Here is a 288,358-nt window from a genome sequence, read left to right as displayed (position 1 = left end):
CTGGTTATCAGTGGCAAAGTGTGCAAAGTGCTAAGGCAAGGAAAAACTAGGTCAGTAAAAAGTTTGGGGGAAGACCACCCTAAGGCTGATAGGTCTAGCAGGAGTTTTTTTTGTATGTATCCTGTGATTTTCTTCCTGATAAAAAGTGGTCCTGTTCTATGTATTGCTTTGGGGTGTTACAAAATCAGCTTTAAAGTGGATCTTCTGGCAACCAGGAACTGTTGTAGGGCCTTTCAAGCAGGGGAGATATTGTCTTGTGGCTTTATATATAGGTGAAGTCTGGCAGCAGAGTTTTGAATCCGGTGTACACTTTTCTTTTGCAAAAATATTTTTATTCTGCATTTTAGATATTGACAATAAGACATAGTCATATTATCTGTTATTTGTATCACAAGAGTTGGTTATTCACATACAAGGATGACTACATCATACCTTCCTCACACTCCCACTTCTTATGGTAGGTAGCGGTATTTTCCCAGTGTCATTTTTCCATGTTTCTGGGGTATGGCAGTGTGGTCTATCATCAGTGCAGCCGCCTACTCTTATTTAATCAACCTACCTTGTGGGAGTGTCTGCATATGTACTGTCTGTTTGATATTTTAAGGAAACTAAGTCTAACTGTAAAAAACGTGACCATTAGGGAACATGTAGGGGGGTAGTCACTACTTTAGTTTAAATGGTTGGTCATGTGGTTTAGGTTACAGGGAGTGCGAGGGGCCTGGGGTTACTTGTGTGTTTTCCTGTTGGGCATGTACTTAACTCACCATTCAATATCTATTCCCTTTAGCGTAATGGGGAGGTGGGTGGGGCTACAAACAAACACATAACTGATCTCTCCTTTTCACCCATTGGCTCATCTGTCTCTCGTTAGTCTAGGGGCTATTGCTCTTCGAATCTATAATTGCACTAGCAGTAGTTCATGTATACTACGTGTTATTTAGGTCCCTTCAGCTTCTCCGTTTCGCGGTTCATCCCTATCTATTGGCAAATCCTCATCTTCCTGGGCCGGCGTTGGGTGTTCCCAATTGAACAACACTTTCCTCCATTGCTCAACCATGGGGTGGAGTCTCGGGGTTCTAGACTCTTCCCGGGACAGGACTCTGCCCACTGCACCAGCCCAGTAAGTGACATATTGTTTCCAAAGTCCTACCAATTGCCCAGCAGGAGACTTCCAGGACATGGCTATCCTTCTTTTGACTAGAGCTTCTGGGAACTTGCCTGTTGCCGTCGGGGAGCCCGGGTGGAGGACTGCTGACCCTCCTGACTCGCTGGGGTTGCCGCCTGCCTGCCTCCCGCTGCCCGCTCCCACTACCATCTGGGGAAGCGCTGGCCGCCGCGTGGAGTGCAGGTCAGGGAACTACAAGCCCCAGCAGCCCAGAGAACCACGTGACCAAATCGTAGCGCCAGGAGGCGCAATAAACTTCCGATAGCCCTGCTGAGTGGGGGGAGCTTCTGGGAACTTGCCTGTTGCCGTCGGGGAGCCCGGGTGGAGGACTGCTGACCCTCCTGACTCGCTGGGGTTGCCGCCTGCCTGCCTCACGCTGCCCGCTCCCACTACCATCTGGGGAAGCGCTGGCCGCCGCGTGGAGTGCAGGTCAGGGAACTACAAGCCCCAGCAGCCCAGAGAACCACGTGACCAAATCGTAGCGCCAGGAGGCGCAATAAACTTCCGATAGCCCTGCTGAGCGGGGGGAGCTTCTGGGAACTTGCCTGTTGCCGTCGGGGAGCCCGGGTGGAGGACTGCTGACCCTCCTGACTCGCTGGGGTTGCCGCCTGCCTGCCTCCCGCTGCCCGCTCCCACTACCATCTGGGGAAGCGCTGGCCGCCGCGTGGAGTGCAGGTCAGGGAACTACAAGCCCCAGCAGCCCAGAGAACCACGTGACCAAATCGTAGCGCCAGGAGGCGCAATAAACTTCCGACAGCCCTCCCTCGCGGGACGCGAGCGGGACGCCAGGCAAAGGGCGGGCCCTCTGTGGCCCTCAGAGGACTGAGGAGGACGGTACGGGGCCACCCCCTTTGGCTTTTGGTTACGAGGAGGTAAAGAAAGACTTTTGCTTCCTTTTTGTTCTCCGCTTCTTGACTCTGTCTTCTCCAAGGACATATTCCCTTCCGAAGCGTATTTTGTGCTGATTATCATTCTGTTACACCCAAAAATATAACATGACTCGCAAGGGGGATAATATAACCAGCTCAAATCTGTCCATTGTCAGAGAAGTCGATAAAGGTATATCTACCCAGCCCACACAAATTGTGGTCGCAGAGCACGCTCTTGCATGGTTAGACGACTTAAACACCCTGTGTAAAACCAAACATGCTTTAGTGGAATCGCCGCTCTTTGCTGATAGCCCTTGTGCGTCACATGATATTGTTAACCCCCTGCAACCTTTCCCATCAACCAAAACACCCAACATTGAAAATACTCAACGGATAGTTTCCCCCCAATCATCATCTGTTAAGAGAAAACGTTGTGGGATTAGTCACATTGGGAATCAATCTAAATTCCAAAAATTGTGCTCAAGTCCCACAGTTTCACGCAGCAATTCTTCCACGACTCCTGAGGCTGCCGAAATATTATCCATTTCAGCTTCTCCTCCACAGTGGGATTTATTATCCCTTATCGAACAACTGGTCAGCTCTATTATATCACCATTAATAGAAAAAATAAACATACTAGGGGACAGGCTGACTGGAGAAGAGGAAACCATCAAATCGAACTTTCTAGCCAATAAATGCAAAAAATGTTTTAAAACACCTAACAGTTCCGACCCACCTACTATTCCCAATGACCCCAAACCAGTTATGCAATATAAAAGTCAAAAGAGAATCCAATCAAAAGCCCCTAACGCGTCAGCCCTAATAGCCAATAAAACTTTTTCACAACCTCTTTTGCCACAGATTACTGCTCCTAGAGCACAGTATAAAAAAGCTACCCCTATCCAACTCCCTCCGGAGGCAGCTCCTTTTGTATCTGTCCTCGCGGGAGTACCATTACTTACACCTGGGAAAACCGAGAGACAACATGATTTACTGAATAAGGTTAAATTTTGGTTGGCAAAAAATAGACCCTTGCCACCTAACCTTGAGGGTACAATAGTGAGTGTCAGAAGGGTGTGTTGGCTGGGTTCCCTCCCAAAAAACATTGATGGTGACCTAGTACTGGTTAGATTTAGGCAGAGAAACATCGTCCCATACCTGCGTACCTGTGCACCCCAAGTGGGTAATGGCCCAATCTCCGTCTGGGATCTGCATGATTTTTACCCTAGAATGCCATGCATCCCCACATCTAGCCTAAAGGTAGGCTGCAACATGATAATGGGCAGAGGACTCCATGTACCGAGCGGCCGTAGTTTTTCCTCCTATACCAGACAGGAATCACCGTTTTACAATCCCAAGTATTGGAACCCCTATTAATTACTGTTTGATCTAAGCTCAACCTGTGAAAAGAACGCTATAATTATGCTACTTATCCCCATGGGTTGGGGAAAAGCTTTTTAACTTCAAATATTATGTGTCACTGTATGTATGTCTTTATCTGTAACCGATTTTACTTGTACGCTTTTATGATTTTAAACCAAAATCGAATAAAGCTATACTGACTGACTGACTGACTAGTGCCAAGGCTAAATCGATAAACCTAATTCTCACTCTTCGTTTAGGTGATCTGAGAAAAAGTCCCAACAAGCATATCTTAATCATAGGGGCAAGTGAGCGCCCCACTGATGCTTGTAGCGTTGATAGGGCCTCGTCCCAGAAAGGGCGCAGTCTGGCACACGCCAAGGTCATGAGTATAAAATCTGCTTTAATTGTGATTGCATCTGGGACATTTACGCGGTTCCCCTCCATATGTAACCTGAGTCGGTGGGGAGGTCATATTCGTCATGCGCACGTAGTTAAAGTGGATATATTTCAACCGGGTGTTAAGGGAGATTCCTTTGTATGAGTACAGGATTCTGCACCATTCCGGGCCAGTCAGTTCCCTACTTAGGATCGTCTCCCAGTGCATCTGTAAGTCATATAGGGGATTAAGGGATGCCCCGAACAGTGCTACATAAAGCCACTTCACTTGGTGGCTAGCCATGCCTAGTGTAAGTAAGTAGTGTAGCACCTCATGGGTCTCGGGTTCCTCCCATCCCCACAGAGTTCCGAAAGTACGGACTAGGGCTTCATATCGAAGGAATTGCCCTGATGGAAGGCCGTATCCTTCAACAAAGTCTTCGAATGTCAATAAGCACTTCCCCTGATAGCAAACTCCTACCGTCTCCACTCTGCCTCCACCCAGGTCATTAGTTGATCAGAAGTACATACCGTCCATGGATTGCCATGTGGTAGGCCAACCAGGGAAAGCACCAGTGAATACCGAGGAAGTCCCCCTGTTCTAATCATGCAGCCTTTCCTGCACTGTAGGGCTGCTGATTGCAGTACCGACCTATAGGGTACAGGCACGGTTGGGTCCAGTATTTTAGCCAGTAGTAGGGTGGGTCATGTTCCAGCTTCCATCATAACAATTACTTCCGGGTTCACCTCCTCCAGCCATTGCGCCAGCCATTATATCTAAGCAGCTAGAAAATAGAGGAATTTGTTGTGCACTTTTCGTAGGTGATAGAGGTGATCCAGGGTAGAGGCCATTGGTGTAATCATGTTTAAACACTTCAAGAGCGATAGTAGCTTGGACCTTGTGTGGAAATCTTAGATGGGGAAGATCTGTCGCAGAGTTTTCATAGTAATGAAGCTTGGTCCTGCTAACTTATGTACTTGGGCATTCCTTGATATCTTAGAATCTATGGTAATTCAGAGGATTCTTACTTCCTTGGATATGTTAAGAAGTGGTCCCAGATCATCAGGCAGAGAGTGAGTCATAATTTTTCCAGTTGCCACAGGTGTGTATTCCAGTTTTGGATGCTTTCAATTTGAGATTGCTCCATGTCATCCACTGATCAATGGCTCTGAGGCATCTGAAGATTTTTGAGTTTTCAATGTCTTTGGGGATTTCCAGTTTAAGAAGTATTTGTGTGTCATCAGTGTAGTTACAGCAGGTGAGCTGAAATTCATTGATCATTTGCTGGAATTGACTTAATGTAGATGTTGAAATGCATTGAGGGACCCTTGCTTTTATGATGTAGGGTTTGGATGAGAAAGGAGGAAGTATGAGGACATTTATTCTGTTTTGAAGGTAGGATGGGATCCAGTCGAGAGCAGTCACCTCTATGCCGGCTTCGGGGAGTCTTTGAATTAGAGTGTCATGATCAACTGTGTCAAAGGCAATTGAAAGGTCCAAAAGAAGTAGTGCAGTGACCGCGTTGTGGTCTACTGTGTTTTTAAAGTCATCCCACATGGCGATTTGGGCAGATTCTGTGCCTCTTCCTGCACATAATTCTGTTTGCAAGTCAGAAAGTATGGAATTATCTTAAATAAACTGAGACATCTAGGTGAATACTGCTCTGTACATTAGTTTGCTGAGGAATGTCCGTTTGCAATAGGTCTTTAGTTTCGATGTTGAGGGTCCAGGTTTGTTTTCTTTAATAATGGGTGCATGTATGTCTTTTTAAAGTCTTTTGGAAAAATCTTATTGTCAAGGAATGATTGATGATTGCTCTGACTGGGGTGGCAGCAGAGGTTGTTGAAGGAATGTTCTTGAAGATTTTTTTCTTTTTTCAGGGTGGTGGAGATAACAACATTTTTTAATTTGCTATATAGGCTGACTAAATTATACTTGGACACACAAATGTGATACCAGTTGCAGCTTACAGTGTCAGTAAACAAATATACAGAAGGCCAACATAGTTGCCTTAGGCATGGTTAGTACATGCTTATATATATCCAACACTATACAACAATCCTTGCAGTGCATCTACTGTATAATAAAGTGGCATATTCTCTAAGCCTATATATCAGTATTGCATCTTACAAGTAACATCTGGTTACGTGTACTTTATGCATTTATTCATAGTGGACAGGTAAGTTTGCAAGGGCTCCCAAACGTTTCTCAGCCTTGCGGCACTGGGGAGGGTAGCAAAATAAGCTTCAGACAATTCTTTGCATAGGGTCATGTCTTTAAGCCAGTCCTGAAAACGAGGGGCTGTTCAAACCCCACCCCCACACTCACACCACGGCGACACTGCTTTTGCCCAATAATATTGCGGTGGAAGTTAATTTACAAAAGAACTTAGGGATGTTTTTAACATACCAAGGGAAACTATATTGGGGGCAAGTCGAATTTCATGTTCCGTTATGACTTCAAAAGCCTTTATTTCTTGTCCACAAAATGCCGATATTCCTGGGCAGCTCCATGCCAGATGAAGAAGTCCGTCCCCCAAGCACCACATTGCTTACACCTTGAGACGGGGCTCTCCTGGCTGATCAGGTGCTCCCTAAGAACGCATGAATTCTGGGGTCTTGCCGGGGGCAGCCCAGTGACCGATGATGACACTTAGTTGGGGCTGAACGGCCGCCTGTGCTGCCCTGCCAGTTGATCACTTCCCTCTCTTCCTTATACAAATGGAGACGGGCCCTAGAGGGAGGGGGCCCTGCGCACACTTGGAGGTACAAACTGGTGTGCTCTGGCTGTTTGCCTTCATCTCTGGGCTCTGTCATAATTTCTGAGGACTCTTTTAACTCCTGCTCCACCTCTTGCTGCTCTGGTTGCCACCGGAACATAGCAGACTGGCCTATTACCTTGGTGATTGGGGGGTGCTTCCTCTAAGAGGTGCTGAGGAAAATTATTCTGTAGTGGAAAAAGAGGCTCTGGCTGTTTATTGGGCAGTTCATAAGTTAAAGAAATTTGTCTGGGGCAAAAGATTTTCTGTTATCTCTGATCACAAACCTCTCAAAGAAGTTTTCGGAAAAAAGGGTATTGATTGCATCTCACACAGGATAAGGAAATGGGTTGTCGCTTTACAAGATTTTGAATTTGGTGTGTCTTATTTGCCTGGGTCTAACAACATACTAGCCGACTGTCTGTCCAGGCTTACGGGCGAGGCTATTTCTGAACAACATGATGACTTCTCCTTGTGTAATGAAGACTTGTCAGAGGATTTGAAAGTTTGTGTGGTCACCGAGGGTGTCATTACGGAGGATGACTGGATAAGTGAATTAAGATCTGATTCTGATCTTCAGCAAGTCATTGCATATGTTCGTGATGGTTGGTGTCTGAAGAAAGATTGCAATGATTATGTGAAGAGTTTTAGGACCGTGAAAGATCAGTTGTCTTTGGTAGATGGTGTCTTAATGAGATGTAGTAGACTTGTTCCTCCAAATAAATTAAGACATAAAATTATAGACTATGCACACTCTAGTCACATGGGCATTGCAAAAACCAAAACAAGAGTCAGGGAAATCTATTGGTGGCCTGCCATGGACACTGAGATTGAAAGAACTGTGAGAGATTGTCCGCAATGCTCTATGAGTGATAAGATACTCAAGTGTAGAACACAACCTATGGTTATCAGGAAACAGTCCACTGGTTCTTGGGCTGATGTCTCGTTGGATATCTTGGGCCCTGTCAAAGTTGGCAGTCAAGACAAGTATGTTATCGTATGTGTAGACATGTTTTCTAGGTGGCCGTTTATTAAAATTGTGAACAAGGTAGATTCCTCTTCTGTGGTTACCTTTTTGGATGAATTGTTTTCTAGTGAGGGTCTACCTAACTCAGTACTCACCAATAATGGTGTGCAATTCATTTCTGGCCTATTTGAGAGTTTTCTAAAAGAGAGAGGCATTCTACACAAGCGTGCCTCTGTTTATCATCCAGAAAGCAACGGTGTTGTAGAGAGATTCATCAAAGTCCTGAAAGAAACTATGCAGTTAGCTTTGGTTTCCAGCTACAATTGGGAGGAGGCTATCAAAAAGAAAGTGTGTGAATATAGGTTTACCCCACATTCCTCTACAGGTGTGTCACCCTTCGTTTTGTTCAAAGGAAGGTCTCCTTGCACTCCCCTCAAACCTTCTTGGGTTACCACGAAGCTTGGGGTTAATGAAACTCTTAGCAGTGACTGGAAGGAGAAGGAGATGGGAAAGGTGGTGAAAAGGAAGACTGAGTATGACATGAGGAAAGCTGTTAAAAAAACTGTTGTGCGTGTGGGAGATGTTGTGAGGATTAAATTGCCAGAAAGAAAGTTTGGCATTTCAAAATTCAGCCAACCGATTAAGGTTATAAAACTTCTAGGTAATGCTGTTAAGACACAAGATCATAAGGTGTGGAATCTCAGCAGAATAGCTGTGTGTCGCACCAAGAATATTGAAGATAATGTTTCTTGTCGTTCTCCCGTACCCTCAACTTCTGGTCCTGTAAGAAGATCTACAAGGGAAAGATTTGTTCCTTCTCGCTTCATGGACTGAGTTCTTTTTTACTGTGCTTAATTTTCTTGTGGTGTATCTCACCTCATTCTCTTGTGTTTACATTATTGATAAGAGGGAGATCTTGTGGTATCCTTTACCTCACTTACATGTCCTGCCCTTTGCCTTCTGTGTAACACTTCTGTTCTATCCTGGAATGTACCTCATTCAAGATGTTCCACCTTCTCTGAGTCAGTTGCCTGCTGATCTCTGGAGGATGAGGTCCCTAGTCTGTGTACTACATTAATCTTCTTCTAATCCTTCTCTGCCTGCCTGGACTTCACTTATTGGACAACACTACATTTTTCTTGTGGTATCCTTTACCTCACTTACATGTCCTGCCCTTTGCCTTCTGTGTAACACTTCTGTTCTATCCTGGAATGTACCTCATTCAAGATGTTCCACCTTCTCTGAGTCAGTTGCCTGCTGATCTCTGGAGGATGAGGTCCCTAGTCTATGTACTACATTAAACTTCTTCTAATCCTTCTCTGCCTGCCTGGACTTCACTTATTGGACAACACTACATTTTGGCGACGATTGGACCAGACCTACACTCAGGGACCTCAACTCATCTACACCTCGAACATATTTTTCTGTGGAACTTCAACTTGATTATCTATAACAAGACGATATCAAGTTATTCAAGAATCCTTAAAAAAAAAAAAAAAAACCTGCCTCACCTCACCAGCAAGAGAGCAACCAAAGGTACTGTTCCTTCTCTTATTGTGGGAAATTAAACCAGCGTTTAACTTCGCTACCCTCCTGAATTCATGGATCAATTTTTTTGGAGGGAAGGCTGTGGCTACTGCTCGTGATTCTGCATGGGAACTTTATATTTTAATCTCTCATCACATTGCTGCGAGTGAAACTTGGTAAATATATTTTATTTAAACTGAAACGAGCTGCTCACCGTCGCTGCTCAAACGGCATCTCTGCTCAAACGGCATTGTTTGAACTGCATCCTAGCAACGCGCGAGCTCTCCCCGTCTTCCTCAGTTTCACCGCAGTCAGCGCTGAGAGGAAACGCTCATCACGCAGACACGCCACGCCTTGACGTCATAACATCCTCCGCCATCTTTGCCGGTCCTGCCTTCGCTGATCGGCACAGCATCAGTTTTCAAACGGCACAGTTTACCTTCGCCGCATCGTTACAAGAAACTCCTGTCACTCAACGAGCAGTAAGGAAGCGGTAAGCCACGCTCGTTGCCTGTCCGTGACCAACATCTGTTTCTAGCGCTTTGCTATTTGGTTTTTCTTGTTCATCTGCACCATTCTACTCACTGAACTAAGACTGTTGCGAGACTGATACCTGCATTGAACCACAAATCTTAAAGGTTCCTTTACATTCCAGTGGAAACCCGGCAGTCTTGCTTTCGCTGACCGGCACAGCATTCTGTCTCCATGCGTTTTTGGTTTATTGTACCTTATTTACAAGCTACATTCTGTTAAAGCTTTTATTACTCTGACTCCACTTTCAAACAGCAGCACCAAGCTCGTGAGGCCTCTCAGGTCACTTTTAGGGCATTTTTCTCCCATTATTTAAACATGCAAAATGTCACCGCCCCTCCTTTTTTCCTTTCTGAGCCAGGAGATCCTCCCATTCCTTGGCTCAAGTGGAAGAAGGTCTTTGCTCACTATGCCAGAGTGTGTGGTACTTCCCTCAGTGCGGAGAGGAAGTCCTCATTGTTTATGCATTGTTTGGGCTCGGAGGGCCAGGACGTTTTCGAAAATGTACCTGATCTGCCTGATGCTGAAGCTAACACACTCAATGAATATGAAATTTGCATAAGAAAGATGGACCTTCACTATCTTCCAAAATTGAGCATGGTTTTAGAGCGTTTTCACTTTGGTAAAAGAATGCAAAAACAAAATGAGACCATAGAACAATATGTTACTTCTCTTCGTAAACTTGCTTCTACGTGTTCCTTTGCTGGTACGTTAGATGAGAGACTTAGAGACCAGCTTATGCTTGGTTCGTCTCTCGAGAAAGCTAAGGATAGTCTTTGGCAAAAAGACAACCCAAGTTTACATGAAGTTATCACTGCTCTTAAATTACATGAGCATTCTAATACTTGCTCTGAGGTGATCCGTAAAAACACCTCAGAAGAGAAAAAAGGGTCTACTGAGGTAAAAGAAATAAAGACCTCAGTTCCTACATCCCAAAAGTCTAACACGTCAGAAACAGGAAACTCCAATGATAACAAAAATCCTAGTTCAGAGGTCAAGTTAACTAATTTCAAATGTTTTCGTTGTGGAAATGTGGGCCACTTAGCCAATGCCAAAGATTGTCCTGGGTGGAAAGCTACGTGTTCTATTTGTAAGAAGAGAGGGCACTTCACAAAATGTTGTAGGTCCAGTAAAGCTCAGAAGAAGGTGCGTGTGGTAGATATTTATGAACCAGAACAAGCAGATTCAACTGTATGCCAAGTGAATGCAGTTGGTATTGATGGCCCCATGGAAGATGTTTTCATAGAGGGATGTTCTGTTAACATATTATTTGATTCAGGCGCCAAGATCACGCTTATTCCCAGGTTGTTTTTTGAGAAATACTTGCGTAACAAAGTAAAGTTACTCAAACCAGACCTAATTCCTAGAGGGTATGGTGGAAAAATAATAAACCTGTTAGGGTACTTTCTTGGTTCCATTGACTTCAAAGGGAGAGTCACAGCCGCTAAAATTTATGTTTCCATGGAAGGAGACTCCCTCATCAGTTGGGAACATCAGAGAGACCTTGGGGTCTATCTTGATCCCAATCAGTCTCCCTCTGTGTGTTTGAGAGAAATACCTGTTAATGTGACCGTTGTCTCAGATCATACTGGTTGGGCAAAAAGATATCCTGGAGTCTTTTCTAAAGAACTGGGGTGTCTTAAAAAGTACCTTCATTTGATAAAATTAAAAGAAAACTCTGTTCCTATTGTGGCAAAAGTAAGAAATGTCCCACTTTTGGTTCGTGACAAAATGAAAGCTGAACTCGACAAACTGAAAAACAATGGTGTGATAGAAGAGGTTGAAAGTACAGAATGGGTTTCTCCTGTAGTGATGGTCCGTAAGGCCAATGGCGAGGCAAGATTATGCATTGATATGAGAGAGTTGAACAAAGCTGTGATTGTCGACCATTATCCCCTCCCGAACATAACTGAAATGCTTTCTTCTTTAGGTGGGGCCACACATTTTTCTACATTAGATCTTTCCTCTGCTTACCACCAGGTAAAACTACACCCATCTTGTCAGGATTTCACAACCTTCATCACTCCCTTTGGGACTTTTAAATTTCTTAGGATGCCGTTTGGTCTTATATCTGCGGCCTCGGTATTTCAAAGAGTGATGGAGGGTATTTTAGATGGTTTATGTGGTGTCAAGGTTTATCAAGATGACATCTTAGTTCACGGCGTTGGCCCTAAGGAACATGATGACAGGGTGTGTGCGGTGTTGCGTAGGTTGCAAGACGCGGGTCTCACGCTTAGATTAGACAAATGTAAATTGGGGGTTGAGACAATTGAATATCTTGGACATCTTGTTTCGGGCTCTGGTATCAAACCTAAGCCTTCGTTGGTGGAAGCTATATCAAATCTTAAATATCCCAGTAATAAGGATGAGTTGGTTAAGTTTCTTGGGATGTCAGAGTTTTATAATAGGTTTGTTCCAGGTTTTGCCCAGAAAACCGAAAAGTTGAGAAATTTGCTAAAAAAAGGACAAGAATTTGTTTGGGACAAAGGTTGTTGTAAAGAGTACAATATTATCAAGAGTTGTCTCAATAATGCACAAAATCTTGCCAGCTTTGACCCCACCAAAGATTCCTATATCATGACTGATGCCAGTTGCAAAGGCATTGGAGCTGTTCTGTTGCAAGAAGGTGAAGAAGTTGACAACACCATACTCTTCATTTCAAGACCTTCCCAGAAAAGAGTCACATCAATGGCCACAGCATAAATTTTGGCATCTCCAGATACTCTGGAGGCGGTGACTGCATCTAAGATTTGTGCTATTCTGTCTGGGCCAGGAGCAGCAGGCAGCACAGCCAAGTCATGGGCACCTCCGAAGCCAGATCCAAAAGCCAAGGGCAATGCCACATCATTATCCAGGTGCAGCAAAGAGGCCACCAGCGGTTTAGTCGGACGTGGTTTCCTCATGGTGCCGACGCCCCACCAAGACCCAGCACATCAGCCCCGGAACACTGAGGTGAGCAGGCCATCACCTGATGCACAGTCTACTGGCTCATTATCGCAACTCCCACAATTTCTTGATTCCCACAATTTCTTGATTCTAGAATTTAATAGTCACGTGCAATATCAATTAAGGGTCAACATCTGCAGAGTGCTCATTATGTGATGGGAATCTGGAGCCGTTTTGTCTTCTTGCACCATCAGAGCGACCCCACCTACTGATGGTTTTGCTAGTTTCCCTTCAATGAAAACTTTGGTCTTTTTGGACACTCCTTAACAAAATGCCCTGAAGATCCACAATACATACATAACTTCTTCTGCCTTCGCTGTTCTTTCTCTTCCTTAGTCAATGGACCTCTCACAGCTCCAATTTGCATGAGCTCCACCTCAGTAAGAGCAGTCAAGGCTTTTCCAACCTCTAGTTTAGCTCGATCAAATCGTGGGGTAGAAAAGCAGAAATCTTTTCACTCCTTTCCGCTCAGACCATCGAAAATCAATTTCTAAGACCAAATCCACCAGAGCAGATAATTCCAAAGGTCGTTTGGGAATCTGTGCTAGAGTATATTTTATTTCATCACAAAGCCCACGATAGAAAAGAGCAGCTCTCTTCTCTTCTGGCCAATCGGTCTCCACAATTAACTTAATAAATTGAGTCAAATAAGTCACCAAATCATTGTTTCCTTGATGTAGTTATAATAACTCATTGTCTGTGGCCCGGGAATTTTTTCTTCTGTCAAAGATCCTTAAAATGTGGTTTTAAATAGTTCAAGGTCATAGAGGAATGGGTTGTCCCTAGACACTAAGGGCATTGCCCAGTTGGCGGCATCACCACTCAAGTAGGATAAGAAAAAGGCCACTCTGGATTGAGCATCAGTAAACAAGGTAGGGCAACACATGAAATGAAGGGAGCACTGAGTCTAAAAAAGTTGGGCCTTTTGTGGCTCCCCAGAAAACCTTTCAGGAGGAGCCAATGGTTTCAGTGGGGACACATAATGAACAACCTGCGCAACAGTTCTTTGGTTAGACTCTGGTGTAGAACAATGAGAAGTGGGCAGGGGAAGCAGGAGGGGGTTTCAGCAATTAACCCATTTACCCTTTGAGTGAGCAAAATTGTCTCTTGACGGGAGGCTACTAGGTCTTGCTTTAAATTCTTATTTTCTTCTCTTACTTTCCCTAATTCTCTTTGAATAACCTCCAACATTTCCCCCAGAGATTTTAAACTAAAACCCTCAGCCATTCTGCCTAGGCGGAATAAAATTTGTGGGCACTTCAATCTGTCAGAAAGTACCTGAATCTCCGCGGAAGCTGAATGGATGTTATTTCCCAATGCCCACCTGCCAGTGCGAATAACCAAGAGTTTCTGGCGAGACTCACCAACCAGGGGGGAAAGGGGAATGGACAGAGAAGAGAAAACTCCAAATATTGCCAGCCCTCCAACTCTGGAAGCCTTACTAGGTTTCTTCTGCTATTCTTCGCCCGTGTTGATCCCAGGAAAGGAACCTAAGGCACAAATGAGGAGACACGTAATAAACCACTCTACTCTAACATCCTGCCATAACAATTTAACCTTACTTATAGAATTCCTACCAAGGTGTTCTGGAGTATTAGCATCTCTTCAGTGTGGCTCTAAGTTAGAGTTTTGCTAGTCTAACCCAACCACATGTAAATAGCATTATATTATTTGAGTATTATGATGAAGGTCAAGTCTTTTCCTTATCACATGAACTAAGGTATCCAAGAGTCTGTCATGGCCAACTTAAGTCTCCAACAGATCAAGTCTTTCAAAATAAATGAGGCACACAAAAAGGGCAAAAAGGAGGAAAACGAGGGAGGAAAGCATAGGATAAGCGCCAGAAAAGGGAGGCAAGGAAATTCAGTTCAATAAGAATTCCAGGGGGTAATCTTTATAAGCTTACTGACTTCCAGATGCAGATGATTTCGGGTAATTTCGGCTGAAGTGCTTGAAGCGAGGATACCCCCGACTGAGGCAAGAATGACTGGAAGCTTCTTTTAACTTGCACAAAGAACGAGTGATAGACACTGCTTGTAAACTCCAGAGGAAGCACGGAAAGAGAACGCTACCCTCCGGAGAGGTCACTCGCACTCTGAGACTACGCAAACCTGAAGACGCTTTACAGGTAGAAGCTGTTCTAGTCACAGTGACTGCGCAGACTGGAACCACTCCTCAAGAGACACTGCTCTTGAACTGACGAAACAATTGTCTGCCGTCACTAGGTTCACCAAAACGAAAGCTGACAAGGAATAACAAACTCTGGTCAGTGAGTTCAAAATTGAAGTGTGCAGAGGCGCGCGCACGTCTCTAGAATCACAAACTCTCGGGAGAGAGTACAAACGGTACTGGCTGCAAAGATTCACAAAACAAAGCGGCCATCTAACAATGTCCTAAATTACCTAACTCTGCAGGCTCTTCCAATGGTTGATCATTGGATGCTTGACTATAACTTTTCCTTTACTTGGATTCTTCCTCAACTTGTTCAGAGCAAGAGACACCACACTTATTTGATTCCTGACACCAGCACAGCTTTCACCCTCCGGCGCCCCACCCAGATCGGTGGTGGTGAAACTCCTTCCATTCCAGGATCAGGATGTTATCCTCTAAGCAGCAAGAACAGCTGGTCATTACACGGTTGGCAACAGCAGAGTGCTAATCTTCCCAGAATACACTGTGGTTGTGCAGAAACACTGTGCATCTTTCCTTGCAAAATCTGACTCCACTGTGCTCTCCTCTCCCAGCCAAACTTAAGATTGTTTTGGACAATAAATCATTTTTCTTCACCAATCCTAAGAATGCCTGGAGCTGGGTGTAGGCACAGAGATCCTCCTCTCATGCTGGGGCATCGCAGAAATGGTCACAGTGGTCCCAAGCCCCTCTCATATCATGCCACAAGAGGAGGCACGGAGGAGTGGCTCCCAGCGCTCAGTCTGACAACTCTCAGAAAGCTGTGGGTAAGGAGTTGCCACTGCAGGCAGGCATGGCTATCCGCAGAGGGACAGACACTTTTGCTTTAGACTCGAGTAGCGGTAGAGTCACTCACAAACTCCTTAGTAGCGCCAAGGAAGAGGCGGTAGTACTGCAAAAATCATGCCACAATCTGCTGATGAGATAATTTAACTGAAGAGGGGGACAAGGGCCCATGGTGTTTAGCTGGAGAAAGGTGCATCCCACTTTTAACTGTACATCTGGATGCAATTGGTTACATTTGGGCTCCTCTGGGACCCCACAAATGTAGCGTGCTATAACAGAATTGCTGAAAGGTAATAGACCACCTCTTTTTTGTTCTTCTTGCTTGATTCACGATAGACATGCTAGATGTTCATATGGTTCCCATGGAGGTCTATCTCTTCTGAGTAATGACTATTGATCCCTGGGCACCGTGATCCCTTCTTATGAGATGCGCCCTTGTGCCACACCCCTGACAATATTTCTCTCTTTTATATCTTGTTCTTTTTCCTTTCCTCTATTTTCATTCTACCCCACCTTACATCCTTCTTTATATTCCCCTCCCTCTCTTTCTCCACTGTTACTGTATTGCTCTTGCTTTTGTTTGTTGCTTCAATTGGGTAGGGTGTTTTTTTTTCTCCCAACTCTAGGTGGGGAGTCATTGGTGGGACTGTATTATTATTGCTGGGTTGTTCTGCTTTTATGAGCTTTTTTATATGTACATAAGCGACTGTTACCATTGCATTGAGAGACATTGTCTTTCTAATTCACCTTGGCATTGGATTGTTTGCAAGTTGATCAGTAATTCATGTGGGTGCGCTAACGTACTGCAGAGGATGAGGCATCCTTTTTTTTTTTTAAATTATTTTTTATTAGTTTTCCAAACAAACAAAACAGTAGCCATCTTTTCATTACAGTCATTTACAATATTCTAACATCATTCCTGTATGCATGGTAGTTGTGGTAATCATTTTCATTTCACACATTTCAGGATAACATTGTCCGATGTCAATTTAGTAAGGGATGAAACGAAATATCACATACATAAGCGTTGCTCAGTGTTCTTATTCAGGGAATTGAAGCACAGTAAATGGAGCAGTGTCTATCAGTTTTCCCACAGCAGGGTACAGTATCACTACTAAGGGGTGAACATCTCAAAGACTACACCACTATGTATAATATTATGTTGTGCTCCACCTTTCACCTCTTCCCAGCGAGGGAAGCCCCTTACCAGGTGTATGCGTCTCAGTGTCTTTAATGTATGGCAGTCCCCATGCCATCTGTTTCTTCTATCTGTGAGTGTTGTAGGAGATAGCATGTCAATGGGGCCCAAATGTCCCTAGGCCGGGAAGCGCTAGGTAGCAGCTCAGCGTATGTTGTAAGGTGTTCCTGGCATTGCACTAGATCAGTAATTGAGTCTTTGAATTTGGGTGCCCGCCCTCTCCCCCATCTGCAGGCTATCCGCCTCTTAGCCATGAGCAGAGCCAGTGCCACATACTTACGGTGCACTGCCTGCACTGGCTGGACATAGCCAAGCACGGCCATCAAAGGTGTGGGTTCCAAGCGCGTGTTTGTCATTAATGTCAGTGCTTCAAACACTTGTGTCCAATATGCTCCTACTCCTGGACAGGCCCAGGCTAGATGGAGAAAATCCGCTCCTGGTGCATTGCACCTGTCACATCTGAGTACCGCAAGCGATATCTATGTAGTCTAGCAGGTGTATAATATAGCCTATGTAAAAATGTATGATGTATGATACGAAGTCTACTGCTGGACGATACTTTCTCCGTTTGTAGGCAACAATATTCCCTCTGATCGTCTGTCAGGTCAGCACCCAAGTCCTCTCCCTATCTTGCACGGGCAGGGGCAGCCGGCAACTCTCTCCGTGTGTGAACTGCCCTATATAACAGGGATACTAGACGCCTAGCCACTGTACTCTTGAGTAACAATTGTAGTAGGGTTAGCACCTGTGACTCCTCAGGGAAGTTCGGGGTAAGAGATTTGATACCCTGCCTAAACCGGATATACAAAAAAAGTCAAGAGGGGAGTGTACCAGTCCATGAAATGTATGATCAAACGAGCGAAACTGTCCTTCGCAATATAGGTCCCCCCATGTGTGAATGTGGGTGCGCTTCCTGAAATCGTGGAACAGCTTTTCCTGGAGAAGGAGCATACTCAGGTGATATGTAAGTGGCAGCAATGGAGAATATAGTAGGGGTGATTGTAGTACTTGCCCTATGCGATGCCACACCATCACTGTTCCTGTAACAGTGGTCGACATTTGTTCCCTAGGTTTGGGCGGTTCATGAATCACTCCATCCAAGGGAAGCGGGTGTGCGAGCCAGTGTTCCGCCGCAACCTGTGGCATATACCTTGGCTGTTTGACCCAGAACCACACATAATGTGCCTGCGCACTGGTATAGTATAATTCGAAGTTTGGAATTCCGAACCCTCCCTGGGCATAAGATCTGGTGAGGATATCCCATTGTAACCTCGGCTGCTTCCCTCCCCAGATTAGGTGCGTCATTTCCAATCTGAGTGCCCTGATAAAAAAATGTTCCAGGGTAATAATGAATATTTAAAAACAGATAAAGTAGTTGGGGTAGGATCACCATTTTAATCAAAGAGGCTCGGCCTGCCATAGATAAGGGCAGTGCAATCCAGCGGGTCACAGAGTCTGCTATTCGGGTCATTGCAGTGCCATAATTCAAACGCATAAATTCCTCTCTGTCCCTGATCAGCTGTATTCCCAAATATCGCACGTCATCCTCGCACCACTCCAGGGGGTAATCCAGCGGGAACCGACTGTAGTCACCGTCAGCGGAAAGATACTAGATTTTCCCCAATTTATGTGGATTCCAGACAGTTGCCCAAATATAATAAATTCAGGTAGGTTCGGGTTCAGATTATCTTGCGGATTACGGATGTAAAGCGTGATATCATCCTCATAGAGGCACACAAGCACTTGTCGCATGTTGCACTGCAAGGCTTTGTCATTGTGGCGTTGCCTTAATCTTGCAGCCAGAGGTTTGACTGCTATTGTAAAAAGCAGAGGGCATCCTTGGAGAGTACTCCGAGTGATAGGAAACGCCTGAGACGTTCCTCCATTAATGGATACTTTGGCCACCGCATCTGATACAATAACCGAATCCATGTAAGGAAGAGAGGAGGGAACCCCATTCTCAGCAGCACTGCAAATATGTAATCCCATTCAATGGAATCAAAAGCCTTGGTGGCATCTAAAAAAACAGCAGCCATGGGCAGTCAGGCAATACATTATTAAGAATCATACAAAAAAGGCCTCAGGTTGTGGGACATAGCTCTCCCAGGAACAAAGCCCGACTGGTCTGGGAGGATCAAGTTTTCCATCAGCAGGCTCAGCTGGGTAGCGATCAACTTGGCTAAAATCTTGGCGACGCAATTTAGGAGGGAGAGGGGTCTGTAGGAGTCGCAGTGCTGGGGCAGTTTCCCTGGCTTCAATAATGAAATAATCAGGGCCTCTCTCATAGATACAGGAAGGAGACAAACCTGTAGAGATTCCTCCTACACCTCTCTTAAAATGGGGGCCATGAAGTCAATATATGTTTTGTAAAATTCTATCGGTATTCCATCTGTCCCCATGGCCTTCCCTGATTGCAGACTCATAATGGCTTACCTGACCTCGTCCAGCTCAAATGGGGCACTTACAAAAGTTCGCTGTACATCACTGAGCTATCCCAGGGCCACATCCCCCAGATAACCCTCTAAGTCCAAGTCGCCCATTGATAGGCATTGATAGTGCTGTGTAAAAGCATTTAGGATATTTGCTGTGTCCCAATACATTGCCCCCTCTAGATCCTCTGTCCCTTGTATAAAATTTGCATACCTAGGATTCCTGACCATATGCGCCAACATTTTGCCCGGCCGCTCCCCCTCACCGTAGCTTCGGGCCACCCAGTGTTTACCCCGGAATCTCGTTTCTCTCCGAGCTGCATCCATGTATTCTGTAAGTGTCTCTCTAAACTTAACTTGGGCAGCTTTGGCTGCCTCCAACTTTCATATCTGATTGGTGATGTCCTTAAGCACACCTGACCCCTTTGCAATACAGAAACCGTCGGAGAGTTACTTTGAATGCCTCCCAAATGGTTTCTACACTAATCACTGATCCCTTATTGCGTGCAAAAAAATCTTGTTTTTCATCCTGCAGTTCTTCCTGGAACACAGTATCAAGCAAGCTAGGGGCGTGCAGCCGCCAAGCACTACGTGGCACATTAAAGTCAGACGAGAACAGTGTGAGCTTGACCGAGGCATGGTCCGAGTACGTCCTAGCCAGATGTTGCACTTGGTCTATGGCCGGCCCCAACCCACGGGACAGTAGCCAATAGTCCAGTCTTGCCCATGACGCAACTTGCACCGTGTTTACCTTCCCACGCGAGTGGATGGGTGTGCCGCCAGGCGTCTAACGATTGAAACTCAGTGATTGCACCATCTAAAGTCTCGAGCGCTCTGGTGTGATGGTGAGGGGCTGGGTGCGACCTATCCAGACTCGGGTTGACCGTGACATTAAAATCACCACCCCAAATAATATGATCAGAGCCAATTCAAATATTGTGGCCCAAAGTGTAGTGTAAAAATGCAGATCATCAATATTGGGTCCATAGCAGCAGGCCAGTGTGACAGATACAGACCCCAGCCTCCCCCACGCCAGGCAGTAGAGGCCCTCCACATCCCATGACACCCTGGCCAAGTGGAATGGCACCTGTTATTTAATGAGTATTGCTACCCCCCTCGCATCGGTGGAGTAAAAGGAGAAGACTCTATGTCCCGCCCATCTACTTGCAAAAGTATTAATACTTTGAGGGGCAAAGTGTGTTTCCTGCAACATAGCAATGTGTGTCCCTTGTCTCTCTATGTAAGCCAGGATGTGTAATTTTTTCCTCGCATCACCCAATCCTCTGACATTCCACATAAGGATATTGAATTTCCCTGCTTCAAAATCAGCCATACTCCTGAACGTCAGTCATCTATATGCATATCATCCCACAAATGTAGGCTACCTCGTCCCCCCCAGAGTCTGTTATCAACAAACCGCTACCGGGGCACTCAACTACCTGATTGAGTAGCAATCTCATTACATCAAAAGAACTAACTCGCTTCTGAAAATCTGGCATACAAAGAACTAAACATACCCCTAGTATCCCCAGCCCCCCCACTGAAGCAACCTCAACTTGCCAGAAATATAAAAATGTAAATGTCGGAATTTGTAAAGCGCACAGCTACCTCCACCGGAGGTGTCCCGGCGCTGTCCGTATACCGCTTAGGAACCCTTCCTGGCTTTCCTGGGAAATGTCCACTCCTGGGCACCCCCCAGGTGCAGCCAGGCATCCCAGCGCTTTTGGGGCCGTTGTGGAGACAAAGCAAGCTATTGCCCAGAGTTGCAGCGTGGGACCCATGATCAGAACAGGCACTGAGGCGAGAATATCCAGTCAGGGGAATTAATGAGCCGGAGACCCACTGAGGCAGGAATCGAACCCTGGTCCCTGGCCAGAGCTCTGCATCAAGGTCTGCCTGCTCTAACCATTGAGCCACACTTCTCCACTTCTCCAAAAGCGTGCCCACCCACCCCTCCCCCAACAAATGAAACAGTATTGTCCCTACAGTCAACATGCAGCGGACAATCCTGGGGTCTTTCCCTATGGGGGCTCAGCCGTGCAGGGTATAAATGTGCATAGTCAATTTGTGCCTTCCGTAATTTGGCCTTGACGTCTAGAAATTTCCGCCGCTCTTCTTGGACTAGGGGTGTGAAATCCGGGTAGATGGAAAATGAATTCCTGTCGTACACCAGAGTCTGCTTGCTTCTCGCAGCTCACAGGGCCACATCCCGGTCTCTCTTGCTATTATGGGCCTCGGAGTGGAGCCAGGCTGGGGACGTGGCCCTAGCGATCTATGTGCACGCTCGACAATAAATTGGTTTGAGAATGATTCAGGACCTCGCAGTATATCCTGTACGTCAGTAGATTGCCCTGCAGTCTCTCCCTGGGCACGGTTTCTCCCAACCTGGTCTTGGTCATCTGGCGTGTTCCGGGTGCCTTTTTTCCTGCTGCTTCGAAGTTCAGCTTCGGCTGCCTGGTGTCAGGTTTGCCCATTTTGTCCCCCGGTCCGCCGCAACTAGAGACGTGCGTCTGTCTAGCACTCACTGCACTCCACAGCTCAGGGCAGTCGTGCACCTGCTTCCGACAGTGCTCTATCTGTGTTACCAACAGGCAGGGCGAGGCAGCACCGCACAATCTGCAAGATTCCTCAGAGTAAGGCTATTGCGAGCACCTCCACTTCCAGTGCACAGTACAAAAAACCAGCAGGCAGGCCAATTCACTCCTGCCAAGTTGCTCCAACTTTAGACCCCCAGTGCACAGCCCACACTCCTCAACAGTGCCGGCGTGCCCCTTCCGCAGCGTGCACTGTCAGCTGGCCCAAGCTGCTCTTATCCTTCCGAATGGGGGGGGTCAAACAGTCTAGCAGGGGGGTGTCAGCTCCGTGCAGGGGGGCACCACACACAATACCTCCCCTGCAAGAAAGTCACTCCACAGTCTCCTGAGGGGGAAGAGCTCTCCCGTGTCCTCTGCCTCACTATAGTGCCTCCTCCTTTACAAAATGGCGTCCAGAATCTTTTTCTACCAGCCGGAGCTATTTGGTGTGTAGACAGCTGTCTCCAGGTGCACAGCAGGGCAGAAGGTAGTCCCGGGGCCCATGTATGCCTCTCCTGCCTTGCACTTCCAATTTAATAGGGATTCTTTCTACCGGCCGCTGCGGCCCGTGGGGTGCATCAGCTGCAGTGCCGCACCACAGAATGTCGCACCACTCTCTAAGGCCGCGGGTGGGGTATTCAAGCAGACCGCTTGCGACCCCGCCGCTGCTCCTGTGCGGGCGGGAGTGGGGGGAGAGACATGGCAGATGGCGCACCCCCCACAAAGTCTCTCCACAGCGCCAAGGACCGGCACTACACTCTGCCGGCAGCGGGCCCAGGTACTCCCTACGCTGGAGGCACTGCGCCACTCACCGCCCGCTTCTGCCGGCAGCTCCAGCAGCCGCGCTCCGTCCGGGCGCTGAAACGATCAGGAGGGCCCGCTGCAGCCTCCACCAGGTGCTCACAATGCACTTAAGGGGCGGAAGCAGGGCCGGTACGTCCCCCGCAGCCTCAGATGTTCCCCACACGGCCTAGGCACCACAAGGTCAGTCGCGGCCATGAGCAGTCACTGCAGCTGATCCAGGCTCCTGTGGAGCACCGCCTCACCTCCCGGTCCCGAGTGCTGCAGCGTAAAACAGGCGAACACAATGCCCAATGCTCCTGATTTTTCGTGGAGAGCAGCAGGCAGGCTAGTTCTCTCAATTGGCAACCTCAACAGCCGCAGATGGCACCATATGGCAGGATATTTGTAGGATCAAAATACCGGGCGGCAGGAGCCTCACATCATTGTGGCCATCTTGCAAGTGGGCCACCTAGTGCCCCCCAGGATGAGACATCCTTGCTTAACACCCCTCCATGGCTTTCTCCGGACTACCATGTAACGGCATGTCTAGTTTGCATACATTTACTTTTTGACATGAAATGGTGGGGAAATGGGGCATATTGCTAAAAGGCACCATATACATTCATACCTCACGAGGCGCAATGTCTATATTGCCATATTGCAGGAAAACCCATCTCACTTAGGTGGAAGGTCAATGACTGCAAGCGCATTGGATAGGTCAACGGTATTATACCACATTTTCTGCATTATCTGGAGGGATGCTTATCTAGATTAGGCTGCAGGTCCCCTTTCAATTTAACAGCTGCGGGAAAGCCATGTGACTAAAGAGCCAGGGAGGCTATTTAGTCAAATGGCTCTCCCAAAGCGCAGCGGATGCGCGCAGCGGGCACGCCAATGGCAAGCCCGTCTGTGCCCCTCCGCGCCTAGCCAATGCCAGGAGCCAGGACCCAGGACCCGTGCATCTTTTAGGTCAGCTGCTGCTCCCTGGCAAAGATATATTTACTCGGGTGAGGACCTCCTTGACATCAGATATTTGCACACAGCACATTGCGCGAATAGTTCCTGCAATGGGCTGATGGCCGTTGATAATATGGAAGGTCCTTATTCCTGTAGATATTGCCGATTTCAAAGTGTAAAATCAGGTACGCTGCCTATCCCTGACCCGGTGGATAGTAATGAGTGAACATAGCCAATGACCTTGAATAAACAACACCTACTGTCAAACCTCTTCTCTCTCATCTACCGCCGAGTGTCCCAACTTCACTTTTTTTTAAATAAACTTTAATGACTGCTCTTTGTATCACTATATATATATATATATATATATATATATATATATATATATATATATATATATATATATATATATATATATATATATATATATATATATATTACCTACTGGCGGTCGCCAGTAGGTATATATAGTTAGGATTTTTTCTCTATGGGTTTTTTGAAAATTCTATGTCTAATAACTTTGGCGTTTGTGGACGGAATTGGCTGAAATTTTCAGGAAAATGGCACATTTTGTTTCTGAGCAGCCCCTGAAAATTTTGGGGGGGTTCGTCAAGGGGGGGCCGAGAAAAAAGGGGGGTCCCAAAACGCGTTTTTCCCATGTTAATTTCCATAGGGCGGTTGGCCTCACTTTTAGCCCGAACGGCTGAATGGATTTGCACGAAACTTGGCAAAATTGTAGGGACTGGTAGCCCGATGTGCCTTTTGTAGGTCTCAATATATGTGCTGCAGTGGATTTTGAGAAATTAACGTTTAAAAAAAGATATATATCTGTAACAGCGGACTGGGCAGCGGCCCAGGACGCGGACTTTTCGCGCAACGGAGCTTTGTGAAGCGAAGCTGATTGGTTCTCCGGCGTCTGTCAACATTCCAAATAGTCCGTAGCGGCCGCCATCTTGTCTCTCGGTAGGATCGAGAGACAAGAGGAGGCGAAAGCGAAGGGGCAAATGACCATAAGGGGGAATAGTAGATCCTCGCTGACCCCCTAGGTTTGATGTGGAGGTTTTAAAAGGGCCCCGCGGGGCAAAAAAAAAAAAAAATAATAATAATCGAACGGCTGAATGGATTTGCACGAAACTTGGTAAAATATTAGGGACTGGTAGCCCGATGTGCCTTTGCTAGGTCTCAATATATGTGCTCCAGTGGATTTTGAGAAATTAACGTTCAAAAAAAGATATATATCTGTAACAGCGCTCCGCTTCGCGTACTTTTCGCGTTACGGAGCTTTGCGAAGCTGATTGGTTCTCTGGCGTCTGTCAACATTCCAAACAGTCCGTAGCGGCCGCCATCTTGTCTCTCGGTAGGATTGAGAGACAAGAGGAGGCCAAAGCGAAGGGGGAAATGACCATAAGGGGGCATAGAAGATCCTTCCTGACCTCTTAGGTTTGATGTACCATTTTGCCAAGTTTGGTGTAATTCCGTTCAGCCATTCAGGCTGTAGACGTATGTAAATGTCCTATGGAAAATTGCATGGGGAAAACACATTTGAAAGTGTTGAAATTTAGAACCAATTAAAATGTTACTTTGGTTTTGTATTTGTGTGTGATGAAAGTTAATTGGTTATGTATATATGTCAAATGAGAGGAAACCACAGCCATTTTGTGATACTACTGTCTGAGGTACATTTGTGAGGAATTTTTGGTGGTGAATTTCTGGTGTTTGATTTACACAGTACTAACATCTTTCCTACTTTTGAAAAGGTGAGTTGTTAATTTGTAAGGGGAACTATGTTGTACACTTGAAGATAATTTGAAAAATGTTTTCTGTTATTTATTTGCAGTCCTTCTGTTATACTAAATACTTGATAAAGTTAGTTTTATATTATGTATTACTAAAAACGATAAATGAAAGTGATTATTTTTTTCTGCAATTTACAGCAAGCAATTTCAAAATAAAATGGCTCACAATGAAGAGACCGTGGCAATTTCTTTTGAATTGTCCACTACATTGATTGAAATTGAGAGCACCAATAATGAAACATTGTCACAAGGAGGACATGACTTGTATGATTCCATTAGATTGATTGAAATGGACAGCACCAAGAATGAAATATTGTCACAAGGAGATGACTTGAATGATTCCACTACGTTGATTGAAATTGAGAGCAGCAATAATGAAATATTGTCACAAGGAGGAGATGACTTGTATGATTCCATTAGATTGATTGAAATGGACAGCACCAATAATGAAATATTGTCACAAGGAGGAGATGACTTGAATGATTCCACTACATTGATTGAAATTGAGAGCACCAATAATGAAATATTGTCACGAGGAGATGACTTGAATGATTCCACTACATTGATTGAAATTGACAGCACCAATAATGAAATATTGTCAGAAGGAGGAGATGACTTGAATGATTTTTTTGATCAATCTCTTGATGGCGAATTTATCGAGTGTTTGGAGACGATAGAGTTACAAGAATCATTATTGCAGACTTTTCATGAGGACATTGCTGATGAGGACATGTTACTAGTTCTTTCAAATTTAGAAAATTCTGAAGAATAAATTTATATTTAGAAATCAAAAATTGTTTGAGACATTATTCATTTTTATTTTTAATTTATGAGGTTGTAGCGAAGTGATTGTAGTATAAAATGAGACTTATAGTATAGAGTGCAACATTTTTATGTTACATGGTAAGTTTACTCATATTTACTTCCCTTCTGCCACTATATTATCTCCAATGTGTATTTGACATCTCTTCTTCATCTCCGGCCTCCTTTCTCTCACTGTGTGTCTCCGATGCATCTTATCGGTGCTATTTTGTGTAATTACAGAAGAGAGTAAAATAAAATAGTTCGGAACGTGAAAAGGGGGCAAAGTAGAGTACTCCTCACCCCCTAGGCCTTTTTAGGCGGTCCCAAAAGGATCAGTTTCTGCTTTCCTGAGAGATTATGGTATGAGTTCCATATACCACAATAACTTGCATTACAACATGCAAGATATCTATCTCCTATTACCAACTTTTGGAGATATTCGCGCTAAGCGCGAATATCTCCAAAAAGTAACACCTACCCTGAGCAGTTCTTAGCCATGTTATCCAATGGGAGGTGGATAACATGGCTAAGAGCATTAGCTCGGTAATGTATGAATATCGCTGAGTTTTTAGCGATATTCATGCATTGCGGCCGTTTATTATCGCATTTGTGATAAACCTTGATAATAGCAAGGTTTATCTTTGATAATTTCTGACGATGCTTAGCGGTAAAAAATTCGTTGGTAAGCATCGTTAGCGATAAATATCGCTTAACTTTGGTAATATGCCCCAACGTCTGTTAACGTTCGATTCGAAGGAAATGAGGAAGTGTTGAAAAACATTGTGTGCGCCATCTTGCCTTTTTTGAAATGCCACACTTTTGTCGTGCACGGCAGCCATTTTAGATGTCTTGACCAGACCCACTCTCTGCACGCTGTCGATTCGTAGCATGGCTCCTCACCCTCGCAAGCATCTTCCCCAGGCACTGGTCACCCCCGCTCTCTGTCTTATGCATGGGCAATAAACCTCCCCCCATCTGCGCTGCTCTTCCCTGAGAATCACACTCTGTGCCCGCCCGACACCTCCCTTTCGCCCTATTCACTACCGCACCCTCTGACACTCCTCTTCCTCTGTGTCCGATTGTCCAGGCTATCAGCTAGCCCTGCAGATGTAGTTTATGGCCTCAGCTGTAAAGAATCACCCCTCTTCAAAGGAGTTATAGTAGATCAAGGCCCACACCCGATGAGATCCGTCACACCACACGTGTTCCTACTATCTGAAAACTATCCTGTATTGTGATTGGGGAGGGGATCGAGCCTGAAGCGGAAGATTCCAGGAATGACTCTTTGTACATCAAAGTTTTTACAATTATGTCTCACATTAAAAATATATAGCACTCCAACAAAGTAGTAGGAATATAAAACTTTAATAACATATAAATATATACAACAAAACAAAAACAGTAAAAACATTTAAACAACGAAGAGACCGTGGCAATTTCTTTTGAATTATCCAATAGATTTATTGAAATTGACAGCACCAATAATGAAATATTCTTGTCAGTAGCGGTCTGTTGTGCGAATAGTTCCAAGGCAGCAGAACGCGCTGAAATCTAGATGGCACTAAAGTGATGTCTAGCAAGTTGCCGCCCAGCACATAACGGCGTGGGGCGCCGCGGGGGTGAGTGAGTCCAGTAGGCACCACAGCTATTCTTACCGGCATTGCAGAATTACTGCTGGGGACAATGCCTGTGCTGTAGCAGGGTCACAGCAGAAACAAAAAGGATTCTGTTGAAGATGTTGTTGGTTTTCAATTTGAAAACAGTTCTGGTGTCAACTGCTATGCTAATGTAGTGGTTAATGTTTTGTTTTCTCTAGAAAATGTAAAAGAGGGGGAGGCAGTCCAAAGTTCCGTTAAAAGGGCAAAGGAAAGGATCGGTGGTTTGAACTATCAGTCAAAAAGGGGAGGGGGTGCAACAATTTTTCCTACCGGGTCACACTGTGCTTTTACCGGAAGTGAGGTCTGCAGGATTCTAGTAATTCAAAGTGAGGCTGGCGCCGACGTCCCGCGAATACAGTTTCGTCACTCCACGGGTGATCATGGCAGTCATTCCCCATCGGGGGTCGGAGACTCCCGCGGCTCCTCTAGAATCTTCAAGGTCGTGGAGGACTACGGTGGTGGAGTCAACCAGTGACCGGGCCATTTCTTTATGCTGGGCCCGCTCTTGCCAGGTCGACCGCCATTTTGAGAGTTCGGTAGCTACTGGCGATCGCGGGGTCAAATGAGCGGACGGGCTCCACCCTGCCGGGCGAGACGTTGCAGCATGGCCACAGTGGAAGAACTCTTTTCCGGGCGCCTGGAGCGCTGAGGGTGCAGCTGGGAAGCCTCCACTGGGGAGGCGGGAGAGGCCTGTTCGCACCGTCTCTTCCTCCCAGTGCACCCCACGGCGTCTCGCTTGATATTTGTTATCGCCGGACCAGGCGATGAGGACGAGGGGGGGGGGGGGTCGGAGGCATGTGCAAGACATCCCCCCCCCAGGGTTGTTGCAGCAATTATACAAGAAAGAAGAAGTGTCCCGTCCGTCTTCGGGCCGGGCTTCCGGTAGATGTCGGCCGGACGCCCCTGGCTCTGGCCCCATGAACGGGTTTCTTGGTTTATCGGCTGCAGCCGGATCCCGTCGGCCTCGGCCCCCCGACCGTTGGTGGCCGGACCGGAAGAGCATGTGGCGGGACTACCTGCAACTCTCAAGGGCCACCGCGGCCGGACTGGGAGAGAGAGGGGAGGGTCGAGGGGACATTCCCCCCCCCCTGCAACTGTTCAGCGTTGTAAAGGCAATCCCCTGGCCGGGTCCCGCTGGTCTCGGCCTCTCCTCCGGCTACACCCTACGTTAGGATCTCCTGGCCGAGGCGTGGCAGCAGGACCTGCCTTATATGGGCTGCTCCCGGCTGGGCGTAGCCGGAACCCTGCTCCACCTTGGAAGTTTCCAGAGTGGGGGCGGATGTTCTACTGACTTGCATTTTCCCTAGTCTATCGATTTTTTTGGCGTGGCAGGCGGTGGGACAGCGAGGGGTGATTTGGTTTCTCTTACTGTTTTTCTGGTCTCTCACCAATGGCATATTTTAACGTTTTCTTGTTTCTAGGACATTAACAGGTTTTATCATTACGTTATGTTATCGTTTCTTTGTTCGTTGTTTAATAAAAGTTCATGTTCATCAGTGGCCTACTGATTTTCGTTTTCCTATTCTTTTCTTTCCAGGTTGTTTCATGCTAAAGTTTCTGTTAACAGGATACAGTGATCACTTCGTTATTATTGCATATGTCCTTTTCACTAGGGGTGCTCTCTGGTCGGGCCAGATGACGTATGTCTAGTAAATGGTCCGGGTGAAACAGGTGCATCAATCAGTGGGGAGTAGATAGGCATGACAGATTACAACGGGGGAGAAAGGTCCGCATTACGTACCCTTTCACTACTTGCAAAGATTTTCCTACGTTTATTTGCAAACAGGGAATACCTCCAAAAAGAACTAATTCCCAAACAGTCAATGTTCGGACAATCAATCAATCAATGAGGAATGAAATAGGTACGACGTGTTAAAGGCTTGCGTTACCTACCCTTCACTATCTGCAAAGGGAGAGAGAATATTCCTATTCTTCCTCGTTTGCAGGCAGAGAAGATCCTTAAGAGAACCAACTTTGAACAATTCAATGCTCGATTCAAACAATCAACAAGGGGTACTGTGAACACAAATGAACGCCGCTTATGTACATACGCATTGCTATTTTCAACAGGTTGTTCCTAATGTTTCTATTTTAGCGAGGTCAAAAAGAGATCCCATTAGTGGCCTACTGATTTTGCTCGATTCCTTTTGTTTTTTTACACGGTTTTTCGCTATCTGCAAAGACTAAACAGAGTATTGCGACTCTGTGCTTGTTTGTAAATAGAGAATGAACCAAAGAGAACAATCAATCAAATGGAGAGAGAAGCAGGCACGACGGATTACAAAGGGGGCAAAGGGCTGCGTTAACTACCCTTCACTATCTGCAAAGAGAGAGTACTCCTAATAGAAATGAGGGGTGGGGGCAGCATTCAAAGCAGATCAGTGTGCATAAACACGAAAATGTTTTTACTTACCACGTACTTGACATTCGACAGCTTATGATATTTGCTATTAAAAAACCATTGAAATTCACTGAAAAAACCATAGGTTATAGACCATATATAGTTAGGAATTAGCATTTACAAAACCTTGAAAATTCACTGAAAAAACCATAGGTTATAGACCATATATAGTTAGGAATTAGCATTTACAAAACCTTGAAAATTCACTGAAAAAACCATAGGTTAGAGACCATATATAGTTAGCTGGACATTTTATTGACATAAAACCAATGAAATTCCATATATAGTTAGTTGCACTAACTATATATCGCGCACCCGCAATCCACTGCTGATGATGTCACATATTACATCATTCATGACATGGTCAGTGACATCACTGATGACATCACTGATGACATCTCAAATGACATCACTGATGACATCTCATTTGACATCAATGACCACATCACTGATGATATCATTCATGTGACAATACAATGCATCTCCTCACATTTTAATATAACCTCTGTTTCACCCAGTGTTAAATACAGAGTATAATTTTTGAAACCATTGACACACCAATAGTAGTTACTACATACGTACTCACTGATTCCTACGTCTACACACACCTTCACTCATTCACCCATACAATCATTCATACATACAATCACTCATCTTTACAACACTATCATATGCACTCATACACCTATACAGACACTCACACTCTGCCACTCATCCATGGAGTTACTCACACACCTAGTCAGTCCTGTAAAGAATCAATCACACTTCCATTTTCTTGTCTATACAGTTAAACATAGAGCACCTTACATTTTCAAAAATATACTAACACATACTTACCTTCTTATACAATCATTGATACAAGTACACATTGATCTGCACAGAGTCACACACCTCCCAGCCAGCCACACACACACTCAGTCTCCCATACAAATACTTGGACAATCAATCAGTAACCCATATAGTTAATCATATAGCTACTGATCAACACATGCAGCAGTTTACAGAACAACAGACATAATGATGCACAAATTAAGACAGTTTAGTCACTAACCCATGCACTCAGTGAGACACATTTAATCACTCACTCATACATTCAGTCATGCACCTACTAAATCCTTCGTCCAGACACTTATACATCTACTCATTCTTCAATATGTAAAACATATTTAAACTTTACAGAAACACACAGTCACTGGATGATGTCATCAGTGATGTCATTTGAGATGTCATCAGTGATGTCATCAGTGATGTCACTGACCATGTCATGAATGATGTAATATGTGACATCATCAGCAGTGGATTGCGGGTGCGCGATATATAGTTAGTGCAACTAACTATATATGGAATTTCATTGGTTTTATGTCAATAAAATGTCCAGCTAACTATATATGGTCTCTAACCTATGGTTTTTTCAGTGAATTTTCAAGGTTTTGTAAATGCTAATTCCTAACTATATATGGTCTATAACCTATGGTTTTTTCAGTGAATATATATATACATATATATATATATATATATATATATATATATATATATATATATATATATATATATATATGTATATTACCTACTGGCGGTCGCCAGTAGGTATATATAGTTAGGATTTTTTCTCTATGGGTTTTTTGAAAATTCTATGTCTAATAACTTTGGCGTTTGTGGACGGAATTGGCTGAAATTTTCAGGAAAATGGCACATTTTGTTTCTGAGCAGCCCTTGAAAATTTGGGGGGGGTTCGTCCAGTGGGGGCCGAGAAAAAAGGGGGGTCCCAAAACGTGTTTTTAACATTGAGTTTTCCATAGGGCGGTTGGCCTCACTTTTAGCCCGAACGGCTGAATGGATTTGCACGAAACTTGGCAAAATTGTAGGGACTGGTAGCCCGATGTGCCTTTTGTAGGTCTCAATATATGTGCTCCAGTGGATTTTGAGAAATTAACGTTTAAAAAAAGATATATATCTGTAACAGCGGACCGGGCAGCGGCCCAGGACGCGTACTTTTCGCGCAACGGAGCTTTGTGAAGCGAAGCTGATTGGTTCTCTGGCGTCTGTCAACATTCCAAACAGTCCGTAGCGGCCGCCATCTTGTCTCTCGGTAGGATCGAGAGACAAGAGGAGGCCAAAGCGAAGGGGCAAATGACCATAAGGGGGAATAGTAGATCCTCGCTGACCCCCTAGGTTTGATGTGGAGGTTTTAAAAGGGCCCCGCGGGGCAAAAAAAAAAAAAAATAATAATAATCGAACGGCTGAATGGATTTGCACGAAACTTGGCAAAATTGTAGGGACTGGTAGCCCGATGTGCCTTTGCTAGGTCTCAATATATGTGCTCCAGTGGATTTTGAGAAATTAACGTTCAAAAAAAGATATATATCTGTAACAGCGCTCCGCTTCGCGTAACGGAGGTTTGCGAAGCGGATTGGTCATTCTGTCACTGGGCTATAGTTGGGCTACATCTGGCTGATATTTGGGCTACATTTGTTTTTTTGTGTGTCTGGCGGCCATCTTTGGGCTACATTGGGCTACATTGGGCTTCATTGGGCTACATTGGGCTACATTTGGGCTCCAACATATATATAGGCCAATGTAGCCCAATATATATTTTTCAAAGTTAATTTTCGTAAAAACCACTGGAGCATATATCTTGAGACATAGCAAAGGCACATCGGGCTACCAGTCCCTACAATTTTGCCAAGTTTCGTGCAAATCCATTCAGCCGTTCGAGCTAAAAGTGAGTCCAACCGCCCTATGGAAATGAAGGAAATGAATGGGTAATTTGTAATTAGCAAATAGCTCATCGCAAACTAGGAATGGTAAAGAATCGCTATTTATTCCTTAAAGTTCGCTATTTAGGAAATGCAAAAAACTTTGATGATACATATGGCGGTTCATCTCTAACAAGATAAGAAGCATAGGGATACATTTATGATGACTGGCGCATCACCAGGGATGTGTTAGTCATTCTGTGCCGCTGTTCCGTCACCTATGGTGTGCTGCATTTACAATGCGGCGCATCATGGGGCAAAAACAGCACAGAAGCGTGATGTATCTGTGCCGTAAAGGTGGCGCATTGCTGGAGTTGTATCGCAAGTGTGATGAAGCTCCAGCAAGGGTCGGGGGTGCCCCTGTCGCAGGGTTTCTGTTCTCACACAGAACTGTGGACAGAGGATTGGAACCTCGGCGAATTAGGGTGTCCCAAAACTCACGTTAGTAATCAAAAACTCCTTAGCAAGCTAGGTACAGTGTCACATTGGATATAACAAACTCTCAATGTTTAGACAATCCAGAATATGAACTTATAGTACCTCAGGATACGTGGAACTCATGAACAGTCGGTCGTTATATATTTCTTAGAAACCAGAACATGGAGTTAAGAAGAACACATGTGTATTTGAAATGTTTATTTACTAATGCCGTCTTCTGAGGCGTAGTATCTTAGATTATACAAGTACACATATTATCAGTAGCAAAATTACCAGCATAGTCAGTAGTACATAAAAAGCGAATGGTGACAGTATGTTAACATGCTGTAAATGAATAAGAGTTAGCAACACTTATAAGCAGCCGCGGGCCGTGGAGGGAGTTACGGTGAGGCAGGGAGGCGGGGAGGGGGAGAAGCAGGGTGGAGAATACAAGTACACATATTATCAGTAGCAAAATTACCAGCATAGTTACTAGTACATAAAAAGCGAATGGTGACAGTATGTTAACATGCTGTAAATGAATAAGAGTTAGCAACACTTATAAGCAGCCGCGGGCCGTGGAGGGAGTTACGGTGGGGCAGGGAGGCGGGGAGGGCGAGGGGCAAGGTAGAGAGGGCTCCACCCTGCTTCTCCACCTCCCCGCCTCCCTGCCTCACCGTAACTCCCTCCACGGCCCGCGGCTGCTTATATCTCACCCTCCCTAATACACATATTATATTATTTGCTAAGAAGGTCTCTTTGTGTTGGTTTAGGGCGTGCCCATACTTTAGTGTCTTAGATTTGAAGGAATCACATCAGCATACACCAGCTCTCTCTTCATGTGAACCGCATCAACTGTTGTGTATGTGTGTTCGGCAAAGCAATATAAAACCCGCCTCATGCCCAGAATTGGCAGAAGTTGCACTTATGTTATGAGTATGAAGTCGTGGAGATCAGACCTCATAACAATTCTGTATCGTGTTGTTCTTGAAACTTTAGCACTCGCTGTACAGATATAGTTTAACAAGCAAAGCAGATAGTAGAGCAATAACATATTATTCTCATGTAAACCACGATGAACTACTAGGTGGAAAGCTAAAGCAACAACTAAGTGTCGTGTGCAGAAGTTGCAAAAAAGGAAAAATGGCGTTTAAACCGGTAATGAGCCCATGCTAACTTAACACGGTGTAAAGATATCCAGGACCTAGATGACACCTCCCCATGATCCGGAAACGAACTGAATAAGATAATAGAAGTGCCATCTCATGAGAGTAGATTGCAAGTTTATATGTGGACGGTCCGCAAGGTAAAGCATTAAAAACTAGGAAAATTTAATGCTAAAGAAAAATAAAACAGCCAAGTACTTTATCGAGTCTTAAGCCAATAGGCAAGGTAAATAATAAAAACTTGACAAATAAGTCAATGAATTGTCAATGAAATGCTAGTACTCAGCATATCAAACATGAAAAAGGTCTATGACATAACTGTGTATGCAAAATAAGCTGCAACAGCCTCCAATAGGAAGTCACCGTCTTCATCCGAAAACAGTTCAGCCATCCAATTTAAAAGCGGAAAAGAACATACGTGCTCTCCCAGCACCGGATCCTCTATCACCATCAGAGGACAGCTCGGTGGGTTTTCAAGAAAGCTCTGTTCCAAGAAAGACTGTGCTGCCGCCAGTAAATTCCAGGGACCAAGTAGTCCATGCATCAATGCCACAGCCATAATCCTTTCGCCAGGACAAACCAACTCGTGAGTAATGATAGGAGTCATCAGCTGATTAAAGTCGACGTCAGGAGAAACCGGTCCGCAGAGACACAAATCAATGGCCCAATCGAAATCACAGGTCAGGCAGTGAAATACAGGCTGGACACAGGTGAAGTAGGAGAATCGAAAAGATAATCCATATGCCGTGCTTAATATCGCCAACGGCATTGTGCCATAATATTCTAGCATGCGATTGCGGAACAGTGTCAGCATCTGCAGGGTGGGAGGTTGCATAGGAGGGACATCCATATTTAAAAATGTAAAAAAGCACAAGAGCGTCCGCTGGTAATGCAAGTAAAAATGCCAATCCACGAAGCAGAGTGGAGAAAATATAATGAAAGGAAGCAGGGATGACTCCAAAGATTTTCTCAAATGAAGTCACGAGACCACTGGTAACAACTTTAAAAAAGTGCGCCAGGGCCTTTGTGGAGGATGCGTTAAAGATAGTCGGAACGATCTTGCTGAAATTGAAAGGCAAATCTTAATTGAAAAGGGTCTGCACCTCTGTACGGGTGTTCGCTATGTGAAGCACGAAAGTTTCACGGGCCGAACTCAAGGCCACCTCTCTCTGAGACAAAAGAGCTCTTATTCTTGCCATGCCGTTGAAATCCGTCCCAAGGTTGGTATTTGTGGCCAGATTGAAAACTCCCTATGTTCATGTGTGGGAGGAAATAGAACATTTCTGCAGCAAATAACCCGTTCACTTACTGTTACGATAAAAGGAATACTTTTAATTAACTCAGAACAATCTTCATTATTGAGCATCAAATAACTACCATTTTCCAACAACTTGAACGTGGGGATGATAGCAGGAACTGGCGTGCCTTGCAACACGCAAGCCATATTTGGTCGGTGTTTGTTGCATGAACCGTGTAACTGTATGTGCCTACACATTAGTGAATGATCTGGCGTCTCAGTGCATTCCTCTCCATTCAGATAAACTTCTTGATCATCTTTGAAACATCTGTATGTGTATGGAAGCGACCAGACCTCATGAAGAAAAGCACTACCTAAAGGTTCATAACGACCTATTGGTATATATTTCATACAATTTGAAAACTTATATAAAGCAAAAGGCAGCGTTATTAAACCGTGGATAAGGCACGTTGCCAAAAAACCCGCAATCCTCTGCTGATGATGTCACTGAGCATGTCATGAATGATGTAATATGTGACATCATCAGCAGTGGATTACGGGTAATAGTATCTCTAGTTTACTCCCCTATAGCTGTCTTTCTTTTAACATAAGTGTCTGTTTCCTTCCCTTATACTTACTGTTTTTGGTTCGCTTCCGGTTCGCGTACCGGCGAGCGAACTGGGAAGCGAACTAAGAGAAATAGAGGTTGGCACAGTTCCAAATATTGTACCAATTTTTTAATACCGGGGAGGTAGTTCTGAAAAGAACTTTTTTTTTTATTGTTTTTGTTGTTTTATATTTTTTTTATTATTTTTCGGAACATTTTTTTACTTTTTTTGAATTTTTCTGAACAGTTTTATATTTTTTGGGGTTTTTCTTGGAGGGGGCAATGAAAACGATTCATTGTAAAGGGCTCAACAGGAGCAACAAAACAAAAAAAGAAGTATTTATTATTTTGGGCGTTTCGTACAAACTTGCATATGATAGTCAATAGCTCTGTTGATCAGAGTGATGCTTCTTTCTCCGTAGGAAATGAATCCATCGCAAAATACGCAGATGTGTTTTACTTCACCAAATTTCATTTGTATATTTGGCACCATCTCCCTGCCCTCTGGTCCCGTTACTTCCGGTACAACAGATCTTCTGGCCATAATAGGGAGATTATCTAGGTCGTTCCGAAACTGTGCAGCACTGTAGTTGTTAGGATGCCACCTAGTCATATGGCGATGCATTGTGTAGTTTCCGAAACTGTATTTTTTCTCGGTTCCTCTGGACAGTCTATCTTGACATATAAGGCAAGTTACGTATCTTGCATTTACTTTTTTCTGACCTTTGGGAATTTAAAAAAATTGCCAAATGAAGTTTTCTTTCCGGTGAGACGTCTTGGGCTGCTCAGGCAAAAACTGCCTCTCTTCGTGCTCGTCGTCCTGTTCCTCTTCTTCCTCTTCTTGTTGAATTATAACTTGAGCAGGTGGTCCACTCTTCCTTGGATGTGGTGGAGGTGGTGGGGAAGCACCAGCTGAAGCTACTAAAGAAGCCATTGCTCAGTGATCACAAAGGGTCTTTCTCTCACAATGATGAAAGTCAGAGTGAGGAAAGAAGGAGGGATTTTCATCATTTGGGAAAAACAAGAGTTCTCAACCAATCAAAAGTGTTCATTTTAGATTATATGACCTAGTCTTACATCATTAGGAAACCAAAAGTGAAATGAACCAATGAAAAGTGTTATTACCAAGTCACATGACTTGCTGTGTTTACGTTAAGCGCTTTGCAGGGCCTCACGGTTTGCTTCCAGAAACCTGCGCTTTGCGACTCGCTTCGCGTACCAGTTCGCTAACGTAGCACGTCATATGACGTATCACGCGACAACGTGGAACGTCATGCGGACGGGAGGCGTCACGATGTTGTTTTCTAACGCGGCACTTGCGGTAAAGAAACGTTTACCGGCTCGCGGTCTATTTCGCGGCATCAAGGTCAGCTAACGGGAAGCTTCCCGATTCGCGAAGCGGGAACGTAGAAAAAAAAATATTAAAAAAAAAATTATTCATAAACATATAAAATATATTTTTGGATTTAAAGAAGAATACATTTTACAGCTACAGATATTAGCTGTTAAAAAACCAATGAAATTCACAGAAAAAACCATAGGTTATAGACCATATATAGTTAGGAATTAGCATTTACAAAACCTTGAAAATTCACTGAAAAAACCATAGGTTATAGACCATATATAGTTAGGAATTAGCATTTAGAAAACCTTATTTTACTCACACAAAACCATTGAAATTCCATATATAGTTAGTTGCACTAACTATATATCGCGCACCCGCAATCCACTGCTGATGATGTCACATATTACATCATTCATGACATGGTCAGTGACATCACTGATGACATCACTGATGACATCTCAAATGACATCACTGATGATATCTCATTTGACATCAATGGTCACATCAATGATGATATCATTAATGTGACAATACAATGCATCTCCTCACACTTTAATATAACCTCTGTTACACCCAGTGTTAAATACAGAGTATAATTTTTGAAACCATTGACACACCAATACTAGTTACTACATACGCACTCACTGATTCCTACGTCTACACACACATTCACTCATTCACCCATACAATCATTCATACATATAATCACTCATCTTTACAACACTATCATATGCACTCATACACCTATACAGACACTCACACTCTGCCACTCATCCATGGAGTTACTCACACACCTAGTCAGTCCTGTAAAGAATCAATCACAGTTCCATTTTCTAATCTACACAGTTAAACATAGAGTACCTTACATTTTCAAACATATACTAACACATACTTACTCTCTTATAGAATCACTGATACAAGTACACATTGATCTGCACAGAGTCACACACCTCCCAGCCAGCCATACACACACTCAGTCTCCCATACAAATACTTGTGCAACCAATCAATAACCCATATAGCTACTTATATAGCTACTGATCAACACATGCAGCAGCTTGCACAACAACAGACATGCTGATGCACACTTTCAGACAGTTTAGTCACTAACCCGTGCATTTAGTAAGACGCATTTAATCACTCACTCATACAGTCAATCACGCACCTACTAAAACCTTCATTCAGACACTTATACATCCACTCATTCTTCAATATGTAAAACATATTTAAACTTTACAGAAACACATAATCACTGGATGTTGTCATCAGTGATGTCATTTGAGATGTCATCAGTGATGTCATCAGTGATGTCACTGACCATGTCATGAATGATGTAATATGTGACATCATCAGCAGTGGATTGCAGGTGCGCGATATATAGTTAGTGCAACTAACTATATATGGAATTTCAATGGTTTTGTGTGAGTAAAATAAGGTTTTCTAAATGCTAATTCCTAACTATATATGGTCTATAACCTATGGTTTTTTCAGTGAATTTTCAAGGTTTTGTAAATGCTAATTCCTAACTATATATGGTCTATAACCTATGGTTTTTTCTGTGAATATATATATATATATATATATATATCTTCTAAGACCCTGCTTAATCCCCTCCAATAAGGTTTATGTACCCTTCACCCAACAGAAGCTGCAATCTCACATGTATCCAACTATATCACCACAGCACAACTGCCTTCATCCAATCTCATACTCCTCAGCCTATCTACAACTTTGTCACTGTTGGTTATCCCATGCCACCATCCTCTTTCAGCTTATTAGGCATCATAAGTCTAAGGTATAAACAAAGGGATAAACAGCTTTCTTCATACCTTTCCAATGGCATCCTTCAAGGTTCTACACTTGACCCTTTGAACAGAGGTATCACAATACTGGAGAAACTCAAAAACTAAGGTCCTCTACTCTCCTTCTTCCTTTGCACCCCGCTCTCTTACAAACTCAATCAACATCATTCCTGAAAATTCCTTCCTCTGTCAGAAATCTTGGGGTCTTCTTCAGCCTTCTATGAAATTGAATCCTTTGTCTCAGCTACTACATCGAGATATCAAATGCTGAACTTAAGGGAGTTTCAAACATCCTCTTCGATGCTGCAAAACCCTTTGCAATAGGCCCTACCGTATCGGACAAAGGCAACACCCTTGCAACATGGTGCCCCATCACTGCAGAGGAAACTATAGCAATCATGCAGACCATCCAGTCCGGGGTCCCATCTAACCCTTGCCCCCACCACACATTCGACAAAGGTTCAGCCCCCATCAGCAAAGTCCTCATACCTATCTCAAGCACCTCCATCAAACCATCAAACCAGACATTTTTCCATAAGCCCAGAAGTACGCAGCCTTCACCGCCCTCCTGAAGAAACTCTCAGCAGACCCAGCCAAACTCACGAACTATTGACTGATCTTCCTCCCACCATTCCATGCGGTCCTAGAAAAAGGCATCAAAAGACATCTCACCAACCACCAGCTCCTCATTGACAGACAATCCGGTTTTAGACTAAACCACCAAATAGAGACAGCCCTCATCGCTGCTAAAGACGACATCTAGATGATCCTCGACAGAGGAACCGCAGCCCTCATTTTACTTGACTACTCTGCTGCCTTCAGCGCAGTCCCTTGTCTCATCCTGATGAGACAACTTCATGAGGCCGGCATTCAAGGACCCATCTTCCAATGGATCTGCACCTTTCTTACTAGAAGGGCACAGACAGTCAACATGCCACCATACTCCTCAGAAGACCTGAAACTAATTTGTGGAGTCCCACAGCATTCTTACCCCAGCACTACCCTCTTATCTACATGATGCCATTAGCAGATGTCATCCACACATACAACATTGGCACACCTACACTGAAAACACACGACTGATATTCTTCCTCTCGGACAAAACAGCCAGCACCAGGAACATCTTCAACACATGCATGACCGAAGTAGTCATCTGGATAAATTTCAACTGCCTCAAACTTAGGGCCTTATTTAGATCTCGGTGGATGGAATACTCCATCACAAACGTGATGAATATCCACAGTGGAGCCTGTGCCTCGGTCTGGTCTGGAGTTCTGAGAGGCCATGCACCTCAAATTTGGGTGGCCCAACTCCTCTGGAGCACCTTTGGGCCCCATGGAGTTGGGGACGAGCCCTTACTGGATTTCTGCCATCAGGTCTGCCCTATTCAGGACACTTAGCAATTCTGCCTGTGAGACCATGACCTTCTTCTGAGCCAGCTCTAGCGCTGTTGTTCCGGCTGCCGCCACCTCACAGCGGCAGTGGCCCCACCATCTTTCCTGATTCTGATACAGAGCCGGATGGGCATCGTCTGACCCCAATTCCAGTGCCGACCAGTACCATGCCCTCAAAGTCGGAACCAGTGCCTTTTTCCTTTGACAAGCCTGGAGAGGGAGAAGATTGGGAGGTGTCTGAGAACCCTCATGGATACCATCACCCCCTTGTGGAACCAGATGACAGCTGGTATGAGGAATTGGTGAATGCCAGTGGCTAGGTCACCTCACCATTCACTAACTTGGCCTCTCCTTACAGTGGCTAAGAACCTGGGAGCCTCTTTGCTATGGTGATTCAGAGGGTGGCTTAAGTCCTAGACCTTCCGCTGCCCTCGATAGCAGTCAAGAGGAACGCCTTGAAGGAAGTTGCTTCAATCAGGAGTTGCCTTCTCTGAACCCTTACTCCTTTTCAATGAAGTCCTTACAGATGTCCTCCTTGGGGCCTGGTCCAAGCTCTGCACATGACATTTGCCAGTCGCCACTGTCCCACTCCTGGGGACCTCAGATTCCTCACCCAGGATCACACCTCCAAGAGCTTGGTGGTCTAAACCTCCTACTCCCATGTTAACCCTGGTGCATTCCCTAACTTTCCACCAGATAGGGACCTGGATACCTTCGGTAAGAGGATGTTCTCTCTCATCAGCCTAGCACTGCAGTCAGTGAACACCACATGCCTTTTGGGACAGTAAACAGGTACAGTGTGGGACTCGGTTGTGCAAGGGGTGGTCTTGGAGGAGACCCGGGCCAAACTCACTCAGGCAATTGCTGACAAGTGAGATGCAGCACAGTTCAGCATCAGATGTAGACTGGACACAACCGAGTCTCTTGGCAGAGTGATTGCGTCATCTGTGGCACTTAGATGCGACATCTGGTTGAGAACCACTGTCTTTTTAAGGGACGTCCACGCTTTTCTTATGGACATACCCTTTGATGGCTCCCGCCTTTTTGGCAAAATGGCAGACTCATTGCTGTGGCGTACAAAGACAGCAGAGCTACGGCCAGGTCTTTGGGTCCATTCATAGCCCCACCAGCCCCAGTGTGCTTTTTGTCCCTTCTGTGGCTATCAACTGCTTTCTATCCTGCCCAGCCACCAAGGCCAAAAGGCTTCACAGCCTTTTAGTGGCCGCAGATGCAGTTCCCAGAGACTACGTGGGGCAATCAGACAGAGGTCCGGACAGTCCAACACCCTTCTAGCATCCCCAGCCTCAAAGTCCCTTTAATTTGTCCTTATACCAGCATGGGCACCCAGTGGAAGGCATGACCTGCCATCATCTGTCCCACTTGAAGTCCATAACATGGGACAAGTAGGTTTTACAAATCATACGGAGGGGCTACTCCATCCCATTCCTGGAATCTCCAATGTCACCCACTTACAATTGGCTGACAGAGTACTACTTCTCCTTGCTTTGTCAGGAAGTGTCAGCCCTTTCGTCAAAAGAGGCCATGGAAAGGGAGGGTGCCAGCATCAGAAGTAGGTCATGGTTGCTAATCTTGATACTATCTGGTGCCCAAAAAGGACAAAGGCTTCTGTCCTATTTTTGGCCTGCGCCTTCTCAACTTCGTCTTGAAGAAGAATTTCAAAATGCTCACCCTAGCTCGGGTCCTGTCTGCCCTGGACCATGGATGGTAGCATTGGGCTTACTGGACGCATATTTCCACATCCCCGTCCTGACAGCCCACAGATGTTACCTATGGTCACCGTCGGCCCGGAGCCCTTGCAGTTTGCTGTGCTCCCCTTTGGCCTTACCAGTGGCTCTTGGGTGTTCCCCAAGGTGATGGCGAGGGTTGCAGTACACCTGCGGAGGTCACAGTTCCAGTTTTGCTCTGCTTAGATGATTGACTGTTGAAGGCGGGCTCGCCCCAGGAAGGTGCCTCCCACCTTCAGACTACTGCAGACCTCCTGCAGTCATTGGAATTCACTATTAACGTGCCAAAGTCACACCTGAACCCCTCTCAGATGCTCCCTTTCATCAGGCTTGTTCTGGAAGAAGTGCAGTTTTGGGACTATTCTCCTAAACAGTGAGTCCAGGATGTACTGGCTATAATTCCGATGTTTAAGCCTCTATCATGGATATCGGGAGAGTGATTCTGTGGCTGTTGGACCTCATTAACTCCTGCTAGTGGCACATGCCCATTGGGGAAACATCACTTACAACGAAACTTTTACAACGCACTACCATTACAACGTGGTCATTACAATGCAAACCATTACAACGCATTGCGCTGGGGGGCGCTCTAGGATAGGGAATAGGTTAATTTACTATCCAATAACCTTCCCTAGTGTCCATGGGGACTGGAGTTGGAATAGTAAATTAAACTATTCACTATCCAACACCCAAAAACGCTATGCGTTGTAATGGTATGCGATGTAAAAACCGCGTTGTAAAGGCATGCGATGTAAAAGCATGCGTTGTAACGTCATACATCCGCCCATTGGCATGTGGGTGTCAGAACAGATGTCGCAAACTCTCAGCTTGTAGTTCACAGCATAGCCTTGCAGAGACAATATAGACCCAACTCTTTTTTCTGCTCCAGCTTCGGAGGCACAATATACAGAAAGAAGGATGTCTCAGGGTTAAAGAAGAGGATCTTGACTTTTGGGGAGGTGCCTCTTGTAAACTATCAATCTGTCGACCTGAGATATGAGAGCGGAAGGTACAGGGAGTGTGTATTAGCTATACTTCCACACATCAAAGCTAAACTCTTGTTTGTGGTCATGCCAGCACTACTCCCATGTGTTCACTGAAATACCTACAAGTCAGCTTGTTCTGTTTTCAGCACCACGGTGAGGGAAGTGGTTCAAGGAAGTTGATTACTTTGCACTCGTATTTTTGCACTTGCAGTACCTAAGCCTCTATAAGTCTAGAAGGTACACCGTGTCATTATCATATTTATAAATCACTAAAAACAAGTTGTACAACATTAGTTATAAACATCTGAATGTCATACCTGAATTCTTGGGTGTTCTCAAAAATGTTACAGTACATTAATTGTTTTGGTAACTTTGTCTTTGAAAGAATGTCTTTCTAAGATGCATAGTGGCACTTCAAAGTTCAAATAAAATCAACAAAATGGGTGAAAAGTCATATGGTACCTTTACTGGTTTTGTCCTATGCAATTCTGCAGGTATGAGGCAAATATAACATTTTGTCTTTGGTCTTTTGGAGTTCTGACAATGATTCCTCTTTTCGTTGCAGGTACCTGAAGTCGGCTACAATGAGTAGTCATAGTCAAGTTTATTTGTTTGATTAATTAAAATCTTACAAAAATACATTTTAAAAAAAAATATATCATCGGCAGTAAAAAGCTTAAAACACCATGCACATAATTATTCTAGTATTATATAATTTAAAAAGGAGAAACCTAAATAATGTTTTCCCTAATGTTTTTGCCAATCACAGATAACATTTTTTACAAATGCAGAATTCATTAATACATCATTCGGGTTTAGACATGCCATTAACGCTTGTCTGCATGTTCTTACTCCTCAAGCATTAAATCATCTCTTAAGGATAACTTTCCTTTCCACCTCTATTGCAGGGCACAGACATAGCAGATGTAAAATTTCTTCTTGACCACATTTACACAACCTACATATCGTATTGTCCTCAATAGTCTTCCATAGTGGCCGATGACACAAACCAGGCCAAACACCAAAACGTACTCTTATAAAAGTTCGTTTGCTTTGCTGTGACCAAGGAGTTTCCAGATAATATTGGATTTTCTTTTTTTTGTATCCATTTATAATTGGCCATGCGTGCCTTCTTTTTACCAATAATTTTTTGTCTTTTATCAATGAGAGATGGATAGTCAATTTATTAATTGTTCTTTTAAAACTTTACTGGGTAATTGTGTTTTTCCAAATTGGTATTATTCCAAATTCTTCTTTTGCTTCATTTAAGTATGCCCAAGCTCGTAGTTTCCGGTTGTCTTTTACTTCTTGCCATAATGTTCGAGATAATTGATTGTCAAGGTCATTTTTTATACGATACCAGACTTTCAGAATTTGACATTTCCGGCCATAATGCTGATTGTTTATCCCAAACTCCAACCTCACCTGTGCTTGCGAGGCATTACCCGGTAGGTGGAATAATATCTTGTAGGTTTTCGCCACTGTGTTGTTAATTATCTGTGCATCTTTACCATTTAAGACTTCGGAGCCATATGTCAAAGTTGGTAATAATTTAGCAGATATGATCTTTAATAAGGGACCATATGATAGTGTAGTTAACTTCTTTTGTATGGTTCTAAATGCAGTCACCAAACTGTTTGCTTTCCTAGTGATATCTTTCCTCTGTGGGAGAAAACTTCCACTATCATTAAATAACACGCCGAGATACCGATAATTATCAACCTGCTCTAGCTGAGTTTGGATAAAATGAGTAGGGCATTTGGGTCTGGATGCTGGTGGAATCTGACTGCGACACTGATTCCCGAGAAGGTGAGTTTCCTCTAAGCTGAGGAGCATCTTCTGTTCCTTAGACCCACAAGGCAAAGCAGAACCTTCTTTCCCAGACGTGGTTTAAATAACTTGCCATGCCCAAGATGGCCACCAAGAGTTGCCCAGATCTCATGAGATCTCGGCAAAACTCTGCAGAAACCACGTATGCATGTACATTAAAGCTCTAGCAGAAGCAACAGAGTGAAAACAGGTTAGGGAACAGTGATCACGACATGTGGGGAAATGGGGGTGCTGAACTACTTGCACGAGTGCTCAGGGCTGAGAGTGCCTATGGCTGAGATCTCTGGATTATTACTTCTGTGGTATGGGCAGATACTTGCAGTGGGGTGTCTCCGCATGAGATGCTAGGGCACCTGGTGAGAAACCCTGGCAAACCCTGAAAATGTGGGCTGGCAGTGGGACTTGAAGTTCCAGGGGGCACAGCATCAGGGAAATCTCCCCAACCTGGTCCAGTTGTCAAAGGGAACTGCAAAATGTATGCAGTGCTGGCTGACTAACCATGATTGAGTCCGTGGTAGACCCCTCTCCCTTCCTCAACCAGAGTTGACAGATACATCACTTCTGTGTTAGGGCAGTCACATGGGATAGGTGGAGATCAGAGGTCTCTGGTGAAGTTTGGGCTCATTGTAGTTGTTAATATTTGTGAATTTGGTTCTGTGTGTGTAAGGTACCATGATTTGGAAAAATACATCAGTGAATGTTGGCCTCATAGAAAAGCCCTATAAGCCAATGCTAACGAAAATTGCTCCTTGGAATGGGTGTGTTTATTATGAGAAAGAAGGAAGTACTATTCTAACCTTTCGTTTCTTGACAGTTTCCCTAAACATCAGACCTGCTTGGACTAAAATTAATTAATTTCAAGGAGGCTGAAGCATCTTGCAAATAGATATGGTCTTACAAATACTTTCAATGTCGACAAGTAAGCAAGCCCCGTTGGTTGTTTAAATGGGCTTCAGGGGCCCTTGTGGGGTGTGTGTCCTGATAGGTGCCTGATAAAAAAGAAAATCAGGGTCCTTGTTGGAGGCCCACCAAATAGGTGTCTCGCAAAGCTAAAGGGAACCTTGGGGTCTAATTAGGCTGCTGGTGACACTGATTGTCGTAGGGACCCACATAAGGACGCGGAGAATTGGAGAGAGGAATATTGCCAGGCCAAAAGAAATGAGATTGTGCAATGCCATGCCCCACATCAGGGCTGACATGGGGGAGGAGCAAGGGGAATCAGAATGCTTATAGGTGCTTGCAGGGAAGAGTTATTTTGCCCTGTGGGTCCTAATAAACTTGTTACTTTGCATAAGTACCCAGGTAGTGCAAATTCAACACATACTTTATTTACTTTATTTCAATCTATGTTACAGTTCCCATAAGTAGACAACTGAGACATGTGTATACTGTGTGATGTATAGATTGCTCAGCATGTGTACAGCGGTATTGTGGTTCCCTTCTGTCACAAGCACAAGCGCAATTCACCCCAAATGGAGAACCATCATTGTGTTATTTCCCCACCAAAGCAGACTGGGTGGTGGTTAAGGCAGAGCATTATGGAAAATGCTGTGAAGATGGTGGAAAATTATGGAAGCTGAAAGTGTGAGCACGCTGCAGCACTATGGAAACTCGCTAGTTTCATTGGCATAGCAGGCATTATGGAAAGTGGTAATGTCCATTTTATTGAAACAGCTATTTTAGTGAAATCTTGGTGCATTATGGACACTATTTACAGAAAAAACATATGCAACATTACTAAAAATATGCACATTACCATATCTAAAGCCTCCATATGCACATTATTTGACCACCTCATAACCTGTATTGCATTGATGGGATGTATTTACTGTGGTATAGGCGGTACTTGCTCTAATCACCAATAATAGCATCAGAACTCCCTAATATGTTGACGATACAAAATTCTACATGAAAGTCGGCACACACAGCTATTCAGTGCCTAAAGCACTGTCTGCACCACATCCAGAATAGGCTGTCCATGATTTCTCTGAATCTCAACTCCACCAGACATAATTACTGTTATTTGAACAACAAGCGAAAATCTATTCACACCTGGATCAATGAAATGTGCCTTGACAAGTTTGAAACCCAACTTTGACCCAATGTCAAGCTATTTGGATTCTCCCTGGACACAACCCCCTCAATTAAGGCATTTCCAAGAAAACATTGGTCATTTTAAGAGCATCTTACATGTCGCAGAACATCTCATGCATTTCCTGAAGAAATATGATGACATCACTTCCGACTTGATGGAGCTCCATTGACTCCCCTTGTTGACTAGCACCATCTTCAAAACCACCTATCCTACCATCAACAAAGCTATCCTGACCAGCACCCTAGCCTGTAAGACTGACAAGCTCTCCTTCTCCGGTGGCGCCAGAACAGCATTAGACTGGTGGCAAAGAAATTGAAAAAGAGAGAAAACATTGCACAAGTATTCTGCCTCTATGCACCCAGCATCTGGAAACACCATCCCTGTGTCCATCAGCATCCCCTCAGCGCTGCTCCAAATTAAGAAACAGGTTACACACCTCTTCAGAGAACAGTACATTGGGACGCAGCGACAGTCCACTTCTGCTCCCAGAGCCAAGCTATCATTTCAATCATTTGTTGATTGTATCTTTACTTTTGACTCTTCATTCTAACCAAGGGGCAGATTATCAAGAACGGTGCTAAAATTATCGCTGGTTTAGTGGCAGAAAACTGCAGCTAAAGCGGCGATAATGGGCTTGATAATATGCCCTGTAGAATTCCAATAGAAGCCCATGTTCACACCAGAACATGGACTTCTATTGGAATTCTCCAGGGCATATTATCAAGCCCATTATCGCCGCTTTAGTGGCAGTTTTTTGCAGCTAAACCAGCGATAATGTTTAACGCAGTTCTTGATAATATGCCCCTAACTTTTCTACACATAAAATGTTCCTATACCTAGTCCACTTAAACATACTGTAGCTTATTGTATTGTTTAAAAAAAAAATCCAATAGAAATAGCTTCTCTCTGTTAGTCTATGCGAACTAAATGAAAATGCCCCGATCATACTGAAAATGAGCGGATATGACCCGACAACCTGTGAAACTGTATATAGTCACATTCCAATATAAATTTTAATCATGGTTCCAAAGAGGGTGAACATGAAACAGCAAATCTCTTTATCCTGTATATTTCTTTATTTTTATTATCATCAATGTCTGCACTAACGTAAAGAAGAGAAGAACATGAGCTATGGACCTAATGCAAAATACCTCATACCAAAGCTGCTCTCACTGCACAGCTGTTTATGCCTAATCATTCATATTGCAACAGTTCACAGTAAATATGACAGAGGGAGATATAGTAATTTATTAGGGCAAATCCCTTCAACCAGATATCAGAATTTATGTTCTGGAACCCACTGTTAAGGACACTTCATTTTCTGTTACATTATTGGTAAATTCGAATAACCAGTAGGGGACTGAAGATAAATAGCTACAGATTCACCTAACTTTCGTAACATGCTGAACGCCTATCAAAAGATGTTAAAACAGTGAAATGTCCGTCGTTTAATTGAATGAAAGCATCGCATTATGCAAAGAAATATGTGGCACTTTTCCATGTGCACTAAACTGATTTTCTGCTACAAACTAGACTCCTAAATTTCAAATACACATCCTTAGAATGGTAATTTCACACAATGTTTGTTTCGTTATCGTTGACATGGTCCTAGACTCTTGTCTGGTAGCTGACGACAGAAGACTTATATCTTGACAAAGGAGAGTCCAGCGTAAAATCTATGGTCTGTAATGGTGGTTGTTTTCTCAACTTCTCCTCGATGCGCTTCCTGTCCTCTCCATGGCAAAGTCTCTCTCTGCTCTCTAAAAACAGACTCTCTTCTTGAGGACCTTTGAATAACTTAGCAAGGTCAGCATTCTGCGAAGAAAAAACAATATTGATAGCAGCGAGGAAAGAGAAAAACTTTAAACAATCATGCAGGTTTGTAATGCCATTATACTTGGGTGGAAGAATTCACATCACATAATCCACATATTCAAAAACAGCTGTACCTAGTTTTGGATATGCTTTTTGAAGAAGGGAGAGCTTTGAAGTCCTTCATTGACAACATTAATACCAACCTGAAAGCAGATGAGTGCAATGCTCGGAGGAAAAGGGTACTAATTCAAAACCGGCATGTCAGAAGTTTTGGGGGGCTTAAGTCAAAAATTTCAAGCAGGGCCTCACAAAGCACAACACGGGCACATGTTTCTAAGTTTTAAAAAACATATCCTCTAGGGAAAGAGAAAATACACCAGTTCCATGACCTGGCACCAAATATTGGTTTAGACTTTTTACCTGCCTCATAATGAATAAGCAGGACTGGGGGCTTCAAAAACTACAATACATTTTTAGCATGGGCATATGGTCCTGCAAGAGCAGGGGGCATGGGTAACGTTCACTCTGCCCCACCTTCTGACGCCCTGATAATGAGCAATGAATTCGTCTTTTCTTTCTTGAAAGGTGTCTTGTGTGATGGTTCTAAACAGCCGGTAAGCTCCAAGACCTGTTGGGTTGTCACTAGAGGTTGAAAGGATAAGTTACTTACCTGCAATCCTAGTTCTCTTCTAGGGATATCCTCATCAAAGTCATAAGCACTGAATATTCCCGCCCATGTGCGGGACCCCGGAAACAATATAAAAATATATATGTAAAAACACATATATCTCACTCCACATATATCTACGTACATATATTATTTTTCTCACACCAATGCAGCCCCAAAACTGAGGCTAACCAATGTAAACACATGTACTTCAATTGGTAAGGATACAAAAAACACATTAGGTCAAAATACCGTAAACTTTGTGTTTTAATGAGTAAAACCACTCATAAATCCTGAAAATTGCTAATAAATAGACATTGTTAGCCCTCAGGCTGCATTGTAAAACAATAGCATAGAAAATGAAACCATTTTCAACAAAAACTGGCACCGTGCCTTTAGGGCAGCCATGACCCCAGGCTTCCCATCATGCCTCAGGGTTGACAGTTAGGTCAGTTGTTCTTTGCATAACCCTGAAGACAGGGTTCAACCATAGGATTGTAATAGTACCAAATCTCATTTACCTGGGGAGGCGGGTGGGTTGCTTATGACTTTGATGAGGATACCCCTGGAAGAGAACTAGGATTACAGGTAAGTAACTTATCCTTCTCTTCCAGGGGATCCTCATCAATAGTCATACGCACTGAATAGAATAGCAAGCCCATCAACCACCTGCAGGTAAATGAGAAGTACATGACCCAACCATATCATAACAGCCAATAACTCAGCTGCTAAACAGATTCCTCAGGGAGGCCTGACCCACCTGGGTATCTGCTTTCGTGTCAGAATCTAGACAGTAATGTCTGGTAAATGTATGGACAGACCTCCAGGTCGCCGCTTTACAAATCTCAGACATGGGCACATTATGCAGGAAAGCCGCCGTTGCAGCTCTACCTCTAGTGGAATGCGCCTTAGGGTTAACCCCCAGAGGTTTTTGTGCCAATTGGTAAGCAAGTTTGATACACGAAACAATCCATCTGGAAATGGAACTTTTCGACGCTGCATGGCCAGTTCTGATCGATCCATAGTTAATAAATAACTGATCAGAATGTCAAATAGACTTGTACCTGTCTAGATAGAATTTTAAAACCCTTTTCAGGTCCAAAGAGTGTAAAGCCCTCTCAGCTGGAGTAGAGGGATTGGGAAAGAAAGTGGGCAGAGAAATCGATTGATTAACATGAAAATCTGATACCACTTTCGGCAGGAACGAAGGGTGCGTTCTCAGCACCACTCTATTCAAATGAAACACTGTATATGGTTCCTTGGTACAGAGAGCTTGAATCTCGCTCAACCTACGGGCTGACGTAATCACTACCAAAAAAGCCGCTTTACAGGAAATATGCTGTAAAGTAGCTTTATGAATGGGCTAAAAAGGAGGGCCTATCAACTTTGATAGTACTAGGTTCAGCTCCCATGGAGGAGAAGGAGGACGTACTGGAGGGTACACCTTTTTCAGACCCTGCAGGAAATCTTTTACCACTGGCAACTGGAAAAAAGAGGTTTGTGAAGGTGATTGCCTATAAGCTGTTATAGCAGCTAAAGGCACCTTAATGGAACTAAAACTTCAACCCTGCTTTAGCCAAGTACAAGTAGGGAAGAACCGCTTCTTCCTGACCCTTCACCGGATTATGACCATTCTGCATGCACCACATATAGAACCGCTTCCACTTGCATGCGTAAGAGTGTTTTGTGGAAGGACGTCTTGCTTCTCTCAGAATGAACATGCAGTCTTGTGGCAGTCCTAGATGGCCGTACTGAATGACCTCAGGAGCCATGCTGCCAAGCTCAGTGACGGAAGGTTGGGATGGTGAATCCTCCCGTCATCTTCGATAACAGGTCCGGTCTGCATGGAAGCCTCTTGTGAGGAGACACAGACAGGTGAAGCAGGTCCGTGTACCACCATTGTCTCGGCCAGTCGGGGGCAATCAGGATCATTGTTGTGCACGATTGGTTCAGCTTGCTCACCACCTTCGGGATCAGCGGAAGGGGTGGAAAGGCGTACACAAATTCCCCTGACCAGTCGATCAAAAGAGCAGTCCCTCTCGTTCCTGGTCGGTAGAACCTTGAGGCGAAGCTTGGGCATTTGCCGTTTACGTCGTCCGCGAAAAGGTCTATGGAAGGACGATCCCAAGACTGGAAAATACCTTCTAGCACTTCGTAGTTGAGAACCCAGTCCTCTCTGTCTTTGAAGTGTCGACTTAGAGCGTCCGCCCTCACATTCTGCTCTCCTGGGAGGTGGACTGCTTGAACAGACAATTTGCGAGCCAGAAACCAATGCCAGATGCGCTGAGCTTCCAGTGATAGAGTCCTTGAGCGAGTTCCTCCCTGCTTGTTCAAGTAGTACATCGTGGTGGTGTTGTCTGTTTGTACTAGAACCGCTGCCTCCTGAAGCGAGGGAAGGAACGCTTTGAGGGCCAGGTGGACTGCTCTCAATTCCAGCAAGTTGATGTGGTAGGTGCTTTCTTTGAAAGACCACAGACCGTGCACTTGGAGAGGCCCCATGTGCGCTCCCCAGCCTTGTAAAGACGCGTCTGTGATTATCATTTGTGCAGGAGGAGGTTGATGGAAGAGAACTCCCACCTGCATGTTCTGCTTCTTTGTCCACCACGGGATGGAAGCTCGAGCTACCTCTGACAAAGTGATCTGATCGTTCCAGCGAGCTGATTGCTGGTCCTATTTGTCCTCCAGATCCTGCTGAAGAGGACGCATCCGAAGTCTGGCGTTCGGTACTAAGAAGATGCATGAGGCCATCGAACCTAAGAGGGAGGCTATTTTTCGCACTTTCTGAGTCCTGCTGCGAAGAACTTGCTGGCACTTGAGCGTTATAGAAAACTGTCTCTCCTCCGAAGGAAACACTTTTCCTACTTCGGAGTCTAGCAGAGCTTCTAGGAAGTGAATCTTCTGAGTGGGTTGGGAGACAGACTTGCTGTAGTTGACAAGTAGGCCTAGCCGCTGACAGAGCTCTATGCAGGTCTGGCATTGGTTCCTTACGTTGTCTGGGGAAGGACCTTTCAACAGCCAATCGTCTAGGTATGGGTATACGAAGACCCCCTGCAGCGTAGAGCTGCCGCCACCACTGCGACACACTTCATGAACACCCTGGGGGCCGGCTTTAACCCAAACGGTAGGACTTTGAACTGGTAGTGGGAGGTCCCCACCCGGAACCGAAGGAATCTCCTGTGATCGAGCCGTATCGGGACATGAAAGTATGCATCTTGAAGGTTCAGCGAACACATCCAATCCCCCTTCCTGAGATGTGGATATATTTGATGAAGCGCCAACATGCAAAACTTTTCTTTTCTGACATGTAGATTGAGTGTTCTCAGGTCCAGAATGGGCCTGTATTCCGCCTTCTGGCCCTTTTTTCTGACCAGAAAATACCTCCAATAGACTCCTTTCCCCCTTTGAGCCACCGGCACCCTCTCGATGGCTGATTTTTCGAGGAGTGTCGCTACTTCTTTCTTTAGCAGTTGTAGCTGGTGGCTTGACGTTGGCATCGGAGGAACGGATGGAGGTAGACTATGAAAACGAAGACAGTACCCATTCTGCAGCATAGACAACACCCATTGATCTTTTGTAATGGCCTGCCACTCTGTCCTGTGATGTGCAATGCTTCCCCCCACTGGAGTGGACAACGGCGCTGGAGGAAGTGAAGACTCATTGTTTCTGCTGAGGCTTATTGAAGTTGTTGCCTTGGCGCTTATTCCCACTTCCTTTGGAATTGCGCTTGCCTTTATATTGCGATTTTTGTTGGCCTTGCTGGTTCTGGCCCTTCTGCCAGTGAGGGGTTTGAACCCTATGCTTCCAAGAGCCCTTGTTGTCAGAACGGAACTTCTTCCGGAATTCCTTTTTCTTTTCAAGCCCCACGGCTTTAAGGGTGTCTAACTCCGTCTTCATCCGTTGCATCTCTTCATCAGCACTCGCCCCAAAGAGAGATGTGCCCGAAAAAGGAAGGTTTAGGATTCTGGCTTGAGCCTCAGGTTTTAATGCTGTTAGGCGCAACCATGAGGATCTCCTCGCTGTGATTCCATGCGCATATCCATGCGCAGCCAGAGTAGCTCCATCTACCGCCGCCCCTATAATCTGATTGGAGACTTGACTGCCCTCCATCAGAATCTCCTCAAAGTGCTTTCTATCTTCCTGAGGAAGATTTTGCAGAAAACCTCTGAAGCGAGTCCCACAGAGATCTATCGTATCTGCCCAGCAGAGCTTCCGCATTGGCGACCTTGAGGAAAGAGGCTGAGGTGTTACACACTCTTCTCCCCCATGAGTCTTGTAACTTTCTGTCCTTATCCGGCGGCACCGCATTGGATTTTTTAGCCGCCGCAATGATTACTGAATCTGGGTCGGACTTGAGGAACAGGGGATCCTCTTCAGGAGAGCGATATTTCTTAAAAATCCTCGCTGGAACTGACTTCACCGTAGCCGGAGTCAGGAAGACCTCATTCACTGGATCCATGATACCTGGGACCAACGGCAGCAAAGGTTTGGGTGCCGATCTGTGCTGCAGGGTTTCAAAGATGATAGTCGTCTTGACCTGCGGAGCTGTCATAGGAACTCCCAGCTTCAGGGCTCCCCTGCCCAAGATGTCTTGGAACGAGAAAATATCCTCAGTTGGAGATATTCTCGATTGTGGGCTGTCTGTCAGAGTCGGAGAGTAATCCCTGTAAGAGCGTGACCTCGAAGAACTTGAAGATCTATGAGTCCGCCTTCCGCTCCTGGACCTAGATCTTCTCCTACTTGAGCGCACTCTAGAACGAGACCGCTCCCTGTGGCTAGATCTTCTCTTACTTGAGCGCACTCTAGAGCGAGACCGCTCTTTGTGGCGGGAGGCTTGTTCTCGATAAGCCCTCAAACGGTCCGCTGTCTCCTTGTCCTTGGCCCAGTGGTGAAGAGGTCTGTACCACCTTGGGGAAAGACTAACAGAAGGAGACTTCAAGGTGCGATCTCTCACTGGCGAACGTGTCGGAGGAGGTTGATCCGCTTGTTCCTGCTGCAACCTTGTAGGAGACTTGGACCTCTCCCTGTCCGAGGAGCTGACTCCCCCATCCGAAGATCTGTCACTGCGAAATGCCTAGGAGGATGAGGACAGGCTCACCAGAGACCGTCTAGAGGAAGACCTCGACCGACCTCTCTCATCCGAGACCCTTCTCCTTTTGCTGGGAGGATCCTGTAACGGGGACTGTTCCACCTCCGCAGCCGATGCTGATCTTGGTGTACCCTGCTGAGACATCAGGGCCTGAGGCTGGTCCAATGATTGACTCTCCTTCAAGGGTGATCTTCCCTGTGTTCTTGTAGGGGAGACATTCCCTGAATTCGAGTCACCCCGTTCCCTGGATCTCTGCTTACCGGTCGACGGTGGCTGCTTCGACGCCGAACTCAGAGTAGATGAACGCCCTCTCGACGTCGACCGTGATCTCCTCAACGCCGATCTCCTGTGTGACGGCGGAGGATGCTCCGACATCGAGTGCCGCTGCTCCGACGTCGAATGTTCCCTCAACCTCGAGTGCCGATGACTGTCTCTCGACGGAGAACGTCTCGACGTTGAAGGTTGTCTGCCAGATGACGACTGAGGCTTCTTCGACGTCGAACGCCGATGATCTGGCGACGACGGAGGATGCCTCGATGTCGAATGCTGCTGGGCTGATTGCGACGGAGGCTGCCTCGACCTCGAACACCATTGACTGGGCGTCGACGTAGGCTGCTTCGACGTCCAACGACGATGTCTGATCGTCGGCAGAGGCTCCCTCGACGTCGAACGACCACGACTAGTTGTCGACGGAGGTTGTCTCGACGCCGAACGCCGGTGGCCAGGTGTCGACGGAGAATGCCTCGACGTCACAGCATGCCGATGCTGCTTCGATCCCGGTTGGTTCGCCGTCGAGCTCCTCTGCTTCAACGGCAACCTACCCCTCAACACTGCCTGTAGCGGAGGTACCTTGCCTTTCGACGCTGAAGACGTCTTCTTCTTCGCCGTCGACTGCTTCTTCGATGCCGATCCCGACGCCGAAGGTGAACAAGTCGGGATTCCTCTCGACGTCGACCGCGTCCTGCGACTTTTCTGCTTCTTGGGAGATCTTCCTCTCTAAGAAAGTCCATAAACACGAATTCTCTCTCTGTCTTTGAGAGTTCTGGTCGATAAAACCTGGCAGTGTTCACAGGATTTTGAAGAATGAGAGTCTGGTAGGCACAGGATACACACTGGATGAGTGTCAGTCTTGGCCATTTTCCTTCCACATGAAGGGCATTTTTCAAAGAGGGAAGGCATTTTGACAAAAAAATTACATTTTTTAAGCCTAAAAAAGGTAGCAGTAACATCCTAAGTCCAAAAGACGTCGAGTGAAATCAAAAAATGTAGATAAACTAGTATATTTTTTGACAGAAAGTCAAAAAGAAAAGGAGCTGTTTCACCAGGGTCCTGACTTAAGGAGCCGGAAAGAACAACTGACCTAACTGTCAACCCTGAGGCATGATGGGAAGCCTGGGGTCATGGCTGCCTTAAAGGCACGGTGCCAGTTTTTGTTGAAAATGGTTTCATTTTCTATGCTATTGTTTTACAATGCAGCCTGAGGGCTAACAATGTCTATTTATTAGCCATTTTCAGGATTTATGAGTGGTTTTACTCATTAAAACACAAAGTTTACGGTATTTTGACCTAATGTGTTTTTGTATCCTTACTAATTGCAGTACATGTACATGTGTTTACATTGGTTAGCCTCAGTTTTGGGGCTGCATTGGTGTGAGAAAAATAATATATGTACGTACATATATGTGGAGCGAGATATATGTGTTTTTACATATATATTTTTATATTGTTTCCAGGGTCCCGCACATGGGCGGGAATATTCAGTGCTTATGACTATTGATGAGGATCCCCTGGAAGAGAACCTCATATTATCATTAGTAATACATATAGTTAGACCTCCTTGCCTCTCTAAAGCCTGACAATTGCACCTTTCTGAAAATGTTTGTGCCTCTCTTGCATGTATCCCATTTCCAGATTGATCGTCTACAGAAACAAATTCTTTGTGATCATATTGAAGGCATTTTCTTGGAAAGAAACACATTTAGGGGTGGGGAAAGTAGTCACGCCTACATTCCCTTCACTGTTGTCTAAAATATGTTTTCCAGTGACCTTTCTTCTTACTGAATAACAAGGCCTCCCATTTACCTGTAGACCACACAGCGTGTTATGTAACTCTTGCTTTTCGGGATAAGATGCATCTAACTCCCGTTTCGACTAGTTGGAAAAGTCCAGTTTACAGATGAGTGAGGTCGTATTCTTAGTAAGATAATTTCAGACATCTTCTAAAACTGCTTTATTTTCTTCTACTCTGTAGGAGTCAAGGTTTACTTCACCTTTGACCTTTCTCGTTTACATTCCAAATAATTTCTTTGTCTATTAAAGTTCGCTTGGTTTCTTGGGGGACATTCACTATTTTGGCATGGCACAAAGCGTGCAATAATGTTGAACACACTTTCAGGCCATAGTCCTCTCACTGTATTGTTCATCGTATGTTTATGCAATTAGTTTGATTTCTCCCTGTTCTTTCTGTCCTGAACGGAACTTCATTGTTACTTATTCTGTTTCTTGTACAGTTCTGCATTTTCCAAAACCTTCCTTAGCACATTTAATTTAAACCTTGATCATACTCTGTCTCTGGGTACTTGGCCAAATGTTGTGAAAGTTATACTTTTTCACCGAGCTCCTTTTTCACCTCTTGTCTTTAATTTTGATCAGGCATCCATCGGCTGTTGGATTTGAATATAATAGTTATGTGATGTCAGTGTATATAATTTGTAAATCAAATCTTGAAACCTGTGTGAGAAATATTTTATGTCAAATTCTCATTCATTAATTACATTCTCTCTTTCATTTTCTCACTGTCTTTTATGCCAATAAATTGTTTCATTTGATGTATGCAGTCCATTAATGCAGACGCAAGTTTGAATTAACTGTTCATTGATCATACCACAGTGTTTTTGAAGGGGGTCTGTCCTTTCTACATGTGACTGTTATATCTTTTCTAATGTAAATCAGCAGTCAAATAGGTTTTGAAGGCAAAAGCATCCAAAAGTGTGGTACGCTTAAGAGCAAAGTGAAAAGCCTCACAAATGTTTTCTGAGAATGTGGGAACTGAATGGAGAACTGAAGTCTTATACCAGGCTTCTCTAACAAGTAGCTCGTGAGCTATTGGTAAATAGCTCTCCTGTGTGCAGATCAGTGTACAAAATCAGAAGCTTTTGCTTGGTTGAAATCATATGCATATACCAAAATTGAGAGTGCATATTCGAGACGAAAATATCTTTGCTTTCGAAACACATAAGCTGATATTCTGAAGGTTATAGATTACCCATGTAGAGGCATTCCATATTGGCAAAGCCTTTTTTATATTACGTCTGCCAACCAGGCCTAATACACCGAGGTGATACCTGGTACTAATATTGCATAGGGTGGCCATTAATGTAATCTTGTCTGATGTAATCACTATCATTATCACTCTCATAATATTAGTAGATCTCGATGAGTTCCAACAAACATAAGTAGCTCTTATTACAGAAAGGTTAGGAGACCCTTGTCTTATGCCTTGCAACAATAGTCAGAGTGCCCTAACAAACACACATTGTGCTACAAAACTTCAGTAACACGTGGAATGATAGTAAGTTCCAGGCAGAGGTCTGAAAGGACAAATTTGAATTTATCACTCCATTGGATGTGGTAGAATTTTAAAAGAGTAGTTACTAATTTGCCAGCTGTCACCGGAATTTGAAGGCATACCTTTTTATTACGTTTATCCGTCAACACTGTGCCACTAGGAAACTAGACAAGCGTGGGTAGAAAAACGACATGGAACTTACAAATATAATGTAGTATATATGGGGCTTGAGGTGATACAGGGCTAATTGAGTGCAGGATTTATCTTTAATTGTTCCCTGTCACAGTCGAACACATGAGACAACTTTTATACCAGTCCACTTAATATTGCAGTAGTATACCATACGCATGTGCAAACATAAACAACAAAATAGGATCGAGAACATTAAAAATTCAGAGTAAACATTTAAGAAAGTAATACAAATGAAATGTTTCCATTTATATGGAACACAACTGTTTGAAGACTTAACTGTTTAGGTTCCAGCATCCTATTGTTAAGTAAAATATAAAGATGAATCTTGATTATAACACACAAGATAAACATTGTTTTCTCATCAGGAGTGAGTAGCCCAGTAAGTCTTCGATCTGTAGATGGGGTGTATACCCACAGAGGATCCCAATTAAGGTAGATCTCTGTTCACCATTGTTCACTTCTACTGTCTTGGAAACGGTGGTCTATTTGCAGTGCCAGGTTGAGTAGACCAAAAATGGAATTTGGAGCCTGAATGACCTTCGCTAGCACATCTAGTAAGTAAGTCTGTCCATATACCACAGTGGAGAATGGCACCACAGGATTTTTCCGTCCTGTGACCTTTTCGGTCATTTGTATTAATTATGCGATATGGGTCTCAAGCATGACTTTTATTTTCTCTGTGAAACCCATAGAATCCTGCAGTGTTGGTGAGGTATGGCACACATAGGGGTTTGCTCACACTAATGGAAACATTTACTATGAAAATACAATTTTTGGCTAGTCATTCTGGAAAAAAACTGTACTGTTAAATGGAAGCACAAGTTTCAATATAGGGACTGTTTTTTAAAATAAGGAAAGTTTCAAGGGGGTTGCCACAGCAGCATTTGAGTAAGTGTCTCAATAATTCATTGTCAAGGATGGAATGCAGGAAGTTGAACACACACTTCTGAGACAACATAATCTGGAAAAAGGTTTAATGAATGTGAAATTGCTGATCCTGGATTGACTATCTAAAACAGATTATCTAGATCTAAAACGGCTGCATTCTCTTGCTACCTGACCTCTCTCTCTTGCTACCTTGTTACCTGACCTGTAGGTCAGCTTTGACCTCAGCCTGTGCTTGCCCCAGGGATGGAGCCTAGTGTTCATTAACAGAAGTGCACAACGGCCTTCTCACACTGCCCCATTTAATACCAGGAGGCAAGGATTAGACCCAGATCAGTATGAACACAGAAACTAGGATGCCTTCAACTATATTAAAATAGATCTTTTGAGCTTTAAACAGTTGTATGTAACAAAGACAAATAAGCAAGGTTTGATCCATGAGAGAATAACACTGTTAATATTTATTTATTTTATACTCTTGTAAAGCGCCAGAATAGACCCCCGAAGGGGTCTCTCCGCGCTATTGCTGCAAAGAGGGAGTACTGAAGATATTATGCTGCAGTGATGATATGAAGGCAGGACAGACATTAATTAGTAGGATATAGGTGGGTTTTTAAAGTTTTCCGGAAAATCAGGTGACTGTTGAGTGATCTTAGTTCGAGGGGCAAAGAGTTCCAGAGTACTGGTCCGGCATGGGCGAGCGCACGGCCACCCTGTCTGGTCTTCTTTACCCTGGGTGTCTGCAACAATAGTTGGTTACTGGAGCGTAGAGAACGCTCAGGGATGTAAGGCTGAAAGATTGCAGCCAGATATTTTGGGCCTTCCCCTATCATACACTTGTGAATAGTACATAAGGTTTTGAACTGGACTCGTCTCCTCACTGGAAGCCAGTGGAGTCTGGTCAGCAGGGGGCAGGAAGGGGTCCTCGGTGGAGCATTGAGGACAATCCTCGCTGCTGTGTTTTGAATCACATGTAATTTGTTTAGTTGTTCCTCGTTGGCTCCCAGGAGCAAACCATTACAGTAATCCACCCTGCTGATGACAAGAGCCTGCACAAGCGTTTTCCTATGATGGTCTGGTAAGTAGGGGAAGACTCGTCTGAGCATCCCGATAGCCCGAAAGCAGGTGCCGGCAACTTGATGTACATGATCTTTAAATGTGAGTTGCTGATCAAATAGCACACCCAGGTTCCTGACCGTACTCTTGGGGATAGGGACAGGGCCTAACTCCAGGGGCCACCAGTCCGAAGACCAGTGTATTACAGCTTGCCCAAACAGCATGACCTCGGTTTTCCCAACATTACACTGCAGATAGTTTGATGACATCCATTCTGCAATGGCTCTCATGCCATCTGCAAAAGATCTTTTTATTGCAGGTGTAAGTTTCTTGAAGGGAAAAAGGAGTTGTGTGTCGTCAGCGTACGACACTGGGGTGAAACCGAAGGATCTTGCTAAGTTGGCTAGGGGGGCCACATACACGTTGAACAGTGTGGGGCTCAAACAGGACCCTTGTGGCACTCCCCTATTGAGCTCCCTGTGAGTGGATTTGTGGGAGCCCAGCCTCACTTCTTGGGATCGACCAGATAGAAAGCTCTCCATCCATGCCAGAGCCCCTCCCTCCACGCCCACCTCCCTTAGACGGCTGAGAAGCACCACGTGAGACACCGTATCAAAAGCGGCGGAAAGATCCAACAACACAAGAATCGTAGAGGTGCCATCATCCAGTGCCATTCTGATGTTATTGGTCACTGTTTGAAGAGCAGATTCTGTGCTGTGGTTTGGCCTGAACCCAGATTGTGAGTAGTCCAGGCCTTCCGTCGCTTCAAGATGTTGAGAGAGATAGGTGTTCACATGCTTTTCCGCAACCTTACCCAAATAGGGTAAAAGGGAGATAGGACGTAGGTTGGATAGGTCCGTCCAGGGGGAAGCTGCCTTCTTTCTTATCGGGTTCACCACCGCCTTTTTCCACTCTGCTGGGACCTGACCTCTCATAAGGGAGGTGTTAATCACCTCCAGTATGGGGGGGCCCAGGAGAGAGATCAGTGGGCCAACCATTTTGGCGGGAATGAGGTCATTAGGTGAACCTGATTTTATGTGACTACAGAGGGAGAGAAGCTCTGTATTCTCAATAGGGGGAAAGGATGTCAAAAGGGGTTTATTACATATTAAAGGAGTCTGAGAAGGAACTTGAGTAGTTGTGTCTGTGTTTTTTTTAACTGCTACTATTCTTTCGTAGATGGTATTTATTTTGTCCTCAAAGAATAGTGAGACTTCATCGCATAAGGCCTGCGAGAAGTCCTCTGAGCTCTCACAAGCAGTTGGCTTTATAAAATTTAGCAGGATTCTAAAGAGTTCCTTAGAACATGGGAATACGGAATATGGAAAACATGGGGTTATTAATATAGGAAACAATATATTCATTTATGAAAACCAAATAACATCCATAGTAATGAAATCACCCGTTGTGAACTCCACATCAACACCGACTCACAAATACATAGTCAGGCAAGCTCTGAGACCCATCCCCGGGGTCACCGATTGATAGTTCTCAGGTGTGAGAGTGCATAGCTAGCAGACAAACACTTGGGCAGGAAATTCTTGATCGATCCCACAGCAAGATGGAGCGAAAACACAATGGTCAAATGAGATTGCCCTCAATAAAGCATACATTTGCCGAGGTGTACATGTGCTTCGAAAAACACCATAAAGTCAGATGCTACATGAGTTAGGAACACCTTGCCAATCAGGACCTAGCACATGTTGTGATCACATGCTCCCCACTCCATACACCACTATACTATACCTTCGAAACACATCGATGCCTGTTTACCATAAACTCACCGCTCTCAACTCACCCCAAATGCTGATGAATTTTGAAACATTGGGGTGTTTGTGTACAGCTTTTTGGTAGTGGTTGTGGTATCTAATGCCAAAAATTTAATGTCTTTATTATCTCTTGTGTTGTGTTTTTAAGGAATGTTTTGTGAAATTGTTGTTTTTAGTGCTTGATGCTTTTTTACTCAGAAGAAATGTTTTTGACTTTGTATTACAATTTTAATAAAGTCAGCAGATCAGTGCATCAATTGTAGGTTTCTGTGCCAACACATAGACCACTGGTGTTTACAGTGATACTCTTGATTGAATGTGTAATGGTTGTTGGGTGAATGGAAACACTGTCTGTGAAGGAATACTGTGAAACTAGAATTTAGTACTCCCAGAGGACGCTTAATCTAGAATTTCTGTTTGAATCCTAGTCCTTTGGGTCTGAAAGGGACCCTCTTTTTTTTAAGAAGCCAAATTATTTGTATGCCGGAAGGGCCACCAAATCTTATGACTTCAGGTATCAGTGGGCCAAGGTTAGTCTCTGTATCTGTAGCATAGAGGGTACTGTCATCAGCATATGAAGATATGACTAGGCCGTGGGTTGTGAAACCTATCCCTCTATTAGTACGGTGTTCGCGAATATGCGCCTCCAGGAGTTCCATCGCGATTGCAAATAGGATTGGAGAAAGTGGGCACACTTGTCGCGTGCCCCTGGTGACCAGGAAAGGGTCAGATATTTGCCCATTGAGGAGCACTCGGGCAGTGGGCTGGGAATAGATAATCCGGACCTGCACAATGAAATTGGAGCCCAGTCCCAATGTACGCAGCATCGGGAAGAGGTACTCCCCATCCAGCGAGTCATAGGCTTTTGTGGCGTCAAGCAAGGCGGCCTAAGGTGGCCATCTCAGAGGTTTGTGGATGTAAATACTGTGTAACTGCAAATAACGTTCTGAGTTTGTGAGCTGTGGATCATCCTGGGACAAAACCAGATTGGTTGGGTGTAATAATTACTGGGAGCAGTAGTTGGAGCTTATTTGTGAGTACCTTTGCACATATCTTATTGTCTGTGTTGATGAGGGACATAGGGTGATAGGAGTCACATTGGTTGAGTCAAGTGTGAATGTTATCGTCCCCCACATAGATGGGGGGAGTGTGCCTACCTCCAAGGAGTCCTGGTAGACGTCCAGGAGCTTGGGAGCCAAGATTTGGGAGTATTCCTTATCCAAAGCAGCGGTCAGTCCGTCTAGGCCAGGGGCTTTGTCTGGAGGGAGGCTGGCAATTGCCTGGTTTATTTCTTCAATTGTGACTGGAGCATTTAAGAAGTCCCAATGTGCATGGATGGCATCTAAATAGGCCTGCAGATCTGCTGGTTCCGCTATTGGAGTGGCAGAGTATAGGTGCACAGACACCGCCCTTTTGGCGGCCGTAGAAAAAGCGAGGGAAATCATGGACACAGGAGGATCAGTGGCAGTGGTCCTCCTGGACCTTAGCGCGGCATTCGACACTGTCAGCCACCAGGTCCTAGCCCAGCGCCTAAAGAACACTGGCGTACAAGACAGTGCGCTGAGATGGCTCACATCCTTTCTCTCCCGACGCTCCTTCCAAGTTTGGGAAGGAGAAAGCCGCTCTCCCTCAATCCCCCTCCGGTGTGGAGTGCCCCAGGGCTCCTCACTGAGCCCCACGCTTTTCAACGTGTATATGGCCCCACTGGAGGAGCTGGTCGCCCCATTTGGAGTCACGATCGTCAGCTACGCTGACGACACTCAGCTGGTGGTGACCCTCTCTCACCCCAAGCTAAAGCCCTCCAACCTGCGAGACTGCCTCTCCACCGTCCATCAATGGATGGGCGACTCTGACCTAAAGCTTAACGGGTCAAAAACAGAGATCCTGCTCCTCGGTCACAAAACTTCGAGTCTTCCCCCTAACATCTGGCCCGCCTGTATGGGTGACCCCCCCTCCCCTAAGACAGAGGTTAAGAGTTTGGGAGTGTGGCTAGAGACAGATCTCACTTTCAGGACACAGGCTAGGAAAACAGCCGGCATCTGCTATGGGCTCCTTAGATCATGCAGAAAGGTGCTCCCCCTTCTACCATTCCAGTCCCGCCTTCTGCTAATTCAAGGCTTAGTGCTAGCAAGGTTGGATTATAGCAACGCTATTTACCTCGGGGCGCCGGAAGCCACCTTGCAAATACTACAAAAAACCCAAAATGCCGCAGCCCGCCTGCTCACAAACACCCCAGCAAGAACATCGGCCAAACCTGCCCTGAGAAAACTTCACTGGCTCCCCGTGAGGGAAAGAGTCGCCTTCAAGGCCCTCTGCCTGGCACACAAGGCCCTGCACAATGCGGGTCCCCCCATTCTGAGCACTTGGATCACTCCATACAGACCGCCGAGAGCGCTCCGGTCTGAACAGGGAAACCTTATCGTTGTCCCTAGGGTGAAGAAAACGCGCATTGGCGGCCGCAGATTTTCGGTAAACACGGCCAGAAAATGGAACGCTCTCCCCTCAAACCTCAGAGCTGAACCAAACCTCCTACGATTTAGGAAGTCCCTCAAAACCCTCCTTTTTCCTTGATTTTTCTTCGAAGCTTCCCTGTGCCCCCCCTTTAGGAGTCTGAGGTTTCAGCGCTGGGATACTCGAGGGTGACTACGCGCTCTATAAAAACCTAAAATAAAATAAATAAATAAAAGGTGCTCAAAGAAGTTGGCCATAATTTGCAAAAGATCCAGGGTGGAGGAATGGTTCTGGCCTTCTTCATCCAAGAGGTCAGAGATATAAGTTGAAGCGTGAGGCTTCTGGAGGATCCTGGCCAGATTTTTCCCAGGGCGATCTCCCTCGCCGTATGGGGCTTTCACTCTAGTTAAACACCAGAGCTCCTCTTCGCTTGGTGTCTAAACCAGCAGCAAATTATTGGAAGAAAGTGAAAATTCACTAGTGTTCTGGGAAACACTTTTCTTCAAATCGCTAAGGCGATTTTCCCTTAGAACATAATCATCATCAGACTGAGGGGAAAATGGTTGAGCGAAGATGAAACATTACACTGCTTTCTCAAATAAACAAATGCTTTTGCAGTTGCCAAACCAATAATTCTGCTTTTCATTATAATCTAATTATGAAATGCTGACTATTTTGGTTTATGGAGTGATGTGGTTTGTAGCATCAGTGGAGGCTGGTGACATTTGAAAGTGGTGGGGTGTGAAAGTTTATGATGAGCGACCGGCGGTGAACGAGCACAGCAATGGAGTCTGACCGTTATAAGGTGGGTTCGGGAGGGTTCTCCTCACGACTCTTTTGAAAGAATAGTGGGCAAATAGTGCATTTTCAAGTTAATTTGAGAAAGGAAGAAGGTTAATAACGCAACTGTGAAAGTGTAGTTATGACATCAATAAAGATATATCATATGAAGAGTTATAGAGATAGGGAGTGGTCTTTAGGAAGAAAATGAAGTAGAGTGTCTAACAGGGACATACGTTATTTGGGTGCTGCAGAGAATAACTGTGATTAATGTAGGGGTGTAGGAGACACTTTACTGAAACCACTGAGAGGGAATCGGTTACAGGGATGACCGAGTCCCTCCCTATATATGGATGGAGAGGGGAGAGCACCTGATGAGAGCTTGATGCAGGAATATCTGAGAGAATAGAGGAGAGACTGCTGTCAGATGGGGGGCAGATTACTGGTCCTGGCATGGGTTACAGGGTCCTTGAGTAGGGATAGAGGAAGAGTGTCCAAGAGACAGACTTGAAAGAAAGTACCTGAGTAGTGTGATACAGAGATAACACCTGAGAAGTATAGAAAAGAAGGCATGTCTGCGGAGGAGAGCAATAGAGACTGTACAGGGTTCCAGTACACAGTGGTATATGGTTTGAACCTAAAAATGACAAGTGGAAGATCCGCAAACATTGTGAAAATTATATAGTTTCTGTAACAATGAAACTTAAACCCAATTCCTTTACTCAGTTTGTGATGAAGTATCACACAAGTCATGAAAATTGTCACTCTTAGTTCATGAAAAGATACACTTAAGCTTACTGCAGACATGTTAATGTCATACAAAAGAAACCCTGCAATCTTGGCAGTCCTGCAGAAGAGGGGTTGCAGAGGGGTACTTATTCCCAAAGCCCCTTGATTTCTGAAGGTCCCCCACTCCTGCTAAAACATTTTGGGGCAGATGTAGCAAGTATTTTTGCGTTTTTCCGATGCAGAAAACCCAATTTTGTGATTCGGTTACCTGTTACCGAATCGCAAAATCGGTTTGCGATTTAGTATTAGGAAGGGGCATGTTTAGGGCATCCCTTTCCAATATCGAATCACATCGATATGTATGAATTGTTTTGTGACCGTAATTGCGGTCGCAAAACCTTCACATTTTACCACCTACTTCAAGTAGGTGGTAACCCATTCACTAATGGGAAGGGGTTCCTAAGGGATCATTTCCCCTTTGTGAATGTTTGTAAAACTATTTTTAAGAGCAGGCAGTGGTGCAACGGACCACCGCCTGCCCTTAAAATGAAAAGAAAATCTTTTTTTTTTGTTTTGTAAAGCATCTTGTTTTCCTTTAAGGAAAACGGGCTGCTTTACAAAAAAAAAAATTGCTTTATTGAAAAGCAATCACAGACATGGTGGTCTGCTGATCTCAGCAGGCCACCATTCCCGTGATTTTTGCGATTCCTAGGGGGTCGCAAATTGCGACCTACCTCATTAATATTCATGAGGTAGGTAGGTCATTTTCTACCCCTTAGGAATCGCAAAAGGTGTACTATACACCTTCATACATTGCATTTTGCTATTTCTTAATTGCGAATTCTTGTGATTTGCAATTAGGGAATAGCAAAATGCAGGCTACATATATCTGGCCCTATGTATAGATTTTCAGAAAATCTGCCCTACTTGTTAATGACGAGACAGCCAACATGGTTAATACCAGTAGATGGTGCCAAGTCCTAGTCCTATGGAGAGCCCTCTTTAGTTTATTGTTTCGGCCTATAACCCCTTGCGTGCTTCCGTCGGCCAACGGCTGACGGAGCCCCACCCACCCTTTAGAACGCCCGCACCGCGGCGGAAAAACCGCCACGGTTAAGGCGTTAAACAACTTCTGACTTGCGTGAGACTGGGTCAATGCAGTAAAATAATGTGTGTTAGATAAATGACGTTATGCGCATCCTGGAATGCTCATTAAAATATACATATACGGTCTTCCATCAAGGCTGTGTTTGTCTTTTACTTTCTGTAACAGCCTGTGTCAGCAATAGCATTAAATGTTCCCCTCATCAAAAGTCCTTCAGGTTTCTCTTGTGTAATGCAATAAATATAATGACAATTCATATTTGTAAAGCGCAGCCATATCACCCCTTAAGGTTTCAACGTGCTAGGGGCCGTTGGGGAGATTAAGTGAGCTACTGCCCAGAGTCACATGATGCTGAGCTGAACTGCCACTGGCACGGGGGATCGAATCGTGAACCCCAGGCTCCAGTCAGCCGCTCTGACCAAAGCACCACACCTCACCCACTGCAAGAGGGTTGAAATTAAAATGGCTCTGCCATGAAATGGACAACGGCGTGATTTAGAAGCAAATGGTCTGGAGACATGATGGGCACCCTAACCAGGGAATTGTATTCTCAGAAAAGTAAATGGGTTAAACTATTCAAGTCAACTTTCAACACAAACCTTCCAAGATTTCTCTTCTTTGCAACACCCTCCCGTTTTTAATGAGCATTATAATTTTTAAGAAAACAAGGAGTCAAAGGCGAATAATATATTCCGTGACTGGATGCCAAGTTCCAAAGTAGAGTAAAGCAGCTGGCAACAAGGAGCGCTATTTCAAGTGACTACTTAATTTGCTCTGGACGGATGTTGTTCTACAGTCCCCTCCACCAGATAATAAACAATCACCTCCCATCCACGTGTGTTGAGACGTTGAGGGGGGCAAACGTGTCCGGTCACACTGCTAAGGTCTAAAGCGCTGTGCCGCACATACTCTCTTTAAATAGCGGGCTCGGTGCGCTCTGGTCTAACTCACCCACTGGAGTCACTCACCTCTCCTAACTTGGCTGCCACTACCAGAGACCAGCCTTGCTGAGCATTCATGTTGTGATATAAACATGAGGTGTGGAGAGATCTGAAATAAGGCCGGAGCAGGATGGACTGCCATAACCTAACCAGGCTCCAGAGGACCCGTTCTAGTAATAGCCTTCTGCAGCATGGGAACGGTATGAATATTTTTACCGGGAATGATTTTGGGTTCTACTGCGATCCTAATCTAAAGCACACATGTCAGCAAAAAAAAAAAACGCTCAGAGATTCATTGATGCATCTCACAGGTGCGGTGGGCAGCCCCTACTGCCAAACTGATGTATATTCGTGGCATCTACGTGGACCTAAAAAGACTGTCTCCTGCCCCAAACCAATGTAGCCTGGTGCCCACTTTATATGGCCAATCCCACTGCTGCAACTAACTATGAGGGAGTAGCAATCCTTATGCGACACAGGTCATGTCCAAAGTTACCCAATAAAATATCGATAGTGCTGTCCAAGGTTGAATGTTGTAGCATTCCCCTGCCCTGTGCTATCATATATAAAATTATAAGGGTGGGCGAAACGTGTGTTGCACAGCTCCAAAGGCTGCATTCAGCACCTGGCAGCCACTGTCAAAGTCCATCCCTAGTAGGCAGTCAATCAGCCCTAATTTTGGATGACATTTATATGTTTGAATAGTGGTAAATCCATATTCAGGGCCTTCAAATCAATATGCTGAGGGCCTTACATTTTACCCATATTTTCAATAAGTGCATCACGCCACATTACCTTAGAGTTCAAACATAAAGCACTGATTTGCCTGAATGCAGACAGATGTTGAGACTCTTGGATTGACTGGTTTAATTCTGTAAATGATAAAAGCAATTTTGAAATAGTGACCTTTCTTGGTAACACAGGTGCCAGCTTTTATTCATTTTAAACTGGCATTATCTCTTGTCTGTTTCACCCCCGCTCTCCCAAGTAAAATGGATTTAGAAATGATTAGAGAAAGTCATGTGAATACCAGGTAGCATATAATCCTGTGCTAATGGGCTGAAGTTGACAACAGCTCCTCTGTGTTACATGTCATCTGTACTAAAGCCATCTGACCGTATGTTTTCAAAAGCATGCTACCACCAACACCACCATCAATACCGCCACCATCAATACCACCACCACCACCTCCACCAATACCATCACCACCACCACCTCCAATACCACCACCGCCAATACCACCACCAATACCACCAACTCCACCACCACCACCAATACCACCACCAATATCACCACCAATACCACCCCCAATACAACTACCACCAATACCTCCACAACCACCACTGCCAATGCCACTACCAATAACACCACCAATACCACCACCAACACAACCACCACCAATACCACTACCTATACCACCACCGCTAATACCACCACCAATACCACCATCAATATCACCACTACCAATACCAATACCTTCACCACCACCAATACATCACCAATCCAATACCACCACCACCACCTATACCAATACCACCACCACAACCACCAATACCACTGCTACCACCAATAACACCACCACCACCAATACCACCACCACCAGTAATACTGATAGAGCAAGATTTCGCATCGCGACTTGCTCGAGTCAAGAACCTCGAAAATCTATTATAATCTCGTAACTTAAATTGTTCGTTTTACTAATTTTATGTATTTTGAATGTGCGTGGGTATCATAGAGATGCTTGCCTATGTGTTCTACTAATACGATTATTTCTTTTTCCTAAAATGGCCGCTGCTTGACTTTCCTCTTCTGCGCATGCGTCAGTCACACTCACGTGACTTTGCGTAGAGATAGTTTTGGAGGGAAAGGGTGCGCATGCGTAATCGCCATAAAAGGGCAGCTTAATGTGATAATGAATTGAAGCTCGTGCTATTGCCTAATCGTGTCGTTATGTGTAGCACTTACCCGTAATTGCATAGTATATTTTTACAATGATGAAACTAAAATATGAAATCATGACATGTAATACATTCATTTATTTCTATGTACTAATTTGTTTTCGCTTACTTTTCATGTATCCTCGGCACTGAGGGGTGATGGGGCTGGGGAGTCCATCTTGGAGGGCACTACTGCGCAGAATCAGTCGTGGTGCGGTGGCATTGAAACCAAGCCAAAGAAGGTTGCTGCCAGAGCCTGCATGGGAAGATGCACCTTCACCCAGCGAGAAAGCCTAATTTGTACCCTATTTGAATACATTGTATTTCTTTCCATTGTATTCCCTGCGACTTCTCGTGGGAACCCCAATCCTGCTAGGCGGCACCTTAGGATGCAAAATAGGCCTTAGAATAGTCTGTTCTGATTGGTGTGTTAACCAAATCCTACCTTAGGACCAATCCAAATTGGGGATTCTGACACTTTGCAACATTTGGGGGGTGGTACCCTGTCCCAAAACAGTATATCTAGCCTAGGTTTACCTAGGGAAATTGTCCGACTTGTCTGAATAGCTGACCTGTCACTGACCCAACGCACTCAATAGGTGACTGAATATACAGAACGCTGCGGAGCATTCTGTCTGAATTTGACCATAGACTAAGGTTTTACTAAACCTTAAGTGCTAGCGGAGCACTTTTGCTGGGAGTTCGCTAACCCAATCGGGGTTCTGACTGATAGCTGCAGAGAGGGTGGAGCGCAGGCGTTGCTTCCGAACTGCGGGTGCTGGTCGTATCCTGGTGGTCCTGTCCTGATCCTAATCTGGGTTTCCTGTCCTGTCCTGGGGTGTCCATTCTGCACCTGCTGTCCCATTGATGACTGCTATTCCTTGGGGTATTTCCTGTTCTTAACTGACCCGTGGCCAGGGTTGGTTTACACACCAGTCTAGGTAAATATCTTGCTGAAATCTCTGAAACTGCCCTTCCTATTTTTCTGTCTTTGCTTCAATAAAGACATACCCTTTGCATATGTTAATTTTCCATGCTTTTCTCTGCAAATCATTGCATCTCATTAAAGTCATTTACAGTTTGCATTTCATAGCATGTTCCTATGTTACCCTACCTTTTTGGAAATCATTTTTCCATTATCTGTTTACAATTTGCTTATGTGGTCTATAATTTTCTCGTATAAAACTGACTAAAGTAAATTCCCTTAAGGCATAGCGTGGTTTGACTCTCCTGTAGATATATAGAATCTCTGAATTTACCATAGTATAAAACTTTTCCAATAGGGACTCTCTAGTACGTGCATAAGATTGTTCCTTAATAAATGTCCATTCTTAAACTTTCTTCTGAATCTGCATAGCATATTCCCGTTGCAGCTCTTATCAGAAATTCAATGGTTATTTTGACATTATTTCTCTATAGCTATGTACTTTTCGTTTTCTTGATTATTGATTGTCTTCTTCTTGTAAATCTACTTATTTCTGAGAATGAACTTTAGATAAATCTTTTAAAACTTCTAGTTTGTCCGTGGTCATTTCATGAAATAAAGTACAATAAGTTGGGTTTTGTATTTTGCTGCCTTTCCTTTTACAGCTAGCTCCCTGACCCATCGTGGTCATAGGTACCCATAACGGTGGATGGTAAGTTGGGTACATTGGAAATAAATCGAAAGGGAACTCACAATTATTGGTAGTAGATTGCGTGGTCATCTGATGAATGTATATGATAAAGTAAAGTATATGGGCCCGAAGCCAGAAGTGGCGAAATTATTGGTCAGGTGACCCGCGATCTCTAGCAGTAATTTTCTGGTAGCATCGAGGATGGTTAGGGAATAGTTAAAGGATAGGTAGGACTAGTTAGTCTAGCTAAGTCGGATGCTGCTATAAGAGTAGGCGCTTCAAGGGAATTGATCACTCACTTGAAAATTGTTTACTTTGAAAAATTATGAAATGTTTTAAAATTGTTATTCTTGTTATTATACTGTTATATGTATTAATCCATTCGTACGTAAAACGTCTTTTATGTTGTTAGGAATCCCCGGGGAAATGAATAGCGAGTGGTGAATAGAATCCACTTGCTTTGAGGTCACTGGCTTTTAAGGAAAGTTGGTGCAGGTTAGGCAGAACTGGAAGCACTAACTAGGGTTTTTTCTGAATGTATGATTGAATAAATGTTAGTAACGAGGTTCATTGGCAAAATTCCTATTGTGGCATAACCTAGTGAGGGTCACACCGGAAGAGTAGCAGGTTCATCGGAACTCGGGTGAAGGCAAAGGGGTTCGCTAGGGAAACTTTAGGCTCGGATATATCCCGGAAAGGTGGATGAGTCTAGGGAAGTAGCAGGTGCCCCAATGCTAGTGTGAAGGGTAGGCAGAAGAGATCTACTCGTAGTGAGTGAAAAGTAAATGGAAGTAGTTTACTTGCAGCAAAACTAATTCTTTCCTGTCTAGACACTTGAGCACAGTGGCGAATGTGTATTTGTTGTTAAATAACCAAGCACTAAGCACTTTAGAAAGAAAGAAAGTTTCCGTTACCTTGTGAAGGAGGGAGTCAGTCGCGAAGCTGCTCTGACGTCACTCGATGCCGCGCTGGGATTGGTAGGCGTAGCGAGCTGGTAGCAGAGCTGAAATTGTAAAGGAGGGGTGAGCACCGAAGCGTGAGAACTGTCTCGCAAAAGGGCCGCGCACCCATTGGTCGAGAATATTTGAACTCGTGCATTTCATTGGTCGCACGAAAATAATACACGTACTCGGATTGGAAGTGATTTTTGTAAACAAAGTCACTCGTAAAAATCGTATGTGGCATTCGTATAGACCGCATACCAGACCTGATCCACGGCATATGGTATTTGAGAACGATCAGTGGAAAGGCGTTAAAAACGACATTATGTACGGAAATAAGAGAAAGGTGTCTCTTGTAAACAAAGTAAAGATTTTTTTCAAAAAGGACAAACCGATTAAAACTAGAGAAGGTGTTGTAATTCCACCACCAAATACTCCCGCATCTTTCATGATGTTCGATAAAGGGTATAACACATGTGTATGGTTGGAAAATTGGGCAGAATACACGAAAGATGACGGAGTATTGGCTTTTCCGTTAGATGGAACATTTAACAGCAGAATTCTATTCAATCTGAGAACCCGAATGAATGATTTACATCCCAGACCTAAATTAACGCAGTATGAAGCACTAGAGGAATGGGAAATCGAGGCTTTCGAAAGGGATAAGCCACGGATGGATAAAGGGCTAACAAAATTTTATCCAAAATTGAAGCAGGAAGCACGAGCCAAAAAGATGAAACAGTGGAGACAGAATATGATAGTGGAAGGATTGTTTCCCATGATGCCAGCAGATGATCCTTCTGGGGGAAAGAAACGGTTGGAAAAATCTAAACATTGGGTACCCATCTGAGAGTCGGATGATGAATTATTAGATGACATATGTATGAGAAGTCCGCCTCCTTATAATGAAGGACACCGACCTTCAAGTGCGGGAGATATTTCCCGGAGACCTCCACCACAAGAAGAGATCAGGTCCGCAAGTGTAGGAGGGGGGTACCAAATTCCTCCCTATACTGAGAATTTAGGACCAGTGGATACCAGAAACATTTACCCCAGAATGTCAGCTAGTGGGGAGACAGGATATTCCCGTGAAGGAGATTTTTCTTCTCGACCTCCCTACGGAGGTGAGATGAGACCCTCAAGTTCAGGAATGCCGTTATTACAGCCACAGTATGAGGAAGAACGAAGATCCCTAGGTACAGGAAGTTTGTTCCCAAGACCAAATTATGGTGAAGGACCTAGTGAGACTCATCCCACTGCCCCAAGTTATGCTCCCACACTGACCCCGCAGGTGTTACATGACAAATCAGTAGAGAGATTACTGGAAGAAAAGGAGCGAGAAATTCTAGCAAAACAAAGGGCTGAAATAATTCAGAAAATCTCCCAGTTAAATACCAGTCCTGAAGCATTGACAATCCCAGTAACAATCGGACCCGTGGTTCCATTGTACGGGGATCGGCATGAAAGTCCAAAACCTCCTGTCATTACTCCCGTCATAGCACAGCCCAGACCAGAACCCTTAATTGTAGATGAACAGACGAGTGAGTGTGAATCTGAAGTGTCACTAATGGATCTGCCCATTAGAAATACAGGGAAAAGAATGCAGAAAAGACATAATCCTTTCAATGCGAGGGAGATTCAAATGGAATCGACTTCAGGTACTAGAAGTGTCACTTTGGTTACACCTGAGGAAATTGAAAGATGGAGTCAAGAATTAGAGAAACAAACTTCACAAACGAAACCTTTAGACCTCTACAAACTGAGAGTAGAAATAGAAGAATTAATGGCAGGAAACGTAGGATTAGACAGATTAAATACCTACTCTGAAGAAGAGCTGTTTATGTGCAAAAGTCTTACCCGCAATGTCCGAGTACTTCATGAAAAATTGACAGATACTGCTGCTAGTATGGGAATAGACATTTCAAAATCGAAACCCTTGCAGAAACCATACCGAGCAGAATTTTCAGACAGAGATTTGGAAAACCTGAATGTGTCAGGGAAAAAGGCGCAGGTCAAGGAACTATTGACAGTGTTGCAGAAATGGGGAGATGTAGAAAGATGGAAAGCCAGGTGGGCCCGAAAGAAAGATGAGGCCAGGTCAAAGCAGGTAAACCCAGAATTCGTTTTGAAAGAAGCAGACAAACCAGAACAGTTATGCCCTATGCGCTAAGTGCCAGGTGGAAAGTATGTACACGTTCCATGGTCCCGGCAGGATATTGTGTCCTTTACCAATGACTTCCCAAAATTACGAGAAAAGCCAGTCGATTGGTACCGGCAGGTAGAAAGATTCGTAAAAGTGCAGAAATGCCTATGGAAAGACCTGGATGGGTTCTTCGACATAGTGGTCCCTGTAGATCTGTGGACTGAGTGTAAGATAGCCATAGCCCGGCCTAGTGAGGAATACCCGAGAGATGAAAAAACAGGGGAACCATCGAAGGAAGTGATGAGGAAGTATGAACAAGTAATTCAACATTTGAAATTAAAAGTGCCTGCAAAGGAAACTGATTGGACCAAGATATATAGAACCACGCAAGAAAGAGATGAGACAGTGCACTCTTTTTATGAAAGGCTGTTGCAGGTATTTAAGACATACAGTGGTATAGATAACATTGAGATGAAGGACATGACCCACTTCATTTACAGGTTTGTAAACGGTATAAGACCCGAAATTTGTCAGTGGATAAAGGATAATAAAATCTGTTGGCATACCAAAAAGATGGATGAGGTCCTACGGTACGCAAAGTACTGCGAGGACGAAATGGCAGAAAAGAAAAAGGCCCTGAAGGAGAAGGTGATGTGGGCTCAAGTAAAGCTCGCAGAACAGCAGGAAAAACAATTGAATAAACTAAATAAAGCAACACAGAACCAAGGCCCTGGGGGTGGGGGTGGAGGAAAACCCCGAGCTAAAATGAGCAGAGAGGACGCGAAAAAGAAATTTCCCTGCCACCAGTGCGGAGAAATTGGACATTGGAGAGACGAGTGTCCCTATTTACAGTCTGATAATGCCCAAACACCTGATTTAATTCCACAGACGCTGAATGAAAAACAAAGAAAGACCCAGCAGCAGGTAAAAACGATTCAAGTGCCCTGAGCGCCAAAACCTATTTTTAAAGGGAAGTCACCACAGGGTGATGATGTAGAAATCTGGGGAGGCAATGAGGATAGAAATACAGCAACTTCGCAGTATTTGTTGAACGACACCTTTTTCTGTGATGACCAATACTGACGGGGCCTGAGAGGGGAGGACGAGGAGTGCGTACTTGGCGCCTCTTTGCCGGTAGACCAGTCAGGGCCATACATTGAAGGAAAGGTTGATGGAAATGATGTCACCTTTCTATTGGACACTGGTGCTACCCGTTCTACTGTGAGAACAGTGGACGTTCCAAACCTACCCCTCTCGGGAGAAGCAATCCAAGTAGTAGGAGTATCTAATCAATTGATTAGTACACCTGTTACCGAACCCATGGAGATCTCAATTGGAAATTTTAAACAAATGCACAGATTTGTTGTCTGTGATACCAGTCCGGTAAATTTACTGGGACGTGATTTGCTGTGCAAAATGAATTGTACCATCTTTTGCACACCAAAGGGCGTCGAAATTCAAACCCCAGATGAACAGATGAAGACGGTATCTACAAGCTAATGCTAATTAGACCTGACTCAGAAATAAAATGAATGACTATACAGGACTTACCTGAAGAACTCCAGCAGACAGTGAAGTCAGAAGTGTGGGACTTTACAGGAAAGGATGTGGGATTAATGAAAAACATAGACCCCATACAAATAGCCATGAGGGAAAATGCAGTATACCCAAATACCAAGCCTTACAGAATGAGTGCAGAAGTGAAAGCAGGTGTTGCCATTGAAATACAGAAATTGCTAGAAGCAAACATCATACAGGAAGTAATGAGTAGCCCGTGCAACTCACCCATTATGGGCATCAAAAAGCCTAATGGCAAGTACAGAGTAGTGCAGGACCTGAGAAAGGTAAACAAAATAGTGGTCCCTTGCTGCCCTATTGTCCCGAACCCAGCAGTGATTCTGTATCAGATCCCCTGGGATGCTGAATGGTTCACTGTGATAGACCTATGTCATGCTTTCTTTTCGATCCCCTTGCATCCAGACAGCAAATTTCTTTTCTCATTTGCTTTCAACAGTAACGTGTATGTCTGGAACAGGGTCCCCCAGGGGTACACAGAAAGCCCCTCTATCTTTAATCAGATCTTGAAAAAATGCCTTGAAACTTTAGTCTTACCTGGAAAATCTGTTTTGGTACAGTACATTGACGACCTATTGGTGGCGTCTAAAAGCCATAAGGATTGCGTGGTTGACACCATTGCCCTACTGAATCACCTGAGTGAAAAAGGACAAAGTGGCCCCTGAGAAATTACAGTTCTGTTCGAAATCAGTGAAATATCTGGGACACCAGATAGAAAAAGGTATCAGAAAAGTCACCTCAGAGAGAGTCAGAATAATTCAAAATATGCAGTTACCCCGTACTCAGAAAGAAATCAGAATGTTCCTCGGAGTTGTAGGTTATTGCAGGCAATGGATTGTGGGATTCGCAGTCCTTGCAAAGCCTTTGATACAAATGACAAAGAAAGGAGCAAAGGACCCAGTTGAATGGAATGACGAGAGCTTAACAGCTTTCACACAGTTGCGAAATTGCCTGTGTACAGCCCCTGCTCTGGGAATGCCTGACTACTCCAAGGAGTTTGGCTTATTCTGTGACACTCGTGACAATTGTGCATTGTCAGTCCTGACTCAGGAGCATGGTTTGACCAGAAGGCCTGTGGCATATTTCTCTGCCACTTTGGATCCAGTGGCTGCTGGACTACCTGGATGTCTAAAAGCAGTAGCTGCAACTTGCACCAGTTTAGAACAAAGTGAGTCTATTATTATGGGACATCCTGTAACTGTGTATGTTCCACATGCAGTTGTAATCCTATTGACTCGTACAAAAACTCAGTATCTCACCCCTAGTCGGCTGACTAAATATGAGAGGATTCTCATGGGTGCTGCAAATATAGTCATTACCCGATGTAACATTTTAAACCCTGCCACTCTACTCCCTGACTCAATGGTAATGGAAGATAAGGGAGATAATGAGCATGACTGCATTGACATGACAGAGTTCAGTACTAAACCTCGCCCAGACATTAAAGAAACTCCTTTGCCTGTACATGATGAGGAATGGTTCGTGGATGGTTCATGCCTGAGGCATGAACTCGGAGGCCTAAGTGCTGCCTATGCTGTGGTCACGTTAAACAAAATTGAAGAAGCATCTTATCTATTTGGAGTAAAGTCTGCACAAGTAGCCGAATTGATCGCCCTGATAAGAGCTTGCAAATTGGGAAAAGACAAAAGAGTAACAGTGTATACTGATAGTCAGTACTGTTACGGGGTTGTGCATGACTTTGGCCAATTATGGCTACAAAGAGAATTCCTGACTTCCTCAGGTACCCCCATTCGGAATGGAAAAGTTGTCCAAGACCTTTTAGAGGCAATCCAATTACCAAAAGAATTGGCAGTGGTCAAATGTGTTGCTCATAAGAAGGGCCTTGACCCTGTATCTTTGGGAAATGACTTTGCTGATCGGGTGGCAAAACAAAGTGCTATGGATCAAATGAGAATAAATCCCAGGCGGGGTGGGGTTGGAAACAGCTGCCAACTTAGAATGTTTGAAGAAGTGCCTACATGGGATGAAGTGAGAGAATGGCAGCATGTGACGCCTTGGGAAGAGAAAGAGAAGTGGAAAGAACAAGGTTGTAAACCGAGACGTGACGATGGTGTCATTGTGGGCCCAAATGGTATGCCTGTGTTACCCAGACACCTGCTTGCCCCAATGGCTCGATTGATACATGAGGGATCACACATTGGGAGGGATGCCATGGTTCTGGTGTTTCAACAGACTTGGTACAACAAGAAGTTCAGGAAGGTAGCAGAGTCCCTTTGCCAGAGGTGCTTGACCTGTCAGCAGTTCAACGCTGGCAAAAGAACAGTAGTTGAACTGATGAAAATTGGGAGATCGGGGGGTCCTTTTGTGAGAATACAAATTGATTTCATTACCATGCCTCGTTGTGAGGGAAAAAGGTATGTCCTTGTCATTGTCTGCCTATTTTCAAAGTGGGTGGAAGCTTACCCTGCCACACAGAATGACGCCATAACAGTAGCTAAGCTCCTACTAAAGGAATTGATACCTAGATTCGGGGTTCCAGTCTTTATTGACTCAGATAGAGGCGGACATTTTCAGAATGAGATTTTGGCCCAGCTTTGCAAAGCATTCGGGATCACACAAAAGCTGCACTGTGCATATCATCCAGAGGCTTCTGGAGTGGTGGAACAAATAAATGGCACTATAAAGAATAGATTGGCAAAAATGTGTGATTCTACTGGCATGAACTGGATAAATGCCTTGCCTCTTGTTCTGATGGGACTCAGAAGCATTCCAGATCGGAGAACAGGCCTGAGCCCACATGAGATATTGATGGGAAGAGTGATGAGACAAGCGTGGGTACCAGGATACAAACTGTTAAGCATTTCTGATGATTTGGTACTTGAATACTGCAAGCAACTGGGTGACCAAGTGCGTTCTATCTCTCGCCAGATTGGGGCAGACGCCGTCGCCAACCCGACAACACCTGTTCACAAATTGGTTCCTGGTGACTGGGTTAAGATAAAGAAGCATACTCGTTCAAATTGCCTTGAGCCAAGGTGGGGAAAAAAGCGCCAAGTAATCCTGGTAACAACGACCGCTGTAAAGTGCGCAGGCGTGCCCAAGTGGATCCATGCCAGCCATACCCAGAAGGTGATACCCGACGAGGAACAGGGAGCCGAAGGTTGTCCAGCTGAGGGGTCTACAGACGTTGGTCCTGAAGTAGCTGATATCAGACGGCCGAGCACCAGTCCCGTTGAGGGTCCTGTAGGCGTTGGTCCAGAGGTAGCTGATGACGTATGGCCAAGCACCAGTACTGCTGAGAATCCCACGGATGTTGTCCCGCAACTAGCTGATGACGAGCTACCGAGGATCTGGCCAGAGGATTGGATACCCATAATCGACCTTCCTGGAGACCCACTCAGAACAAGAGAGCGAATAAGAGAAGACAGAGAGTGGAATAGAGAGGTCGAGCAAGGCCCAGGCGAAGACCCTCAGATCATTGAGATTCACATCAAATCTGAGGACGAAGAAGAAGGTCAGACAGGGACAGAACAAGTGATCGATACTCCTCCACTGACTCCTGATATCGAAAAGGGACAGACTAGACATAGTGTAATAGTTCGAGCAGAAGAAAATCAAGGGATCGAAGTGCTCGAGCAGGATCAGGCAGAACTAGGAGAACATGTTCAGGACTTAGAAACAGAGACATTTGAAAGCAAAACGCAAAATATACCTGAACAAGGCCAGCTTAGTAACCAGGCAGAAGAAATAGATACAAGACCTGGGACTAGTCAGACAGAGAGGGAAAAGGCAGAAATTGAAGTGCAACAAACAAGTGAAAATAAAAGGACATTAGAAGAAAGCCAAATAACAGTGCCAGCTAAAAGACTCAAGAAAAAGAAGCACATTGAGCCAAGGTATATTAAGAGACTAAAATTAAGAATAAAAACAGTGCAAGAGAAACTTGCAGATATAAGAAGAAGTCCCCGAATTGCAGAAATACCTGAAGATAGCTCCAAGAGAAGGAGTGAGCGAATAAAAAGGCAAAACGAAAAATACCAGGATCCTGAGTGGACCTACTTAATCTTGGAAAACTTTGAGGACCTTGATATTACTGACGAAAGCGACGGGGAACAAATTACTGATTACTCTGCGGAGGAAGAGGAAGAACCGCCGTGAAATTGCTCAGCATAAAAATACCTGGGCAAGGCCACAAAGAGGGGTTGAAAACTTCTTCTGAGCCAAAATGTCTGATTCAAATGTGAGTGGTAGACCTAGCCGCAGTTGTTGCAAAACATGCTGCAAGGTGTGTATATGTAGTATAGTTATAGTAATATTAATTTGGATAGGATTAACAGTTTTCATTCCTTTTATGGTAAGCAAAAATGCTAATATTGACCCTACCCAGACTACTGACACTGAAGAACTGACAACACGAAGTGTAGAAAGACGTGAAAAAGCACTCAGACAGACAAAACGAGACTTAGAAGCATCAGATGAAGAAGGACTACATTACCACGGAGTTAGAAACCAGACTCATTTAAATGTTTTCACAAACCTGTTAGTGCATTATGTAGAAACTATGGAAATAGAAGATTGCTATGTCTGCATGAAGCTACCTACTTCTGTGGCTGAAGGCGTGACATATCATCATCTACCTCTGACCTATGGAATCTCCTGTAGTATTTTAGCAAGTTTGTTTTATAAAAGAGGACCGTTACAGTACTATTACTCTACCAATGACGTGATCTTTTCTGAACTTCCTATACGTGGAAATCTGAATCCTGTACATACTAGAAGTGACGTTACACGTTATATGGGAGAATATTTCCTGACTATAGGTACTATAGATTTAAATGAAGCACACAGAGACAACTTGACCTGTTCATTACACGAACAAGAAAAGGTATTTTTAAACATGGCAGAGAAAAGAAGGGAGAGTTTCCAAAGAAAGGCAAATGACAAAAGGCAGAAAACACCTAAATGGGCTGAGAACATGGAAAGCACCTCAAATGGCGGGGCAGGGCCTGCTCTGTTGCTGGATTTCGAAAAGAAAGGGAAACTCTGTCTTCATCGTGAGAAGACTGATTATTATAATAACATTTTCATTGGTTCCAGTCAATGTGAGCACAATTACAAGGTAATTGGAGGTTGGGGATTCAAAAATGGGTCAGAGCCTGTGTTTCCTGGAATTTATTATATATGTGGAGACAAGGCTTATTTCAAATTGCCGGATCACTGGTATGGAAGCTGCTACTTTGGCATTGTTTTCCCGAGAATATACCATGTGAATGAAATTGCTGGAAGCAGTGAAAACACTAATGGCTTAGTGCGTAGCAAAAGAGAAAGCGTAGGTGAAATAATGGGTAGTATTTTTAGTGCACTGATACCTGGAGTGGGAGTGGTTCTGAACACTCACAGAATTTGCAAATTGTCCACAATAGTGGATGTGTTGTCTACTGACACAGCACATGGATTTCTGCTGGTCAATACCGAAATGGTTGCGATCAGATCAATGGTTTTGCAGAACAGACTTGCTCTTGACACCTTATTAGCAAAAGAGGGCGGAGTCTGCCGGATGCTGAAGGCGCAACATTGTTGCACTTACATTCCGGACAAAAGCGTACAGCTCAAAAGATATGTAAAGAACATTACTAATTTGGAAAGGGAACTGAAACTACTCGAGGTTGACAGTGCTTGGAAGAGACTGGTTGATGGTCTCTCCAATGTAGGTCATTGGTTTGCTAGTTTAGGTAAAGGCCTATTACTTAAGGTACTGATGCCAATTGGAGTGATAGGTCTTATCATATTTCTCATATTCGTCTGTTGCAAATGTCGCAAACACACAAAGAAATACCAAGTGAATGCGAGAGGAGTGAAACGGAGTGCGGATGAACTTGAATTGGAAGAAATGAATAATCAGATTTATAAAAAGGTGAAAAATTCTCACCCTACAAAAACTGAGAAAGAAAAACTGAACCAACTGTTGGAAGAGATAGAAATGTACAAGGTGTGAAAGAAAGTTGGCATCTGGTTCCATTTTTTGTGATGATAGTAAATATCATCAAAGAGGGGATTGATAGAGCAAGATTTCGCATCGCGACTTGCTCGAGTCAAGAACCTCGAAAATCTATTATAATCTCGTAACTTAAATTGTTCGTTTTACTAATTTTATGTATTTTGAATGTGCGTGGGTATCATAGAGATGCTTGCCTATGTGTTCTACTAATACGATTAATTCTTGTTCCTAAAATGGCCGCTGCTTGACTTTCCTCTTCTGCGCATGCGTCAGTCACACTCACGTGACTTTGCGTAGAGATAGTTTTGGAGGGAAAGGGTGCGCATGCGTAATCGCCATAAAAGGGCAGCTTAATGTGATAATGAATTGAAGCTCGTGCTATTGCCTAATCGTGTAGTTATGTGTAGCACTTACCCGTAATTGCATAGTATATTTTTACAATGATGAAACTAAAATATGAAATCATGACATGTAATACATTCATTTATTTCTATGTACTAATTTGTTTTCGCTTACTTTTCATGTATCCTCGGCACTGAGGGGTGATGGGGCTGGGGAGTCCATCTTGGAGGGCACTACTGCGCAGAATCAGTCGTGGTGCGGTGGCATTGAAACCAAGCCAAAGAAGGTTGCTGCCAGAGCCTGCATGGGAAGATGCACCTTCACCCAGTGAGAAAGCCTATTTTGTACCCTATTTGAATACATTGTATTTCTTTCCATTGTATTCCCTGCGACTTCTCGTGAGAACCCCAATCCTGCTAGGCGGCACCTTAGGATGCAAAATAGGCCTTAGAATAGTCTGTTCTGATTGGTGTGTTAACCAAATCCTACCTTAGGACCAATCCAAATTGGGGATTCTGACACTTTGCAACATTTGGGGGGTGGTACCCTGTCCCAAAACAGTATATCTAGCCTAGGTTCACCTAGGGAAATTGTCCGACTTGTCTGAATAGCTGACCTGTCACTGACCCAACGCACTCAATAGGTGACTGAATATACAGAACGCTGCGGAGCATTCTGTCTGAATTTGACCATAGACTAAGGTTTTACTAAACCTTAAGTGCTAGCGGAGCACTTTTGCTGGGAGTTCGCTAACCCAATCGGGGTTCTGACTGATAGCTGCAGAGAGGGTGGAGCGCAGGCGTTGCTTCCGAACTGCGGGTGCTGGTCGTATCCTGGTGGTCCTGTCCTGATCCTAATCTGGGTTTCCTGTCCTGTCCTGGGGTGTCCATTCTGCACCTGCTGTCCCATTGATGACTGCTATTCCTTGGGGTATTTCCTGTTCTTAACTGACCCGTGGCCAGGGTTGGTTTACACACCAGTCTAGGTAAATATCTTGCTGAAATCTCTGAAACTGCCCTTCCTATTTTTCTGTTTTTGCTTCAATAAAGACATACCCTTTGCATATGTTAATTTTCCATGCTTTTCTCTGCAAATCATTGCATCTCATTAAAGTCATTTACAGTTTGCATTTCATAGCATGTTCCTATGTTACCCTACCTTTTTGGAAATCATTTTTCCATTATCTGTTTACAATTAGCTTATGTGGTCTATAATTTTCTCGTATAAAACTGACTAAAGTAAATTCCCTTAAGGCATAGCGTGGTTTGACTCTCCTGTAGATATATAGAATCTCTGAATTTACCATAGTATAACACTTTTCCAATAGGGACTCTCTAGTACGTGCATAAGATTGTTCCTTAATAAATGTCCATTCTTAAACTTTCTTCTGAATCTGCATAGCATATTCCCGTTGCAGCTCTTATCAGAAATTCAATGGTTATTTTGACATTATTTCTCTATAGCTATGTACTTTTCGTTTTCTTGATTATTGATTGTCTTCTTCTTGTAAATCTACTTATTTCTGAGAATGAACTTTAGATAAATCTTTTAAAACTTCTAGTTTGTCCGAGGTCATTTCATGAAATAAAGTACAATAAGTTGGGTTTTGTATTTTGCTGCCTTTCCTTTTACAGCTAGCTCCCTGACCCATCGTGGTCATAGGTACCCATAACGGTGGATGGTAAGTTGGGTACATTGGAAATAAATCGAAAGGGAACTCACAATTATTGGTAGTAGATTGCGTGGTCATCTTATCAATGTATATGATAAAGTAAAGTATATGGGCCCGAAGCCAGAAGTGGCGCAATTTTTGGTCGGGTGACCCGCGATCTCTAGCAGTAACACCACCACCAATACAACCACCACCACCACCAATACCACCACCACCACCATTACCATCACCACCACCAATACCATCACCAGTAGCAATACCACCACTAATACCAATACCACCACCAAAACATCCACCACCAATACCACCATCAAGACCACCACCACCAATACCAGAACCACCACCACCAATATCAATATCACCACCAATACGCCACCACCACCACCAATACCAGTACCACCAATACCAATACCACCACCACCAATATGCCACCACCACCAATACCACCACCAATACCAGCACCACCAATATCACCACCACCAATAACACAAATATCACGACCACTAATACCAATACCAACACCACCAATACCAATACCACCATCTCAGCGCCTCTCTCTCACTATTAATAGCAGGGGCACTGTACGAGGCCGGTGCTACAGCCGAGACCATCCTTCCCTCCCTCCATGCCTGCCATAAAGCACAGTCCGCCTTGCACCAGGAGGTGAGGCCAGGGCCCTACTACTGCTGGAGTGTTTTTTATTAGGCCAAAGATAGCAATGACATTACGTAATGCCACACTGCACACTCAAATCATGGAGAGGGCAGGAACTAGCCCCCCTCCCGCTCTTCCACGTTAGCCACAACAGTGTAATCACAGAGTGAAAGGTGTTGCAGCGCTTTGTTAGTGTTTATAACTCGGATCATATGTAACTCTCACTTCACTTCACACTATGTGTCTTTATAATTTACAACACTTACACATCTTCTTCACTGCACTATTTATCACTTCTTTGAAGACGTCGCAGGCTGGTCTCTTCCTCTGATATTTACAATCTAACATGCAGTCAAGAAGGCCCTTTATTGCAATGCAATAGGTCTCGGGAAAGCAGCTCTCAAAAATTGATGAGTGAGATGCAAAATATGTGTAGCTTACAAATCCTGATATACAGATTCCGGCGATCTATGTATTGCCAAAAATACATACGATGCTAGTAAAATCACCAGGACATTCAATTGTTGTGAACTGACAATCTTTACTTGAGACTTTATATAAATATGTGGACCAATGTATCTAACAGTGTGTGCCCAAAAAAATCAATCATTTGTCAGGTACCTTTTTACATTAGAAAATGGATCTCTTTATATTAATATTCCCCAGGATCAAGCATTTTTAAGTAATTAGGCAGGTACTAGATAGGAGAGCAAAGCCACCCTCAGTATCAACATTGTTCACTGTGGACTGTGCAAGTATTAAAATGAATAAAAACTTTATGGTAGAAAGAGAATGTTGTTCTAAAGAAGAGAATACCATGAGCGAAACTATTGTGCTGGACTGGGCGAATATGTGGTTAAATTTTTGAAATTTTGAGTATTGTGTCATCTCTAATGCTTCAAAAAACCTTTCTAGGTGCAACTTTGATCAGTAGCATTGGAATCTAAGCAGACAGACTCAAGTCTCACTAAAACCTAGGATTATTTGTTCTTATGTTATTCACATATGTATTTGCAATCGGGCCTTGGTCAAACAGAGAAGGAAAAGGGAAGGAAGAAATACTGGGATACTTCATGTTTTGTGACTCTTTCACCACCTATAATCGGAATTCCTTACACAATCATATTTAAATAGAATCAATAGGTATTAACTATCTATATATATTTATAATATGAGAAATACAGAATTCTTATTGCAATTCATCACCAGGAAGCTATGAGTCCGCTTCGAGAACAGGGTAAATTGAAGTATTCCAGTATGAATAACTGAAAAAGAGTGACGAAAAATGAGCAGTAAATAGAAACAGCAGATAACAATTATGCCTAAGGAAAACTACCCACAGGAATGTAAGAAAATAAAAGTGAAACTCAAGGAAAGACGTGCGAACTAGAACGAAGAGTGAGCGAGCCCCCTCTAGATGTGCAGCCTCTTATTCTGCTCTGCCCACTGTAACCTGGAAGAGGAACATGGTTGCCCTATTGGATAGGTGTGACTCTCTATTCCTACACAGTGAGTTTCTGCCATCTTGGAGTTGGTAGGACACCAAACTTGCATGTATCGTTTTCTAACGTCCCTGTCCCAGGTAGCTGTGGATGTCTATACCGTGATGTACCCCTAATTGTCCTCCCACTGCTAGCATGTGGCTGCTAAGGTATGATCAATAAAGCTTGTTCTAGAGTTAAAGAGGTACATAGTTTATATATATTATTGGATTGGCATGGCACAGAGCAATAACCTACATGATTTCACTCTTTTTTTTAAATGTTGTATTCGTTTTATTTGCATCACAAAAGTTGCTAAGTGAGTTAGGCCATACACTCATAACAATTCATCAGGATATAATTGAGATATCTACTTTAAACAAGTGTAGTATCACATGTCGTATATAGTATACATTAGTTGTTGTCAATTGTGAAGTCACAAACATGTTCCTTTTCCTGTTTGGGTTATCTACACAACCCCTATTCCCTGTTTCTACGGACCTCTTTGAATTAACTGGGGTTCCTACAGCTTTGGTACACCACTTGTCCAGCTGCTTTACAAGAATACATTCCTCTTGGCCAGTCCTTCAGTGCTGGCACTTCTGGCCGGAATTTCATTCATGCCTGAACCTACAAAGCCATGAGTTGAGGTCCCTAATAGCATATGATTGATCTACAATTAATATTTTGGATTTAAGCATTCTGCAGCAAGGTGACATCCTATATACTAGATTGTATTGAAAGCAAACAGAGCGGAGTTCTTTTTTGTGCCTTGACAGTTTCAGTCCATGGAATTTGAAGAAAATCTTTACTTTGAAGAGTTATGAAAGTGAGGCAAAATTGTGGATGTAGAAAAGACGAATATTTTTTAGAAGTATTGATGAAAAAACTGGAAGCAATCAGATGTGGTTTTTTGATTCTCAATGGAAAGAGCGCGCTTTTAGGACCCACAGAGCCTACTGGCTGTCAAAGAAAACTAGAGAAATCAGTTTGGATGGTATGTGTGACCACATCTGGATCGCTTGGTAATACTTTGAAGAAACTAAGCCTACACAACTTGCACATTTTGACCAATGACAAGAAGTGATTTAAATGTCAACTCTTTACTATCAGGAAAGCTAGGAATATACATGATAATTTGGTGAACTCTAACAGAGAATAAATAGGTGATCAACCATTACACAAAGTTGTGGATTTTTCACAATTGTTGGTCATTTTAAATGTGGCAGCTGTGCAGTTTTTCCAAGATCAGTGGAGTAGAAAAGTATTTTAATCACGGTGATTTTTGAGAGGCAATTGAAAGTGCACACTAATTGCAGCAAAAGCAAAGTTATGAACTGTAGCCTCTGTCCATGGCAACATATCTACATAGGAAAAACAATTTAGCGATAAAAAGGCATATTTTACAAAATCGTTCAAGGATAAGATGCAAAGCGGACACTGATTAACAGTTGTATGAAAGAGAAACAATCACCTTTAAAAATTACATGTCTAGTGTTGGCACATTTGGTTCACACGGAAAGAGGCTCAAACATAGATGCATCTTAAATCTATGAATAAATAGTCTGGATATACTAAGTCACTTGGAAAATGTTGAACAGATTGTTTTTTAATAAAGCAATTATATGTATGTGAAACAATTGCTCAAAATAACTCAGAACCTATAGGTACACTCAGTTGTTGTACCAAAAGTATATGTCGTTAGCTCTCTAAAGGTTTAATGTAGATTTTGAAATACCACTAATTTTCCTGCCATTTTGTTTTGGCATGTAGGTAATGTCGGTGTGTGATCTAGTTTTGGATGCAAATTGCACGCTGCGTACACCCTTGTCAGAGAATTTAAGGATGGGCATTTGGATAGAAGTTCAATGCTGCGGTTTCCTTGCAGTAGAATTCTCTATCACAGTCAATGTGAGTATCATTGCAGGATGTTCACAGTTATATATTTAGGGCTGTTTGTATAATTGTCTGTTGTAGATTAAGCTAGATCGAAAACTCAAGAGGAATCTTTTTTCTAAATGCTTGTATGAATTATTAGATGTGCTAAGGTTAAGATATACTCTTAAAAGAGTGCATTACAAATTAAGTAAAGTATGACCTTCATCTAGTAAAATTACTATATTGCACAACTCTGTGAAATTTAAACTAATTATTTTTTGCAATGCATGTTCAGTAATAATACCACCCCTACTGTGAGGTGAAGTGAGAGGAAAGTTTATGTAATGTTGCCACAGTTGGATGAGTAAACATTTATGCAGCACTGTGATAAACGTGCTGCGATAAATAGGAAATGCATCTCTCACTTGATTGCAAATTGTATTTCTTAGATTTTCTCTAGGTCTTTTATGACATATTAGAAAACCACAGAACCGTTCAAGGATTTAAAACTTGCTTTAGTTTCTTCTCAGAATTCTTAGGTGAGAGTGTGTTTCAAATTAATGGCAGGCTCACAGATGTCTTTATAATCCATTGAAGGGTGCCCACAAGGACCTATAAGCGTTTTAAATAACACTTTGCAATATGGACGCATGACGATTTATTCGAACATCTCTCTATGTGGCTGTAAAAAGACTTGTGAACATGGAAATAATTAAACATGTTAGAGCAACTGAAGAGACAGCACTGTACAAATAACCTTGTGTACTGTCCTAAATCAAAGGCTGAAATGACTATAACATCAAGTGAGAGAAATAGGTAACATAAAAGAAATGCTGTAAATGTTAGGGTGTGAGTTTGATAAGGACTTGATTAGAAATGGGTTTTATAAATATACAGAAATGTTCAATGTAACTGTACGTCTCTGCAAAAAAAAGTTAATGTATTATGTAACTCTAAGGAGCTTGGTGATTAATTACTTTGTGTGTTATATATTTCAGAATATGTGCTCACATTTCAGAAATTAAAGGGAATGCATGACAGAGAAGCAGCGTCCTCATGATGATCCACCACATATACTGCATTTCTGGATCAACGACTCCCAGGCAACTTGGCTCCCACGTGTAATGAGTGTGAAAAGCTCCAACAGTACGGGAAGTGATAACTGCACATTAACGGCTGCTGAAACAACGGGAATAGTGGTGATACAGAACGAGAGAACACTGACACTTGAAACTGTGGGAAGGATCGAGACATTATTGTTAACAATTTTAGTTTGACCGAATAATGGCTCACCACCATGCTTTCTTATAATTCACATTAGCGTGGCTGCTGTGACCTAATGCTGACTAGAGCAAGTACAAGTTTGATATGCAGATGTTAACTAGAGACAGAGTATATATGTTATAGATTTATTTTGGTCGAGGAAAGTTGTAAAGTGGGGGTTAGGAAGTGGTCAAATTATATTTTGTCCAGTCCAATAGGCACTGAGAAACACCACCTGTTGAGTTATCAAAGTGTTTACCTAGTAAGGGATCATTGTTATGGTAGCTAGAGAACACGGATTAGGTTTTGCATGCTATGGTTCTGATGTGGGGCACATTAAACTGGGTGAGATACGCATACATCTAAAAACAGGTTAATAGTGGTATGGTTTTGACTATCAATAAAGGGCAGAGGTGGAAGTGAGATAAGTCATAAAAAGGACCAAGGCAGAACAGAAGAAAACACTGAGACTGCTGACATAGTATATGTTAGCGGTCTCAGAAGGTAGACTGAAAGGTACAGAGTAGATTCTTTTCTAAGACGTCATGAGGAGAATTTCTTCAGGAGACACATCTCATAGATGAAGAGGTGAATTTGGGCAAGAGGAAGTGTCGGGGACAATTGTATTTACCCACGTACTCCAGTTATGCTAGAGGAGTGTCTATATGGTGGCACCCAGGGTCTCTTTCAAACTTACCTATTCAATAGGAGGTACATAGTAGTTCACAGAGTGTCGACTGGGGACAACGTGATCTTTAGAAACGTATATGCCCCTAATATGGACAAGAAGTTGTTTTAATGGACTCTATTAGAGGCCAGAACCTCCTTTCGAGATACCCCGACAATGTGGGCAGGTGAGTTTAATTGGGTTTTGACTGGCAACATGGACGGGCAGCCGGCCAAAGAACACACAGAATTGAATATGATGATGGCCTTTGGACACATATTCACTGAAACTGTGTCTGTCGACATTTTGCAAATATTGCATTCTCTGCATAGGGAACTGTCCTGTTACTGGAGCTCCCATAATACATATAGTCAACCGGATTAGATTCTACAGTCACAGAATCTAGCTGGAAATACAGATGGAGCGGTATACCTGGGGAGCTGCCTTTCGGACCACTCTTCTTTAAGCAAAGATATAGTTTTGGGAACAGTCAATCGTTGAGTTCCAATTTGGAGGCTGAGACCACAGCTGTTGGAGGATATGTGCTTTTGAGGTAAAAGTTTAAGCAGTTGACACATGTAAACAAACTGGAAATCCGCAGGTCACAGGTGCACAGAATCAGAGGTCCTCAAGGTAGTTCTAAGGAGTGCCTGCATACGTAAAATACGCAGGACTAGTCGCAAGCCGAGTGAGTCCCTTAGGGAAAATGAGAGGAGATTGACAACCTACACATACATGAAACGACGTTACCCCAAAAAAAGTGAGAAACATTAGAGGTAAGAAAGGAGATGAACAAGTTACTTACCTTCGGTAACGCTTTTTCTGGTAGATACTATATCTGCCTGTGGATTCCTCACTTTGTGAATATCCCCTTGCGTCAGCAACATTCGGAAATTCTTTTTGTAGCTTCGCGCCGACGTGGACTCGGACGTCACAGAGGCACGGCACCGCTCGCGACTCCGCTGACGTCACCGACGCCTACAATAGGCCCACGCCGGCGTGATGACATCAGTTCCGCCCTTTTTTCCGTGCCTTCGAGGCACACGGACGGACCAATGACAGTAGACATATACACAGTATACGCAGTATAGAAATCAAGGTAACACACATAGTGTGAAGCAAATGCAATAAAACATTTAAAATAAACAAATCCTTGACAATAAAATAAATACATTACAGAAACTCTGGTATAGAAGAGTGGACAACGGGGAGGCGGGTGGGTCAGTGAGGAATCCACAGGCAGATATAGTATCTACCAGAAAAAGCATTACCGAAGGTAAGTAACTTGTTCTTCTGATAGATACATCTGCCGTGTGGATTCCTCACCTTGTGAATAGAGTGCCACAGCAATCCCCACTCCTGGAGGAGGGTGTCCACTCCGCTATACCAGGAAATCTTGGAGGACAGAACGCGCGAAATGATCGTCCCTCCTCACCTCGGTATCCAAGCAGTAATGCTTCGCAAAAGTGTGGAGGGAGGCCCAAGTCGCCGCTCTGCAAATGTCCTCAACTGGAACACCTCTAGACAAAGCAGAAGTTGCAGACTTTGCTCTAGTTGAATGTGCTCTAATACCCTCAGGAGGGTCCTTACCCGCCAAAGAGTAGCAAATCTTGATGCACAAGATTATCCATCTGGAAAGTGTGCGCTTATGCACCGCTCTGCCCTTCTTGCAGCCAGCAAAACCCACGAAGAGCTGATCGTCAATACGAAAGTCTTTAGTCCTATCAAGATAGAAACTAACAGCTCTCTTTGGGTCCAAGCGATGAAGCCTCTCCTCCTCCTTGGAAGGGTGTGGGGGAGGATAGAAGGTAGGAAGGGTAATGGACTGTCCTAGATGGAAGGTAGTTACCACCTTAGGCAGAAAAGCAGCCCTGGTCCTGAGAACCATTCTTTCAGCATGAATGGACAAGAATGGGGGCTTGAAACTAAGAGCTTGAAGCTCACTCACCCTCCTTGCTGAGGTGATTGCAACCAAGAAGACCGTTTTAAAAGAAAGAAGTCTCAAGGGACACTTATGCAAGGGTTCGAAGGGAGAACCCATCAAATAGGTCAACACAAGATTCAAATCCCAATGAGGAACAATAAAAGGAGTAGGAGGGAACTTATTTGTGAGGCCCTTCAAAAATCTCAAAACCACAGGAGATTTGAAAAGAGAAGGCTGATCAGGCAAACAGAGAAATGCCGACAGCGCTGAAAGATAGCCCTTCACTGTAGCAACGGCAAGACCCTGTTGCGCCAGAGAAAGGGCAAACTGGAGAACATCAGACAAATGGGCTCTCAAAGGGTCTATAGATTTCTCCCCACACCAAGTGACAAATTTTGACCACCTATAAGAATAGATGGACTTAGTGGAGTCACGCCTGGCTGACAAGATGACATCCACCACGTCAGGCGGGAGAGAAAAAGAACTCAGGATGCCCCGTTCAATCTCCAGGCATGAAGGTGTAAGGTCTGGAGGTGGGGGTGTAGAACCTGCCCCTCCATCTGAGAGAGGAGGTCTGCCCTGTGAGGGAGACGGAGCGGCGGGTGAGAGGAGAGGTGGAGAAGGTCTGAGTACCACACCCTTCTTGGCCAATCCGGGGCAATCAATATAACTTGGGCCCGGTCTTGGCGAATTTTCCTCAGAACCCGAGGAATCAAGGGTATGAGAGGAAACGCGTAAAGGAGTTGCGAGTCCCAACTCAACTGAAACGCGTCCCCCAAGGCTCCCTGCATCGGAAACTGGAGGCTGCAGAATGACGGGCAGTGAGCATTCTCGCGAGTGGCGAACAGGTCCACCCGAGGAGTTCCCCATGTCCGAAAGACGTGACGAACTACCTCTGGATGAAGCCTCCACTCGTGGTCGGCAGAGAACTGCCGACTGAGACTGTCTGCACGAACGTTCAGAACTCCGGCCAGATGATTTGCCATCAGACAAATCTGGTGGTCCTGAACCCAGGACCAGAGACGTAGAGCCTCTCTGCAGAGACACTGCGACCCTACTCCTCCCTGCTTGTTGACATACCACATCGCGGTCGTGTTGTCCGTCAGGACCGGAACTGACCGACCGCGAAGGGAAGGGAGGAAGGCCTTGAGCGCCAGACGTATCGCCCGTAATTCCAGTAGGTTGATGTGAAGCAACCTTTCCTCTGGAGACCAAAGACCCTTGACCTCCAGGTCCCCCAGATGAGCACCCCACCCTAGAGTGGATGCATCCGTTATTACCGTGGCCACGGATGGAGGAAGTTGAAAAGACTTTCCTTGCGACAGATTGCCTTCCACGCTCCACCAAGACAGATACACTGCAGTTTTTCTGGAGATCCTCACTGACTCCCTGAGATCTCCGTTGTGCTGATACCACTGCCTGCGGAGGCACCACTGGAGTGCCCTCATGTGCCAGCGTGCATGGTTGACCAACAGAATGCAAGAAGCCATCAGACCGAGCAGACGTAAGACCTTCAGGACTGGAACGACCGCTCCATTGTAGAACAAAGGAATCATTCCCTGTATGTCGTGAATCCTTTGATGTGGAGGGAATGCACGACATACAGTTGTGTCCAGTACAGCACCTATGAACAGGTTGCGCTGGGAGGGCACCAGGTGAGATTTGGGTACATTTATCAAAAAACCCAACCTGTGTAACAACTGAGTTGTCTCTTGCAGATGATGGAGCACCTTCTCCGGCGACTCCGCTTTGATCAACCAGTCGTCCAGATACGGGAACACATGTATCCCCGACCTCCTGAGATGTGCTGCCACCACCGCCATCACCTTGGTGAAGACTCGAGGCGCAGTAGTAAGACCAAACGGAAGGACCGCAAACTGGTAATGTTGCGACCCAACCGTAAAACGGAGATACTTTCTGTGCGACTTCAAGATGGGAATATGAAAATACGCATCTTGCAAGTCAATCAACACCATCCAATCTTCTTCCAGCAGCGCTTGAAGAACCTGTGCAAGAGTGAGCATCTTGAACTTTTCCTGTTTCAGGTAAAGGTTCAAGGACCATGAGATCCAGAATTGGCCGGAGCCTGCCATCCTTTTTGGGGATCAGGAAGTACCGGGAGTAGCATCCCTGACCTCTCTCCTGCTCCGGAACCACCTCTATCGCACCTTTTCGAAACAAAGCCAGGACTTCTTCCTGCAGGAGAAGTAGATGGTCCTCCGAACAATAACCTTGGCAAGGAGGGTAATTGGGAGGGAACTCCTGGAAAGGAAGCGTATACCCATTCTCTACAAGATTGAGAACCCAAAGATCCGATGTAATCAATTCCCAATCTTGTAGAAAATGGGTAAGCCGGCCCCCCACTGGGCCCACATGATCCAGAATGGTGGATCTAGGGCTGCTTTGCTGCTGTGGCTGGGGGCTGGGATGGAGAAGAGGAGGAAGAGGAGGAAACATTACGGCCCGAGCTCGGGCCCTTTGTTTGCCTCTATAAGCTCTGTATAAAGTGTTCTGCTGCTGCTGTGGCTGCTGTTGGGTTGATTTATAGTTTCAAAAAGAAGATCTGCCAAATCCTCTTGAGCGTCTTGCAAAAGTGCCCCTGGTCTGAAGGCCCAACGACTTTGCTGTTGCTCTGCTATCCTTAAAGCGTTCCAATGCAGTGTCTGCCTTCTTCCCAAACAATCCAGACCCGTCAAAAGGAAGATCCATCAGTGCAGCTTGGACATCAGTGGAAAACTCACTAGATTTAAGCCATGCGGCTCTCCTTGTCGCAACAGAAGAACCCATGATCCTTGCCACAGTATCAGTCGTGTCCAATCCACTTTGGATAACCTGTCTTGCTGCAGCTTGAGTATCAGAAATAACTTCCTGAAAGTCTTTCCTATCCTCTTCAGGTATCTTGGGCACCAATTGCTTCACAGTGTCCATAAGAGCATGGATATAACGTCCCATTAAGCAGGTTGCATTTGTGGATTTTGAAAGCCATACTGGCAGAGGAAAAGACCTTCTTAGCAGCCTGATCCTGCTTTCTAGACTCCTTTTCCGCTGGAACCTGCGGAAACGCACCTGTAGATCTCTTGGAACAGGCAGCCTGCACCACCAAACTCTCCGGTAGAGGATGAGATGTTAAAAATTCTGGGTCCTCAGGAGCTGCTCTATACCTTCTAGCCACAGCTCTAGATACAGCAGGAGCTGATACAGGATTTTTCCAAATTTCTAAAATTGGTTCCTTTAAGGCATCATTAAAAGGTAGTAAAGGTTCAGTCACTGAAGAAGGAGAGTGAAGGACCTCTGTGAGCAGATTAGATTTAAACTCTGCAGATGGTAGAGAAATGTTCAATAAACTTGCAGCTTTCTTTATCACCACATGATAAGGTGTCACATCTTTTGAGGGTTCATTAGAAACCGAAACAAGGTCCCATTCAGGTGACAGTTCAAGGCCACTAGCTACAGATAGGTCCTCAAAAGGGTCCTCAGAATCATGAAGCTCGCCTTCCTCTAGATTTTCCTCTCTATATCTCTCCTCATCCATCAATCTTTGGGCTTCACGCCTAGATCTCATCTTCACATTCGAAGCTGTCGGATCCGCAATCGACTCAGAGGGAGCCGGAGCCGGCGTCGAACTCGACGTCGGACGAGGAAGAGATTCACGACGTCGCTCAGGGTTCGGCATCATAGTTGATGGAACTGGAGTCGAAGGAATCGGAGTCATCGATCTCGGCGTCGATGGCTTCGGTGTCGAAGGCCTCGCCGGAGTCGGATAATGCCAATGCGGCGCCGGAGCCGGCATGAGAGGCATAAAGGGCGCAGGTGCATAGGAATGAGGAACGCCCAAACCATATGCCATAGGACCCATAGGACCAGTAGGAGCCCCAGAGGGATACATAGCCCTTGAATAAATTCCGAACATCGCATTCAGGAAATGCGAAGGGTCTTGACCTGGAGCCGGGAAGGCTGGGTATGAACCCCCAGGTTGCTCTTGAGGGCGTGGAGTCGAAACGACGTCGACCTCTTCTTCAGGTTGGTGTACCGGAGTCGTACTACCTTCGGGCATCCGAGCTCCACCCTCACCAACCTCCTCCTCACCTTCATCCTCCCGACCTGAAGGATGGGATGGGTCCGGAGATGAAACACACACCCGCTTCGGTGAACTCGGAGAGTTCGCATGCGATGCTTCAACCTCGACATTGTGATCCTCCGAAGCCGACGAAACTACCTTTTCAATCAGTTTCACTTGTGACTTCGGCTTGGAACCCGACTCCTTCCTCGACCGATGTCGGGATTCATGGGTTCTCTTCTTATGCTTCTTTCTAGAAGACCTCGAAGCATGTGCTGATGACGAATCCGATCGCGACCTCGATCGAGATCTTGACTTCGAACGACGAGTTCGCGATCTTGATTTTTTCTTTTCTTTTCCTCCTTTAAACTTAGCAACTAGAAGTTTTGCTTCTCTCTCCCGGAGGGCCTTTGGTGTCATCTTCTTGCAGGATTGGCAGTCCTCGACGTCGTGGTCGGAGCTCAGACACCACAAACAGCATTCATGCGGATCTGTAATGGACATTATTCTGTTACATTCTCCGCAAGCTTTAAATCCAGGCTTCTTCGAAGTCATGATGAAAACGAGAAGACAAAGACACTAGAAATTTAGATAGTAACAAAGTTACAGTAAAGGCTACAGACGATCCCAGAAAACCGTTAGCGTCGACGACGCGGAAAAAAGGGAACTGATGTCATCACGCCGGCGTGGGCCTATTGTAGGCGTCGGTGACGTCAGCGGAGTCGCGAGCGATGCCGTGCCTCTGTGACGTCCGAGTCCACGTCGGCGCGAAGCTACAAAAATAATTTCCGAATGTTGCTGACGCAAGGGGATATTCACAAGGTGAGGAATCCACACGGCAGATGTATCTATCAGAAAGAGAAAATATCGGATATGTTAGACAAGATCAACCATGAAGAGTATAGGGTGAAGCTTCATAGGGGAAGAGATAAACCAGGGAAATTACTAGCCTGGTTAATATATTGGGAAAGACCCTTGGGGTTACGGCAGCTGAGGCCCACTGTTGCCTCTACTCTTCACCTTAGCCATAGAGCATTTGGTGATTGGACTGAGGAAAGTTCAACATGATTGGCGTATCGGGTGGTATTCCATATCCATGTTTTCAGATGACAGATTAATGTATATCAGACTCCCAGAGACTCAATACCAATTTTGTTTTGAAAGTTAGGAGAATTTAGGAAAATATCCGGACTGTGAATAAGTAGAGAAAAGACAATATTGTTTACCTTACGATGCATGGCACACATTGGGATAGACCACGGGCCTACTGGAGCAAGGTTTACCCTGAGAGACAGAGAAATGTAGGTAACTGGCATCTAGGTGTCCCTTAAAGTCACAGGGCACTATAAGTACAATATGCACAGAGTACAAGATGGACTGCTGAATCAGGTTGATTCTAGAACTCTTTTCCGCTCTCTAGCATGGGAAGGATAGCAGTGAAGAAGATGGTCTTCCTCCCCTTAAATCTGTTTGTCTTGCAGAACTCTTTGTGTGCTATGAACAGAACAGACTTTAAAGATTAGACAAACTCCTAATATCTCTAACATGGGCAGAATGAGGAGCGGAGCAAGTTTGGTAACTTCAAAAATGGACCCCGCAAAGCTCGGTCTTGGACTAACCGATCCAGGGTCATATTATATTGCATCCCAGTTACAACATGCCACCAGCTGGACAGAAGACTGGGATTACTGGGGGAAGTGATTGCTGCAAGACACAACAAATGATATGAGGGACAACTGAAACAGAAGCATGATGAATAAGCAAAGTTACTAATCCCTGAGAGTGGGAATAGCTCATAGAGAATAGGGTACAGAAGAGCCCAATCTGGACATTGGGGAGATATGGGACTAAACGGGTTGAGGCTTTGGAGCCCAGGAGGATTTTAAAGATATGGATGTTTATTCAGGACAATGAAACTATGTGATGTGCCTTCCTCAGAACAAAGCTAATAATGATATTATAAGTAAAGCTGGATTAAGCATGATTAAGATATATGTAGTTCACTGTAAGTTATGAAAAATGTCAAAATAAAGTCTTTAAAAAAATTGATATTGATGTATAATCAAGTGATTTACTCTAGGGAATCACGTTTGAAACTTGAGACAGGCACAGGCTTTGGTTCTGCATGTGCAATGTGTGTATGCAATAGATGGCACTGACGCTCCAAGTGCTTTGCATGCGAGTTCACACGTGTGTTTGTGCATGTAGGTGTATGTATATTGTGTGTGTATACATATATGGGGAAGGGGTGAATCCATGGTAGACCCTCCAGGAAACTCCAGTCTAAATCTAGCCGGTAAGCATTTGGCATCCGTTCTGTGGACATTAGGGCAAACTGAAATTAATGAGATGCTGACAAGCATGAAGCCAGATTTATATTATGGCAACTTGAGAGCTGGGGATCTTCATGCTATGAGAAGGTATTTCAAGTACCCTGTTTTCCCCAAAACCTCAAGTAGCCACAGTTCTTGAAATTCTGAACACTGACCCTGATGCCATCACTTACTCTAAGGCAATACCGACACACCAGTGCAAGTATGTTAAATCACTTTGTGGATCGACCAGCCTGAGTGATCTAGAGCAATTAACATACATGGGTCAAAATGGCAGTTTGAGAATAAGGAAGAGGGACTGGGAAGGAAAATGATGAAGGGTTACAGGAATAGGCCCAGAAAATATTCTGGGCTTCTTTGTGACCTTTTTTGGAGTAGCAAAGAAAGCATATGGATAAGTGGAAAGCTTGGAACATAAGGTTCACTATGCATATTTTGCTTATTGCAGTGGAAAAAAGTATTTTTATTTTTATTTTACAAAGTTTTATATAGAGAAAACGTGACCCGAATTGGGTATCAGAGCACTTTACATAGCACCAGTTGCATTACATGAGGACACATTTGTTTTTTGTGTTTTTTTAGACACGGGTAGAGTAAGTGATTTGCCCAGAATCACAGGATATTCAGCGTCATTGCCGAGACTCAAACCCAGTTTCCCAGATTCGAGGTTGACCGCCCTAGCTGTTAGGCCAACTCCTCTCCCCAAGAGTAGTATTCAGAATTTAAATGGGAATCATGAGAGAACTGTCAGCACATAGTCAGTAGGCACGATGTAAGACTACTTAGTCCAAACAAAACCCGCCCTACCAAAGGACAAGCAGATGAAAAGGCACCAGGAAGCTTTGTTCCAATAGCTAAGGTATGAGCAGGGGAACTGGAATTATGTGATTTTGAGGCAGCAGCTTTTTTGCATAACTATGGATTTGCCGAATTTGCTACATAGTCATCTGCTGCATAATCTGCAGATTTTAACAAAAAAGTTTTGTTTTTGGCTGAAACTAATCAAAATGTAATAAAAATGTTGTGTAATGTGTTGGCACACCTTAGAAGGCTCCTCCCAAAGGCTAACTGGTCATCTTTCAGTTGCTTATTTCAGTATTTGGATGTTAAAATAGAATCTTTGCCCAGACAGTATTACCATGTGTAAAATAGCAAAATAATAAAGTAATACTATCAAAAATGTGCTGTATTATGCCGCATATTTTGCCTATTCTTGCTGCATAATTTAGTTAACCCTCCTACATAACTCGGTGCTTCCCTGCTGCATAATTCCAGTGGCCCTGGGTATGAGAAATCATAAGAGAAGCTGATAAATCTCGTAAAAGCCTAGACTTTTGAGATTCTAATTCAACAGAAAACGTCGTATAAACGTATTGGATCTAAAAAAGCATTGCTAAAACTCCAGCAACAGGAAAACATTGTCAGGCAAAGCTTCCTCATCAGTCATATCCTTAAGCCCCATGCTACCGAGGTTGGTTGCAAGATGGCGAATCCATGATTAGCTTTCAAACCATCGGGAGACACAGACTGCATCTCCTCATCCCCGGGAGCAATTTAAACAAGCATTTGCAATGCGTCTCGCATTTGCAAGAGTTTAAGCTATTTTTTATTGATCTGTTTTGATAATGAACACATAAATAAAAGTCATTGTCATTTACAATGCCAATAGCTCCAATATTGCAAACACTTGTAAATGCGAGACACATTACACTTCAAAGAAGCGTCCGCCACTGTCCCGGGCTTCTTGGAAAGCGAAAGCGCGCATGTTGTGTGAATGTAGCAGGAAAGCATGTCATGCCTGCTGTAGGAGACGCTTATTAAAGAAAATAGTGCTTACAGACTAAATAAGAAATACTGTGTAACACCAGAAGTGAAAGGGCAAGTCCTCATGTGAGGTTACAAACGAAGACAAGGTGGTACTAAAGAGGGACTTAGAAGCCTAATAATGAATCAGAAGCAAGCATTTACAAAGGACATTTATACAAACTAATAAAAAATATGGGTGGAGCTTCAAGTCCATACTCAAATACAGCATGCCTAGCAGAGCAGCGCATGCGCTGCCCAGGCTCGACTTAAAAAGAATCATTAGAATTTCAGTGAGGGTGTAGGCACCTTAGTTCACACAAGCACTAAAGAAATCCTTCAACCTAAAAGTCCAACGAAAAGAGGAAAACATGAAAACACCTGTCTAAAAATAGAGGCAAAATATCATTATTAGCAGACTGCCCAAGCAAAAAACACATGACGATTTCGAACTTCTGAAACAAAATACTAGCTCAGTTAGGTGGCTAAGTTGTAATAAATATTATCTATCTCCAAGATCTTAAAAGCCTGGAGATGGCTTGTATCCTTGAGTGGCAGCAAATCAGGGACAGTGGCACAACTGGATGAGGATAGCTAACCTTGCCATTGGTGAGACCCAAAACGGCCAAAAGAGTCTGGTGCTGCTTGTGTTCCGTATAGGGCGGACCTAGACCGGGCAGTTCAAATTGGACCTTTTCTATTGGGACAAGACCCAAACTGATTTACATATGGCTGGTCTCTAACTGAAGAGACAGAGTAGGTAAAAAACAATGGACTCGAATGAGCCCCTATAGGCATAGTGATGCAGCACATCTGGGGTACCAAGTGCTCTTAAACATTCCTTCCCAGGTTTATCTCTCCAGGTGGCTGAGTAACACAGCTGCTTATCCGTGGACGACTTATAATAGATGTATACAGCAACCACCAAGCTATGGTGAGGTGACAGCGTGTAGCAACCAGCATCTCACATTTACTGTAAGAAACAAGAACACCTGGCATGGCAAAAAGAGCACTTTACTGGGCTCTCATGAGGTTAGGAGTATGGATTCACATGCCCTGCAGTAGGAGAAAAAGCTCCTTTGTGGAAAAGAGAAGGCTGTGCGGTGATCAGATAAACAAATCGCTCACGACTGCTTGCTTATTTTATCACTGCAGTTGGTCCCGATCCTGTTCGGCCCTGCTCTCCAAGAGCCCGCTCTCCTCAGCAATCTCCTGTTTGAAACATTCAGCAAGGCCAAGTCTCATGAACTTACTGTTTACAATGTGTTGGCACTGTGTCATCTTAAGGTTTTTGGGGCCCGGGCAAACATATTTTGGATCCCCCTGTTTAGAACAACTTTGATTTGTATGACCTATTTTCTCATAATAAAAGCCAAACAATATTGAATTATATTTCGATTTTCACAGAAAACGGCTGAAATATGCCCTGGCTCCAAAATCCTTAAAATGATACTAGATAGATAGTCAGAGATAGAGTCACAGCAAGAGGCAGGAAGAGAGAGGGGGAGATGTTGTAGCAGAGAAATCATTAACAGTGACATAATGTGGGAGAAACTAAGAAGAATAATTTTATAAGAGGGCCCCCTTAAGGATAGGGTTGTACGCTATTGCCCTCCAAGGCCATTCCTTAAAACGTCTATGCGATGGCATGAACAGGGACCTGATAAGTCTAAAAGAATTGCTCCTTGTTTTTTCCTACCCACCACCAGCGTCAAAACTGGGAGACTAGGAACTAAGCTCCCTGACATTAGCTTCCAGTCTTTTGAAAACTATTTATAACGCACCCTTTTAAAGCAGTCATGATGCTCATCTTTCCAAAGACTACATTTCACGGACACCTTGACCTTGAGGCATACCCTAACACTCATTTGCAGCTTTCTAGAAAACATTCAGGACTTGATTTACATTACGGATTCATGCTGGGATTTGTGGCAGCCCATATGAATTTTCTAGAATGCTCAGTAGTTTATTACCATCTTTGTAGGCTAAGGATGGGTGGGGGAATTACCACACATGTAAGTGGGAGGTGATAGCATAGTTACAACTGAGCCACATGATCTCTAGTGACCATTTTTAAAGTCTCAATTTGCTTCGTTTCAGGTATGGCCATCGCGGTGGTGTTCCTCTTTGGCTGACTCCTGTTTCTATAGATTTCCTGATTCTTGTTCTACAGTAATACATTTTTTTAAACTTCCCCTTTTTCACAATATACTCTACTTTCTTGAGGTACCTGTTGAAAGTAGTAATGAGAAGATGAGGTAAGAACTAAGTAACTTCTTTATTGCCCATCCACACTCCGACTCAGCCTCACAGTGAACATCACAAACATTCTAAAGCATGCTCCCAAGGGAGAGTCCACCAGGGAAACTGGGAGGGGTAGGAAATGGTTATACCAAGTTTGGGTAGAGAGAGAAAAGAGGAGATCATAACACACCTCACTTTCTTACATTATGTTAAACATTGCTAAATTTGACAATCCTATCACAACTTCACAACAGCCCATTCTCCTGTAGTACCACATTGTTGTAGACCCTGGACATCTGACATGGAGGGTAGAATTTGCTTTTGCTATGCGGTCTTTTATGCTCCTTTTGACTTGTAACCCAATCACCTTCCCTCCACTTAGGAGCTTTGACCCCATTCTTCCCATCGTACCACTTCTTGTACCTGCTCAGGTGTTGTTCCACCTTCTTACCAACTTCCTTGGAATTAGACCCAACCGCCCTACCACCACCCAACCACATGGGGTTAAACTTTGTGCAGGGTTCTCTTCTGAGAGCAACAAATGGAGACACCCCTGATACAAGATTGGGACAGGTGTGGTATGCCCATAAATAAAGTCAAGCAAGGATGAGTCAACATCATGACCATTTACTACAGCTGACTGCATGTGCTCTTTTAATAGCCTATTGGCCCATTCTACCAGTCCATTTGCCTTAGGGCAATATAGTGCAGTTCTTTCATGTTTGACGTTCAGATTTAGCAAAATACCTCTTCATCTGTTGCGATGTGAACTGTACCCCATTGTTGGTGACCAGGGTACATGGTATTTCTTCCCTTGAAAAGACATCCTTGAGAAAGTCTAGGACTGTTTTTGTGTTAGTGCAATGAATACATTTGTGCGTGACCTAGTAAGATGTATAGTCCACGAACACAAGCATTAATTTTTTGTACATCCCTAAGTTGTCCATGGTTCCAATTATATCCATGGCAAGTTTATTCCATGGTTTAAGAGGTACCTCGACAGGGGATAATGAAGCTTTGCAGGTAGACTTCAATTTGACACTTTTGGCACAATTGTGACAGACCTTCACCAATTGTTCAACCATAGTGTCCATCATGGGGAACCAGAACTTATCTCTAATTCTGTTTTTTGTCATGGTCCTACCTAGGTGACCCTTGTGTGCCAATTCCACGATTCTCTTCCTAAGACCTTCCGGAGGTACAATTCTATTCTTGCGATACACTTTGCCTCTAATGGTGCCCAGTTCAAACCTGATCATCCAGAAGTCTCTGATCTCCTCCCCGACCTCACTGCACTTGCTGGGCCACCCTTCCACCATGTTTTCCTTTAACCTGCTTAAACTCTTATCTTCTTTCATGCCTTTTTCCCATTCCTCTTCTGTTAATACAGGATCCATTATAGCCAATATGGGACTGTCTAACATTTCCTCTGGCTGTTCCCCTTGCAACGGTGTTCTGGACAGAAATCTGTTGATGTCAGTTGCTGACCATTTTTGTGCTCCTCATCAAGGTGTGTGGAGCAGAACCAAGAGAGTCAGGACAGAGACAAATACAATACACATGTTTGCATGCCTAAGATCTTATTAATCACAGCACTAGCTCATCGAGGAGAAGAAAGGGCAGAGGAATCTGCAAGACGATTATATTTCCACCAGAGATGTCTTTATTGAATATAACAAACTTTTTCACTGATTTCGAACCTTTTGAATGAGTACTAAATCAGACCTCAATGAGGGGTGCACCGGCTAACCAAGGAAATCATGTAATGCATCTCAGACAAAGTGGCCGTTACTGCATACTTGAGGTATGAGGCAGTAGTGCTTTTACAAATATATGGAAGGACAACCACATGGATATCTGGTGGAGATAAGCAACCAAGGCAGCTCTGCAAAGAGCCATGGAAGAAGCCACAGTCTGGTGAAATTAGCACAAATGCCTTCCAGATGATTTTGATACAGAGGATGAATCAACACAAAATTGTGCATTTGGTCACCATCTTGTCCTTCTTTGCTCCAGCAAAGTCAATAAAAGAGCGGATTATCCACTCTGTCTTGTTCAGTGTAGTGCACGTCTAGGGTCCAGTCTATACAGCATTCCTCCGCCTTGGTTGGATGTAGAAAAGGGAAGAACGTTCAAAGAGTGATAGACTGGGCCATAAGAAACGATGGGCAGATGTGGAGAATAATGTTACCTGGACAGAAAACAGTAAAGGAGGGATGAACTGAAAGGGCTAGAATTTCTATGAAACTAAAAACAGAAGTAATCACCCTAACAGAAATGTGTTTAGAGTAAGAAAATGAACTTGTAAACTGTGCATTGACTTGAACAGTGAATCCATAAAGAAAGTCAAAGCAAGGTTAGAATCCCGCTGAGATACAATAAATTGAATGAGGGAGAAGAAGTAAAGCAAACCTTTTAGAAAACATGCTATATGTGACAATTCAGATAATAACAAACAACTATTGCAAGTCCACAATTTAATTAAAGGGATTTCAAATATTTAAATTATTACAAATAATTATTATGTTTATTAACAAATATTCTTAAATCAATCCAAAATATCAAATACATGATTCAATTGATATTCCTTGAAAGCATAATTTGATTAATAATCCATTCATTATACAAAAAAAGGTATAGCAGCGCAACTGTCACTGGCCAAACCCTCATGTCTCAACCCCAGACACCACATGCAATTGTAGTAGGGATGCAAAAAAGACACCTTCTTGCAGCCCAGTCTGCACGCCAGCGGTCCACCCCACTCTCTCTTGAAGCCTCTCTTGTAATTCTCTGTACATTCTACCACCTTCAAGGGTGATAAACACCACATTAGCTGTTCCCTTACCTCGAATCCACTTTTTAACGCTTGCTGAGAAATTCCTTCTCAGTCCATGTTTCTAAAAGCTTTCTTTTACACGATGACTTGTATTCAAACTTTCCATGAAGAAACAAGAAATTACATATTTTGCCCTCCTAACCCATGACGATCATTTCTGCAGTCAGTAATGTTGTCAAACCCCCAATTTATCATGGAGGTACTAATGCCTGTATGTTACTTCCTGCTTCCTCTTTCATTAGTTTCTGATTCACCCCCAAAAAGGAGATGGAACTCTTAGAACCACGAGTTGCAAATTCTCCAGTAATTATAGAGGTGGGTTTTTGTCCTGGTTTCTTGCTCAATTTGCTGTAATCCTCCTTCATCTCCTGGAATATGCTCCGTCTCCTGGAATCCTAGCTTCATTAACTCAAACCCTGCTAGATCTCCTGGAATTCTGCTTGTGCGGGATGCAGTCCTCAGCGGAATTTTCTATCCTGCTTACTTGTGCCAGGTTTCCTGTGTTTTCCTGCTTCCTCTCCTGCAATCCTGCTTGATCGTCTGGAATAATTTCTTCATCTTTTGGAACCCTGCTACATCTCCTTTAATTTTTCTTGTGTGGGATTCAGTCCTTGTCCTCCGTTTCTGGGTTTTGTGACTGCCCAGATTCTCTCTGTTGGCTGTCCTGTCTGCTTATGTTTTGTTTTTATCGCTTTTTTAAACACTCAATGAACCTCAAGGAAACACCTGTTGCTTCCATGTGATTCCATAAGCATTAAGCACCATAGTTGTTACAGGAAGGTATCACCCTTACTTCTGGCAGCTTTGACAAGAGAAGAACGTGCAACTGTTGTGTTCAGCTATTAATACTCTGGCAAACAGCATGTCAAAAAAGAGGGAAAAGATTACTTATTTAGCCAGGTAGATCCAGTTTAAAAATCTAAAGCAAAGGCCCAGCAAGATTAAAATAATGAGTGGCCAGGGTGGAGGTGGGTGAGTTCCAAGGTGGCCACATATCCGTGGATCTAGAGACAGGGTTGTGATTTTAATCCAAGCAACAACCTGTGCTGATTGACTGCTGAGGCCTTCTTACAATGACCCGATGATGGGGTGCTTACCTGCCAAAGACTGGCAGCAACTGTGCAGGGCGAGCCCGAAGCCAACAACCAGAGATGCTTACCTGTTGCCAACGCTGGCTCAGGCAACTGAGCCTATGGTGGTATTCTTCTTGCACCTGCTCTCTTGAGTGAGTTGTGGAGGCTGATCAGAGCAAGGTTGGAATGGTGTTGCCAAACGTTTCAAGGGCTGAGACAGCGTAATGCTGACCTCAGTGTAACTGGAATTTAAAACCAACAGAGCAGCACTAGAGGTGGTCTTTGGTGGACAGGAAGGAGCTGGAAGAGCAGAGATTAGGTATGGGCTGGCAGGGGCTGACCCACCCCCATAATGATCATTGAAGATGGAGATCCCAGCAAAAAAACACAGGCGCTGATTACCGTCTTTCAATCTGCAATTCACTTCCACATTGTGAATGGGTAGGTGATATGACTGTTGCAGATTGTGTAGCTGCTGCTTCATTGACCTTCTCCTGGTGCTCATCCAGTTCAGGCATGGCAGAGAGGCAAAAATAGTAGAGACAATTTTATTTGTACTCCAAAGAAGTCAACTTCCTAAAGTGTAAAAAAAAAGACTTGTTTTGGGACCCTCAGGACGGAGTTCCCTTAAGGCCCTGCTTCCGGATTTGGTTCAAAAGATTTCTTCATCAGCATCAGTGGTGAAAAATGTGGAGGACAAGTTGGAGTCTTTATCTCGCTGGATGTGAAGGGCTGTACAGGCATTGGAATCGACAAAGGGCAGGGTAAGGGAGACTTGCACTGCTGAGTTTGCTGTGGAAATATAAAAGGTGCAGATCTTTGTGAGCAATTCAGTGGATGCTAAGCTGAAACTGTAAGTCCTTGAAAATCGGAGGAGGAGCACCCCAGTAGGTGGTGCTTGGCATTTTGGCAGATGTTCTATCTGAGAAGCTGCATGTCAGAACGAGTGCTGTGGAAGAGGATTTGCTAGTTTTTTAGGGCCAGATGTATGACCCGTTTTTGCATGCGCAAATGGGTTTGGGAACCCGTTTTTGCATACAAAAACCTATTGGGCCATGTACATAGCCTATTTAGCGAGCCCCAATTGTTTGCGACTCGCTAAATAGGTTTTGCGATTCGCTATTTGGAAGGGGCGTTGCCTTCAAAATAGCGAGTCTCAAAACAATGTACTATTGTTTTGCGACCGCAATTGCGGTCCCAAAACATCCACAATTACCACCTACTTCAAATAGGTGGTAATGAGTTTGCAAATGGGAAGGAGACCCCTTCCCCTTTGCAAAATAATATTTTAAGGGCAGACAGTGGTCCTAGGGACCACTGCATGCCCTTAAAAAATGAAACAAAAACGTTTCATTTTTTATTTAAATACAGCCGGTTTTCCTTTACGGAACACAGGCTGCATAAAAAAAAAGCTGCTTTATTAAAAAGCAGTCCCAAATTTTGTGGTCTGCTGAGCCCAGCAGGCCACCATCCCTGGGAGTGCTGGCATTCACAATGGGCTAGCAAATTGCGAGAGGCTCATTAATATTAATGAGCCTCGCAATTTGCGACCAAATTGGGAATCACAATGCAGTGTAAACACACTGTCGTACATTTCATTTAGCCACTCGCAATGTGTCGCAAAATGCAAAGCGCTAAATGAAAGGGTCCTACACCTGGCCCTTAGCCTAGTAAGGTGGACTGGCTTGTGAAGCATGTACCCAACTGGCCAATTTTAGGCCAATCTCTTAACTTCGAAGATGCTTGAAAAATGTATTAATGGGCAGTTATCCACCTATTTAGAGCTTGGTTATCTACTTCACACTTCGTAATCTAGCTTCAAACTGCGTCACAGCACTGAGACAGTATTGGTAGTGGTGATGGATTCCATCAAACTGAAGCTTGATTAGGGAAAACTGACTGCCATGGTCTTATTAGATTTATCAGAGGCCTTCAATACTGTGTCACACAATATTCTTCTCTAGCGTCTGAAAGACAATGGTGTGGATTGCCTTGCCTTGACATGGATTTGCTCCTTTTTTGGAGAAAATCAGCCAGACAATTTGTATGGCCACACACTCTTCTGATTTTATAAAGCTCAAGTTTGGCATACCCCAGGGTTCTGCCCTGAGCTCAACCCTATTTAATGTTTATATGCCACCTCTGGCCATCATTAGAATCTTTTTGTGGTCTGAATTGTTTCTTATGTGGAAGATACACAGCTCTTTTTCTATGGAGGACACATCTGAATCACATTTAAGAACTGTTTCTAAGCGGTCTTTTAATGGATGTGAGCTAGCAACTTTCAATGCGCCACTAGGAAAACGGAAATTGTAATGTTCGGGTCTCCCTACCCTTGCTGGAAACCTGATTGTTGGCTGGAGTGGGCCATATCTCTACCCCCTGATGTCTCTGGACCGTAATTTAGGTGTTAAGATAGATCTACACCTGGCCATGCAAATTCAGATTGCTACAAACAATAGTCGGCTCATGCTTCACTATGTTGAGATCTCTGAAAGCAAATTTGGGCTTGCTCCCTTTCCAAGGTGCAGAGAACAGTGATTCATGCATTGATCACTTCTCCGATTGATTATGCTAATACTCTGACCTGATAAAGAGACTGCAGGTAGTACAAAATGGAGCAGCCAGGCTACTCTTGAAGATCCCTAAACAATAACCACATTCTCCCCATCTGGAAGAGCGACATTGGCTGCCGGTTAAGGAGAGGATCCTTTTTAAAACCTTAGTCTTCACACACAAAGTTTTCTAAGGTACATGTCCTTGTTACCTCCCTGATAGACTGAGTGAGACAGTATCAGCCAACTAGAAGCCTCAGTTTATGTGATGCTAATCTGCTCCAAGTCCCATGGATCGAAAGCAAGAAATGGGGAGGGGCATTAATCTCCTATCTCAAAGCCCAGGCTTGGAAACACCTTCCGCCACATTGTTGCAGATTAGGTCTGAAGGCCTATTAAGAACATCTTTGAAAAGCTGGTTATTTGACATGGCTTTTGAACATGGTAGTTTCAATGCAGTGGGAATGGAGTGGCTGCAGTCTTCTTAGCGTCAGGACACTCCTTGGAGTAGGAGTTGCTCTCTACAAATGTCTTGATTGATTGACTGATTGATGGCATAGGCTCTCTCACCTGCTGTTAAGAAATCAAAGGGAGGGCTACGTAGAAAGTGATGATACTGCTGTCTATGGCTCAAGAAAGGGATGTGATTTGTTGAAAGGCCATTAGACGTGAAGAGTTGAAATTGGTTGACAAGAACATATTTATTTATTTTCTGGCCTTGACCTTGACTTATAAGAAATAGATGCTGGATATCAACAGAGAAATTGACTTGTGGCCGTAATTAACTACCCACTGAAACCAAAAGTGGAAATGATGTGTTTTCTAATGTTCAACCTGCGAAGGCGTTTCTCTGTGGTCTGGATAACGGCTGAGGATAATCTGTGAAGGAAAAGTGTCATCAGTCCTGTGTTTGTAGATGCAAAGTTCTTCTGGGGTTTCTCTGCTTTCCCTTTCCCGTCTAGGGTTCAATGACTCATAGGGGCTGCTTTCAGTGGTTTTGTTACACGAGGACCTGTTTATTTCAAATAAGTGAAAATAGTACGTAGATATTTTCATCAAAGTGGGATAGTCTATGTTTTCAGTCTGTACACTGCATTCGCCTAATAAAAACAGTAAAACCTAAAATGACGAGTGACTTTTAGGGATATGTATTTCTGAAGTATGTTCTTCTTATGGCCTGATTCGGTTTGTTGACATTTAAAGGTTGCTAGGCTATGAAGTATAAAGATGTTGCCCTCTCCACATGCTTCCTACTACCCGAAGACAATATTTGCTGAGAGCCATCTTCAATGGTTTGTAGACTTTTTTTTTTAACGAAAAATCAGTTAAATGTTCACGTTGCTGGGGTGTTACTTTCTTCTTGCTAAAATAAATACATACATTCGGAGGTGATCGCGAAAATGGATACAATATAGCATAATATTGTTGTATTTTTCTATAAACTTTCTGTAACAAAAAGGACAGAAATATACTAAACGGTTCAGTCCGATAATGCTCTATGTATGGAGATTGACGAACACTGTCAAAGCACATTCCTGGAGGTACACTGCTGTAAAAATGCCACACGGACTGTAAAAACAACCGAAACAAAGCCTAAAAACAAAAGAGGCCCAACAAAAGTGCTAAGTGTAGGAAACATTTCTCTGTGTGAAAATGTGTCTGTTTTGAGCATGGCTAAGTGCATGAATGCAAAGGACAAAATGCTAAAAGAAAGTGACATTATTTGTAAGCCACTAGAAACATCGAACGCTGCTGTAAGGGTAAAATGTATTCTAATTCAGAATGGAATGGTAGTATGGAAAATGCAAAAACAGGCTGGCTGGTGGTCTGCTTCTCCCTACAGGCCGCCATTCATGTGTTTGTAGGGGACGGCATACAATGACGTCCTTAATTCATATTTATTAGGCAGGTCGTTCTGGAACCCCCTGCGCCTGGAGACTTTGCAATGCGACCTATATACTGATTGCAAGAAAGTAGGAACCTAATTTGCACCCAGTCTTTTAGTAGATCGGACCAAATCTGTAAGTACGAGTATCTCACTTATTACAGCCTTCCATACTCCAAGAAACTACAAAAAACCTACATTAAATCTTGCAGCATTCTGCATCACGCCATCTAGCCCCACACTACACATGCTGTGCAGAACTGAACATACTACAACAAAATACCATCTTAAATAAGTAAATACCTCACAATGCAATACAATCACCAATACAGCAACCAAACGTCATTGCGGTACACAAATCACCACGTTATTACACCATACAACATGGTCCACTTCACACAACACCCTTTGCACAACATATCACTAATTGGTCTACATAGTATATGATGCACCATTATATCCCCTAGCACAGTAGCACAGTATTTCACAATATGACACTATGCTAAACCACTCCGCAACACAGTTCCCTCTTCATCCCCCAAATTACACCATACTATAACAAGCATTGGCATAGCCAATAGGTCTCGCCTTTGGGACACTATAAGTATTTAGTTATGCAACACAATATCCTTGGTGCAACATCAACTGTTGCATGGCTAAACACTTATAAGGTCCCAAGGGCGTGACCTATTGGCTATGCCAATGCTTGTATATTTCTAGTGATGGTTTAGCCTAGCATGCAAATGTATATTTAGTAACTTTCACTGAATAATCTAATTAATTTGTACCAGTCCCTAAATCTGTAAAGTTTCAAAGCTTTACACAATATTTTGTGAATAGTAGCCTGTTGATCAATTGTGCAGCTGCCTGGTAACACCAGGCCTAGAGGTGGGAGCCTGCCCTATACCTAGTGCAGTAATTTTAGAACCCATTCAGAAACTGGTAAGCCCAGAGCCTGTCGGTTTACTCTTCGGGAAGTTTGAGTAGAGTACTGTGGGAGATAAATGAAAATGAGTGAAGGAGGAGAGGAAAGGGATTAAAGAAATGCAGAGAAAAAAATGATAATAGTGGAGAAAGGGATAATGATGAGAGAAAGAATATAAGGACGAACAAATGAGGCAAGGGAAGAGGATGTCAGAGAGGAAGAAGGGAGGGAATAAAGAGGGAGAAGTGGAGTAATAGGACAGGAGACAAGGTTGATAATAGGGAAAAGTAAATGATGAACTTTCAGACCCTTAAGAAGGAGCACAGCTTTTTGTGGCAGCAGGGCCCAGAGATGCACCCTCGTCTATATTTTAATATGGACTTGCATGAAAACACACAAACACGCACGCACACACACACACACACACACACACACACACACACACAAACAGGTACATTAAATAATGCTGAGAATTTTCTATTTCCTCCGGGGCCTGCCCATCTGCACGGCTGCAAGCTCGTGTTTTTTTCAGGCACCATGAAAACAAGCCTACGTCAAAACCGAGAACTTTTGCCACATTCTTTTCGGCTGCATTAGGAGAGCCGCAGAAAGGACAGATGCAACCCGGGGAAGGAATTCCTCCCTCGGAAGCTCTTACACAGAGATGCAGGAAAAGCAGCGGTCTGACGCAGTTTTGCGGAAATCAGAGGAGCAGGTAAGTCAGCTTGGGGAGTGGAAGGGAGTAGCTCCTTCTCTGTGATGCTGTAGAGGCGGTGGCTGAGTACAGCAGAGAAAGGCTGACTCCTGGCGTGAGCGGCAGACCCCTCCTCCTGGGCTCCCTGGGGGGGGGGTGCATGCCGTAAAGTCAGTCTCAGGTCCATCCGACGGGTTAGCAGTGAAAACAGACAGAAGGAGAAATGGGCAGAGAATGACAAATTAAAAAAAAAAGGTAAACATGCAACAGAAGAGAACAAGAGTACTAAAAATGAGGTAAACAAGAGGGAGATGGGTAAAGAGAAAGACAAGCACGCACGCTGAAAGTTGGAGAAACACGAGAGACGGCCTGCGGCCGTCAAAGTGAAGTCCATCCGACGGGTTAGCAGTGAAAACAGACAGAAGGAGAAATGGGCAGAGAATGACAAATTAAAAAAAAAAGGTAAACATGCAACAGAAGAGAACAAGAGTACTAAAAATGAGGTAAACAAGAGGGAGATGGGTAAAGAGAAAGACAAGCACGCACGCTGAAAGTTGGAGAAACACGAGAGACGGCACGCTGAAAGTTGGAGAAACACGAGAGACGGCCTGCGGCCGTCAAAGTGAAAGTACGGCCGGCGGAGGAGAAATGCGACACGGCGGGCAGGGGAGGGGGCGGAGCGGGGAGAGCGGCATGAGGGTGTGAAGCAGCAGGGGCCTGAGACGAGGCCGCCTTGCCTTTGATGTGGAAATGCGAGGCAAGCGGCTGGTGGCATTGTACACGCGCTTTCACGTGCACTGGAAGAAATCGCCTGGGAATCGCCTGATCTCGGTAAGCTCTGTTTAAGCCACAATATATCGAGCTCCCGCTCAATGCGCATGCGCATTGAGATAGGTCGCTCGACCTAAAAAGCACACATTTCCAAATTACACTCACCATGCAACATATGCTACCACAACGCACATATCACACCATATCACACACTACAACACACAATCCCCACATTGCTTCACACTATAACATAGCATCTAACATCTCACTGTATCACCCCACACAATAATCAACTTAAGCAGGAAATAACACAACACACTAATACACTAGGACCATGGCTACCCTTGGAGGTAGTAGGTGTTTTACAGCACAGTTTTCTAAAGACATTTCATGAAATAATTAGGTTTTACAGGCAGTTATAATGGGTACCAAATTATGAAATATTCCAATACTTCAAAGGTTTGTCATTACCCTTTGCAGGAGTGTCTGAAGTCTTGTCTCCAGCAAAAATGTAAATAAAGCTGGGCCAAAATGTACACATTATCACTCGGTTTTCCCAAAAAAATGGTGATAATATTGGAGATATTGCAGCCAGTTCTTATATGCTGGGTAGGCAATTTTACATAGCTACCCGTGACATTTCGTACTTTCACCATTACCTCATATTTCCTTTCATTTTCCAATCCTCCCACGTACACTAAGAGTCATATAATAGGAACAAACACCGACTTTAAACTTGGTGCAAGAAAATTAATATATACCAATCTCACAACCTCAGGTCTTAGATAGATCAATCCTCCTGGTTAGACAGTTTCAAATAAATGAGATATGAGTAAGTTATCCAAAGATTCCAGGCTCAAACAGCAGTATTAATGATAAAGCTGTACAAGCCATTATGGGAGCTAAAACACATTCATATGAGTGATTAGGTACCAGCAAATATGTTCTGTAGCAGCGAGTGCACTCTGACCGAATGCAGGTAAGAAATGTCCCCAGCTCAAACTGAATTATCATTCAAACATCATTTTTAAATATATTTGGGCAATGGACTTAGTTTTACTTAAAACATCAGCTTGCCATTTTCTGAAAATACCGAAGTTGTACTTACAGACTTGCTTTTCAGTTCTGCACTCATTCGTTGGTCTAGTGTTAGCCAATACCTTTTGGTTTTACTACAATTACAAGCATAATGTACTTACCTACAGGTGTTTTTAGCCAGGCTTCTTTATCCAATGGTTTGTTGTTGTGTCATTCACACTTTTCTTCCGCTCACTGCAGCATAAACTATGGGGCAGTGGGTCAGCCCACTATAGCCTTTGGCTAACTTCATTGTAAATGATGTCTGTTTGTTCTTTCACAAAGAGTACATCCGCACACAGAGTAAGCTCCCTTCAGCACCAGGGACTACTAAGGCAATGTGTGCTTTTTTCCCAACAAATTGTATTGGGTTTTTGCAATAAGACAAGGCTTTTACGGCCTACATAATTAGGCAGCAAATAATAGGGTACATACCCTTGAACATAGAAAACTGGAGTGCCTCCCACGGATCCCTGAGGCAAGTACACTTGTAGTTTGTGGCAGGTTCTCTCATGCGGTACCTCTATATGTTCGAATCTCAGTGTCCAAGTGGGCATCAACAGTGCTCAATGAGGATAGAACTATACCTTTATAATTGGCCCAGCACTCCCATATCTTTGGGTGTTTTTGAGTAAAGCCCCTGGCTTGAAAGACCAATATTTTTAGACCCATACAATGGTCCATACCTCTCTTCCATGCGTCTATGGGCGGTGGGGAGTTCACTTTCCACATCTTGCAAAATGTCTCTCTTGGCCAGTGTGAGCCCCAAGAACAACAGGTGTCGCTTTATCCAAGACCCTCTGTGCCATGAGGAACAATCAGTTTGGGATCTAGGGGGATCTCCGAAGAAAGGACCATGTGTGCTTATTGAAACCAAAACATGTTTTGCTTTTAGGCATTCCTTTTTTAAACTTTATTTTTCATATTTTTAGTTTCAACAGTTACAAAAGGAAGATCCCCCCCAATTGGCATCATAACAACACATGTATACAAATCGACATTCTCATTATGGCACTTTTGGATATAGGCTTCACCTGGATATACTTGGACCCAGGAGGAATAACAGAATAGCACACAAATAAATAGGTGACATCGTGAGGAAACAACCAGGCCTCGCACCGCGCCCTGTAATAAATAGAACTTAGGAAACCCCCCCAGCTTCTCCATCAGATCCCGATCCCTGCGGCGAAAATAATTAGCCACTTTTCCCTTCAGAGTCGCTTTGGGAAGACTGCCCCCTCTCTACCAATCCCGAAATACACATGGATCGCCAGGCAAGTAAGTCCTCCTGTAGTTTCTCATCTCTCCTGGTGAGCCGCATATGCGTTTCTTCAGCTAGGGACCATTCTTTCACATCACTAAGCCATGTGGGTATCTCTGGGGCCCTCTGTCCCATCCAAGTAATCGCCACCCTGCGCCTGGCCAGCACCAACATCAGTTGCAGTAATCTATAGGAAAGTTTCAGTTTCTTGGGCCTAGGGACCAATGCCAGTAAGCAATGCAAGGGTTTCAGTGCAATCTGGAGGCTTGTAGTGGCAACTATGTGATCTACCACACTCACCCAAAAGCTCTTAATTACATTTGTAAGTAACCTGAGGCCATTATGCTGTTGGGAGCTTATGTGCTGTCCTAGCGAGTTTTAAATCTTCCATTGCTGCTTTGTAAGGTGGTGTGGTGTCGTGAGAGGACACTTTTTAAAGTTGTTGTGTTTTTCGTTCGGCGCAGTGTCTGTGCCTTTTAAATTGCTCACTACGGGCGGCATCTGCTTTCTTCTCTTTTTGACTGCCCTAGCGCAGTCGGCACACAGTGGGGAGGAGCACTGCTACGGGAGGGTCGGTGGAGACTTCGCCTCTTCCCGGTGTGAATCCTGACGCTGCTCCTATTGGTTGGGACCGTCCGTGTGATTTGGTCCTGCCTTCCGGTAGCTAGCGTTCCAGTTGGAGGGGGCACAGGATATAGCTGCATGGAGACGCAAGCGCGCAGTGGGCGGCTGATGGCGCGCCAAAGGCGAGCCCGTCTGCGCCCGTCGGCGCTAAGGACACGCTCAGCGCCGGGCATGCTGCCTCTCCCTTGTTAATTGGGACCCACGGCCACGGCAATGCTATAAGGTACTCGTCGGCCACGTTGTATGCCCTAAATAGAGGTGCTAGCAGCAGGGGTAGTTTGGGCCTGGTAGAATCCGCAGCTCCGCTGTCCGATTTCTTGACCAGGGATCTTCTCCCATGTGGACTGCTGAATGATCGGTCCTTACCTAAACATAGGACAGAAATTCAGCTACTGGTAGAAGCTCATGGTTTGGAGATATTGTGTATGACTGAGACTTGGACGCGGCAGGACTGCGAGGTTGACTCTGGATTAGCCTGCCCGCCAGGCTTCAAACTATTGCACGTGCCTAGGTTGGAGGGAAAGGGGGAGGGGTGGGGCTAGTTTATAGAGATTCCCTGAACTTGAAGACCATTGACATTGATCTGGTTGCAGGGGTTGAACTGCTGGGGTTCACTATCAAGAGTGAGATGGGCCAATCTCTGACAGGGATTATTTGCTATCGTACACCGGGGTTTTTTAGTGTGCTGCAGCAGCAACTTCTCCTGGAAATGTTTACTAATATGGCGGCCACACACCGGGGAGTTTTAATTTTGGGCGATTTTAATCTTTGGCCGAATGGCTCCTTTGATACAGGCCTGGCCAATATATTCCAATCTTGTGAGGGGCTGGGACTGCGTCAACAAGTCTCGGTAGCCACCCATTTGGGGGGGTCACATGTTGGACCTCATCTTCGCCTTAGATGAGCAGCTATACATGGGGGAGGTTCTCCCGATGGACTGGACTGACCACTTTTTGGTCAAATTCTATCTGAATATGGCCAATTGGGATAAAAGTGAAGGCAATCGGAGGATACATTTTGTGGGGATGGATTGGAGGGCCTTGGCACAGAGGAAAAATCATGGTGAAGTGTTCTCGGTGGAAGACTGCTTTTCGCCGGAGGCTCAGGTCGATGAGAACTACCTCACTCTCTGTAAAGAGATCACTCTGACCCTGGACTCACTGGTGCCTCGTAAATCCTTTCAGAGTAAGGGGAGGCTATCTACCCCCTGGTTTGGGGAGGAATTGAAAAAACTGAAGCTTGATTGTAATCGGGCCGAGAGAATCTGGAGACAGAAATATTTAATTGAGGACAAAAAGGCCTGGAGAGCAAAAATATTGGAATATAGGAAGGTCATTAAAAGAACGAAGGCTGACTTACTTCGCGATACTCAGGGCCTCAAATAGTTCTCGCTGTATTTTTAAAATTCTCAATAGCCTGACCAAACCTGAGTGTTGTAAAAAATGACATCCTGCCATCGCAGAGGCTCTGTGATAATCTTGTCAACTTTTTTCATGATAAAGTTGCCTCTATCATTGAGGAGTTGGGGAAGGCATCAGAGCCGTCGATAGTAAGAAATGAACAGTTGGTCCTCATCAAGGACAAGGGTGAACTGACAGGGAATGGCAGTATGACGGAGGCTGCCTTGGGGGCTCTCTCTGAATTTCCCCTTCTTCAGATTGAGGACTTTTACAAGTTAACGGACAGCATTGTGTCAGGCTCCCCCTTGGACCCATTGCCTTGTAAAACCTGGAAGGAATTCGGGGCAGAACTCTTCCCACTGTTGTGTAAGATCTGTAATCAGTCTCTTGCAGAAGGGGTGGTTCCTAGTCAGTGGAAGCAGGCGCTGGTAACGCCAATGCTTAAAATAGCCTCCCTTGATCCAGAATGTCTAAAGAATTTTAGACCAATATCTCTTCTCCCTTTCCCGGCCAAGGTAGTGGAACGGGTAGCGAGTGGCACACTGTCCGCGCACTTAGAACAGGCTAAACATCTGGAGGAGGAGCAGTTCGGGTTTCGACCGGCTCATGGTACTGAGACGGCACTGGTGACCGTAATGGACGAGCTTCGGAGGCGGGCAGACAGGGGCCAGGCAGCAGTGTTGATTCTGCTGGACCTGTCTGCCGCCTACGATATGGTCAACCACAACATCCTTCTGAACCGGTTGAGTGAGGTGGGAGTCACTGGAGTGGCCCTTAGATGGTTTCACTCCTTTCTCTCAGGGAGACAGCAAGCGGTGTCCCTTCCTCCTTACCAATCTGCCTTCACTCATGTCTCACATGGGGAGCCTCAGGGCTCGGCCATCAGCCCCATTCTTTTTAATGTCTATTTGAGACCCTGGAGGTGCACGTGGGGAAGGTGGTGAGCTGCTGCCTGGAGATTATTCGCTCTCTGAGGAGGATTTTTCCTCAGTTACCGCATTAAGCCCGCGCCCTGATAGCACGGAGCACGATACTTAGTCGGGTGGACTATTGTATTGCTCTGCTCCTTGAGTCCCCCAAATTCCTGCTAGACAGGCTACAGCGGATGCAATCTGCCGCTGCAAAATTGGTACTAGGATGGTCAAGGAGGTCCTACGCCTCTGGAGCACTGGCGGAGCTGCACTGGCTCCCCATGACACAGAGAATTAATTTCAAATCTCTGTGTCTAGTATTTAAAGCCCTGCATGGAAAAGGACCCGTTTCTTTCCAGCAAAAATGTGAATGCTACGTTCCGGGCAGAGCGCTCCGCTCCTCAAGAAGCATGTTAATAAAAGTCCCACGTTTTAAAAAAGTTAGAGCTGGTGGCAGATCATTTGGGGTGGCTGCTGCCAGGCTGTGGAACACTTTACCTTTTGAACTGAGACAACACAAGGATCTTCTTGCGTTCAGAAAGAACCTTAAAACTTGGTTATTCCCTAAGAACTAGGCCTGTGCTTTAGCCCCCTTTTTGTTTTGACATGGTCTCTGAGTTACTAGCGCCAAGATGCCTGTTAGGTGGTAGTGCGCTTTAGAAATTGTATAGATAAATAAATAAATTAACGGACAGTCCTAAGCTAAGTGTAGGAAGCCCGCCCCCTCTGCACTACATCTGGGGCAGCTGTCCCCCCTGTCTTCAGATAAACGCCTCAACTAGATCGGGGTGAGGTAAGTACGGTGTAGGAAGTTAAAGTGTATCAGTTTAAATCGTGCATTGCATGAGACCTTATGCGTGAGAGCCCCTATTTGCTTGCGCTGCCCCTGTTCCAGCGGCGCACCCAGAACCGCCTCCCAGGCCCTTTAAGCCGTTGGCACCGGTGGGGCGGAGTCTTGTTTCACAGCTAGAATATAGCAGGGAGATTAGTCTGCGCCCCCTGCCGCAGGACAGAAGAATATGTAAGGTGTGAGTCATTGGGGGTGCATCCGGACATTGAGGCCAGATCGTCCGCACCACATCGTGCAGACCCTGATAGTGCAGATACTGTCCTCTGCCAAGGCCGAAGGTCTCCTCCGCCTGCTCATACGTCAAGAAGGTCTCGTTGGGGTATAGATCGGCCAGAACCTCACAGCCCCCTCCCGCCAGTTACGAAAGGACATTTGTTGTTCCATTGCTACCAGGGGGGCCAGTATCCAGACCGGGAGTTCTCTATGGAAGAGCGCTCTTCGCAGGACCCTCTCTACAAATCGTTGCCAAACGCCCGCCGTGTGACGCACAATCTAGGGCAAATTTTTGTTATTCCCCCTTCCCTGCATCAATGCAACCTGTAGCTCCTGCACCGACGCTCTGCCCGCCAAGATTCGCGTCTCCCAACATTCGCGTCTGCGAACCATCTGGCAGCAGGTTGCAACTGCACCTCGTAATAATATAAGTCAAAGCGCGGGGCCTCTAGGCCTCCCTCCTCGTAGGAGCCCACAACAGTGTGAAGAGCTACTCTGCTGCGCCGGCCCGCCCAAAGCAGGGATGTGAGTAGCATGTTTAGGGTACGAAAGACCCTAGGGGGAGAGGACACAGGGTATTTTGGAGGACGTATAGCGTCCTGGGCAGCATTACCATCTTGGCGACGGCCAGCCGACCCATTAAATATAGCGGCAGGGTATTCCAAAATGACACTGATTTCTGCAGGGACTGAATTACCGGATCAATATTCCGGGCCAGCAATTGTGCCTCAGTTGAGGCCACTTGAATACAGAGATAACGGAAGCCCTCCCATTCCCAGCGCAGCCCAAGCTTCGGCAAGTCCTCCAGGGGCACTGAGTCAAGTCCCGACAGCGGGAAGATCAGAGACTTGTTGCGGTTGAGCCTTAGTCCCGACGCCTCACCGAACCGATCCAGGTGGTACAACAATATCGGGAGTGCCTCCCTCGGGGTTTTCAAATAAAATAAGGGGTCGTCTGCATATAGAGAGAGATAACATTGCATGTGTCTCCCACCGGAATGCCCCATTGTGACATCTCTGTGCGGACCCGAACAGCAAAGGGCTCTATGGCCAGGGCAAAGAGGAGTGGCGAGAGGGGACACCCCTGTCGTGTACCCAGTCCCAGCTGCCACTCCTCCGATCGCGCAGCTCCAAGTCGTACCCTGGCACGAGGGGACTTCTATAGAGTGCGAATCCATTGGCAAAAATTGGGGCCCAAACCCATCCCTCAGAGGACCTCCTGCAGGTAGCCCCAATCAACCGTATCAAACGTTTTAGCGAGGTCGATGGATACCAGCACCATCTGTTCCTCACTGCCCTGTAACTTGTGTTTAATGTGATTCAATCGCCATAGGTTCATGGCTGTATTACGCCCAGGAATAAACCCACATTGGTCCGGATGAACAAGATGGGCCATGTACGGTGCCAGGCGGGTAGCCAGTAGCTTATTCAAGATCTTCACGTCAGTATTAATCATAGTGATTGTGCCATACGAAGAAGGGTCATGCTTGTCACCCCCCGGTTTGAGGATCATACAAATTTCCCCCGTGTCATACTCTGTGGGACAGATCTGCTCTCAAACGCTTCGAGAAATACCTGTAAGAGGAGGCGAGAAAGTGTACCCCATACCTCCTGATAGAATTCCGGAGGGAACCTATAGCTCCCGGGTGACTTGGCGCACGGCAGGCGGCCCAGAGCTGTACGCACCTTCCCCAGCGTTAGGGCCTCATCCAGCTCCTCTCGAGCCGCCTCAGGAAGGGTCTGCAGGGTCAGCCCTTGGAGGTAAGGGAGATAAGAGGCCTCGGTGATAGCGGGGTCTGCGGTATATACCCGCTGTAAATGGGACTGGAGAACCCCGAGGATGCCCTGTTCCGAATGAACCATGGCCACAATACACTCCGGGGCCTGCTCCTTCCGAAGGATCCAAGCCAAAAGCCACCCTGAATGGTCACCCTCCCTGTGAAGGTGCTGCCTATATTGGCCAAGGGTATATTTGTCGAGCCAGTCAAGAATGTCATGCACACGAGCCCGGGCAGTCTGCTCCTCCCCCGCTGCAGGGCATCAGGGGCAGTCGAGGTTTGGACATTTAAAAGAATATCTTCCGCCTTCCGGAGGTCCTGGTGGAGCTGTCTCCGGAACCCATAGGTGAGACCAATGCAGGCTCCCCTCACCACTGCCTTCAGGGCCTCCCACCTGGTGGCCAGGGAAAGTCCCCCCTCCTCCCAGTTAAGGTCCACGTAGTCCCCGAGAGCTGTTTCCACATGGGCTTTCCCCACCTGGTCCTGAAGGATATCTACCGGGAACCTCCAAGTCAGAGGACGGGAAACCCGGGGCTCCCCACTGCACCATGCATGCTACCGGGGAATGATCAGATAAGAAACGAGCCTGGTGGGTAACCTCAAGGGACATATTGGGCTCTGCGTTCGCAACTAAGAGCCTATCGATGCGACTGCGCGTGTTATGGGTAGGGGAAAAACAGGTATACACTTTCTGTGTCGGGTTTCCCTGGCGCCAAACATCCACAGCTCCTATATTCTCCATGACCTCCCTAAGCTGTACAGTCATACGGGGCTTTGTGCCCTCTTGGGGACGAAACCTATCCAAGACAGGATCAAGAACACAATTAAAATCCCTGAACCAAAGGACTGGCGCCCCTAGATCATGGATCAGGACCCCTTGGAGGGTTTGGAAAAAGACCGGGTCATCCGTGTTGGGTGCATATGTGTTTAGTATAACAACTTCCCTCCCATCCAGTTTCGCCCGAAGAAGCGGGTATCTGCCGTGGATGTCCGCCTCCACATATTGGATAGCGAACGGGACACCGGGTGCCACCCAAATCAGTATTTTCCTCCAGCATACGTGGAAAATGATGAGTGGAATATTTGACCCCGCCACTTTTTTCTCAATTTCTGTGCTCCCTCATCTGCAAGGTGGGTCTACTGGAGACACGCAATGGAGACCCCATGTCTACGAAGGAAAGAAAGGACCCTATATCTTTTAGTGCATGTGCCCAGCCCGCTCATGTTCCAGCTCATAAACTTATACCTCATGTCTGACGATGTGGCCAACCCAGCCATAGTACCCTACCCATGGTGTCACTCCAACCCTGTGCCCGAAATGTAATACATACGATGCCTGAAACATTCCCCTTCAACAATCCTTTCCAAAACCACCCACCCCCCACCCACAAGCAATATACTTGCAACAACAAAACTTGCCAGTATGCCCTTCCCCTGCTGGTGCCAGACGTGCACAGCCCCCCCCATTCGCCCAACAGGGCTAAACCACCCAAAAGATAAAAAAGGAAAACTACCCCCCCCCCCATCCAGCTCCCGGGAAGGCCAGCTCTCACAGCATTAATACATGGCTCGGACCGTCACAGTTAAAAATTACACAATTTGTCCAACCCTCCGCTGCTCGACGATGAGTTACGTCCCCCAATGCAATAACCTGAGTATATTCTCCCTCCTGGGAGAGGGCCCAGTTAGGCCGGCCACCAGTCACAGCATCAAACAAGCAATACAGGACCATACCCGCCCCTCAAGACGGGACCGCCGAGGCAAGCAACTGGACCCCCCGCTGTCTCAGGAATCGTGGTAGTGGTATGCGAAATAGTATCTGTGGTGGGCTTCAGGGTGTCTGGGACCAGTACCTCTCCCGGAGGGGGAGTCCTCGATGTCACTGGCAAACCTGCAGACTCTGTCGGTTCTAGGCAGAGGGCCCCATCATCCCCCACCATGACACGCCGCCTCTCCTCTCGCTCAACCGTGTCTGAGCGACGTCTTCGTCTGCTAGTGCGCCTCCTCGGCGGTCGTGTCCCCCAAGTACTTCGGGTTCCCCCCGTTCCCTGGGGGGAGGGTATCCCCTCTGATCTCTAGCCACTCCCACACTTCTTCCAGGGCTTCAAAGAAATGCGCCTTGCCCTGGGATAGAACCTTAAGCTTTGCCGGGTATGACAGCATATACTGTAGGTGTAACTCCCGGCGCTTCTGTTTAACTGCCAAGAAGGACTTCCGCTGCTCCTGCACCTGTTGGGTGTAATCCGGATAGATGGAGACCTTGGCATTTTCAAAGGTGAGATCCGCAGTCTCCCTCGCCACTCTCAGGATGCAGTCCCTATCCCGATAATTGAGGATCTTGGCAATGAGGGCTCGCGGAGGAGCTCCCGGTCTCGGCGGTGGAACCAACGCTCTATGGGCTCTCTCAATCACAAAGACCTCAGACAGACCCGTGGGGCATAGTGTTGTACAAATCCAGTGCGCCAGAAAGCGCTCCGCTTTGCCCGCCTCCGCCCGTTCTGGAATACCGAGAACCCTAATGTTACTGCGGCGTGCTCTCCCTTCCGCGTCTTCTGCTCTCCGCTCCAGTGCCCCCGCTGTGGCAGTAAGTTGTGAGACTGTTTTTTTGAGGGACGCCACCTCTCCTTGCAACTGGACGATATTCCCCTCTGCATCGGAAACCTTATCTGCCACCTTTCGCAGATCTGTCTGTAGTAAGTTCACATCTATGGACACCGTTTCAATTTGTCGCTCCAGGGCAGAATGGGACCCCTGGATCGCCTTCAGCAACTCCGCCCGGTAGCGTTCGTTGGGAGCCTCACCTCCCTCGTCCTGCTCAGACTGGTGCGTGATCCGCTGTGAGGGGTGTCGCTGAGTGGTGTATTGCGTTATGGTGTTTGGCTGCGAGGCACGGGGTATCCTATCCATACGCATTGCAGGCCTCAAATAGAGCCACCCCTGGGCGTCTAGATGGGTAAGAAGTCTCTAACAGTCTTACTCATAGGCCTGCATGGATGTAGGTGATTCACAACCTACTCCCCCATCGCAGTCCCCCACAATGTTGGCACCAACTCACCACAGTGTCGTTCCCATACGTCACAGTCTATGCAAGGTATGCCCTCGGTCCCGGGCCACAATGTCCAAATCTCAACCGGGGCCAGTCCCAGCACAATTGTGGTGGACCTCGCAGGTGAATGGGGACCGCGTCAATGCTTCAGGCAGGCTAGGTCCGTCCGCCAGGTGCCGCTGTCTCTCCCCTGCAGCTCAACAGGGCGATCGTGTGACCAAGGGTGCCCCAAGGATCCAGACCACGAGGAGCTGACCCTCACCCCTCCATAGGGCCCTCGTCGCAATGGTCTACGGTGTTCACACTCCGCAACCCGGCTCCAGTCCTATGACTCCCCAGGGACGGCCTCAGGTCCAGCTCCACCGGTCATGGCAGGCCCAGTCCTTATGTGTGTCGTTTGGCCGGGGGCCTAGCGGACCCCCCGGCGATCCACAGATGGCAGCGGGTGCCCCCCTCGCGTCTCTCCAGCCCTCACGGGCCATCTACACGGGGCACCCGGGTCTCGGGACAACCCCCGCCCGACAGCGCAGGTCACAGCCTCAGCCCAGGCTGTCTGTAGAGACGATCACCAGTAGGCCCCAGCAGCACACGCAGGTTTCTCAGTCCTCCAGGGGCCCCTGATGACAGAGGATGCCTCCCCCGCCCGTCAACTGCTCCACAGGGTCAGCACTGGCGGGCCGGGAGCGCCCCCCACTGCCACGACGCAGGCCTCACCTTCCACGGTGCTCGAGTCCGCCGCCAGGCCCCGATATAGCTGCAGAGCTCCGGCTCACATGGGAGGGCCACGATGGCAGCGGGCGCCTCCCAAACCGTATCGCCACTCCGGCGGGGTAGGCCTGCGGGGCTCCAGCAGCACGAGCCGCTCCCCCCACTCCAGTGCAGGCTGGCGCTGTGATTACGTCGGGTTCCCCCCACGGGGTCCGGCAGGGCCACAGGCGATCCCCTCCACGCTGGGGCCCCGGATGGCAGTGGGCCCCTCTACCGCGGCGATGTTCCCCTCGTCTCGGAGGCTCCGATGTCTGTGGGCGCTCCGATTGCGGGCCGCCTCCGTCACGTGAAAGTAGGCCACAGACCCCGGCCTTGCGTGATTCCGGCCCCGCCTCCAATCGGCCCGGTCCGTCGCCTCCGTTCTCCGTCCAGCAGGCAGTCACCGTTCCCACCAGGATGTGCCCCTAGATACTCGGGACTCGTGGACCCCTTTTACTCTGCCCGAGGACCCTGAGAAGGATATTTATTCAGGAGTTCTGTGCTGGCCTGCCGGGAGCCGAAGGAGCTTACGTCCTGTCGGCCATGCTGTTTGGCCACGCCCCGCTTTTAGGCAATTTTTGATTTTATATTGGCATGGGTGCAGAAAGTTCTCCAATAATAAAGTTTTACAAAAACTATGACAAAACAAGGATTGATAAATGCAAAATGCTGACAGCCAATGCAAGACCTTTCGGCTTTGACAATGCTTTTTAACATAGTGACCTAGCTATTTTACTGAATCAATATGCACAAGTCAATATTTATCTTTTTATATGGTTAATTTCCAAATGTCTGGACATCTGACACTTTCTATATATGCACCAATCTTTAAGGTGACTATATGTATTTGCCTGTTTCTGAATGTATATATTGTTTCTCAATGTATGTGTGTATATTTTCCAAGTGTCTCCCTCTCCCCACATACACTTAACAGGTTTCTCACACTGAATTAAAGAATCCCTCATCTTCTGCTGTGGGTTAGGCTCCCACTTAGGAAGACACTGTAACTCTTGGCCATGCCCAACAGTGTATTCATGCCCCACGGATCTTTATGGCATTGCACAACTGGGAACCATCATTTGTTGCTTAAATGTCACATTGTGATCCCCACTGTAGGAAGCCAGAATGTTCTGCTATGAGGACAGAGTCTGCAGACCTGATGTGAGCCAGGGCTGTGTTCCCACGAAGCCGAAAAAAATCTTCCTCCTATTTGATAAACTGGATCCTTACTCAATCACTGGCTTGCCCTTCTTACTTGGCACACGCAGCAATGCATTCCCAGACACAAGTCTTACTCCTGCCCATGCCCAACAGTCTATATATGGCATACTGACACACGTGGAAACTATAATTTTTGGTTAAATCTCACATTTTGTTCCATAGCTATAAGAAACCTGAATGTTCTGCTATGGGTAAAGAGACAGCAGGCATTAATTAAGGCTGCCTTCTCACAAGGCCAAAACATTCTGACTCCTGTGAGGTAAACTGGTATCCTTAAGCACACCCTAACTTGCTCTTGGTAAACTCACACAAGAAAATAAGGTATTCTTCAGGGGCAAATAAATGTGATCCAAAGTCGAAAACAACAAAATGAAGTGAGAAAAATTCCAAGTCAGCCAAAGCAGTTTTAGATTCCAGCTCTAAGATAACGCCATCCCTGCGATCCTATTTCAAGGCCATTCCCCAGGTGCTAGATTTGGCACAGAGCTATCCCCCAGCAGTGTGTACTCCTCCAGGTCTATCCACGATTACAGCTCTGTCTAGCTGTTTGGTTTCATTAGACTCTAAACTTCAAAATATGGAGGTGGCTCGTAATGAAGCTCAACCTGGGGAGGGAGGTACATCCACTGGCATTACTTCGACAGTGGTTAACCTTACTCTCTCGTCCACTAAACCATCGGCAGAATTGGGCGTTGAAAACAATATCAGTCTTGGTGGTTCTCCAGAGCTTGGTGAGGCACTCGCAACTTCTGCGGCACCAAGTAGTTTTGTTGAAGTAGAAGTCTGTAGTCTTCCGGGTGAACACATATGCCAAGAGGTCGATACATGCCTTGAGCCAGACGTTTCGGGATGTCAACATTTAGAGGGACATTTAAATGGAAACCAAAATATTCCACTGCAAGTTGCTCCCAATCCCTCTTCCATATGTGACACCCCCTCTAGCCTCCCTGCTTTTGCCACCACTATACCTCCAGATCTCTCACTCTCTTCACTACTACCAATGTTTTCTAATTTGTCAGCTGACATCAAACGGGGGTTTGAAGAGTCATCAAAAATTCAGAGAGCGATCAGATCATACTGCGAGTCTTTAGACAGTAAGATAGATGGTCTTTTTTCACGAGCTGGAGTGTTGGAAGAAACAGTTGCTGGGATGTCTCTTGAATTGGAAAATGCTAAGGAGGATATTGTTAAAATAAAAAGAGAGGACACTGCTCTGGCTGATAGAATGGAGGTCCTGGAAAATAACGCGAGGCGAAGTAACATCCACATTTTGAATGTGCCCGAAGGTAGTGAAGGATCAGACATCAAGACCTACATCATTTAACTTCTAAAAAAATCTCTTAATCTAGTTCATTCTGAAGAGGAGTTAAATGTTGACATTCAGCGGATACATAGGGACCCCTTCAGGCGCAATCTACAGAGGACTAAGCCCCGGAAGATACTAGTAAACTTTCACACTTTTTCCCTGAAGGATCATATCCTCAACTTAGCCCTCAAACAAAAATCCCTATCAGGAGTAGGCTTCACTTTCCAAATGAGATCCGATCTTTCAAGGGCCACCCTTGATAGGCAGTGGGAGCTGGGCAGGAGGATGGAGGCCTTCAGGAAACTGGGTGCGACAGTACAGTTGAGCTTCCCTGCTGCTCTGAAGATCATGTTTAATAACAAAATGTTCAACATTCGTTCAGTTCAGGCTGCAGACGAGCTTCTGATGACCTGTGGTGCGCCCAAGGGGGCCGAGGGTGGTTCAGGTTTGGGCTGAGAGATTGGGGGCATGGTCACTTTTTCTGCTTTAAGGCAAAGAGGATTCGAGTTTTTACGATCTTAGTCTCTCCCCAATCTTTTTTCAGCTTTCTGTTTCTTTTCTCTTTGGTCCCGAAAAAAAAGGAAAAAAGGAAAAGAAGAGAAAAAAAAAGAAATCCTCGTAATAAATAAGCACATATAACAAAATAAAAAAATAAAAAATATAGAAGAATCTTAAGTAGAGCTATAATATAACACTAACACTAACACTAACAAGTGGGAAGGAGCTCCTTCTAAGAAAAAAAAAAAGAATATATATATAACTTAAAAAACAAGGTGAAGATGAATATGTATTAAAAAAAAAAAAAGGAGAAAAAGGAGGGGAAGGAAGGTAGAAACACCAAAAAAAAAAAAGAGAGAAGAATGTAACGTATAAATAAAAGATGTAAAAGATGTGAAAATCACAACCTACCCATCTCGCACATTGAGGGATTGGACTTGATTTCGTGTGGAGCTACAACATATTAAACTACATTGGTAGCATCATCTAGTCCTCAATAATATAAGTAAAACGCTTCGTGGGGGCTCAGAATGGGTCAGGGGTACCACAAACCGGACGTGTTCCGGTTAGACATACAAGGGTTCCTCTAGGGAGGGGGGGGGGGGGGCGGGGACCACTTGGGTGAGGGTTAGGGGAAAAAAAGCACAAAATTTTCCTCATTTCCGAATTGGTTGTTGAAAATCTTATTTTTATTTCTAAAATATGGACAGATTTCGTTTCTCAGACAAAGGTTAAGGGTTGTATGCTCTCAATGTCTAGTCTAACTAGTCATACCAGCCATGAGTACTATTAGGATTCTCTCCTGGAATATTAATGACCTGCGCACCAAACCTAGATCAAACAGGATTTTACAATACTTACGGGATTTTGATGCGCAGGTCATTATACTTCAGGAGACACATTTGGTTGAGGCTGAGCTACTTGATCTGGTAAATAAAAACAGATGGATAGATTTGTCTGTCTCTACCTCCCAAACAACCACTATTAGAGGAGTCACTATTCTGTTAAAAAAACTATCACCACAAGACTCATAGCGCAGAAAGTAGACCCCGCAGGCAGGTGGGCTATCGCTACCGTGGTTATAGATGGCTCACGCTTTACGATAGCTGGATATTATGGGCCTAATCGAGACGACCCCTCTGCCTTGGAACCACTATTTTCCGAACTTTTGCACTTCCCAGAACCTGTCATAATAGCAGGAGATTTTAATATCGTACTCGACCCTTTGTTAGACAAGACCCCTTCTAGTCGACAACATACTTTGTCTAAATCCAGAGCTTTTTTACTTAAAGCTATGTGTCAATATGGAATTATAGACATTTGGAGAGTAAGGTCGGGGCAGAAAACTGTTTTTTCTTTCCGAAATTTTAAATACCACCATCGATCCAGGATTGACTTTTTTTTAATAAGTAGAGCTTTCCTTAATTCAGTAAAAAATATTACTTATCTACCCTCCCACCTGTCGGACCACTCCACAGTCTCTTTAGATCTTGTAGGCTTGATTCAATCCCCGATCAGGTCATGGTCTATTGATAGGTCCCTTCTTACATCTTCAGATGACCTGGAATGTATTAGACGCAGAAACACAAGAATTTTTTCCAATCAATATTGTTTCTGCATGCTCTTTTCTGTATGGGACGCCTGCAAGTGTTCCTTGCGAGGGGCTATCAAGAATAAAACTACTTTCCGCAGGAGGCAGTACACCCAAGAAGTTGCATCTATAGAGGCCAACCTGTCATTAATGCAATCTGAACTAGAGGCCTGCAGTAATGTTTCTAATCCCATTGCGCTGGCCAAACAGGAGAAGTTGCTGGAGCTTAAAGGGCAACTGGCTTCAGTACTTAATCAGCGCATTCTCCAAAAGTGGGAAGCTAGTAAACTAGCCCATTTTGAATTCGGAGAAGAGGCGGGTAAACTTCTGGCTTGGAAGTCCAGAACCGATCGGACTCGTAATAATATTGAGTCTATAACAACTAGTGTCGGTTCTGTATCTTCGGATCTAGAAATAAGATCAGCCTTTAAAGACTTTCTCCAGACCATCTACCAGGATGACAACAACATCTCCCTCAAAAATATAAAGGAGTGGCTGAATTGCATTTCATTGCCATCGCTCTCCCTAGAACAAAGTGCTTTTTTAGATAAGGCTGTCACGGAAGAAGAGGTGGTGACTGCGATACAAAATAGCAAAGGGGGTAAGGCGGCGGGGCCTGATGGCTTGCCGGCCGAGATTTATAAGCACCTTGTGGGCGATAAAGCCCCTTTCCTTGCTGTAATATTTAATCAGGTCCTGCAGGAAGGAGTCTTTCCGCCCATTTTGTGGGATAACGCATCCATCACACTCATCCTGAAACCAGGCAAGGTCTCTACTGACTGCGGTTCATACCGCCCCATTTCAATTCTTAACGCTGATTATAAGATCTTTTCGTCCCTCTTAGCCAAGAGGCTGGGCCAGGTCGCCCCCTCAGTCCTACATTTAAACCAAAAGGGCTATGTTAGGGGTCGCCAGCTCTTTGAGCTGATGTACGACCTTATAGGAGCAATCGATATGGCGACTAGCTCCTCTATGCCTCTGGCATTTCTCACGTTGGATGCCACCAAGGCCTTCGACAGGGTCAACTGGTTGTACCTGTCGGGGGCCTTGGAAAAATTCGGCGTGGGTCGGGCTTTCCGCACAGCGGTGGAACTCCTATATCACAATCCATCTGCTCAGTCTTGGTCAATGGCGGTCTGTCAGAACCATTCACTATTACAAGGGGCACACGGCAGGGTTGCCCTCTATCCCCCCTGCTCTTCAATCTCTATATTGAGCCGTTTGCTCAAAAAATTCGGGAGGACAATAACATCATGCCTTTTAAATATAGAGATTGGGAAAAAAAGGTGTCCCTGTACGCAGACGACATTATGATCATGACATCAGAAATTAGTACTGCATTTCCGGCAGCCATAAATGTAGCACTGGAATTCGGTAAAATCTCAGGGTATGAGGTTAATACCTCTAAAACTGAAATTATGGCATGGAACAGCGATACAACAGGTCTTTCTGAGCAACTAAGCAGCAACATGAGGTATCTTGGCTTAAGAATTGTTAAAGACATCAACCTGATTGCCTCTACTAACTTTGCTTTAGTTGCTAAAGAGTGTAGGAAGTTAATGGGGTCTTGGGGACATCTCCCACTGACAGTCCTGGGTCGTGCAAATTTAGTGAAAATGTCCATTTTACCTAAGTTGACTTTTATTTTAACACCATACCACTATATTTCGACACATCACTAATAGCGAAGATGCAGAGCGACATCTCTTCATTTATCTGGAAGAACAAAAGTGTAAGAATAGCTGGGAAGAAATTAAGGCGTCGCAGGGAGAAAGGTGGTTTGGCTGGTCCTGACCTCCAGATATACGCGTGGGCTTTTCAGATGACACACGCTCGAATGTTGCTAAAAATCCCATCAGACCAAGGCATAGGGATGATGTTTACAGCATCACTACAGTGTGAAGGAGTGGGGCAGTCGGGTTTTCTTTTTAAGTTTGGAGACCCCAAATTCTTCAAGAAGGTTAAACTGAAGGTGTTGCAGGGCCTAGCAAGAACTTGGTTCAATCTTAGAGTTGCTACTAAACTAGGATACCATTTGAACAGATCTCCTATATGGGATCTCCCTGCTGCCCCTGGTTGGGTAAACGATGTCCTGGTAATTCCATTAATAGACGCCGGAATTTCAACATGGGGTGACTTGTTCGTGGAAGGGACCATGCTTTCCTGGGAACATCTAGCGAGCAAGGTGGGCCCCAACTTCTCTAGATTGAAGTATTTGCAAATTTCAAGCTGGTCACTAGCACAGTCAGCTAGAGCTCCCAGTCGATCCAACATGCCTCTAGGGGGAGGTAGCCAACTGGAATCCTCATTGCTTGATAAAATACCAGCACCCAGGGAGGTTTCCCTTTGGTACAACTTAATCTTGGAAGAGATCGATGGGGAATTCCATCTCCCAGACCTACTGTGGGGCTCCTTGTTGCCTTCTCTGAATTTGAACGATTTATGGTTAACGTCCTGTAATGTTCTGTGGGAAATAGTCAAACCAGCCTGGCTCTGCAGGAATCACCTTTTTACCCTTCATAGGGCCTACTACTCCCCCCAGAGACTGTCTAAATTTTCAACAGGAGAACCGGTGGCATGTGCCCGGTGTGGTCTAGTGGCGGCTTCGGATACACACATGTTTATGACTGTCCACACTTGACGTCTTATTGGGATTTAATTGGCAACAAACTAACATCTTCAATAGGTTCCACAGTGGTTATAGATCTCCGGCTAGTAATCTTTGGTGTAGTCGATCAGAAGCGAAGTCCTACCAATAACCTCTTGTTCTATTCTATCCTGGTGGCCCGTAGAGAAATCTGCAAGCGGTGGAAAGAGGCTTCTCCTCAGTCATTACATGACTGGTGTTCCTCAATGTTACAAATATCAAAAATGGATCTCGCCAGGGCTGGGAAACCAGATAAAAGAGCTTTTTGGCAGCTACTCGATTGGCCCCATTAGTTGTGCTGGGTTTTTTGGTTTTTTTTCCCCAAGGTCCGATGATTACGAAGCCATGATATACTCTCCCTGCTAAACATCTTCGCCCTTCCTCTCTGCGAATTGGTGATATAAGCAATGGTGGTAATTGGCTAATGGTCAATATCTGTCTTACAAGTAACAAGGTGTAAGGATCGGCAGGGAGAACGACATAGCTGTAGGGTTTCGGCAGATCCGTACATTGTTCATACCCCTACCAGTCTTTGACTGAGACAGCATGTCAACACCCCTCTATGCCATTCTTCCCTGTTCAGAGTCTCGGCAGATTACAACCATGGTGGAGATGAGGACAAAAAAAAAAAAAATGCATAAGACATAAATGACTTAAACTGCTCATATCAATTTAGTACATAATAGAAACAAATAATGGGTATAACAACACATAAATTATGAAAATTCGAACTTGGGAACAGGAGTTATTGCAAACAGATACATTCCATAGCAAATGATAGGAAATTAAAAATCCATATTAGTGTATAGAGTGGGATAGGCCGAGTCCTAGGCGTCACTTGTGACTTGTGTATGTTGGTGCACATTCAAGTAAAAGTTGTCTGTTTGCCCAAGTCAAATGTTGCAGGTGACCGGGATCTACTACTTTTAATATTTATCCATAATGGAGCACAGTCAGGGATGAGGAGTTGGACTGTTCTAATCACAAGTTCTACCTTTGGACTTGTAAATGCCTTGGGGTTGAACATCTTGTGTGGGGCAAGACTAGAATTTGGAGTAGACAGGTTTCCACAAGGCAGGGTATTCCTTTTTTGCAGTCCAACGGTCAAAATCTCTGGGCATGACAAACAGCTATATAAAGTCAAATGTGTTACATCTTCTTCAGAGAGGACTGGTGTATTGCGCCAATCCTCCAGAGATGAAAAATATTTAATCCCCAACTTTTACAAAATGTTCTTAAACGTCCTTCCTGAAGCTCCTAATGTCTTCAAACTCCAAGAGAGATTTCTTGATACCAGGACGTGTGTTCAAGATAGTGGGACATGGCCCATAACTTCACTTCAGTTCTGGAGAAGTGTTCAGTTAGAAATGACTCAAGGACTCCTTTATAGCTGCTTCAATAGCTAGGTCTACAGGGCTTTCATCACTCCCAGACAAAGGGGAAACAGTTAAATGTTCAGGGTAAAGAAGTGTCCTAATACAACTGAGCTAATGGTTGTCTTCCAGAAGGATGCAGTACCTCTGTGTCCAGGACATTCTATACTCTAGAGGTCCATGAAAGATATTTCATAGGATAAGCAGGCTTCCCAATAGGTTAGACCTGGACCACTATTTACTTTTGGTACAGCAAGAGAATAGCACTACTAGATATGGGCAAACTTTCTCGAGTTCACGCATTCTAGTCCAAAGCTGGAGATATCACTCTCTAAAACTCAGCCACGCATGCTGAAATGCGTTAGAGCAGCATGCAGAGAAGTACCAAGTACTTTCCTCCCAAGACTGACTCATGCTGCAGGTTTAAAAAATCTCTAAACAGTTTGTGATTAGTGCAGTAGAGTTGGCCAAATCAAACTATAATTCTTGCACTCCACCCAATATTTCAGTGGTGTGATGCAGTTCCTGTTGTTTGAGCATGCTTTCGTGCAAAACACAGAAAACAACATGGTACAAAAATGATTCCTTTGTGTCCACCCTCCAAACTCTTCCCAAAACTGGCCCAGTTCCTCCAGGATTAAAGAAAATCACCACCCTCCCTATTTGTTCACTGCTGCAATAGACTCCATGTCTGCGGAGTACTGCTGTTTACAGAAAGGAACCTAGTGTTGTTGCTTTTCTTTCACAAAAAAGGTGACCCGGGAGTGTGTTTGTTTGCCTCTTGGTCCCTAGATCCTTTGTCTGAATTCGTATTTGAAGCCATCCAGTTATCAACCTGCGCCAGAGGAGGAATACGTCACAAAAAGGGATGAGGTGTGAATCATAAGGAAATAAGCCACGGTGAGTGAAGGAATAGCTTTTTGCAATAAGCTATTCCTTCAGTCACCGTGGCTTATTTCCTTATGATTCACACCTCATCCCTTTTTGTGACGTATTCCTCCTCTGGCGCAGGTTGATAACTCCTGCTAAATTCAGGCAGGCAATATGACAAACCCTAAAACATGGCTAGATAGTGTAGTTAATCAAGATCTTATATTTATTTTCGCTCAATCAGCCACACTGAATTACCTAGGAGCTTCACATTTGAAGTGTGTAGCACTTTCCTAATGGGAGTTAGTTATCTAAATTATGTTTGTCCATGACACACTTGAGAAAACAAGCCTGCGGAGCCTGCTGCAAAAACATGGGCTTTTTGAAACACATTTGACCTTTTTAGATGCAAGTAGGAAAAAATCCCTTTCACTCTTGAATCTCACATTTGAAATGTGTGTAACTGTATGAAACTGACAACTTTTCAATACAAATGTTTGCATTTTCATGGAAGCGCAGATAAAGCTGGAGTCTGATTAGCACCTCAACACCCTCACCACACAACACTATCATAAACTGAACCTGCTCCAGAGATCAAATACCAAATGTCAGAATGCCTGTGCCAGTTTCCAGGTAGCATTGGCTTTCAAGTGGAATTCATTCTTTAAAACAAATACATGAGGGTCACAGCAAAGAGTTGGAGTTTTTCACATTATCCCAAGATTCCCACCCCTATAAACTACAAGATGCTGGGTTACCCTCTCTGGAACCAAAGGTGCGATGCAAAAAGCTTGTAGTGGTGGCTACAATATTCCCTTATAGCAGCCTCGACCACAAGCACAAGAGGCAATGGGATCCTCATTCCACTTTCATCTCTAATAATGACCCTTTGTTAGACCTGTGTGGTTCTGAAATTCTGGACCCTACTGTTGTCCCGGTATCGAGGTCCGATATCCGTGTCCCGAAACCTCAACGTACCATGACGAATTTGGTGTCGACGAACCGATAATGAATCGGACATCATTCCTATGCATTTGCGTCATGATCGAGGCATGCTAACACCCCTGAATCGTAGTTTCCGTCCCAACCCCCAGACTCCATTTTGTAAACGGTATCCATCTTGTGTCTTGCCCTCATGATACGTCAATTAAAGGTCGAGCTTGATCTAAAAGGACACATCCACCTTCCCTGACTTCCCCCTGACCTGTCCCAACTGACTCCCTTGCCTCCAGCCAAACCTGTTTAGGCAGCTCCTCGCCCAGTGGCCAAACACGATAGCATCAATGTACAACATACCATAAACCATTCACCGCGCACAGATCATGTTTTCTACACACATACACACCTGTCCACGCTCCCTGTTTATGGCCAGTTTTATGACTAGGAGGTGCCTTCTTTTATTGGGGCTTCACCGATATCTGATGGGAGTTCCGGGCTTGGCTGAGTAATCTATCACGAATTGGACGTCTAAAATACGGGCATGCCTACATGACTTCGCTCTTTTGTATTATTGTAGAAATATGTGTATAGCCATATCATAAACTCAAGAATTCTTGCTTGCAGCTATTATTTTTGTATATAAGGAGAAGGCTGGTTCTGTAAAAACGAACAGTCTCCTGAGAACACATGACCCGTGTTTGTCGTGCTTCTAGGACACCTGTTACTTGGTAGCTGCCAATAAAACTTGATCTCTGACTGCGACTAGAAGACTCCGTGTTTCTGTGGTCCGGAACAGGGAGAACTCAGAGTTCTTCGGGTGTTATCCCCTGGCACCAAACGGGTTCCTAAAAACCCGTTACCTCAGTTGGCGCCCAACTCGGGGCGGTATCAAGCGGCGACGGTCCAAGCCAGATGTTCGTGAGGAGCTTCGTGTGAAAATTCCGGAGGACGGCCAGCCACTTCAGCGACCCCTGTATGTCGACGTGGTTCCGAAGGTCTTTGCTGCGAGGTTCCCCGCGTCCCGACGGCTACGAAGGACTGCTGCCCTGACTATCGCCTTGTTTTGGACCCAGTGATCCTTGGTAGAGCGAAACGATAGACGAGTCTTCTAGCGACGTCACCGATCTTCAAATACTTCAGTTAAGTATAAGTGGAGCGTCTCCCAGTCCTTAGTTTGTCCTTAGTTTTTGGTATCCTTGAGATACGCCTTGATTTGGTACTTGCAAGCCCCAAAGCCGAAGAACTTGTGTTGAGAAATATCGTAATCGATAATCCTTTGAAGTTTGAAGCTAGACTAGTGAGCAAAGATGCCTGGTTTTAGCAGACTTGGAAACTTGTTTTGTCTTGGTTATAGTAAGGACTCCTGATTAGAGGGTTCCTGTCCGGTTCCTCCGATTGGAACTCCAACGTATGAGCTCTACGTAAAGCACGGCGTAGGCCCTATCACATATAATGAAGTGTGGATAAAATACACCCGCAAGGATGGTGTTTTAAAATGGCCCCAATATGGTAGTTTCGACTCAGAAATATTAGATAACCTAGAGGTCAAATTATTTAAGAGAAAAGCCCGGCCGGCGATGTTTGACTCTTTCCGCTAATGGCGCAAAGAAGCCAAACAGAAAGAAATAAAGTTAGCAAAAAGGAATAAAAGAGGTATGTCAATGGTGCAAGCTGCCGTTGCATACAGGGATAACGAGGAAGAGCAAGAAAGCGAACAAATACTTAGGAGCAAGAAACTAGCAGTAGATAAATGCTACCCGATGTTACCAAATAAGGGACAAGGTCAAGAGGAAAGATCCGAGAAAGATCCATTAATGTCCCACTTATTAAGCTCACCTCCACCATATGCGTTAGACGCTACTACAACGCCAAAGCGTTTTTCTATACCACGCCCCGGCGCACGAAACACAGCTCTTGCACACACGCCAGCTACTCTTCAGCTGGTTCCTACTTCTCCGGCGCAGCCTTCTCAAGGGCCGCCATCTTTGCTACCTACTCCATCTACGTCTACGACTTTGCCTACTGCTCCAGCTATTGTCTATGATACTACGTCTGCTACTACTTCAACTTCCTCTACTATTGCCTCTACTTCTTCTTTGCCTCAGCCTGTTTTTTCCGATGCACTTGCTCCTCCGCAAGCTTCTCCTTCTATTAGACAAAGAGTGACAGGTACCGTCACTGGTCTGCTTTCACCTTTCTTCGGGTCGCCTAGAACGACCACTAAAACAGAAGATAGACAGTTACGTAGTCAACTGCTTGATTACGAGGAAAGACGAGTGCTGAATGAATTAGCACGCCAATGGATTACGGATACTGTTAGATATGATGTTCAGTCTGTTATGGAAGTTTTCCGTCAATGGAATGCACCCACTCAGAGATACGTATTCGAAGAAATGTGTGTATATCTAGGCGAAGATGTAAAGACAAATGATCCCAAATACACAATGAACGAACTATGGCGTACACGCTTTAAGTTCTATGAAGGTATGATTATAGGTGCAGATATTGAGAAAGCGATAGAATTATTGCTCTCTTATAGGAGTAAGGGAAACGTCTCTAGATCATGTCATGAAGACGATGCACCAGACGGGAAAAGAGCGAGACAGTACCCCATGAGAGAGGTTCCTCCGGTTTGGAGGGAAGGTGATGCGAATGCGAATCCACAGATTCTGCCTCATTTCCAGCGTGTATGGGTACATGTCCCCTGGAAAAGATCCGATGTCTTAGCACTCAAGCAGACACTGCCTGATCCTCGTAAAAACCCGACTGGGTATTATAAGGAGTTATCGCAAACTGCAAGCTCATGTATAATGAATTTAGCGGACATAGACATGTTGTTTGGGAACGTTGTTCCACATCCTCTATGGAGCAAAATACGTCATACGAACCATGACCAAGAACTAGGTGACTCATGGGCGAACATTGCCGCTATAGATGCTAGACAAATTGGTGGTTCTAAACCTGAGCCGTTAATAGCTGAACTTCCCGGTAGAATTATCGCGTACATGAAAACAATAATGCCTGAAGTACGCGTAAACTGGGACAAGCTATCTGCGTGCAAGCAGAAGAAAGATGAGAATGTGTCTGACTTTTTCACAAGATTTGAGGAGACTTTCACCGATCATAGTGGTCAGGATATGGCTACCGAGGGTGGCCAAAGATTGTTTGTAGACAAGTTCGTACATAATTTAATCCCTGAACTGTGTAATAAACTGAAAGATTCAGAGAGTGCTTGGGCTGTCTCTACTTCAGCTCAAATTTTAGCTACAGCCCAGTACTATGAAAATAGGCGCAAAGACGAGCTAGATAAAGTCGACAAAAAGACGAAAGATTTAAAAACTAAAATTCTTCTCCAGCAAGCCTATCCGCCTCGTACGGCTAGTCAGCCCAATTATCAACCACAACAGCAGTATTCGAGAAACGCGCAAGGAAACGAGTTTTCCCACCAGCGTATTGCTTATGGCCCGAATCAATGTGCGTATTGCAAAGAAGAGGGTCACTTTAAAGGTAATTGTCCGGCTCTTGCGCGACGTTTGAGCGGTGCTTCAGGTGTAAGGGGAAGAGGTGTTCAACATGCCCCTAGAGGTAGGGGCCGTGGAAATTTCACGCAGAATACAACTTCTTTTCCGCCTCAGAATTCGATGAACAACTTCGACCAACAGAATAATGCGTCGACCAGGTCAGCTCAGTACTATGCTGACGACTATTACACCGAACATGAATATGAGGGTAACGATTGCTAGGACAGCCATGGACAAAGAGAGGGAGTTGTTTCAGTTCCAGTAGATCAGAATGGACCTTATGTCGAGGTGATTGCCTCAGGAGTGTCAGAGCCATTTCTGCTGGATACTGGTCTATAAAAAGTTCTATCATGCACTCAAAACTTCCTGGCGCACCTTTGTCTGGCGAAATGAATGTTTCAGTAGGTTTCTCTGGCGCCCCTGTTAGAAACCCGATCTCCAGTCCTGTATCTCTTTCTATTGGCCCATGCGAATTAGAGGCACCCCTCATTCTTACCACAGGTTGCGGTGAAAATTTGTTAGGTTTGGATTTGCTAAAAAGGTTGTATGCAACTTTGTACTGTTCTCCTTTGGGAGTACAGCTTACTTTAGGTAAGAAAATCGTTTCTCCAATGTATGTGTCAAAAGAAAATATTGCAACTGAATTGTCGTGTCTTCCTGATGTACTCTGGGCAAACGGTTCTAATGATGTAGGTCGTTTGGAGATAGCACCGTATGTCATAACGTTGAAAGCCAACGTTAGGTTGCCACGTATTCCCCAATACAAAATATCTAGCGAATGTGAAAAGGCGTTATTGACGATTGTTTATGACCTGATTGATAAAGACGTCATCGAAGAAACAACAGGAAATGTTTGTAACAGTCCAGTCTTACCGGTCTTAAAGCGTACCGATCCTTCACAGCCCCCTGTGTATAGGTTCGTGATCGACCTCAGAGAAGTGAACAAGATAGTTATCCCACAGTTTCCAGTTGTCCCCGACATTACTGCTTTATTGACGATGGTTCCAGCTTCAGCAAATTGGTTCTCGGTGATCGACCTGAAGAACGCTTTCTTCAGCATCCCGATTGCTGAGGAGAGTAGAGATATTTTCGGATTCAATTTAGGAGGACGAAGCTTCCGCTTCAAGTGCGCTCCTCAAGGCTACTGCGAGAGCCCATCAATATTCAGTCAGGCCCTGAAAACACAACTAGACACGATTATTCTACCGAATGGTTCAACTCTGATTCAGTATGTAGACGATCTGCTGATCGCCGCAGACACTGAAGAGATTTGCAAGAAAGCCACGTTATCATTGTTGCATAACTTATGTAACATGAAGCACAAAGTCTCCCTTTCCAAACTACAATTTTGTCGACAAGAGGTAACCTACCTAGGTCACATCTTGTCGAAGGAGGGAAGGAGACTGACACCAGAAAGAATACAGGCAATCGCAGAACTGAGTGCCCCAAGAACACAGAGAGAGGTTCAAGCCTTCTTGGGCATTACATCGTACTGTAGACAATGGATACCGAATTTCCCACTACTAGCTAAACCCTTGCTGGCACTACTCTGCAAAGACACGCCAAATCCTATGCCTTGGTCTGAAGATTGCCAGACGAGTTTCCACGAGTTGCGTGATGCATTGTGTTCGGCTCCTGTGTTGGGAAACCCCAACTACACTAAGCCTTTTACATTATACGTCCATGAGAAGGAAGGTTGTGCATTATCAGTTTTAACACAACATTTTGGGGACAGACAGCGCCCATGCGCGTATTTTTCGGCAACTCTAGACCCTGTGGCTAAAGCCCTACCAAGTTGTCTGAGGGCTACCGCCGTAGCAGCTGTCTGCATCCGACAATCCGCTGGATTAGTCATGAATAATACTCTGATCGTTATGGTTCCGCATGCAGTAGACATTTTACTAAACAGGACGAAGACACAACACCTTACTAGCGCTCGACTATCCAGTTACGAACTTACACTGCTAGCAAGTCACATCCACATAAAGAGGTGTGATACACTGAACCCCGCAACGTTATTACCCATTCCGACAGGCGAGATTGATAACCATGACTGCTGTTTTAGGACAGAAGAAGAGACAAAAGGGAGAGTAGACTTACAGGACACTCCCCTTCCTGAATGCGGGAGAATGAAAGTGGGAGGAGGTATAGCGTGCATTCACCGTTCGGAGATTAAGGTCAACCAATTCCAATCTGACCCCATAGAATCCTGTGAATACCTTGGTCTTAACATAAGAACACTAAATAATCAAAGCTATAACCTACATGCGTTCTACCACCCACCGGGAGATAACACAAAGTTCACAGAGCAACTAATAGAGATCATAACTGCCAACTCTAACTCGGATGCCAACAACATATTCCTAGGCGACTTTAACCTCCACTGGGACGACGGTAATGACAAAATGGTTAACTTGATTAAAGACTTCCTCAATGAGCTAAACCTTACGCAAGCATGCACCCAGCCCACTCACTCACAAGGAGCGACCCTAGACTGGATTATTTCAAGAAACAAAGAGACTTCAATCCTTGCTATAGACCCGTGTGATTGGTCTGATCATCACGCCATAACATTCACGATACCCACAATGAAAAAGGGCAGGACAGTGCAACCCCGCAAGTGCAAAAAACTGATTCGAGATACAAAAGAAGCTAATATTGAACTACTTGTTGGAAAATGTGAGAAAGACCTGAAACCTCGTAACAGGCAGAATGTCAATGTCAACGAGCTGACGGAACACTACATAACCTCGATCGGTAATATAGTCAATGACACGTTGCCTCAAAAACTGAAAAGTGTCTCAGAAAAGCCAAAAAATCCTTGGTTTAATGAGGCATTGAACGAGGACAGGCGAAAACTGAGAATGGCTGAAAGGAAATGGAGACAACATCCCTTCTCCCCTGAGCTGAAAGCCCTCAGAAAAACTAGAAAACAATATAACAAAAAGATAATCAACACCAAAAAAGAATTTATAAGGGCTGAACTCGACAATGCCACAAACAGACCAAAAAAACTCTTCGAGATCTTAAAGCAACAATCAAATAAACTAGCCAAAACGACTCATGAGAATTCAAAAACTCCCATAAGCTGCGAGGAATTCTCTTCATTTTTCACTGAAAAAAATAAACTACTAGAAGTTGAGCTCACAAGTGCAGCAGCTAACCTCATGACACTTCCCTCACCTATAAATGAGGCCAATGCGACAACTGAAGGTCCTCAAACAAAAAATAAGGCAAATTGGGACACATTTGAACAGTATGACCAGGGAAAGATCGCCAAAACGCTAGCAGAACTCAGACCGAACAACCACTATCAAGACCCTTTACCGGCAAAGTGTGTAAGAGAAATCAGCCACACCCTAGTTCCGATCTGGACTGAGATAATAAATGCTTCACTTACACAAGGGACCCTCCCTGACTGCCTAAAAACTGGGCAGGTAGTTCCCATCATCAAAAAACCGACAGCGGATGCAAAAGACCCGAAGAACTATCGACCAGTGACCAACATCCCTTTACTCGCCAAACTTATCGAGAAATGCGTGCAGGGCCAACTGAGTCAACACATCGCTAAGTTCTCATTACTTGATGACTGCCAATCAGGTTTCAGAACTGGACATAGTACTGAAACGGCGATCCTGCATATTGTGGATGACGCCTTACAAGCCCTAGACCAAAATCATGCGTGCTTACTGATCCTATTAGACTTGTCATCAGCATTTGACACTGTAAATCACGAATTATTGATGACCAGGCTACGAGACAGGATGGGCTTATCTGGAAACGTACTGAAATGGTTTAACTCCTTCCTACAGAACAGGACACAACTATTCCTGGTCAACCAAGCAATCTCCTCCCCATGCCCTAACGCAATAGGGGTCCCGCAAGGCTCAACGTTATCCCCAGATCTATTCAACTTGTATGTAGAACCTCTCACGGAGATTCTTCGAAAATCACAGATCTCCTATCACATGTACGCAGACGACACGCAAATATATATGAAGATCACCTGTCGGGATGACATTGACCTAATGAACGAAACATTAAAGCAAGCGTTACAATGGCTAACAGCTAATCATCTGAAACTTAATGCCGATAAAACAGAATTCCTACTAATATCACCAGCAAGGAGTCAACCAGAGGTAAAAGAATGGACTAAATTGGTGACTGCGCTAAACTGTACTCCGACCCTAATTAACTCAGCTAAATCACTAGGAATTACGTTAGATGAGAACCTCGACATGAAAGACCACATCAACACAATGGCCAAGAGCGCCCGTTTCCACCTGAACTATCTAAGAAAACTGAAACCCTTTATTTCAGAAGCAGATCTAAAACTGGCTATCCAATCACTAGTGATCTCGAGAATTGAATATGGCTGCACCACGTTAGCTGGCCTACCGAAAACATCCACTGCACCACTAAAAGCCTGTCTCAACGCTGCTGCAAGACTTATCACGGGAACAAGGAAATTCGATCACATATCTCCCCACCTAAAGGCACTAAACTGGCTACCCTACGAAGCTAGAATTAAAATGAAGATGGCCTGCATTACCCACAAAGCGGTTCATTACAACACGCCTATATATCTAGCCAAGAAAATTAAGATATCGGGAGGCAACAGACCAACTAGAAGCGCTAATGAGTTGCTACTACGACCGGCCTTCTTCCGGAAGAAAAAGACCTATGACCGAGCATTCTCCGGAGCCGCCCCCAGAGTCTGGAATTCACTACCTCCTAACATCAGGGTGATTCAAAACATTGTAACATTCAAACGGGAACTGAAGAACCACTTGATGAGTAAATACCCGACATAGAGATACCTACCGACCACTAGTATGAACACTCAAGACAAAGAAGATCGGACTCATCATGAATAATTTGTAGATCAATTAGACAAATGACTGATTCCTGATCTAACCTCAGCTATACACTTTAAGGCTACCTCATGTATATGTGATCTGTACAATGTATCTCACACATGTGTGACATAATTCTCTACCCTACTTGGTTTATCTATTTAATCCTTGCCACAGCTAAACCGAGTTAACTTTTATCGCTAATTACTCATGGAATTGCACTGATAATACTATGTAACCCTACCTCACCGAGCCTGACGGTATGACTATGACAGAAGCCAGGCCTATGCACCTCCTAATGCTAATGACACAGGCGTCAGAAATATATATATTTATCTAATCACCCCTGATAGCACATCGCCTACTACCTCATATATGTTTGTTGTTGTTTGCTGGTCAAGCCTATGCACCTCCTAATGCTAATGACACAGGCGTTAGGAATATATATTTTATCCAATCACCCCTGATAGCGATAGCACATCGCCTACGACCTCATATATGTTTGTTGTTATAATTTGCTACTATAATGTCAATTTGTAATCTATAATCTTTGTATGTTAAGCGCTCTGATACCCACGGGTCTTGTCCGCGCTATATAAAACACTATAAATAAATAAATAAATAAATAAATGCAACGATACTTTATGGGTTGATGGTTCATGCTTCAAGTTGCCGAATGGTGATACGACTGCAGCATATGCCGTAACGACATTACACACCATTATAGAGACTGCGCGCATTTCCCATAATTCTGCACAAGCTGCAGAGCTGATTGCGCTTACCAGAGCATGTGTGCTAGCGAAAGGAAAGCGAGTGAATGTGTACACTGACAGCCAATACGCCTTTGGTGTGGCTCACAGTTTTGGGAGATTGTGGCGTGAACGTGGGTTTCTTACGTCACATGGTGCAAAGATACAACATGGTCAGCTAGTTAATGAGCTCCTCCAGTCACTGACCTTGCCACTACAAGTTGCCATTATAAAATGTAGTGCACACAAAAAGATTCAGGATGATGGTGGCCGCGGGAATGCATTTGCAGACGAGGTTGCGAAAGAGACTGCAAGGAACACAATGAGTCGGATGTATGTTGTAGGTCCCGCTAGATGGATTACTGATGTGGGAATGTGTGAGGACACCATTGAAAGCATGAAATCTATACAAGCCGAGGCAACTGAGAAAGAGGTGAATGAATGGAGAGAAAGTAAGGGTAGATTAGATACGAATGGTTGTTGGGTCGAATTGTCAGAACACCAGCGATGGCTATTACCTAACGCCTATGTACTTGCAGTAGTAACAATGGCTCACGGATTTGCACACATCAGTTCGAGAGGAATCTGTAAAGTATTGGCCCCAGTATGGCAAAATAGCAATATCCCGAAATATGCAGGGAATGTGGTCAGAAACTGTATGGTGTGTTTGAAGTACAATCCCGGTAGGGGAACCCCAACTCCAGCTGGTCATTTTGCGCCTCCAACGTATCCGTTCGAAGTTTTGCAGCTCGATTTCATTCACATGGAGAGATGCAACAATCTGAAGTATGTGCTCGTTGTTGTTTGCGCTTTCTCCAGGTGGGTGGAAGCGTACCCCCTTAAGGACAATACTGCCTTGTCAACTGCCAAAGCCCTTGTCAAAGAGTTCTTCCCGAGATTTGGCATGCCTAGAATCGTCTGGAGTGATAATGGAAGTGAATTCGTAGGACACGTGATGAAGAGAGTGTGTGAGTGTTTAGGCATACAACAAAAGTTTCACTCTGCGAATCACCCCCAATCAGCTGGATTAGTAGAGTGCTACAATGGCACTTTAAAGCTCAAATCAGCCAAAATCCAAGCCTGCACAGGTCTTAAATGGCCTGACGCCTTGCCCCTAGCACTCTTATCAACCAGAATGACAGTCCATTCCAGATTAGGACTTAGCCCCCATGAGATAGTGTTTGGCCGCCCAGCCAACGTCTGGGGCGTGCCAAGGCCAAACAAACTTAGCGAAATAGAGCACCCCGTACTGCTTGACTATCCAGGTCACTCCATCGCACCCGGCACATGGGTCTTGGTTCGGAATTTCCAGCGCACAAACAACGGACAGCCGAGGTGGACCGGACCTCACCTGGTACTTCTTTCCACGAGATCAGCGGTTCGGGTGGAAGGCAAAAGAACTGGGTGCACGGGACCCATTGTAAACGGGTCCCTCTGCCCCTTCCATACGACCGGTGGGTCAACGAAGGAATTGCCGACTCCGAGACAGAATCCATACCTCGCTTCATCCCTTTCAGCGATGCACGTTTAAAAGAAACTGGTACCGAAAAAGAGAGTGATCATATTTTACAAGGATTTGTGCCACAGTCTATGCAGTTGGACACTACCGAACCTGAGACATTGTTTGAAGACCACACCGTGCCAGGAAAACGACGGTACAATTTAAGGTCTAAACGAAGAGACTAATAAAAACAAACTAATGTGATTTCCCTTCCCCCAAGAACTATTTTTGATTTTTCAGCTCTCTCACTCTCAGGAAACTTGCTCATTTTTGATTTTCGAACCGCCATCCGGTTCTGCTGCTAGGGTCGCGGTTGAAGGCTGGGGAGTGCAACTGGGGACGTTTAGGTCAACGGTTCTGGTTGGTCCAAGGGAGTTACCCCGGACTGAACAGAGCGCACTCCCTGGCAGAACCAACCTACCACCGCGGGCAGCAACTAGAGGATGGAGTTTCCTAGGGTAAAGAGACCTACCAGACTCACGAACGTTGAAAGACAACTATGCACTATACTGGCCAAAAGAAGGTTTTTGATAACATGTATTTTAATGTTGTGTAGCATAACAATGTTTTTGACTGGTTATACTCTATTCGTATTCCAAGTTACTTTTTCAAATGACACCCGGCCACCGCCTCCTCCTACTATCTCTCCACACTACTTTCACCCTCTACCTGAACACGAGTCTGCCAGAAGACTCGAATTTGTAAATAACTCATTCATTCAACTTCTACACCAACACCAGTCCATAATGAACACATCGAACTGTTGGATATGTGGACTCATGCCACACACGACTGATAAGGGTATCCCATACTTCATCCTGCCATTCAGTTATTATGGTTCTCTGTGGGCTTTCCAGACAATGTTCCTATTCGCCCTAGAACCATACCCGACACGTTCTACTGAGAGTGATTCCGGTAATAAGGCACTAGTAGCAGGGATAAGAAATATGAGTAGAGAGTTCGACACATATCTAACGATTCCCAAAGATGAACTCACTCCGTACACTCGTTGGAACGTAACTAAATATGGGGTTTACCTGAGTAAGAGCCAGACAGCAAAGAAATCCCGCCCAGTTTGGATAGTACCCAACCGAGGTCACTTATGCTTACAAGGTATCGGCAGGGATCCCAAAGCACAATTAGGAAAGAGTATATGCGCGGAAACATATGTGTTCGCTTCCCGAACTTCCCCTATATTATTAGCAGCCAAAGGCACGTATTTCGTCTGCCATGACCAAGCTTACACCTGGTTGCCCCCTGACTTCTCAGGTACATGCTTTTCTGCTGCCTCCCACCTACACGGCCAGAGCAGATTACCATCGGACAAGGACAGCTAGAGGTGTCGTGAGTAAAGACGACACCGCGGGTCACGAATTCGCTGACTTCGCAAAGGGTTTTCTGACATTTTGGGGGCCTATGGTAAACAGCAGGAATATTCGCCAGTTATCGAGGATAGTTGAATCCGCCGTGAGTACAACGGCCGGAGCCCTTGAAAATTTGACGACCGAACTTCAGTCGGATCGACTTATGACCCTTCAGAACCGAGTTGCCCTAGATATCATACTCGCCGATCGTGGTGGTGTGTGTAGAGTGATCCAATCCAGTTGTTGCATTTTCATCCCTGATAATGCACCGACGGTGTACCAGGCCATCTCTAAGTTACACGAGATATCTGGTTCCCTTCACATAGAAAAAGGGGACTGGTCCTTACTAGGGTGGTTCTGGGGACTGATCGCTACCTGGGGATGGAAAACATTGATCTTCATTGGAATGATCTTAGCATTTCTGTTTATGTTCTGCCTGTGTGTACAGTGCGCTCCTGCACTATGTGGCCTCTGTGCTACCTCATGTGTACGGAAGCCTGTGTTAAGGGACAAACTGAGCAACAGAATGATGCTACAGCAGCATCTCCACGAGTTCCTTCATACAGATTTAGACTCGGATTAACATGAATCATTGCCTTATATGAGGGCAAAAGGAGGGTCTGTGGTTCTGAAATTCTGGACCCTACTGTTGTCCCGGTATCGAGGTCCGATATCCGTGTCCCGAAACCTCAACGTACCATGACGAATTTGGTGTTGACGAACCGATAATGAATCGGACATCATTCCTATGCATTTGCGTCATGATCGAGGCATGCTAACACCCCTGAATCGTAGTTTCCGTCCCAACCCCCAGACTCCATTTTGTAAACGGTATCCATCTTGTGTCTTGCCCTCATGATAAGTCAATTAAAGGTCGAGCTTGATCTAAAAGGACACGTCCACCTTCCCTGACTTCCCCCTGACCTGTTCCAACTGACTCCCTTGCCTCCAGCCAAACCTGTTTAGGCAGCTCCTCGCCCAGTGGCCAAACACGATAGCATCAATGTACAACATACCATAAACCATTCACCGCGCACAGATCATGTTTTCTACACACAATACGGGCTTGCCTACATGACTTCGCTCTTTTGTATTATTGTAGAAATATGTGTATAGCCATATCATAAACTCAAGAATTCTTGCTTGCAGCTATTATTTTTGTATATAAGGAGAAGGCTGGTTCTGTAAAAACAAACAGTCTCCTGAGAACACATGACCCGTGTTTGTCGTGCTTCTAGGACACCTGTTACTTGGTAGCTGCCAATAAAACTTGATCTCTGACTGCGACTAGAAGACTCCGTGTGTCTGTGGTCCGGAACAGGGAGAACTCAGAGGTCTTCGGGTGTTATCCCCTGGCACCAAACGGGTTCCTAAAAACCCGTTACCTCACCTGTCTGACTTTTTGCGTAGTCCCTCCAAATTATTATTTATTTTGTCCCCTTTTTGCCCCTCATACCTTTATTAATTTTTGTGTCCACTAGCTTTTTCAAGGTGTTGGTCAAGGGGATAGGTGCTCTTTCACCCTCATAGTTTTTCACCTCAGGCCTAGAGGCCTTTTCTGACAGGAATATAGTTGGAGTCACAAAATGGTGGCTACCAACTGTCCCAACTGACAAACCTAGAATCTGTCCCATAGGATAGAGTAGGGCATTCCAGAACCTTCTGGTCCCTTCTGGACCTCTGAGGGTCAGCCTATAAAAGGCGGAATACTGGTCAGCCATTTTGTCTTACCAGAGAGAGTCAGCTGGAGGACAGGCTGTAGCAGAAGGTGGGGGTAGGATAGTCAAAGGGTTGACCTATTGATTCACCACCCTTCCTCCCTTGGGTTACTTGACTTGTCCCCGCTGTATGGGATTACTGGAGACCTTGGGCGCCTGACCATCTCCTAGTCTAGAAGTAAGGGGTGTGTGTAGGAGAAGGAGACTGCAGCGCTGTGGAGCGCAGTCCTCTGCCCAGTTGAAGAGACTTTGGAAGAGTGTCCCTCACCCCCCGTCACCAGCCTCTGTCCAGTATTGAGAGAAATAGGTCCCTGATAGGGAAAGGAAATGGGAGCTTATGCGTGAGGAGATCTAGCTCTATTTCCCATCCCCTTGGGTGGTAAAGAAGGCTAATGCCCTTGTGACCCTGAGGGCCCTTACCGGACGTGTAGCTGGCAAATCACCTATTTCACCCGTGATCTAGAGAAAGGAGAGGGGTGCCGGATTCCTGGTGAACAGCGCCGATTCCGCCGTGAGCAGGACCCCGGGGGCATCAACTGTAGTGTTGAGACGGCGTTACTGACTTGAGGAGAGGCGGGGGCTGATTGCCGAAGTTAAGCGCCTTCGCGCATGCCCCAGACAGTGTCATTAACCCTTAACAGGAGGGGCCTAGGAGCGAGCAGGCCCGTAGGTGAGCCTCTACCAGCAGCAGGCGGCCGGGGCAGACTCCGGACTTGGTACGCTGGTCTCCCGCACATGCGCGGTCGCACCGCTGTGGGGGAGACGTCGAAGTTCAGCGCTTCTCTGTGGTATTAGAAGGTCCTGGAGGAAGTGGCGGGAAGTGCGCATCGGTGCTTCCTGGTTCGTGGGTCTCTTTTCCCTACTCAGGCCTCAACGAGGAGCGGCCTTGAGCAGGGGAGGAGGGGCGGAGGGTGGCATCGAGCGCCCGAGGAGATTGGTTCCTCTCCCTCACTGTGAGACAGAGATACCGGCCTCAGGGGCCCCACGCACTGAGACCAAGTAAGGAGGTTGTGAGAGTGGGAAGTTGGAGGCCAGTGAGTCATCTACAAGGGAACAAGACTTCCGATTGGCAAAATAAGAGATGGGCTAATGCTGGGGAATGTTATCAAGTCTCTTTTAAGGAACTATTAAGATTCCATTTTCCATACAGGAGGTTTCCCCTCGGTAATCAGACTATCTTCTTCCAAAACCCCCCCTTACTATTGTCAGAACTGGTGAGGTGCCTATACAGAGAAATTAAAGTGAGAAAAGCTCACCAATTCTTCTGGTTGAATAGTGGGAAAAGGGTAAATGAGTAAACTGTTTCCAGAGAAGTATAGAAACTGCTTCTTTTGGAGCTACGGTAATGTGATGTAACCTTATAGAGCCAAGTAGAGTGACTATTCTAACAATTTTAAGGAAGTTACAAAACCTATGACTGAATGTAATGTGTAGTATATTGGAAAACTGTTTAATGTCAAGATTTGGCAATTCTTAGAGTGTTAATATTTTCATGACAAACTGTATTGTGTTAAACTGAGATTTCAAAAGACAAGAGAGCAAAGTATATTTTTATAAACAAGCTCGTATTTTTCCAAACATTGGTGTAGCGTCCTTTTTGAGTGAAATTGCATTGATTTACTGTTGGGTGGTTCTGCAACCTTTACACATGTGCCTTTAGTGATTGTGTCTTACCCTAGGACAGGCTACCCTAGGTGACCTGTCATCTCAGGTTCCAACACCCTTCATATGGCATAATAAATGACAACCATTTATTTACCGGATATGGTGACTGGGTGGACTAATAAATTCACTGCAGGCATCTGTGTTTGACCCCATGGTCGCAAGTTCAAAACCTGGCAGGTCCACCTCAGCCTTTCATCTTTTAGAAGCCAATACAGTGAGCATCATAAAGTAGGGTAACAATAAACACACACAAAGATACCCTTCTATGTGAACATGCGCTTTAAAAATGCATTTTAAGGTATGATATTTTCCAAGGTAATCTCTCTCTACTTTGCCAAAACTATTGCTATGCCACAATTATATTTCCCTCCAAAAGTTAACCTCACTGATGATTCCTTTTTATGTCACGCTGGTTCTTGCTCTACTTAAGGGAGATCTTCTAATGGTTCCCTCCTAATGGGCGGAGCTTAACCATCATGGCTGCTCGGAGCTGAAGCTCCATGGAAGCCCCACGCACGGCAGCCAGGCGCTGTGCTTCAATCACAACAAAACCGACTGGAAAGCTCACTCCCGACATTGGAGCTTTGTGAGCGTCTGCCACTGTAGGAGCCTTTCTCCAAAACCGCTTCGCTGCCGTGAAATCGGCAGAAATCTCGATGGGCGATCGCGCCTCATAATGGCGCTGGAAGCGGCTCTTTGCTCTTTGTTTAACAGAGGCGGAGATTGCGAAATCAGGAGCGGCCGCCCCGGGAGACGACATCGAGGGACCGGCGAGACCTGGACCTGCCTTCTCTACACCTCTGGTGGGTGCCTGCTTTAGAAGGGGAGCAACCACTGCCAATACTGTGGAGTAATTGGGAGCGGCGCCGGCGGGAGATGGCCTGCAGCACCGGCGGGAGATGGCCTGCAGCGCCGGGAACTCGCGCAAACTGACACCGCGGGGGTCCCTGCAGATAATGCTGGCCTCGGCATAGTGAGAAGGCGGCAGGGACACCCCCCAAGCGACCGGCCCCGTCAGTGACCGACCAGGTGATAAAGGGCCCCTGGGGCTTAGGGGGTGAGAACAGCTGTAGGCGGAGCGGTGAGTGAGCCGCGGCCGCAACAAAGCGGCAGTGGGGACCTGGAGAACAAACCGCGAGTGCCTGCCAAGTTATCTGTCACCTACAAAGGAAAGTAGTCTACCAACCTCTACTATACTTTATAATGGTTTGCCGGTCCCCTGCAAACGGGTCCTGTGCCCATCCTTGAAATGTACTCAAAGTGCCCTGAGATGATCCCACTGATGAAGAAGTGAATAGAAGAGTGCAGCCCATCCATGCCTAGTGGTCACCATGAGCTAACCTGTGCGCTAGAGCCCGCATCCCATGAACATGGTAACCTATGCCAAGGGTCAGCGCCACCACCTCACTGGGCACCTAGCTTTTGTTTTGGGTAGGGGCTTCTGTCTGGGCCAGAGGTAGAAAATGCAAAGTTAAGTACTATATGACCACAAGCTGTACCAATTGACTCCAGCCGATCCACTGCTGCTGTCACTCATAAAACCGAGCTTGTGCCCTTCCGCGCACCATAAGATGTTGATCGGAGTGGCCAGGTACACGACCTCAGGTCCTTTCTTCCTTAGTCCTCCTCCTAATTTGCCCCTCTGGGCCCTCCAGACGTGTCAATCACTATGCCTCCCCACACTGGTGCTAGTCCTCCCTTTTAGAGTGGATCTGTGTATTTTGCAGCGGCCATCTTAGAACTGCTGGCTGAGGGTGAGAGGGCTTAGACAGATGCACGAAGAGTTGCTATCATGATTGCCTTGTTACTGTGGGGGACACGCATCTGACTTGCAGTCTATTTCCCTGAGGATTCCGCTGTCCAGATCCTCATGGCGGTCCTCATTGCAGCCGAGTGGTATATGCGAGACTCGAAGTATAGTGGGTGAAGCCGGGCAGTGCAGGCGATGAACCGGAAATTGTTTTTACTTAACTTGACACTGGGCTTAATGTCTATGAGACCCCAGCTAAGCTTTGGACCCGTTTTCTTTACATTCTTGGGCCCCCATGAAGTTTTCCAATGCCACTGCTGATCTGCCTAATTTCATCCGCTTCCCAGCCCCCTGTCCCTCGCTCCCCTCCCACTTTTTCCCCGCTTACCCCTCCTGGGGACTTGTTTCTTCTGTATTGGATTTTGGAACTGTAATGTAATCCATGTGCCCTTTACCAAAGCGCTCCTTCTCCCCTTCTTGGGGAGAGATCCAGTATTTATTCCCTGGAGTCTCAGAAAACCCTTTGAGAGAGTCCACCGCGTCAAGGGTCACACACAGCAGAGGTCTGGGAATGGCGCTCCTTGCCAGAGTACCCCTTACCCCTTGTTGGGGAAGGATCCAGTATCTATGCCCTGGAGTCTCAGAGACCCCTCTGAGAGAGTCGAAAGCGTAAAGGGAGCCACACACAGTGGAGGTGTAGGAACAACACCATTTCCACTGGGATCACAGCACACCAGACGTTGGACACTGTTTTTCAGTGTCTCCCGGTTAATGTTTCTTTCACACACCTCTTTCCCTCTTTCATTCTTTGTCTTCCTCTCCTGCTCCTATCCTCCCTCCACTGAATCTCTCCCCTTGCCTCGTTTTTAAAACATGCAACTGCGCCCCAGCCACCGGATAACTATGCTCTAAAAAAGTGTATCTTGTAACTATTGTTATCCATGTACCCTTTACCAAAGCACTCCTTCTCCGCTTGTTGGGTAGGGATCCAGCATTTATTCCCTGGAGCCTCAGGGACCCCTCTGAGAGAGTCCACAGCTTCAAGGGAGTCACACACAGCAGATGTGTGGGAATGGCGCCCCGTGCCAAAGCACTCAATGTCCCCTTGTTAGGGAGGGATCCAGTATTTTTGCCCTGGAGTCTTAGTGACCCATCTGAGAGAGTCCACAGCGTATAGAGAGCCATACACAGTGGAGGTGTGGGAACGACACCTTTTCCACTGGGATCACAGCACACCAGACGTTGGACACTGTTTTTTGTTGTCTACCGGTTAAGTTTCCTTCTCCTTCCGCTACCTCTTTCCCCTTTCATTCTTGGTCTTCCTCTCCTGCTCCTATCCTCTCTCCCCTGAATCTCTCCTGCCTGCTTTTTCACTTAAGTATTCATTTTTAACGCATGCAACTGCGCTCCAGCAACTGGTAACAATGCTCTGAAACTGTGTATCTGGTAACAATGTAACTTGTAGCTATGCAATGAAACAATCATGTTTTGAACACTCATGGGCCAGATCAGTGCACTGAAGCACTCTTATGGGAGCTGAAGTGCTGTAAACCTATCAATACCAATACCAATAATGTATTAGTCATTTTGCACTTCTATTTCCTCATTGATTCACTCTTACTACCTAATTCCCTCCACTGCTCTCCATAACCTCTCTTCTGCCTTCCTATTCTTCTAGAGAGCTCCCTCCATTCTTTCCTCTCTTTGCTACTCCACAGCCCGCTCTTTTCCTCAGCCTCAAAGATCACTGGTACATTACATGTACAGCACCTCCACACAGAGAGTGCCTTCATAGGGCCTTTGGCTCTAGTTCTGATGTTCCTCAGGTCAACTTTGGTCCTAAGCTCAAGGAGCTTCAAGTTCACTGGCATGCTCTCCTCTATCCTTGTGGCTGAGAAGTAGTTTGTGTTTTTGTGATGACTATTCTCGATGTAGGCAGACGATAGACAATATATGTTAGCTGGTGCACACTTAAATATAAGACCTAACCCTATGCCTGCTTTTAAAGTTAGAAACATGTTTTTATTTTATTGCCATGGTGGCTACCACAAGGCGTTAGAATTCATGAGGTGGGCACTCCTGCTATGGTATGAAGGGACCACTAAAGTTTGGGCCTAATAAGCATCTATTTGTAGGACACACCAGAGAACTGAGACACTACAACACAAAGTAACCATATGATGACACAGACAATGCTGTCCAGCTTAGAAACATGAAGGCACAGATCACATAGAATGCAGAGCAAAGTAGAAACAGATCAAGTTCATGCAGGGCTGGGATGGCTGAGAATAGGCTCATAAGAAGACGGAGAAAACTTGCTCTATGTGGGTGAAATTCTGCTGTATCTTAAGAAGAAAGCACTTGAAGACATCTGGCCATGGTTGCACACATGCAAAGGTTCGACAGCTTCTCAGGTTAGCGGGCTATTTGGCTTAAAACTTGGTCTCAGAATTGGGTTTTCTCTGTGGCTAAGGGTGTGCATTTGGAGACCTTATTTCAAGCTCTATAGAGAAGAATTGCTTGGGTTGTGGATCTGTTGCCATATCTAGGGTTGCGGACGTATCATGATGGTAATGATCCTCTTGAGGGAAACCTAAATTTAGCTGTAAGGAATCTGAAATCAGCCTTAGAATTCTGAAAAACATCTGCAGCTCTGTTATGGGAAGAATTGCTATTCTTCAAAAGATTGCCCTTTCCAGACTCTCACACTACTTTAGAAATTTGATTTTATAGATGCCAGCTAAGTGGTAGGCATCTATATTGGAGTTCCATATCCGAGATTTTAAATGGATTCCATTAGCCATAGAAATGCTATTAGGGTCCTCCAGCTTTCCCTGGCAGAGGTTCTTAACTCTGAAATGTACTAGCTCGCAGCTCAGATGCAGTGGCTCCCAAGGTGGATCAGCAGGGAATTTTTGCATGAACTGGGGAGCTGGATAACTGAGTGAACAGGGGCGAATTGGTTACTTGTCACCTAGAACCTAAACAGAAAAATCTAGAGGGGATGATATTTTACTGACTGTGGTCCTGTCCTCAGGAGATGGGTGGGAGTCAATCACATGATGGTCTATTATCCTTAATAGGCTCCTATGATATCCTTAAGTGGTTTACTGAATGCCCTGGGAACCATACAACTTCTACTTTATCCAACAGGACCGATCTTGAAGTGGGACACCCATTTGCGGATGGTAGCATTATTAATTTGACCCTTCAGATTGGCAATTAGAGTCTCCCCTCAACTAAGATTTTTTTTAAAAGCTTCCCTTACACATTCAATTCAGCAGCATTGGAGAATGGGGTGAGTCAAACCCCAAACTCACAAAATCCTGTAACAATTTTTCACAATTGGAAATATCCAATATACCATTTCTTGGTTGTATAAATCTTTAATAACGATAATTAAACATCCTTTGACACATCTCAGGGAGAAATGGGAACAAAACTTTCAGAAACTATTTATCGATAAGAGTGTTGATGTATACCCATTTGGTTTCTCAAAAAATGAGTTTTGAATATATCAAATTCAATTACTTACATAGAACATAAATTAACTTGAAATGGTTGAATTTGATCAGAGGTACCTTGGACATAAATTCCCCTGGATGCAGTTATCCTGATGCTTACTTTTTTTATATGGTCTAGCTATGCCCCACAATTCACTTGTTTTGGATAAGTGTGAGATTTGTGAAGAGTTGCAGGCCCTACCTGCTCCCTCCTTACTCAAAATGCTTTTAAGGTTGTTCCTGAACTTTTGGAAAACTCTTTGAAGCTCTTCAGGGGTTGGGCTAACTCCTCCTCATGAGTAAACATATATTATACTGAGTGACAGTTTTCCTGGGTCTCAATAATGAAATTGTGAGTATCCAGATAGAAAAGAGAATCACTTCCATGCAGATGCTTGTGTTGTATGTCCTTTTATTTTGTATATGGTATTTGCAGGCTGTCCCGCATTTTTTTCATTCTGAGTACTTGCAGCCAACACATGTTTCACCAAGGGGGTGTAAAAATATTACTTTAATATGTAATTTGTATTCCTTTAATCACACTTCTTGTGAACCCTGATATTCAAACTTGTGCCTGTTGGTGTGTTTTAAACAATCATGATGGTGCTCAAAGGGTTAGTTCTTCCCATGGCACCAAAGAGTTTGAAATTATGGATTCAAGATACCAAACCAAATAAAACAGACTCAAAACCAAGTGATATGAAAAAGGAAAAAGGGAAAAGGAGAAGAAAATGGAAAAAAGGTTATTGGGGCAAATAATAAATGGACCATGCAGTAAGTCTAATACTAAGTATAGCTAAAAGCATGCATGCACTGGCACTTAAGAGAGGATTTTTATCTCTTTGGAATTCTGTAGGACTCGATATGTCCTGGTTTGAAAAGAAAAGTAGTGTCTTAGGTAAATCTGTTCAAGCTGTAAAAAAACTAGCAGACAACGGCATATGATAGGGGATGCACCTTTAAGATTTGTATCTAAGTAAGTTAACAAGAATTGTGTAATTCACCAAAAAAGGGGGGGGGGCTGATTATGATGAACAACCATTCTGTGATTTTTGCCTACACTTTAAATGCCATATTTGATGAAACACTGAGTCCTTCAGTACACATCCCATACTCTAGCGCAATGCTTAAAAGTCAAAGAAAACATGAACAAACAGCTAGGTGTAAATGAACAGACTATTCGCACAGTAATTTTGATGGACAATATGTCTATGAGAGCACACTAGTGTAAGCGCACCTCAGAATATCAACAAAACACATTAAAAACAATACGAGTATCCTTTTGCAGCCCCTCACATCATGGTTTTAATGGACAGAAACAATGGGGTTATGTTTGTGCAGAGACGGGGTGCCAAATGCTTCCCATAGTGCTTAATTCAGCATGTTGAAGGGAAAAAACTAGCTATTTTAAAAGTCCACTGTCACTACAGATGATGTGTACACCTTCTCCTCAAGTCAGCGCCTCGCTTGTAAAGGCGAACATACCTTGCATCCTTGTAAGGGACAATAAATTCAGTCTCTGTGGTCCTGATGACATGTGCACGGTTCCTTCTCCAGAGTCGTTGTTCAAAAACGTTGCAATTTCAAATCCTCGCTCCATTATTGGTTGTAAAGTCTAGCTCTCACCTCTAACGTCATATGGTCCTGCACCATCTTGGAGTGGTTTTTATAGCGATATGAAAGGTGACAGTGGCCAATACTCAATCATATATTATTCGTAGGATTTATAATCAATATAACTAGGAGAAACCCATCCATTGTAAGCTGAGAGGTTCTAAGTCCCATGCCCCGCATCATGTGGCCTGTGACAGTTTATAGTGGTTTGTATCGGTATAGAAGAAAGCACATTCGTATTTTTGAATGGTGGGACTTAAAACTGATATAGCTAAGATATGTTTTAGCGAAGTAGAGTATAACAGTAAAAAAGCAGGGGTTCACCCCATGTAGTCACCTGAGTTAGCTGTACATACCCAATGTGTTCAAGAACCCATATGACAGTATTATTGTCATAAAAATGATACATTTGTCCATACAAATTAGTAGTCAATATTTAGATAACTAACATAATACATTGTAAGAATGCGTGCAAATTGTTTGACAGTATTTAAGCACAGTACAAATGGCAAGCAACTATGTGTCCTTCATTGAGCAGGCATCATTTTCAATTGGGAGAGGAGAATGGTGGGGGGGGAGGGAAAACAAAGTATAGTGCAGATTGTTTCTCATAACCAATAGTAAAGTTCAGCATCATTATTCAGCCCCTCATTCACTGTGTTAAACTACAGGATCATTCTGCTCTCTTGTTTTCGTAGGAGGGTTTCCAGGTCTCCACCCTGTGGGTTTCTGTTGAGTCTTTCCGTCCTATAAAATGTAAAAGATCTATGGTGGGGATGATAGTTTTCAAAATGGTCAACAAGAGGTAATTTCAGGTTAGATTTCTGTATGTTTTGATAATGTTCTTGGATCCAATGTTTAAGGATAGCACTGACTATATAGTTTTTTTCACAAGGGCAGAGAATATTGTAGATTACATATGTGCTTTCACAATGTATCCACTACCGCAGGTGATGTTTTTGGTTGTTTATGGTACAGATCTTGGTTTGTTCTGCCCTAACTTGCAGATTGTACAATTACTGCAAGTATAGCAACCTATAGGTAGAGAAAAAAAAGGCGCCTGGCTAATTTATTTTCTCTTCAACGAAAAAGTGACACAATATTTGTTTCGAGTTTGATGCTTTTTTTAAACTTGTTTGTGGAAAGGTTTTGATCTCCTCCCGTAATTCTATGTTATGCAAGAGTAGTTTCCGGTGTTTCCTCAATACCTATCCGATATGGTGATGGCCCTTATTATAATGCGTAATAAATATTGTGCTTGGTTGTATAGGTTTGGATTTGTATGTGTCCACAAGGAGTTGGTTTCTGTCCACCTGACCAATTTCTTCCATTGTATTACGCAACTGTCTCTCTTTATAGCCCCACTGCCTTAGACGGTCAGTAACTTCCATTGCTTTTGTTGTGTAATCCTCACTCTTTCTACTGTGTTTAAAATAACAATGTTACCTCCTTTGTCAACTTATTTTATTATTAGATCCGCATTTTCATTGAGATCCATTAGTGCCTGTTTTTGTCCATGCGTGATGCTAGATGGGAGGTGTTTGTTTTTTGATTTATATTGCCTGCGCTCCTTCTCAAGATCTTCTAGAACTGCCCTGTTAAAGAGGTCTATTGTATTATTTGGATATTTGGAGGTAGAATGGGTGTGAATGTAGACTTTGGGAAGGATCTTTTGTTCTCCTTGGTGTGTGATGTATTGATTTCCAATTCCACTGCTAATGCTGTCAGATCCATAATAGAGTCTGTTATTCTGGTGTCTGATAATTTAGTTAGAAAATGATATCCTGTAAGTCCTGTGCTGTAAGCTCGCTTGTGACACGTTCCACTTGAAAAGTGGATTTAGCTCTTGGTTTGTCAGAGAAGAACACTTTGAATTTAAGTCACCTGTTAATTTGAAGAGATCCATTTAGGTAGTCGTAAGGTCCCAGTGGGGTGTTGGGCAATAGGAGAGACCCTTTTCAAGTACTTCCAATTGCATGGGCGTAGGATGTGTGGGAGATGTGGGGGATATACCCCCAACACAGATTTTGGAGTGGGGGACACAGGAAACAAGGATAGGGGGACTAGTGGACAAACAAAATTTCCCTGTCACTTCCATGTTTCAATGGGCCATTAGAGCACAAACGCACTACCTATTATGGCCCTGCACTTGACCTGCTGACCTGCCTAGAACTATCATTGACCAATCTGCTCAATACACAAATATAGCACTGAGCAACAGAAAAGGTGTCCAGTCCAGCTTTGCAAATAGCCTTCCACTGCACGGCAACACGTGTCACTGCATTTTTACTAACGTTTGAACTGCTTGAGCTAAAAACAAATCATTTTTGGGTTATAATCTGCAGATTATGCTGCAGATGGTGGATTATGTGGCAAATCTATAACTATGCGAAAACTGCCATGACCGCACAATTGCATAATTCCAGTGGCCCTGGTTACAAGGCTGTCCCCACCCACATCCACCCCATCCCCCCAGAAATTATTTTGTCTCATACGCCCCTGTCCAATTGTGTACTGGTAAGGTCGGGTTGTGCACTAGTTAGTTGGTATATTCTTGTTTTTGGTAAATTCGTGGTCTGGTTTGTACACCTGATGTTGAAGCAAAAGAAGGCTGGAAATAGATTTCTTGATTTAGCTTTATTTCAAGTTAAGAGGTGTCTCTTTTCTGCTGCCACTGTAGATAAATGGCACAGCTTTGCGCCAAAAGTGAAAGCATACTACTCCTTGCGATAGAACAGAATACCCACTCTATGTGTCCCATAACCTTCCTTTGGGATAAGATATTTTTTTATTTGAACATCATAATGCTGCTTAGTACATGTTGTAGCACGATGAGAATTACTAATAACTTGCTGCCTTAATTGCCATCTGGCCTGGCAAACTATTGTCCTTATTTGGCTTTAATGCGCTTTCTGTGGGTCAACTCTTGTTTTTTTCGCCAGGAGAAGCTTTTTTGGGCTTTATATATCTGTTTAACATTTTAATTGCTATTTTTAATATTTCCTTGCAATGCTTAATATACTTCACTCTCGAGCCATACACGAATACTTCATTATTTTGATGATTTTAGTGTTGTTTCTGACATTTTTGTTATAGATTTGAACTAGTTCTTTTCAATGTTCCAAGTGTCTTTTTTTAATTTCTATTTTGATGTATATGATGCTACACTTCTTGATGACCTTTTATATTACTTCTTTGAAGCATAACTGTTGCATGCTGCTAATAGAAAGAGAAAGAAAAAAAGAAACAAAAGGATAGGAACACCAAGACAAAAAGACTCAGGAAGAACTTGGAGACGCTGATACATAGAAACTCGTAACCAAGACTCACACTATCGGCAATGCTATGAGTAGCCCTGCCACTTACTGAAAAGAGACAAATGTTCGATGAACAGTGTCACCAGGGGCCATATGTATCAACACTCTCATTTGCGATTCTCAAATAGCGATTTATTAGAAATTGCTATTTGAGAATTGCAAAAAGGGATGTATGTAACATTTTTAGCGATTTCTTAATATTCCTTAATTGCGATTAGCAAATTGCGAATTTGCAATTACGGAATACTTTCCCATTCCCATAGGAATGAATGGGAAGCTATTCTCAATTTGCGATTCGCAATTTGAGAATCGCAAATTGAGAATAATTTCAAGGGTGCAAGGGTGTCATAAGGACACCCTGATGCACCCCTGAAATTTACATGTGTGCGCATATGGCGCACATACATGTCCTAAGGGCATGTATGTGCGCCACATGGCACCTTCACAAATGGCAAACAGTGCATTTGTGAAAGAAATCGCAAAAGTTGGTGGTAATTTGCAATTTCTTAATGAGAAATCACACAACTTGGGTGCTTCATACATAGCATTTAAGGAATCGCAATTTGCGATTCCATAAATGCTGACGCAAAAGTAAGGAATCACAAATTTTGCGATTCCTTAATTTTGCGATGCGATTTCAATCATACATTGCATTTTGCTAATTTTTTGTCGCAAACGCTGCTTTTTTGCGAATCGCAGCGTTTGCGACTAAAAAAACGGATGATACATATGCCCCCAGGTGAGCTACTAGATTTCGCTATCTGCATAGGGGTCCCCATAATGCTAACTGTACACAAAACAGGAGTATAAGAGAAGAAATTCTGTCTACCAAAGCTGGGGCAGTCGTTAATATGGCTCAGGAAGAGGGGGCACGTGCCCTCATTTTGTCTTTAATCCATGGCACTCTTCCAAGATCCTGCATGAATTTTTTTTGTGCTTCAGCAGGCATTGTTTATCTGCTTCCCCCAGTAGAAGAGCCTCTGCCGGTTTGCACTTACATCAAAGGTCTCCTGGACCTTGAGCCTTAGTGCTGTTTGGATACAATACTTGCATACAGCAAGTGACCATGGAACTCACGCTCCCAAGATAGGCTTTCCCTGGCACCATGCCACAACAGCTGTGGTCCACTATTAGAATGTAACTCCCGTTAGAAAGTCGTCTAAAGAATGGCTCTATTTGTGTTGCAGGTGTGCCGTGCTGGTGACATGAAAGGTTATTTGAAGTCCCCTCACAGGCCCCATGCAGGTTAATACCTTGACACAGAAGTATACCGCTTAGTGATCGTTTACAATTTTTTCCACTAAGAAATACATTCTGTTTCTTTTCACTGTAACATGTGTGTGTATAAGGTAATTTCCATGATGACTTAATGTACCCTTTACCCAACCTTTCATACTGGCCCGCTGGTATATACTCTTGGCAGTATTTAAAATGGAAAGTCGTTATCGGAATTGTGATTATTCCGTGTATTATCCATTCAATGACAGGTCTTTCTGACATTGTCAATGGTAATCTCTCAAGTTTTTCAATGCTCAGAATCGTATAGTCTGCTCCTTTTTGTGCCAAACTGATTTGTGTATCAGTAAGGTTAAAGATAGAGAATAATGACGTTGTGTTGATCAAATGCCAGGGCACGTAGCCTGAACGCAGATTTTGCAACGTCCAGCCAAGCTGTACAATAGAACGCAATTGGGACTGACCGTGTTGTAACATTAGTAAGTCCTGCTCTATTATATCAATAGCAGAGGATACAATACTGTCCAGTGAATATATTCTGGAGGACAGAGTCATTAACCTATTGTCTACAACAGAAAATGATTTTTCCAAATTAATACGATCAATTTCTCGTATTTTTTCAGCTGTTTTAATTTGTATCACTTTCCAAGCTTCGTTGTATGCAGCGTATATACCGGCCGCTATGAAACGTTTTTGACGCTGTTTGCGTGGTCCCACTATGAAATCACGTAAGTCAGCACCGTCTTTAAGTAAAGTCAAGTGTTGCTTAATTTCAGCCAGTGTAGATTTTTGTAGCCATTCGAGGCAGAGTTTCCCTACAGTGTATGTTGTAACTATCCCTGGATGTCGTCTCTAGGAGTACCTTGGGTCTGGCCTGGTCATTTTTAACCCCTGTGTTTTGTTCAGGAATCTATCTTGACAGTTATTTGTGTCTGTGGGCCAGATCAACCATTTTTTCCAATCAGGATGTGTTCTGTTGTGGTTTAAAATATGGGATACGTCTATCTCAACATCTGTAGTGCTAGTACTGTCAGGTGTTGGCTTTGGAATAGACGGTTTGTTTAAGTCTTTAATTTTGGCTAGGCCAAGACAGGTTGTCTGTTGAATGGTGTCATTCAAGAATATTATTTGTTCTGGGATCATGCAGGCTCTAAATAATGCTTCTAGGCCTTGGACCTGCCATTCTTTTGTACCCCAGATGGTTTTTGTTTCAATGTTATTTTTCCAGAAATCAAAACCAAATGTGATCATTTTTTCATAAAATGTTTCCGAATAGATCAATTTAGTATTTGTCAGCATCATTTTCATTCCTGTCTTATTTAACATTTTGAAATAAAACGTTTCTGCATCACTTGTGTTAAACCCTTGAAAAATATGGAAATTTCCCGTCAAATGTTTTCGAACTGCTTTTAGGTGGAGTTGCACAATGTTCCCATTGATTATAATTAAAAACATTTCTAGTTTGAGCAGATTTATGCAAATAATGATGTGCAAAGTGATTATAACAATACATTTCTTCATAATTTGATGAACCCTGTAAGTAATCATGTTCTGTAAATTTTACTGATATTACTAAATCTGACATCATATCATTAATACTTTCAAAGTCCCAATCATCAGAGAATGTACTCGGTTTTACAAAGTCACTTAATGAAACCTTGAACTGGTGTGGATATTTCAAGAGCTCGACCGGGCCATAGATTTCGTAATCCGTTTTGTCCCATGCTACCCCATTGGTTATTGGATTGGCTGTGACATTCACTGATGATAGTTCTCTTTTCTCGATGTGAGATGACTTGTGTGGCTTTAGGACCAAGTTGATGTTCTGACTTGCTGTGTCCATTGTACTGTATTTTCCTTCAATTAATTGTCCCAAACAAAGAACCATGATGAGCCAAAGTAGGAGGAAAAGTACACCTAACACAATCCAAAATTCAATCCATGGAGAAATCAGATAGGTTTCTTTGAGTTGATGAAAGAGTTATGTTACTTTGTTTTGAAAAGTTTTTATTGCTGGCATTTCTTCAGGCTCGCTTGGATCTTCAGAAAAGTTGTCGAAATTGATGAAGTAGCCAGATGAAGTTCTGTCAATTGTTGGAATTGCTTCCGGATTTTTATTTGCTTTTGCATCTTTTGATTCATTAGTATAGTCTGAGGCTACATCGTTGTAGACTGGTGTTTCTTGACGAACCGTTGCAATTTGGGTTTCAAGAGGCACAAGTTCCATGGCATTGTTGCATAGTCCTTTTTTATTCACTTCACGTTTATCAAATGTGATTAGTCTCTCAGTTTGAACCTCTTGTATTGTAGCAAGTTTTGGTACTCTGCTACTTCTTGGGAGTCCACTGGGCCTACTACTTATTATTGGCCACATGATTGTGGTTTTACCAGGTCGATGGATACAACTCGGTTATCCTTTTTACCAGCAAGGGGCGGTAGTACAACTGATCTCGTTCCGCTGACAGCTAAGACAGGTACTGCTTTTCTGTAAGAAGGCCCAAATTCCTTCTTCACCGCGATCTTCTCTATGACCAGATCCCCAATCTTTGGAATCCAGACAGGCCTTGCTGGGACAGGTGGTTTATCTTCAGTGGCTGTTGGCTGCTGTTTTAACTTTATGTTGCTCAGGTCTTTTCTTGTTTCATTTAAGTCCTGTAAAATAGCTAAACGATCTTTGATATCAAAGCATTTTTCTTCTACCACTGAAGTCTGACTATCTAAGTCCTGAATATGCATTCTAGTCCCAAACAATAGTTCGTACCGACTGAAACCTTTTAGAAAATTTCTTGGCAGATTATTGAGACTACGTTGGACACTTGTTAAATGTTGGACCCACCCATCACCCAAACCTAATACCCTCGCCGTTATAGCTTGCTTTATGTCCCGTTTTTTTCTTTCCACAATCCCATTTCCCTCAGGATGGAAGGGACAAGAGTACCGCAATGCAATGCCCATGCTGGTCATGGCCTCCTTATAAGCGCGAGAGCTAAAAGCAGGACCCTGGTCAGAATGTAGCATGCCAATTGCGTATGTGCCGATAAAGACTCGTAAATCTTTTATAACAGTTCTGGCGTCAGCCGAGTGCTGGTGTCTGCAATTTTAAGTGAATCTAGTCTTGAATGTTAATGGGACGCATTTCTGCGTATAGATAGCCTTATGCTTTCTAAAAGAACGGTCCTGGCAATACTCTGGCCGGTTCGCCACTGCGATCTCTGTTGCAGTTTTGACAGCCCATTGCAAATTTGTAGTTATGCAGGCTCATCCCCGGCCACCAGTATTCTGATTGTAATTCTTTCAGGGATTCCTTGATCTCCCGGTGCCCTAGACCTTCACCCATGTGAGCTTCTTGAATCAAGAAGATTCTCCTGTTCGTGTTTGGAATTACTCTATCCCCCACTCCAGGGATTCGAGCAAAAGGAACGGAGTTTGCATCAATTATGTATGTATAATTGAGTGGATAGTTCACGGGTAATGCTGCACAGTCGCCTTTTGAAGACGTTTTTACCGCCAGCATGGTTTCCTCGTCTATGTATTTTTCTGAACTCTTTTTTGTGGCTACGGAAGCCGGATTAGTTGCTTCCACTGTGGCTGTGTTAGCCAATGAAATCCCTGCAGCGCGAACGCCATCACGCTGATGACTCAGTGTATGGATCATGTGAGTCTTTTGTAGTTCCTTCTGCAAAAGAACTACTTGTTCGGAAAGCTTCTTATGCTTTATTGTGGCACCTGTGTCATCTTTGTAATCGTTTTGAACCCAGTTCTGCAAGTCATTATTGTAAGATTTGACGCAGTAATGCGAATCGCACACTATTAGTGTCGGGAATTTGCAATCAGCATTTTCAAGCGCCATCTTTAAAGATCTTATTTCAGCTCGCTGAGTTGAGCAGTTTCTGAGTGATTCAGTTTTGGTAATTAATGGTCTGAATTTACCCAAGCGCCAGCGACCTTTAACAATCGTGCACGCTGCGTTGTAGGATTTTTTCTCTACATCGTAATGTTGTGCAAATCTGTCCATGTAGATTACACATTTATATTGTTCGAGAGGCAGAATGTCGATTGGCAGAGGATATTCTTTTTCATATGTTAGATCTTTCAGTTTTTTCATTTCCGGGTCAAAATAGTATTTCACATCTGTTGCAGCAAGAGAATTTTCCCATTGTATCCATTTTGGATCTAATGCCACCTTAGTCATATTGCGTGGGCTTGTTAATGCCTCAAAGGCTGATTCTGCTGTTAAAACAGTTATCCTTTTGCCTTGTGCTTGGGCTCTTTCTTTTGCTACAGCAGTTTGAACCGCATTTACAATATTTTCTGTAAGACTGACTGTTTTTTCAGCCTGTGTGTACAAGTGTGATTTGTATGCTATAGGTACTGTTTCTCCTACATTAGAAGTTAGGTACGTGAATCCGCATCTTCCTGGGATGACTCGGATTACAAGGTTGCGTGTGTTTTCGCGAGTTTGTAATTTTGTTTTAGCTAACATGTCTGTTTGCAATGATCTCAAAATTTCTGTGTGTTTTTGAGTCCAATTGATTGGTTTGAAATCAGGTTTTATTAATTCATAGAGAGGTTTAACCCTCTCTGTATAATTTAGAATGTAAGTTCTTCCTAAATTCAGGAAACCTGGTATTGATTGTAAGTTCTTCAGCGTTTTTGGTGCTTGGAGGACTGCGCATTTCTCTAAGAAATTGTCCGCTAAGCTTTTGCCTTCACTTGATAATTCATATCCTAAAAACAGGACTGTTAGATGGGCAATTCGTGACTTTTTAACGTTGAATTTGTAACCCTCAGCAGCAAACCCAAGTATTATGGTGTTTACCCTTTTCAAGTGAGTATCCAAGTCATCATCTGTGAGATAGAGGTCATCGACATAAGATAATGCCTCATCATCATCTATTTGTAGTAACTCTGTTACTCTTGCTGAGAATAATCCTGGGCTATTCTTGAATCCCTGTGGGAGTCGACAGAAATTTTTCTGTGACCCCATTATTGAGAAAGCGGTCAAATACCTGCTTTCAGGTGCAATGTTTTGACAAAAGAATTCATTAGAGATGTCTAATGTCGTTTTGTATTTTTTGGGCACAAAGTTATTCATTTGTCGTGTATTTCTATAGGTTCTGAATCAGTCCCCCTATTCCTGACCCTATTCTGGTTAAACTAACTATCAAGTTAACTAACAGTCAGCCCATGAGGCAAGAAAACCCCCATGATGCAGATACCGTTATCTGACGCAGTCACACTACGGCACAGGAACGTGTTATCTGATTAGGTCATAACGCTTGAGATCTAATTAGACAAGCGACATTCCTCCAGCCCCTGATAAGGCATACGACGTTCTCATAACAAATCAAACCTATGACAACCTGGACAATCCGTGCGGCCATTGTTTTGATTTCACAGAGAACTTTAGTAAAGAATGTGCTAACGAGCAAGTCGTATGACATCTTTATTGACGTACCTATGTCCATCCTTACGTCAATCTCGGCACCTTTAAGGTATAAATATTGCCGACCTTGCCCTATGCAAACACACGCGTGGTGACGAGACGGAGCAGCCACACTTGCCGAAGCCGAGAGCAGGAGCAGACCCCGCTGGCAGCAGCCCCGCCTTCCTGACGCGCTGAGAGACGCGCTGCTATCTCAAGCCGAGAGACCCAGCACCGGCGCTTTCGGGCAGCCCTCGCAGGCAGCCTGGAATATCGAGAGCAGAGAAAGAGATACCATTCCTCATTCATCCAAAATTCCAGGTACAGAACTGAATAACCCCTCACAGAGAATTCTTTAGTTATTCACTTGGCAAAAACAAACTTAACTTAAACTGTAACTTTCTATTCCCGCCCACGCATTAGACTTAGGTCAGGTACACGGGGTAGGCGTATTTAGAAACACCAGTTGAGTACGTTTAGTCAAATGTATATGTGTATGTAAATATATTTTAATCATTTTAAACATTATATGGCTCAGAAACCATATCAATGTTTTTACAGTATTATTTTATACTATTGCTTCTAATGTATGCACTTTACTTAACTATAAGTATTGCAATAATATCGATCCATTTCTCATGTATGAGAAAAGAGACTGATCAATAAATAACACCTTTTTATTGAACACGCCCGTCTCTTCCTTTTCTCTACATTCTGATGAGACTAAGAATGCACGTACTGACTGAGTAAAATAATTGCCTTGTGCTCACACGACTCTCGAGATTGACTCTTGATTAGGGGAGAGCAAAGTTGTCATGTTCTATGGTTGTCAGAAACTAAATCCCTTCTTGTCTAATCAGGGAAGTTAATCCTTCCTTGAACATTCGAGAAAGTTTCTAGCGAACTCTGAGCTTAGCTGGCAAACCCAAAAATTAAGTCTAGTATCGACAGTAGTAGACCTAGTTAACGTCTGGCCTAGGCCTTTACTGCTGTAGGTACTATTCCAATGCGCAGAGCCTATTGGGAAAATAGGAGCTACACTACATGGCGCCCAACGCGTTTGGAAAGGGCGATAAAACTAACGTAAGACATTTAGAGTAACTCAGTCGTGCTTTCTCACTCAGACCCCTTTTCCCAAATACTCCAAAGACGTCTGGAGTGGGTGAAAGGTTATATCCTCCAAAACATCGCAGGAGGGAACTCCTATGTATGGTTCTTGGTATAGTCAACGTTGAAGGATAAACAGTTCCAAAATATTGTACATCTAATCTCTGTTTCCATAAAGAAACCTGATCTGCAAACAAACATAATACCATCCTGTCTGTAAAATGGGAGACAGTGATGAAGAAAGAGAGGCAGTTAGATTAGCTACTGAACTCGCAGATGCTGATGCTACCATGCAAGCAGCAGACCCGAATATAACACTCATTCCGGTCACCAAAAGGAGATCTATAACCTTAAAACTTATAGAAAATGGACTGACACCTAGATGTGGCACAGTCATATTCGTAATCGAGGCACACGAATATCGGCAGACAGAGGTATACTATTCATGGATACATTTTCCAGCAGCAAATGCTGTAACAAAGTACTTCCACTATTATTGAAACGTACACTCCTTTCGAGGAGGTGGAAGTACCACTCAAATTCCAAGAGCATTTGCTCTTATTTGATGGCGCCCTAAAACATAACAATCACATTACAAGGCTCGGTCCTTTAGGAAGACCAGGAGCAACGTGGCCGGTCTTAGCCGGATACACACCACATCCAGACATCGAAAGAATGCCTGCAGCAGAGCTGTTAATACAGCTAAAACAACTACTAAAAATTCATAGACAATTAGTTCAGTATGTAATGCGGACTTCAACAATTCAGCCAGCGATTAAACTTCCACAGCTGACCCCTCACCAGGGGAACACAAATAAAATTACACCACAGAACATCCAATCCTGCCTAGGCAAAGTTCCAGCTAAACGGGAACAGATACCATTCTGGTTGGCACAGAAAATTACCCAAATAGAGGCGGTGTTTCCTGACACCACCCCATTAGAAAAACACAGGATTCTGACTATATGTCTCCCAATGGGAATCGCACCACACATAGAGGACTGTGACACTTGGGGTACAGTCTTTGCTTCCATCTACACAAAAACGCACGGTGTTCCTTCCATTTCGGTGATACCAGATGTGCTAAAACAAATTCAAGATGAATACGGTCCAGAACCTGCTTTAACTCTTGGTATGAAATTACTAAAAGACTTCAAGCAGGTCTCGGCTATATTATTAGCCAACATAAAAGGTGAAGCAGCAAACGTGGCGATCCGCCAGAGGTTAAAAGAGACAGATATAGCAGACCAACCAGCTGAAATTGCCAGAATCATAGAAAAATCCTATGAAGAACTAGGCAGAGATAGTCTAGGTGGAATACCAGTAAAACCGCAACTGACTACAAGTCCAGAAAAAATATTTTTTTATAATAATAATTCACCAAAAAAGAACTGGGATGGAAATAAACAATCCAATCCTAAAGAAAAGAAATTCCAGTCCAGAGGAAGGTCTCCGAGGCGAAGAGAGAAATCTCCAAACCAAAGACAGAGGTCACCACAGAGTGACCCCTCTGGGAATAGATATAACCTTAGAAATAGGGATAATATTAAAAAACCTGATAGATATCAAGACATTGATACACGTCCCTCTCAATCTTTTCAGAATTCCTCGCAGAAATCGGAAAGAAGAGAACGATCAGAAGAGCACGCCAAGTCCAAAGACAAGGAACCTGCTCAGCTAAAAAAGAAATTACAATTTCCAAAAAAGAAGGTAGCCAGTATCAAGGTAGTTAAAAATGCCGAGAATACTGAGGACACAACTGAAAAACGGAGAATGGGCTCAGACAATGCTAGACAGCGCAGCAGAGGTGAGCATAGCTCGCAAAGTCCTTATGAATCATCTGGAGACAGTGGACACGAATGAATACCTTCAAGTGGAAACTGCAGACACCAGAGTTAGCAAGCCCCACAAGATATACGAAATAACATTACGTATAGAGGGAGATAAGACTAGGAAAATAAGGGGACTATTTTGGGATAACCTCTCCAAAGGCTATGACATCCTTCTAGCTGAAAAAGACTGGCCACCAGAGTTTATCAGGGAGTGCCCTCATGGCGAAGAAGTAATTATGCCTGCCTTCTCGAATCAAACACCGATTCATAAAAAATATACACTTGCTAGAAAGTGGGCAGTGGCCTTAGCACCTGCTTTATATAAAAATCATGTAGGATGGGATGAGGATTCTCCTCCTCACAAAATCCAGTTAAAATCACAACCAACTGCACAAAGGCAGTACCCAATTAAGCAAGAAGCTAAAAAACAGGTAAATGAAATACTAGATCAGCTAGAATACCAGGGGGTGATTGAAACTTGCACCTCACAAATGAACAATCCTTTGTTTCCGGTCTCCAAACCAGACAATTCATATTGTCTAGTTTTGGATTACCGACACCTTAACACATGTTGCAAAACCTTTGCAGTGCAAAACTCACACAGTGCTGCACTAATGAATAACATAGTGCGCAAAAAATACAAAACAACCTTGGACATCTCCAATGGATTCTTTTGTCAAAACATAGCACCAGAGAGCAGATATTTAACTGCATTCTCAGTAAATGGCACTCAAAAACAATTCTGTCGGTTAGCCCAGGGGTACAAGAACAGCCCGGGGGTATTCTCAGCGAGAGTAACAGAATTACTACAACTATATGATGATGAAGCATTATCTTATGTCGATGACATTTACTTAACAGATGATGACTTGGAGACTCACTTGAAAAGGGTGAACACCATAATACTTGGGTTCGCTGCAGAGGGTTACAAATTCAACTTTAAAAAATCCAGAATTGCCCATCTGACGGTCCTATTCTTAGGATATGAGTTATCAAGTGAAGGCAAAAGCCTGGCAGACAATTTCCTAGAGAAATGTGCCGTAATCCAAGCTCCTAAAACACTAAAAAACCTACAGTCAATTCTAGGCTTCCTAAATTTCGGAAGAACATACATTGCAAATTACGCAGAAAGGGTCAAACCCCTTTATGATCTAATTAAACCAGACTTTAAAAGATCCAATTGGACTCAAACACACACAGAAATTTTGAGATCCTTACAAACAGACATGCTAATTAAAACAAAATTAGAAACACGTGATAACACACGCAATCTTGTGATCCGAGTCATCCCAGGGAGATGCGGATTCACATACCTAACCTCTAATGAGGGAGATAAGGTACCAATTGCATTCAAATCACACATGTACACAGAAGCTGAACAGAAATTCAGTAATACAGAAAAAATCATTCGTGCAGTTCAAACCGCAATAGCTAGAGAAAAAGACATAGCTGACGGTAGACATATCACAGTCAGAACAGCAGAATCAGCCTTTGAGGCACTAACAGCACCGTGTAATTTACCAACAACAACATTGAATCCGGAATGGATACAATGGGTGAATTCAATCACAATGGACAAAGTATACTACTTCTTTGATCCAGAACTAGAAGAATTAAAAAATCTAAAATATGAAAAGACGTATCCTCTGCCAATCGACATTCTGCCTCTACGACATTACGCCTGTGTAATCTATACAGACGGACATGCTCAACCCTCCGTTTGGGGAGAACAAGCATACAACCCCACATGTGAGATTACAAAAGAAGTGTGGCGCGGAGGTAAACTAAGACCTCTATTAACAAAATCACACTCAGTAGAAACTAATTCAGAACTACAAACTGAAATAATAGCTTTGAAAATGGCGCTAGATAATGCGGATCGCGAATTCCCGACACTTATAGTGTCAGATTCATATTACTGCGTCAAAGCATATAACAAGGATTTGCAGACATGGATTCAGAACGGTTACAAAGATGACACAGATGCACCAATAAAGCAGAGACTGCTCTGGGAACAAGTAGCTCTTTTGAAAAAAGAACTACCAAAGACTCACGTGACTCACTCACTGAGTCATCAGCGTGATGGCGTTCACGTTGTAGGGAATTCATTGGCTGAAACAGCCGCAGCGGCAGCCACTATACCGGCTCCCGTAGATCGAAAAAAGCGTACATTAAAATACATTGACGGTGAAACAATGCTGGCGGTGAAAACGTCATCAAAAGGCGACTGCTCAGCGTTACCGATCAACTATCCACTCAATTATACATACATAATCGATGCAAACTCCGTCCCTTTTGCTCGAATCCCTGGAGTGGGGGATAGAGTGATTCCAAACATGGACAGGAGAAGCTTGTTAATCGCAGACGCACATATGAGCGAGGGTCTCAGACACCTTAAATTAAAAGATTCTCTGGAAGAATTACAATCACGGTACTGGTGGCCAGGCATGAGCCTGCACTACACCATGTTTGTAAAAAACTGCCCAAACTGCAACAGAGATCGCAGTGGGGAGAGAAGCAGTTTAATACCTCGTCGTATCAAGGCAGATAATATTACCAGCAAAAAGAATGGCTTGCGATTAACATATACAGGCTAGTTTCCACTTATAATGTAGATCACCAGCACTCGGCTGACGTCCGGACTATTATACAAGATTTGCGAGTCTAAATGGCATATACGCTAAGAGCATGCTACGTTCGACCATTGTTTTCACTCAGGCAATCCAGCCTGGGGGGGAAACATGGCCAAATGAGCACAGCCCAGCGGGAATCTTCTCACTTCCTTCCTGAGGGTACGGGATGGTGTAAAGAAAAAACCAAGGCAGAAAGCAATCTATAATGGAAAGGATATTAGGTTCGGGAGCTGGGTGGGTCAAACATCTAATAAGTGTCCAACGTAGTCTAAATAACTTGCCAAGAAATTCTCTGAAGGGATTCAGTCCGTACGAATTATTATTCGGAACTAGGATGTTGATATCTGACCTTGATAGTCAGACTTCAGTGGTAATAGAAAAAACCTTTGATGTCAAAGACCGTTTGGCTATTTTGCAGGACTTAAACAAAACAAGAAAAGACCTGAGCAACATACAGTTGAAACAACAGCCAACAACCACTGAAGAATCACCACCTGTCCCAGCAAGACCTGTCTGGATTCCAAAAGTCGGGGATCTAGTCAGGGAGAAGATCGCGGTAAAGAAGGAATTTGGGCCTTCTTACAGAAAAGCAGTTCCTGTCTTGTCTGTCAACGGGACAAGATCAGTTGTACTACCGCCACTTGCTGGAAAAAAGGAGAACCGAGTTGTATCCATCGACCTGGTAAAACCACAACATGTGGCCGATAACAAACAGTAGGCCAAGTGGACTCCCAATAAGTAGCAGAACACCAAGGTTTGCTACCAGCACAGAGGTCCTAACAAAAAGGCTCATCACATTCGAAACGCCTGCAGAAGAACAAGAAGGACTATGCAACAATGCAATAGAACTCAGACCTCTGAAAACCCAAATAAAGACATTTAGCAGAGACACACCAATCTATACTGAAGTACCAAGTGAAAATGCAAGAAACAGAAATCCTGAACCAATTGGAACAATTGACAGAACTGCATCTGGTTACTTCATCAACTTCGATGATTCCTCTGAAAGCCTGAGTGAATCAAAGACACAGCCATCATCAAAATCCTTTAAAGACAAAGCGAAGGAACTTTTGAAACAACTGAAAGAAACATATCTGATTTCTCCTTGGATTGAATTTTGGGTGGGTTTTGGCGCATTTATCCTCATACTTTGGCTCATCATGGTATTTACTTTGGGACGCTTCATTGAGGGAAAATATGCTAAAATGGACACAGCAAGTCAGAACATCAACTTGGTCCTCAAACCACACACATCTTCACACGTCGAGAAAAGACAACTTTCTTCAGCCAACTTCACAGCCAATCCGATACCTGGTGGGGTAGCCTGGGACAACACTGACTATGAAATTTATGGTCCGGTCGAGATCCTTTCATGTCACCAGCAAGGCGCACCTGCAACTGAAATAGAACCATTCTTTCAAAGACTCTATAATGGGAGTTACATTCTTATTGTAGACCGCAGATGTTGCAGTCTTATGCCCGGGACTCCTTATCTAGTAACTACAACGGCGAAGGTCAAGTGCTGTGGACGTTCTTTATTCCCCAGCTCCTTTCCAGACAGGGAGGCAAGGGCATGGCCCAGTTTGAAAATTACTTCTATTCGAATAGATACTTTAAGCAGAATGAAAACAGTGCTTCTTCAGACGCCTACAAGGCTCACGTCATCAAAAGAAACGTATGATCTACAAGTCGCAAGGACGACTGCAGAGATACATACATTATTATCAACTAATTCCCCCGTACATTTCGCGGAAATCCTGAGCGAAATCTTAAATATTTCTGATACCAATGGGATCTCAGGGGTATTTAAGAAAGTATTTTCGATGGCATTAACACCATTCAAAGCCATACTGGGTATTTTTCCAGATTTCGTCCATTCGATTTTTGGCGGACTTCCCCTGATCCTGGGACTAATTGCAGGAATCCTATTCCTAGTCCTTATTTTTCGTTATGGCAACCCATGTCACAGATCAAACTCTCGCGACAATGGAAGATACGATCCTAGCCATTGGATACCGGGACCGGATATCAAAAATCCTGGGACTCTCCCGGCTTAGAGACCTGAACATGACTTGGTTTCTATCATTTCGACCAATGTGGCAAAGGTGTGTTTTACCTGTACTAAGGTGTCTGCTATGTGGAGAAGAATGCGTGTTAGACACCTGTCTGACGCTACAATCGGATGCGCCAGTGGATGCAGATACACTGTTGGTTCCTACCAAGGTTCACGCTTTGTGCTGTCCTCAAAGGCTGCCAATCCTGATGACGGCATTCCTGGAATCTTCACCACTGCGATTGAAGAGTAGTGAAGTTCAAGATGAAAGCAGCATCGAACAGGTACGACCTTCTGTCAGTGATGCGAATCAGAATGTCAATGGAGACAATCATGCGCATGAATGCATGGTTACACCTATTTCTGACTTGGTGGAACTCCCATGAAGCTGTTGACAGTTTTTTCGAAAGCCTGAATGATATGATGTTCTCTCCAGAACAGAAATAGAGACTTTTGAGTAAACTCGCACACGGCGTTCCCTGAATTCGGCCTTCAACTTTAAAAATAAAGTCACATGAACAATTACAATCCAGTTCACGGACAGCAATTTTTTCAGCAAGCCCCTAAAATATTTTTCTTCCTATATTTTTTCCGGGACACTGATCTTCTGCTTAAAGTAAGAAACTATTCCTAGAGAACTAAGATTTCTATTTTTAGATACTTTATATAGACTTTAGCTGCCCGCTGGTATGTTCACAAATATTTTATTATGTGATGAAATGGTCTCGAACTTCCTTTCTGTATAGCCATATTAAGAGCCATTTCATGTGTATTTCTCATATACCAATTAGCAATAATGCATAAAAATGCGTGTTTACTTTTGCATTTAATTCATAGCTTAAGTGCATACAATATATATGACTGCAATTTTTCAGTATATTTGAAAATTTCGAAATGCATTTATGTATTTTGGGGTGGTAAGGTATACACTATACTCTATAGTATGTTGTACTATGTTATACTATGCATAGATTAGTAGATATGACCATAGTTAGCGTGGAGTGGGTGTCATGTATTTCTATAGGTTCTGAATCAGTCCCCCTATTCCTGACCCTATTCTGGTTAAACTAACTATCAAGTTAACTAACAGTCAGCCCATGAGGCAAGAAAACCCCCATGATGCAGATACCGTTATCTGACGCAGTCACACTACGGCACAGGAACGTGTTATCTGATTAGGTCATAACGCTTGAGATCTAATTAGACAAGCGACATTCCTCCAGACCCTGATAAGGCATACGACGTTCTCATAACAAATCAAACCTATGACAACCTGGACAATCCGTGCGGCCATTGTTTTGATTTCACAGAGAACTTTAGTAAAGAATGTGCTAACGAGCAAGTCGTATGACATCTTTATTGACGTACCTATGTCCATCCTTACGTCAATCTCGGCACCTTTAAGGTATAAATATTGCCGACCTTGCCCTATGCAAACACACGCGTGGTGACGAGACGGAGCAGCCACACTTGCCGAAGCCGAGAGCAGGAGCAGACCCCGCTGGCAGCAGCCCCGCCTTCCTGACGCGCTGAGAGACGCGCTGCTATCTCAAGCCGAGAGACCCAGCACCGGCGCTTTCGGGCAGCCCTCGCAGGCAGCCTGGAATATCGAGAGCAGAGAAAGAGATACCATTCCTCATTCATCCAAAATTCCAGGTACAGAACTGAATAACCCCTCACAGAGAATTCTTTAGTTATTCACTTGGCAAAAACAAACTTAACTTAAACTGTAACTTTCTATTCCCGCCCACGCATTAGACTTAGGTCAGGTACACGGGGTAGGCGTATTTAGAAACACCAGTTGAGTACGTTTAGTCAAATGTATATGTGTATGTAAATATATTTTAATCATTTTAAACATTATATGGCTCAGAAACCATATCAATGTTTTTACAGTATTATTTTATACTATTGCTTCTAATGTATGCACTTTACTTAACTATAAGTATTGCAATAATATCGATCCATTTCTAATGTATGAGAAAAGAGACTGATCAATAATAACACCTTTTTATTGAACACGCCCGTCTCTTCCTTTTCTCTACATTCTGATGAGACTAAGAATGCACGTACTGACTGAGTAAAATAATTGCCTTGTGCTCACACGACTCTCGAGATTGACTCTTGATTAGGGGAGAGCAAAGTTGTCATGTTCTATGGTTGTCAGAAACTAAATCCCTTCTTGTCTAATCAGGGAAGTTAATCCTTCCTTGAACATTCGAGAAAGTTTCTAGCGAACTCTGAGCTTAGCTGGCAAACCCAAAAATTAAGTCTAGTATCGACAGTAGTAGACCTAGTTAACGTCTGGCCTAGGCCTTTACTGCTGTAGGTACTATTCCAATGCGCAGAGCCTATTGGGAAAATAGGAGCTACACTACACATTAGTGCTGCACTGTGTGAGTTTTGTACTGCAAATGTCTTGCAACATGAGTTAAGATGTCTGTAGTCCAAAACTAGACGATATGAATCGTCTGGCTTGGAGACAGGAAACAAAGGATTGTTCATTTGTGAGGTGCATGTTTCAATCATCCTCTGGTATTCAAGTTGATCTAAGATCTCCTCTGACTTGCTTTTTAGCTTCTTGCTTAATTGGGTACTGCCTTTGTGCAGTTGGTTGACATTTCAACTGGATTTTGTGAGGAGGAGAGTCCTCATCCCATCCTACATGATTTTTATATAATGCAGGAGCTTGGGCTACTGCCCATTTTCTTGCATATGTATATTTTCTATGAATTGGAATATGATTTGAGAAGGCAGGCATAATCATTTCTTCACCATGAGGGCACTCCCTGACAAACTCTGGTGGCCAGTCTTTCTCAGCTAAAAGGATGTCATAGCCTTTTGAAAGGTTATCCCAAAATAGACCTCTTACTTTCCTAGTCTTATCTCCCTCTATACGCAGTGTTATTTCGTATATTTTATGAGGTTTGCCAACGCTGGTATCTGCAGTTTCCACCTGAATGTATTCATTCGTGTCCACTGTCTCCAGAAGATTCATCAAGATCTTGCGAGCTATGGTCACTTCTGCTGCGCTGTCTAGCATTGTCTGGGCCCACTCTCCGTTTTTCAGTTGTGTCCTCAGTATCCTCGGCATGTTTAATTATTTTAATACTGGCTATTTTCTTTCTTGGAAAATTTAATTTTTTACTTTGATGAGCAGGTTCTTTGTCTTTGGACTTGACGTGCTCTTCCCTGTGTTCTGACCGTCCTCTTCTTTCCGATTTCTGCGAGGAAGTCTGTGGCGATTTCATTACGCGTCTGGCAGCGGTGGGCGCCATCTTGGGGATAGCGGGGTCAGCGCTCTAGTCGCGCAGGACTCACGCCCTCCTCAACCAGCTACATAATGTGCGTTATCTCCAGACGGCGCAGCGGGCTGGCGCAGCGGGCTCGCCGGGCGCGCGCCGAAGCCGCGCCTAAGCCAAGCCCGTCTGCGCCCGTCCGAGCCTGGATCGAGCCCAGGGCCACCCCCTTTACATCGCCGCCCTTAACAAGGATAGTCTACACTGCTAAAGACCTCCGTTATCTTAATAACACATTTCAGACTGTACATGTGCCTCCGACATGTTTATCAGCTGACCCCATTGGAGGGCCTTTCCTATGCACTCTCTGCATTAATGAGAGTACGGCTACCCAAACCCACATTCCCTCAAATCCCCAGAAATTTATACATGCGGCACTCGTTAATGCCCGCTCGCTCCCCTGTCACAAAATCGACATACTGGAGCTGATTAATTCCTATGCTATCGATCTCCTATTCCTGACTGAGACTTGGGGAGACAATGCATCAGGGCCGGATTTTAAGGCTGCGATGCCAGAAGATTACTGCGTTCATAGGCAGGATCGAATCTCTGCTCATAAAGGCGGGGGGATTGCAATAATTTACCGCAATTGCCTCCGGGTAAAGACCATCGATCTCAAACATACAAGTTGTGAGGCGTTGGCCTTTACGATCACCCTCACCACCAACCAAACATTCACAGGCACTCTTTTATATCGACCCCCAGGTTCTCGTCCGAACTTTCTTTCTCAACTTAATCAGTTGAGCGAGCTGTCTGTAGACCATAAACATTTCACTCTCCTGGGAGATTTTAATTTTCATCTTGATTTATTGTCAGACAAAGATACTGATCAGCTTATCAATGATCTGCTTGCTGTAGGTCTTGAACAACTGATCACAGAACCAACTCATAAAGCAGGTCATACGCTTGACGGTATATTTACTAATAACCCCCATATCATTAAAAACACTATTCTTCCTTTAACGTGGTCTGACCACTTCGCTATTTTATTCGATATTCGAATAAAAACCACAGCTCCCCACACCACGCCTGTAAATTCTGATTCAACCTCTAGAGACTGGAAAAATCTTGACTTCAATCAACTTGCACATATTTTTACTGATGCCTTTACAAGTATAGACAATGTATCTGACCCCAATATTGCAGCTACTATCTATACCTCTATTCTGGAAGAAGCTTTTCTTACTTTAGTCCCTCCTAAAACATACAAACGCAACAGGAAGACTCCTTCGGCCCCATGGTTTACCGAAAATCTCAGACTCCAACGACAATACTGTCGTAACAAGGAACGACATTGGCGTAAAAATTACAACTCAGCAGATAAGACCATCTATAAAGCTGCACTTCTTAGCTATAAGCAGAGCATAGTACTTGAGAAAAACATCTATTATACTGCCCAAATAGATCAGGCTCGATGTAGCATGAAGAAACTGTTTGAAGTTGTCAATCATCTTGCCGAACCATCTAATCCCTTGACTGAAACGTCTCAAAATTTCTGTAACGCATTGGCTGACTTTTTTTCCGAAAAGGTCACATCTATATTTAAGGATTTCAGCCCAAAAGTGAAAACCTCCGATTCCTCTGACTTTCAGCTTTATGAGACCCCGACAGTTTTTACTGAATTTACCAGCACAAACTCACAAGACATTCACAAATTAATTCAGTCAATCAAATCTGGCTCCCCTTTAGATCCTTGTCATCCATCTATACTCAATAATGTTTCAGATATTATTTCCACGCCACTGACACATATCTGCAATAGTATGTTTGCCACAGGTTCCTACCCTACTATCTGGAAAAACACCATTATCAGGCCGCTTCTTAAAAAACCTTCCCTGGACCCTACACTATCTTCCAGTTATCGTCACATTGCCTCTCTGCCGTTCCCAGCTAAGATCTTTGAATCGGTCATGAATAAACAACTATCTGACTATATTCACATTAATGACCTGTTGGACGAAACTCAGTTTGGTTTCCGGCAAGGTCATGGAACAGAGACCGCCCTGATCAAGGCGGCTGACGAAATCAGGGCCACAATGGACAAGGGTGGACAGGCTGTCCTGATTTTGTTGGACCTGTCGGCGGCTTTCGACACGGTCGATCATGTAACTCTGATCGACCGTGTCGAGGCCATCGGCATTAAACATAGAGCTAGGGACCTCATCACATCATTCTTGGCTGATCGTAGACAAGCTGTCAAGTTGGGCACTTTCACTTCACCTACCTTCAGCCTTCCTTGTGGAGTCCCTCAGGGTTCCTCGCTAAGTCCGACCCTTTTTAATATCTATGTTTCGGACTTAGCGAGGGTAATAAAAGAGTATAACATCAATTTGACAACATACGCTGACGACACTCAGCTGGTGTTGTCTATACACAAGGACGGACCTACTGTTGCAGCAAATTTCAAGAACGGGATGAGGGCCATTAGCAGTTGGATGGCTTCCAACTGCTTAAAACTCAACTCATCTAAGACGGAAGTTATGCTGTTTGGAAACATTCAACCTTTGTGGTCCCCTTTATGGTGGCCTGAGGAACTGGGAACTCCACCTCAACCTGTTAGTAAAGTCAGAAATCTGGGAGTGATATTTGATAACAAGCTCCTCTTCCATCATCATGCGAATGCGGTAGTTTCATCTTCCTTTAACATCTTAAGGAAAATAAAGAAACTCTTACCGTATCTTCCCATAGCTTCGGGAAAAACACTCATATCCACACTGGTGTTTTCTCGCACTGACTACTGCAATGCCCTCTTCCTCAATGCTCAAAAAAAGGTCATTTCCAAGCTTCAACTTATACAAAATGCCTCCACCAGAGTTTTATTGGGTATTCCCAAATACAGCTCTGTCTCTGGACATTTAGACCAACTGCATTGGCTTCCAGTCAGAAGTCGTACGAAGTTTAAGACCCTCTGTATTGTCTATAAGGCAATAAACAATATAGGCCCTAAATTCCTGAGAAGTTCCTTTAAACCTTTGGTAACCCCTAGAACGTTGCGCTCTAACACCGCTCACATGCTTCAGATTCCTAGAACAAGGAAAGTCAACTGGGGAGACAGATGTTTCACCATAGCAGCAGCGAAATTGTGGAACTCCCTTCCCCTCAATATAAAGATTAGCCCATCTCTGATTGTCTTCAGAAAGCAGCTAAAGACTTGGCTGTTTTCTCAATGACATTACTCATGGACCTTTTTTATTTATTATTCATTCACTGTCGCAACGTTTAATCACTGGGTATTTAGTTTTTAGCCTTTAGCGCCGAGACACCCACGGGTATTTGCAGCGCTTTAAAAATTGCAAAAAATAAAATAAAATAAAATAAATAAATAAATAAAAGATCGAGAGGGACGTGTATCAATATCTTGATATCTATCAGGTTTCTTCAGATTATCCCTATTCCTAAGGTTGTATCTTTTCTCAGAGGGCTCCCTCTGGGGAGACTTGTGTCCTTGGTCCGGAGATCTTTCTCTCCGCCGAGGAGACCTTCCTCTGGACTGGAATCTTTTTTCTTTGGGAGTTGATTGTTTATTTCCATCCCAGCTCTTTTTTGGAGTGTTTAGATTATTTTTAATAAATATCTTTTCAGGATTTTCAGTTAGTTGGGGTTTTACTGGTTTCCCACCCAAACTATCTCTACCTAGTTCTTCATAGGATTTTTCTATGATTCTGGCAAGTTCAAATGGTTGTTCTGCTATATCTGTCTCTCGCAATTTCTGGAGGTATGTTATGTCCTCCGTCGCCAATTGAACTAATTCTCTATATGCCATTGTTAATTCTTTTATTTTAACTAAAAGTTCTTCACTTGACATTTTTTCAATGTCTGGATGTGGTGTGTAGGTGGCTAGAACCGGCCACGTTGCTCCTGGTCTACCTAGTGGACCGAGCCTGGTGATGTGATTGTTATGTTTTAGGGCACCATTAAACCAGAGCAGGTGCTCTTGGTAATTTAGTGGGATTTCCACCTCCTCGAAAGGGGTGTACTCTTCCGGAGGTTCCTCTATTTTGTAATAGTGGAACTCGTGTGCGACAGCGTTTGCTGCTGGAAAGTTTATCCATGAATAGAATACCTCTGTCTGCCGATATTCATGGGCCTCTATCACGAATATGACTATACCACCTCGTGATGTCAGTCCGTTTTCTATAAGTTTAAGAGTTATAGTTTTCCTTATGTTGACCGGAATGAGTATAACATTCGGGTCATTGTCTCGGAGACTTGTGTCATCCGCTAGGAGTTGAGCTGCTATTCTAGCTGCCTCCCTTTCGTCTTCACTTTCTGACATTTTTACTGACAGAAAGGTTTTCGTTGCAGATCAAGTTTCAAGGAAACAAAGGATTAGGTGCACAATATTTTGGACCACTGTATCCTTCAACGTTGACTAAACTAAAAACTATACATAGGAATCTCTTCCTTCTAAGTTCCGGCGGATTTTAACCTTTTACCCACTCCAGACGTCTTTTGGAGTATTTACGGGGAAAAAGGGGGTCTGTGTGAAAAAGCACGACTGAGTTACTCTAACGTCTTGCGTTAGATTTATCTCCTCACCAAACGTTGGGCGCCATGTAGTGTAGTTCCTATATTCCCAATAGGCTCTGCGCATTGGAATAATATATTCAGCAGTGTAGACGTAGGACTGAGGTCGACTAGGTCTCTACTGACTATATTAGACTTAAGTTTTGCCAGCTAGCTCAGAGGTCACTAGAAACTTTCTCGAATAAACGAGGAGGAGTTGAACCTCTCTGGATAGACAAGAAGGGATTAGCTTCTGGCAACCATATAACATGACAACTTTGCTCCCTCAGAATAAGAGTGTATCTCTAGAGTCGTGTGAAAACAATAGACAGCTATTCCACTCAGTCAAGTGTGCATACTTAGTTTCACCAGAGTGCAGAGAAAAGAGAGACGGGCGTTTTCAATAAAAAGGTTGTTATTTATTGAGCAGTCTTCTTTCTCATACAAGAGAAATGAATTGCCACAATTGCAATACTTAGAGTAAAGTGCGTACAGTAAAAGGAGGATTAAGAAATAATACTGTAAAAGCATTGATATGGTTTCTTAGCCATAGGATACTTTAAAATAGATAAAATATATACATTGACTAACGTACTCAACTGGTGCTTCTAAATACGCCTACCCCGGTGTACCTGACCTAAGCCTAATACGTGGGAAGAAGTAAGTAAGTAGCAGTTTAAGTTAAGTTGGTTTTGCAAAGAATCTGACTCAAGAATTCTCTTTAAGGGTTTAGTCAGCTCCGTACCTGGGTATTAGAAAGCAGGAGGTCTGGTATCTCTCTCTCAGGACTCGATATCCCAGTAATCCGCGAGGGTATCTGGAAACACCGGAGCTGGATTTCTCGGCAGGAGAAAAGACAGTGTCTCTCTCAGTGCGTCAAAGAGGAGGGGCAGCGTCCGTGGGCTCTCGCATCAGCTGGGCTCTCGGGCAAGTAGATAGCTGCTCTGCTCCAAAACCACCACCGTGTGTTTGCTTAGGGCAACGTTGGTATATTTATACCTGAAAGGTGCCGGGTTTGACATAAGGTTGGACATGAGACGTCAATAAAAAGGTCACTAAGAACTGGCCGTTCTTACAGGGCTTCACAGGAGTTCTAGGACGAAATCAAAACAAAAGCAATGGGGATTTCCCAGGTTGCTGGAGGTTTGGTTTGTTTAGAGAACTCGTTGTGCTTTCTAGGGGTCCGGGGAAGTAGCCTTGCTTAATGTGACTGCATGGGCTACGACTAAAATATGGATATGATTCCTATGCCTGTGTAGGGATGTTATTTATTATAACCGTACAAAGGCATAAAATAGAAATATCGATTTAGGTTCCTAGATAAAAACACAATACCTTACTAGCACACGCAGGATATACGTCCAGATCCAATTGTGTCAGTATATTGTGCAAGGTGTCCTTCCCCTTTATCCGAAATAAATCTTGGACAGACCCGTTGGGGAGATACGCAGCAATAAGTGGCCAATGGGAGGGAAGGACACTGAGCCTCTGTTCAAGATATGCCCCTCCTGGTCTCCAATCCGCCACACTTGATGTTGTGAGTCCTCTACTACTAGAACTCCCTGAGGGCTGACTGGTAATGGGGGTGACATGAATGACATTGTCTCAGTCGACCTGGACATCCTGGGAAGAACAACAACGGGGGGACGACTAGGCCCATTAAAAGAATTCCTCCAAACCATGGGCCTTTATGATCTATGGAGACACAAACACCCCCTGATTAATCAATACACACATAGCGCAACTAAACATAGAAGCCTCTCCAGGCCACTCCCCGGTCGAGGTAGTGTTGGGGGGCCCTCAGACGGACCACACCCTACCTCCCAAAAGGGACCCCCTGGTATATCAAAGACCAAAAAAATCAAACTAGCCATTGAAAAGGAGCGGGCATTTCTTTGAAGACCATGGAGGGTTCAGTAGCTTTGACTGTGACACTCTGGGAAGCATTTAAAGTAGATATCAGGGGCCATGCTCAGGCTGAAACCGGGGCATCAAAAAAGGGAAAAAAGCTTCAAGGCCTCACGCTACAGGCCGCAATTTCCAAATTAGAAACCCAGGTGTTGGAGGAAAGGGCCGGGGATACAGACTTATGACATAAACTTCGCCAAAGAGAGCTTCAGGACCTAGAGGAAATTAGCACAAAAACACAGGCGACTGCAACACAATACAGACTCGATGAAGTAGGGGACAAAGCAAATAGACTTCTGGCATTGTTAGACAAAAAGAAAAGGGAAAACAAGTGGGTGCCAAAAATAGTAGATGATAGGGGTCGAAACCACGGGACACGTAGGGAGATAGCCGACACATTTGCTGCGCATTACGAATCTCTATACACATCCTACTCTGAGAAGACAGAGGGAGACTGTGATGAGTTCCTCAAAACATAAATCTCCCAACGTTGTCCATTGAGGATTGTGCGATGTTGGAAGAGGACCTTTCAGGAGAGGAAATTATAAAGGCAACCCACTTATTGCAATAAGGAAAGGCAGGGGGGCCAAATGGCCTACTGGTAGAACTATTCAAATGTATGTTCCACAAAACAGGAGAACACCTCCTTAATATGTTCAATGGGGCCAAGGAGGAGGGCGCTCTCCCCCACAAACAAAGAACGGCAGTGATCTTAGTAATACCCAAAGAGGGCAAATCCCCTGTGGAATTCGAGCAATACCGAACGATATCGTTACTAGACTATTAGACCAAAATACTAGCCAAAGCCCTATCAATCTGTGTCAGTAAAGGAATTACCCCCTCATACATGCAGATCAAGTGATGTTTATGCCACATAGAAGCACAAGGCTAACCTTCAACAGTTGTTTGGGGTCCTCAATACAACAACTGCACGAATATCAGACCCAGCTGCACTGTTGTCTTTGGAAGCAAGAATGGGCTTTGATAATGTTAGAATGAAATTCTCTCTATGCGGTCCTGAACCGTCTGGGCTTTGGACCTAGCTTTGTTAAGTGGGTGAGGCTCCTTTACCATCAACCATTAGCTAGGGTGCAAGTCAATGCAGCGGTGTCACAGTAATTCGAGCTCCAGAAAGGGACTAGACAGGGTTGCCCACTGTCCCCTCTAATGTTGGCCTAGGCCCTCAAGTCACTAGCCTCTTGGGTACGACAAGACCCCCTGATTTGGGGTATTCCAGTGGGAGGAGAATGGAGGGAACGTATCTCCCTCTATGCTGATGACGTTCTGCTGTATGTCAGAAGACCGAGACAATCGATGGACAAAATACCGCAGATCTTTCCAAATCTATGAAAATTATTCAGGTTATCGCATTAACTGGGACAAATTTCTACTATTCCCATTAGTAGGGGGGCACACCAGTCCAGACGTCCCAATGCAAGGTCCCAGTTGAGACAACAGGCTTTAAATACCTGGAGATATATATAACCAGGAACCCCCAGGAATTCTACTGGGAAAATACAGAGAAGCAGCTGGCAAGATTCTTCACGGATGGCAAACATTGGCGATCCCTCTTGCTTACATTAATGGGCAGTGCGGCACAAATAAAGATGATGACACTCCCAAGGTTGTTGTGTATGCAATTCAAAACACGCCCTACGAGATCCCTAAGCAATTAAACTACGGGCACTACTATAGAGCAGAAGCACTGCACGTATAGCTCTAAATAAACTAGCATAAAGGAGTTTATGAAGAAGGACTAGCCGTGCCAGACAAAAAAGCTTACTACTGGGCCTCCAAATTGGTATATGTTAATGACTGGACCTTCAGCGACAGATCAGAACCAGCCTACCAAGTGGATAGGGTAGCAATGGGACCCCAGGGATTTCCCTCCGGACTATATGACAAAGTGAGGTCCAAAGACATACCACCACACACGCAAACACTGGTGAGCGCATGGCGCGCAGCAACTAAGTTCCTGGGGTGGGAAGGGAAACTAACCAAGATGAACCCACTCTGGAACTGTGACCATCTTCAAAAAGTGGGAAAACTAGGTAATTTTGGGAAAAGGAAACTATTGTGCATGGAGAGTTTGGGAGATATCTGGAGAGGCATATATCCCGTTCACATTCCCTTCAGCAGGAATAAGAAATAGGACAAGGGGAGTGGCTCAAATATCTTCAACTAGGACATACCCTTAGACATTACACACGTGAGGGGGGTCTTGGAAGATTGCTGACTGACCTCCTGACTGAAACTCCCCCGACCCATTAGGCACACTTAAGACTTCCTGGGAGGGCAACCTAGGCCAATTAGAGGATGAAGAATGGTTAGAAGCCTTACAGGGCCCGTGAGAGGTGGCGACACAAGCCAGATTTCGTTTGATCCAGCAAAAGGTCCTACACCGAGTCTACTATCCCAAGACATTATTAAATGGCCTGGGACAATCCGAGAGTGGGCTATGCCAGAGAGGATGCGGACAGAAAGGGACTTTTTTTCCACCTGCTGTGGGAACGCCCAATGAGACAAATATATTGGCGCAAAATAGGGAAAATCATGGCAAAGGTGCTGGGAACTGGGGTCACGATCGATAGAGCCCAAATGGTTCCTAATAATGTTTTCAGGCGAGGAAGACTAGCCACAGTATAAGAGACTCAGGTTGAGACTGGCCGCAGTAATTGCTAAGCGTAATATCACACAGCACCGAGGAGCAACTTATCCCACTAAGGTGTCAGACTGGAAAACTGACCTAGGCCGATGTCAACAAACAGAGTATACAATTTATTTAAGTAGAGGCTGTCCCAAGCAATGGGGGAAATCTGGGGACCATGGCGAACATTTTGGGGTCTGTAAGGGACGGGGTAGGGAGTGGGGACTCCAAGTATAATGTCATCCTGTAAATTGTCCAAGGCCTATTCCTACAAATCAAATTGTGATCAAATGTTTGACTCATATATTGAAAACGAATGTATCTGACAGATTGTTTACAGAACGCAAAACAATAAAAAGTGATATGAAAAAATGCACTAGGCTCAGTATGTCAACCTTTTTTTCTGATAATATATATTGCCTTAAAAATGTTTTTTAAATTTAGAAATGTAAGAGCAGATAAGGTAAACTATCTGTTAGCTGCTGTTTTAACTTGCAGGGTAACAATCTTTGTGACTCTAAGAATGAGTATTTAAACCATATACCGAGCATATTTTTGTATGATTTGCAGTGACTTAATCCACTATGCATGTATCTCTCTCCAGTCAGCTTTAGTCATACAACAGCCCCCCATGTCCACCTTAAAAACATTCACAACAATGACTTCAGAGAACATACTGGCAGCTGCTATTAGGCCCTCTACCATCCATCCATCAAGTAAGCCTCGGAACCTAGGATTATATGTTTTGCATCTCATCACTAGCCCTTTCACTAACTCGTTTCCCTCTACTTTATACGTTTATCATATGTTAAAAGTCTATTTCCACCCGAACTTGGCTACTGACTGGCTGGATGAGGATAATGTACCCTATTGTGTGCCTTGCCGTGTTTATATGGATGGATATGTATTGTGCAATGTGTATTCATGCTTGGTTTGAAGTTTTGGTTTTGTATCAAAAGCAAAATAAAAATATTTTCCTCACAAAAAGTTTATTTCCTGCCGCTGTATATTTCCCTGTATTTATCTCCACTCCAATATGCATGCATTTGTGATCAAGAAAACTTTTATAGATTTAAAATATTTATTGAACCTAAATCTTATCTCTATGGCTGCTGGACCTGGAGATATTTTTGAAATACCTAATATAAGGACTCAGGTCCAGCAGTTGACCCTAAGGGGGATCGTCTAAAAAATAATTTCTGTGACTGGAGGAGGTGAGTTCACATTGTTGAGATATAATACTTTCATCCATGGATCTACATATGTTTACATGGTACTAACTTTAATAACTATTAAGAACAGCGTTTATTAAAATAAAGTGATGAAATTCAGACACAAAACTAGATTTCATGTAATTCATATGTTGAAATCTTCTTCTGCTAGGTACTGGGGACATTATGCCGGATGATAATGCTGAACCATCTACAAGCAGAATATGGCAGGCAATCTGAGGAGAGAATACTGTACTCTTCCAAGTTATAATAAGACCTGCTGAACAAGACGAGGAGGTGGATGACAATGACGAGCAGAAGATAGTCGAGGATGAGGGGGACCTGGATCAAGTAGAGGACTTTGTAGCCCCTACACAGAACATCATGAAGAAGGCCACTTCATGGCTGGGCAGCATGGCGGAAGCTTCTTTTGAGAATTTGCCTGTCCCCGGCCATTAGCTAAGGAGACACAACCCCCCACAAACTCAAATATGCTATCCCTGTCTATGCTAGGCAGCCTGCTGGTGTGGGTGCAAAACCAAGCCCAAACTTTGAACACCCAAAAAATTGACCTCTTTTAGTTCACCCACGATTTCCAGGATCGGAGATGGTGTTAAACCTCAATTCCATGAGTCAAAATGTTCCTTCTTTATGGCACCTTCCCAAACTATATTAGCTGAGTAAATAGTTAAATAATGGAACTCACTCAATGATTGAGTTCTAGATCAATGAAAAGTTAAAGGGGTTTGTTACAAAAATCTCCAAAATAAGTGGTACAGAATCAATTCTATAAAGGCTCTCAAAGAAAAGTTATACAGAGAATGCAAAATCAGGCATTAATCTAAGTCCCAAATGAGAAGCAAAATCAGAAAGAACTCGGGCAGCATCCTTAGTAAAACAGGAAAGTATTCTGGCTCACCCTCAAAATCAAGGGGGTGTTAAATACAATTCTTGAATAACAAATTTGAGGAACTGCAAAATCATTGTGGTGTGAGCAAAAGTATAATTTCTTTAGCAAATCAGAACTCGAGGAAAATACACTTCATTACCTTAACACATAAGCACTATCCCAGTGTTCAGAAAAATGTATTTAAACCCTCCATACTAGAGTCATCCTGAGATGTTCTAACTAATATGCGACATTAACAATAGAACCTTCTCTCAATGAATGGATAGAGTGTAAAAACTAACAGGTTAGAATATTTGTTGCAATCTTACGTTCACACTATGGCAACACCAACAAGGCAACTACTACAATGGAATATGCCATTATGTCATCAGCTCAAATGTGTACTCTGTGAAGCCCGTGGGGCAAATATTTATGAAGAGTGGAAGCAGGAGTGAGTAGCAGAGATGGTGAGTCATCTCATCTAAAATGGAGTTTTACATGGGAAATGTGGCATAACTAAAATACATTCATGAGTACATTTCAACATATGAATTACATTATATCCAATTTAGTGTCTGAATTTCATCACCGTATTTTAATAAACTTTGTTATTTAGATAGTTAATAAAGTTAGTGACACATTTCTACATATCTAAGGACATGTGTTACAATTGCAATTATGTTAGTTCAGTCTATATATGTAAATTCATGTGTAAAAGTAATATTAACTATTATTATTGATGCACAAAATAGATGCCTTTAAAACAATTTAACACTGGCCATATCAGACGGCCACATAGGTGGAGGAGTTTTGCATGGGCAAATGCTTGTTACTTGGAAGATCTATTTTGAACAGAAATCTAATGTATGGGAGGAGATTCATGCTAAGGCGTACTCTCAGTAATACAGCTGCCAAACTTAAAGGACTTCCTGAGATGATTGACAGACAGACTCATGCCTAGGATAATATCGCTAAATGTTACCGAGACATGGCAAAGATGAACCAAGAATAACATCTTCAATTTCTTAAGGGTGTGAATGTAAGGCAGCAAACCTTTGCCATGAAATATTAGAGCCAATAGGCAAATAATGGCAATGTCAATCTTCACGGCCAACGCATGCAGGAGACTTTACAGAGGCATCTCAAAGTAGGAGGGACACAACACCTTGCAGCCTCAAACCTCTGCGTCCTCTGTCTGCATCAGGTAAACTACCTGCATTCTGATCTAAAAATAATCTAACTAAGAATTTTCTTTGGCTGACATACAATCCATTATAAAATAACATTTGTAAAGGTAAGAAAGAGAGTTGTACGTTATTTTCATACAAACACACACACATCAATTTATTCACAAATATATTTTAGAAGAATACAAATCTATCTGTAATTGGGAAGCGCATACAATTAATGTAAATTAGAGTCTTTATTCAGAGGGAGAATGCTAACTTGAAGGGGATTGGGCAAATAATAAAAACACGTTAGGAAACGTCAAAGGAACCAGTCTATATACACAAGGGAAAATAAAAGGTACATAAAGAGTCTAAAAATAAAGGTTTACTGTCCCACATATGATGAAATCACACTCTCAAGCCACAGAGTACACCAAACATGTTTCGGGCTTGGGGCAAAATGTTCTGGCTATCCCCTCTCTTGGTATTCACCACAATGTTGAACGCCTCCTCAACACAAAGATGTTAAATGGCTGGCCACTGCTTGACACCCCACTAGAAGAACAAAAGAAGGGGTGAGAGGTGAAATAAGGACCACAGGCAAACTGGGAGATGGGCCAAAAGGAGGTGAGGTGGGTTGGAGAGGTCGGCAAGACTTAAGACCTGAAATCAAGAAGGTCATGAGGTCACATACAATTTGTAACTGCTCAGTGACTGTGTCTGGGAGTATTCTAAACTCGCCACACATGAGACAGTTACAGAAAGCTCTCCAATTGGCATCATGGCTTGCTGCAGGGCATCCAAAGACACAAATTAGAGGGTTGTAGAGTATTGGGGGCAGAAGGGTCCCTTGACTAATTCTTCTGGGCGAGTACTGAGAGGAGGAGGTAATGTATGGGCAGGTGTTGCAGCAAGAGAGCCGGATGGAATGGGGGCCTCAGGATTTAAGGAGGGGCTGTGTGCTGGCCAACATGGTGTTGGGGCTAATCTTGGGACACCACTGAATGGTCTTGTTTAAAGCCAGGAGGAGACCTAAGATCTTCCTCTTCATGGCAATGGTTCAGCTCCACTACCCCACAGCTGACTGTTCAGTCTCCTTCTGTTGACGAATAATTGCATTAGTCTCTGAGCGGGCTCACTGGTGGTGGATTCTATTTCCTCCTCGCTGGTGGAGTCTAGTGGTTGTGCCCACCCCTGAGAGTTGACACTAATTTTGCTGTGATCTTCCTTGGCCAGCCAGATTCACAGAAAACATACGAGAAAAAAGAGAGACGTTTTTAATTTATTAGGTCAATAATGCATTGTGAGAAAGTGGCTCTATATATACTGGACCAGAATAAGGTACAGTGTGTATAGAGTCCACAAACCCCAGAGGTATAAGAGAGGTTAAAGTCAGGTGTGACCTTACTCTCTAAAGTGATAGCTTGGTCGAGCAGTAAGGCAGTACCAGAGGACAGTGTAAAGCATTTGTTGTACACACTCAGTCAGCAAAAGGGTTCACACACTCAAAGACTGAACTCTAGGCCAATTGTTTTTATATCAAAGATATAGATGTTTTATTTTTAGAACCAACTGGTATCAAAATATACTGTTCTCAATATGAGAGGTCTCAGATGAGTACTTTGCAGAAAGGCAATAAACGTTGTGAACACGATAGATACAGGGGTTGCAGTAGGCAACACAATTCTAAACACACTTTAGCCTTGAGCTCAATGGGTTTTCATCATATAAGTACAGTTGATTACTTTGTAGATTACTTTGGTAGTTCCAGGACTGGATCCTAGATTCAGTCCTGGGGTCTAAGCTGACAGCAATTTAGTATAAACGTTTTAGTTATTGTAGTGATTTTTCAGGAATATAAAGCTGTTTTAAAAGTTCACACTTAGAAACTTTTCAATGAAAATCTGGCAATGTTATCCAATGGAAGAAAATTCAGGTTGCAGGTAAAGTACATCTCGTTACTTTTGTAATCCAGTACCGGGCTCCCAGGGCCAGCACTGGGGTCTCAACCTAAAACAGGTAAGTAATTATGTTTCAATATTTCATATGATTTCTAAAGAATATTTCAAGTTTTCAAAAGTAGACAGAAGACATTTCATAAAAAATCAGACAATGGATTCCTATGGAGAAAATACAGGTTACTAGTAAACCCGGTAAGGATTACTTTTGCGGTTCAGTACTGAGCTACAAGGTACAGGACTGGCTTCTCTTCTGATCATAGGTGAGTACTTCGGAATTCGGGTGATTTTATATGAATATTTTAAGTTTCCAAAACTTCACACTTAGAAGATTTTTTGTGTCAAGCCAGTCAATGTTATCCAATGGCAGGTAAGCGAGTTACCGGTTTCCAGGTCGCGGTTGGGGGCCCCTGGTTGGAGGGCCCCTGGTTCTGAGTCTGCAGGCGTCGTCTGGTGCGTCGAGGAGGGTCTTTGGGCACTGGACTTCGAGTCCCAGTTGCGGGGGGACCGCCTCGTGGTCTTGGATGACTCGGCACGGCCGGGCTTGGTGGGTGCAGAGTGGGCTGGTCCGGAGCTTCCTGGCTGACACCAGGGGTGTTGTTGCAGCACAGCCTCTGCTGATGAGAGTCCCAATCTTCGAGAAGGTCAAGGCAGGCAGGTCCTCTGGGTGTCCCAAGGTTGCTGTCCGCAGGAGTCGCCGGTATAAGCAGGAGCCGGTTCCAGGATCGACAGGCCGGTACCGGTAGGGCTGGGGCCAAGTCAGTTGGGGTCATCCTGTTATTAGCAACTGCACGGCGGGTCTTCTTCCTGATCTTCTTTTCTTATCAGGATCTGAGGAAGGAAGGTTCAGGGAGCCCCTAAATACTGAATTTAGGGGTGTTAAAGGTAGGGCAAGGGCAGGGACCAATAGGTCCCTGTCCTGGGGTGGGTATACCCCCTAGCCTGCTCCTCTCCTGTGGGAGGGGGGCAGGAGCCTAGCTGTGATTGGGCAGGGCTCCCCATCTTCAAGATGACTGGAGCCCGGGGTCGTGCTTCACCTCATCTCCCCCACCTGAGGGGTGGGATTGGCACAGGCTGGCACACCTCCCTTCCTGACGTAGTTTTTCCCGCCAGTCTTCCTGCCAGAGTGGGGGTCAGGACGGGTGGGGGCCAGTTGCTGGATACAGCAAAAGGTCTGAAGAAGCTCACAGAGGTGGCAGGCCTTTGAAGCTTCCCCTGCCCATCCTGGGGGAGGAGACATAGCACCTAGCCCAGGATGTGAATTGTTGCAGGCCCAGGAGAGCGGGGGGCTCTCCCCCCAGGGGTCCAGCAACATGTATGCTGTGTGGCAGCCTAGGCAGCCTCTCAGTCCAGACATGGATTGTGGTTAAGTTTTAGGGGGCATCTCTAAGATGCACTCTGTGGTGTATTTTTCATTAAATCCCACACTGGCATCAGTGTGGATTTAATGTGCTGAGAAGTTTGATACCAAACTTGTCAGCCTTCAGTGTAGCCATTATGGTGTTGTGGAGTTCCTAATGTCGACCTCCCCGCACCATATACTCTTAATGACATCACTGCACTTACAGTGCCCAGGAATGGACCTGGGTACTGTAGGGGCACAGGGCTCATGCACCTGTGCCCACACCACTGGCATAGGGCACCCAGCTAGAGGGGTAAGAGTTAGACATTTCGGATCAGACTAAAAGAAGGTACAGGTTTTGGACCCCATTTTCGTTAGGTTCCGGGTGAGGGAGAAGGTTTTGCTATGGTTTTTGGTTAAAATATAAATCCAATGATTAAGCCTTCGCCTATCTTGGCTGGTTGAAGTCTTCCCAGGTAAAGTGTAGATTTGAGGATAGGGTGGACACGCCCTGGAGGAAAACTCTCTGTCCCACTCACATACTGGGCCGTGCCCGGAGGAGGGTCTTATCTCTAAACAGCGCTGCGAAAGCCTTTTTCCTGCATAGCCAGTGTATGAGGTAAAAAGCCCAAGGGCGGTTTCGTTGTGTAATGGGCGGCGAGAAGGTCAATGAGGATAAAAAATAAATAAATAAATAAATAAGTGCTGCAGCCCTTCTCTGGTCACCATGCCCTGGGTACCTAGGGTACCATTTACTAGGGGCTGACAGGTGGCCAGAGATGCCAATTGGGTTTTAGTTTCAACACAGTTTTAGGGAAGGAACACAGGCCCTGGGTACCTGGTTGGCAGGAGCCCAGGGCACACAGTCAAAGCACATCAGCAGTCAGAAAAAAGTGGGGACATACCAATGCAAGAAAGATGGCACTTTCTCACACACATATCGACATAACTTTAGTTAAAAGGGAAAATGTTTCATATTGTACAAGTGCATACATTGTGTAGTATTTAATAACTTGACACTGTGCTCTGCTTTCATACTCAATACTGCTGATAACAAATAGTTAAAATGGCATATTCTGAAACATATCTGAGATCAGCCATCCAAAGGAAGAGAAAGGGATACTAAGAGCTTATGTCTGTAAAGAATGAGGTTTAAACTGTAGAAAATTGAGTTTTTTTAACAGGTTCCACAAATTGGTTATCTAAGAGGAGAGAGTGGCTATACAACATTGTAGAGGCTGTTGATCTACTCTACATTTGTTAACATTGGTTGTCCCACACTTTATTAATTATTTGGGGTAAATACAACAATGATATGGTGGTTAGGAATAAAGAGAAAAGTACACAATATTAGTATCATATAAACAAAAATTTGCAAATGGAAATGTTACAAATTTCAAATATATAATGTGTGTCTTAAGTTTAACTTGAAAGAATATTTGAATATATTAAAAACATTTCCATAATGTCAAGATCAGATGATTAGTCATTCCAAACTAAAAAAACACTAAAAATGCATTTTAGGAAAGTTTAATTTTCAAACTTTCATATCACAAAAAAATATGTTAAATATAACATGGAAGGACATAACACAGTTCACCGTTAACACATGACAGAACACCACTCTCAAATGATATGTGCACAAGCGTGAACAATACAAACCCTATCTTTCTGCTTAAACTCTTCAAACTGACCATGAGGGGTTGGCCAGGCAGCCTTCAGGACCCTCAGGTAAAGCGGTGCCTTGCAGGGTGCTGAGAAAGTGGTTGAGAAGACAAGCCCATAATGTTCTTTGTCTGAATTCAGGCCCAAAGACTAAGGTAATACCAGAGCTTGCGGCACAGCTTCTCCCACCGTGTGTGGAGACCAACTGTACTCCAGCGTGGCATGATTTGTTTCCAGATTTGTGCCTGAGTTGCATTGCTCAGCTGGGTCTCCGGAACGCCATAAAGCTGAGGGTACTTCTCAACAACCCCCTGGCAATTGTTGTTTATTTTTTTCCTTAGGCAATGGGACGACTTCTGGTCATGTCTCTAGCTGTGAAGAGGGCAAGAATATTGCAAGGAACAGCAGGATGAAGGTGGATGGGGGAAAGAGATGATGGCTCGAAATGTCGACCAAATGGCCGCCTTCCTCTTCCTGTTTGATGCTGTAGGTCGAGATCTCCACCCAAGTGCAGTCTCTGCACCACGTGCACAGGGGAGACTCCACACTCGCAGTAGAGGCTCTGCATGAGGAAGGGAAGTCTCCACATGTGAGAGAGACACATGCTGCATGTACCTAAAGTAATAAAACATTTATATATTTAAAATAAAGGGATTGTTTGTAATGAATATATGTGTTTTAAGTAAGGCTTTTAGTATGTTAACCAAACAAAAGGAGTTTAGCATTTGAGAATTTGTGATTTTGTATTGTGAATGATGTTTTATAATGTTTGCAAAAATAAAGAGCGTCAAATTCTTGGGCTGGGCCTGGACCATTAGAAGTAGAATGTCAAATGATTAACATGTATTCATGGTGCCAAACTGAAATTTTAATTCAGTGTGCAATAATGAAATGGATATATAACTTTTATATGTAATGTACATACAAATTTTAACTTTGTTATATTTTAAAATTTATATTTATTTGTACTGTCTGCCTTTATGACAATCGTCGAATAAAGCTTGTCTGACTTGACTTGAAAGAGCGTCAAATATTTTTAAACTTGAATGTAGTATGTTAGGCAATGGCTTTTTATTCAGTAAAGAGAATTGCCTCAGAATGGCACACATGAACAGTGTATTAGCCATTCACCATTCATCATTGATAAGAGACTGTCTAACCATATAAATGCAGCAACCAAACTAGCAGCTCAAGAAAAAAAATAGGTAACTAGGCAATCCCATTCCTGCACACTATGACCTCTATTCTGTTCCACTATGGGTACCGGGCCTGAGCATAGATCAGGATCAACATCTTTATGCAAGCCCCATTTCATGGCAATTTTCTGCAGCACAAAACAGGCAACAACAATCTTGCTCACATGTTCTGGGGAGGACAACAGTATCACTCCTGTATGGTCAAGACATCTGAATTGCGACATGAGGATCCAAAACTAAGCTAAAAAACGGCTTGTGTATGTGTGCCTTTTTGTACTACTGTTGAGATTCTGTGGTTGGATGTTTGTAGGCTGTAAAGGCATAGGCGAGAAAGAGAGAGAGCACACAGGGCATCACATATAAAATAGAAAAGTGTTTTTTTGGTCAAAGAGCCTCTATTCTAAATGTAATAAATCATGTCTGCATGCACGCGGTGTCTGTCAGGGTGAAGTGTTTGTATTGTCTGTTGTGATTATTAATTATGTTTGAGATACCACCCCCAAATGCACATGTAGTCTCATTGTGAGGTGTTGTTGCTTATCAGTGAGCTTCCGGGAAGCATTCACATCACTAGAGAAGCACATGGCATTGCAGGCAACCTGTTTGTTGCCAAAAAGGTGTACTATATGGTGAGGTGGCCCAGGTGACATGTGGGCACAGTCAATGGTGCCTAGCAAATGAGGGAAGTGGCCAAAGGCATATACTTCACATGCCACCCATTGCCTTTCTGCCAGTGACTGTGAAATAGCGATAAATGGATGCACTCTTCTGTTGATGAATCTCAGAATCTTAAGCAAGCATTGAGACTGCCTTGCCTGTGAGATTGAGTGCAGCCAATATTTTGACTTAGGCTGGAAAAGCCTGGGAGCGGGCTGTTGGTGAATTAGGCTCCTATTCCATAGATACATTGTCAGGATCACACCAGGTAAGAAGCGGTATCTGGCAATGACTGCATCCCTGGATATTGGAAAGATGCTGACCCTTTGCCTGTAAACCCTCTCTCTCCTCATCCTCAATATATTTTCTCCAAAAAACTAGGGGCAAACCTACAAAGAGGTTCGCCCTAAGTAGTGAATGCAACAAAAGATGTTCGATGTTGGAGTTAATTTCTTATGTACTCAGTATGGCTGTGATTGATTGTTGTGGAAATGTGTTTGTGATGGTGATGCGTGGATGAATTTATGATCTACTTACAGAATCACAACCAACTGAACTTTTCCTCACTGAGACCTGGATGACTAATAGCGCAGGTCCAGATATAGCAGCTGCGCTACCCATTAACTACAGCATATTAGCAAAAACAGAACACATAAAGAGGGGGGTGGCATCGCCATTATTTTTCAAAACTCCTATACATGTCAATGGATAGATCTTGACATCCCTAATTGTGAAGCTGGATCCTTTAAGCTTAAGTTATCTCCAAATTTCACATTATCCGGTGCTTTAATATATCGAGCCCCTGGCACGGCCAGCACGTGGGCAGCCTCTTTTCCCGAGCTCATTGCACCATTTTTACTAGAGGCAACTAACTTTCTGATAGTCGGTGACTTAAACATCCATCTAAATGACATCTCTAGTCACACCAGCACCAATTTTATAGCAGATCTATTGGCCTTAAATCTCACCCTTCACAATGAAGGTCCAACCCACAAGGCAGGAAATCTCCTTGATCCAATCTTTTTCAACCAAGACAACATTACTTGCAAACCATCGAAACCTATCCCTTGGTCTGACCACTATTTAGTGGAATTTACAATAGCAATGCCGCAACTGAGCATTTCTTGTAAAGCCCCATCTGGTCCCAGGGTTTTAAGGAATTGGAAAAAGTTGGATTCTACCAAGTTCAATACTTGTCTTAGGGACACCAGGCCCTTCACTAATATTACAAATATAGGAGAAGCTACAGTTATTCAAAACTGGCTTAGTTCTGCCATCAACACATGCCTTCCACAGAAAAATAAAAAAACAAATTCCACTTCATCCTCCTGCTCCTTGGTTTACAGATGCCCTTAGACTGGAAAAAACGGCCTGTAAAAATTTAGAGCGCAGATGGCGTGCCCACTATGATCCCGCACAAAAATCATTATATAAAGCAGCCCTTCTGAACTATCATGCAAACTGTGCATTAGCTAGAGCTGAATTTGCTAAAACAACTATTGAAATGCTCAAAATCGGCCTAAAGCACTTTTCAAAATAGTCCAGGAACTCTCTGGTTCATCCTGGTAACCAAAAGCACCCTCCCAGGACTCTGCACAGTGCAATGTTCTGGCTGAATTCTTTAGGAATAAAATTGACAAAATCTATGAGGAGTTCAAAGATCCAACTATTTTTCCATCAGCTTCTAACTCCCCGGTAAGCCTGTCCAAATCTGGAATAGTTATTACACACCCCGTCTTAGGTACCCATCCCCAGCTTCTAACCAACTGGGTCCCCCTCAACCTGCTTTCATTACACGAAACTATAACAAGTATCAAATCTGGCTCTCCCTCGACCCCTTTTCCCCCCAAATCCTCCCTTCACTCGACACTCCCGCACTAACGCTCATTTTAGAGCTTCTGAATACTTCTTTAAGAGAGGCTGAAGTCCCCAAAGCATGGAAACATGCCATGGTCTCACCTCTTCTAAAGAAATCCACTGCAGATCCACACGACCCCTCTAACTTCCGTCCAATTTCATTGCTACCCCTATTCTCCAAAATTTTGGAGAAACATATTGTCTCCCAACTCACTCACTTCACAGAATCCAACCACCTCCTTCACACATCCCAATCTGGTTTTAGGACAGGATTTTCAACGGAATCCACCCTACTTGGGGTTTCTGAAACCATACGCCGGCAAGTTGATGATGGGGAGACCGTGGCACTTATATTACTCGACCTAAGTGCCGCATTTGACACGGTCTCCCACACCATCCTCCTTAACACCTTGCAAGCCTGTGGCATCACAGGACCGGCACTGGCATGGCTTAAAAGTTTTCTCTCTGATAGAACTTTTCAAGTCTTCTCCGCCACATCCTCTTCTAAACCCCATAATCAACCTTATGGGGTTCCTCAGGGTTCAATACTTTTGCCCTCTGTTATTTAATTTATACATCAGTCCCCTTGCCCTCTTAGCCGAACAATCTGGGTTGACAATCTACTCATATGCTGACGATACCCAGATTGTGTATTCTCTCTCGGCAAATGCACATTCTAACCCGTCTTCCCTCCATTTGGGCCTTACCAACATTGCCAATTGGATGTTTGAGAATAAGCTAAAACTCAGTGGAGGAAAGACGGAACTACTTCTGTTTGGAAAACAAACCTCCTTGTGGGGCCCACAACACTGGCCCTCTCAGATGGGGCCCACACCCACCCCCTCTAGCACCGCTCACAACCTGGGCATAATTTTTGATGAAAACCTGTCCATGAAACAACAAACGGTTAGAGTGGCAGCCACGTGTTTTAACATACTCAAGTGGCTTAAGAAAATCAGGTGGATGCTCCCCCAGAACACACTAAAAACCGTAGTCCAAGCTCTAATTACATCCAGGCTGGACTACGGCAACATCTTATACCTGGGAGCATGCAAGGATGTTACTAAGAAATTACAAACAGTGCAAAATGAAGCTGTGAGACTGATATGCATGTTACCAAAAAGATCCTCTACGTCATCTGGTCTCCGGAGTCTCCATTGGCTCCGGATTGAACAATGAGCAAAATTTAAAGCTCTATGTTTCATGCATAGAATCAAGGCTGGTAAGGCCCCTGCCTATCTGACCTCCTTGGTTAAGCAATACTACCCCCCAGAATCCTACGTTCCTCGACTCAACATAAGTTCCAGGTACCTAGGATCAATCGAGTTAGACAAGGAGGTCGCTCTTTTTCCTATCTGGCCCCCTCATTATGGAACTCCCTCCCAATTCAACTCCGCACAAATGAATGTTATTTGCAATTCCGTAAGAACCTGAAGACATGGTTGTTTAACCAATAATTAGATTTCATCTGCTCAATATTTTCTCTCCCCTTGTTACTTTGTTTCAGTTTCTTTCCTAGCGCCGGGAAACCTTAGGGTAGCTGTTGCGCTCTATAAAAATAAATATAATAATAATAATATAATAATAATAATAATGAATTGAGAACAATCCCTTTTTTCATGACAAAGTATGTTGCAAGTTTTTTAATCCTTGTTATTTAAATCTTCAGCATTTGCTTATAAGTAAACACTGAAAATTAAAAACACAATTAGCCTGGTTCAACAACACTTTATATAAAAATACACAACTATACAGAGTTTACAAAATAAATGACAAAGATACTGGATAACAAAGCAAACAATATGTTTACATAGTTCAAAAAAATCATTAATTTGGATACTAAGCAAAGGAAAAAATGTGGCTTTATTTGCCGATATATATCTATAGTTGAACAAAAGTCCTGTGCACACGTTTCTATGTAATGGGTTTTGGTGTCAAAACCAATTTTCAACACATGAACTAGTGCAAATAATGAAGGTTGAGACCTTGGAAGTTTCAGCAAATGGATTTATAAGTCAATCCAGATCAGTACATAGTACATTCTACCAGCCGACACGCGACTCTTCAGGGCTGGGAAAGGCACAAAATAAAACAAAATAAATAAAAGAAGTGAAGAAGATTTCCGAATTATTTGTGTGAAACCTCAAATTAATAAAAACTAAAATGAAACAATAACAAAATTAGAAAGGGAGAAAATGGCGTCACAAGGGTTGTTGACAGTGGAAACCCTATAGTGAAAGAATGCATAGTAATGGTGACTGTCTAATACATAGAGAACCAAATGTGTGTAGATCATGTGATTCATAATGAATGAATAAACTCTTTTGGAAGCGCAATGGGAGTGACCATCTAAGAGAAGAAAAAACATTTGCACAGTGGTATAGTAACATATTGCGATCGGTTGGTTGCATAATATGCAAAGATGTATAATATCAGCGTCTAAGAAAAGACCAAGTAAAACAAAGTATCCAAAGTTTGATGATATCCACAAGTAAATGGTATCGACAAGATAATGACTGAATGAATTCCAGAGTATTTGTATGTTCTTCACAAAACATCATGTATCTTAAAGTGATCATAATAAAGCAGTAACAATATGAAAAATACGCGGGATAAAGTAATACACTGTTCATAATACCGTAATGCCAACTCCAAGAGGAGAAAATCTAATTTGCACGAAATGCGCGTGAGATAACATGTAATGGCTGAAATGAACATAAAGAAAACACCACAACACGTACACAATCGGAAATTTGAAATCACGTTGCTAAGCTTGCGAAATCAATCATGCTGCACGTGTATCTATAAATAATGAGTGAGGAATCATAATGGTAGCCTCAATCTTACTGCTAGCCTCAAACCTGCCGTGAGTAGCGTGCGTGAAGAAGGGTGACGGTAAAAAAAGACTGCCATAAATTAGTACATTTAGGAGCGTGTTTATCAAGAATAGACAGGAAGGGCAATAATCGGTGACCTGATCACTGTTACTGGAGGATGGAAAAATAAAGTAAAATAAAGCAGGGAGAGCGGTTTAGCTAAAATTGCCTCACGTCAGATCTAACATGGTACTAACAAGCATGCAGGTGCAAGGATTTACCTGTATGTAGTTAATGGTCAAAGGTTTCTGTAAAGAAGAAAAATAATATCACAATGGGTGCTGCGGGTGGAAAATTATGTCAAATACTAAATATGCTAAAAAGCATATCTACGTACCGGTTGAGACCTCGTATTCAATTGCAAGATAAGTGGCGGTCTTATTATATATCGGGTGATGTAAGCATAAACATCACAATGTTTCTGGTTAGAAAGAAAGTGCAGGACGGGTCCGTCCCTCACGATACTGGAGCTGTAAAACAGGGGTGGGAGCGGGGGGGGGGGGGGTTAAAATTCTATCATATGCTCGGGGCACCAAAAAGGGAAAGTTTGTGGCACGGCTTACCTGTGCTGGTTGCAGCACGTCTCGTGGCTCGTTCTGTTGTATCCGGCTGCGGAACAACAGAACCAGAAGTCTATATGGAGTACATATCTCAGAACACTAGAACGAGAAAGTTCCATTGTTCAATGGAAAACCCGGAAGTGAGTACGGGATCGTTCAAAATCCAGGGTCAGGATGTGAATGGGCTAAATTAAGTAAATATAGTGAATGGCGCAAAATTAAAATAGAGAGCAAATAAAATTCTCAGGACTTTTGTTCAATTGTTCGTGTGGACTCACATCCACACAAGTGCAGAGGTTGTTTCATTCGGGTTTGTTCTCCCTTGACCTGTTTGCACTGTATACTCATCAATCACAAGCGCATCTTATACACGCACAAGCAAGAGCGCCATCACTTCCTGTGTATAAATCTAAACCCATCACCGACATAATATATATCTATAGTTATCTTTTGTCTCCACTGATTCCTAAGGAAGGGTGTTGCAGTGACAGGGTTTGGCCCTGCCTGGTGCTGGACATACTCCAGCTGTGAACTGGAGTACATTTACTTATGTTGTGGGTTCTTTTGGCTGTAGTAACTTCAGAAGTGTAGTTTGTAATTAGCAACAGGCTTACGCCCAGATGTACGACCATTCAATTTTGCAACTCGCAATTTGCGACTCATAAAATAGAATATACAGCAGTGCCTGAGAATATGTTTGCAATTCCCAAATGGTTCACAAGTGATCTGCCTCATTAATATTCACGAGGCAGGTTGCAATTTGCAACCAATTGGGAATGGCCGGCACTCACAGGGATGGTGGCCTGCTGGGGTAAGAAGACCGAAATGTCTGTGACTGTTTTTTAAATAAAGCAGTTTTTAAAAAATGCAGCCCATTTTCCCTAAAGGAAAACGAATTGCATTTCAAGAAGAACAATTAATCAATTCACTGTCATTTTTTAAAAGCAGAGTCCCTGGGGCCACTGCTTGCTCTTAAAAAATATTTGCGCCCACATTCACAAAGGGTAAGGTGTGCCTTGGGGACCCCTTACCATTTGCGAATTGTCTACCACAAACTTTCCATTTGCGTCTGCATTTCGGTCGCCCCCGTCCCAATGACGAGTCACAAACCCTATTTTGCGAGCCGGTAATAGGTTACAGACTCGCAAAATAGGAGTGGCACCTGCTGCAGACCATTTTAGCGGTCACAAACGGCCGACTGCTAAAAACAGTTGTACATGTGGCCCTTAGGGGTTTCGTGGGTGGGTGCATGTCCCGCTTGAAAACTCTTCATAACACTCCACTAACCCCTCTTCACTCCTTCCCTAACCCTTCTTTTTTAGCAGTAAGAATTTCCCCATCTTCCAGCCATTCTCCCTTGCCCATCCCAAAGTTACCACTAAAACGAATACTTATGTGAGCGGAGAATCCACAGTCGGGCAGAGATCTCTGCAGAGAAAAAGATAGGTGAGGCAGAAACTCTGTACGGACGGACTACCAACTGTACTACAAAATGCAGTTTGTGAACAGGCCTTTCAGAATTTCTACAGGGAAGTCACATGTGTTACAATAATGTGAGAGAAAAACACCCAATACGCCATTGAAAGAAGATGCTGAATAGGAAGTGCATAGAGAAATGGAAGACTATTGTTTATCGATGTTAACAATCAGATTTCTCTTTCTTAGAATACTGTGAGAATATCTTGAAATTTTAAGAGATGTAATTGACTTCATGCTATGTTTTTGGTTAAATAAAAATATAGGGGTAGATTTACAAGCCCCTTGCGAAACAGTTTTAGGCCGCCGTTGCGTCACTTCTGTGATGCAGCGGCGGCGTAAACCATGTGCCATGTTGCGCCTTATTTACAATGTGATGCATCTAAGGAGATGCGTCACGTTGTAAATCCCTGCACCACATTAAACCTGCGTCAGGTTTTGGGCGAGTGTGCAGAGCCCAGTTGATGGTGTTCGGAGTGCACCTGAGCATCTGTAGAGCATGTGCAAAGTGTGACTTGGAGATGGAGTCTATATCTGTGGGTTTTATGTTATGTCACTTCTATTTCTTTAGTGCTTTATCAATTAAATGTCTTAAAGTAGCAAAACGGAGGACTGAATGCTATGACCAGATCCCTATGGTACTAAATGAATCACCACGTTCTCAATAAATTGCAGAACTTCAGGTGATGTTATTTGAGAATTGAAAGCATTACACAGATTTTCAGCAGGGACTCTGAAAATTGTGTCTTCAAACATAACCTTCCTGATGTCTGGAATATGCAATTGTTGATCTAAAAATTATCTGCGGTGGCAGTGGAAATAGGGAAATTTACTTGCTAGAAAGACAGTGCAGCTTAGTAGAATACTCGATAAACAAGATCCACAGACTTAAAACTCATGCTCTTCTAAGCAGGTCTGCAGACTAAAAAAAGTATTTTGTGTAAGGGAGAAGAGCATAGATTCAAAGTGCCTGTAGTTCAGTGTGTGGGCCACAGTGAAAACATGTCAGGCTCAGAGCTCATTTTACAAGACTGTTGTATCGTACACGTTATCGTTGATATAGACTCCTAAACATCAATCACTCACTCACACACACACTCACACATCAATAAGCATTGTAACGTAAACAAAGGGTAAATTCTTAGCCTGTTAAATTAATACAAAAAAATAAAATGTTCTTGTTTTGTCCTAAACGGTTAAAATTCACCTTTGAAATCAGCTTTCTGTTCACCATATCTTGTTTCCAGGGCATCACATAACGCTTGGGCATCAAAGGGTGGCTTTTAGACATCACTGGGAAATGAGCGTGTACTAACCTAAAGAGTGAGAGAAAGAACAGGTCAAGGTTTTCTGTTACACATACTTCATAAATCAAAGGTCAAAGGTATGAGTAATCAGTCCCCCACCTGAGATCATTGTGAGTCACATTTTATTACTTTATGAGATTGAGAAGACAGTTCAATTACATACATATTAGTAAGATATATGTTCATGTTATTACACACAAATAAACATGATGAGAATGAAATGCAAAATTTTAACAAAGGAAGGAGAGAGAGAGACTATATGGATTCGTTCTCCCTGGGTAACGTTTACAAAACAAGAGGAATCCATAAAATTAAGGGTTGACGATGTCCCTACTGTGGTTGGGAGCACGTCTGGTGTTTTTAGGTACCCCTCACACACCAACAGGCCCCTTGGTGTCATGCTTCATCATCGGGGTCATCGTATCCCTCTACGGGATACGGCGTGCTGCGACCAGCGAATACGCGGGAGCACTCTTATGTCTATGTGTGGTGTATAGTGAGGGTTATTTAATCATATAGTGAGTGAGTGTGGTGGTGGGGTCGGGATAGTGAGTGGAGATTTAAAAAGGACCTGACTCGTGGGTGGACTCAAAAACTTTAATGGTTCCCCGAGTTGGTACTATTAAAAAAAGGTTGTAAGAGGATGAGCGTAGTATTATGTGCGCTGCCTCTGGGTGTGTGTCAACATGTTTCGATGTAAAAACATCTTCTTCAGGACAGGGTTACACAAAATCCCCACCTTACTCACGTTTTTCTAATTTGTGTATATACAAAAAAGTGATATTTATTAGTGAAGGTCTATTATTGTACCTAAACTTTAGCCGCTATTTTGCAGACTGTAAAAATGGGAGTTCAATGCTCCATGAGACCGTGTCTAACGCAGGGGTTACCCGGGCTTCCTTGCTGCGGGTCTATGAGGAGAATCCCTCTTCGCTGCCCCTTACGCCGGCTCCGTCGTATCTGATATCTGATATCAGATACGACGGAGCCGGCGACGGAGCCGTCGTATCTGAAATCAACCACAAGCCTAAAAAATCAGAATAGGGCAGTAATCGCAAACCAATTTTTAGGAGTGAATGTGTTGCCATAAATAGGCCATTCTGCAATGGCATGTCATCAAAGGAATACAAAGAGGGATAGCACCAGCCCTCAAACTATAGCTAGGAAACATTATTCTACTGTGGCTGCAAGAATAAAAGTACTTTTTTTATGGAGGGAATAACGAATAGAATACTTAAAACATAGAACCTATACCTCTGCACAAATAAAGCAAAATTTCAATCACAAGCAAGGTTATCCACTTGGGTTTCCAGGAACTAAAAATGGTGAAGCAGAGAAGGTAAAGGCTACACCACTATTAAAACGCATCACAAAAAACCTGCATTGAAAAAAGCAGTTCTGACAAATCTAATTTTCCCAAAATATTTTGCGGTAGGAGTGGCATTTGCAAGGTTGTTAAATCTAACATGGTGGGTGGAGCTTCATGTTGGACCAAGATGGCCGCGTGAAAGTCCAGCTCTGCCGGACCCGTCCCCCTACCCTAATATCCTGAGGCTAATCCTGGCTGTAGACCCTGCCGCTCGTCAGCGGAGGGTATGCGGTGCGCTTTCCCGCGACTCTGGCCCCGCTGCGGCATCGGGGACAAGAGCTACGCCTCCTGCAGATTGAGGCCTGACTGCTGGCGGGAGCCGGGGACTCGAGTCGGCGAGGGGGCCGGCCGCCAGTAAAACAACACCGGGGCCGCAGACCGGAAGTCGTCGGTCGGGCCCCAGTACAGCTTGGCTGCTGCCCGTGACGTCAGCGGAGCAGCGGCAGACTCATGGGCGGCGGATGGCCCCCCCGCCCAAGACTGATGACGAAGTGGCATTGTTGGTGACCGTGAGTGACCCCTCCCTGCCTTCGGCAGCAAGAACAGCTGGCTCCCGGAGGAGCTGGGGCGACGCAGTGGTGAGGCTGAAGGCCCAGGAGCAACGCGAGGAAGTGTCTGGTGCCCCCAGCTGGTGTGGCCTACGGCAGGGGCCTGTTTTTCTGCCTTGGCCCGGGGATCGCTCGTGGTGCCCCTTTTGATGCAGGGTGCTTGTGGGGGGCAGTGTGGCGGCTTGCTGGTCCTCGGGGTGGGGGCTGCTGCCTGAGTGCTCGGCCCTGCCTGTATGCTGACTATTGGCGGCTTGGGGCCCCCGGGTGAGACCTGCGCATACCTCTAGTCCCTGACCCGGCGGGCACCTCAACTCCTGGTTTCTTGAGTGTCAAACACCAACGTGGACGGAGGGAGTGGCACAGTGGCCCCATCGGGATGCTGACTGGGTGGAGGAGCGCTCCCTCCCCTTGGGCTATTTCTTTTGGGCATCTGGATTGTGGAGCTGACCCCTCCCAGGGGTGAGACATCGCGGGAGCCCCTTGCCATCCTTCGTTAGGCATTGTGATCGGCTTGCTGGGTCTGGCCACTGAAGCAGCTGTCCTGTGTGGGTGCGGCTGTGCCTGTTTGCGCAGTTGGGTCCCCTGTGGCCTGAGATTGGATTTCCGGAGGTCCAGGTACTCCTTGTAGACGGTGGCCTCGCGACTGGGCCTGTCTGGTGGCCCGTCCTGGGGGCTGGGACATTTGGTGGTGCTGTCTGGTTGCTCGTTGCTATTCAGCCGGAAGAAGCTGAGCGCCATTGTTGTGCCTGGGTGGAGTGGTGTGGCCAGGGGTCCATCGAGGCGACATCTACGATGGCATCTAAGCCCGAGACTGACAAGCAGCAGTCAAGAACCTCTAAGGGGGCACGACAAGTTCAGTCTAACAAACTGGATCGGTATACGATGCCTCGGGGGTCGCCGCCGGAGTCGAGGCGGATTCAGTCGAGCGGTGGAGATCCTTCTGGCCAACCTGCTGAACCGACGCTACTTGATGTGATGGCGGCGATAGACGGGGTCTAGATATGGACCACAAAAGATGGAGATGGTGGACCACAAACTGGACACTGTCACCATCGAAGTCAATCTCATACGGGTGGACCTTACCAAAACAAGTGAGAAAGTCAAGTCTCTAGACATCAAGACCACCAGTTTAACAGATGACGTGGCACAGCTCCAACAGGCAGCGCAGGACCTTAAGGCCTTCAGCGTACTGACTAATCTGAAGCTGGACGATTATGAGGGATGGACTCGCCGCAATAATGTCCGTATTATTGGCTTTCCCGAGAAGGCCGAGGGCCCGGCCTCAGATCTGTTTGTCGAAGACATAATCCTCAATCATCTCAAGCCCAAGGGACTGGGTAACTTCTTTATGATTGAACGAACGCATAGAGTGCTGGGGGGAGATCCAGGCCTGGGGCCCCTCCTCGCCCAATGATAGCTAGAGTGTTAAACTTCAGAGATAGGGACGCTATCCTGCAGGCCTCTCGGTCGGGAGGCCCCCTTAAATATGAAAACTCTACTATCTCCTTTTTCCCGGACTTCACCCAGGCAGTCCAGAAACAGCGTCAAAGTTTCCTCGGAGTTAAGAAGAAGCTCAGAGATGGTGGTCTGAAGTATGCAATGATGTTCCCTGTCCGCTTGAGAGTGGAGGCCAAAGGGAGGGTTTGGTTCTTCAATAACCCAGAGGTGGCTTCAGACTGGTTGGAAAATCGTCCCCCAAGTAGATCGGAGTGGCAAGACTGTGATGGAGGCGGTGGGCTGGAGGAGCAGGAATGATGGCGGACACAGACTGTTTTGGGACTTTTGACATTTGTCAGGTAGTGGGCTTGACCCACGTGTATTTTGTTTGTATTGCTCCCCGAGCAGCGTACTGTCAAGGACACATAATGAGGCGGATTTGATGGGGTGATGGGGTGCGGGGTCCTGGTTTCCTCCTCCTTTCTACTTTTAGTTAGTTAGTAGCTTAGTTTATTTGCGGGATTGTTCTCATAAAAGGCATATGATCAGAAGAGGACTGTTATCCTGTACAATCAGATATTAATGTATAATTTAATTATTGCACTGAAATGTTCTAATCTGACATGCCAATAAAAATTGTTTTTATAAAAAAAAAAATAGTAGCTTAGTTTATGGGGCGACAGGCACACTGCCAGTTGGGGATGGGCGGAAGCCATGAGCAGGAGTGCAGGGAGGGGGGTTGGGGTTGAGGGTCTTTGCGAATCTGATGTTCAAGGGATTGTTGGTGATTGCTTTGGTTTCGTTAATGTCAGGTGACGAGGGGCTCAAGGGATTGTTTGTGTTTTGTTTGGCTTTGCTGTTCTCTGGGGACAAGACTGTGAGTGTATTCTTTCCATACCACCACAATGTCGAAAGTTAGACAAGGATCGGGGATCAGTGTGCTTCGCTGGAATGTCAATAGCCTAGGGGACAAGATTAAGAAAGGGATGGTTAGTCAATATATCCGGAGGCACTCCCCAGATGTGGCGCTGCTGCAGGAGACGCATCTTATTGGGAACCGTTGTATGGCCTTGCATGGGGGGCTATAAGTTGGTAGCGCATGCGGGGTTCACTTCAGGGTCTAGGGGAGTTTGTATCTTGATTAAAAACTCCTTTCCCTGACTGTCCAGGCTACTTGGGTTGACAAGAGAGGCAAATACATTAGAATATCAGGGCAGTGAGAGGACGATTACCCTAGTATCTGTTTATGTCCCGCCAGCTCTGCAATCTGATACATTTCGCGATTTGGGTTCTATCTTCCTGACTCTACCCTTAGGCCTCCTAGCGATGAGAGGTGACTTTAATGCAGTCATGGACGGTGAGGTGGATCGACAACCCACCCGGGTGCTGCGGCCGGCACAGAGGTGGCACCCAGATTTTCTTGAGACGACGGGGCTGGTGGATGGTTGGCGGGTATGCAATCTGAGTGGGGCACACTTCACGCAAGTTTCCGCTGCACACCAAAGCCTGTCCAGGATAGATTACCTGCTAGAGCCAGCGGCTCAGGCTCACAATATTCAAGAGGCGCGGCATCTGGGGAGAGGCATATCGGACCACGCGCCGGTTTGGCTCCGGTCGGAGATAGACTGTTTTCATGTAGACAGAATTGCCCCCATTAGTGCTTGGCAACTGAAAGACCCCGCCACTAAGAAGGAATTGATTAGGGTCACAGACCGGTATTTTCAGGAAAAACAGGGAAACAGTGGACTCTGCCCAGACTCTGTGGGAAGCATATAAAATGGTAGTCCGGGGGAGGCCTTGTCCTTGATGGCTAAGAAGAGAAAGGAGCGATTGGCAGATTTGGAAAAGGCGGAAGAGGAAGTGTTGAGATTGGAAAGAGAGGTGGTCCGGGCAGCCACACCAGAGGGCCTGCTCCAGTTAAAACTGCGGCAGAATTAGTTCAGGGGCCTCGCCAGGGACAAGGCCAAAGCACAGAATGAGGAAACACAGAGTAGAGTGTATGAGCACGGAGATAAGGCAGGGAAGCTAATAGCCTGGCTTGAGAAGGGTGAGTGGGCGTCTCTGCTGGTACCGGAGTTGTTAATGGAGAATGCCTGTAAAATTACGGACCCACAGACAGTGGCAGATAGTTTTGCAGAGTACTATAGAGGGATATACACCTCTGAGGAGATGTATACGGAGGCCGTGAATAGAGCAATGATGAGAGACATCCAATTACCCGAACTCTTGGAGGATGATAGGAAATATCTAGACTCGCCACTTACAGATGACGAGGTGGCGCAGGCCATAAGGGGTGTGCAATCAGGGAAGGCCACGGGTCGAAACGGAATCCCTATAGAGCTGTACAAGTTGAGCGCCAACCGTCTCGCTCCGTTCCTCCGAGGAGGGCAGAGAAGAGGGACTGCTCCTATACAACCAGCGAGTGGCCAATATTGTAGTCATACACAAGCTGGGCAAATCCAAAACTAGTTGTTCATCTTACAGGCCCATCTCGTTATTGAATGCAGAGCCTAAGGTCTTGGCGAAGCTGTTGGCGACAAGGCTGATCAAAGTTATCACTTCCCTGATACATGCGGACCAATCCGGGTTCATGCCGTGTCGCAATACTGCCCTTAATTTGCGCCCCCTACATGGGGTGCTGGGCAGGTCACCCACGATCCAGGAGCCAGCGGTACTGGTATCCTTGGATGACACTATGGCCTTTGATAGGGTCGAATGGCAATACCTATTTGCGGTGTTGGTACAGATGGGTTTTGGGTCTGAGTTTATTAATTGGGTGCGTCTCCTATATGAGGCCCCTCTGACCAGGATTGTTGTCAATAATCGAAAATCCTCTGACTTCCCCCTCGGTAGGGTGTTAGACCTGGCCCCATTGGCGTGGGTCTCCCTTCCATTTTTGTTGCTTTTGCCTCATATGTTTTGCTGGTGTTAGCTGCTCAGAGCACTGTGCCACTGCCAGTCAGTGCCACAGTGCAAGTGCTCCCTACATACAAATATATACATTGATTGGTTTCCATGATTGGCTAATTTGGTTTACTGTCAGTCCCTAGTACAGTGCCAGGGCTTGTAAATACAGATGCTGCTGGTGGGCTTCCAGCACTGGTTGTGCCACCCACAGAAGCGGCCTGGTAAAATATGTCTAGGGTCTGCCATTGCAGAACCTGCGTGCAGTCTGGTACTCTCATGCTGACTGCGCAAGTGTACACACTTGCCAGTCCCTAAACATTCCCTTAACTTCATATTAGTCACCCCTAAGGTAGGCCCAAGGGCAGGGTGCATTGTAAGAATAAGGTAGGACAAGCCCTGATGTGTGTGGCATGTCCTAATAGTGAATTACAGCCATTTTCGTTTTTCACTATTGTAAGGCTACCTGTTCTCCTAGGCCAGAATGGGCTGCTAGAATTATTACACTCTATAATCCTAGCAGACTCAGGGAACATGGTAGAAATTCGAGTTTGGTATGCCTGAACTCAGAATAATAAAATACATCTTTTAGCAAAGTTTAATTTAATGTTCTGTGTTTGAAAATACCATGTTTAGAAAGTTGGTATTTACTTGCATAACCATTTCAGCCCACCTCTGCTCTGATGTGTATCTGCTGTCTGGTTTCTGTGTGTGACAGGGCTGGGGAATTCCAGGAGACAGGCTGGGGTTGCCAGGTGGTGAATAGAGAGATTACACCAGGATGGGTGGGGGGAGTGCCCCTTGACTCTGAATAGGGCTGTGCTCTGCCAGCTCAATGCTGGCTCCACCCCCTGGGGAGAGTCTGATGTCTCTGCCTTGCACCTTGTAGAGGGAGAGGGAAGACTGTCAACAGAGTACTCCTGGACTGTACTTGTCACCACAATGCTGGCTCCACCTCCTGCGGAGCGTCTGATGGCCCTGCCCTGCACACTGAAAGAAAAGACAGAGTCTCCAAAAAAAGTGCTCAGGAACTGGACTGGATTAGGCAAAGGACCCCCTGGTCTGAAAGAACAAAAGATTAGCTGTATAGGAGCCCTGCTCCTAAGAAATCAGATCCTGTTTACGTCAAGAAGAACCTCTACCCGAAGAGAAGGACCTGGAAAAGCTTGCCCCCTGAACTGAGCCCCAGGACCATTGGGCTCTTCTCCTGCCTTTAACACGAGCTGCTGGACTGCCTGTGTCCGTGCCCCCGCTGAAGCCATCGCTGAGTGCGCCTCGCCAACCCTACCGCCGTGAAGCCCGTGCTGTGTCCGCCCTGCACCATGTGTCTCCGCTCATCCCTAAGCCGAGTTCGCACCGTATCGCCTCTGGGCCGCCCCGCACCCGGCTTCACTTCCCCCCTATCTGAGCCGCACCGCCACCGCCTTCGGCCGCCACGGACTAAAACAGCACTTCATCCAGCGAGGTACGGTTCGTACGTTCTAGGCGTACCAAACCGCACCGTGCTAACATCCTCTGAGGCTGCGCCGAACTGACAGAGCCGCCCGGTATGTTGCGTACTGGCTGCTGAGTGCCGCACAGCCCGCCTCAGGGAAACAGCTTCACAACAAAGGTACGGCTCGAACGCCGCCCTACGCCACAGACTCAGCAATGACCCGGCCATCCGCAGCGCCCCTGAGGTCCCGCTTCTACGCTTCGCATCGCGACGCCTGCCACGAGCCGGACCTGCATCAGAGACCAACGTCCCGAGTACGTCTTCGCCTGCCCCCGCATTTCCATGTCGAACTCTACGCTCTTAAGAGGTACAGAGTGCGTATCGCCCCAAAAAGTGCACGTCTCGGACCAGAGTGTCCGCTCTGTTGTTAGAATCTGTTTGTTCACTTTTCACCACCGAAGAGTCGCACCAAGAGGTACGAACCGCACAGACCTAAAACTAAGCATATTTACAAGAACTATTATCCCTGAACAGTATTGTGGTCATTGAAACGTTATTGTGGTCTTGTATTAAGTCAGCTTAACTATATATATAAATACCTCTTTTTTTATATAAAGACTAGACTGGTGTCCATTTGTGGTGTATTCTTGAGTTACTGTATATGGTCATAAATGCTTAACCAATAACACTCTGAGGATTAGCCTTGTCTGCTTGCGCCACGCAACCTAGAGGGTGAGCAGGGGTTATTTTAAAGAGTAAGTCCCTTGCCCTGCCTAGAGGAGAGGGCCCCTGCTTGTCACAAGTACTTACCTGTGCCAACCAGAGACCCCCAAATCTAACATAGGGGTACGAGGCAGGGTTGTCCCCTGTCCCCGCTTCTTTTTGCCCTGGCCTTGGAGCCACTCGCGGCCTGGGTTCGGTGGGACCGTTCAATTTGTGGCCTGCGCTGGATGCTGGATTGGGAGGACAAGATCTCTTTATACGCGGACGATATCTTGCTTTATCTCACTAATCCGAAGGGATCGCTGATATGTTTCCTAGATATGCTTGCGATTTTTGGGAGATAATCAGGCTTCGCAATTGATTGGTCAAAATTGGTCCTTTATGTACTCAGGGGGAGTCGGCCGATAGTTCCTCATATCTGTCCAATACGGATTGAGCCGGTTGGGTTTAAATACCTCAGCATTTACGTAACACTTGACCCGAAGCTATGATTTGCCAATAATTTGGGGTCCCCCCTGTCTCGGTTATGGGGGGATGTGGCGCTGGAAGGCGCTGCCGCTCTCCCTTCTGGGTAGAGCAGTGCTTTTTAAAATGATGGCCCTTCCCCGTTTTTGGTATGCGCTCCAAAATGCTATGGACCCAGTCCCGGCCTCTTATTTTAAAGATATAGAGTCCCTACAGAGACAGCTATTGTGGGAAGGAAAGCCCCGTATCGCGTTCACTAAACTTACTCTTTCATGGTACGACGGGGGGATAAGTCTCCCAGACCTTCGTAAATATTACTGGGCCTCGCAGCTAGCCGCGGTGAACCACGCTATTTATGGTCCCCCTGGGGACCCGGGATACGCCATGGACCGTTTGCAAGTGCCAGGGGGCGATTTCACAAGAGTGCTCTATGCCAGGCCCGATCGGTTCCCCCTCGCGGGACCCACGGCACACGCTGTTCAGGTGTGGCACGCGACTAACAGATATCTGAAGTAGGAGGGGAAGCTGACACTCGTCACCCCGCTGTGGAGCTCGGAGAAATTGGGCAGTCTGTGGCAGTCTAGGGGCTTTGATAAATGGGACCTCATTGGGATCACACAGATCAAGGACTTCTGGGTTGGGGGCATGGTCCACATGTTTCAATCTCTCCAGCAGCAGTACCACCTTCACTACCAGGAACCCTTTCGCTACCTTCAGATTAGTCATGCAATGCGCACACATGTTCCCAACCTTAAAATTAATAAATAATTAATGTAACTTAAATTTAAAAAAAATATTTTTTGAAACATATATATCTAAACATAATATTAATAAAAAATATACAATATTTTTACTGTAGGATAGCGGGAGGGTTAAATTTACTATTACCACTCCAGTGAGTGCAACAGTATAGAAAACATTGGATAGCGTAGCAGTAAAAATTACTATTCCCACTCCAGTGAGTGCAACAGTAGGGAAAGCGTTGGATAGCGGGAGGGTAAAAATTACTATTCCCACTCCACTGAGTGCAACAGTAGGGAAAGCGTTGGATAGCGTAGGGGTAAAAATGACTATTCCCACTCCAGTGAGTGCAACAGTAGGGAAAGCGTTGGATAGCGTAGGGGTAAAAATTACTATTCCCACTCCAGAGAGTGCAACAGTACGGAAAGCGTTGGCTAGCGTAGGCATAACATTTACTATTCCCACTCCAGTGAGTGCAACAGTAGGGAAAGCATTGGATAGCCGCAGGCTAAAAATTACTATTCCCACTCCAGAGATTGCAACAGTAGGGAAAGCGTTGGATAGCGTAGAGGTAAAAACAACTATTCCCACTCCAGTGAGTGCAACAGTAGGGGAAGTGTTGGATGCGTAGGGGTAAAAATTACTATTGCCACTCCAGAGAGTGCAACAGTAGGGAAAGCATTGGATAGCGGGAAGGTAAAAATTACTATTCCCACTCCAGAGAGTGCAACAGTAGGGAAAACGTTGGATAGCGTAGAGGTAAAAATTACTATTCCCACTCCAGAGAGTGCAACAGTAGAGAAAGCGTTGGATAGCGCAGGCATAAAATGTACTATTCCCACTCCAGTGAGTGCAACAGTAGGGAAAGCATTGGATAGCGGGAGGGTAAAAATTACTATTCCCACTCCAGTGAGTGCAACAGTAGGGAAAGCGTTGGATAGCGTAGGGGTAAAAAATACTATTCCCACTCCAGAGAGTGCAACAGTAGGGAAAGTAAATACTTCATAAATGTATCAAAATAAATTAAATATTAATACCAATTACAAATTAATTAAAAGTAATTAACAATGTTATATAATATAATAATTAATCAATTAAAAATACAAATAAAAATGCATTATTAAAAATTATTACCTATTATTACAAATTATTTACAAATTAACAATTAATTAATTAACAATTTAAAAATAATTAAAAATTACAACAAAAACCAAAAAGAAATTAAAATATTTCATTAATTACAATTAAATTACTTCCCACCCTATTCCCCTATAAACACACATCCCGCAGCAAAAAATAAATTAATATAATTAACATAATTATCAATTAATTAAAATCAATTACCAATTATATTTTAATTAATTACCAATTAACAATTAATTAACAATTAATTCAAAATAAATACCAATAAATAAATTCAAAAATGTAATTAATTATAATTAAATTACTTCCCACCCTATTCCCCTATAAACCCGCAACAGAAAATAAATTAATACAATTAACATAATTATCAATTAATCAATTCATTAAAATGTATTACCGGTTATATTTTAATTAATTAACAATTAACAATTAATTAACAATTAATTCGAAATAAATACCAATAAATAAATTAACATATTTAATTAATTATAATTAAATTACTTCCCACCCTATTCCCCTATAAACCCACAACCTGCTACAGAATTATATTACGCAAAAATTAAATACCATAAAATTAATTAATTAAAATAAATTATAAAATAAATATACACTTTTCAGACATATACTAACATAAAAAATCACTTTAAAAAATTGGATATTATTATAAAATTGATATTAACTTACTTACCTCAAATCCGATATTTTTGCTGTCTATATTCTGTCCATTCTATATTTTTGTTGTCTATATGCTGTCCATTCTATATTTTGGTTTTCTATATTCTGTCCATTCGATATTTTGTCCATTCTATATTTTGAATTCGATATTACTGCTATTCTATTCGATATTTTTGCAGTCTACATTCTGTCCATTCGATATTGTGTCCATTCTATGTTTTTAATTCGATATTAATGCAAATCGATATTAAAAACTCGATATTTTGAGTGTATACCGTAATATTGCCCAGCTGTCGGGGGCAAGCCAGTCGCCTCAAGTAGAGAAATGGGCGGAAGACTTGGATTGGTGCATGTTTCGAGAACGCGCAGTATATGGGGCGGGGGGGTATCCTGCAAAGTGGGGGAAGGTTTGGGAGGCTTGGAACCACTACCGTGGAGGCATCTGTGACCCCCCGACGCGCCAAGAAGAAGATGAGGTGCACGAGCCCCCTTGATCCACTTACACTATTCTGTATTATATCTTCTGATGTATGGAAAGAAATGATGAAGCCTGCAACAGTTTAAATTGTCACCTGATGTTTGTTTATTATTGATGGTTCAAATAAAAAGATTTTCAAAAAAAAAATCTAACATGGTGGGCACCCTCCAACATGAAACTTTGAGTGTTGTTCGTTTTATTTCTTTTTTTGTGCGTTTGTGGAGATGGGGTGAATACCCATCCTAATGTGCAGTGATCAAACAAGTATGACGTGTGCCAGGATGTTTGAACACAAATTTTTACAAAATGGGCCCACATTTTATTGCACAATGTTTCCATAACTTTGCTAAATAAATTACATATTTCCAGGACCGTAGCACAATTTCATGCTGACTGAGATGGACCACAAGTCGGATACACCAACGAGTTTTGTCCTGGTCAAAGAATTTACCTTCTGACTTTTGTCCTTTAAGTCCCAATTCACCACAGGAGTACACATTTACCCATTTACCACAGGATGTTAGGGGAGGCAGTTAGTGACTTAGTGGGTGTCAGGCAGAGGCCAAACAGCAGAGAATTGTTTTGGCATCCTGTTTTCTTTCCTTTTGAATGTGCCCCCAGTGTTATCTGTAAACCCAGCAGCAGGAACTGATATTCAAGCTGGGTTTGGCACTGTAATATCAAAAAGGATCCTCGCAGCTCCTTCCTGCATATTTTGTCAGGTTGAGAGGAGTAATCCTTAAACATTCATGGCAGCATACTGTTTGCTCCTGAAAGGCACTTAACACCTTTTTCATACCTACTCAAATGCTAATTACTGGCTGACAGAGGTGGCAGAGCACATTCAAGTTTAGAATCCAGGAGTCTCAGGCAGGGAAAATGTAACTTTCTAATAATTACTTTTCCCTAATATTTATAAAAAATCAGACTTCCCCATTGAATTTGATTTTTAATCACTATTAAAAAAGTAGTTGTTCAATTATTTTTCTAGCTAGTCCCATTCGCAAGATACAATAATAACATTTTTAATCTGTACTCTGGTGTTCTAATTAGGGCAGCAAGGCCTGCTACAGTGAAAATAGCTTTTGAATGAGACTCGCCGAAGGGGCATGTTCACATTACATTTTTACATATCCTACTTACAAATGCCATGCAGTCTGTCTTGTAGCATTGTAGACTGCAAGGCCTACTTAGGAATTAATTATTAATATTTAAAAGGGAGTTTTTGAGCTGTCAAAATGGTTTAATGTGACTGGTCATACCGCAGATTTTACACTACTTCAATCAGACTATACAGGGTTGGTTTGAAGCCATGACTGCACTGCAACTGTAGTGGATGGCACAACAGGTGCTGCAGTACACTAATGGCATTTAAAATCCAGACTCTGGGTACACTTTGAACCATGTACTAGGAATCATATGCACTTTACCACTGGTTAGCAGGATTGTAGCGCACAAGAGTCTAAAGCTAGCAAAAATATAGGGTCCGGCAAAAGGAGAAAAATATGAAGTGACCACACAGAAAAGGCAGATGGGCTACACAGTCCGACTCCAGCCAAAAGCTGCGATACACTAATCAATTCCTAGATGAGCTTCCTTGCGCACGTGATTCCACCTCTCCAGAGGCACTTGTCTATTCCATGGCCCTATGAATCTACCTGTACACCTCTGTCAACTTGAGTCTCATTCATTAACCTTGTTCATGGGGAATCCTTCTCCACACCTGCAGACTCCACCAGGGTGACAAATAAACTTAGCTTGCTCACAGATGCAACAAAGTAGGTAAACCATACCACCAGGGCCAATAATGTTATGTGACACTTTCTGCCCTGTGGGTCGGACTTCTGCCCCCAATCCAGGGCAACTTCTGCCCAAAAGATTAACAGCCATCAGGGGCTAATGACAGCTGTCAGTGTCAGTCACGAAGCCCCTGGTCACCCACTGCCAGGCGAAGGCTCCAATTTGGGCCCTTGGATAGGTCTCACTTCCAGCCATGGGGATGACAAGGAGTCCCCTGCTTGCTTGTGAAGTCCCTTTGGCCTCTATGTTTTCTATGAGTGGGATGCTACAGCTTCTGGTTGCAAACACCCTCCTTCCACCCTTACATCTGCCATCTCAGGGGTGATACCAGGACAAGAGGAGGGTAAGTCTGCCTGCTCGTGCTGACGATCTTCCCCTGCGAACTGGCAAATCCCAGCCTATGCAATGCGCAGCGAGATCGACTTAGGTGTGGCACGCTGGCACAGAGTGCGGACACTCTGCTTCCCTTTGAGGACGGCAGCCCTGAGACAGAGTGATCCAAGCGGCGTGGCAAGACCCATTACAATACGGGCTTGCTACGCTCCTGGTCCCGTTCAGACTCTTTCCCCCTCCACAGTGATTAGAGTTTTCCAGGGCAGCACTGTAGTCAACGCAGGTGGCCCCCCCATGCAGCGCAGGAGCGCTATCTAATACGTGCATCTTTGGAATATTTTGCAGCATTTCACACAGGCAATCACCACACAGTAGTGGGTGTGCGCAGCACACTGCTGCTCATGATAGCACTCATTGGTCTGGGAAGCAGACTTGAATCTGCAATAAGGACCTCAAGAGAAGACAAAACCTGCAGGGCAGTTAACCACCACTAAAGAAGACACAACACCGGCCTCCTCAGTAGAGCACACCTCCCCAAGGTCCTGGCTGCGCCACCACTGCGATTTCCAGCATTGGGCGTGCACAAGACCACAACTATATCCTGTGGAAGGAAACCCGAAAGGCTGCGGGTGACAGTACATTACCCAGGCAGGCAGGGGTGAGTACTGCCACCCCAGTTTTTGCCACTGCATGACACAACCCAAAACACATAGCGATGGGGGGTCGGGGACAACGTGCCACACAACAGACCAAATTGGATTAATACACATGCACCAAAACCGAGCAGGAAACAATGAACCTACTGACAGCGCAAGCACCAGATGAGGCCTCGTTGGAAGGGTTAGAAGTCACGTTGCAGGATATACTATCTACCTTGAATAAAGTGCATACAGCCCTTGGCTCTCAGATTGGCACAATATCGGCAGAACTCTCACTGATCCGGGCTGACTTTAGAAACATGAGCCCACGAGTTACAGAAGTGGAAACCGCAACAGGGACTCTATGCGACTATACCAATTAACTCAAACGTCAAGTGCGCCATGTTGAAACTGAAAGTAAAATGATGGCTGCTAAACTGGATGATTACGAAGGCCGATCGTGACGCAACAACGTCAGAATTGTTGGGGGTACCAGTAGTGTTGGGGGGACCAGCAATGGACCTATTTGTAGAAGAACTTCTCAAGCAACACCTACAGCCTAGGGGCCTATCCCACCACTTCGCAGTGGAAAGAGTGCACCGTAACCATGTGGTAAACCCATACCGGGTGCACCTCCTAGGCCAATCCTGGCCCACATTTTTTATTTCCGTGATCATGACCTCATTCTACAAACAGCTAAGGTGGCCCCACCTGTATGCTTTGAAAATAGCACAATCACTTTACCACTGGTTAGCAGGATTGTAGCGCACACGAGTCTAAAGCTAGCAAAAATATAGGGTCCAGCAAAAGGAGAAAAATATGATGTGACCACACAGAAAAGGCAGATGGGCTACACAGACCGACTCCAGCCAAAAGCTGCGATACACTAATCAATTCCTAGATGAGCTTCCTTGCGCACGTGATTCCACCTCTCCAGAGGCACTTGTCTGTTCCATGGCCCTATGAATCTACCTGTACACCTCTGTCAACTTGAGTCTCATTCATTAACCTTGTTCATGGGGAATCCTTCTCCACACCTGCAGACTCCACCAGGGTGACAAATAAACTTAGCTTGCTCACAGATGCATTAAAGTAGGTAAACCATACCACCAGGGCCAATAATGTTATGTGACACTTTCTGCCCTGTGGGTCGGACTTCTGCCCCCAATCCAGGGCAACTTCTGTCCAAAAGATTAACAACCATTAGGGGCTAATGACAGCTGTCAGTGTCAGTCACGAAGCCCTTGGTCATCCACTGCCAGGCGAAGGCTCCAATTTGGGCCCTTGGATAGGTCTCACTTCCAGCCATGGGGATGACAAGGAGTCCCCTGCTTGCTTGTGAAGTCCCTTTGGCCTCTATGTTTTCTATGAGTGGGATGCTACAGCTTCTGGTTGCAAACACCCTCCTTCCACCCTTACATCTGCCATCTCAGGGGTGATACCAGGACAAGAGGAGGGTAAGTCTGCCTGCTCGTGCTGACGATCTTCCCCTGCGAACTGGCAAATCCCAGCCTATGCAATGCGCAGCGAGATCGACTTAGGTGTGGCACGCTGGCACAGAGTGCGGACACTCTGCTTCACTTTGAGGACGGCAGCCCTGAGACAGAGTGATCCAAGCGGCGTGGCAAGACCCATTACAATACGGGCTTGCTATGCTCCTGGTCCCGTTCAGACTCTTTCCCCCTCCACAGTGATTAGAGTTTTCCAGGGCAGCACTGTAGTCAACGCAGGTGGCCCCCCCATGCAGCGCAGGAGCGCTATCTAATACGTGCATCTCTGGAATATTTTGCAGCATTTCACACAGGCAATCACCACACAGTAGTGGGTGTGCGCAGCACACTGCTGCTCATGATAGCACTCATTGGTCTGGGAAGCAGACTTGAATCTGTAATAAGGACCTCAAGAGAAGACAAAACCTGCAGGGCAGTTAACCACCACTAAAGAAGACACAACACCGGCCTCCTCAGTAGAGCACACCTCCCCAAGGTCCTGGCTGCGCCACCACTGCGATTTCCAGCATGGTGCGTGCACAAGACCACAACTATATCCTGTGGAAGGAAACCCATGGGAGGTGACTTAATAATATCTAAAAGGGAGGTTTTGATCTGTTAACAGGGTTTATTGTGGCAGGATGACTTGCAGATTTTCACTGCTACAGTCAGGCTACATAGTGTAGGCCTGACACCATTTTTGCACAACAACTGTACTGGCTGGAACAATAGGTGCTGCAGTCCACTAGTACCATTTAACTCCCAGACCATGTGTAGACCTAGTGCCATATATTAGGCCTTATAGATAAGCTAAATATACCAATTAGGAATATGCGAATTTGACTATGTTTAAAGGAGCCACACAAGCAGTTTACCACTGATTAGCAGGATTAAAATGCACAGAGTTCTAAAGCCAGCAGAAATATAGTGTCCAGCAAAATGTAAATACTATGGTGTGCACCCAACACATCGAAGAGAGGAGGAAGTAGGCAGCTGTACGCCCTCCTAGAAAGAAACTGTTACCACAAGACATATGGCAGCTACAGGTAGAAAGCACAATTAGGGGCCCATTATGATGTCGGGCGGATTGCCCCCGCCAGGGTCCGCCCGACATCCACACTTGATTCCCCCCCCCACCATATTAGTATGGCGGGGGGACCTCGGCGGACAGAAAGACCGTCCGCCGCTTTTCCGCCCTCGTCGCCTTTTGGCCGGGGCAGAAAAGGAATAATATGGTGGCGGTGTCTATCAGACACCGCCAGCCATATTATGATAGGCATTTTCAATGCCTTTACGTGGCGGCAATGCCGCCACGGAAAGGCATGCGGACTTCACTCTGGGGGCCCCCTGTGGGCCCCCAGAGTGAAGGAGAGTAGGGGGGTGCACACGGGGGGGTACCCCCCTGCATTTGCATGATCAAAGTGGCAGGCACCGCGCGGTGCCTGCCGCTTTGATCATGCAAATGCAAAAGTGCTTTTTAAGCATTGTGGCGGGCGTTGCTGAGAGCACCGCCCGCCACAATGCTTAACATGCAAGATGTGCCCGCCACTGTGGTGGGCACATCCTAATACCCCCCACTGGACCCCCGCCCTTATGGCGGGCGGTCCCTATTACCCCGAGGATGGCGGGCGGGCAAAGTCCGCCCGCCATCCTAATGACCCCCTTAGTGTCCATGCCTGAGAATAAACATCCAAATAGTCACACTTGGAGCGTCATAGAAACCATGTCCGAGTGCTGAAGGGAGGGAAGGTCATCCTTATGGAAGAGAAACCCTCACACACAAAATTGGGTCATGCTTCCTCATCTGCAACTTCTCACCATCCTGGAAGGACAGTACCTCCAGGGTAACCTCAACCTCGTGTTGGACTCAGCGCAGATGGATACTGGACAGTGAAGGGATCCAGGCCAGTGAATTAAAAATACCTTAATGCATCCCGCTATTTGCCTTTATTAGTGGGTACATTAGGTAAGGTTAAAAAAAGTTGAGGCGGTAATGTGAGAGCAAAGATGTAAATTCACTGAAAACACCATTGAAAACATTTGTAAGGTTCTGGTCTGAGGTCAATCGCCATTGTGTTGGCCCTTGACTGTGAGCAGTCGGATTGGATGCCTGCTGTGGGATAGGAGCAGGGTAAACACATCACTGCACATTGCTGAAGGCTGTGCACATTGAGGGAGGAGCTGGATGCCCGCCATGGGCTAGACGCAAGGCCTGGTCGCATGACTGGGCCTGCCAAAGACCATGTGAAGCAGGGTTGGCTGGTCCTCAGGGGCTGGCCACTATTGGGAGATTGGACACTTCCAGGGAGCTGGATGCAACTCCATAGGAGTAGTGTCTTTGGCCATGCCCTTTGGCCTACTTCTGCTGCGCAGGCTGTAGGCAGTGTTTAGTGGGGACTAAAGGATACGAATTTCGAGCACTTGTGTGCTGAAGGACCTACACGCTGCAACGCTTCTCTTCAGCCAGCGCCACGCGCTTTTTAATTGCCCGTTTTGGTATTTGTGTTTATTTTATTTTTTCTTAACCCTGATTTTACTAGGGTCTTTCCGCCCCTTACCTGCACCTTAAAAGCAATTACACCGCTGCTTAGCGGGTCCGGGTCTGTGGGATCTCCTTTTCATTACTAGCGCCGCCATCTTGGGTGTGCTTGCGCCGTTCTGGAGGCGCCTGTCGAGCGCTCTAGTGGTGCGGCTATCTCACGGCCGCCCTACTTAAACCTGCCCTCTAGCGCGCAGCGGTGACGCGCAGCGGTCTCGCCTTCACTGCGCCTGAGCGCTAAGGAGGCGCAAGGGCAGGGCCCTATAGCTTGGCTTCGTGCTCTCTACTCCATCTTTATTTCAGGCAAGAATGTATTCTAGCGCCGAGCTACTTCACTTTCGCTACATCACTTTGCCCTGCTCCCAGGCTCCCCTACACCCTCTTTGTGGCCCCTTTCAATGCCCTGGCTGTGCTTTCCATCTTACTCCCCCGGCCCCTATTTTTACTCACAAGACAGTCTCCTTCGAATCTCCTAACACCACGGAGCCCCCTCAGGTGATATCTCAGGGATCTCTTGACCTTAAGATATGCCATCTCAATGTAAGATCTCTAGTCAAGCACCATCTGGATATTTATAACTATCTTATGGAAGAGATTCCTGACATTTTGTTCATGTCAGAAACATGGCTTCATGAAGAGGCTTTGGTTGCAGTCAATCTGGCACTTCCCTCCGAGTATACGTTTTTTTCTCTCAACCGTAATTCGAGAGGTGGGAGCATTGCGGCTGCTGTTAAGACCTGCTATTCATGTATTTGGAAGGCAATAGATTTGGCTGGTAGTGAATGTGCCCATTTTTCTATCACCATTAGCCATCATTTTACTTTTTCCGGCATACTCATTTACCGGCCTCCGGGCCCGGATGCCGCATTTAGGTCTGCTCTCCCTGATATAGTAGGTTCACTGGCTTTAAAATCTGCCAATTTTAGTGTGGTGGGTGATTTAAATCTTCATTTTGACTCTCCCTGCTCTCCTGCGGTCAGTGCTATTCTTGCAGACTTGGAGGCTCTCCAGCTATCTCAATTGGTCAATTGCCATACCCATGTGGGTGGTCATATTCTTGACCCTTTTTTCACCAATCTAATTTCGGCCAAAGTACTGCCTCCTAGGCCTATGGCCTGGACTGACCACCACTTAATTGAGGTACATCTTGCTATTAACACCTCCCCTCTAAGAATCCCGTCTCCTGCCACTCTTAGACGTCCCTGGAAAAAGTTGAAACGGGCCGATTTCCATCCGCTGCTTGGTCTTCACCCTCTGGGCCCCTTTACAGATGTGGAATCTGGCTACGCTCTCCTTTGTAATTGGCTTACTAAAGCTTTAGATAGATTGATTCCTATTTCGGAGAGTAAACATCGTCGTACCGATTCTAGCCCTTGGTATGATGATTCACTTTGTCTTCTAAAGAAATCCTGTAAACAAGCTGAAAGGGTTTGGCGCAAGTCTTATCAGCTTGAGAAGAAAATTTTATATCTTACTAGGATTAAGCAATACCACAAAGCGATCTGTAAGGCCCGTGCTGCCTACTTTTCCCTTGAATTCAGTACCAGTTCTAATCCTACCAGACTTATATTTAAGGTGCTCAAGGATCTTACAGCTAGTAGAGCCCCAGCTGCTGAGATCTGCTCCCTCTCACACTGTGAGGATTTGGCCGCTTTTTTTGTTAAAAAGGTGAAGGACATCTATTGCTCTTTTCCTACCACCACTATGTTAACGAAGAATCAAGAATTGGTCCCCAAAACTACTATGCGCCTGACACATTTTCCAGAACTTACGATGGAGGAGATTAGCAAATTTGTGGTGAAAGTTAAAACTGGCTCCCCTATTGATCCTTTACGACCAACTTAATTTAGAGAGTCCGCTCCTTTTTGTCTTCCTCCACTGCGAGATCTTGTTAATCTATCTCTATCTTCAGGTATGGTCCCGGCTATTTGGAAACAGGCTCAGGTTATTCCCATCTTTAAAAAAACGGCTCTGGATCCTCTGAAACTGGAGAACTACTGCCCCATTTCCCTCCTTCCCTGGGCTGCTAAATTGACCGAGGTCCATGTCAATACCATCTTATCTACCCATCTTCATTCTGCGAATATATTAGATCCTTCACAGAACGGATTCCGGCCCGGTCACAGTACCGAGACAGCGCTGCTCTCTATGGTCGAACATCTTCGGACTGTGGTAGATTCTGGTCAGACTGCGGCACTGGTGCTCCTTGATCTCAGTGCCGCGTTCGACACGGTCTCCCACGCTGTTTTATTACAGCGGTTGGTTGAGGCAGGTGACGATAATGTGGCACTTGAATGGTTTCGATCTTTTCTATCTGGTCGTACCTTCAAGGTTATCACTCCACCATTTGAATCTAGACCCTACTCCATTGACCAGGGAGTGCCGCAAGGCTCGGCCCTCAGTCCCACTTTATTCAACCTTTATGTGCAGCCGCTGGCTGCTGTCGCTAAGCGCTGTAACCTTACCATGGTGTCCTACGCTGACGACACGCAATAAGTGGGGCCTCTGACCTAGAACTTGCCAGGTTTCGTGAGGGATTCCTCCTAGTGGCACATTGGATGACGGACAACTACCTTCAATTGAACGCCAAAAAAACTGAGGTGCTCATTGTCGGTAAGCAGAGCCATCTTTGGGGTGATAAATGGTGGCCATCTGCGCTCGGCCCGACCCCTATTCCTGTCACCAAGGTTAAAAACCTAGGGGTCTGGCTTGATCCCCAACTTAATTTTGTGATCCATACAAAAAAAGTGGCTGCCACTTGTTTTGGCACTCTCCGCAGACTGCGATCTACCTTCCGATTCTTTGATGCTCCTACTAGACAACTTATTGTACAAGCTATGATCCTGTCTAGATTGGATTATGCAAGCTCCCTTTTGCTTGGAGCTAATCAGGCTGAACTCTTAAGACTCCAACGCGTGCAGAATGCTGCCGCCAGGGCTCTGGTTGGCCTACCGAGATTTTGTTTAGCCAAAAAAACTATTCAGAAGCTCCACTGGCTGCCGGTAGCCCAGCGAATTAAGTTTAAATCCCTCTGCCTCTCGTTTAATATTCTTAAACACTCGTCTCCTCAGATTTTGGAGCACCTCATTTCCCCTTACGTTCCCACTCGCTCTCTGAGGTCTTCTAGTCTTCATTTGGCTACAGTTCCACGCTTTAAGAGGACTAGAACCGGCGGCCGCTCCTTTCGTGTGCTTGCTGCTAAGCTGTGGAACTCCCTCCCTGTGTATATCCGCGCTATTGATAGTCTTTTGGCTTTCAGGAGAGCTGTAAAAACCTTTCTTTTCCCACTGGATTTCTAAGGTTGTTGTGTTGTTTTTTTTGGTATTACCCGTGTTCCGGATTTCTGTTCTATCAGCGCCAGGACGCCCCTTTGCTGGGGCATCTGTGCGCTCTATAAATACGGATAACATAACATAACATAACTTGCTGGTCTGCAGTGGGTTGATTGAAAGGACTGTTGCAGGCTAGGCCCTGTGGCCAAACCCAGAAGCGCGCAGCTGAAGGTCATGCACTGCAGAGGCTGTGCTCGCCCTGGGGCATTGGGTTAAAAGCCTGGTACAGTGGTACCCAGCTCGGTACACCCTGTGTTACTGTGGTACCGGTACCACAGTATCAAAAGAACATTTGCAGGTCAAAACTGTAAAGGCTAGGGTGCAAGTAGTACTCCATGTTAAACAAAGTAAATGCTGAGTGCACCAAATGTTGGTTGTAGAAGCGTGTTTCGAAATAAGTTGTGGTTTCATGTCAAAGCCTGTTGCAAAACATCTTTGAGAAAAGCCAAAGCTTCTATTGGCAAACGATTATCCACTAGTGGATGTCTGGACACATGTCCATATTAAATAGTTGTAATACAGTGCTATAGACAAATTCGAACAGGCTTACAAGTTGTTGATGTTTATTTACAGACATTTGCTAAAGACGTTGAGGCACTGCAAAACTGCATATTGTTGAATAATAAAGAATATAGGAGTAACCCCACTTAGATGTGTTTTATCTCACACTGAGGATGTAAGAATGGCTCCAAGGTTGTATACCATTGCGCTCATCTCAGGAAGGAGTGCAGTGTATCTTAGCAAACTAAAGAGGGTTATCCACAGGGCCTGGCAAAATGTCCATTATGAATGGCACATGCATACCTGTCAATCTCTTGCCTTAAATTTACAGGTCATGTAGAGTCCTTAACAGGGTGATCCTGCTAAGGTGAATAGATTATAAATTATTTTTGGAGGGTGACCCCATAAACTTCTGTCGAGGCATTTTGTCTAATAGGTGGGTCAATACCAGTTAAAAGAGGGAAAATTCCACCAAATGTGGATGACCTAACATGTGTAGCACGTGTTCCAACACTATATCCATTATCACTTGATTAGTGATAGAACACTGGGCACAGGTGTAGAGTGTTGAATTTCTTCAAGTCCACAAACTTTATAGGACCCGTTCCCAATGGCTGAATGGTGTCATCAGTGATGTCATTTCAGATGTCATCAGTGCTGTCACCAATGATGCAATTTAACATGTCATGAGTGATGTAATATGTGGGGTCATAAGCATTGCATAATGGGAGCACAAGGTATAGGTAGTTCATTAGACTATAACTGGCAAATGTCAGGGATTTTCTGTTTACGAAAGTTAGAACCTATCTCATTTTGACAACTAACAAAGACGTTTCTTTAAACTTTGTTTTTTTGCAGCGACTATGTTATGCGCATTATCTGCCTATGATTATTTTGATAAAATAATATGAATTTAACAATATGGTGACCTACAGGAGGTACGTGAATGTATTTATTTGTTTGAAATGTGTTTGAGATGGATAATAAAAATGAGTTTTCACTAACATAATTTGTATTTAAATAATAATAAGATTGTCACAGCCCAGACTGCCTGGCATTAAATTAGCACTAAATGGGATCTGGTAATGATGAGAGTTTGTTGAGACTTGGGTAAAAAGATTGTATTCAGAGCGAGTAGACAAGTACAATTTAACACCACTGAAGTGATTTCATTTGGAGGTTCTAGAGCTCATTTCTAGAGAAATACAGGATTCTAGTATGACCCACTAAATAGATCCAGCCAGATCAAGAATTTCAAGATAAATAAGCATGTCAGTGTCTGAAGATCCTCAATAAAACGCTTACACTTTGAGAGCTTTACATTTTAACACAACCAATGACAAATCCATGCCAGTTCGACATTTAAGTAGACAAAGCTAATATTTTCTAAACATTTCTCATAATTTAAGAGAAATGACTAGTCGTGGTGGTTCTATCAACACACATTACTGTTAAAAAAATCTGCCATCTCTGGGTAAAAAGATTCAATCCCAACTGCCACCTGTGATTGGCCTTGTAAATAGATGAATTCAGAGCTGTCAAGTGGTCCAATGCAATGTGTAACATCATCAGTTATTCGCAGTTTGCTTGCTGAGTCTTCTTAGCCTATACTTGCAATACGGAAACCTAGACTATGAGTCCCAGATTTCAACATGCCTTTAGATAAAATGCAAACTGAAGATGTCCCACACATCATATTCTCACTTAGCGGATAATTGAGTTAATCAATGTTAGTATTCTCCCGGGGGGCATCTCGTGCCCAGTTACAGATCTTGGAGAGGGAGGCCAATTTGACGCATACCCCTTTGTCTTCCTCTGATAGCCAGTCCTTACAGTTTGGTAATATTTCTGTCATACTGTGAGTATTCAACACATATAGGTGACCGTCTCCAGTATGATGTTGGTCTTAGCAGAACAGTGCTGACTCTTTGGATACTTTGTTAATAAATGGCATAATGTTGGTCATGGTACAATAGTTGTGATTGTAGGCATATTATGGGCGTCCATGGCACAAAGATGTCTAGCACTGGTAGCATGGTGGCAATTCTTGACATTTTGTGAGTATCTATGGCATGATAGAGCCCTCCCGAGACATAGGGCCATATGTATAAAAAAAGAGTTTTGCAATTCTCAAATTGCGATTTTTAGCGAATCTCAATTAGAGAATTGCAATATGCAATATATGTAGGATTAGCTAAAAATGCTGCGAATCCTACATATTCCTTATTTGTGAATTGCTAATTGAGATTTGCAAAAAAGGAACACCTTCCCATTCATTCCTATGTGATAGGAGGCCCATAGGAATGAATGGGAAGACATTCTCAATTTGCAATTACCAATTAGAGAAGCGCAAATTGAGAATGCAATTTCAAGGTTGCAAGGGTGCCAAAAGGACACCCTGTTGCACCCGTGAAATATGCATGTGTGCACATTTTGTGCATATACATGCCCTAAGGGCATGTATGTGCGACATATGCCACTTTAAAAAAATTAAAAAAGTGCTTTTTTTAAAGAAAATTGCAAATTACCACCAACTTGACGTTGGTGGTAATTTGCAATTCTTTAAGGGCTAATAGCAAATTTCTGGTGCTTCCAGAATTGCATTTCAGGAATCGCAATTTGCAATTCCTTAATTGCATTCGCAAAATAGAGAATCGCAAATTTTGCAATTCTCTATTTTGCAATAATAATAATAATAATAATAATAATAATAATAATCCACATTTGTAAAGCGCACAATCACCCGTAAGGGTCTCTAGGCGCTGGGGGCCGTCGGGAAGATTAAGCAAGCTATTGCCCAGAGTCACATGGTGCTGGGCTAACCTGCCGCCGGAGCCGGGGATCGAACCCTGATCCCCAGATTCCAGCGTCAGTCGCCCTGGCCGTGGCGCCACACCTCTCCCACAATGGCCTTTACGGATGATGCATCCCAAAAGGCTTTTTCCAATTCGCAAACGGGCTGATTCTGAGAACCTGCCCGTTTTCAAACGGGAAAAAGTCTTGATACATATGGCCCATAATCGGGTTCCTTTATAATAGTGAAACATTTTGGCATATTGTGAGTATCTATGGCACATCAGAGGCCACACAATGAATCATGACACCCCTAGTAGATTTGTGGTAAGTCTTGGCATACTAGAGCATCCTCTGTACTTTGGTGCTCATCTTTGTTATGTTAGTTGTGACACAATAGTGATCATTCTTGGCATACTGTGGGCATCCACTATACAAAGGTCCCCCTTTTGGCATGGTGCTGGCCCTGAATTAACCATGGTAATCACTGGCATACTATGGGTATATGGCAAGATAGTGCTAACCCCTAGCATAATGCTGACTGATAGAACAGTAATCTTTTTGCATAATTTTGGCACCAATGGCAATATGGTAAGCACCACTGGCATAATGCTAACCCTGATACAATGGTGGTAATTATTGGCATATTGCACATTGTGGGCTTCAATAGCGTGATAGTGCTCAAACTTGACATGATGTTGGTGGAAATCCTTGCCATTTGACAAGAATCCCTGGTATGGTGCTGTAATGGGAACATCTATGGTAGAAGGTGCTCATGTGGCAGTAGAACATGTATGTTTTTAAAGTAATACATTGATGTCTGGAGACCATAGGGCATATTTATTAAGAAGTCACGTGGCGCAGCAAGTTACCTTCCTGAGCTGCACTGCATGACTTGGAAAGAGCAGGAATGAGCTGCATTTAACATACTACAGCACATTTCTGCCTTTTCCCAGCGTTCACACAAAAAGCAATCCCCTGAGGCATTTTATTTTATTTATTTTATTTTATTTACTTATATAGCGCAGGAATTCGACCCCCGAAGGGGTATCTCCGCGCTTGCGTTCTTACTAAAACTATATCCAGAAAGAGAAACCATCAGGCAGTGAAAGGTGTCTACATGGTCAGGAACAGGTGAGTTTTTAAGCATTTCCTAAAGGTGGCCAAATTAGGATTTTGCCTAAGGGTAAGAGGCAGGGAGTTCCAGAGGGTAGGGCCTCGGTAGGAGAGGGCTCGGCCTCCCTGTCTTTCCTTTTTAATCCGTGGTACTTGGAGCAGAGATTGGGTCTGAGAACGCAGAGAGCGACCAGGCTCATAGGGTCTGAAAATTTCTGATAGGTACTTAGGACCTGCGCCAGACAGGCATTTATGAATTGTGCAACATATCTTGAACTTCACCCTCTGGCTAATAGGCAGCCAGTGTAATTTGTTCAATAGAGGGCGTGAGGGGGATCTGGATGGAACATTCAGGATCAGTCTGGCCGCTGTATTTTGGGCTACCTGTAGTCTACCAAGTTGTTCCTCATTGGCAGAGATGAGCAGCCCATTACAGTAGTCCAGTCTACTGATTACCAATGTCTGTACTAAAGTTTTCCTATGGCAGTCTGCTAGATAAGGGAAAACCCTTCTCAGAAGTCCAATGACTCTAAAACAGGATCCAGTCACCTGATTGACCTGATCTTTAAGTGTCAAGGATTGATCAAGTCGAACCCCCAAGTTTTTTACTACCTCTTTGGGAGTAGGGACAGGGCCTAGTTCGGGAGGCCACCACTCAGGTGACCAAAGGAGCGGGGCCTCTCCAAAGAGCATGACCTCCGTCTTGCCTACGTTGCATTGCAGGCAATTAGAGGTCATCCAGCGGGATGCAGCTCTCCTCCCAGCAGCAAAGGAGTTTTTGACTGCTGGCGTCATTGTCTGAAAGGGAAACAGCAGCTGAGTATCATCTGCATATGATATGGGTGTGAACCCATATTCTCTCACAATTTCAGCCAAGGGGGCCACATACACATTAGACAATGTGGGGCTTAGGCATGAGCCCTGTGGAACCCCCTTGGTGAGCTCCCTAGAGATGGAAAAATGGGAGCCCAAACGAACACTTTGTGAGCGGCCAGTGATGAAACTTTCTAGCCATGCTAGCGCAGTTCCGCCTATCCCTACCCTCTTCAGACGACTGATAAGAATAGCATGAGACACTGTGTCGAAGGCAGCAGATAAATCCAACAGCACCAGAATCAAAGATCCTCCTCTATCCTGTGTCATCCGGATGGTATCGGTCACGAAGAGGAGAGCTGATTCGGTGCTGTGATTTGGTCTGAACCCAGATTGAGAAGGGTCCAGACTGTCTGCTGCCTCGATGTATTTAGACAGGTGTGTATTGACATGTTTCTCAGTCATCTTACTCAGATGGGGTAAGAGGGAGATCGGGCGGAGGTTGTTCAGGTCTGACCATGGCAGCGCAGCATTTTTACGAATAGGGTTCACAATCGCCTTTTTCCAGACACTGGGCACTTGTCCTTCCTTAAGAGAAAGATTAATTAATGTACAGAAGCTTTGGGTAAGCAGGCTCTCTAGAGAGACTATCATCTTCGCGGGCAGAAGATCGTTAGGGGATCCTGATTTGATATTACTATACAAAGCAGTGATCTCAGGCAAGCTGACCTCCTTAATTTGTGCCGGTGCTTCCCGGTGCTTAGCACCGGCACTTATATCTCAGGGCCGGGTCTACACACTAGACGAGCCCACATGCAAATGAGCAATAATTGCGCATTCTACCGTTCCAGTCTCTCCCCATCCCTGTGAAGAGCTGATATCAAACATCAATGCATGCGTGTGGCGCGCATGCATTGATGTTTGATATCAGCTCTTCACAGGGATGGGGAAGAGACTGGAACGGTGGAGCGCGCGTAAAGTATTTCAAATCTGCTGGCCGGCTGATGTGAGCTACACACCTCACATTACAGCGAGAAACCGAAACTGCAACTGACTGGGGCCTCGGCTGGGTCTCGACGTAGGTCACGTCACACCCCATTATCACAGGACAGAAGCAATCCGCGGGTCAACATGAAGCTAGCCTCCTCTGCCGCTGATTAATTTAAACTAAGAAGGCTCTCCCGAAGTCCAGGTAAGAAATTAATGCCTTTGACTAGCATTATATTTGTCTACAATCCAAGCGCTGAAATGTACAATCCTGCTAAATAATGTTTTATAGCGTGGGGCCCGTGGCTGCAGCTCTTCCTGTACTGCTGCTGTCTTTTAACGTTTGCAGTGAAATCTTTTTTTTTTTATTTAGAAGCCAGCAGCAGCAGTGGCAGAAGAACTGCAGCTGTGGGTCCCACACGATAAAACATGATTTTGTATAATGAGCAATTTGAATTCTTTGTAGACAAATATGAACACTTTGAAATGACTGTGACTAATCCCTGCCTCCCAAGACATTTTGATAGCTTTGGGGGCCTGTAATACTATGAATTTTCACACTTCTAAGAGTGTGATGGTTAGTAGCTGTGTTTCTACTGTCATTGGCAGGTGGGAGAGGCACTGCGTGGTGCAAGCTGCAGTGGTCTCCCAACTGGAGCCCCGGCACTTATTTTTTTACAAATTAAGCACTGGGAATAGTAGTAAATCCACTGCTTTCACGCTCTGGTTTCCTGGGAGAAGAGGGGTCAACATTGTCTATACAATTTGAGGATTGTATTATTTTCTGGTAGATAGATTCAATTTTGTTTTCAAAGAATGCGGAGATATCATCGCATAAAGTTTGCGTAAACTCATCAGGGCTTTCGCAGGCCACAGGTTTTTACAAATGATTGGAGAATTTTGTGGAGTTCTCTGGATGAGTTCCCTGCTTCTGTTAGTTGTAAGGCAAGACTATTTTTCCTAGCCAATTTTATATTTTTATGGTATTTAGCTAGGGCCTCGACATACAACTTTTTTTACTGGGTGTATGCGTCATCCTCCAAACTTTCTCTAACTTTCAACATCTCTGTTTCTCTACCCTCAATTCTTCTGAATACCATGTCTCCTGCTTGTCTTTGGGATACTGTTTATACAGTTTCTGAGGAGCAAGCGAATATACTGCTTCTAAAAGAGCTTTATCAAACTTTGTAAGGCCTATTTCGACATTGTCGTTCTCAGAGATAGATGGTTCTTTCCAGGCCTTCTGAAGCCCTTCAAAGGTTATATTACGCCATTTCCTGCGCCATATTGCAGGTAGTGGCTTTTGATGTGGTAAATGAAGACCTAGTAAAGTGAATCCTACCATATAGTGGTCGGACCAGGTAACAGGGGTTGGCACGTAGCATTTTATTTTAGGACAGTTTGTAAGAATGAGGTCCAGAGTATGTCCACCCAAATGCGTTGGGCCACTATTCTGGATTTTCAGTCCCAGTAATGAGAGATCGGAGAACAGAGAGATTGTATCAGGGTGATTAGGTAGGTCGGTGTGGATGTTAAAATCTCCAAGGAGAATAAAATCCTCTTTGGCTTTAAAATAGGGGGCTAAAAGCTCCAGGAGTGTGAGTGAGAAGCCTGAGCAGGGTCCCGGAGGTCGATAGACCAATGCTCCCTTCCAGTGTGTTCTAGACAAGGAGCAGATCTTAAAAATCATGACTTCCATTTGAGTACAGCACCTTTGGTCAAGCAGGGAAACTTTCAAGCCTTCTTTATGTATCACTGCAATACCTCCACCTATTTTAGTAGGGCGATCTAAATTGAGAATCTTATATCCAGCCGGAATCCCCAACATAATGGCCGGCACTGTGTGGGGTTTTAACCAGGTCTCCGTAAGAAAACATAAATCTGGTGTGGCTGTATGAATAAGATCCCATAGTTCCTGGGAATGTTTGGGCAGGGAGCGTATATTTAATAGAAAACTTTTTAGCCCATTTAACCCCGTATAAGGAGAGTTTTCTTTGGTATTACTACTGGTAGGGGGGTTCACGGAGGATGTCAAGCAATGTAGCTCAGCAAAAGCAGAGGTAGAAGGAATGGTACATGTGCTGACAGTTGGATAAATAATGGATCCCTGAAAGCGGCAGTTGATACAAGAGACAGGGCCCTCAAGACACGGCCAATTATTACAATTACAAACTACGGATACATCTGGTTTCAAGCTTCGTAATACCTGAGCAGAATAGGTGAATTTAGTAACATTTGCAGAAACTGGAACCTTAGATACAGAGCCCATGGCCCCTGGTCCCGTCCAGTCGCGGACGGGCGCAGACGGGCTTCTCTTCGGCTTGTCTTAGGCGCTGTTGAAGGCGCACTCCCTGCGCGCAACCGCTGCGCGCTAGGGGCGCGTGTATGGCTAAATAGCCCTAAGACATTAACCACTAGAGCGCTAACCTCTGCTCTCAGCGGAAGTGCCTGGCTCTTACCTGTCCGCCCTCCGCTCTACGGCTCTAATTGCCGAGTCGGACCGGGGCGGGCAGGCTGCAGTATCGAGCCCAGGCAGTACAGGGATACTTCTACCAGTAAGTATGACAATTTAGGCAGCTAAAATAGTATTAAAATGACAATGTCAACATATACGGCGAAATGGTAAAAAACGCGTTTCCAGACTCCTAGTAGTCCCACGCATCAGTGCCTGACTGTCAGTATTCCTCGATAGCTTGCAGGTGAACAGCGGTTCGGGGAACTCAGTGGCAGTAGAACATGTATGTTTTTAAAGTAATACATTGATGTCTGGAGACCATAGGGCATATTTATTAAGAAGTCACGTGGCGCAGCAAGTTACCTCTTTCTATGTGTGCTGCACAATGCAGCACACATAGAAAAGGAAATAACAAGGAGAACTTTCTCCTTGTTACACCTCTCCTGGGGAAGCATAGAAGCGTTGGAACATTTCCAGGTCAGGTCTACCACTCATGGTGATTCTGGGAATGCATCAAAATTTACGGGTTTTGCCAGGGTACACCCACGTACCACTCATGGTATGCTTCCCTGGAGCAGAGATCTGGGAATGCATCAAAATCTATGGGTTTTGACTGGAACACCCACCCGTCACCTATGGAATGCTTCCCTGGAGCAGAGTAACCCAGTGTAGTGATTTGCACTACGTTGCATTACTCGGGATTTATCAAGCCACACAGGGACACACAAGGGGGCCTGGTGTGGCTTGATAAATTGCATCCTAAAGGTTGCTTTGCTTTTGCACTCCAATGCGTGGTGCAAAAGCAATGCAACTCTTTGATAAATATGGCCCCATATGTGTATTTACTAATAATGCCAAGCTCATATTTCAAAACAAAAACAATGTTTTTTTAACCCCTTCCATGCTGATGACGGCCCCGTCCGTCATGCAACACGGTGGGCGTGTGCTGATGACGGCTGGGGGCCATCATGATCCCGCCCACTCTTTAGAAGTGCCGCACAGGCGCAGAATCGCGGCCACGCCCAAGGGGTTAATAAAAAATTGCATGCTTTTATTTGAAGGAATTTAAGTTTGTTTGACTCCAAAATGAAAAGCTTATATTTGATAGCCTGATGTTTATATTTGAGAAACAGGCCAGCTGATGTTTGGGACACACCTATCTACAAAACAACGGAATGATTTATACATACAATAAATTGACAGAGCATTAAGACAAGACTGGGTGGGAGGAGAAATAGGGTTCATAGGGGCTATTTTCTAAGTGGGCGGAAAGATAGGAGGAATTTTGCAGTAGTGTGAGAGAGGAATTAGAGTGAGAGGCCAATGGATGTTAGAAGCTTGGCTGCAGTAATTGCCTGAGTAAGGTTGAGGGGAAGGTGGGGTATTGTGAGAAATTGGGTTGTTGGTTGACTGAGGTGTGAGTCCTGGTCAAATAGCAACCACAATCCTCAGGATGAGGAACAAGCCAACCCTAAATTAACCTGTGCTCACCCCTCTAGTAGCTTGCCACAGAGCAGTCAGGCTTAACTTAGAGGCAATGTGTAAATTGTTTGTACAACACTACAATCAGTAATAACGTAAAAGTACCACACAAAATGATTCCCACACTAGATTAGAATATTAATACTTTCTTCATTATGTAAAACAAAACCAAAACTACAAAAATTAAATTAGTAGAACTGGAGATATGTAGTTTTAAAGGATTCAGGGAAAATAGCACCAAAAAGCATGAAGCACCAACTGTGGATAGCTGGTCGAGCCGGACCGGGACAAAGTTAAAAACTCAGGCCAACTGGGGAGGAGTACAGGGCAGCTACAGGAACCCAGCTCAGTCTGCCGAAAAATTTACCTTAAATACTGGTTTGCCAAAGCAAGTCATCAGTTCCAAGATAAGGCAAGGCTGGCATGCAAAGGGATGTAACATCATCGATGATCCGGTCAACAGGGTTTGCAATGCGAAGTCCGGCATTGAGGGATTCAGCGCGCAGTCGGGGATATGCGTCTGTTCGAAATACATGCACAGCTGCAATGCGGAGTCCGGCATAATTTACAAGGCTGACGACCATGAGGGATGTGAGGGCCTGCACCAAGGATGAGTTGCACAGTAGCGGTTCCAAAAGCTTTGTGGGCTACAGAGGTGATGCAGGTCTTTGTGACGGGTCCAATCAAAAGAGCAGAGGAGATGCGTCGGTTCTGCTTGAGGTTTGCGCCGCACAGCATTGGAGATACGTCGGTTCCACTGGATCCACAGAGGCTGAGAGAGCACCTTAGGCCAACTTCCTGGGTCCAGGGCTAATGTGGTACCTCTTGGCAGGGTAGACTCATAGATGGCAGAGTCTGGGTGCAGGAGCAAGGTTGTTGTTGGAAGCCTGTTATGTTCCTGAGGCTTCAGATCAGGAGGCCAACCAATAGCTCTTGGAGTCACTCTGGGTTCTGGGTTCATGAGATGCAGGCCCAGCCCTTCTCACCTTGGCAAGAGGGCAGCAGGAGGAAGGCCAGCCCAGCAGGGCAGCAGTTCCTTCAGAGCAGCAGTCCAGCAGAGTGGCAGTCCTTCTTCCTGGCAAGATATCCACAGGTCCAAAGGTGTACTGAGGTGGTGGTGTCGGAGGTCTAATATGTATACCCAGTTGTGCCTTTAAAGTGGGGAGAAGCTTCTAGAGGCATGTCTTTGAAGTGTACAGGTGCCCTGCCTTACTGGCTCCAGAATAACTACAGGTGTATGCTGACATTTGCATGGAGACAGGACACAGCCTATTCAAGTGTAAATAGGGCCGGGTCCAGCTCCTCCCTCCCATCCTATCAGTGATGGCCCATCCAGTCACACCTAAGCTCCTCATTGTGTGTGGCTATCTAGGATGAATACACAAAGCCCTACTGTCACCCACGCCCAGGCTGCAGGCACCAAATAGCTAAGACAAGAAAATGACAACTTTTTAAAAGTGGCATTTTCAGAATAGGAGTTTAAAATCCAACTTCACCATGAGTTAGGATTTTAAATTGTGATTATTACAGAGATAACAAACATAAAAGGGTATTGTAGTATGTGTAATGTACAATGTTACCTTTATCTTTGAGTAGAATATATTTGATGGTAGAACTTAGTAGTGTTCTGTGTTCTGTAGTTCTAAGTATAAATGTGTGGGTATGGAATGTTAGGCAGATGTTGCTGTGAGCTGCTACCATCACCATACCAAGGAGGAGTTGGTAATAAAGGAGATATTTACCACAAACCACAGTGTAGTGTAATATCTAAGGATACACTACTTTGATTTGGTGACAAGCGAGCTACCAACCCCTCGAACCCGCTTTGAAAACTAAGGGCCAGATGTAGGTCGCCCAATACCAGTCGGTAATGGCCGAAATTACAGAATTTCGGCCGTTACAGACCGGTATTGGGCTTTTTAGATGTAGGTGGCATTTTTTAACGATTCGGTATTTTACTGAATCGGTAATTTAAGGATTCGGTAAAATACCAAATTCTTAACATACCGATTGGGAAAATTACAGAATCCAGGATGCAGAGAGCACTCAAGTTAGTGCATTCCTCAGTTAAGGATTCGTTATTTACCACCAACTACAAGTTATTTACCGATTCGTAAATACCAAATCGGTAAAATTCGGTTTTTACAAATCGGTAAATACTATTTACCTACATCTAGCCCTATGTTATCTCGTTTACTGCATTGACAAAAACTACTTCTACAGAACCTTCGTGTATTTTAGTAGTTTAAGCCAACTGAATCTGGCAGACAATTTGCGCCTGCGACTGTGCCTGCACCTGCGTGGAGGAAGCATTTGTTCCTGTATTAGGCACAATTCAACGTTATCTACAATTTCAGAGATTCATTGAGTGTGATCACCAGCCTGCGTTCCTTAAAGCCTACGAGTCGGAATAGGCAGCCGACTTAACAAGCAGCTGTGCTTCCTGGATATTCGTCACACGGTGCCGAGTGAGCATTGCGAGGTCAGTGTTTGCTTATTCATTCCCTGCAGGTTGTACTTCATCGTCCGTTTCTGGTCATCATCAACAGCGGTGTCTACATTTAAAAATAAGCTTACATGGTCCATCTGTTCCAGCGTGTGTCCAAGCTACATCGTTCTACGAGCAGCAGCGCTCCCTCGTGAAGCCATCATTATATTCGCATTGCATTCTGGGGTGAGTCTTTAGCAGCGAGGTCAAGCAACATGACCCCTACGTACTGTACGTACCGCCATTTTGATTTCTATCTACTTCAACTTCAAATCAACTTTGCTGTCGGCCTGTTTTGTAAAAAAAAAAGGACAATAAAGTTAAACTCCTTCATTGAAAGAACTATCCTTTCCACAGGGATTTCCAACTCCTGGCAAGTAAGATATTTACATTTACTGGTATATATACATTTATTCACTACTTTAATAATTCTTTTTGATACTGCCATGGATGTAAGCAGCAGGGCAACCACTTCCAAATCAGCTAACACCAGCATTAGTATCACACTAAACACTCCCAAAGAGTTTCTCACAGCACCTGGAGAACCCATTATAAAATGGGTGGAGTGGAAAGAGTACTTTCTTAATTATATTGCCACTTTAGAAGATAATGGCGGAAGTTTATCTCCTGAAAGGAAAAAAAAGAATTTTATTACAATGTTTTGGTCCTGAAGGCCTTAGAGTATACAATCAGATGCAAAAACCGGATAGAGCTGGTGACATTGATGTTCTTAAAGCTGCAATTTTAGATTTATCTGAGTATTATTCTCCAACAGTGTGCATTGCTGTAACAAGACGTGCTTTCTTTAAAAGGAAAAAACAACACAAGTCTATTGAAGAATGCGTTTCTGCTATAAAAAATCTAGCTGCCACTTCTAAATTTGGAATTTTGCATGACGATTTAATGTATGATCAAGTTGTTGTTTGTACAAAGAACAGGGGCATTCAAGATAGGCTTTGAAGGTGATTGCAGTCTAACAGATATTATAGGATTAGTAAAAAAACGGAGTTATCCGAAAGAAGCTCTAAAGCAATCTCTGAGCAGAATGAACCTTCAACTGTCAATAATATTTCATCTAATATAAAAGGAAAAGATATTTCTGCTAAAAACAAAAGTAACCACAACGTAATGATTAAAATGAAAGACAAGCAATCTAATACTGCAACTTTTTCCTGTTATCATTGTGGCAGTATAGCGCATAATGCTAGATTTGAGAGGTGCCCTGCCAAATCTGCAAATTGTTTAGAGTGCAGCATTATTGGAAAGTTTACGAAAGTTTGCAGAAAAAAGTCCAAGAAAAATTTGAAAGTAACATGCCTCACTGAAACTGATTCCAATTCTTTAGACTACTATTATGATAATTCCATTCAACAGCAGCCTCTCAAGGAGAATAAAATATGCAACCTTTACAGGTTGCGGCAGATTCTGGTTCCCCTTTGCTATTATTGCACAAAACGTATGGGAAACCAAGTTTGTTGGAGCTATTGGTTCAAATTTAGAACCTACATATGTACTTCCAGAGAGCTTTACTGGTGATAAAATTGAGAAGTTGGGTTATCATGGTTTAATGTTTGAATTCAAGAATCGTAGGGCCACTTGCAAACTTTATGTAGCCACTGATGGTCCATCTGTTTTAGGTTTGAAGGACCAGAGAGTATTACATATCATACTTGATCCCAACAGCCCAGAACAAGTTTTATTTGCTTGCAAAAGGGAAAGCATCAAAAATTGGGTTCTAAATGAGTTTCCCGAAGTCTTAAATGGAAAGATTTGTAAACTAAAAGGTTTCTCACATCGCATTAGAGTTCCAATTAATGCAATACCCAACATCCCTAAAGCCCAGAACATTCCTATGATTGTCAAGGATGAAGTAACTCAACAAATTACAAGAGAGTGGCATCATTGAGCCTGTTGAGGCTTCAGAATGGATTTCTCCTTTGGCCATCGCAAGACGTGTCAATGGAAACATTTGTATGTGTGTGGACCTCAGAAGTTTCAATGATAATATTGTTGTAGATTAATTTCCACTACCGAGAATAGATCAAATGTCAGCTTTAACTCGAGGTGCTAAGTTGTTTTCCACAATTGACCTATCCTCGGCATATCACCAAATTCCATTGCACCATTCTAGTAGAGACATAACAGCCTTCTGCAGCCCTTTTTGAGTGTTTTCGATTTCACCGCATGCCCTTTGGTTTGGGTTCTGTGGCTACTGTTTTTCAAAGACTCATGTCACAGTTATTTGATGATATGCCAGGAATTATATTCTTCCAATATGATATTCTTTTTATGGGATGCGATACCCAAGAGCACGATGGAAGATTAAGAAAAGTGCCTAATTGTAAAGGTCTCACTCCTGAAATCTCTAAATGCAGATTTTCTGAAAAAAGTGTGACCTATTTAGGTCATGAAATTAGTGTCAGGTATCAGACCCAAAACCAAACTGGTTAATGCCATTATCGATGCTCCAGTACCTAAATCCAAGGATGATTTGAGGTAATTCTTGGGTTTAGCAGAATTTTATTCCAAATGTGTAAGTACCTTTTCAGAAAAAACTCATGCTATGAGGAATTTCTCAAAAACAAAGTTAATTTCTGCTGCTCAGATGAGTGTCAACAAGCATTTGTATCTATAAAAAATGTGATAAGCAAAGCACCTAAAATACAAGGGTTTGCTTCATATGGTCATACTACAGTTACCACCGACGCCAGTTGTAAAGGTTTAGGTGCCGTCCCTATTCAATGTCATGCCAACAAGCAATAAGTTGTAATTGCTTTCGCTTCAAGGTCTCTCACTCCTAATGAGGAAAAATATTTGGTTACTGAGAGAGGGGAAACATCCTTTACAACGCAACTTTTACCACGCAGTACTTTTACATCGCAACTTTTACAACGCAAACCATTACAACGCATTGCGCTGGGGGGCGCTCTAGGATAGGGAATAGATTTAATTTACTATCCAACACCTTCCCTACTATCCACGGGGACTGGAGTTGGAATAGTAAATTAAACTATTCACTATCCAGCACCCCAAAGCGCTATGCGTTGTAATGGTATGCGTTGTAAAACTGCGATGTAAAAGCATGCGATGTAAAAGCATGCGTTGTAATGTCATACATCCCTGAGAGAGAGACTTTGGCAGTAGTGTGGTCTTTAGAACATTTTCGAACATTTTTGTGGGAAACATTTTTATATTTAGAGTGATCATAAGCCCCCCACCAAATTACTAACCACCGAGGGTCTCACTAGAGCTACTGCTAGAATAGCCAGATTTTCCATGCGTTTGCAAGATAATTTTTTTAATATTCAATATGTACCTGGTGCCAAGAATGTAATCGCAGACTTAGTAGATTAGCTTTGCCTTTAACGGAAATTTACAGTAACTCTTGGAATGAGTTCTCTGTTGCCAATATTCTGCAAATAAATTAATATCTTAATAGCATCACTGTGGAGGAATGGTTAAAAGCTGAAGAGGAGGATATTGTTTTGACTGAAGTCACATCAAGAGTTCTTGAAGGTTGGCACAATTCTAATAAGATAGGTGTTTGTGATGATTTAAGAGGATTTTGGGAGGTCAGAGATGAACTCACCATGTCTGACAATTTACTTATGAGAGGTGAGAGAGTTATTTCTCCTATATTGTTAAGAAACCAAATTATACATTTATGCAATGAGGGTTATTCTGGCATTTCACATACTAAAAGTAGGGTCAAAGATCAGTATTGGTGGCCTGGTGTTGATAGTGCTATTGAGAAAGTAATTAGATCTTGCATTAACTGTGAAGTTGCTGACAAGTCCATGAAAACGTTTAACCCACTGTTAGGTGTAGTAAATTTCCCAAATTTACCTTGGGGAGAATTAGACTTGGACATTATGGGACCATTTAATTAGAAGGATGGTAGCGTTCAGTAGATTGTTGTCTTAATTGACATGTTCTCAAGATGGGTTGAATTAAGAGTCGTTGACAGAGTGGACACCAGAACTGTAATTGAGTTCCTTGATAATATTTATTTACAAGAAGGTTTACCTGCATCCATCCTGACCGATAATGGTGTACAGTTCAAATCTAATGAAATGTTGAGTTATCTCACTTCAGCTAGTATTAAACAAAAATGCACTGCTCTTACCATCCTTGCAGTAATGGTATTGTTGAAAGATTTAATACAGTTAGAAAAGGTGTTTTACAATTGTGTAATAAATTCCTTTTTCCTAAACAAATCCAGGATGAATAAAATGCAATGGCATGGTAAAATGCAACTTGGATGAAGCTAAACTGAATTTAACTAATTCACAATAAAAGAACAAATTGTATTACGATTTTAAACATGGAACCAAACCTGTGAGTTTACGAGTTGGTCAGTGGGTATGTGTCAAAAGTGCCAAGAAAGTTCCCAAAGGTGAAAGCAAATTTAGCGAGCCCAAGAAAATATCACACATTAAGTACAATTCCGTAGTTTTGGAAAATGGAGGAGTTTGGCACATGAGTTGTTTGGCTTTGGCAGGATGCAATAGTACTAAAGATGATGGGAAAAAAAAGTTAACCATAATTATTGGTGGCTTAATGATGTGGTTCACAATTCTTTGAGTGATGCAGAGAAAGAAATGGATTGTGTTAACACAGAATGTTTAAACTTAAGTACAGATTCTAATGATTCTGGAAAAAAATTGAGTAATGAAACCTTTCAAGTTGGTCAAGCTTACCCAAGTTGTTCTTCAGAAGTGAAGAATTCTTATGGTAGAGTTGTTAAGACACCCAATAGATACACTGAACGTATATGTTATTGAATATTTTTTTTTCTTTTCTCCCAGTTTCATTTTTCTTTAACGGGAGGATATATAGTATATGTAATGTACAATGTTACTTTTATCTTTGAGTAGACTGTATTTGATGGTAGAACTTAGAAGTAATCTGTGTTCTGTAGTTCTACGTATAAATGTGGGCAGATGTTGCTGTGAGCTGCTGCCATCACCATAACAAGGAGAGGTTGGTAATTAAGGAAATATTTCCCACAAGCCACAGTGTAGTTTAATATCTAAAGAAACACTACAGGTATCTAGTCCCATTTGAAAATTACACTTATAAAATGTAGTAAGGCAACTACAATGTTATCCTATGGAAGAGGGAAGCCTTGCTGTGGTGAAAAACTAATTTAAGACTTTTTTACAACCAGGACATCTAAAATGTATAAAGTACATGTCCTACTTTTTAAATACATTGCACCCAGCCCTGTAGGCTGTCCAGGGCCTGCCCTAGGGGTAACTTATATGTATTAAAAAGAATGGTTTGGGCCTGGCAAAAGGTTTTTTTGCCAGGTCAAAATGGCAGTTTACAACTGCACACACAGGCTGCAATGGTAGGCCTGAGACATGTTTAAAGTGCTACTTATGTAGGCAGCAGAATTAGTGCTGCAAGCCCACTAGTAGCATTTAATGTACAGGCCCTGGGCACATATAGTGCCACTTTACTAGGGATTTACAAATAAATTAAATTGGGTTTAAGCCACACTCACATGTTTTGGGAGTGGGCACAAGCAGTTTAGCACTGGTTAGCAGTGGTAAAATGTGCAGAGTCCTAAGGTCAACAAAAACAAATACAGAAAAAGTATGAGGAGAAATACAAAAGGTTTGGGGATAACCCTGCAGAAAGGGCCAAGTCCAACAGTTATCATGGAAATAAATGATGTAAGAGGCATAAGGAAGCAGTGGGAGATAGGTCTCTCTTCTGAAGGCACTGGAAACCAAGTGGTTACGTGGCTAAGAAATACATTTGAAGAGCAGGATCCACTGGGCGACTTGGTGGCAGAAACAAGGAGAATCTTAAATGTGGTTCGGTCAAAGGGGATTTAAGCTGTGATGAGGTGTTTCTATAAGATGTGTCTTTAATTTGTTCAAGAAAAGGAGGGCATATTTAATGCTCATATTTGAGTAATAATTTGTGTTCAGTTTAGGCGTCTCACTGCAGATGGTTTCAGAAAACCATTTTCTATTATTTCTGGTATTTCATGAATCACGTAGAGACATGTTTCCATTTACACTGATAATAATTATTATACAATTGTGACTACTGCTGTCTTAGGGCTGCGCCAGCAAAAATGTACATATTCTGTCTGTTATCTTGAGATCTCAGTAACTGAAGTGGTACCGCTGCTGTATGAGTCTGTAAGGCCTGGCTACCTCTACTGACTAAAGCTTGAGATTGTGAGTTTTGTGTAACTTTCACATTTTCCACCAGACCCCTTCCAAGTAGATTTTCAGCAATTAAGCAAGCTGTAGGTTCTTCTTGGAAGTAGCAGGATGAAAAAAATAAAAGAAGTACAATGTAAAAGTAAAGAAACTTGCTTTAAGCATTTCCAGAAAATGACACACCATATTAAATGTATCAATTTCTTCTAATAATACTATTAACACATATGGCTTTTAGTCAAATTTAAATTGTGCTAAAAATGCATACTTTTGACACCATTTTTTAAAGGTTTTTGGACATTGCGTCGACCCAGTACCCCTCAGGGAGGTCATACTTGAATGGCACACCAGTAAAGCGCTACGCTAAAATGCAGGATTTGGCCATATGTGCAATTGTTTACAAGAAGGAATGCCCTCCAAATTTGTTATGGAAAAACAAAAGGGTGCTACAGTCACTCAGCGGAAGCTGGGGCTGGATTTTATGCCACAATATGTTCACATTTCATCAGGCACCGCTGTTCATAGTAGCACTTATGTTCTACCACGTAGGACAGTACAAAAGCTGCCACCTTTGAGGACCATGTCACCCTCCCCAAACCAAAAGTTGCCTCTTCCACTAGGCGGGCCTGTTTCGATAAAAGTACACACCCCAACACAAAAACACTCTTATCAACTAGGCACACTTGTTAACACTAATTGGTTTGTGTCTCTGTGAAATAGCAGATCCCTCTCTTCCTATTAAAAAAGTCTCCATTGACTGGTGTTCAGAGAACACAGTAGGTTATAAGAGGAGGTGTTACTTTTTCTAAAAAAAAAGTACAAATATACATCATGCTTCTGAGAGTTTTTTTGTGTTTAACAAATGTTTTTGTCATTAAGCAAGTATAATGATGAGCATAGAAAAATTAATAATGTTGTTTTTAAGAGAGGAATTGGAACAGAGGTTTCATTAAAATTGTAAACATTGTTGGCTCATAAAATATGCGTAATTATCCTGCAAATTATGTGTTATATACTAAATTAATTTTGGCAGTAGTTCGTCTGAAAGTTATAAATGAGGAGTACACGACGTCTTGCAAGACACCTGTTCAATGTATTTTCCTTATTTGTAAAGTAATACTTTTGTCATGCAACGCATGCTGCTATACAGTATCTCCAGTTTCACATTTCACTTGAGACATTTTTTGATCAAACTAGTCGTGTAACTTTGAAAATTATGCAAAAAAGCCTAAGTGGAAGAAATAAAAAAAGATGCATAATGCACTCTATTATGGGAGTATTATTGTTATTCTTTGGTTCAGGCATATGTGTTTTTGATGTTGTCATGGATATACTAGAATGGATTCATATCATGTTGTTAGGGAATTTTGGAATGTGGGGTTTGTGACTCATTGATTGTCCTGTTGCTGTGGCAAGAGGTCGTAGGTCCTATCCATGGAATAAATCTTATTTTGGAAAATAATTTTCTTTTGGACATTTTACTTCATGGGACCATTCCACATTTCTATGGCAACAAGTTAGTAACCTATAAAGTTTTGTGTGCTGAACTATGTTGAGACTCATTTTGTGTGTCGATGCGTGCCTTGACTTTGGGAGCCTATTTGTGTTTGTCCCAATCTGTTTAATGATCGGTGCGCCGCTGCACCCTCTGAAAATCTCCTTATCTCTTTAAGTCTTGAGCACTTCCTGTGCCTGCCGTTTTTTTTCAAACTAACTGCTCAAGTCAGACATTCTTCAGTGCCTGCTGCTTTCTTAACGAAGCTCTTCCGGAGTTCTTGACTTCATCGCGCTTGCTCAGTGCTGCAGTACTACACGTTCTTCGGCGGCCATTTTAATTGTTTGGGCATTTCTTCATTGATTCCTCAGGAAACACGCTGTTCTGTGCACTTCTTTTCTACCTGTATCCATGACAGGCACACGTTTCTACTTGGTTGTGCTCTTTACTTTTGCGTACTTTCATGACAAGGACCCACAGTAGCTTTTGCCTCAAGACCACTCAGTGCAGCTGAAAGGAATTACAGCACTGGAGCCATTGACGTGCTCATGGGCTGCAGAAAAATTTTAAATATATATTTGGGGGACAACATTTCAATTATTTACTGACCACAAGCCTTTGATTTACATGTTGGGTGATAGTTGCTCCAACAAAGCATCTACAAGACTGTAAAGTCGGCGTCCTTACCCATCGGGAATGGTGGAGCCCGACCCATACTGATTTATCGTTTCCGGCTTCCCCACAGAATCCCGAGTGGGAGCACGGAAACGAGACTGACAGCGAGTTCGAGGAAGACGGGCCCTTTAAGTGGGCGTCAACATACGCGGGGGAAGCCCCGGCCCTCCGTGACGTCACTGAGACCGCATTGGGTAAAAGAGAGGAAGTCTTGTATGCCGGGTGTGGAGACACCGCAAGGAAGGAGGCGGAACCGGCGGAGACGGAGAATCGGAACTCTACAGAAGACGGGACCCGAAGTACCGAAGCAGAAGACTACAGAGGAGCCGAAAGTGAAGCTGAGCCACGAGGCGAGCCAGGAGGCCAACGACCCTGCGGACCGCCGTGCCACACTCCCGAGGGAGGAGTGTGGCTGACACAGGTACGGCGGCGTTTGGCGGCTTGGATAGGCAAGCGTAACGCTAGTGCTTAGAGCGCCACTGTGTGTTCCGCCCCGATGCACCTATCCCTTTTGTCCTACCTATCCTTCCCCGTACCCTCCTTTACCTTCCCTCCCAACACCTCCCACACTGAGCACGGCAATTGATAGTTAGGTACACTGGGTGTATACCTATCACTCCCCGGGCCCCCTGGTGCAAACCCATTGGAGGAGTGTGTCCTAACGGCCTTCCGTCTTGTTGGTCTTCTTTATTGCATGTGGCGAGTCCCTGGTGCCCGGAGTGAAGAAGTGACTTCCTGGGAGGAACCCTAGACGAGCAGCGCCACGGACCCCAGTACCTTCGCGCGGGAAAGACTAACCTTCAGGACACGAAAGACGTTTGTCACCAAACCCTTAAGAGCTTTAAAAATAAAACCATCCTTAAACCCTACGGTTGGTGTCAAGGTCGTCCCTGTACCCACGTCCACACTGGTGTCAGAAGTCGGATCCTCCCCTCCCAAAACGACCATGGCAATGGAACAAGTGATTCAAACGCTCATTGATGGACAACAAAAACTAGAGTGGGCTATAGGCCAACAAATAAGCACAGCTGATGCTGACCGGGACTTATTCAGAACGTCTCTGACCCAACAATTGGACACTATCCAAAAAGTAGTACAACCTCCCATCTCATCATCCACACTGGACAGAAGGCCCGTAGGCCCACACCCATCAGGGGTCGCCTTACAAAAATACGTGAACGGGGAAGATCCCGACGCGTTCCTACTGAATTTTGAACGCGCAGCGAGAGCTTGTGGATGGCCTGAAGAGAAGCGGCCTTTCTTTTTGGCTCCCTTACTCTCAGGAGAGGCGCAAACTGCCTACCAGGTGGCAAATCATACAGGAACATCCTCATATGCCGACATAAAAGCAGTGATATTAGACCACCTAGGGATGGATGCAGAGGCATACCGTCTACGTTTTAGAAAAGAGAAAGGAATACCGGGCGAGAATCCAAAGACCATGTATCTGAGGGTAAAGATGGCTGCCGAAAAATGGCTCAGGCCGGATATCCGGAGCAAAGAAGAGGTCATGACCAGTATCATACTAGAACAGTTCATGGAAGTATTACCATACGGCACACAGAGGTGGTTAAGACAACACCCCGGCTTAACGGCGGCCCAAGCCATAGAGATGGCGGCCAACTATAATAGAGCAGCACCCCGGTCATTTCCTTGGGACAGTGAAAAACACACCAAGTCCATACCTTCTACATCCAAACCCGAGAAAAAAAAACCAACGGTACCTGACCCAATCAAACCACGCCCGTTCAAACCGGACTATCCCCATGTGAAGGGGCCACAGTGCTTCGAGTGTGGAGAATGGGGCCACATAGCCCGAATGTGCCCCCAACGAAGAACCCCGGAAGAACCCATGGAGGTTGGCTACATCCCGCGGACAGTCATGTACACTTCCGAAATGGGCCCATCCTTTTACGTAAGGGTACGAGTTAACCAGAAAGTAGTGAAAGCCTTACTTGATTCGGGGTGTCGTCAATCAGTTGTTCAGGAACGCCTTTTGCACCCTGACCAGATAGGCCAGGAAGGTACTGTTCTTATCAGGTGCGTCCATGGCGATGTCAAACCCTATCCTATGGCCCGAATAACCATTCACCCGACAGGTAGAGAGCCTTGCTCAGTGAAGGTGGGAGTAGTAAGGTCTTTACCCGAAGAGTTGATACTAGGGGTAGACAACCCAGACTTCCTGTCATTGTTCAAGAGGGAGTTAAAAGACAACACTGCGGAAGCTTACCTGTCAGTAGACCCATGGGTGCTAGACAGAGGGTTTAAGTTCGCACAGGCCAATGATCCTTCTCTATTGAATGCCTGGGAAGCAGCACATCACTCTCAAACCTCTCCATCACAGAGCTACCCAAGGTTCAGGATAGAAAACGATCTGCTCTATAGGGAAAATAAAGAGGGAGAACCCACCCAACTAGTGGTGCCCAAGGAATTCAGAGAACAGATTCTTTTCTATGCCCATACTCACATAACAGCTGGGCATAGTGGTAGTGAGAAAACAACACAGAACATCTAACGTCTCTTTTATTGGCCTGGGATATACAAAGAGGCAGACACATACTGTAAACAGTGCGAGGTGTGCCAAAAAAAGAATCTAACTCGCCCACCCGCAGTACCCCTGCAACCCCTGCCAATCATTGGAAATCCCTGGGATAGGGTAGGTATGGACCTGATTGGGCCCCTACCACGTACATCACGTGGCCATACCTACGCTCTGGTTGTGGTTGATTACAACACTAGATTCCCGGAAGCCTTTGCACTCAGTACTCCGACTACCAAGAACGTAGCGGACAAGTTGGTGGAGTTGTTTGCAAGGGTAGGTTTCCCTCGCGAGATTCTCACGGACCAGGGAACACCATTCGTTTCCCGGATGATGAAAGAGGTGTGCAAAACACTTGATCTACACCACATCCGAACGTCCGCCTATCATCCTCAGACAGATGGCCTCGTTGAGAGGTATAATAGGACCCTAAAAACCACCCTTAAAAAGTTGCTACATACTGAGAATAAGGACTGGGACAGAGTGCTACCCCTAGCGTTGTATGTGATAAGAGCACAAGTACAAAGTAGTTTGGGGTTTTCACCATTCGAATTGCTCTATGGCCGTCAACCACGGTCCCTGTTAGAGATTACCAGGGAAGCATGGGAAAAGGAAGGAGCTGCCGAACAGAGAAACCTGTTGGAGTATACACAGCAATTAAGATCTAGATTGGGCAAAGTGAGGGACTTGGCATATTCAAACTTAGAAAAAGCACAAGCCGCTCAAAAACGATACTATGATAAAGGAAAAAAATGGAGGACCCTGGAAAAGGGAGACTGGGCTCTGGTGCTTCTCCCTTCATCCACCCAAAAGTTTCGGAGTGAGTGGAAAGGTCCCTATAAAGTTGTAGATACCTACGGGCGTACCACATACAGCTTACAAATGACCCAGAAGAGGAGACAAACTTTCCACATTAATCTCCTCAAGAAATGGATTGGTCCATATCCCCGTCAGGCTAACTTGACCTTACCAGAAGATAGGAGCGGGTCCACCCTGAAACAACTGCCAATGAACACAGAATTGTCTGAAGTAGAACGAGGAGAGTTGATGTCTACTCTACTCCCCTTCTCCCCTATCTTTTCAGACATTCCTGGGTGTACCCATCTGGCCGATCATCAAATACACACAAAAGACGGGCAGATAGTAAAACAAAGACCTTATCGCATCCCAGCTGCAAAAAGGGCAGATGTAAGGAAAGAGGTGCAGGACATGCTCCGTCTCGGGGTGATAAGACCATCTAAGAGCAATTGGTCCTCACCCATAGTCATGGTCCCTAAACCCGACGGGTCTACCCGTTTTTGCATGGACTTTAGAGCCCTGAATGCTGTGTCGTCATTTGACGCATTTCCAATACCCCGGGTGGATGAACTTATAGAGCGGATAGGGGATGCCCGCTACATTACCACCCTTGACCTGACCAAGGGGTATTGGCAGGTGCCTCTTAGGGAGGAGGATCGCCACAAAACAGCGTTTGCTACTGAAGATGGGCTCTTTGAATTTACTGTCTTAGCTTTTGGACTCCATGGAGCCCCCGCTACCTTTCAGCGGTTAATGAACAAGGTACTGGCCAACCACACCTCATACAGTTCGGTGTATCTGGATGATATAGTCATCTTTAGTACATCCTGGAAAGAACATCTAGTACACGTATCCAATGTCTTATCCGCATTACAGGCAGCCAGACTCCATGTGAATGCAAAGAAATCAAGGGCCGCCTTTCCAAAAGTAAAATACCTGGGATTCATGCTAGGCGAGGGGGTCATAGCCCCTCAGGAGGAAAAGATCAAAGCTATAACCAGTACTCCTTTTCCAGCCACAAAAAGGGAATTACGTGCATTCCTAGGTCTTATAGGGTACTATAGGAGATTCATCAAGAACTTTGCAGACCTTTCAAGTCCCCTGACAGACCTACTGCAGAAACACGTAAAGAACACTCTGCCGAATCCTCCATCTGAAGGAGCCCTTAATGCCTTCCAGACTCTAAAGACAGCCCTCACCACGAGCCCGGTCCTCATACCTCCAAACTTTGAGAAACCCTTTTCCCTAGCCACTGATGCCTCAGACACCGGCATCGGGGCTGTGCTGTCACAGGAGGGGGATGACGGAGTGGAACATCCCGTCCTCTATGTCAGCAGAAAGCTCCACCCCAGGGAACAGAAATACCCCACGGTGGAAAAAGAGTGCCTCGCCATCCGGTGGGCTATTGACAAGCTAAGGTATTACCTAGAAGGGAAAGCTTTCATCCTATACACAGACCACGCACCCCTTCAGTGGATGCAAAGGAATTGGTCCCAGAATGCTAGGATTTTGCGTTGGTTTCTCTTCCTGCAACCGTTTGCCTTCGAAGTTGTGCATCGGAAGGGGCTGGACAATGGGAATGCCGATTTCCTCTCCAGGATGCCTATTCTCCCCGATCGGGAGAATCCAGGGGGGGAGGAATGTAAAGTCGGCATCCTTACCCAGTCAGTCAGTCAGTCAAATTAACTTTATTCGATTTGTTAAAATCATACAAAGTACATAAAAACAGTATTATTTACAATTTAAAAAGGAATTAAACAATATCATTTATGAGCAAGTTAATTAGACGAAAATCAGTACGTTAAAATATTTAAAAAACACATTATGTACATCAGATTTCCAAATTCATACCCCTTCTGGCTCTGGTTGCTGCCACAAGAAAATTGGCCATGGCGAAAGTGATACAGATGTTACCCAGTGATTTTAAATATAACATGGCTGGTCTCACCTGGGAGAAGCCCGCTTCTCTTAAGACTGGTAGCAGGTATTTTTTCCTTTGGTCGGAGAAGAAATCGCAAAACATAACAAAATGTAAACTGTCCTGAACAGAAAAATTGTCACAAGTGCAGGGGGGAGCTAACTCAGGTTTCATCCAGGTATTAAAATGGCCCAAATAAAAATGAATAGTATTAAATCTGAATGTTGTTAACAAAAATCTATGGAACGGATTAGTGACAAAACATAAATAGGGTTCAATTGCAGGTGACTGGAGTGACAAATAATGCATTCGAACAGATGGTTTTGACAATTCGACTTCTTCTCGCAACATGTATACCCTAGACATAAACTGTTTTTTTATAAGACTCACATCCTGCTTTGTGATACACGAAGGGGAGGTGAATAAATCTGGACGACCTAGTTCATTAAAAGATTTGTGCAAATACGCCATCCATGGTATCTTGTGACTATACTCTAAACTCATCACATCCCTCATGATCGTGTGATTTAACAGTAGTTCAGGATTTAACCAGGTCTTAAGCCAGTATATTAATGGGGCCAGTCTCAGTTTGTCCTGGATGTAATCCAAACCAAGTTCTGTATGGATGGAGAAAACCGGGGAGGATTGGGGGAGGGACAGGACTGAACGTAAAAAACTATTTTCGGCTACCTGGATTTCTTCTAGTCGTGCGTAACCCCATAAGGAGGCACCATACAAGGCCACGGGAAGGGATTTGCTGTTATAAACCTGGATGATGGCCTTCATGGGTCTATGTCCCAGCCTTTTAGCAAAACTTAAGATGGCCCTAGATGTTCTTGTAACCGCTAGGCTTTTTGCACGTATCTGTGGGCCCCAGGTACCCCTGCAATCAAAAAGGACTCCCAGGTATGGAAACACGGGAACTCCCGACACAATCTCCCCTTTGCAAAAGAAGGTTTTAGTTCCTCTCTTGCCACTTTTCCCTTGTGTCCCTACAACCATGGTGTGCGATTTGGAGGCATTAACCTTCAGGTCCAACCGGTCCATAAAAGTCCCAAAAGCATCCAACAATTTTTGGAGACATACCCCTGTGCGTGCAATGAGTACAGCATCGTCCGCGTATAGGAGAGCAGGGATCTTAGCTTCTCCTACACGCGGTACGTCACATGCTGCCTCGAGTAAATGCTTGCCTAGGTCATTTATATAGATAGTAAACAACAGGGGGGCCAATATGCATCCCTGCCTAACGCCCCGTAGAGATCTAAAACTTGACGTGCATCTTCCCTCTTTGGTTACTCTTACAGCAGCGAATAAATCCTGATGCATAGAAGCTATAAAAGCCACCAAGTCGGCGTCAATTCCCATATTAGTTAGGGTTTCCCAAAGTTTCGATCTGTTGACCAAGTCGAAGGCCGAGGAGAGGTCCATAAATGCTAAATACAAGGTCCCCTCCTTGGCCACCGTATACTTAGAAATCAGAAGGTGCAGGTTTGAGCACTGTTCTAGCGTGCCCCTTTTTTCCCTAAAGCCATACTGTATATCAGCCAGGCCACCGCAATCCTCCAGGCTATCTCTTAATCTCACTAAAAGGACTCTGCCCAGGATCTTAATAGCAGAGTCCAGGAGAGAAATGGGCCGGTAGCACCCTGGGTCATCCCTTCTGCCCTTTTTAAATATTGGCACGATGGTGGACGTAGCCCATGTATTTGGGGGGGGCGAGGTGTTTGCGGCTGTGAACACATTAGCCAGGATACCAGCCCAGAATTTGGGGGAGTGTAAATAAAAGTCAGCTGGTACCCCGTCTGGGCCGGGGGCTTTATTCTTTGTTGTGGCACAGATTGCTTTTTCCACTTCCCCACTGTTAAATTGTATAGGTGTGGCCACAAAACCTGCACAGTTTTGTGGCAGCGAACAGGCACCAGACTCACCATAAACAGAGCTGAAGTGGGCCAGCCACTTCTCATCGGGTATTACACAATCGGTATCTAGATTTGGAGAATCTGAAAAATAAGGGTGATTTACTACAGCCCAAAATTGCCTGCTGTCTCTCAAGATGTTAATGTCGTTTAGTTGGTCCCATGCCTCCTGCTTGATGCTATCCCTTCTGGACTTTGTGGCGGCCCTATACTCTTTTCTCAATACTGAAACCAAAACCCTGTCCCTAGGTTGTGCTTTAAGGGCCATTTTTAAGGCTCTAAGGGCCCTGGTGCAAGCAGAATCAAACCATTTATGCGGCTTTTGTTCACCCCTACCCCTTGATACCGTAAGATTCTCAGCCACTACATGACATATTGATTGAAAGGCGGACATGGTGTCATTACCTGGCACGGTCGGGTCTTGGCAGATTTTGATGTGCTCTTCAATCTGTTGACCGATATTAGTGTAAAACTCATCTGCCACCACATTCCCCCATTTCAAACGCCTGCCTTGGTCTGTTGTGCGAAGGGTGAAGCCCTGTTTAGAATGCCCTGGCATGGGTCCCAAAGCACCCCCCCAGCGGATGGACAGGGAAACAGGATTATGGTCGCTAAAAGGCGAAAACACAGTACAATAGGTAATAATACATTTAAAAATGGCAGAGGTCACGAAAATATAGTCAATAACAGAACCCATGGGGGAGCCCTTGAACGTTGATGCTCTAGGAACCCCCTCTCCTGCTGTGAATTCAAGGAGGTTAAATTTGGCCAGAAAATCCTCCAGATCCTCTCCACGCCTGGTATGTTCGAAGTGTGGACCCTCCTGTTCCCAAGCCTCCGTAACTCCTAGGGCGGAGCAACCCAGATTACAGGGGTGAATATTAAAATCACCCATTAACACCAGTTCATGGCTGGAGGGGGAATTTTGGATAAAAGCGGTTAAAAATGCATCCAGTTGGGTGATGTTATTGCCCCCAAATTCCTTATTGACAGAGTTGTAGACATTGATGAACAGAATGCTTTTTAATGGGCAGATTTGCCTTTCCACAATTAGACAATTTGGGGAATCATAATCAATTTTTTTCAGCGTGCCAGAGAGGTCTAAAGAAAAAAAGGTCGAGAGACCTCCCCTCGCTCTACCTGCAGCACTGGGGCGGGCCGCGACTGAAAAACCTGCAAAGCCGTCCAACCATTGATTGGAAGACAGGTCCCAAGTTTCTTGTAGGGCGATGACGTCGTGACTTGCGACGAAAGTGACCCACTCGTTGTCGCTCCTTTTTGTACTAATTCCGGCGATGTTCCAGCTAATAATTTTACAGCCTGTTTCTTCCTTCGAGATAGGTGTCATAGGAGAACAGGGGTGTGTAGTGGGCTTATGTGACGCCCTGCCCCCATTGGCCTGGTTAGTGGTAATTGCATTTGATGGACCCGGAGGATCATTGAGCGGATACCCCTGGGTACAGCCTGTTGTTAAATTACTGATTGCGTCAGGAGTTCTTTTGTCAGCGCAGGGCAAGGGGATGGGGTTACCGATAGGTGGTTGTCAGTCGCAGTCATCTAAATTAGAGAATGCAGAAAAGCGATTTTCCAGCCCCAAGCCCCAATCCACAGACGCATCCTTACCCATCGGGAATGGTGGAGCCCGACCCATACTGATTTATCGTTTCCGGCTTCTCCACAGAATCCCGAGTGGGAGCACGGAAACGAGACTGACAGCGAGTTCGAGGAAGACGGGCCCTTTAAGTGGACGTCAACATACGCGGGGGAAGCCCCGGCCCTCCGTGACGTCACTGAGACCGCATTGGGTAAAAGAGAGGAAGTCTTGTATGCCGGGTGTGGAGACACCGCAAGGAAGGAGGCGGAACCGGCGGAGACGGAGAATAGGAACTCTACAGAAGACGGGACCCGAAGTACCGAAGCAGAAGACTACAGAGGAGCCGAAAGTGAAGCTGAGCCACGAGGCGAGCCAGGAGGCCAACGACCCTGCGGACCGCCGTGCCACACTCCCGAGGGAGGAGTGTGGCTGACACAGGTACGGCGGCGTTTGGCGGCTTGGATAGGCAAGCGTAACGCTAGTGCTTAGAGCGCCACTGTGTGTTCCGCCCCGATGCACCTATCCCTTTTGTCCTACCTATCCTTCCCCGTACCCTCCTTTACCTTCCCTCCCAACACCTCCCACACTGAGCACGGCAATTGATAGTTAGGTACACTGGGTGTATACCTATCACTCCCCGGGCTCCCTGGTGCAAACCCATTAGAGGAGTGTGTCCTAACGGCCTTCCGTCTTGTTGGTCTTCTTTATTGCATGTGGCGAGTCCCTGGTGCCCGGAGTGAAGAAGTGACTTCCTGGGAGGAACCCTAGACGAGCAGCGCCACGGACCCCAGTACCTTCGCGCGGGAAAGACTAACCTTCAGGACACGAAAGACGTTTGTCACCAAACCCTTAAGAGCTTTAAAAATAAAACCATCCTTAAACCCTACGGTTGGTGTCAAGGTCGTCCCTGTACCCACGTCCACAAAGACTTATTAGGTTACGGGCAAGTTTGCAAGCATTTAATTTTGACATTAAGTATTTGCTGGGAGGAAAGAATGTTAGGGTTGATTGCCTGTCGCATTTACCTGTGGACAGTGAAGATAACCATGATGCTGGTAGGAATGATGATGAGTTTGTTTTAACTGTGGGTGAGGTTATGGAAGAGTGTAAAATCACAGAGAAGAAGTTGTTTGAAAGTTGCGAGAAGGACGATTATTTAAATAAAGTTAAGACATTTTTGATCGAAGGTTGGCCTTGTGATCTTTAAAAGTAAAGTTTTTCTCGGATGTAGCATCTGAATTGTTGTTGGTTAACAATATTTTGGTGAAACAGGACATGTTTGTACCACCGGTAGGTTTGAGAGGAAAGATTATTTTGCTGGCTCATGAAGGGCATTTGGGCATTACTGCTACAGTCAGGAGGACTAAACAGCCTTGTTTCTGGCCAGGTATTGACGGTCAGGTCAAACTTTTTGTTGAGAGGTGTGCGTAGTGTTTGTGTTCCGATAAACATTGGAAAACTTCTACGGCACCCCTTTGTCCTGTTGAATGGTCTAAAGATGCATGTGAAAAGGTAGGCTTGAACTTTGCGGTCCATTTAATGTTTTTTGCGGTGATAAGAGATTTCTTATTGTTGCCATAGATGATTTTTCTAAATGGTTATATTTTGCTTTTGTTAAAAATGCTGATACCAGTTATGTTATTTCCTTTTTGTAACGCTTTTTTTTATTGAAGGTATTACTAAAGAAATTGTGACAGACAATGGGATGCATTTTGTCTCGGAAGAAATTAGCAAGTTCCTTAAGAAGAATGATATCAAGCATATTCTTGTACCACTGTATAGTCCCGCTCCCAATGGACTTGTTGAGAGGGCAAATCGTTTGTTGAAAGCGGTTGTACAAACGGCTATTGCTAATAAATTGGATGTGGTAGATTATTTCAATCACAAAGTCTGGATTATATTACCACTCAGAAAAACCAAAGGTGATGATGGACGGAGCGTTGACAATGCAAACACTCACCCCCAGTCAACTGATCTGGGTTTAATCCATCACCGTTCTTTAGCTCACTCCGCCACCCCAGTTCAGACATGGCCATATGCAAATCAGTCTGACCCTGTGCCTCATGGGAACAGTCCAGCCCAAACTGCCAAGCCATGTCTTCCCTGGACCGGAATCAAGCTTCCCAGGACCGGTTTCTGGCATTACAGCCGTCTTCAGCCGGGCTTGGCAGTTCGGGCTACACTGTTCCCATGAGGCACAGGGTCAGACTGATTTGCATATGGCCATGTCTGAACTGGGGTGGCGGAGTGAGCTAAAGAACGGTGATGGATTAAACCCAGATCAGTTGACTGGGGGTGAGTGTTTGTATTGTCAATGCTCCGTCCATTACCACCTTTGGTTTTTCTTTGTTCGCCCTAAGTTGGCAGGGTATGCTCAGACGTGAGTCCCTTGCTCACTTTGCCACTGGAGTCAAGCAAGCCCGGCTGAACACGGCTGTAATGCCAGAAACCGGTCCTGGGAAGCTTGATTCCGGTCCAGGGAAGACATGGCTTGGCAGTTCGGGCTGCACTGTTCCCATGAGGCACAGGGTCAGACTGATTTGCATATGGCCATGTCTGAACTGGGGTGGCGGAGTGAGCTAAAGAACGGTGATGGATTAAACCCAGATCAGTTGACTGGGGGTGAGTGTTTGTATTGTCAACGCTCCGTCCATTACCACCTTTGGTTTTTCTTTGTTCGCCCTAAGTTGGCAGGGTATGCTCAGATGTGAGTCCCTTGCTCACTTTGCCACTGGAGTCAAGCAAGCCCGGCTGAAGACGGCTGTAATGCCAGAAACCGGTCCTGGGAAGCTTGATTCCTGTCCAGGGAAGACATGGCTTGGCAGTTCGGGCTGCACTGTTCCCATGAGGCACAGGGTCAGACTGATTTGCATATGGCCATGTCTGAACTGGGGTGGTGGAGTGAGCTAAAGAACGGTGATGGATTAAACCCAGACCAGTTGACTGGGGGTGAGTGTTTGTATTGTCAACGCTCCGTCCCTTACCACCTTTGGTTTTTCTTTATATTACCACTCCCCATAGCACTACCAATATTTCTCTGCATGTACTTTTAAGGGGTAGAAAACCTAAACTTATTTCCATGTGGAATCCCACATGGTTGCTAAATAGAGTGGGGCAATCCCACAAGATTTACAGAAAAATTGTGAGTATGTGAAAGAGACACTGTTTACAAAAGAGATGATGACAGACGTAGGCATGTGAAAGAGAGAAACATGATGCAGGGTGACTGGGTTTTAATACAAAAACCTGTTAAGGTGGTGAAAGGACAGCCTAAATTTTCATAACCACTAAAGGTACTTAAAGAATCTAGGGTGGCTGTTTTGTTGCAAGACAGAGAGGGGTGGAATAGAAATGTGTTATACCTTAATTTCTTACAATGCATCCTTTCCCTGATTACCCATTGCCTGCTGCTCAGGCAGTATGAATGTGATGGGTATGTGGAGTGTTAGAAGGCTTGATGAGGGAGTGGAATGCCGGTGTGCCTGGTGGAGTGGAGAGGGAGACAGTTGGAGTGTGTGGGCTGAGCTGAGCTGCAAGGATGCTGCTCCTGGTGGGGCTCAACATTACATATTCTACTTATTATCTCAGCCTGATCTGTAACTTAGCTTAAATAAACCTCTTACTTATTACCTACCTCATGGCTACCTCTGGACTTCTTCGGATTACATAAATTGCACGATTTGGAGACAAAATCTGTGTGTTCTTAAAGATCAAGTGTACTTAGGTGAAGATACTTTAAATTTGAAACAAGATGAACTGTACTGGAAACTACTATGGAAACTTGAGGTAAAGCTTGAAACTTTAAGGAAAATAACGCCATCCCTAGCCCTACCAGTGTCCTTTACCACCTTAAAAGCCTGCCTAGGGAATTTGACCTTTCTATTCATCTACAGATTTGAACATCAATTTGGTGCTAACCAGTGTGCTTTGAAGGCTGGCAAATCTTCACCATAATGGGGACCTGGCAAGTACTACGATATTGATGTATGTGGTGGCACTTTGGTGGAGTCATTTTGCAAAATACAGAGGCTGCTAGGGATTGCTACACAGGATTGGAGCATTATGTCCTGCTACTTTTCAGTTATGTGAACCTGCTAGAGCAACTAGAGACACAGTGTGGACACTTTATTAAAACTTCTGCCTAGCTTCTTGTGGAGCTGCTGTTGCTGTGCACCGAGGTGTGAAATGAACTGAGGAGTACTGTGGCCTATACATTCAAAATGGTGAGTGTGCTACGAAAAACTTATTTTTACAACAGCCTGTGAACCGTGAAGTCTGCACACAGCCAGTTATTATTATTTAAATTTTACCTGCTGTAGCGATGCGCGCCCTGATTTTCAAAAGAGGCATCTATGATGTCTGTTGCTGTGGAGCAGCAAGCTGAGAGAATGGCATTAAGCCACGTGAAGACCTTGTAGCGTGCGAGCTGTTCCACGACGTTGCGCTGCTCAGTGGCGCTAGGAGAGCACGTCCTTGCAGTGAGCCACCCAAAGCTGCTCACTTCAGCGTGCAGCCATCTTTGTTGAAGGCAGCACGCAGGTCTAGCTTGTGTGCACAAGCATGACTGGTGGTGAGGCTTTTGAAGCTGCACAAAGCATGAGGCATGTTTGGCCAGCACTGTTCCTTAAATGTACTTGTGAGTGGAGGAGACTGCGGACCAAGACATGTCTCCAGCCTGTGGAGTTCGTTGGCACGAGTGAGTCCAGTGTAGTTTGTTCGCCTATTGGTTGCACTCAAGCACATTCAAGCTCAATGTTGGCATCATCATTTAATTGCCATCCTCCTTCGAGGTGATGTGCTTCTGGCCCTGTTTACAGTGATCTGCATTGGATAAGCAAGAGGAGAACTGTAAAACGTTTGATTGCGGCAACTTTCAGTAATAAGGGAGGTGTGTGCGCAACTTCTAAGGACAGTGCGGTACTCTTAAAAAAAAAAATGTTTCTACTTGAGCCAGCCTGGCACAAATGAACTGTGAAAATGTTTGCTTCTCATTAACATTTTATTTGGGTGAGAGGTCGCTCACTGGTGCTGCTGTTTTTTAGCTAACTGTGTTTTGTGCCTATTTTCTTAGTTAATTCTACATGCAGTTGTACTACTATGCCTGTTATTGCAAAATGAGATTTATATGTATGCCGATTTATATGATCTGATGTCCTGTTGATGTGAATGAGGTGAGTTAATAATCCAGTGGCTGAAGTAAAATGGGTGAGATGTATTTGTGGTTCTGCCATTGTGTTCTATTATTGCTATGTTGAATGTGCTGCCATGTTTCTATTGGGGGTGGTGTTGTTATACTTGGCAAATTTAGTCAGGCATCGTTGAAGAGTCGTGTACCCTGTACTTTGTTTTACCTAGGGGTGAGTTTACGGGTCGTGTCCCCTATACATTTGTTTTACCTAGTGGTGAGTTTAGGGGTTGTGTACACTGTTCATTTGTTTACTTAGAGGTGAGATCAGGGGTCATGTACCCTGTGCTGTATTTTGCCTAGCTGTGCGTTGAGGAGTCGTGTACTCTGTACTTTTTTTTTGCCATACTGTGCGTTGTGGGGTTGTGTACTCTGTACTGTTTGTTTTACCTAGGTGTGCGTTGAGGAGTTGTGTACTCTCTACTGTTTTTTGACTAGCTGGGCGTTGTGGGGTTGTGTACTCTATAATATTTGTTTTGCCTAGGTATGCATTGAGGAGTTGTGAACCCTGTACTGTTTTTTGCCTAGCTGTGCATTGTGGGGTTGTATACTCTGTACTGTGTCTTACCTGAAACTTCTTGTTATGTCAGGTGTGCTATATGTGGTGTGCAGAAGGGGGTGAATAATGAGGGAATTACACCACGTCTTTGGTTTTATCGATTCTCTCAGTCCTGCACAATATTACCACTGCGTACTTTTTACCTAGGTGTGCGTTGAGGGGTTGTGTACCCTGTACTATGTCTTACCTGAAACGTCTTGTTATGTCAGGTGTGCTATTTGTGGTGTGCAGGAGGGAGTGAATCATGAGGGAATTACACCACATCTTTGGTGTCCTCCTTTCTCCCACTGCGCAATTTCTATTTGTATTCAGTATTGTTGGAAAGTGGATAATCCTTCTATTCTTAGTTCTTTTAAATTTGCAGATATTATAAGAATATTGTATATTTCTCTTTCGTAATGTACTTTTATTGTGCATTGTTGTAGAAATCATTATTTATTGTTTTCCCAAGGGAAGGGGGTGTGTTATACCTTGATTTCTTATAATGCATCCTTTCCCCGGTTACCCATTCCCTACTGCTCAGCCAGTATGAATGTGATGTCTATGTGGAATTTTAGAATGCTTGATGAGGGAGTGGAATGCTAGAGTGAGTGGTGGAGTGGAGAGAGAAACAGTTGGGGTGTGTGGGCTGCGCAGCAAGGATGCTGCTCCCGGTGGGGCTCAACATTACATCTTCTACTTACTATCTAAACCTGATCTGTAACTAAGCTTAAATAAACCTCTGACTTATTACCTACCTAATGGCTCCCTTTGGACTTCTTCTTTGGATTACATCAAAATGCATCGTGGTGATGGGCGTGGTTTGCATAGGAGTAGTGGTAGAGATAGAACTGCTCCTGTTTGAGCTAGAGATTATGTGTATTATTGAGTCGCTAGAACATTGTTTTGTTTTATTTAAAAAGGAGGATGTGTAGTATGGGTGTATTATCGTTAATCTTTGGTTCAGGCATGTGTCTTTAATGCTGTCATGGATATAGTAAAATAGAATCATGTCATGTTGCTGGGGTATTCTGGAATGTGGGTTTGTGACTCATTGACTATCCTGCTGCTGTTGCAAGTGGTCGTGAGTCCTATCAGTGGAATAAATCTTACTTTGAAAAAGAATTCGTCTTTTGGACTTTTTACATCATGGGTCCATTCCACATGCGCTAAACAAAATTACTTGGATTTATGCAGCAATACATCATAAAAGTTTTTACCTGGTCCCAATTTTAATAGTTATCACTCCTCTGCACACACACAAAAAAGTCTTACTCCTCTTCCCTTTTTTCATTATAAAGTGAACAGACCAATAGCATTACAATAGTCAGCAATACCAATTATATGATGTGGAGGGAAAATATTAGGGCCCAGATTGACTAAACTTTGACACAATGTAACGCAGCAAGGGAAGTTGCTGCTCTACATTGCGTCAGAAGGAGCGAGCAGAAATGCACCATATCTGCGCAAGGGTGTTTACATTGTGGTCAAAATCGTTTTTGTTGTAAAGGCAAATTCCTATTTGTATGTGTGCTGCAGAAAACTTAGATGCAAAGAGGAAGCAGCAAGGAGTTATCTTTCCTTGCTAGGTCAGCCTCGGGTAGGGGCACCATTTTGGCACAAACCCATATGAATTTGCACAGCATTGCGTTATTTTTTTACAAAATCGCGCAAATCGGGCTTTGCGTAGCCTTGTAGATCTCGAAATCGATTTTGCGTCGGGCTGCACCACAAAAGTGATGCAACGCTAGTGCTAAACAGTAGTAAATCTGGACCTGAATGTCATTCAGATGCGTTGTCATTGGCGGGAGTAATGAACATAGGGTGAAAATGAGGAAAGCAGGAATTAAACAGGGCTTGCTACGAAATGGGGAGAGATTGCCAATAAAATATGTGTGCAGCAAACTATGCATGTTTATTTAAATGGCCTTAAATATGTGTCTGTGAAATAGTAGTACCTCTGGGGTTCTTTACCACATTTTGCTAGGTTGGTGGGGGTGAAGGGGTGTAATGTATGAATTGTGTGTCATACACCGCATGGTGTTTCACGCGCGTATGACCGTACTGTTACACGAGCCACAGCTCGTGGATAAACATGTTGCCTTTTAAATGTAATGTTACCCGTGCATGGACGCTTGATCTTCGGTTGGCCATTGTCACCGTTGGCTTACCGCTGATCGGACGCTCCGTGATCGGGTGGAGTTTCTATAGGAATAAACTTTATCTTTAAACCTATAAAAGTCTACCGAATCCTTTCATCACATTTTGGCGACGATTGGGGAACAAAACTCCACCCTTACCCACGCAGGAATTTTATTTCAACTTTCTTCAGGAATTCTGGATTTGAATCTACACCTCATTCCGGTATTGTCATTTTTGGCAAAGTATTTCCTGTTTGTCTCGGAGCAAGACCTCTTTGGTAAGACACGATTCCCAATAGGCTATCTAAGATTTTGAGGCGTTTCTTCATATCTTCTGGATGATCATTCGTTCATCACTGAATGAGCCTCCCCTATTGGTCGGTGTCAATCTACTGGCTGAAATAATTCTCGCCATTGGTTTTCCTGATTTTCACACGCTTTCAACGATGTCTTCGGCGTGAAGCTAAAGGAAACTTTCAAGTGACAGACGTTTCTCCAGTGAAATTCAAGGTATCGTTGTGTGAATGTATTTGTATTTTCAAAGCGTATCTTCAACGATACGCACGTTTATTTGACTACGTAGTTTCAAAGATTGTGAAAACGCATCTTCCCAGTGATACGCACACTTTTTCTGATTTGTGGTTCTGAATTGTACATTTATTACCGCGTATTGCTTCAGCGATACGCACGCTCTTTCAGACTTGTACTATAATTATCGCGTATTACTTCAATGACACGCACGTTTTTTTCCAAACTTGTGCAATTATTATTGCGTATTGCTCCAGCGATACGCACGCTCTTTCAGGCCATTCTAATTATAAAACATTCTGTGTCATCAAAATATACACTTATTGCGAATGTTAATACAGTTCTTTTAATTTTGAAACGTTTGGTGTCAAATACACACGTTTTTATATCAACAATACACACACTTATTGTGATTACAGTACCTTGATATATATACATATATATTTTTCAATTAATATTCAATTTCAAACGTATTGATATAACGTTATTCCTTATTTTATGACAATTTTAATGCAATTTGTACTATAATGTTTAACATTATGTTCTTGTGCATTTTTTATTGATCTTTATTCATCTGGTGTTATTCCTAAACTTTATTTATTTCTGGTTTTATTATTAAATATGTCTAACAATCAATGGCATCAAATTACTCAACCACCACCATTTTTAAGTAAACCAGGCGCTCATGACATTATATGGTCGGAATGGTTTGGTTTATTTGAAAATCATTTGATTGCTATAGACGCTTCTGAGTATTCTTCCCAACGAAAATTTGCAATTCTTTTTGGTTGTTTAGGTCAAGCAGGTCAGCGGATTTTTAAAAGTATTGTTCCTATAGCTCCTCCTATTTCTCAAGATGAAAGTGGAGATAATCCTTGGAACGTTTATATCGAAGCTATTGCTAGACTTAAAAAACAGTTTTGCGATGAACCTATTATCATGCTCGAGCGCCACAATTTTTATTCCAGGAAACAAGAAGAAGAAGAGAAAGTAGAGGAGTACATTTCTGCACTTAGAGTCCTCGCTATCACATGTAATTTTGAACCTTCACCAGATAATTTTATAAGAGATCAATTTGTGTTCAATTGCGTTTCTAGAAAAATAAAACAAAGGATCCTTGGATGTAAAAACCCATCATTAAGTGAGGTCATTGACCTTGCTCTAAGTATTGAACGCTCTACTTTGACTAGTAAGGTAGTTATGGAACCGGCCAAACAAGGAATTAATGCTCTGGATTATTCTGATTCTGACCAAGAAGGAGCTGTTTGTTCAATCAATACTAAAAGCAAAGTCCAGTCCAACTATAAACCTTTTCAGAAAAAAAAGACTTTTTTCTGTTATAGATGTGGTTCAAAAGACCACATAGGAAATGCTCCAAACTTTCCAGCACTCAAGAAACGTTGTTCTATTTGTAAGAAAATTGGCCATTTCCAAGGAGTTTGTAGGTTTGCCAAGAAAACTTCTAATATAAATTTCATTGATGTAGACTCTTGTTCTAATTCTTTAAAGAACATTGTTGTAACTTTGGATTACAATGGCGATGTGGACTCTATTAAGGGTCCTTTATGTTCCGCTATCATTGATAATGTCCATTTACAGGTCATGGCGGATTCGGGTTCGCCATTTACAATTCTCAGAGACTCAACTTTTTATGAAAAATGGGACAGAAGAGTTGAGCTAATTGAGTCTGATGTCAACCCCAAAGCATTTGGTGAGAAGGATATTAACATGATAGGTTATTTTGAAGGGTTAGTCCAGTGTCTTGGGAGAGAAACAGTTACTAAGATTTATGTTGCCGAAAAAGGCAAGAACATTGTAGGCTGGAAAGATCTTGCTAAGATGGGACTTTATTTAGTCCCTGGAGATGATAACCCTATCAAGGTGGGGGAATTACCTAAACCAAAAACTGTTTCCAATGATTTTCCTATTTCCATTGTGGAGAGTTCTAATGTAAATGTTCAAGACATTATTTCTGAATTTAAACCTGTTTTTCAAGAAATGGTTGGGAGCGTGAAAGGATTTGAACACAAAATAAGGTTAATACCTGGGGCACAGCCTGTAGCACATAAAGTTAGAACGGTTCCATTGAGTGTGAGATCAGAATTGAAGAAAATGTTAAATGATTTATGTGACCAAGGCATTATTACACCTATTAATTCTTCACAATGGGTCGCCCCGATTGTAGTCACTCGAAAAAAACCAGGAGAAATTAGGCTATGTGCGGATTTGCGCTCCTTTAATAAGAATATTATCGTGGACTGTCATCCGCTTCCTAGGATTCACGAGCTTCTGGCAAACATTGGGGAGGCCAGATGGTTTTCGCTGATCGATCTTAGGTCAGCGTACCATCAAGTTTCATTGTCTAAGGAGTCTCAAGAGCTTACATCCTTTATCACCCCCTTTGGGGCCTTTAAATTCCTACGTCTTCCTTTTGGTTTAGCGTCTGCAGGTAGTGTTTTTCAGAAGCTCATGGATGTGTTATTTCAAGATGTGGCAGGTGTGCAGGCATATCTTGATGATATTTTGATTTTTGCCAAAACTTTAGATGAGCATAATAAAATTCTAAAACATGTTCTGTCAATTTTGATGTCCAGAAATATGACAGTTCGCAGCGATAAATGCAAATTTGCTGTGAACAAAATTGATTACTTGGGTCATACTGTTTCTGACCAAGGCATTACTCCCAAATTCTCAGTTATCAGGGCCATTGAGGATGCAAAACCCCCTTCAGATAAAGATGCTTTGCGATCTTTCCTCGGCTTAGCGGAATATTATGCTAGGTTTGTACAATCATATTCTCAATTAGTTGAACCTTTAAGGCATCTTTTAAGGAAAGGTTCCAGTTTCATTTGGACTGATGAGTTGAACAGAGTTTTTTGTGAAGTTAAGAAAATGATTGTTTCAGCAAAGGCCATACACGCTTTTAGGGAGGATGCTGTTTCTATTATCACAGTAGACGCAAGTATTTCCGGACTAGGTGCGGTCCTCACTCAGAAAGTTAACGGTCAGGAACAGACTGTCGCATTTGCTTCTAGAGCCCTTAAAGATTTTGAACAAAGATACAGTACGATTGAGAGAGAAGCTCTAGCTTGCACCTGGGCGGTCCACAAATTTAAGATGTATATTTGGGGGAGGAAATTCGAGTTGGTTACCGACCACAAACCTTTAATTTATATCGTCAATAAGTCTAACTCTGCTTCCATGTCAGCGAGGCTCATGAGATTAGTTTCGAAGTTACAGGAGTTTAACTTTACAGTTAAACATATTGTGGGAGGCATGAATTTTCGTGCTGATTGTTTATCCAGGATGGCAATGGTTAGAGATGATGAAGAAGACTTTCTGGTGGAAGATGTAGAGTGTGTTACTCTAGTGGACGCTGTAAATGAGATAAGTGACGTTATTTCTGAGAGTGATTGGAAGGAGGCTACCGCAGTTGACAATGTTTTGTTGAAAGTTATGGATTTTGCTACTCATTGTTGGCCTGAGCCTAGGGGTTTGAAAGGAGATCTACGTAGTTTTGCTCAAATTGCAGAGGAACTCTCTGTGGAGAATGGTATAGTTCGGAGAGGGGAGAAATGTGTCCCTCCTTTTAGACTTAGGGAATCCATTATCAATAAGGCACATCAAGGCCATTTAGGAGTGACTAAAACGTCTATGCGCATCAAACAACATTATTGGTGGCCGTCAATGGATGCTCAGGTCAAGAGTTTGATTGATTCTTGCCCTGAGTGTTTGTTGTCTGACAAACATTGGCGTACTTTAAAAGTACCTTTACATCCTACTGAGTTTCCTGACTCTCCCTGGGAGAAAGTTGGGGTAGATTTCTCAGGTCCGTATTCCATTTTACAACAAGAGAATAAATATGTAATTTTATTAGTCGATTATTTTTCAAAATGGATGTATTTTGATTTTGTTAAATCGCCAGATTCGGATTCTACCATAGCCTTTCTCAAAAAGATTTTTGATTTAGAAGGGTCTCCTAAGTCTATCGTCACGGACAATGGAACACATTTTGTTTCAGATAAAATGTGCAAATTTTTGAAGGAGTTGGATATTAAGCAACTGAAGGTGGCATTATATTCCCCATCCTCAAACGGTCTTGTGGAGAGGGGGAATAAGATAATTAAAGAGGGTATACAGACTGCAGTGTTTTGTGGCTACAAGGTAGGAGAGTTTATCAAGCAAAAAGTCTGGCACTATAACACATCTCCTCATTGTGTTACAGGAGTATCTCCTTTTTCTCTTTTAAGAGGGAGAGAGAATCGTTCTGTGTTGTTTCCTTCATGGTTATACCAAAGTGCTGTAAAGAAAACTACTGATTTACATTCAGTTAGGAAGGCAGTTCAAGAGAAACAAAATCAGATGAAGTTACATTTTAATGGTGGTTCGGATGGTAAACTTGTGGATGTCATGACAGGTGACTGGGTGTTGATTAAGAATCCCGGGAGAGTAGTTAAAGGTCGTTCGAAATTTTTTGCACCTGTTCAAGTTGTGAAAGTTAGCAAGGGAGCTGCTTTCCTTGGTAAAAAGGGTTGGTGGAATAAACGCCAGTTAGTTAAAGTGACAAATCACCAAGCTGAAATCATCAAAGATAAACTTAGTGAGGGTAGTTATGATAATCTGGATTGGAGTTTTTGGTTAAGTGTTCCTAATATATCAAGTGGTTCCCCCGTTATTCCTTAAGGCCAAACTGGTAACCAGCTTTCTATCAGGGATGTTGCAAGTCCACAGAATGTTACCATTAATCAAACTTTTTCTTCTTTTGGCAGGCGTATCAGAGTACCGGAGAGGTATAATGAATTTATTAGATTCTGAATATTGTTTTTAATTTATTTATTGTTCGCTGTTGTAAGGGGGAAGGTGGTGTAATGTATGAATTGTGTGTCATACACCACGTGGTGTTTCACGCGGTGTATGACCGTACTGTTACGCGAGCCACAGCTCGTGGATAAACATGTTGCCTTTTAAATGTAATGTTACCCGTGCATGGACGCTTGATCTTCGGTTGGCCATTGTCACCGTTGGCTTACCGCTGATCGGACGCTCCGTGATCGGGTGGAGTTTCTATATGAATAAACTTTATCTTTAAACCTATAAAAGTCTACCGAATCCTTTCATCACAAGGGGGGAAGCATCGTTTTGCAATATATACCACTTAATACTGGTTGGCCTGAGTAAAGTATGTGAATGAATGAATTACTTGAAATGAAACTTTTAGGCACAACAGCTACCAAGTGTTCAGGAGCTAAGACCTTTCAGTAACAAGGTATATAACCAACAGAGACAATTAGTTATTTTTAGCAAGCATTGGCATAGCCAATAGTTCTCGCTTTTGGGACCTTATAAGTGTTTAGCTATGCAACACTTGATGTTATTTAATTAAGGATAATGTGCTGGATAACTAAACACTTATAATGTCCTAAAGGCGAGACCTATAGGCTATGCATTGAGGGGGCCAATGTTTGTAAGCTGTGCAATAGAGCTATTGACTTTGCCAATGTGTGCAAGCTGTGCAGTAGAAAAGTGTGGCTGCTGTGCAGCATGCTGAGAAGTTGTAATTAAAAAGTGTAAGAAGCACTGAGTGAAGCTGTGGTGTAGTTGAGTGATGGTGTGCTGGCCTTGAGTTATGCTGCGGTGGTCCTGTGTGATGCTGTGGTGGTGCTGACTGATGCTGTGGTGATGATGATTGATGCTGTGGCGCTGCAGAGTGATGCTGGGGTAGCATATAGTGATGCTGTGGGGGTACTGAGTGATGCTGTTGTGTTCCTGAGCAATGCGGTGGTGTGCTGAGTGATGCTGTGGTGGCATTGAGTAAAGTTGTGCTGGCCCTGAGTGATGCTGTTGTGGTGCTGCCTGATGCTGTGGTGACGCTGTGGCACTGCAGAGTGATGATGTGGTGGTACGGAGTGATGCTGCAGTGTTACTGAGTGATACTGTGGTGGTGCTGAGTGATGTTGTGGTGAAGGTGAGTGATGCTGTGGTGTCCCTGAGTGATGCTGCGGTAGTGCAGAGTAATGATGTGGAGGTGCTGACTAATGCTGTGGTGATGCTGGGCGATAGTGTGGTGGCCCTGAGTGATACTGTGGTGATGCTGAGTGATGCTGTGGTGGTGCTGACTGATGCTGTGGTGGCGCTGAGTGATATGGTTGGGTCCCTAAGTGATGGTGTGGTGGTGCTGAGTGATGCAGTGTTGGCCCTGAGTGATAATGTGGTGTAGGCGTGAAACTGGACTAGTCCCAGCCTAATGTCAGCTGTGGCAACAATTTAGCAGATGAAAAATGATTGTGGCTATAAAGCAAAGATTCTGTTTTTATCTCGGACAGCTTAATTGCTTTTTAAAGCTGGCTTGCAGAATTTGCAGTACTTTAGTAGAGGGTTCACGTGACCGCTCTTTGAAACAAAATCAAAGTGATAGTATATTGTTTTTAAGCCCAGATTAAGAGAATGAAATCGAGGGTAAAAATCAAGTAGCCAATGAAGCAAATCAGCCAGGAATGCCTGGCAACCGGCTGCAGGTCCCGCGTAGAAGCAAAATATCTTGGATTGCTCTTCCCGTAATAAATGACGGTTTTCACTTTGCCTTTTGTGAGTGAAAACACGGCTGATGCTGCACGTGACGATGACAGTCTGAATCCATCCCCTGTAATCACAAACAAGCCCCTGGATTGCGACGCAGCATGTGAAATAAGGGAGTACACTTTGTAAACAGCCTCGCATGAGCAGTGCAGAAATGGTGCATCAACCCGAAATACTTCTGGAAGAGAACGTCACAGCCCATCAGATGAAAGAGGACCGTTCTGTAAAATGGATGATAAATGTCGTGGCGGTGGTCAGCGTCATCTTTACGCTTATCTCCTTTCTCTTCCAGGATTAATTTCCACTCCTTAACTTTAACGAGATAACAGAATGAGGGATAAAGGTGGTTTCGTAGAGGGAGGAAGGTCGGGCATGGCGGCCAGCAGAGTGGAATCGAAGGGACCAACATACAAGACGCGCTCTGTGGTGGGGCAGGGGGAAGGGCAAAGTGCAGGCGCCGAGTGTGAGAGGAAAGTGTGGTGGGGAGGGGGAGGGAATTAACACAAGCTGTAGCCCGCCCAGTGACAGATGAGGAGAGAGGGGGAGAAGGGAGGGTGTAGTGAGAGCAGAGAGCAGGGGGGTGGAGCTGCATGGAAATAAAAGTGATTTGCGCGCTGTCAAGGCTTAATGAGCCATGACAGATAGCCAGATGGCGGATGTGTGCGTAACTGCAAGCTTGCGTGTGGTCGTATTTTTAAAAGCCCACTTACTAAGAGTCTCGCCAGAGTAGTGCATGCGCTGGCTCAGGCGAGACCTAAAAAGGCATGTCTTACGATATTTCCAGAAGGAGTTATGATTAATATTTTCACTAACAGCGAACGGCAGTAATTTCAAGAGAGAGGGTGTCATAAAGGAAAAAGATATGTCACTCTTTCTGGTGTATTTCACCTTTGGTATCTAAATTAAGCAATTATCTCCTGAGCGGACAGGGGATACCATTTTACAGATAGCATATATATCTAAGAGATGCATAGGGTTTAAACCATAATACAAAAAGTGAATGAAAAAGAGGGACTGGTCATGCGTGGTCACTTTAAGTGGACTTGTATCCTGCCACTCCTTTTCTTTGAACCCTGACAAGGGGGGTTTTCCTGACTTACTTCTGAGTCATGCCTTAGGTCGAGTATTCTTCCCTACCACTTACCCTTTCCAGTCGGTGTTGGTTCCTATGGACACCATGGCGCACGGTGGTACTCGGATGCACTCGCCCTCTCTTGGGCCTGAGCGTGGTGGAGTGCCCTTGCGCACTGCGCACGTTGGATCTTCTTTGCGCACACCTGACGTTGGATCCTCCCTGCGCACGTCACATACTGCTCCCACTTTCTGCACCCCACACGTCGAATGCTTCTCGCGCACTTTAGATGTTGGACCGTTCTGGCCCACTTTACTAGTTGGTTGCTCCTTGTTCACTTCACATATTGGACCCTTCATGCTCACGTCACTGGTTGGACCCATTTTGCCCACTTTGTAAGTTGGACCCTCCTTGCGCTCTTCACACGCTGAACCTTCCTTGTGCACTTCACGAGACTGACCTTCTTTGGAAATGTCTGCTAAACTCACCTTGTTTACATCAAAACGTACACCTTTGTGAGACACATTGCTCGTTGGACCTTCTTGGCGCACAGAGGACCTCTGTCCTTCCTTGTATACTTCGCAGGTTTTACTTTCTTTTCGTACACTGTGCTCCGAATGCGCCTTTTGCACTTCGCACACCGGGCCCTCATTGAGCAATTTACGCGTTGGATCCTCCTTGCGCACTTCACACGGTGGGCCCTCCTTGAGCACTTCGCTTGTTTGACCTTCTTTGCGCACAGGGCATGTCAGACCTTCCTTGCGCGATTTACTGTCTGGACCCTCGATGGGCACCTCGCATGTTGGACCTTCTTCCTTGCGCACACCGGACTTCGGACCCACCTCGCACATACCGCAAGTTTAAGTCAGATTCACCCCATCATCAACAGTGTGGGCTGGCCTGCAGCGCTGCTGTCTCTATGGAGACGAGAACACAGCAACTGAAACCATAGACCGAACGCTGTGGGCGGGGCGCTTCTGAGAGCGCTCGAGACACGAATACGTCTGTTTATGACTCGCACGTGTGGTAACGGCGGGCCATTGTGGCGTTCCGTTGCCACTATGCAGGCGCGCGGCCGTCCAGAAACGAGCAGGACAGCTGTATATCGAGATCAGACAATTGGTATTATAGACGAGGCAGAATGGATTATAGTATTAGTCGATTTACCCAAAAGTGAGCTTTTCACACTTGTCTTTATCTGTTTCATTTTTATTTTACAAAGATAGAGGAATTATATTGTTAGAAGAATAGGTTTTAACCCAAGCAGTGTTAACTTTATAGTACATTCTTTAAGCCCTGACAACCTAAGAAGAATAGGCAATAGGCATTGACGTATGGATTATATTTACACCGGATTATTACTTATGGCAATTAAAATAGTGGCTGTAGGAAGCTGGCTATCTATATAGTGGACTAAAATGAAGTATACTATGCAGAGAGTCCAGTGGGTCCCCGATTGGGTTACAGAGGCTAAAGTAGATAATACTGACACTGTCTTTTGTGGGAGTGTGGACAAGCAGTTACGCTTATAAGAGGGCAGTGCTAAGCATTTGTTGTACACGCAGAGGCAAAAAATGAGACACACACTCAAAGAAGAAATCCAAGACCAAAGTAGAAAAGTAACACTTCTTTTTATATACATCTCAAACTCAAGAACTTTGTTAAAAGATATGTACAGTTTTTGATAGAGATATGTAGAGATAAGTAAAACTTTCAAACCTGTGCGCTTCTACGCACAAGTCAATCCTATGGGAGGAGAAGTCAAAGATGCATAAAGGTAGGTATAGACTGTTTCAGGGGTTCATCTGGGATTGGAATAGTAGTGGGTTAAGGTACTGATCCAGCGCCCCTATAGAAAATATGTCTCAACAACACTACCTAACTCCATAAAACTCACCATAAATCAATAAACTCCTCACAAGGCCCATAAACTAACAGGACATATTTTTGGGCAACTGAATCATGTGACCTAATTAATAAAATCTATTCTCAAAATATATACACATTTATATACATCTGCAGTATAAAATGATTCTACCATGGTTATTAGAATTCCTTATCATTTAATTAAGTCACTTAGGCAAATGGATCTGCTGATGGTAACTAGACCATGAATAAACAAGACCAGCTTGTCGTTTCAAAAATCTTATTTATTAACTATTTATTCAAAGAAAGTGCATTTTAAAGTTTCTCTCTATTAGCATAAAATTAGTAGTTTTATTTGAGGAACAGCAAATTAGACTTGCATTTTCAAGCAAAATCAATTAGCATGATTAAAGAAGAATAAACAGTTTCCATTACCTAAACTCTGACTTCCCTGTCTAAAACTCGTTTCACCTAAAGAAAACAGTCATTTAACCCTATTATCCTTACGTGCTCCAAAAGTTCTTCAGCACGACACGCCCAACAGGAATCGGAAAGCGAGAAGCGCCCTCCTACTCAAGGGGGCAATTTTTATACCTTTTTCCCTAGCTAATCTCACTAAAAAGTATTCTTTTCTTCTGCCATCCAAAGTTTTCATTGGCTGACAGACATCAGTCCACATGGTGTCATCATCTTTTCGAAGCCTAGTTCAAACTTTTCTTAGAGTCTATTGTCTCTTATTCACAAGTCACGTATACTACAATCTTCAATTGAGCTTGCAAATATTTTCAACGTGATAAAACTTTCCACGCAGGGCTCTTGCTCTTTCTGGACAGGACTCGACAATACCATCTTTAAAACGTTAGGCCTCAGACCTCTCTCTTGATGACTATTATTCAAACAAACACAAAAGAATAATTAATGAAAGAATTAGAATTCATTCTGTTACCCACACCCCTTTGCTAATTATTAACCCATTCATAAATGTTACCTAGCCAAAGCATTTTAGTATCAAACATGATTCTTGTGCCACATAAAGACGAATAGACAAAACATAAGCACACACAAATAAGCACTTGCCATTAATAAAACAGCCGCATTTAATACTGACAAAGACAATAGACAAGGTTAGTTTATTATTTTTACAAACATGCATTTGCAACAAAGAGCACATGTATTAGTCCCTCATGTCGTGTATGCATTTTAATCTAGGTTGGTTAATACATTTCACTTCATGCTGATTAATATAATTATTTTATTATGGAAGTTTAACTTTGCGAGTCAAAACAAAATATATTTCTGAAGCTCGCTCCATCAGTACAAAGTACTATCAGCAGTTCTTCAGGAACCACCTCAGTTCTTGTGGTAACGTAGCAGTAAGGTTAGTAGTATGGGTAGAATGTAGAATGTTAGAGTTTCTTGGAATGTATTGAGTGTACGGTAGAATGCTGGTCAGACCTGAGTTGTATCTCAAGCTGGCAGCACCCTTATTTCATACCAGCTACAACTTATTTTAATAAAGAATATCCTGAACTTAATCCTGTGTGAGGAAGTTACTACAGATTTGGCAACGTCGTGAATCGGATGGAATGGGATCGTCTGAGGATTTAAGATTTAAGATTCCTGAAATTGTTCTTCTCTTATACAATTCTACAGTGAGCGAAGGGAAATTCTTCATATTTAATTCAGCGAAAGGTAGCCACGGAGTTTCATTCGACAAAGTTACGAGCGTGAGCGCACTATATTTATTTGCGTGTTGTCCCTCTCCGTCATCGTCTACTTTCTACTGACTGTCCTTAACGTCCGCTGTTTGCATCTTACGAAGATAGTCCCGTGCCACTACCTAACGAACTAACAGTGTTTGCAGCAGCTTACCTTTAAAAAACGCTGCACCGTTCTTACTCTTCTCTCTCCTTGTATGACGCATAGCCATTGATATCATCACTTCCCGGCAGAGCCTCTTACAGCATCACCTATCAGAGTGCATTGTGGGTACGCTCTATGTGACCCAACGTAAGGTCACGTTTAGCGGCCATCTTGGAAATCATCATTGTTTGTTTGGCAGATTGCAGTCACATCGAGCAGAGTGAAGGAGAACATCGTTTAAATACCCCTTTTTACAAACGGTATTTATTTATTTATTTTAAGTACTGGGTCATGTGTTTAAGCATTCAAGGGTGCTGCCGGTGAGACATTCGAGGAGCGGTTACTCTGGATAAAATTGAGTAATTTATTTCTAGCATCAACTGTCATTACTATGGATGTTTGAGGTGTATTTCTCAGCACTCATCTGTATTGACATACTTCTAGCAACGTGTTCAAGTACTATTTCTTGACTTTCAATTATCATATCTTGGCATTTGTTTTTATTCTATTTTTTGTGTAATTTTTCAAGTTCTTTGATTGTAGTTCACCATGCCTTCTATCAGTGACAGTGCCTCTTCTAGAGAAACATCTTTACATGGCATGCACTTAAATTCTCCAAGGGAATTTTTGGCAGTTTCTGGTGATCCACCGGTTGCTTGGTTGGATTGGAAAGAATATTTCCTCAATTACATCGCTAATTTGGAAGATGTTAATGGGTAGTTTTCTCCAGAAAGGAAAAAAAGGATTCTTTTATTAGGTTTGGGTCCTGAAGGATTACGGATTTATAATCAACTACGCAAGCAAGATAGAGACGGTGGAGACATTGATATTTTTAAAGCAGCATTACATGACTTAGATGACCATTTTTCCCCTAGTGTTTGTATTGCTGCCACTAGGCATGCATTTTTTCAACGGAAACAGGAGAAAATCGAAACTATTGAAGATTACATATCTGCATTGAGGAAACTGGCTGTCAAATGTAGATTTGCTCAACTTCATGATGAGTTTTTACGTGATCAAATTGTGATGTATACAAAAAACAAAACTATCCAACATAAGTTGTGGGTGGAGGGTGATGGTTCTTTGAAAGAAATGATTGCCATGGTTAAAAAAGCCGAGCTTTCAGAACGATGTGCTAAAGCATCATTAACCAATGAAAAAAAAAAGAAGTGGAAGTTGTTAATAACATTTCAGATAGCAGAAGCAATTATAAGAATAACAGAGATGTCAAGGCAGGATCTGTTAAGAAAGATAATGTAGAGACAAAAAACTATTCTGAGTTAGTTTGCTTTAGATGTGGCAGTCGTTCACATTCGGCTCAGTATCCAAAATGTCCTGCTAAAACAACAAAATGTTTAGTATGTGGGATAGTAGGACATTTTACAACGGTATGCAGAAAAAATTGCACAAAAATTACAAAGGTAAAGTAGCATGTATTCAAGAAACAGAACCAGATTGCAGCTCATTTTCCAGTGATGAGAGTGTTCAATTGCAAGTGGCTACGAGAAAAAAAGTTGTCTTAAGTATTTCTGATAGGTCATCCAATAAACCTTTGTGCCAGGTTTCTTTAGGAGGAGTCCTTACCCAGTTAGCTGCTGACTTGGGGTCCCCTTTCACAATCATAGCTCAATACATTTGGGAAGAACAGTCTGTTTCCCATATTGGAGGATGGTTAGAACCTCCTGACATTGCTCCTGAAAGTTACACTGGAGAAAGAATTGACATTCTTGGTCTTTAGATTTAAGGGAAGACATGCCACTTGCAAGTTGTACATCTCTAAAGATAGACCGTCTGTGTTAGGATGGAAAGACCAGAAAAGCTTGAATATCATCCTGGATCCGAATAGCAAGGAACAGGTGTTGGTTTCTTGTGATGGCGAAGACACAAAAAAATGGGTTCTTAATGAATTCCCTTCTGTCTTTTCAAATGGTATGGGCAAGTTGAAAGGGTTTACCCACCATATCCGATTAAAGGATGATGCAGTTCCCAGAATACACAAAGCAAGGAATATTCCAATGATCATTAGGGACAAAGTCACATCTGAACTGGAAAAATTGTTAAATTCTAATGTAATTGAGACAGTGGAGGCAGCAGAGTGGGTTTCTCCGTTGGTCGTTGCACGCAAGGCCAACGGAAAGGCCCGCTTGTGTGTGGATTTGAGGTATTTAAATATTCAAATTCTTATTGATCAGTATCCACTTCCCTGAATAGACGAAATGCTGTCTTTGACCGGAGAGGCTAAGTGGTTTTCCACTTTGGACCTATCAGCGGCATATCACCAAATAGTCCTAGATCCTGACAGCAGACATTTGACATCATTTTGTACCCCATTTGGTTGCTTTAGGTTTAAGCGTATGCCGTTTGGCCTAGCCTCAGCGGCCACAATTTTTCAAAGATTAATGTTGAGGTTATTTGGCCACATGTGGGAGGTAATTTTCTTCCAAGACGACATTTTAATAATGGTGAAAAGCAAGTCTCATCATGACACTTTACTTAGAGAAGTACTCAAAATCCTTGCAGATAATGGTTTGGTTGCTGAGTTGAGTAAATGCAAATTTTCAGAAAAATCAGTTACGTACCTAGGGCATGAAATTTGTGATGGTGGTATCAAACCCAAAGTAAAACTAGTTGAAGCGATTGTTAATTCTCCTGGACCTAAATGAAAGGATGATCTCAGATTGTTTTTAGGTTTGGCGCAATTTTACTCCAAATTTGTCAATCAATTTTCGCTTAAGATATATGAAATGCGTGTTTTAATGAAAACCAAATCACCATTTGTGTGGAGTGAAAGTTGCAGGAAAGCTTTTCATGAGATAAAGTTAGCAATAGCCAATGTGCTTATGTTACAAGGGTTTGATCCTGCTGCTAAAACTTTCCTTACCACTGATGCCAATGGAACTGGTTTAGGAAGTGTCCTCTCACAATTGTCCGAACAAGGTGTGGAAGTACTAATAGCATTTGCATCACGCTCCTTGTCACCGTGTGAGGAGAAGTATTCCGTTATTGAACGGGAAACTTTAGACTGTGTGTGGGCAATGGAACATTTTCGCAAGTTCATTTGGGGCAAACAGTTCACTCTCCATTCTGATCATAAACCTTTGACCAAGTTATTAACTACTGAGGGTTTATCCAGAGCATCAGCCAGGATTGCGAGATTATCCATGAGGATTCAGGATTTTGTGTATACTATTGAGTATGTTCCAGGGGTTAAGAATGTTGTTTCAGATTTCTTAAGCAGACTGTCCTTGCCCTTGAGAGAAGTTGATCATAACTCATGGAATGATTGCTGTGTGGCTGGAGTGTTTTCGGATTCTCAGGGTTTGTCAAAGGATGAGTGGGAAAGTGAACGTACAAAAGATGTGGTTCTTGATGGGGTCAAAGATAGGATCCCTAATGGTTGGCACACTCATTCGAAAGCTGAACCTCAGTTCAAACCATTCTGGGAGGTTAGAGACAAACTAAGGGCCCTATTAGGATGGCGGACCGACCTGCGTCCGTCCGCCATCCCCGAGGAAGAGGGACCGTCCGCATGGGCAGGGGCGGTCCCTCCATGGCAATTAGGATGTGACCGCCACCCTGGCGGTCACATCCTGTATTTTTAACATTGCGGCGGATGCTGCTTCAAGCAGCACCCGCCGCAAGGTTAAAAAGTGCATGTTGACCTTTGCATGCACGAAGCGGTAGGCACCGTGTGGTGCCTGCCGCTTCGTGCACGCAAAGGTAGGGGGGTTCCATAGGTACCCCCCATGTGCAACCCTCACCCCCCTTTCACCCCTGGGGGCCCGCAACGGGCCCCCAAACAAAAGACCGTATGCCTTTCCACGGCGGAAATGCCGCCGTGGAAAGGCATGGGACCGCAGCCATCCTAATATGCCTGGCGGTGTCTGATGGACACCGCCAGCCATGTTAGAGCTTTCCCGCCGCGGTCGGAAGGCGACCGCGGCGGAAAAGCTGCGGACAGTAAAAATATCCCCCCCGCCATCCTAATCCTACGGGGTATTTCTTCAGTCCGCAGCGGATAATCCGCATCCTCCGGCCCGGCGGTGGCTTCCGCCGGCCCTGAGGATGCGGATTATCCGCTATCATAATCGGCCCCTAAGTGTTGATGGCACATTTGTTTGCCGTGGTGATAAGCTAGTTCCACCAAAAGGTGTTCGTTCAAGAATCATTACTTTGGGACATGAAGGACATCCAGGTGTTTCTAGAACCAAGAAGAATATTAAAGCTTTGTACTGGTGGCCTGGGATTAATTTAGAAATTGAAAGGTCTGTAAGAGAATGTATCAGTTGTGAGTGTTCAGACAAAAGTCAGAAAACACTCAATCCGCCAATGTCTTCATTGGGTTGTCCCAAATTACCGTGGGAAGAATTGGCGTTGGACATTTTGGGACCCATAGTATGGCAAGATGATTCTTTGAAATATATATTAGTTTTAGTTGATTTGTTTTCAAGATGGATAGAGTTGAAAGTTGTGGACAAAGTTAACACGGATATAGTTATCACATTTTTGGATGAGTGTTTCATTAGAGAAGGTCTGCTTGCTTCTATCCTAACTGACAATGGAGTGCAGTTTAAATCTGATGCTATGAAAGTGTTCATGGAGTCTACTGGTGTCAAGCAGAGGTTTTCTGCTTTGTATCATCCTCAAGGTAACTCTGTTGTGGAGAGAGTTAACAGGGTGATTAAACGTACGTTACAGTTAGCCAACAAGGGAAGAAAGGATTGGCGTAGTGATAAAATGTTGTGGTCGTATAGAATAACTGTACATGATACATCTGGAGAAAGTCCTTTTGGCTTAATGAGAGGTAGATTTCCTTATTGCAAAATGAATCCTGTTTGGATGGGCAGAAGTAGGAAATATTTTTGGGATTCAAGGAAGGTCAGAGAAAACATTAGCATATCTCAAGGTAAAAACAAAATGTATTATGACAAAGAACATGGAACCAAGGAGACACAGGTTGAGGTTGGTCAGTTAGTTAGAGTCAAGACCTCAAAGAAGGTTGGAAAACTTCAACCACGATTTTCAGATCCCAGAACAATCACCAAAGTAATGCGCAATAGAGTTATGTTAGATAACGGTAGCATTCATCATTTGAGTAAGATTGCCTTGGCCAGATGTTTTGAGTCAGGAAACAGTTTCAAGGAGGGAGATGGGGGTGATTGTGCTGGTGATTATGCTGACTACTGGTGGTTGAGTCCTGTTACTTCTTCTGAGTCGATTTCTGTTCAACCTACTGTTGTTCATTCCCATGATAATGTTGTTTTTGATGATAATGTTCCAGAGGTGGCAGGTAATGTTGATTTGGGTCTTGAGGTTAATTCAGATCCAGTTCCACATGAATATGTTCCTGTGAGTTCTTCCAATGACGCCAGTATGGAACAACAGATTTACACCAAGAGTGGAAGGAAGGTAATTGCACCTACATTTTTAGAAGACTATGTTTGTAAGTAAAGCTCTTTAGTTTAATTTTAGTAGTTCACCATGTTGTCCTCTTCTTTTATTTTTTTATTAAGAAGGGAGATGTGTGGTAACGTAGCAGTAAGGTTAGTAGTATGTAGAATGTTAGAGTTTTTTGGAATGTATTGAGTGTACTGTAGAATGCTGGTCAGACCTGAGTTGTATCTCAACCTGGAAAAACCCTTATTTCATACCATCTACAACTTATTTTAATAAAGAAGATCCTTAACTTAATCCTGTGTGAGGAAGTTACTACAGTTCTAACAGGAGCAGGGTGCTGGTGAGGCAGGTTGGTCGAGCTACGGAGAAAGAGGGCCACCTGAAAAGAGGTTGCACAAGGGGACTTGTGGGCAAGTCTGAGGGCTCCTAAATGGGGGCTCAGGTCGCTAGGGGTTTCGGAGCACAGGGGCATAGTCAGTTCATCAGGACCTGAGCTGACGGAGGGGTTAGATGCAGAGTAGTTAGGTCAGCTGGGCTGGTGCTCAAAGATAGACCTCGCTATCAGGGAAAAACATATGGCAGGGAACAATTCAGATTTTCCACAGTCCGGTGGGTAGAAAATCATGATTTTATTAAAGACACAGAGGCTGATATTATGCATATTTCTTTAATTGCCAGCTCACAGCAGCAACACCAAACAATGTAAAGAATTTAGAACATATGTTTAACATTCTAATCTGAATAAAATCCTGTGAGAAGCAGCCATATTCCTTCTTAAAGCTGCGAACAAGTCCAAAAGTTCAATCCATGTCAAGGTGTAAAACAGCAATAAACTTAAAAGAAACCAAGAGTTATCTCCATTGTAGATTACTTCTTGTTGTCACCACCTGAAAAGAGTCAAAGACAATATTAATGGGTGGGAAAATAACAGGGAGGGATAATATCAGCCTCCTTGTCTTTAATAAAATCATGATTTTCTACCCACCGGACTGTGGAAAATCTGAATTTTATGGCAAGGCACAGAGGCCAATATTATGCATGTTCAAAATCTTGCCATAATATTCGATACTGGACAGTCCACAGGTTTAAAATAAAATTTCTTAAACACAGATTCAGAAGACCAATCAGCCGCAGATACAATGGCTGATAAACCACCTCCCGTAAAGAAGGCTTTAGAAGCCATAGCCCCTCTCGCAGACTGAGCACCAAACTTAGTTAAATCAATCCCTGCTTTAGACATGACCTCTTTGACCCAACGAGCCAAGGTAGGAGGGGAGACTGCCTTATGAGGGTGTCTGAATGAAATAATCAGCTGTGTTTCAGAGCCATTTCGTAGACATTCAGTCCTCCTTTCATACTCACGTATGCATCTCATCACACACAACTTTCTACAATCATCAAAATTAGGGTAGAAAATCGTCATAGACTATTCTTGATTCTCCTAGAAATAGTGAAACAAACACCCTCAGGAACGAATCTACGTCCTGTAATCTCCAAAGCTTTCACATCTGACACTCTCCGGGAGGAAATCAAGCACAACAACATAACTAATTTGAAAGATAGATCCCTCAGACCTAAAAACTCATTTTCCTTCCAAGTCAAAAGTTCCTTCAAAACAATATCCACATCCCAAAGGGAAGAGTACTTCGCTCCAGGAGGAGCTTTAATTCTTACGCTCCTCAAAAGACTCCTTACCACGTTATGTTGCCCGACAGGGACGCTATACACCACATCATGACCTAAAGAAATAGCTGATATAGCAATATTAACGGTATTAGAAGATTTACAGTCATGGAAAACCTCAGAAAGGTAGTTAACTACCTCAACTAAGGTAACTGATACGTGAGCCAGACTCCTCGAAGCACACTAACGAATCCACTTTCCCCAGGCCAGCCTGTAGGCCTTTGAGGTCCCAGTTGCCCATGAGTCCTTAATGAGCTTTGAAGCTTCCAAAGATAAGCCCGACATTTGCCAGGCTCACACGAAATCAACCAAGCCATTAGCCTTAAATGACCCTGAAGGACCATCTCGTGAAAATCTCCCGAGGCATTGATTAGCAAGTCCGGCACATTCGGCAGAAGTACTGGGTCGGCAATCAACATCTCCATAACATCTGGATACCAAACTTGAGATGTCCAGAATGGGGTAACTAGAACTATTTCTGCCTTGTCCCTCTTGACCTTCAACAGGACCCTCTGAATCAGAGCAAAAGGGGGAAACGCGTAACAACGAGGCTCGTTCCAAGGATGCATTAATGCATCCACTGCCTCTGCAGCTGGGTCTGTTCTCCAACTGAAAAATCTGCAACCTGTGCATTTACATAGTTGGCAAAGAGATCCAGCACGAAAGTACCCCATTTCTTGTTCAAAGAAAGAAACATTTGTCTGTTCAGTCTCCAATCGCTGAAATCCTTCAGCTGACAGGAGTTCGAGTCCGCGACGGAGTTGTTCACCCCCGGTAAATACTGAGCCAGAAGCATAATATTTCTTCTCAGACTAAAATGCCCAAATTCTCTCGCCAGATCTTCTAGGGCCTTTGAACGAGGGCCCCCTAGTTTGTTCACATATTTGACTGCTGAGATGTTGTCCATTTTCAGGAGCACACAACATTTGACTCGGTCCTTTGCGAAACTCTTCACCGCAAATGAACCTGCCAACAACTCTAGGTAGTTGATATGCATTTCCCTCTCCTGAGTTGTCCATCTTCCTCCGATAGTCAAGGAGCTACATCTGGCACCCCGACCCTGAAGGCTGGCGTCTGATTCTATAATCATGTCTGGGGTCGGGCCAAATATTACTTGCCCATTCCAAGCCTCGAGATTTTCCAACCACCAAGCTAGCTCCTCCTTGGCCTCTGAATCTAACTGCACCCTGTGGGAATAGCTCACCCCTTTGTTCAGATACAAGGTTCTCAACCTCTGCATTGCGCGGTAATGGAGAGGTGCTGGAAAAACCACTTGAATAGAGGCCGTAAGAAGTCCTATAACTCTTGCGACCTGTCTCAAGACGACCCAGTCTCTCGTTAGCAATTTGTGCACCTCCCTGCTAATCCTCCTGACCTTCTCCATAGGTAACTTAAAAACACAGTTCAAGGTCGAGATCTGAAAACCAAGAAAACCGGTCTCCTGACTGGGAACCAGACCAGATATCTTCCTGTTCACTATGAAACCCAAGTCTTCTATCACCCTGACTGCTAAGGCGGTATGTTCCTGAGCCTGAACTTCGGTTTCTGACATTATAAGAATGTCGTCCAGATAAATGATCAATCTTATCCCCCTTGACCGTAACCAGGCCGCTATTGGACGCATTACTTTTGTAAAGCACCAAGGGGCAGATGTCAGCCCGAAGGGGAGGCTCCTGAACCTCCACATCGTACCTTTCCATAGGAACTTCAAAAGATCTCTTTGTTCTACACAAACAGGAATAGTTAAATAAGCATCTTTCAGGTCCAGGCGAGTCAGCCAATCTCCTTCCCTCAAAATGTCTCTCAACATGTGAATACCTTCCATCTTGAAATGGTTGTATTCCACCCATCCGTTCACATCTTTCAGATTTATCACAGGCTTCATAGTCTTGTCCTTCTTTTCCACTAAGAAAAGATTGCTTACGAAACCAGTGCAAGAATCTTTTGCTTTCTCTATGGCACCCTTTTATTCTAACTCTTCTACCTCTTGAGTTACCAAGACCTCCTGATCCTTTGCAAATCTTAGCAGAGGGAGCCTCCTTACCTGTATTGGGCTTGCAACCAAATCTTTTACATAACCAGAGACTGTCTGTTAGACCCAAGGGTCTAACGTGAATTCCTTCCACCTGTCCAGAAACAAAGCAAGTCTGCCACCCACCTTTGGATTGGTAGATAAAGGGTCTTTTATCAAACATAACTTGGAATCTACCTCTTCTTTCGCCTCTATAGCGTCCTCTTCCACCTCTCTGTATCCAAGGGAAGAAGCTTGGAGGGTAGGATCCTGATTGAAATCCTGATTTGAATCCACCTCTGGAGAAGGAGGCTCTGGAAATGCCAATACCATGGCCGGAGAATCGGCCCGCATCCTTCTGGCTGCGCCAAAAACCCTTGTGATGTCCTTTTGGACCTTCTGAATCGAATTGAAGGACCCTGCGTATTTGGCCATCTCCTTTACAAACTCTTCCCCGAAGAGCATACCATTAGCTTTTTGACCCGATTTCTTAGAAGCTAACTCGGCTAGCTTGGACTTGGGTCTATTTTCATTAATAAACTTTTCCTCCTCTCGATGCACAACGAGGCATTGGCATTGCCTAATAAGCAGATGGCCCTTTGGATCCACTGTCGTAGATCCCCAGAATTAATGACACCATTCTGGAAGTATGCCTCCTCGCAAAGATCGAAAATCTTAGTTAAGGAACCAAATACATCCAAGAGGCGGTCTTGGCACCCCTTGAGCCCTTTATTGAGCCCCCTTCTAGGGTCTCTCCCCATCTTGTTAAGGAAGGTCAACATTTTCGAGTCGAGTTCAGGGGTAAGCCCAAATTTGTTAGCCAAAGAGGGCCTCGGACACTCAGACCTCATTTTGGTCCTCACCTCCTTAGGCATTTCCCTCCTTATCCAAAACTCAACATATTGTGCAACATGTTCTATGGATTCCCACTGAGGGGAAAGAGGGTGTTGGATGGAATTTGGGTCAAACATCTATTCCCCTAAAGGGTCCAAAACGTGATCTGAGGTATCATCCATCTCTCTCTTAAACCTTTTGCCCTAAACCTCCTCTTCCTCCTCCGAGGATTCAAAGTCAGAGGAGCATGAAATGGAAATGTCGCCAGTGCTTGATGATTCATCGCAAATAATCACTTTGCGATCACCCTTTTTAGCCCTCATAGCCTGTCCATTATTCTCTTTTCAAGAAGATTTCTCTATGCCTTTCATTATAAAGGCCTCATTACCTTGACCTTCTCTTTCTGTACTCAGA

The 288,358-nt window shown here is 44.2% G+C and overlaps 1 protein-coding gene across 2 annotated transcripts; it reads right to left on the bottom strand.

Moving 5' to 3' along the window:
• Positions 1–48,515: 48,515 nt before the first annotated feature.
• On the bottom strand, positions 48,516–275,215 carry SPMIP10 (sperm microtubule inner protein 10). Of its 2 annotated transcripts, none has more exons than XM_078675596.1 (3): positions 274,363–275,215; positions 206,349–206,457; positions 48,516–49,273 (listed from the first exon to the last, which is right to left on the bottom strand). In XM_078675596.1, exons 1-3 carry the CDS (start codon positions 275,139–275,141, stop codon positions 49,067–49,069), a joined length of 1,095 nt encoding a protein of 364 aa, XP_078531722.1. In that variant the 5' UTR covers positions 275,142–275,215; the 3' UTR covers positions 48,516–49,066. The 2 variants fall into 2 exon arrangements, with proteins under 2 accessions (XP_078531722.1, XP_078531723.1); XM_078675597.1 differs by lacking the exon at positions 48,516–49,273 and adding an exon at positions 104,638–105,182.
• Positions 275,216–288,358: the final 13,143 nt, after the last annotated feature.

Source organism: Lissotriton helveticus, chromosome 2_1 (genome assembly GCF_964261635.1).
Source record: "Lissotriton helveticus chromosome 2_1, aLisHel1.1, whole genome shotgun sequence".
NCBI classification, from domain to species: Eukaryota; Metazoa; Chordata; class Amphibia; order Caudata; family Salamandridae; genus Lissotriton; species Lissotriton helveticus.
This window is presented reverse-complemented; position numbering and strand designations above follow the sequence as displayed.

Excerpts from the sequence above, each read along its gene's own strand:
- SPMIP10 (XM_078675596.1), bottom strand. The coding sequence starts at position 275,141 with ATGTGCGAGGTGGGTCCGAAGTCCGGTGTGCGCAAGGAAGAAGGTCCA. Across the intron at positions 206,458-274,362 it reads ACCAACACCGACTGGAAAGG|GTTAGTACACGCTCATTTCC; the intron begins GTAAGTGGTAGG and ends CTCACTCTTTAG. Across the intron at positions 49,274-206,348 it reads ACAGAAAGCTGATTTCAAAG|AATGCTGACCTTGCTAAGTT; the intron begins GTGAATTTTAAC and ends TTTTCTTCGCAG.